This window comes from Lissotriton vulgaris, chromosome 7, assembly GCF_964263255.1.
Source record: "Lissotriton vulgaris chromosome 7, aLisVul1.2, whole genome shotgun sequence".
NCBI lineage: Eukaryota > Metazoa > Chordata > Amphibia > Caudata > Salamandridae > Lissotriton > Lissotriton vulgaris.
The window spans coordinates 371,111,043-371,399,400 of record NC_141695.1 but is presented as its reverse complement, the minus strand read 5'-3'; the positions used below and the strand labels follow the sequence as shown (position 1 = coordinate 371,399,400).

The window sequence follows — 288,358 nt, the reverse complement described above, 5'->3', positions numbered from 1 at the left end:
CACTCACACATGCAACGCCACTCACACATGCCACGCCACTCACACATGCCACGCCACTCACACATGCCACGCCACTCACACATGCCACGCCACTCACACATGCCACGCCACTCACACATGCCACGCCACTCACACATGCCACGCCACTCCACTACGCAACGCCACTCCACTCCGCAACGCCACTCCACTACGCAACGCCACTCCACTCCGCAACGCAACGCCACTCCACTATGCAATGCCACTCCACTACGCAACGCCACTCCACTCCACTACGCAACGCCACTCCACTACGCAACGCCACTCCACTCCACTACGCAACGCCACTCCACTCAGCCACGCAACGCCACTCAGCCACGCAGTGCCACTTTCACACACACTGTGCAGTGCACAATAGGTCTCGCAGTAGGAAAATTGGAGATATTGTTTTTTAAAATGACAAAGCCCTTTGTTTTTAACATGCAAAATAAAAGGCATTGTTATTTGCAATGGTAATAGCTCCAACTTTCCTACTGCGAGACCTATTGGCAACGCCAGTGCTTGTTTATTTATGTTTTGTGTTTGAAAATAGTGAAATTAATAGCTTTGTCATTTACAATGCCAATAGTTATAACTATTGTAAATGTGACACCTATAGCATTTGTAATGCAATATGTGTTGTATTTACGTGACGTACATGTATTGATATTACAAATAACAATGGCTTTTAATTTTTTTAAATAATTGATACTTAAATAAAAGTTATTGTAATTTATAATGGCAATAGCTTAAACTTTTGTAAATAACATTAGTGAGGATTATGTTCAGTGTATTTTATTGTGACGAAAATCCAAGAACAGAAGTGAAATATTAACATCTTTTTGTTACATTTGTAATAAAGCTTGAAACATTGAGAGAACATATTTGAACCAGTTTTTGTTGAATGGCTGCACAGATTGATGCTGTGGTGGCGCTGATTGATGTGGTGGCTAACGAGTGATGCTGTGGCGTTCAGTGATGCTATGGTAGCGCATAGTGATGTTGCGGTGCCCCTGAGTGATGCTGTGGTGGTGCTTAGTGTTTCTGTTTGCTATGCTATGTTTTGTTTTGCTATCCTATGTTTTGTTTTGTTATGCTATGCTATGTTTTGCTATCCAATGCTTTGATTTGTTATACTATGATATGCTGTGGTTTGTTATGCTATGCTATGTTTTGTTATGCTATGCTTTGCTTTGCTATGCTTTGTTATGCTATGCTATGTTTTGTTATGCTATGCTATGTTTTGTTGTGTTTTATTATGGTATGCTTTGTTTTGCTATGCTATGTTTTGTTATACTATACTATGCTATGCTTTGTGGTGTTTGGTATGCTATGCAATGTTTTGCAATGCTATTATATGTTTTGTTTTGATATTATATGTTTTGTTGTGTTTTGTTAACCCCTTAAGTGCTGCGTTGGTGCGTTGGCCGACGGCAGCACTACCTCCCCAGTGCTGCGCACGACCATTGGACGTCCATTCAGCACTGGTTCCAATGGACAGCGCAGCACCGGGGAGGGATGTTTACTAGCATCTATGAGGTTAAGCTATGCTATGTTTTGTTATGCTATGTTTTGTTATGCTATGATATGCTTTGTTATGCTATGTTTTGTTATGCTATGCTATGCTAAGCTTTGTTTAGTTATACTATGCTATGTTGTGTTTTGTTATGCTATGCTATGTTGTGTTTTGTTATACTATGTTTTGTTGTGTTTTGGTATGCTATGCTATGTTTTGCTATGCTATGTTTTGTTATGTATGCTATGTTTTGGTGTGTTTTGTTATGCTATGCTTTGCTGTGTTTTGCTATGTTTTGTTATGTTATGCTATGTTTTATTATGTTATTCTATATTTTGTTCTGCTATGTTTTGTTGTGTTTTGTTATGCTATGCTTTGTTATACTATGCTATGTTTTGTTTTGCTATGCTTTGTTATGTTATGCTATGCTTTGTTTTGTTATGCTATGCTATTTTTTGTTGTTTTGTTATGCTATGCTATGCTTTGTTGTGTTTTGCTATGCTATGTTTTGTTTTGTTATGCTATGTTTTGTTTTGCTATCCTATGCTATGTTTTGTTATGCTAAGCTATGTTTTGCTGTCCTATGCTTTTTTTTGTAATGCTATGCTATGCTGTTTTGTTATGCTATGCTATGTTTTGTTATGCTATGCTGGTGAGGGTGTGTGAGGGTGAGGGTGTGTGAGGGTGAGGGTGTGTGAGTGTGAGAGGGTGGTGAGGGGGTGTGAGGGTGAGCGGGTGTGAGGGTGAGGGGGCATGAGGGTGAGGGGGTGTGAGGGTGAGGGGGTGTGCGGGTGAGGGGGCGTGAGGATGAGGGGGCGTGAGGGTGAGGGGGTGTAAGGGTGTGGGTGTGTGAGGGTGTGGGTGTGTGAGGGTGAAGGTGTGTGAGGGTGTGTGAGGGTGTGAGGGTGTGGGAGGATGAGGGTGTGTGTAGTGTGAGGGGGTGTGAGGGAGAGGGTGTGTGAGAGTGGGGGTGTATGAGGGTGAGGGTGGGATTGAGGGTGTGAGGGCGAGGAGGTGTGAGGGTGAGGGGGTATGTGGGGGTGAGGTTGTAGGGGTGTGAGGGTGAAGCGGTGTGAAGGGGTGTCTGAGGGTGTGTGAGTGAGGGTGTGTGAGGGTGAGAGGGTGTGAGGTTGTGAGAGAGTGTGAGGGTTAGGGGGTGTGAGGGTGGGGGTGACGGGGTGAGGGGGGTGAGGGTGAGGGTGTGAGGGTGAGTGTGAGTGGGTGTGAGGGCGAGGGTGTGAGGTGAGCGGGTCTGAGGGTGAGGGGGTGTGAGGGTGAGGGGTGTGAGGGGTTGGGTGAGGGTGTGAGGGTGAGGGTGAGTGAGGGTGAGAGGGTGTGAGGGTGAGGGGGTGTGGGGTGTGAGGGTGAGGGGGTCTGAGGGTGAGGGGTGTGAGGGTGAGGGGGTGTGAGGGTGAGGAGGTGTGAGGGTGAGGGGGTGTGAGGGTGAGGAGGTGTGATGGTCAGGAGGTGTGAGGGGGTGGGTGAGGGTGTGAGGGTGTGTGAGGGTGAGGGGGTGTGTGAGGGGGTGGGTGTGAGGGTGAAGGGGAATGAGGGGGTGGAGGGGTGAGAGGGTGTGAGGGTGTGTGAGGGGTTGTGAGGGGGTGTGAGGGTGTGTGAGGGTGTGAGGGTATGGGGCTGTGAGGGTGAGGGTGTGGGGTTGTGAGGGTGAGGGGTGTGAGGGTGAGCGGGTGTGAGGGTGAGGAGGTGTGAGGGTGTGAGGGTGAGGGTGATGGGAGTGAGGGGGTGTGAGGGTGAGATGGTGTGAGGGTGAGGGTGAGGGGGTGTGAGGATGTGGGTGTGTGAGGGTAAGGGGGTGTGAATGGGTGTGAGGGTGTGAAGGTGATGGTGTGTGAGGGTGAGGGTGTGTGAGGGTGTTCAGGTGAGTGAGGGTGTGTGAGGGTTTTTGAGGGTGAGGGTGTGTGAGGGTGAGGTGTGTGAGGGTGAGTGGGCGTGAGGGGTGTGAGAGTGAGGGGGTGTGAGGGTGAGGGGGTGTGTGAGGGTGAGGGGGTGTGAGGGTGAGGGGGTGTGAGGGTGAGGGTGTGTGTGGGGGTATGAGGGTGAGGGTGAGGGGTTTGAGGGTGAGGTGGGGTGTGGGGTGTGAGGGTGTGTGAGGGTGAGAGCATGTGTGAGGGTGAGGGTGTGTGAGGGTATGTGAGGGTGTGAGGATGTGAGGGTGAGGAGGTGTGAGGGTGAGGGTGTGTGAGAGTGAGGGTGAGAGGGTGTGTGTGGGTGAGGGAGTTTGAGGGTGTGTGTGGGTGAGGGTGTGTGAGGGTGAGGGTGTATGAGGGTGAGAGGGTATGAGGGTGTGTGAGGGGGTGTGTGGGTGAGGGAGAGTGTGGGTGAGGGGGTGTGAGGGTGAGGGGATGTGGGGGTGTGAGGGTTTGGGGGTGTGAGGGTAAGGGTGTGGGGTTGTGAGGGTGAGGGAGGGTGAGGGAGTGTGAGGGTGTGTGAGGGTGTGAGGGTGAGGGGGTGTGAGGGTGAGGGGGTGTGAGGGGGTGGGTGAGGGTGTGTGAGGGTGAGTGGTTGTGTGGGGGGTGTGAGGGTGAATTTGTGGGGTTGTGAGGGTGAGGGGGTGTGAGTTTGAGGGTGACAGGGGAGGCTGTGAGGGGGTGTGAGGGTGTGTGAGGGTGAGGGTGTGTGAGGGTGAGGGTGTGTGAGGGTGTGAGGGTGAGGGGGTGTGAGGGTGAGGGAGGGTGAGGGGGGTGTGAGGGTGACAGTGTGTGAGGGTACATGAGGGTGAGGCTGAGGGTGTGTGAGAAGGAGGGGGTATGAGGGTGAGGGGGTATGAAGGTGAGGGGGTGTGAGGGGGTGAGGGCAAAGGGGTGAGGGATGTGAGGGGGAGAGGGTATGAGGGGGAGAGGGTGTGTGAGGGTGAGATGGTGTGTGAGGGTGAGAGGGTGGATGAGTGAGAGGGTGAGTGAGGGTGAGAGGGTGAGTAAGGGTGAGAGAGTGAGTGAGTCACAGCCATGAATCCGAGGCTCCGGATAATCTGTCCGCTATGTGAAGAGCTCTTAATACAAAGGCGGACATACTTTACTATAAAGTGCCGAATAAGGGGAAACAATGGAACAAAAGAACGGTCATTGTTTAGGAACACAGAGCTAATAGGCGTACCTTGTTTATGTAAAAAATGTATTGCAGCCTGTCAGGAACATTCTTACTTCGGGGTCTTTCTGGTAACACAGCTGTAAACCGTCCGGGAAACAAGAGCAAATTAAATAGGGGTGTTTAAACAGCCCCATGCAAAATCGTGTAGTTAAGAAAGGCGAATCGTGCTCAAGGGGAATGGCAGAGTTTCTTAAAGGGCCACAGTTTTGTGTAGGATACAAATAAAGATAGCATTAAAAAAAGTGGAAAGAAGGTGGCCATCAATATGTTAGAAGTAAAAGAAGATTGCATGCTGCAGCGCCACTGCTGATCTAAAAGTTAGCAAGAAGACAACTATCTAGTCAAAGCACGTTAATGCGAGGATGAACTAAGCTCAGGTAAAAAGGACAATTGATATCAGGAAAGCACCGATCTAGAACAAGCTCTCGGCATTGCATGGCGCGGGAGTGGCTTCCTTTGAAGTCTGATGGGGGGTTGGGGCGGAGGAGCGGCTTCCTTTGAAGTCTGATGGGGAGGTGGGGGAGCGGCTTCCTTTGAAGTCTGATGGGGCGGTGGAGCGACTTCCTTTGAAGTCTGATGTCGAGGCCGATGGTGTTTGATGTGCACGCACCTGGCTCACATGAACTGTACACGATCCGCAGCTAGGTAGACTTGTCGGACCGCTTACTATAATCTCGACAAACAAGCATTGCTAAAGCAATGCTGTAGGCCAAGACCTAAAAAAGGGCACTTTCCTACAGGGTGTATGTTGGACAGGCCTCGTGGCAGGCCGGACCCCTCCCCGCATGGCGGGTCGCGGACCACTGCTGCCCCTGTTCCCCGGACAAGCACCACACCTGCAACCCGCCGGGTCAACCCCCAGCTCTTCCCCGACGGAACACCGGCTCATAATCATAATATTCTCGGCTGGCCCGGGTCCCTTCCCGATGGCCCAGCCGCCATCTTGGACCCTCCACGACCAGGCCTCGTGGCCTAGGGTCGACCTCAGCCTCAGGCCCAGCCAAGCCCCGACATCGAGGCACCACCATCCACCCAGGGGGTAAAGAGACCACTTGGCGAGTCAATGGAAGAAGGAGTGTCGATGGCTCTCCTCCGCCATGTTTCGATCACCCCCAGCCTCCCTGGGCGCTGGCTCCACCCCACTGCTGGGTGTCTGGACTCCCTCATCCCGGACCTCCCGACCTCCAAGTGCGAGGGTCCGGACATCAAAGGGCGCCAGACCTATAACTGGGGAAGCTCCAGAGCAGGAAGGCAGTTGTATCCTGGAGTCGAGAGACACCGAGACAAACTCATCCTTGGAGGCCTGCTGGCGCTGCTGCGGCTCCTCTTCGTGAACCATCTTTGAAGGCCTGCTGGCGCTGCCGCGGCTCATCCTCTTCGTGAACCATCTTTGAAGGCCTGCTGGCGCTGCCGCGGCTCATCCTCATCGTGAACTATCTTTGAAGGCCTGCTGGCGCTGCCGCGGCTCATCCTCTTCGTGAACCATCATGAAGGCCTGCTGGCGCTGCCGCGGCTCATCCTCTTCGTGAACCATCGTGAAGGCCTGCTGGCGCTGCCGCGGCTCATCCTCTTCGTGAACCATTGTGAAGGCCTGCCGGCGCTGCCGCGGCTAATCCTCTTCGTGAACCATCTTTAAGGCCTGCTGGCGCTGCCGCGGCCCCTACTTGCGAACCCTCCAGCTCAAGGATTGTGAGCTATACACCCGCTACCCCTGTACCTGACCGGTACTGAGACTGTCCCGCTACCCCCTTTCCCAAGAGACTAGAATTGACGGGATCATCGTATCCTGGTCCTACTGTATCGTCAAGTTAACCTGCCTAAGAATACCGATAAAAGTGTACAGAACCTATCTTTGTGTGGCGTCCATCTGTGGGGGGGTAGTTGCTCATCCGTACGATTGAAGGAGAGGGCCCTCGCCAGGAGGCCTCTCCCCCTTGATCGGCCGACCCTCCGGGTCCCCGTCTAACATTGGTGGCCATCGGCGCAATCCGAGCCGACGCATAATCGTACGGAGAGTAACTCGCCCCACGACGCGCAGCAACAATGACGACGAAAGAGAGTGGAACAACCGCAAAATTCCAGATGGAACGGCTGGAAGAATACAGCCACAAAGAATTGAAACAATTCTGCATAGACTTGGGCATCGCTACCACGGGACTGAGCACCAAAGATGACCTCAAGCACGCCTTGGAATCTTGGGTGGAGACGGGAGCGTCCCCACCCCAAAACGAAAGCATTGAGACCACAGAGACAATAACATCCCCGTAGAAGAAAGAAGAGCGGGCCTCTCGTCCGAGGAGGCCCGAGAACGGGAGAGGAGCCGGCTCCACGAGTTGGAACTGGCTCGACTCCGCTTAGATGGAGAACTAAAACTGGCAGAACAAAAGATAACTCTCGAGCACTTACGGCTCCCGGAAGAACGTGAAGAGAAAAAGAGCCAGAGGGAGCTGGAAGAAAAGAAACTAGCGTACGAGCATGAGCGCAATTTAAAAGAGCTAGAAATTCGACGACAAAACAAAGACCTCGGCGTCCCCGAGAACCAGAGCTCCGCTCCCCCTACGGACACCAAGGTCCACATTCCCAAAGACGTCATCCGAGAATACTACCGGAACGACGATATCCAGCAATGGTTCAAGGCCTGCGAGGTAGCCATGATCTCCCACCGAATTCCGCGAAGAGACTGGGGAGCCGGGTTGTGGGGGAGATTCGTCAACGAAGGAAGAGATGCCCTGCTACAACTCCCCGACCACGAAATGACATCCTACGAACACATGAAAGCCGCCCTTCTCACTCGCTATGGGCTCACGCCCGAGATGTACCGGCAGCGATTTCGAGACTGTAAAAGAATCCCCGGTACCACCTGGGTGGAATACGTGAACTTTTTTAGCCGAGCCTTAGAGGGGTGGATTAAAGGCAGCCAGGTCACCACCTACGAACAATTATTCGACCTCATCGTGTGGGAGCACCTCTCCAATAATTGTTTCATAGAACTAAGGCAGCATCTCCTTGATAGCAAGCTGACCGAACCCCGGAAACTCGCCATCGAAGCAGATCGATGGGAGAGCACCCGGGTCCCCCGGAGTTGGCCGGGCGAACAGAACAGAGCCTCCCAAGGGCCCCACCGTCCACGAGGGGGAGGAGGAGGCCAGGGTCGGGCCGGGACACCGTCACGGTGCCCCCCACTAGCAACCCCCCGTCCCCGGCCGGAAGAGGAAGCCCTCCGACGCAACCGGGATTCCGCTCCAACCTGGTCTGCCACAAATGCCAGCGACCCGGCCATTACGCCAATGATCCAAACTGTCCGAGAAACCAGAGTCCAGTGAACCGCCAGATCACCGCCGTCGCCCTCGGAGAGGAGCAAGGCGAAGAAGAAGCCGAAGAGTGCGAACAATACCAGCCCAAGTGGGAACCCGCCGCCATGTCCCTGGTATGTCTAGGGGAAAGGGACATGGTCCCGCGGGCCCCCATCCCAGCCAACACGCAGAAGTACAGCCAGTGGGTCACCATTAATGGACACCGGGCTGAAGCCCTCCGTGACACAGGGGCCAGTGTGACCGCAGTCCGCTGCCATCTGGTGACCCCCGATCAAATCCTACCCAACGTACTTTGTCCAGTGCGGTCTGCGGACAACTCCGAAAGCCTGTGCCAGATGGCCCGCGTCCCCTTCGAGTGGGGGGGAGTGTCGGGCATGCTGAAAGTGACCGTCCAAGACGATGCCCCCGTGGACTGCCTCCTGGGGAACGATCTCGAGAGCTCCCCCTGGGCGGCCGTTGAGCGAAGAGAGCACCTGGGGATGCTTGGCCTCCCTGAATGGGTCTGCGCCACGACCCAATCCATGGCCGCCCGCGCCATCCCCACCACGGAAGAACCTGAGTGGCCCGAACCTCCACCGCCGATCGTCACAGAAGAGACCACCCCTGAGCCTGGTCCACCGGGGCCCAACAACGAAGACCCTGACCCCCTCCAAGACCTCCCGGAGCTGGCCCAGTGGTGCCAAGAAGGTGGCCCCACTCAGGAACAGTTCCGCCAGGCACAAAGAGCGTGTCCCTCCCTCAAGGGGCTCCGACAGCAAGCCATAGCCCAGAGCGCAGGGGATGCCTCGGGGGCCCACTGGATCTATTGGGACAACGGGCTCCTCTACAGTGAGCAAAAGATTGCCGAACTGGGAGCCAGCCGGGTGTTGGTGGTCCCCCTCCGATTCAGAGACTTCCTCTTGAACCTGGCACACGATGTGCCTCTTGCCGGGCACCTGGGGCAGGACAAGACTTACAGCCGCCTGGTGACCCATTTCTACTGGCCGAAAATGCGGAACGATGTAATGAACCACTGCCGGGCCAGCCCCACCTGCCAGGCGAGCGGGTAGAGCGGCCGAAAACTAAAAGTCCTCCTGCAACCCTTTCCCATTGTCACCACTCCTTTTGAGCGGGTGGGAATCGACATTGTGGGGCCCCTGGAGCCCCGGACAGCACAAGGTACCGGTTCATACTCGTCCTGGTGGACCATGCCACCCGCTATCCCGAAGCCATCCCTCTCCGGACCGTGACAGCGCCCGTGGTGGGCCGAGCTCTGATGGGGATCTTCTCGTGGGTGGGCTTCCCCCGAGAGGTCGTCAGTGATCAGGCACGAACTTTATCTCCAGATACATGAAGTCCCTATGGCAACAGTGTGGGGTCACCTACAAATTTACGCCCCCCTATCACCCGCAAGGAAACGGACTAGTGGAACGATTCAATCGCACCCTCAAGGGTATGATCATGGGCCTGGAGGAGCCCCTACACCGCCAATGGGACGTGCTGCTACCCTGCCTCCTGTTTGGCTACCGGGAGGTCCCCCAGAAGTCCCTGGGGTTCAGCCCCTTCGAGCTCCTGTATGGGCACCCCGTCCGGGGCCCCCTCAGCCTGGTCAAGGAAGGGTGGGAGGTGACCCCCCAGAAAACTCCTCCTGATGTGTACAAGTACCTCTTGACCCTCCGGAACCAGACTCGGCGGTTCAGGGAACTCGCCAAGGCCAACCTCGAAGCCAGCCAAGAAGACATGAAACGTTGGTACGACCAAAATGCCTCATCCATTGAGTTCGAACCGGGACAACAGGTCTGGGTCATGTCCCCGGTCGAACCTTGCGCCCTCCAGGACAAATGGACAGGACCCTTCAAGGTGGTGGAGCGCAAGGGCCCCGTCACTTACCTGGTGGACCTGGAGTCCCCCCGGAACCCTCTCCGTGTCCTCCATGCCAACAGACTTAAGCCTCACTTTGTACGCTCTGAACTTAGCCCCCTGATGGCTACCGACAGTGGGGCTGAAGAGGACTCCGAGCCCCTCCCCGACCTCCTGAGGACAGTCGAATAAGACGGCTCCGTGGAAGGAGTCCACCTCTCCGATGCCCTGTCCCCAGCACAACGCAAAGACTGCCAAGACTTGCTACAGCAATTTGCCGACCTATTCTCCCTCATCCCTGGGGTCACCCCCTGGTGCCTCCACGATGTCGACACCGGGGATAGCCCCCCTATCCGGCACAGGGCTTACAGAGTACCTGATCGAGTACGCGCCTGCATCCAGTCAGAAGTATCCAAGATGCTGGCCCTAAGAGTAATCGAGCCCTCCGACAGTCCCTGGGCCAGCCCAGTCGTGCTGGTCCCCAAGGCCGCCGCCCCTGGAGTCGCCCCAGAGCTCAGGTTTTGTGTGGACTACCGGGGCTTGAACGTCGTCACCTGGACAGACGCTCACCCCATCCCCCGAGCGGATGAACTGATCGACCGCATGGGGGCCGCCCGCTACCTGAGCATCTTTGATTTGACCGCGGGCTATTGGCAGATCGGCCTCACCCCCGGTGCCCAGGAGCGATCCGCCTTCTCCACCCCGGATGGCCACTACCACTTCAAAGTAATGCCCTTCGGAATGAAAAACGCCCCCGCCACCTTCCAGAGGCTCGTAAACAAAGTATTGGCGGGACTGGAGGAGTTCAGCGCCGCCTATCTGGACGATATTGCCGTGTACAGCCGCCAATGGGCAGAACACCTCCAACACCTCCGGGAGGTCCTGAACGCCCTCCGACGGGCAGGACTAACAATCAAGGCCAGCAAGTGCCAAATCGGCCAAGGGTCCGTGACCTACCTGGGGCACCAGGTGGGAAGTGGCCAGGTGGCCCCTCTCCAGCTCAAGATCGCTGCCATTCAGGCTTGGGAGCCCCCGGTAACCCAAACAGAGGTCCGCGCCTTCCTGGGGCTCACCGGATACTACCGGCGCTTCGTAAAAGACTATGGCAGCATTGTGGGGCCCCTCACAGAACTCACGTCCAAAAAGAACCCCCCGAAAGTACACTGGACCCCTGAGTGCCAGGCTGCCTTTGAGAACCTCAAATCCGCCATGTGCACCGCCCCCGTGCTCCAAGCCCCCGACTACAGCCGGGAATTCATAGTACAGACGGATGCCTCCGATCATGGCGTTGGGGCCGTCCTCTCCCAACTCAACACCGAGGGAGTTGACCAGCCAGTGGCCTTCATCAGCCGCCGCCTGCTGGCCCGAGAGCAGCGCTGGAGCACCATAGAGCGAGAGGCCTTCGCCGTGGTGTGGGCCCTCAAGAAGCTCCGGCCTTATCTCTTCGGCACCCACTTCCGGGTACAAACAGACCACCGTCCTCTGCAATGGCTGATGCAGATGTGGGGAGAGAACCCGAAGCTGTTGCGTTGGTCCATCTCCCTGCAAGGGATGGACTTCACTGTGGAGCATCGCCCAGGCCAAGATCACGCCAACGCAGACGGCCTGTCCCGCTTCTTCCGCCTCGGCGAGGAGATTACCCAAGAGGATGGGTGACTCTCCCTGCCTTCAGCTGGGGGGGACGCATGTTGGACAGGCCTCGTGGCAGGCCCGACCCCTCCCCGCATGGCGGGTCGCGGACCACTGCTACCCCTGTTCCCCAGACAAGCACCACACCTGCAACCCGCCGGGTCAACCCCCAGCTCTTCCCCGATGGAACACCGGCTCATAATCATAACATTCTCGGCTGGCCCGGGTCCCTTCCCGAACCACCGTCTCCGGCCCAGCCGCCATCTTGGACCATCCACGACCAGGCCTCGTGGCCTAGGGTCGACCTCAGCCTCAGGCACAGCCAAGCCCCGACATCGAGGCACCACCATCCACCCAGGGAGTAAAGAGACCACTTGGCGAGTCAATGGAAGAAGGAGTGTCGATGGCTCCCCTCCGCCAGGTTTCGATCATCCCCAGCCTCCCTGGGCGCTGGCTCCACCCCCCTGCTGGGTGTCTGGACTCCCTCATCCCGGACCTCCCGACCTCCAAGTGCGAGGGTCCGGACATCAGAGGGCGCCAGACCTATAACTGGGGAAGCTCCAGAGCAGGAAGGCAGTTGTATCCTGGAGTCGAGAGACACCAAAACGAACTCATCCTTGGAGGCCTGCTGGCGCTGCCGCGGCTCCTCTTCGCGAACCATCTTTGAAGGCCTGCTGGCGCTGCCGCGGCTCATCCTCTTCGTGAACCATCTTTGAAGGCCTGCTGGCGCTGCTGCGGCTCATCCTCATCGTGAACTATCTTTGAAGGCCTGCTGGCGCTGCCGCGGCTCATCCTCTTCGTGAACCATCGTGAAGGCCTGCTGGTGCCTGCGTGGCTCATCCTCTTCGTGAACCATCGTGAAGGCCTGCTGGCGCTGCCCCGGCTCATCCTCTTCGTGAACCATCTTGAAGGCCTGCTGGCGCTGCCGCGGCCCCTACTTGCGAACCCTCCAGCTCGAGGATTGTGAGCTATACATCCGCTACCCCTGTACCGGACCGGTACTGAGACTGTCCCGCTACCCCCTTTCCCAAGAGACTAGAATTGACAGGATCATCGTATCCTGGTCCTACTGTATCGTCAAGTTAACCTGCTTAAGAATACCGATAAAAGTGTACAGAACCTATCTTTGTGTGGCGTCCATCTGTGGGGGGGTAGTTGCTCGTCCGTACGATTGAAGGAGAGGGCCCTCACCAGGAGGCCTCTCCCCCTTGCTCGGCCGACCCTCCGGGTCCCCGTCTAACAGTGTAGAAAATCAGTCAATAAATTCAGTAGAAGGAAGACAAAGAGATGCATTGGCTAAAGTAGAAAATAATTCAAAGGTACCTCAATAGGCCAAAGAGGAAAGTGAGCATATATTAGTGGTACATTTAGCACCATTAGCTCTAGATTAGCAACATAAAGGGAAATTATGCTTACTCATTAGAAAATCAACAACAGACAGAAAATATGTGAGAAACTGTGAATATGATCATACCTTTGAAGTTCTTCAAAAATGGGGATTCTGTTTGTATGGAGCAGGTGCTACTTTTCCTGTAGTTTATTATATATATGGGAAAATGCATTTTACAGGTTACTGAAGAGACTGTATGGAACATGTTACATGGGAATAGTTTTTCCAAAAATCTCTCATTTGGGACATCTTGATGACCCAAGAGGGAGAGTCATTAGAGAACAAAGAGAGGTGCCAATGCTAATGAAATTGTGGGAGACATCTTCAGTGCTCTAATACCATCTGCAGTAGTGATATTGAATTTGCATACGATTAGAAAGCTTTCTACTGCTCTTGATAAGTTGTCTGTTAGTACAGCAGGAGGATTTTTAGTAGTAGATACTGAAGTGGTTATGATCAGATTAATGGTTTTGCAGAATAGACTTGCATTAGGAGTTATTATTGCGAAAGAGGGCGGAGTCTGTCGGATGTTAAAAGCTCAACAATGTTGTACTTACATTCCAGACAACAGTAAGGACTTGAAGAAATACATTAAGAACATTACTGACTTGAAGGGAGATTTGAAAGGGTTAGAAGCAACAGTTCTTTGGGAATAAATAGGGAATTGATTTTCTGCTATAGGTAGATGATTTGATTGAGGAGAAAGGGAGCACATGTAGAACTGGAAAATAGACAAAGCAAATACATGACATGAGCTTTTTTGAGGAATCCAGAAGAAAGATGATGAAAACAATCAGATCGTGATTTGTCCACCTGATAAGAGATGCTTATCTTTATGTGATGGTTGATTTACTATCAGAGGGGGATTGGAGTACCATCATTTTGGCTCCTCCCTTACATGTCACCAATACTTAACAAAAACGTGCCCTTAGCACATCTTTCCTGTGTGGCCTAACAACATTACTGTAAAGTGTTGCACTTCACATCATTATTGAAGTGCATTAATTGTAGAATTAGATCATTCATATACAGTGTGCCTTAATTCATAAAATGATATATACTGTTTAGATGATTGAGTAGAAACCATTCTCACAATATTAGATTGTAGTTACTTTAGAAACAACAATGTGTTATGTAATGTGTGCACTAGTGTTTCAAATATTTCATTTAAATTTTACTTCTGAGCCATACTTACACATTCATTTTAAAGATTTTACTGTATGCCACATTTGACATGAATCTAATGTACTACAAAATTACATTTCATTTGTGTTAGAAAGTGTACACACATATTAAATGTGCACCACAATTTAATGCTCTAAAGATTTCCTGACTCTGCCTATTTTCCATTCTGTATAAAATACTGTTTTTAGATTTCTGTTTGAATGTCTTTTTTCTTGCAGGTGTGTTCCCATAGCTTGTTAGTTTGAGAATAGATACAACACTGTGATAGAGAGAGAGCCTGAGAAGAAGACCTTGACTGGGAACATGGAGAGCTAGAGCGTTAACTGAAGAGTCCTATTCAACAATGTTGTAACCAGGCATAGATGACCCAGGACAATGTCGTTCCCACGTTCAGTGTAGAACATTTAGTAAATGTTGCAGCTTACAATGTGAAAATGTAACCCTTGATGATGCGGACAGAGGGGGGTTACCTGAGAGACTCTAGTGGAAATATCTAGGGGCATATTCTCAAGGCAGAATTGGCTCATTAGCAGCACTTTTCTGCCGCTAAAAAGCGGCGTTATTTTTATCGCTTTATTTTCAAGCTGTTGCTAACAGCCGTTAGCGACAGATTTCAGGCCATAGCGGGCGCTTACAACATCGCCAACGATGTCAGCGGCAACTACTGTTAGTCATATGCAATGTAGGCTTTCCCGCGCTAAAATGCACGCTAACCCCACTTTGCAATATTCTCAATGATCACCCGGACCAGCGATGCGATTAGAAAACACACGCTAAGGCCCGTTAGCTGCAGGAACTTAAGACCAGACAAAAGGACGTCTTAAAAATGGTGAAATGTGGCAGCATATAAGAGAGACTAGCAAAAAGCCTCATCTGATGATCCACTGATGCCATGGAGGTACTAATCATGCAGCTTGGAACACCAAGAAGGCCAAAACAACCCCGCCAATGCCATCTCCCCCAGGACCACCACCGAGGCTGCGCTGAATAAGCCAGCGGGTCTATCGCCGACATACCATCCTCACAGACCTAATGCTACAGGATGTTATTGCCCACTACAGGCTCAAAAGGGCATCAATCCAACGCATTCTGACACAGATAACCCACAGGCTGACAGCACCAACACAGTGGATAAGCAACATCCCTTCGCAAACAAAGCTGAAGGCTGTGCTGCACATGTTGGCCTCAGGTACATTCCAACAACAACTGCCAGAGTCGGAGAAGTCTCACAGCCAGCCCTATCAAACTGTCTCACAACTCTTTTGGATGGTATATTCAGCGTGATACCCCAGCACCTTCACTTCCCCAACACTGCATAGGAACAGCTGGAGACCAAGCAGAGGTTCTACTCCATAGCTGGCATGTGTTGGGGGCAATTGACTGCACACATGTCCTACTTGTGCCCCCTGCGGACACTGTCCACATATACCACAAAAGTAAGCACACACATTCCATCAATGTTCTGGCAATAGTGGACCACCAGGGCCTGTTCACCAATGTTGTAGCCAAGTTCCCAAGCAGTGTGCATGATTCCTACATCTTCCGCCAGTCCATTATTTTTTTTTTATTATCTTTTTATTATTTTAAAACAAGAAAAAAGGAATAGACATATCCGGTGTCATACATTCATACATAATAATAGGGCGGACAGGTACAATGACAGGATAGACGTGAAACAACAGAATATTCACTGAGACGCCTGCACTAGTAAGTACAAAGCAGGATTTGTAGCATTACAGTCGACAAACAATTTAAGCGCAGGCCCTCAGAGCCCGCCCACCCATAAAATCAGAATAGTAGAAAAGGCATGGCAACCAGACACTGGAATTTAAAACAAAATCAGGATATTTCGCCAATATTACTAATAAGGGAGAGACTAAAGATAAGATTGAAGAAAAGAAAACCATAAGAACGAGAACAGAAATAAAACAATAAACCCATCCCCCCACCCTGCACCCCTGCATATGGCTATCGCCTAACCCCAACTAGCAGTGAGCCTGTCGCCCAAACTAACTAGGTTTTAAAAATAGAAAAGAGAAAACATGGGGGAGGGCATTTACGTATGGGCTCCCGGTCCCCTTCCCCCCGCCAGAGACAAGCACCCCCTATGGTGAAAATACAGTTTTATCAGAGATCACAGAAAAAGTAAATTAGGGGGACCTGTGATACACCGCCAGCCTCCCGTTAGACCAACAGTTACGAATCCCACATCCATTAAGGCCATAGTACCAACCCCGGTCAATCGATCTCAACCTTGGCACTTCCGAACCATCATGCGAACCACTCCCGGTAGGACCACTACTTCTACAGGAGAATCAAAATGCAGAAAGAGTCCGAAAAAATTCAGTCCAAAACAAATCAAAGTTAGTAATTCCTTAAGAACTCCATCAGCACAGGATCGCTCCTTCATGGATAGATAGTCCCAATGTTGTTTTCTCCACGATCGTACGGTCACCAAAGAGGGAAAGCATGAAACAGAAGTCCAAGAACAATCACCAACAGGAGTCTCCAGGAAGGGAACGCCAATCGATTCTCCCTAAGTCAGCAATGATGGTAGGCGTAGTAATACGTTCGAAACATCGGGTTCATGATTATCCAGAATACCGACGAGGGCTTTGGCGCCTCTTGTCGCATGGGGTCCTCGTCCAGAATCAAAATGGTCATCATATAAATCATAGCTGGCAGCAGTTCCTGCAGTGGAGCAGGGCCCGGTTCACACACTTCTTCTCAGATAGGCCTGTAATAATTTTGTGAATCAGGGCATTCATGTGTGAATGAAATGTCCCGATGGCCGCCAATACTGTCTTCAGCGACGGCTCACGCTCCGTCCGGTCCATTTCCCCTCGCTCAGTACCGATCATGTTCACTTCCCCCAGAGAGCCTGGTTTCTCCGGGGAAACAGACAGGAGCGGAACGGACGGCGTTGGAGAGTGACTGATCGGTTTCTGCGGCAGCAATCTGCACTCCGCTGCCGCGAGCGAAGACCCCGACCCACCGAGCCCCGGCGGTGGCATACCGGGTCCGCGGGACAGGGACCTCCACCCACAGCCACTGTCGTGCCACGTCACTCCTCCCTCGATGTTAGTCAATCAGAATGACGGCCGTCAAAATTGGGCAAAAAAGACCTCCACTGCGGTAGACTGGACCCTGTTTGATCCTCACGGCCAATGTTGTTCAACTGCGACCCAGCTGGGTCAAAACTCAAGGCCCAGGCTCTCCTACTGGACTAGGTCGCAAACTTCAACTCGACACAACTCCGTCAATCAAGCCGATTATGTTTCCGGGATTGCACAATCAGATTGTACATCGGTTCATCTACGCGGAGGTCGGGCGTAAAAACAGGATTATCGACAGGATCATCTGGCAGGATAAGCAGCCATCTTGTTTGCTAGCGTAGCTCCTCCCCCTACGAGTCCATTATTAACCAGCGCTTTCAGGATGGCACATGTGGAAAGCACTGCTCGTTGGTAAGTACAAACTGAACATACCACACACCTTAACTCCACAATCATAGAACACACAACTGTGAGAATGCACATGTTCCAAACTCACATACAACATGACAATCAACATGCCCACCTACCAGATGCAAAAAGAACAATTGATGGACAGAATGCAGAACAATGTCATACATTCACTCCAGTACAGAGATCTGGGCCTATATCTATAGTTTTTTTGCTCACCATGCCATTCCAGTTTGGACCCGCCATATGCAAATCAGTCTTGACCCTGCGCCCAATGGGAACAGTCCAGCCCAAACTGCCAGGCCAGGTCCTCCCTGGACTGGAAACAAGCATCCTAGGACCGGTTTTGGGCTTTCAGCCCTCATCAGCCAGAATAGCTTGACTCTATTGGCATGGAGAAGCACGGGCCCCACGTCTGGGCATACCGGTCCCACTCCAGGTGACAAATGCAAGAAGAACAATTGATTGACAGACTGCAGAACAATGTCATACATTCACCCCAGTACAGATATCGGGGCCTAAATCTATAGTTTTCTGCTCACCATGCCATTGACCAGACACAACACAAGTTTCTGTGGTAACTGGCCATGTAGACAAACCTTCCCCAAAGCCATAGCTCCTCTGCCACACAATTGCAAATGTGATGAGAGGTGGGAACCAAGTATGTGCGACGGAGGTACTTGACTGACGAAGAAAGAATGTACACAAGGCAGAGTGTTGCGCTGGTGTGCCGGACAGTCTTGAGTGTGCCTAGCACGGACATGTCCATGTGAGCATATAGTGCGTTTCTGTGGTCCAGCCTGATGGCAATGACATGGATGGTGACTTTCCCACCTGACGGGGGTGGTAAAGATGATAGCATGGAGGATGCAGAGGCTGTCGAAGCATCTACAGGCCACTGCGTACACCTGTTTGTACATGGAAAGGGAGGACTCGAGTATGATGCCTAGGTACCTAGAGTTGTGGTGGGGAGGGCCACCAAAGGCGCTGGCCCACCTGGTGTTGCCACATGCTGATGGTGTGGTCACGAGGATGAGAACTACTGTCTTCACTTCGCAAAGCACACCCCAGCTGTTGAACATCCATGTTGCAAATTGCTGCTATCTTCCCTGAAACCCCAGTCTGGTGTGTGTGTGTGTATGTGTGCCTTGTTGAGTGAGAGTATGAGCTAGGTGTCCCTGTAGGTGGTGGTGACAAATGGTTCCCTTCATGTAGCTCCATTTCTACTCAAGGCACCTGCAGATGCATCTGTCATCTTTGATGTTGGTGACCGAGGTGGCATGCATAGCATGCTGTATGTTGGAGTTGTGTATTGGTGCAAGTGTGTATGAGCAGTTGGAGACACATGTTTTGAATTTCTGGACAGTGCTGTAGGCGTTGCCTGCAGTGGTGTGGCTGTTGCTGTTGATTGTGGAGTGTACCAGATCCTTGGTGACTCTGCTCCAGTAACTCTGTGTAGCGCCGGCTGTGGGTTTGGGTGTAATGGGGTTTCACAATTAGGAAGTGTATGCTGTGCTGGTCACACCATGGACGTAGAGTTTTGTTGATGAAGTGCACGTAGTTTCGACATGTGATGATGGGGTCAAAGGTGTGCCCTGCCTTGTGGATGAGTGTTGAGAAGAGTTGAAACAGTTCATTGTTAGCAAGCATCTGCCAGAGGGTAATGGATTCTGAGTTCTTGTGGTATGTGAGGTGGAGGCTCAGCTCAAGGATGAGTACGTAGTCCATGGAGTAGATAACATGTCATGAGATGAAGTTGATGTCCATTGCGAAGCAGCCCTGCCCTCTGTGGGCCCTGCAGGTGAGGGTGCCGCAAACTGTTGCTTTGTGATTGGAAACAGCAAGTGTTATGCGGTGGGGTAGGTCTTGCGTCAGCGTCCGCAGCTGAACAGAACGTGAGCCGTGTCTTGTGTGGTCCCTTGGCATCTAAATGTTCTCCTGGAGTTGACTGCGAGGAGTGCAGATGAATGGAAGCGCTAGCCGTTAGGAGAGCCAGGGAACCTGCTGGTATAGGTGTCAGGCCTGCAGACATGTGCAGACAGGCCTGAAATTGGTGTGCTGTTGGAGTGCTAGTGATGCAGCCGCTCAGTGCACACAAGCAAGTAGGCCTGGGGGGACGGAGGAGCAGCTGTGAGGCATGTAATTCGCATAGATGCTGGTCATTTTCTCAGGAGCTTCACATGGCTACAATCAATCCCAAAGTAGCACCAATCACACACCATAAAACTATTAACCCTGCCCACACAGCATACATAACTACTAATGGACACATCTCTCCATTACATGTTACAGGTGATTAAGGATATGCAGTCACAACATGGATGATGACACCCCTCCAAGCCACCAACACCCAGGTCCAGAGGCAGTATAATTTGGCTCATGGACGCACCAGGGGCATAGTGGAGTGCACATTTGGTGTGCTAAAGTCACGTTTTCGGTGCCTTGACATCAGAGGTGGAAGACTGTTGTACAGTCCAGAAATTGTGCTCAAGATGATCATAGCATGTTGTGTATTGCACAATATATGTGTACTCACCAATGCCCCATGGATCCAAGTGCCAGATGCACTGGATGATGATCAGGATGATGAGGAAGATGAGGCAGGTGGAGCACACCCCACAGCTTCTACAGCAGGATCAGCCCAAAGGAGCAGAATCACAAACAATTTCTTCACCTGAGCACATCACATCGTGAGTGTCCTCAGCAATCATATATATGTTCAAAATGACCACAAGCACAGTATATGCAAATAAGAAATACTACACATACACCCTGTGTGCATGTTTCTCATCTGCATTATTACATCACCCATACCAGTGTGACATTAAGTGGTAACAATATAGCAAGTTTAAAATTAGGAGGGATATGCCACCTCTGAATAGAGATGCTGTTTAGGGTGAGATATGTTCCAAACCACACATCTTAGTGTGTAAAAAGTGTTACAAAATTCTGATGTTCAGCGTGTCACATGTGGCTAAAAATTACAAATAGGGTGTCAGCAGTGGTAAACCATGAATATCAGGGTGTCATTTGGGGTCAAATATAAAATGAGGGTGTCATTTGTGTAGAATAGTAGGGTCTGCTTCCTATGGTTACCCCCACTTTTTGCTGTGATTCTCTGGTTTTTCGACTTTAGTGTGGCTGTGGACCTGCTAATCAGGCGTACAGCCCAGCTGTTCTCTCTCTAAATTGATACCATGTACTTTAGGCACATACCAGATTGGTTACTGGGTCACCCTTGTGAGCCCCTATATAGTGTACCATAGGTACCCAGGGCATAGGTGGCCTACCAGGGGCTGCAGCATGTATTGCGCCACCCCTGGTTTGCCTTTCAAACTGACACCACAGGTCTGTTCTTAAAGCCTGGGTAAGGTGGTGTAATCACCCCTTACTTAGATAAATTATACATATATCTATATATACATATAGACACATATACACCTATAAGTCACTCCTATGGCAGGCCTTAACAATCCTGGAGGCAGAGTGCTTGGTTTTATATGAGAGGGTGCCCTAGCATGAGCTGAGCCCCTCTGCAGCTTTCGAAACCATCTCCTTATAGCTGTTCTATGATATAGGCATACCATATACTCTTAAGTGCATTATAATCCTCATGGTTAATGCTAACTTTGGTTTGGCTTTATCACAACATGCTGTGCAAGGTGTCAAACACTTTGGAATACTACCCCCCACCCCCGCCAGTCCTGGCGGTGAGGGTAGAATTTCACCCTTCTAGAGGGAGAAGACATGTAGTTACTGGTTTACCCGGTTAAAGTTTACCAGAGCATCAGCATCACAAAATGGATGCTGCTGCCACAGACACGAGTCTGACCTCATGTTGCTGGATGAAACACCGGCAGGGGAGGCCTGGACAATAGGTTTCCCTCCCCAGGAAGGCTTTTGTGTATTGGGGCAGGGAGGGCTTCATTCAGTGAATGATTTCCAGACACTGCCTGGGGCACACTAGGTGCTCCATGCATTTCCCCGTTCAAACCGGTTGCTGGGGCACTCTGCCCCAACTCTGGCGCGAAACTGGACAAAGGGAAAGGGGTGTTACCAACCCCTTCCCAGGTCCACCCATAGGAAGGACCTTAAGGGTAGTCTAGCCACTAAACTTAGTATAAGTATAGGAAACCAGTCACTAGAACTTTAGATTACCCTGGATTAAACTTTGAAGCATAAATCCTGGACCTTCGACATTCCATTTCGACTGGAAGATGGAAGACATCTCCTTTGAGGTCAAGGAGTGACCACCCTATTCAAACAGGCACCAACAGCAACTTTGCAGGTCTGCATTTTTGAGGCTCCCGCCGGATCCCGAAGAATCTGCGACACAAGACACAGACTTCCAGGATATCTCTGACCCCGACCTTTGCTCACAGCAAAGCTGAGACCCGTGGTGGACACGAGAGATGTGGAACCGGTACTCCTGGACATCCTGCATTTTGCAAGCTGCTCTCACTTCACAAGGTAACTCGAAATCGTGCATTGAGGTGCTTAAATCCCCAAACCCGAGCACCAATTGCACTGAAGCTCAGAGGTCCCCACTCCACGAGTGACCCGTGGGCCCCACTTTTGCATTTCAGCTTGATGCGTCTTTGCAGTTCCTAGTCCGTTGGCTAGTGAGTCCCCCAAAGACTTTCCTTTGAATCTAACTTACTTTCCTGGTTGCTCCAGGCTTGCTTCAACTTCCCTACAAAGGAGAAATTCCTCAGATCTTGCTGGTCTGCACCGAAGCCAATCTCAACATCCTGCGTGGGTTGCGTTTGCCAAGGCTTGTTGGTTCCAGTCCGGATATCGACACCGCAGTCAACTAGATCCTTTGTGGGACAGCTCAATTCCAGCTCCTGGTTGTTGTCGACACCTCCTGGTATTCGTGGCTGAAGAGACAAACTTCACATCTTCACCTGAAATCACCCGACATCTGGTGGCATCTTTCTATTGCCGCCCTGGTCATTGGCAAGTGACCCAGACTCTGTCCCTTCTGCTTTCTTATTCTACAGATCTTCGATCCACCCTTGGATCCACCCGGACACTTCTCCTCTGGTCGCCTGCAGCACTTCTTTGCAGCTCTCCATTGAAAACGACGACGAACCATGCACCCGGCTTACCTGGGTGAGGTAACACGAGTACTCTGGTTCTCCCGTCGGTCTTGACTCTCAAAGTGTCCTAGTTTAAAAGGGTTCTTTCGTAGTCTATCCAGAAGTGTCCTTAAATTGTAAATTTGTAACTTCTTCGTTTCTCATAGAAAGTCGTCTCCCGCGGGCCTCCTACTTCCTAACCTTTGGTTGCTTAGAGTAGCCCCAGCGATTCCACAGGCCCCAGGCCTGCTTTCTAATTCTCTCATGGTTCTTATACCACTATTTTAGCATATGGTTTGTGAGGCCGATAGGGCATAACGTATACTGTGCAACTTATCGTATATAGTAATTGAGTAACTTGTATTGTACTTTTACCTCTGACCTCATAAAGAGTGCAAAGGGATTTGTTTAGAATAAATACATATACATTTGATATATACCTTGTGTGGTGTCCTTTCATTTGGTACTCACGGGATTATAATTGGTAAAACAACTTGCTTAATATGCTCTCTGAAATCTTAGCCTGATGACTGCTGGCCCATGCTACCAGTAGGATAGCTTTCTATAAGGTTGACTTTACAACCACCATCAATAAGGGTCGATTAGACTTGTCCAAGGTGCCCACTAGAACTAGTGGACATCATATGCCAGGCTAAATTCTCACAATTTGGGGTCAAATAAGAATTCAAGGGTGTCAATTGGGGTCAATGCAAGCATCTCATGATGTTCTGTGTCTCAAGAAATGAAATGTCAGGTAAGACTGCCAAATCTGTGTAATAAGTTGCCCTTAGCGTGGAAAACTGCCTGCATTTCCGAGTTTGCAATGTATTTTTTATATCAGCGATGGAAAATGCATCACTAGACACATTGAACTATACGAAATGTTCTCCCAAAGCCTCTTTGTGTGCAGATTTTCATCGCTAAGTCCAAAAACTGGCCTCATATACACAGGAAGTGATGTCTGCATGCTTTCTGTTTGCTGGAGGAGGCTGTACACTTTCACTTTCTCTTTTGAGCACATTGTTGGTGATTGTGAAGAGTGTTGGAGGTGTTTGGTGGTGTGTGCTGCAGATTTGAGAGTTTGAGAGTGTTGCTGTGACCTGTTGAGAATGTCTTAGTGAGGTGTTGTTTCCTTGTTTTCACTTGTTTCATTTTATCCTGTGCTCAATCTTCTCGGGTGTTTGTCTTGGGGTAGTTAACTTAATTTGTAGTTGTTGGGGACATTATCTAGGGTTTCTTCTTTTTTGACAGTGGGGAAAGGTGCGTGCAGGGAGATGGTGGGTGTGGGAAGGGAGAGCAGGATGTCCAAGAGGGCATTGAGGGGCTTCCTATGGCTCATAAAGTTCAACCTGCCCTTGATGGTGGAAAGGAGAGGCCGTATCCTTGCGGGATACCCAGTCAGTGTGCGGAAGCAGAGGTGGGAACGTGTGCGGGAGTGTATTTGGAGTTGACCGCACTGTGGGCCAGTGGAAGCATAGCTGGCAGGATACACTGGCCCGGGAGGGAGACCTCTTGGACTACGTGGGAATCATCAGTGGCCTAGAGTGTGGTAAGTACAAACTCTGACATTTAATCATGAATGCAGTAACAAATACCAAAATATGCTGTGTGGGACACACTGGTGTCTAAGGGAAAACATGTTGCAGAGTGAGGCGGGAGATGTAATGCATAATGTTTGCACATCAGAGACACAAGGCTGCATCACATTGGCAAGCATAGGGTGCAAGTTTGTGTTACCCACTGCACTGAAGCAACAATTAGCACTGTTGAGCCAAAGCTGGCACATCTGTGCAATAATAATACGTGCTGGATAAAGATTTTTGTGTACAGAAAGGGTGACTGTAAATGAACATTCCAAGGCATTGTTTCTGTGATCTGTGTGCTGATCAAAAGGAAGTGCAAAAATGCTGTCCTCAAAAATAGTGGTACATCAACAACGCTGCCCTTGTTCATAGTCTCTGTGTGACAATGTATGAGATAGGAACAAATGCTGAAAGAAAATAGGACATCTCCAGAGTGGCATACAACACCAACCGCTGTGAGACTGCAGTGTGCGATCTGCAGCGATGCATTTGTACACAGAGCATGTATTACATCATGTTGCGTGTAGAAATGAGGCCTTGTGAATGTGTCGCATAACTAGCATGTGCAGGTTTGCTAGCTGTATTGTCTTGTTTGGCCAGACTCAGCATTCACAGGTCTTGTGTGAATGGCAGGCAAAGTAGACCCAATCATGTAGCCAACATGTAATGTAAACCTACAGTTACTTAGCGTTTACAGTAATGGTGATGATTTGTATGATGAATATGACACTTGTGATTTAATTTATGATACCAACACACACTCCTTTTGTTGTCTCACAGCTGGACGACCTATCATCTCACAGGGAGAGATTGACTTTCCAGGACCCACATGCCACTGGTGAGTTTGGACATCTTTTATTGCCACAGTGTGGTGTGATAGATGTCTGAGTCGAATGATCAATGTTGGAGTGTGCAGTATGGGTGTGTATCACATGTACCAGGACTACAGTGTGATGATGTGTTGTGGAAGTCAGAGGTGTGTACAATTCTGCAAGTGAAGGTGGAGCAATGCATTTGTCTCCCAGTTGTGGCTTTGCATATCCCCAGTCAGTGATAGACATGTAAATTAGGGATATGGGTTCCGTCACCACAGCACATGCATGTGGATTATAGAGCTTACTGATAGGAGAGGAGAAATGTAAGTGGTGTTGTCAAGGAGTATCAGCAGACATGGAATGCATGTTCATCCTTGACTGAGATGACTGTGCAAGTGTGCCTGATCATGCACAAGGAGGCAGTTGTTTTCAGGCCCAGCGTGCTCAGACACAGGTCTGCACTGTGATTTCGTAGGTCTGCTGCATACTGGCTTCACAGTAGTGGCAGTGCATAGCTTGAATCAAGCATATCAATGGCATGTTCTCCAAACACCTAGCAAAGATGGCCCTATGAATTTCATTGGCTTGTTTGGCCACTGCAATGGTGTTGTCGAGCTGTCTCCTTGGGGTCAGTCCGAGACCGACTCTGGATCAGGTGTACAAGCTGCCCTGTCCCAATTTTTGACATTACTCCGCATGCATTTAGCCCCATTTTTTAGCTCTGCATTTATTGCAGTGCCATATTATTTTACAATGTAGGCCTCTAGAACGCTGTCTGTGAGGAAGCATTACCCATAATAACACTAAAACCCTTATGACTCAGGCTGCAGTTACAATGGTGAATAAAAGGACAGTGGCAGTGTCCCTAACTCTGCGTGTGGTACGGCAAGGAAAGCAGCAAATCCTTTTTAAACTGAATGACTGATTTTTAATACATGGTGGGATACCGTATTTGTTTTTAGTGTGTGAGGAGCTTTGGGTGCAAATCTCTTCTTACCTGTGCTCGATCACTGGTCTTCCTGCCTCGGTCCGACGCAGTCTTCCACCGTTGCGCGGAGGGCGGGGAAGACAGAGCCAGGGACTTCCGGTGGGTGCGGGCAGCGCTCTAGTTGTTGGGAGGGCTCTGATTTAAATTCAGCATGTATCTGCGGCCATGCAGCGGATAGGACATTGGCAGTGTCCCTGACTCTGCGTGTGGTACGGCAAGGAAAGCAGCAACTCCTTTTTAAACTGAATGACTGATTTTTAATACATGGTGGGATACAGTGTTTGTTTTTAGTGTATGAGGAGCTTTGGGTGCAAAACTCTTCTTACCTGTGCTCGATCACTGGTCTTCCTGCCTCGGTCCGACGTGTTGTTCCACCATTGCGCGGAGGGCGGGGAAGACAGAGCCAGGGACTTCCAATGGGTGCGGGCAGCGCTCTAGTTGTTGGGAGGGCTCTCATTTAAATTCAGCATGCCTCTGCGGCAGCGCAGCGGATGCATGCAGCGGGCGCGCCGCCGGTGTGCCGAAGGCGCGCCAAAGGCAAGCACGTCTGCACCAATCCGCGGCCGACCGGGGCTAGGGGCCAGAACCCCTGCTGGATTTGATGTGAGATGCCATTACAGCGCTCAGATGCCTAAGTATGGATGACAAGTGCAAGCACAGCATAAAGGCAGAGGGTAAGAGCTAGTGATGTAGTCACTGCTCGTTTAGGGCGGATGCACTAGTAGTGGATAGGTAGGGAGGCCCCTCACTCAGGCTATCTCTAATTAATTGTAGATGATTGAGGAAGCACAGAGTCAAGATCTGTGACTAATTGACGGAGAGTCAAGCAGATGTCCTATTTCTTACCGAGACCTGGTTGGATACGGACTCTGCACCTGAAATTCTGGAGTCACTCCCTAGTGGGTATGGTATTATGAGAGTGGATAGACCGTGTGGTGGAGGAGGGGCATTGCAATCAATTACAAACATGACATTCAGTGCTCTCTTGAGCCAGCTGATATAGCAGACAGCGAGGCGGGTCTCTTCACGATCAGTACAGCCACTAACTATGTCATTAAAGGGCTACTAGTCTATAGAGCTCCAAGGCCCTATATGAGGTTCTAACCTAGCTTAATTGACTACCTCATTCAACCTGCACTACGGTACGGAAAGTTATTGATGCTGGGCGAAGCACCCAACTCTTGGGCACAAGAGATGCACCAGGAATTAGAAACGCTACAACTACTTTTAAAGTCTGAACTTCACATTCATAAGTTGGGTCATTCACTTGACCCCATCTTTGCCAACTGGGACGCGCTGGAAGTGGAGCCTCTGCTTCCGGTGTTGTGGTCGGATCATTTTCTGATTTTGTTTATGATAAAGCTGCCCTTCCCTAAAACACAGGAGAAAGTTAAGATCGGTATAAAAAGTAGGAAGTGGGCTGGTTTCTCTCAGGGGGCTTTTAATCAGGCCCTTTTAAGGGGCGGACCACCTTCTTGCCTGGATGTAAACCTGGCATGCGAAGCCTTAGAGAGACGTATTAATGATGCGATTGATTGTACCGCACCTTGATCACAAAATATGTCTACTAAAAGACACAAATCAGCTCCCTGGTTTGGCAAAGCGCTAAGAACTGCTAAGTCAGCTTGTAAGCGCCTAGAAAGGCTTGGAGGAAAGCTTTCTCAGTCCACTTGGAAAAAAAATATAAAATCAGCCTTAAGAACTACCACTCGCTTATTAGAAAGGCGAAGGCAGCCTATTTCAAGGAAAGGATTCAAACAGCTGAGAATTCTACCAAAGAGCTGTTTTAGGTCTTTAAAGAAATATCTTCCCTGGCATCTATTGCTGCGCCTATTGCTGGATCTGAGGAATCCTGCAATCGAGTTGCGGAGTATTTTGCAGCAAAGGTGGAAAAGATTTACTCCTCCTTTCCTGACTCTGCTCATGATGGCAAGGGGGTGGAGGGGGAACCTGCGGATGTTTTGGAAATACAGTGTCTTCACAAATTTTTTGTGCCATCCCCTGATACTCTTAAACAGGTAGCCACCAGCATTAAATCGGGTTCACCAAGGGACCCGGCTACCCCTAGGGTGCTTAGAGGGAGTATTGACATACTCAAGCCATTTATGAGATATTAGCTCAGGAATGGTTCCTAAAACATGGAAGGAGGCGGTGGTGCTCCCTTTATAAAACAAACCTCACATTAGTGTGGATCAGCTTCACAACCTGCGTCCCATCTCCCTGCTCCCTTATTTTGCTAAGGTGGCGGAGAAGATTGTGAGTACTCAACTTACAGCACATATCTGTAAAAACAACCTTCTCCATCCTTCTCAGTCTGGCTTCCGGGCCCTTCATTCCACTGAATCTGCCCTTTTGTAGTCAACCGAGACCATTCGGAAGTATGTGGATGAAGGGCAGACAGCGGCTTTAATTATTTTAGACTTAAGTGCCGCTTTCGACACTGTTGCCCATCATACCCTGCTGCAGGACCTAGAGAGAGGGGTTGTAGTAGATAGAATCCTTTTTATCTAAGCGCAGCTTTCAAGTCATGCAGGGTACTTATTACTCCAGGAACATCAAGCTGACACAGGGGGTACCTCAGGGCTCTACCCTGAGCCCGACATTGTTCAATCCTTATGTCGCCCCCCTGGCTAAAATCTCGGATAAATTTGGGATCAATGCCCTGTCCTACGCTGATAACACCCAGCTGGTGGTCTCCCTCACCCAAGCTCGGGCTGGTGCTGCCTCCAACTTTGTGCCTGCCTTCAAGAGCTCACCTAACAACCAAGGGCTTTGACTCTCCTCAGTAAGGCAGAGTCTAAATTTCGAATAAACCAAAACAAGTGCCAGTACTGAGACCTGATAAACTAAACAACTTGACCAACAGACTAGAAACTTACATTTTTGTCCTGTGATTGAGTTAATCCATCAAATTTAATTTTTATTTATACATTTTTGAACAAAAGAACATACACGAAATTCAATAAATATGTGCAACAGAAATGTGGAATATAGCAAGAACAGACATAGATGAACAGATCACAGTGTTATAAAAATCACTACACACACCCTCTTCACATTCACTACCTCACTCAAAACTTAGTCCTCTTCACACAAACTTACATACATACACAAACACAGAAAAACACTTGGTGGTGCAAAGAAAAGATTAGAAAATGTAATGGAACCTACGTGATCGTATTAAAACAATTGTTGCATTATGAATTGAAGAACTGATAGGCGGCATCCTTGAAAATGATTAACAATATTGACCTGCCCCTAATATTTGGATTATATCATTATCACAGAAATTTTACAAAATACAGCTGGCTTGTAACGTAGGTCAAACCAAAACAAGACAAGGTCGACGCGTTTCAAACCGGACCCTTTTCACCGGTTCTCATCAGGACCAGAAGATAACCTGAAAGAGGATACAAACAACATCCTTAACATCACACGTAAATTTTCAAATAACCTACGTTGGCGCCACGCCAAACAAAAAAGCCTCCTACCTTGTTCTAAAGATTGGCTTCAGTCAGTTCTCGGGGAGCGTGTAATTCTATAAAAATAAATCACAAGCAAAAGTCTAGGTTAGTGACCACTCATATCTCACCCTTTCTGTCATTCTCTACTTAGATCTAAAGCGTCCGGACACCCCCCTTGGTGTGGGCTTACCTCCACAGGAACGAAGGGGTGTGGGGGAGCTGGGCTGTCGGTGAACCGGGAGACCCGAGTTGTCTAAGACTCGTAGTTCTGTAAATGAACACGGAGACCGGGTTCGGTTCAAAGTCGGGCATGGCCTATTGCAAGCGATTTAAGAAGAATTTAAAAAGAACGGTGGACCCTTACTTCAAAGTGAAGACGGCGTATCGTAATTATTTGAAGGAGATTCGTAGGGAATGGAAGCCCCGGTCGGGGAATGGACACTACGACGTGGACGGCACTTTGCGGTTTTTTCGTTTTCTTCAAAAATGACCACGGAGTTAATCTCCCATTAGATATTTGCGATGGAACAACAATGTGTCAAAACTGCAGTTCTGAAGCTTACTGTTCCGAAGGATATCTTTCTAAGCCGCTGCTCCGTGACCGCCGGCGTTTGGAATCACCGCGGTTCCTGGTTGTGGAACCCGGAAGTTCAGCGTCTACCTAAGATTGGGTGGCAGCGCCCACGTGATGCGTCACGCTATTGAAACTTAAAGCTTTCTTAAAGTGCCCACAACACTGGGAAGTTCAAACAGGTGTCTATTGAAAACATGATGAGTACTTGTAGTTCCCAAAGCGCTGGAATGTGGGGGGCATCTCGTGCAGTAAAATGCTGGACACTCAAACGGATCTCGTCAGCGATGTGGTTAATAAACCCTCGAAATTTCTGACAGTTCATTCAGACCATTTGTGGCAGTATTAAATTTCATAATTAAATGGGCCTCACGCTGGCTGAGTCTTGCCTCAATGTCACCACCTCTTGCATCTGTCTCTATTTTGGCTAGAACCGTCCATTTGAAATCTGCCTCTGTGTGCCCTTTCATCATCCAGTGGTTCACCAATGGTGCATTTGCCACATTCCTTCGTACTCTGGATTTATGTTGTGTTATCCTTTGTCTGATTTCTTGCGAAGTTTTTCCTATATACAATTTTGGACAGGAGCATAAAATTCCATAAACAACATTCTTTGTTTTACAGTTGGTAAATGTTGAATGCTTCCAAAAAATGCCTGCATGCTGAAAAACGTCTCCTTCCATTGTCTGATCGCAGCAGGAACAGGTGCCACATCTATGATGGCCCTGGACTGGTTGTAAGCCCAGTAGACTTCGTGTTGTTCCTTCCTTATTTTTGGGTAATGCTGCTCGCGTGAAAAAATTAGCGATGCTTTTCTCTTTCTTCAAGGCAAAGAGTGGTGTTTTTTTTACACTAATGTCTAGATTTTTAATCAGATGCCAATTTTGATGAATTATCTTTTTCAGTTCGTTGACATTTGGACAAAATGTTGCTACACATACAATTCTCTCAAGTGGTTGTTTAGTTCTTTTTTCCAACAGACCCTCTCGAGGTGTCCACCATGCTCTTCGTAATGCATGTTTCAGTAATTTCTTTGGGTAACCCCGGTCCAGCAGGCGTTCCAATAGATTTTGGGCATTTTGAAAATATTCGTCTTTGAAAGTACAGTTACGCCTAATTCGTAAGAACTGGCCGAAAGGCAAATTCTGGCAAAGGTTGAGGGGATGGTTGCTTGTGTAATGCAACGCTTTATTGCGGTCCGTTTCTTTTCTAAATAGTGTTGTAGCCAATGACCCTTCTGATGCATACACTTTTACATCCAGGAAGGTAATTTGATAGGTGGAAAACTCCAGGGAGAATTTGATGTCTTCAGTGCGTCTGTTGAGCCAGTTGAAAAAATCCAACAGCTCCTCCTTCGTGCCCTTCCATATTAAAAATGCGGCATCAATGTACCGCATCCAATGGGTGATACATGCAGAAAAGGGATTGTTGTTGAAAATGAATCTGTCTTCAAAGAAGCCCATGAACAAAACTGCCAATTCTGGCGCAAAAGGGCTGCCCATGGCCACCCCTTTAATCTGGTAGAAAAAATCAGTCCCAAATGAAAAATAGTTTTTTTGAAGTGCAAACTTCGCTAACTCGATGATGAAGTTAGTGGGGACCCTCACTGGTTGTTCTCTGGTGTCCACAAAATAGGCAAGGGTACCTAGTGCTTCCTCCTGCGGAATCTGGGTATAAACAAACCTCACATTAGTGTGGATCAGCTTCACAACCTGCGTCCCATCTCCCTGCTCCCTTATTTTGCTAAGGTGGCGTAGAAGATTGTGAATACTCAACTTACAGCACATATCTGTCAAAACAGCCTTCTCCATCCTTCTCAGTCTGGATTCCGGGCTCTTCATTCCACTGAATCTGCCCTTTTGTAGTCGACCAAGACCATTCGGAAGTATGTGGATGAACGGCAGACAGCGGCTTTAATTATTTTAGACTTAAGTGCCGCTTTCGACACTGTTGCCCATCATACCCTGCTGCAGGACCTAGAGAGAGGGGTTGTAGTAGATAGAATCCTTTTTATCTGAGCGCAGCTTTCAAGTCATGCAGGGTACTTATTACTCCAGGAACATCAAGCTGACACAGGGGGTACCTCAGGGCTCTACCCTGAGCTCGACTTTGTTCAATCTTTATGTCGCCCCCCTGGCTAAAATCTCGGATAAATTTGGGATCAATGCCCTGTCCTACGCTGATAACACCCAGCTGGTGGTCTCCCTCACCCAAGCTCGGGCTGGTGCTGCCTCCAACTTTGTGCCTGTCTTCAAGAGCTGGCTGTGTTGATGGCAAATAATTGGCTGAATTTGAATGGTAGCAAGACCGAGGTGTTGGTGATAGGGAAGGCTCCTTCAGTGTGGTCATTGGCATGATGGCCCCAGACTTTAGACCGTACTCCTACACCTTGCGAACAAGCTAAGAACCTTGGGGTATGGGTGGACAACAAGCTGTCTTTTGATTACCATACCAGGTTGGTGGCAGGCGCCTGTTTTGGTATCTTACGGGGTTTACAGAAAACCCTAGACACTCTTCACACTGCATCAAGGAAGATCATGGTGCATGCTTTGGTGACATCTCGCCTGGATTATGGCAACCTCCTATATCTGGATGCAAATGCGAAATGCATACAGAGATTGCAGTGCATCCAGAATGCAGCAGCAAGTCTGGTTGTTATGCTTCCTAAGAGAGCCTCAACTATAAGGGCTTTGGCCTCCCTGCACTAGCTTCCTATTAGGGAGAGAGTAAAGTTTAAGGCCCTGTGTGTTAGTCGCCGGATTTTACAAAGGAAGGGACCCTCGTACTTGCATGACTTTCTAACTCCCTATGTACCGACTAGACTGATAAGATCCAGTGGGAAAGGAAAGGTGTACGCTCCCGACATTAAGAGATCCAGGATGGGTGGCCGCTCTTTTCGATATCCGGTGGCTCAGCTGTGGAACACACTTCCTCAGAGTCTCTGGTTGGAGTGCTCTGAGTCTATTTTTCGGAAAGGTTTGAAGACCTATATGTTTCCTGCGGTATAAGTTCATCTAGTGCTAGGCCCCTGTTGTCGCTGTTTTCTACAGCTGGTACCTCAGCGCGGGGACACACTGGCCCCAGTGTAACCAGGCGCTCTATAAATGCAATTCCTATTATTATTCTTAATTGTCACAGTTTGCTTTGTAAAGGCCTGTGTATTTGGGTTTATGACGTAGTGACATTAGCGGATCCAAGACATTTTTGAGTGACACTTTAGAGGAAAGGATGTTTCCCCCTATCAAGCAGCAACGCGTCACCCATTGTGAAGTAGTGGTGGAGAGAGGGATAGCGCCTCATGTACAAGTTAGTGTCCAGGCAGCCAACGTGTTTCCATGTGTGCTGCATGATGCAGCACAGATGAAAGTGTGAGTAGGGCTGTGCCTGGATTGCTCCTGTGCAGGTAGGGTAACCGTCCTACACATCAACAAACTCCTCTGTACACAGACACCCTTGCACCATTGTGCAAGAGTGCCTGTGTGAGCGCTGACTTGATGAACTGCACACAGTTGCTGTGGGACACACAGGGCTACGCATGAGCATTGTACATGTGATGCAGCACTGTGTCACAGGAGAGGGTGGTGCTACACATCGAGGGCTAATGCCTCCCTCCTCCGATTCCTTGTACATGTCAACCTCAGTCAGGGAATGTAATGGCAACAGATTTTGACACTGTCTGTCTAATTTTGTTGTGACAGTAGATGTCCCATGCCATGCACTGTCATGTCACTCTACCCAGCATGTAGTCAGGGATCCAGGATTAAACATTTAGTTGCCCAGGTCACTCTCTGACTTCCCATAGTTATGCTAGAGTGTAGGCTCCCATATTGAAGTTATCTTGTATTATAGATTTGAATGGAGAACTTTGACATAGTCTAAAGGACTCACAATTTCCCATTGTTCACATTTTACTGACAACATGACGCCAGCGGCGTCACATGTCTTCCAGGTGAGGAAGGAGCAGTACCTACATATAAAGAAGGTTATAAAAGGGTACCGCAACATGGCACGGAGGTACCAGGAGGACCAGGCGGCTGGTACATGGAAATCTGTGACCGAGGAGGTGACAGCTGCAGTGGCACACAGGCCATCCCAGCCAAAGGACAATACCACCTGCCCCTGCTGATCAGGTGATTCCATTCACTGTCCGGCACAGCAGGCTCATTATGGACAATAACATGCTGCTGGCCGAGATGAGGTGGGAAATGGCCGAGCAGACAAGGAAGTAGGATTTACAGCCTAGTCTATGGGCAGTCGTTCTGTAAGTTATACATCTTAAGTGTGACTCATGGAGTTTGTCTGCACATTATTGCACATTTGCAACACAAGGTAGGGGCATGGCATTGAGGGGATATTGTAGTAGCTACTGTTATCTATTATGGATATGGATGTATGTGGTAGATACCACAGATTGTGTCATAGCCCTGTATCTCCTTCCGCAGAGTCCATCTACATGTACAGACCTTGGCACACTTGTTGTGTTGTGCAAGTGTGTCAGATTATTTTGAATTATGTGTTCCTGTGCATTGAGGCCGAACCTCTGGGCCATGTAAGTAGTAGTCTTTCTGTGGTTCCATTGGGAAATGCATATGGCAGAACGGTGGGCCAGATTCACAAATAAGTAATCTGAGAGTAGGTCATGTGTTTACGTTTTCTGGTATTCACAACAGGAATTTAGGAGTAGTACATTTAGATGTACTGACTTCACTTCTCCTATATGCCTTTTGCGAATCAATGAAGATTGGAAAGTCATGATTTTGTTACCTTAAACGTTTTTGACCATGCACACAGTTCTGCTGCCCACAAAAGGTGAAATGTTGCATTGCTCCCTCTTATACCAGTGTCATGGCATATTCTCACATCTGCTACCTTTTGGTTTGATGACACCCTTGAACTGGTGGCACTTCTTCTGACTATATGGTCAGTGCAGTGTACCAAGCATCCCTTGTCACATTGCCTTACCCGCTCACAGAGGTCACACCATGTTAGAGTTCCAAAGTCAGTAAGCATTGTTCATCCACAGGAAGGGGCTGACTGACACTTTACACTTTGGGGTGTGTCCCTATTGCCAACTCTACTTCACTGAGGAGGACATTGTGGTTCAATATGTGCCTTTACATATCTTCATCAATGTGTATATGGTGTGTACCATCTTGGGATGTGAAATGCAATGTGCTCCTTCACAACAGGCTCTGTCTAGCCAGTAGGGTGTGAGTAGATATGCCAGGAGATATTCTTTCTGCAATTGTAAAGGGTGACACTATTTTTGGCCTGCAAAAGACTTTGCCTTTTTTTTTAAACATTCCTATTTCCTCCATGGATGTGGAGCTTAGTTGGGATATTGCCAGATTGGTGTTTGGGAACAATGAGGGCACAGCTGGTTCACACATACCCGGTCCTCTCACTGCCTATCAGGATCACATTAAAACATTGGCATTTGTATTATTTCTCTGGGTGTACCTTTTGGTGGATTCAATGCTCCTACATTTTGCGAGACTGCTACACTGGATTGTTCATGGACAATAGACATCTGTGTGAGTGAAAGATATTTATTCACATGTCTGTTGACATAGTTGGAGACTGGACCAGTACTTGGCCATGCAATCCCCACATTACATTGATGCCCAGTGGAGTTCCAGACAGAGTCATTTAGGGTTGACAAGTCTAAAGGCTGAGGAAACGTTCAGTCAGCAGTCTGATTGCTGTGTCATTGGTAACCAAACAAAATATGGCAGTCCATATTGAGGTTCAAGGTGAGCGTCACAGTGTGTATTGGGGGACAGTGGAAGGTGATATTCTGTGGCATGATGCTCAGCCCAGAACTAAGTAGAAGCTGGCCATTTGGCCTAGATGAATGCTACAGCTTCTTTCTATGCAACAAGGCAGATTCATCCCCATCTTCGTACTCTGATGTGTCATGTGCCTCACATGTGGATGGTGGTATATTGGCTGCAGCACTGTGAGATGCTGACACATCAGGGGACGGAGATGTGGATGTAGAAGCAGCAGTGTTCATCTGCGCCTGACCTTGCTGTAGCAATGCAGAGATGATGATCTGCAGGGCATGGAAAATACCAGCTACATCTCGCTGGTGTGCAGCCGTGGCAGCCATTTGTTGCGACTGCATCTGGTCCATGTTCTCCATTATCCTCCACATGAGACCCAAATCCTGGCTGCCTTAGCTGAAGCCACTTTGACTGGACAGTTGTTCCTGTCTCTGAGTCATGACTCCAGCGATGTCAGCCAAGGAGTGCTGGAGAGCATTGAGCGGACTGTGGCTGTCCGTGATGATTTGTACGTGATCCAGGATGGAACTCAGACACCCACAAACGGAATCAAGTTTGGCCGCCAGGCTGTCAAACCCCACCCACACCTAATGAGCCATCTCCTGCTGGACCTCTAACACACGGCGTTGGAAATCAAGATTTGGGTCCTGGAGGTCCTGGGAGACAGCCATGGTGGTAGGTGCTTGCTGCTATATGGTTTGTGCATGAGGTGGGGTTGGCACGATGCTGCCCTGCTCCTGGAGGTGGGGTGCTGATGGAGTCTAGCAGCTGTTGGAGGTGTCTGTGTTGATGGTGGAGGATTCCTCCTCTTCATCAGTGAAGAGTGGCCCAGGCTGCTGTTCAGGAGGTGATGTTTGTCCCTCTGCAGTATAAAGGGGAGATGCATTTTAACTGTGTGTTTCATGGATGATCATGCATTGGATGAGTTTATAAGCAGATTGTATGACAATGTACATTGTGACTGTTTGGGAGGGGCTGCCTATTTCCTGCTGGATGTTGCCTTTTTCGACTACATCACGGATATGAGGTTCTACTTGTAATTGCCATCTCACAATTTACAGCTATGTCTAATGTGATTGAGTTGTTTATACACAGGAGACACCAGTTGTGTCCTCTGGTCAGTTCTGAAGGTGATGCAGTGTGTCCCTCATTGTGGTTGAACTCCAATTTGTATGTGTGTGTGTTGCATTGTGGGATACTCGCCCAAGCAGCTTTTGTTTTTCTGCCCATTATCCCTTTCAAAAGCAACAGTTGATGGACAGAATGCAGAACAATGTCATACATTCACCCCAGTACAGAGATCTGGGCCTAAATCCATCGTTTGTTTGCTCGCCACACCACCCCAGTTCAGACATGGCCAAATACAAATCCGCCTTGACCCTGCGCCTCATGGGAACAGTCCAGCCCGAACTGCCAAGCCATGTCTTCCCTGGACCGGAATCAAGCATCCTAGGACCGGTTTCTGGCTATCAGCCGTCTTCAGCCAGGATAGCTTGACTCCAGTGATGTGGAGAGCACGGGACTCACGTCTGAGCATACCCATCCCACTCGGGGTGACAAATGGAAAAACAACAGTTGATGGACAGATGCAGAACAATGTCCTACATTGACCCCAGTACTGAGATCTGGGCCTAAATCCATTGTTTCCTTGGTTACCACACCACCCCAGTTCAGACATGGCCATATGCAAATCAGCCTTGACCCTGTGCCTCTTGGGAACAGTCCAGCCCGAACTGCCAAGCCATGTCTTCCCTGGACTGGAATCAAGCATCCTAGGACCGGTTTCTGGCTATCAGCCATCTTCAGCCAGGATAGCTTGACTCCAGTGGTGTGGAGAGCACGGGACTCACGTCAGAGAATACCCGTCCCACTCGGGGTGACAAATGCAAAAACAACAGTTGATGGACAGAATGCAGAACAATGCCATACACTCATCCCAATACAGAGATCTGGGCCTAATCCATTGATTTTTTTTGCTCACCACACCACCACAGTTCAGACACGGCCATATGCAAATCAGCCTTGACCCTGTGCCTCATGGGAACAGTCCAGCCCGAACTGCCAAGCCATGTCTTCCCTGGACCGGAATCAAGCATCCTAGGTCCGGTTTCTGGCTATCAGCCGTCTTCAGCCAGGATAGCTTGACTCCAGTGGTGTGGAGAGCACAGGACTCACATCTGAGCATACCCATCCCACTCGGGGTGACAAATGCAAAAACAACAGTTGATGGACAGAATGCAGAACAATGTCCTACATTCACCCCAGTACAGAGATCTGGGCCTAAATCCATTGTTTCCTTGGTCACCAAACCACCCCAGTTCAGACATGGCCATATGCAAATCAGCCTTGACCCTGTGCCTCTTGGGAACAGTCCAGCCCGAACTGCCAAGCCATGTCTTCCCTGGACTGGAATCAAGCAACCTAGGACCGGTTTCTGGCTATCAGCCGCCTTCAGCCAGGATAGCTTGGCTCCAGTGGTGTGGAGAGCACAGGACTCACGTCTGAGGATACCCGTCCCACTCGGGGTGACAAATGCAAAAACAGCAGTTGATGGAGAGAATGCAGAACAATGTCATACATTCACCCCAGTACAGAGATCTGGGCCTAAATCCACTTTTTTTTTGCTCACCACACCACCCCAGTTCAGACATGGCCATATGCAAATCAGCCTTGACCCTGTGCCTCATGGGAACAGTCCAGCCCAAACTGCCAAGCCATGTCTTCCCTGAACCGGATTCAAGCATCCTAGGACCGGTTTCTGGCTATCGGCCGTCTTCAGCCAGGATAGCTTGACTCCAGTGGTGTGGAGAGCACGGGACTCACATCTGAGCATACCCTTCCTACTCGGGGTGACAAATGCAAAAACAACAGTTGATGGACAGAATGCAGAACAATGTCATACATGCATTTGTCACCCCGTGTGGACGGGTATGCTCAGACGTGAGTCAGGTGCTCTCCATGCCACTGGAATCAAGCTATCCAGGCTGATGAGGGCTGAAAGCCCGAAACCGGTCCTTGGATGCTTGTTTCCAGTCCAGGGAGGACCTAGCTTGGCAGTTCGGGCTGGACTGTTCCCATGGGGCACAGGGTCAAGACTGATTTGCATATGGCTGGGTTCAAACTGGAATGGCATGGTGAGCAAAAAACGATGGATTTAGGCCAAGATCTCTTTACTGGGGTGAATGTATGACATTGTTCTGCATTCTGTCCATCACCTGTTGTTTTTGCATTTGTCACCCCGAGTGGGACGGGTATGCTCAGACGTGAGTCCCGTGCTCTCCATGCCACTGGAATCAAGCTATCCAGGCTGATGAGGGCTGAAAGCCCAAAACCGGTCCTTGGATGCTTGTTTCCAGTCCAGGGAGGACCTGGCTTGGCAGTTCGGGCTGGACTGTTCCCATGGGGCACAGGGTCAAGACTGATTTGCATATGGCTGGGTTCAAACTGGAATGGAATGGTGAGCAAAAAACCGATGGATTTAGGCCCAGATCTCTGTACTTGGGTGAATGTATGACATTGATCTGCATTCTGTCCATCACCTGTTGTTTTTGCATCTGCCACCCAGAGAGTGACGGGTATGCTCAGACGTGAGTCCTGTGTTCTCCATGCCACTGGAATCAAGCTATCCAGGCTGATGAGGCCTGAAAGCCCGAAACCGGTCCTTGAATGCTTGTTTCCAGTCCAGGGAGGACCTGGCTTGGCAGTTTGGGCTAGACTGTTCCCATGGGGCACAGGGTCAAGACTGATTTGCATGTGGCTGGGTTCAAACTGGAATGGAATGGTGAGCAAAAAAACGATGGATTTAGGCCCAGATCGCTGTACTGGGGTGAATGTATGACATTGTTCTACATTCTGTCCATCACCTGTTGTTTTTGCATTTGTCACCCCGAGTGGGACAGGTATGATTAGACGTGAGTCCCGTGCTCTCCATGCCACTGGAATCAAGCTATCCAGGCTGATGAGGGCTGAAAGCCAGAAACTGGTCCTTGGATGCTTGTTTCCAGTCCAGGGAGGACCTGGCTTGGCAGTTCGGGCTGGACTATTACCATTGGGCACAGGGTCAAGACTGATTTGCATATGGCTGGGTTCAAACTGGAATGGCATGGTGAGCAAAAAAACGATGGATTTAGGCCAGATCTCTGTACTGGGATGAATATATGACATTGTTCTGCATTCTGTCCATCACCTGTTTTTTTGCATTATCCCTTTCAGGCAGTTGGCCTCCACTTCTGTGCATTTCCAATGCTGAGATGCTGCAAGCAGGGCTCAACATGTGTCATGGTCAGAGTCAGGACACTTGTGCATTGTTTACCCCCGCAACACACATTGATATTTACGTTGACCTGTACACAAGGGCACAAGGGCAGCCAAATAGGAGCCAACGCAAAACTTAAGACCAGGAAAACTCTTGTCTTAAGTTGGCGATGCGAGGAGAACTGCTTTATTTCTCCTTGCTTTTGCATTGTCCATGGTAAAATCAAAATGCCATGGTTTGTTTATAGACGGGAAGGGACAGCTTCCTGCACATAAAAAAACCTCACCGCTTGCAGATACCCTTGCACTCTGGTACAAGGGTGCCTGCGTCGGTGCTAAGTTGTGAGACTTAGCGCCATTGCAAGGGGAAAAGCTAGGCTGCACCATGTCCTTGTCGATATGGTGCAGCCTTGCTTTTCAAAGTTGGCGGAGAGAGGCGTTAAGCCAAGAAGGCTAATGCCTCTCTCTGCCACTTCCTTGTAAATATCACCCTATATGTGTTTCTAGCAAGCAGACTCACTAGATGGTTCCTCGCCTGGTGTACACACAGTGACAACTTGCAGTAGGAGTTCTGCAGGGCTCTGGTGTGGGGGCTGGTGGAAGGCAGGTGAGGGGCAGGATGGGGTAGTCGAGTTTGCGACACGATGTGCTTGAGTTAGGTAAGTAATTAATGGATCCTACTATTGAACTTGCACTTGCTGCAATGCTAAGTTAGCTATGTAGTAAATAAGTAAGTAAGTACAAGGTAATTGGTTTGATTTATTTATTTACTTACCTAACTCCAGCCCGTCGTGTCTCCAACTCCACTACCCCCATCCTGCCCCTCCCCCACCCAGCACAACCGCCATGCACCCTCACCCCACAGGCTCATGCTGCAAGCCATCAATGTGTACACAGGACTGCATCTAATGGACATGCAGGGGGACACATTTACTGGAGATGTGGCAGGATGTCTACATGGCCCCCTTGCCTCAACATCACACATTTACAAATCGTCTGCAAAGGGCCCCATCTCTCTGATACTTTACATGTGGATACACTGTGTGTGTGACTGATCATGTGCATGAGTGGGCATGCCACCATCAATGTCATCAGACATGTGGCACTGTGTCCATGTGACTGCATTGTGTGAAAGATTGTGTATGTGCAGTTGTGTCACCCTTGATGCACATGCACATCCTTGCACACAACTCCGACATACGGGCACATGCATATGCGTGGTGTTGAGGCAAGGGGCCATTTTGACAGCCTGCCACATCTCCATTCAATATGAGACTTTGCTCTTTCATGTAGCACTTATCTTGTGGTCTGATATGATACTTAGACTATATTTGTTTGACTTTTCTTTGCACATTTCCATGTCTGTGTGCCCACCAATGTGTGTCTTGCGATGTATTGGTTGAGTAGGGTGAGATGTTTAAAAAGGATCTCAAGTTTAAAAAGGATCTCAAGACCCATCTGTTTGTTTGTCAGGTCTAGGCTGTCTCTCTGTGTTATGTTTGATCACCTCCGCAACGCGCCAGGATACTCCCCAGTAGCAGAGCGCGCTACAAAACAACCTATAACATAACATAACATGTGTCTATGACACAAGGGCCAGGGGTATCTGGAACATGATCCACAGTCACTGTGGGTGTGCCCTGCAATATATTTAATTGTGCATGGGTGCCATTGGGCCCATCATTTAACCTATATCTGTGCCCTCTCATTTCCCTTATAAAATCCTTTAGCATTGATGTAATAAATTACGCGGATGACACCCAGCTCATCTTCTCCTTTGAGGGTAATACTGCAGTTCCCTTGGAGAAATTCAATAACTGTATGCGAGAAACAGAAGACTGGCTCAGAGATAATTCATTACAATTTAATAGGGACAAGACGGAAGTACTGTGCTGCGCTGCAAGTAGAGTCCCTCGCCCACTACCAACAGACTTCTGGTCAGCCCCTACCAACAATCCTCCACTACCTGTCTAGACAGAGCGTAATTTGGGAGTGTTACTTGACAGTAATCTACAACTTGACTCTCAAGTGAATAAAACCGTGAGCACCTGTCTATCTTTGCTCCGAGCTCTCCGAAAAATACTTCCCTTTCTACCCGCCTCAGTTAGACCTCAAGTGGTAAGGAGTATCATTATGAGCAGATTAGATTACTGCATTGCCCTACTCCTAGGACCTCCAGCTTACTTGCTGAAAAAAACTGCAAAGAATACAGACTATGGCAGCCAAGCTTGCATTGATTAGACAACGCAGTGCATGAGCCTCGCTTGCCTTAAAAGATCTTCATTGGCTGCCTATTGTGCAGAGAGTCCAGTTTAAGTGGCTGTGTATCGTCTATAGGGCGATGTATAAAATGGGGCCTAAGCCTTTACAGAGGAAGTGTCAATGGTATTACCCAATTAGAAGCCTGTGCTCCTCTTCAGCCAATCCAGTATGTAGCTCCCGTGTCAATAGAGCTCGACTGGGCGGTAGATCATTCAGTTTTGTCGCATCCCGTCTTTGGAATTCTCTAACAATTGAGCTGAGACAAAGGAACACTCCATCACGCTTTAGGAAGGAATTGAAAACTAGACTCTTTCCTAGAGATTAATTCCTAGATGTTTTTCAACTCAGTTAGACACAGTGGCTTTTTTTGGTAATCCCAGCGCCAGGATACCCGTTGGGTGACAGCCGCGCTATAAAAGTGCTCCTTACAATTACAATTACAATCTCCCCCCTCCCCCGGTCTCTGGTTGGTACTCACCCTGTTGCTGTTGTGTCTGGTTGTGTTCAGCAGTATCTTGTCCCGGAACTCCGACCACCATCTCCTCACTGATGACTTGGGGCACCTGTTCCTCCAACGGATCCAGCTCCTCCTGTGGCGCTGGACTCTCACCTCCAGTCTGCATTGCTGCTTTCAGGTTAGCTGCATGTTTCTGCTTGGTTTTGCGCTTGGCATCATGCCAGCGCTTCTTGCAGTCGTCCACTGGCCCCCTCACCTCTCTGACAACATTCACCTTGGCCACGATGGACTGCCATGTTGCGTTTTTGGTTGCAAATCTCAGTGGAGCTGACAAAAATTTGTCGTTGGGGCTCTGTCACCTCCGCAATCAGGACCTGGTTTTCCTGACGACTGAACCGCGTCTATCTCTTCCTCTTCTCCTTGGCCTTCCCCTGGGTCTCTGGCTGGTCCTCATGATTGTTTGTGGGGCTGTTATTGGACTCAGTGCTGGGTCCAGGCTCCTCCATGGTTCTTCTCATACGTTTCCTTTTTTTTATTTTGTGTATGTGTTTGGGCTGCATAGCAGGCGTTATATAGTGGTTTTGCATGCCGAACGTGAAAAAAGGTGCGTTGACCAGTGTGCCGTTCTTGGTCGCTAATTGGCCCATCGCCACTTTTTTCACGTTAGCATGACCTATTTTATCGCTGTGAAGCTAATCATATCGCCGTACATTCGACCCGGTAGGGGAAATTATCGTGTGTTAGCGGCGTGTTTTGAATACGCTGCTAACACAGCGATAATGTCCTGTGATACACGGCGATAAGAAAACGCACGCTAACTGGGGTTATCATTAGTTTTCGCCGATGGTTTTGAATATCCCCCAGAGTGTTTACCCTGCCTGATGTTACACCACTTTTCCTTGGACTTTGAGAGGTTTAGACCTCTATGCTTATTCCTTTTGAGTCTTTAAAGAGTGTGTCTTAGGCTAACACTCAAATTCCTTTGACCCAAGAAGACTCTTGACTGAGCTTCTGAGATGCTGACCACCTTCCCTTTTTTCCTTTACTTCACGAAGATTCCCCTATTTTCCTTTTTTTGTGCATTTCCCAGAATTTTGATATCTCTTAGACAATTGAACCATCCTCTTAGTTTAGACTTTAACCTAGATGATTTTAGATTTTACTTAATGTATAGAAGAGATATTCAGAAACTCTTCTCTGAGCACCAAATGTTCTTCTTATTCGTTTGTATTGCTTTGACTGAACCACTTGTTCCTCTCATACTAAACATCCTTAGGAGGTTGGGTTTCCAATATTCTGCATGGTGCTAAGATTTGTGTACCTTAACTTGACTGCTAACTTGTAATACCTTCATATCTATAGTGACTGATTCCTGGTCCTTAATGTGTAGCCAAATGGGTTACACCGTTAATTTAAATTGATTGATGTAATGTTAACTACCATCACCTCTACGGCAGAAAAGGAGATTCATCGGAGTACAAATGGTAAGAGGGTTGCCCAGAGCACTGCAACAGTGACTTGCTGAGTTGCGCTGGGTGAAAGTATGATACATCTGGGTCTACATATTTCTGAGCTGCGCTTTCTTCACCTCATGTATTCACCATAGTGTTCCAAAGTCTGTATATGCATAGGAGAGAGCTACAGGGCCATATCATGATCCCATTTTGCACATGTTCACAGGTGTAGGTGGGTTATATTGTCTAAAGCACATACTCTAACTTGCCAACTCAACGAGCAGATTTACAGATGCAATACACATCGCAAAATGTATCTGAAAACAGTTGCACAGTTCATTTCTGTGCCTATGCGTATCGTTAATGACTTAGGGGCATATGTAGGTAATTTCCATTTTGCGATTCCCATATAGCAATTTTTAAGGAATTGCTATTTGAGAATAGCAAAATGGAATGTAGGTAAAAATTCGCATTTTTTTTGCGAATCTCTAACATTCCCTAAATGCGATTAGCAAATTGCGAATCGCAATTAAGGAATGAGTGTCCAATTCATTCCAATGGGCTAAGAGACCCATAGGAATGAATGGGGATACATTCTCAAATTGCGATTTTCTATGAGAAAATCACAATTTGAGAATCGCAATTTCAAGGGTGCTAGGGTGTCCAAAGGACACCTGTTGCAACCCTGGAATGTGCCTGTAAGTACATGTGGCGCACATACATGCCCTAAGGCCATCCCTGTGCGCCACATGGCATTTTGAATAAAAAAAAAAAATTCAAATGAATTTGCAAAATACCATCTACTTGAAGTAGGTGGTATTTTGCGATTCCTTATGCAAAAATCGCAATTTTTAAAGCACCCCTACATAGCATTTAAGGAATCGCAAAATTACAATTCCTTAAATGCTATAAGCAAAATAAGGAATCAATTTTTGCCATTCCTTATTTTGCTAAGGGGCACCTACATATCAAAACACCTTTGCAATTAGCAAACGCCGAAATTCGCCGAATTTCGGCGTTTGCCAATCGCAAACGGCTACCTACATATGCCCCTTATTCCAGGAATCCCATGTAGAAGGATTTCATAGCTATGTTATTAACAAGCATTTACAATGCAACGGTCTCGCCTTTGCAAAAGTTAGAGCTATTGGCATTATAAATGACAAACTTTTTATTTATGTGTTGGTTTTGAAAACAGAAAAATAAATGGCATTGTCATTTACAATGCCAATAGCTTAATCTCTCCCAAATGCCAGACCTATTGCATTTGCAATACAATAGGTCACGTATTTACGCGAGTTTGGGCTATTGACATTGCATATAACAATGCGTTTTATTTATGTTTCAAAAACCAAAACATAAATAAAAAGGTCTCTCACACTGCGGTCTCTCACACTGCTGTCTCTCACACTGCTGTCTCTCTCACACTGCTGCCTCTCGCACACTAGTAACGCGAAGATTTAATCGCGAAGAATTAAATGCACTGTACCGTATTGTTCTAGTTAGTGCTGTTGATATTGGTGGGGAGCAGTGACGGGGGAGGCTGGGTGATGTTGTGGGGCGGGCTTGTGGATGGGCCAGGGGAGGGCCGCTGTCCCTGGGGAGGGAGAGGCTGCAGGAGGAGGGAGTGGGAGGGAGTGACGGAGGAGGCTGGCTGAGGATATGGGAGGAGAGCTCATTCCTCGCCTGGACTGGGGAACAGCCGGGGTCTGCTGAGTGCCAGAGACACACAGCGCAGCAGGCTGGCACACACACACCACACCTTGCACACATGCTGACTCGTGCTTGCACACACACTGACACTCATACACAACTTGCACACACGCTGACACAAACACACAACATAACTTTTGCACACACTGACTCGTGCTTACACGCCTGCCGACACACAACTTACGGACACACTCACAACTTGCACACAGGGGACACTCACACCCACCACTTAATCACACGCTGACACTTGTGCACACACCCATACTTGCATACCGGCATGCTCATGCAAGCACCCACAACTTCCCACACACTGACACACCTACATTTTGCACACACACGGACTAATGGTTGTGTACACACACACACACACACAGACACACCTACAGCTTGGCACAGCCAGGGCTCTCACATGCTGGCGCCACTCGTTGCTCTCCCTAAAGAGCCCAGGGGGACCCGATAGGCAGAGATCCCTGTTTAAACCTCGCTGTAGGGTGCAGCGCTCTTGTGACAGATCTTGCTGTATCCCCTCTTCTATAATGCTGTGTGATATTTGCTAAACTTCAAGTGCAGCAGAGAGTTGCCGTTCATGTGTGTAGCGGATCTTGCAGTCGTTTCTTATGTGAAGCTTACAGGGATTTGTCCCAGTGTGGAGCGTCCGTCCATATGTGTAGCACATGTTTGTATTTGCACCCACGTGCAGCGGAGCGGGCCAGTTCGTGCGCGCCCGTGCATCGATGCTATGTGTAGACCCTGCGCGTGACCGTCTGTGACCGGTAATCATCTGTGGGCACAGCAGACCTTGCAGGTAGTGACGCTATCTGTACCGTGGCTTAAATGTATTTGTCTGTATGTGACAGTATTTCTCTACTGATTAGCGGAGCTGCAGGGATGCGTACATATGTGTAGCATCGCTTTGAGGTATTTCTCTGTGTCTAGCTGATTTGTCCCTATTCGTAGCAGATAGTGCATATATGTATCCAAGCTGCTTCTATTTGTCCGTCCGTGCAGCTGGTTCGGGGGACCTGTCAGTATATTCAGTAGGGGTTGCTTTTTTAATTTTTTTCTCGTGTGAGCGGCAGAGATTACGGTTTCTCTCGTGTGTGCAGCGGGGCGGCACATGTTCGCCGTCCTGCCGTGTCCCACGCCACAGAGATGGTCTTGTAATATCCCTGGGGGACCCGATAGGCAGAGATCCTCGTTTAAACCTTGCTGTAGGGTGCAGGGCTGATGTGACAGATCTTGCTGTATCCCCTCTTCTATACTGCAGTGCATATATGTATCCAAGCTGCTTTGCCATCCGTGCAGCTGGTTCCGGGGACCTGTCAGTATATCGGGGAGATCAGACTTTAGTGAAGGTGACACGTTCGTAGAAACAGTTGTGCTGTGGGAAGCACAGGTTACCATGAGTGCGCATCCACCACCGAGCTAGATCCAATGCCAAGCACTGCCTCTTACAGACCCCCATCCCAGCCATATCCCAGGAGTGAACACTTGGAGGCTTCTGCTCGGCGGGAGATGGTTTCTAAAGCTTTTCTGTTGGGGAGCAGGCCCCAATCTTACTCTGCAGACTCATTGTGGGGATGGGGGAGCAGCCCAGGGCCCTGTCCCCTTTGAGTCTGCTCCACCTTTGTGATGCGGAGCAGTCCCGGGCTCACTGGAGACACATTGTCCGGAGGGGGGCCGTGTCCCCCCCTCACGCGAGTCTGCACCACCTTTGTCATGGGGAGCAGCCCCAGCTTGCTGGAGACGCTCTGGCTGGGAGGGCTCTAGCATCCCCCCGCCGTGTCTGCGCCCCCTTTGTGATGGGCAGCAGGCCACGGCCCTCTGATCTCTTTGAGGGCGTGGGCCGAGAGAGCCGGCACTAAAGGCCTCGTTAGATGAGGTGGGCACACCTTGTGCTCTCCTAATGACAGCCACCCCACAGAGGCTCTTCCTACCCCTCCCTCCCTCCATGGACCAGCATGCCTCACGCCCAGCTCGCGCTGTACCCCGAACTTGTTATTTTGCGCTCGGCCAGTGTTTCATAACACTCCACACACGCCCAACTTGTTTTAGGTAATACCAGGTTTCTAGTTACCTGTTTCTTCGACATAAGAAAGTTTGCAAATTAAGGACGGGTAATTTGCAAAAGTCATCATTCAGCCCTTGGTGTAAAGCCCGGTTGTTCTTTGTATGTGTAAAGTTACCCCTTGTTAATACAATTTGTTTCAAACTGCGTTTTTAAAAAAAATGTGTGGCAGCCACAGGTCAAAATACATGAAAACGACATCTAAAAAAATGTAAATCGAGAACATTTGACAGTTTCAGCGAGGCGGCCTCCTGTTGAATATTTGAAGAACACATCCCTCTAGCCATGTTTTGGAAGGAAGTGTCTATCTCCCTAGCAAAAACAAAATGTGAAATCAGTGCTATCTTTAAATATCATCTTGTGGATGTATTCAATGTTAAAGAGGAACCCAAGAACATAAGATGCGGATGGCCATATTCACCGCATAGAAAGTACTAGACAGGCTCTTTATGCAGCTTCACTATAATGGCCGACGGCCGTGCACAGGAATGAGTGAATGAATAAACAACACCGACACAAGCGCGGCCTTACATTCGGGACCAAGGGTTCCGGCTAAAGCTTTTTCTGTCGAAAGAACGCAGCTGTTCGCAAGGCATTGCAAATAGGGCAGTGGTCTCAAAATATCATGCGTGTTTATCTGCCCCTCTGCCGGGCACTATGACATGTTAATTGACTACCATGTGAAGGTGCTTACCAAGCAATTACATGTTTTCTCGCAAAAATGTAGGACTTGCCCAGTTGTCACAGACCAATCAAACCAAATAATCATACAGGAACCAACCAGACAGAAAGACATGGTGTGCATGAGGGGCTGGCACTTCTTAGAAGTATTGACACCAGAAGCTCCATTGAATGTTTCTGTCGCGCTTGCTGCTCGGCTGGTGTAAAAACTACAGTCTGTCGTTCAAATCAAAAAGCTGGTCCATAATTGAGCGCTGATGGAAAGTCCCTGATTTCTGATGGAAATCCTGACCCAGGGCAGGCAGTGGAAATGGAGGAATGACCACTTCCATGGAGATCGATCCGCCCACCCTAGCTCCACGAAAAAATGGCGGCCGCATTGCAGAGAAAAAAAAATAAATAAGACAACACCCACCGCTGCATGACGGCAACAAAGGGGCGGGATGAGAAAAAATCGACTGAACGCCCACGAATCGCCTCGGACAATGACAGACATATCTCTCTTCCAATGGCTAGCCTCCATTTATTGAGCTAGCCAATGGAAGAGAGAGGCGGGGCAAAGCCAACAACTGTTCTAACATAAGATTTCGCCTGCGCGAACGCTGCTGTGCAGCGGACGCCAGGCGAAACCTAAAAAGGGGGGTTTACCAAATGTAAAATATATATGCACTTTTGGAAATCTATACATTTAAATCATATGGAAACAAGCACTGGGAGAGCCAATAGGTGTGGCTTTAGCTGTCAGCGTATTTAAGGCTTTCTCAATGTTTTTTTGCAAAATATTTTTTGCAAAACGTTACTATTGGGTAGGGTGATGGGCCTTCGTCAATCTAAAAAAACATTTCTAAAAGCAAAACATGTTTTAAAATAAAAATGGTTTAAAAAAGCACTCATTGCCATCGTACTCCCTGTCACTGGAGAGAACTAATTTGCATGAGGATGTGCTTGCCCCTTATCAATGGGCAGAATTTTATCACTTGCAGCGAAGTCGGTCACTAGCTCATGTCCCATGATGTATGCTGAAGTCAGTAGAGGTAAAACGTGACACAATAACACACCAACGGATAAAGAGGTCTGGCCGAAAGCACCCATAAGTATATTATATCTCTGATATTAGTAAAATCAATAGGTCTTGGCTAATACTAGACCTAAAAAACGCTCTTGGTTTGTTCTGAGAAAAACCTTTTTAAGTGAGTTAAATGCATGTAATTATTTCTATAATAAAGTTTTCACAGGGTTTAAAAAATACATAGAATAAGCTTTTACACGTGGGAAAGCATAGCAAATACTTTTTACACATTTGTGGTAAATGAATAGATGCATAGACCCGACTGACTTCCCCACGGATGTAATGTCATCTGCCACATTAGAAAGGCGGAGCGAGATTTGTTTCCTTCATCCCTAATTAGACCATCAGCAGAAATGGTGCAAAACGGATTTCACCAATATTGGTGGAAAAGGTGTAAAACATTACATAAAATGTCCATTTTCTCAAGTAGCAGACAATATTCTGCTTTTTCCTGGCACTTTGACTCATGCTCTTTGAAAGTCGAAGTTTCACGGAAGTTACTTCAGAGAGACACTTTCTGAGAGAGTCTAAGTCAAAAATTGTAAATCTTATTATTGACTTTGTGCGTCACAGGCAAATATTTACCTTTTTTTGTATTTTTAGCTAAACACATATATGTTTTAATAAGTTGTAAATGTTATAATTTTTATTTATTTTTTAGTTTTCCTTTTAGAGTATATATTTTATTTATAAGTTTTTACTTTGTTGTCATGTTTAACATATTTTGTCTACTGTATATCTTGCCTGCTACTTAAAGTATTTTGTCGCTATATAAAACTGCAAACTACACAGATAAACAAAAACAAGAAAAGGAACGAGTTCACGATGGTTGAGCTAACCATGGATGTTATGCATCCTGGTAACACAGCTAGCCTATCAGAGCGCGGGCACTCGAGGTCATGGGTTTGACCTGCCTGTGAATTTCATGCGTTCGGTGGCACTCAAACCCGAGCGAGAAAAGGTGTCTGTATCTATGTTGGCCATCAGCGACACTGTATTATTCACAGTTGGGCAACAATTCACTTTGCACAGGTGTTGCACTGGCAGGTTTTCAACTGTTGGACTTTGACAAAAACAGGTGCAATTCTCGCCACGTTGTGCGGCCATTAACCGATAAGGATGAACGTACTGCTGCCACACATGGTTCCTTTGCAAGCTTTGGCAGCTTTGGACTTTGCAAAGCACTACAGTTTAAAAATGTGCTTCAGTAAGCCCTGTAACTACCTTGTACGCCCCTACCTAATTCCACAATGCATGCTTTTCCATTCTTTATTCTTGCTTTTCATTCACACGTTCACTAAAAAACTGAGTTATGGTCCTGACAAACACAGAAAACCACCGAAACACACCAGTCACGGTAAGCAATGCAATAAACGAAGCCATAATTCATGCTGCCTGTCATGAACAGAAACAAAGAAAAGGGCAACATGGTGAGTGGTGTATGATCTGCCATGTGCTGTGCGCTCTGGTAACCATAAGTGGCAAATGTTACTGGTTTTCTGAATTTGAGCCAGGACCATATAACTCAGTTTATAAACTCTGATCTTTAAGTAATCCATTGACCATCACCATTGCATATGGTTATATTAACAATTTAGTCAAGAAATGCAAACAAAACCTAAACATTCTAATTCCTCTCAGTGCCCATTGTTAGCATTGGTGTTGTTAAACCCGCTTTTTAAAGCTAATTCTCCAAAAATAAACATGTAATTAACACAAATAATTAACAGTTCCTCATATAATATGGTCCTGTATTGCTATCTTGGGTTTTAGTAACATTCGCAAACTATTCGGCATGAAGCCGTTTGATTTATGATGTCACCTGAACATCTTGATGGAAATTTTGAGCCATATTACATCATTATGAATGCCATATAAATATCTAAGCAAAAGAAACAACTGATGGGCGGAATGCTGGACAATGCAAACATTCGCCCCCAGTCACAAGTATCTGGGTTTAATCCATCATTCTTTTTGCTCACCACACCAACCCAGTTTGGATCCAGCCATATGCAAATCAGTCTTGACCCTGTTCCTTGTGGGAACAGTCCAGCCCGAACAGCCAAACCAGGTCCTCCCGGGACCGGAAACAAGCTTCCTGGGACCGGTTTCAGGCCATCATCCTTCATCAGCCAGGCTAGCTTGAATCCAGTGGTGTAGTGAGCATGGGACCCGTTTCTGGGCATACCCTTTCCACTGAGGGCGAATAAGTGGGTGACATATGCAAAAAAAAACAATTGATGGACGGAATGCTGGAAAATGCAAACATTCACCCCCACTCACAAGGATCTGGGTTTAATCCTTCATTCTTTTGCTCACCAGACCACCCCAGTTTGGACCCAGTCGGATCACTGAAATAATATCGAGGGACAAAATATCGACTTGCAAAAATATCGTGGACAAAATATCGACAGTCAAAATATCGAGTTTGTATCTACAAACAGGTAAGTACAAAAATATTGAGTACAAAATATCGTTTACAATAATATAGTTGTAAAAAATATCGACTTTATTAAAAACAGTGTTAAATTAAATTAATATTCAAATTTAATTACTAAAATATACTTAAAAATACTTAAATTAACTTATAATAATTAAATAATAAATGAAATTAATAAAAATAATTTTTTACAATCTTATTTGTTAAAACATATATATATAGTAACATACTATAATTAAATAAGATACTATTATATTACCGTACGATACCAGAAGTGTAAAAAATACTATTCCCACTCCAAAGAGTGCAAGCGTAGGGAAAGCATTGGATAGCGTAGGGGTTAAAATTACTATTCCAACTCCATTGGGTGCAACAGTAGGGAAAGCGTTGGATAGCGTAGGGGTTAAAATTACTATTCCCACTCCAGTGGGTGCAACAGTAGGGAAAGTGTTGGATAGCGTAGGGGTTAAAGTTACTATTCCCACTCCAGTGGGTGCAACAGTAGGGAAAGCGTTGGATAGCGTAGGGGTTAAAATTACTATTCCAACTCCAGTGGGTGCAACAGTAGGGAAAGCGTTGGATAGCGTAGGGGTTAAAATTACTATTCCCACTCCAGTGGGTGCAACAGTAGGGAAAGCGTTGCATAGCGTAGGGGTTAACATTACTATTCCCACTCCAGTGGGTGCAATAGTAGGGAAAGCGTTGGATAGCGTAGGGGTTAAAATTACTATTCCAACTCCAGTGGGTGCAACAGTAGGGAAAGCGTTGGATAGCGTAGGGGTTAAAATTACTATTCCCACTCCAGTGGGTGCAACAGTAGGGAAAGCGTTGGAAAGCGTAGTTGTAATACTTAAATTTGTAAAAATCACAAATTAACAAATTAATCAATTAATATAAAATTATTAACAATTACTATTTAATTAATTAACACATATAAATTTATTATCAATTATTTACTAATTACTTAATTAAATTACTTCCCACCCTATTCCCCTATAATCCCACAACCCGCTACTGCATTAAATTAGTAAATTTTTCATATTTACCAATTAATCAATTATTATTAATTAATTTGCAATTACTAATAAATTAATTAACACATATAAATTAATTTACAATTAATTTTACATTAATATCAATTAATTAATTTACATATTTAATTAATTATAATTAAATTACTTCCCACCCTATTCCCCTATAAACCCACAACCCGCTACAGAATTACATTACGCAATTATTATTAAAACAAAATTCTTTTAATCAAATTATTTATAACATTAATACACACTTTTCACACATATTATTACATAAAAATACACTATAAAATATTATATATTATTAAAAATTCGATATTTTTCCTATCTATATTTTACACAGTCGATATTACTTCACTTACCTTAAAAACGATATTTTTGTAGTCGATATTCTGTCCAGTCGATATTTTGTCCAGTCTATATTTAAAAGTCGATATTATGTCCAGTCGATATTTTGGAGTCGATATTTTGTCTGTGCACCGACCCAGCCATATGCAAAACAGTCTTGACCCTGTTCCTTGTGGGAACAGTCCAGCCCGACTGCCAAGCCTGGTCCTCCATGGACTGGAAACAAGCATCCTGGGACCGGTTTCAGGGCATCACCCTTCATCAGCCAGGCTAGCTTGAATCCAGTGGTGTAGTGAGCACAGGACCCACTTCTGGGCAAACCCTTCCCACTTAGGGCGACATATGCAAAAGAAACAATTGTTGGACGGAATTCTGGACAATGCAAACATTCACCCACAGACACAAGGATCTGGGTTTAATCCATCATTCTTTTGCTCACCACACCACCCCAGTTTGGACCCAACCATATACAAATCAGTCTTGACCCTGTTCCTTGTGGGAACAGTCCAGCCCCAACTGCCAAGCCAGGTCCTCCCTGGGCCAGAAACAAGCATCCTGTGACCGGTTTCAGGACATCACCCTACATCAGCCAGGCTAGCTTGAATTGAGTGGTGTAGTGAGCACGGGACCCATGTGTGGGTATACCCTTCCCACTTAGGGTGGCATATGCAAAAGAAACAATTGATGGACGGAATGCGGGACAATGGAAACATTCACCCCCAGTCACAAGGATCTGGGTTTAATCCATCATTCTTTTGCTCACCACACCACACCAGTTTGTACCCAGCCATCTACAAATCAGTCTTGACTCTGTTCCTTGCGGGAACAGTCCAGCCCTAATTGCATATGGCTGGGTCTAAACTGGGGTGGCATGGGGAGCAAAAGAACGATGAATTTAACCCCAATCTCTTGACTGAGGGTGAATGTATGATTCATTCAGCATTCCGTCCATCATTTGTTTGCGTAGCACTTTTCACCCTAAGTGGGATGGGTATGCCCAGACGTGGGTCCCTTGCTCACTGTGCCACTGGATTCAACCTAGCCTGGCTGATGAAGAGTAATACCCAGAAACCAGACTCAGTATGCTTGTTTCCCGTCCAGGGAGGACCTGGCGTGGCAGTTCAGTCTGGACTGTTCCCATGAGCACAGTGTCAAGACTGATTTGCATATGGCTGGGTCTAAACTGGGGTGGCATGGTGAGCAAAAGAACAATGAATTTAACCCAAATCTCTTGACTGGGTGTGAATGTATGGTTCATTCAGCATTCTGTCCATCATTTGTTTGCGTAGCCTATATAAATATCTAAATCCACTTTCAGCTAATCATTGGAAATATTTAAATACATTTGACCAAATCTCGACTACTATCCTGGGATGTACATTTAGTTACTAAAATGAAGTTAGATGAACCTTGATCAAGGATAGTTAATGGGATGGAAATATTTGTTAAGGTGATATTTTATTGAATTTCTAATTTTTTTATATTCATTAAAACAATTGGTAATTTTTTGTGACATTATAAAAGTAAAATGTGAAGTCTTTGCAAAATGTACTTATTTCAGTAATCAAATATGGAAATAATGCAGGCAAAATGGAACAAACATCCCCATATACAGTTGTAAGCAGTTCCAGTTAAGAAATATTAATTACAGGGTAGTTCTGAGTTCTTGTTAATACCAAACATTTAGGGGCATATTCTCAAGGAACTATCGCTGAGTTAACAGCACTTTATCGCAGTGGCGATTAATTTATTGCCCCATTCACAAGCTGGTGCTAACAGCCCATATCACAAGTTTACTTGCGATAGCAGCCTCAAAAAATATCGACACAGATGACCCCCGCATCTATCGCGAACGAGATGCAGAGTAGGCGTTTCCATGCAAAAAGCCACAACAAAACCACTCCGCGAAATTCTCCACGACCAGCCAGATCGGCGATAAGATCACAAAACATGCAATAAGGTGCGTTAGCAACAGAAAATTAACACCTGCTCTGGCCTGGTGTAAAGTCAGATGACAGCCTGCACCACAAAAGGGAGCCCAGCCCAGAGCCACACCTGAAGGGCAACAGATGCCATGGAGCCACTAATCATGCATCTCTGAGCTCCAACAGGGCCACAACACCCACCGCCACCACCCCCAGGACCCCCCCTGGGCAAAGACATGTCACATCAACTTCACAAAATCATGTACAAAAAATCTGACTGATGTTGCACAATCACATGTAACATGCATGTGTCGTCCCAAACTTGAGCATAACACATTCACCTTCGAATTACGGTAAGAAAATGTATTCAGATTAAGTTAAAAGAACATCAATGAAGACACGTGGTGGCTCTCCTCTGGACAATCTGTAGGTCACAGCCTGCAAGACAAAAAAACAGATGAGAAGGTGTGTCATGTGGCCTTCAAAGGACAGAGATAGAGTGAAGGAGAGAGACAGATACAAAGAGAGAGAAAGAGAGGGAGAGAGAGGGGAATATGGAAAGAGAGGGGGAGAGAGAGAGGAAGACTGAAAGAGAGGGAGAGAGAGAGAGGAAGACTGAAAGAGAGGGAGAGAGAGAGAGGAAGACGGAAAGAGAGGGAGAGAGAGAGGAAGACGGAAAGAGAGGGAGAGAGAGACACAGAGAAAAGGAGAGAGGGACATGGAGAGAGAGCGCCGACACTACGCACCCAGGCCTCACTGCTCACCTGCTGGCAAAGGTGTGTCACCAACCATGTGCCGGTATGTAGTGCAGTTCACCAGATCCCTCATCTGAAACAGATAACACATCTGAAACAGAGTCAAGATACATGAATGGCAAAGTACATATAATTGCACACAACAACATAACCTGCCCGGCCATGCGCACCCAGGCAGCTGCACCCCAGCCCCTCCCACCACTCAGAGGTGCATGCCTGCCCCTGTGCACCCAGGCAGCTGCACCCCAGCCCCTCCCGCCGCCCAACAGTGCATGCCTGCCCCTGCGCACCGAGGCAGCTGCACTCCAGCCCCTCCCGCCGCCCAATGGTGCATGCCCACCCCTGAACACCCAGGCCTCACTGCTCACCTTCCGCCACTGGCATGTCGCAAAGAGGTAATAAACAAAGGGAGAGAGAGGGTATTGTTTGTTGGGTAATATTCCTAATCCACTGAAGGTTATATATTTTCAAAAACAAAGAGAGGGGTATCCCCAGGACACAGTGTCCTAGTGATCAAACCAGGAGGGAGAAAGATGCACATAAAGAAAGAACCCTTTCTTTTATATAAACCCTCACTCACCAACCTGGTTGGTGACATGCTTCATCATCAGGGTCCACTTGAGTGACCGAGTGCCACTCAGGTGTGCTTCGACGCCTGCAACTGTGAGTTGTGAAAAGTTTGATTAGGAAAGAAGTGATTTTAAAAAAGTGTTTGACATGTACACCTTGCAAGTTTTATTCTAGAGTCATGTGACACGGTTAAAAAACAAGTGGGATACTTATACTGGCGTAGTATGACCAGAGAGTAGCAGTGTTGTGTGAATATGGTCAACATGTTTCAACCTTTCAAATAAATTGTTAGGTTTTCATCAGGACCAATCGTGTGATGAGTCGAGAGGTATGCACACTCAACTGGATGCCAGCCGTGTACTTCCGGTTCGGCGTACTTACAGCCTTCTGTATAAGAGAAATCTGAAACAACAGTGTCCTTCAGGTAATGACAAGTCCAAAGGAAGAGGAAGAATACAGTCTGCAGTCTGATTGCTTCGTCATTGGCGACAAAACAGAATATGGCAATCCATATCGAGGTCCAAGGTGAGTGTTGCAGAGTGCATCAGGGGACAGTGGAAGGTGGTGATGCAGAGGGCAGAATCAAGCAGAAACAGGCCAGATGGCGGAGATGCATGCTACTGTGTCCTTCTCACCACAATGGCAGATTCATCCGCATCTACGTCCTCTGCTGTTCCAAGTGCCTCACGTGTGGGTGGTGGTGTTCTGTCTCCAGCACTGTGGCAGTGATACCCCAGGGGCCAGAGCTGCAATGTCTGCCACACTGTGTGGGACTGACACTTCAGGGGGCGGAGATGTGGATGTAGTGGTAGCAGCAGCATGCATCAACGCCAGGCCTAGTGGCAGCAATGCCCTGAGAACTGTCCTGATGTTATTGAGGAGCTACCTCTTGCTGGTGTGCAGCCTTGGCAGCAGCTCTTTCCACCTGCATCCACTCCATGGTCTCCATTGACCTCCGCATGTGTTCCAACACCTGTGGGACATCGCAAGCACCACTCTGACTGGACAGTTGTTCTATTCTCTGAGTTAGTGCTCCAGCAATGTCAGCCTTGGTCCATTGGAGAGCATGGAGCGGACTGTGGGTGTCCGTTAGGGACCGTGAGTGGTCCCTGATGGGACTTAGACAGCCACGTATGGCATCTAGTTTGGCTGCCATGCGGTCAAAGCCCACCGCCCCTGTTCAGCCAGATTCTCCTGGCACCCCAACACACGGTGTTGGAAGGCCATCTGTTCTTCGTGGGGTCCTGGTAGGCAGCCGTGGCTGGGCTGCCCTGCTCCTGGAGGTGGGGTGTGAAAGCTCTCCACAAGCTGTTGGAGGGCGTTGGAGTCAAAGCTGTGGTGGTCTTCTTCGTTATCAGAGAAGAGAGGTTCGGGCTGCTCTGCAGGAGGTGTTGATTCTCCCTCTGCAATGTAAGGGGGAGATGCAGTTAAACAATGTGTTCACATGTATGTTCTTGCATTGTACATGTTTTCATACAAACTGCATGGCTGTGTATATTGTGGATGTTTAGCAGGAACTGCTTATTTGATGGGGGACAGTGGACATTTCGGCAATATGACGGATGTGTGTTTGTACTGGTACATTCTCAACTCATATTTCCCTGCAATGCCAAATCTGATTGGCCAGTTTCCACACACAAGCGGCACCAAATGTGTCCTGTTGTGGATGTGTTGCAGTTTGTGCCACATTGTTGTCAATGTTGATGTGCTCTGCTTGTTATGTGTGAGTGAGCTGCATTTCAGGGGAGCCGCTCCTGCAGCTCTGATTTTGGTGCCCCTTATCATTTCATGCGGTGTGCCTTTGCCTTCTGTGCTTATGCAGTGCTGGGATGTTGCATAATTGGGTACATTGGTCTCTTGGTGGGAGTTGGGGGCTAGGGCATGGTTGATGTGCTCTTCGTAATTGTGCATGTGTGCCGTTGTGCCCATCTCACCCCGTCCCCCCAGTCCCTGGTTGTTACTCACCATGGTGCTGTTGTGTCCAGTCATGTTGAGCAGTGTCCGGTCCCCCTACTCCTGCCACTGTCTCATCACCAATGACTGTGGACACCCTTTCCTCCATATCGTAGAGCTCTTCCTGTGGCACAGGACTCCCACCTCCAGTCTGCATTGCTGCATTCTGGTTGTTGGCGAGTTTCCATCTTGGTTTTGCGCTTGACATCATTACAGTGCCTCTTGACCTCTTCCATTGTCCTCGTCTGCACTCCGCCTGCATTCACCTTGTCCACGATTGACTGCCATAGTCCATTTTTTGTTGCCAGTGACAGAGTGGAAGTGACGAACAGTTGTTGATGGTGTTCTACCACCTATGTTATCAGGACCCTTTTTTCCTGCCGACGGAACCGCTTCTTCGTACTCTTTTTCTCCTCAGCCTTCCCTGACCCCAAGGTTCTTGGCTTGTCCTCCGGGGGGCTTGTGGGGTTCTGTTTGTCCTCCGTACTTGCTCTGGCAACATCCATTGTGCTTCTCTGTTGTTTGGCATTTGTTTGTCAGTTTTCTTTCCTTTTCTTAATGGTGATTTTTCCCACCTAACGTGTGTGAATTGCAGGCCTGTTGCTGGTTTTCACTGATTTTTGTATCGCGATTGGCCTCATCGTAACTTTATTTGTGTTTGTGTTTCGCATTTTCACGGTGTTGCATTGACTTTATCACAGGCTTTTGATGCGTTATCGTGTGCCATATTACCACCGTGTTTTGAATATTAGGTTAACCTAGTGTTATTTTCCTGCGATAGACTGCGATAAGAACGTGTGATAAGTACCGCAAATTGAGCTTAACGCAACTCTTCATGAGAATATCCCCCTTAGTTGGCACCACTGTAGTACATAATTACCCACTCTGCATTACCTGCTCTCCTCACTTAGCTAAGTCCACTTTGTTTCTCCAAGATCTCCCACATTCACATATCGTTATTCAGTCTACCGAATTTCCATAGCTTTACCCTGGTATCCCGCATCTAAGGGACATTTTCATTTGGGCTAAGTGGAAACAAGATTTTGCTGTTACCTCTCAGGCTCATGAAAATGCTTCCTCCCTAACCCTTTCTCTGTTGGGATCTGTGCCTTTCTCCCATCTGTTTTGGGGCCATCCAAGTTTTTTTTATTTGAAATATTGCTTTTTTGGCAATTTCTAGCCTCTTGCTGCCTTCCTTCTATTGGTGACACTTCCAGCATTACCTTCCCCCCGCCAATGAAAGTAGTAACAGTGTGCTTGAGCTGCTATTATTGTCTGGGTGTTTTGTAGCCTGTATTTGGCAAGCAAATGTGTAAATGGGTTGTAATTTGCACCAAGTGATAAAAGAAGCTTTATTTGTTCAGGAAAGACATATTGTGGAGCCCTGTACAAAACAAACATGTAAACATAAATGCTCAGTGTAGAAAGATGGCTCTGTATATACTGTACCAAAGTAAGGTATAGTGTGCTGTATAGAGTCAAAATATCGAGTTTTTGATATCGACTAGACATAATATCGAGTAAAAAATATAGAATGGAAATAATATCGACTAGACATAATATAGACTACCAAAATATCGACTAGAAAATGTTAATATCGAATAGAATGGACATAATATCGAATCAAAAATATAGAATGGACATAATATCGACTAGACATAATATAGACAACAAAAATATTGAATTTAAGGTAAGTTAATATTAATTTTTATTTTTTGTGTAATATAATTCTGTAGTGGGTTGTGAGTTTAAAGGGGAATAGGGTGTGAAGTAATTTAATTATAATTAATTAAATATGTTATTTTATTTATTGTTATTTATTTATAATTAATTGTTCATTAATAATTAATTGGTAATTAATTAAAATATAATTGGTAATTAATTTTAATTGATTAATTGATAAATATGTTAATTTTAGTAATTTTTTTTCAGTAGCGGGTTGTGGGTTTATAGGGGAATAGCGTGGGAAGTAATTTAATTATAATTAATTAAATATGTTATTTTATTTATTGTTATTTATTTAGAATTAATTGTTAATTAATTATTAACTGGTAATTAATTAAAATATAATTTGTAATTTATTGTAATTGATTAATTGATAAATATGTTACTTTTATTGCATTATTTTCTGTAGTGGGTTGTGTGTTTATAGGGGAATAGCTTGGGAAGTAATTTAATTGTAAGTCATCATATATTTTAAATATTTTTTGTGTCTAATTTTTATTTATTTTTATATTGTAAATTAATTTATTGGTAATTGGTAAATAATTAGTATTAGTAGGTAATTTATATTATTAGTTAATTTTTATTTGTAATTTTAATTGATTAATTAATATATTTTATAAAGTTGTAAAATATTTTAATTATTTTGTAATTGGTATTAATATTTATGTTATTTATATTTATATATAAAGTATTTACTTTCCCTACTATTGCACTCACTGGAGTGGGAATAGTAATTTTTACCCCTATTCTATCAAACGCTTTCCCTACTGTTGCACTCACTGGAGTGGGAATAGTAATTTTTACCCCTACGCTATCCAACGCTTTCCCTAATGTTGCACTCTCTGGAGTAGGAATAGTAATTTTTACCCCTACGCTATCCAACGCTTTCCCTACTGTTGCACTCTCTGGAGTAGGAATAGTAATTTTTACCCCTACGCTATCCAACGATTTCACTACTGTTGCACTCTCTGGAGTTGGAATAGTAATTTTTACCCCTACGCTATCCAACGCTTTCCCTACTGTTGCACTCACTGGAGTGGGAATAGTAATTTGTATCTCTACGCTATCAAACGCTTTCCCTACTGTTGCACTCACTGGATTGGGAATAGTAATTTTTACCTCTACGCTATCCAACGTTTTCACCCTGTTGCACTCTCTGGAGTTGGAATAGTAATTTTTACCCCTACGCTATCCAACGCTTTTCCTACTGTTGCACTCTCTGGAGAAGGAATAGTAATTTTTACCCCTACGCTATCCAACGATTTCCGTACTGTTGCACTCTCTGGAGTTGGAATAGTAATTTTTACTCCTACGCTATCCAACACTTTCCCTACTGTTGCACTCACTGGAGTGGGAATAGTAATTTTTACCCCTACGCTATCCAACGCTTTCCCTACTGATGCACTCTCTGGAGTTGGAATAGTAATTTGTACCCCTACCCTATACAACGCTTTCCCTACTGTTGCACTCACTGGAGTGGGAATAGTCATTTTTATCCTTACGCTATCCAACGCTTTCCTTACTGTTGCACACTCTGGAGTAGGAATAGTAATTTTTATCCCTACGCTATCCAACGCTTTCCCTACTGTTGCACTCACTGGAGTGGGAATATTAATTTTTACTCCTACGCTATCCTACACTTTCCCTACTATGGCACTCTCTGTAGTGGGAATAGTTATTTGTCCCCCTACGCTATCCAATGCTTTTCCTACTGTTGCGCTCTCTGGAGTGGGAATAGTAATTTTTACCCCTACGCTATCCAATGCTTTCCCTACTGTTGCTCTCTCTGGAGTGGTAATAGTAATTTTTACCCTCTCACTATCCAACGCTTGCCCTACTGTTGCACTCTCTGGAGTTGGAATAGTAATTGTTACCCGTACGCTATCCAACGCTTTCCCTACTGTTGCACTCACTGGAGTGGGAATAGTAATTTTTACCCGTACGCTATCAAACGCTTTCCCTACTGTTGCGCTCACTGGAGTGGGAATAGTAATTTTTAACCTTACACTATCCAACGCTTTTCCTACTGTTGCGCTCTGTGGAGTGGGAATAGTAAATTTTATCCCTACGCTATCCAATGCTTTCCCTACTGTTAGACTTTCTGGAGCGTGAATAGTAAATTTAACCCTCTCGCTATCCTACGGAAAAAATATTGTATATGTTTTGTTAATAATATATATATATATATATATATACATTAATTATTTATTAATTTTAAGTTTATTTAAGTATTTTAAGTATGTTTAAATTAATTATATTTATTATTATATTACTTTAAAATTACTTTTAAGATATTTTAAAAAATTCGATATTTTGACTGTCTATAGTTTTTCCTATCGATATTTTGGAGTCGATATTTTTGTACTTACCTGTTTGTAGATAGGAAGTCGATATTCTGGCATTCTATATTTTTACCTCGATATTTTTGCAAGTCGATATTTTGACTGTCAATATTCTGTCAGTGATCCTGGTGTGCAAAGAGTCAAGAGAGCACCCCCCAAGAGGTATAGTAAAGGCTAAATTAGGTAAGTATTAACAGCTATTTTTAGTGGTAGTGTAGGCGAGCAGTTAGGCTTATCCAGAGGGTGTATTAAGCATTTATTGTATTCATTCAATCAAGACTGGTGGCATACACTCAGAGACTGAATCCAAACCAATAAGGTAAGTATAAAAAGGTATACGTATGTTTTAGTTTTAGAACCAAGCAGGACTTGTCACAGGTAGGTAAAATGGTACTCTCAAATGCAAGTCAATGCAGTTGTGGTTGAATTCATAATTGATACAGGTTGGTATTGGTCTAAAATCAGTTTTCATTACACATTAATTACTTTTAAGATACTTCTAGACCACATAGAGTACCGGGCTGGTATGCCTAGATACCACACCTATGGATCTCAAAATACACAGTAAGTAAGACATTTCTTGGCTTGAGTTATAGTTACTGTTTTTCCCACACAAAAGAACAGTTCAACACTTAAAACATTTTTAGGCCCAAAATCTCATAACATGGGTACCTTTGGGAGAAAAATGGTTATCGGTTTCACAGGTAAGAAAACATCTTACAAGTGGGAGTTTTGGGGGTTAGGACCAAGGTTCCCCTAGGTCTAGGTAGGCACTCCAGTTGCCTACCAGCAACTATGGGGAGGCCGGGTGCAGAGTGCAGGGGCCCAACGTTAGCCAATAGGGCTAAGGGGGAATTCGGTTAGTGGCTGGTTATGAGCAGGCCACTTGGATGTGGGAGCAAAGCTCCTGGGGTTAAGATCAGTACTGCATGGACCAACAAACAGCAAAGGAGCCGCACCACCAGTGGCACGGAGACGGCCGGGAGCAGGGTGCCAAGGAGACATCGGAGACCCTTTGCTTCTCAATGGAGACCTTCGGTTCGGCAAAATTGCTGCAGGCTCGGGCAGGGATACTTTCTGAAGGTGACCACTGGCTGGAGAGGTAAGTCCGGATCTTGTGTTATCCCTAGACACTGTCGTTTGGGCAACCCAAGGCCATGGGGCGTCAGGTGCCGGGTGTCTTCCGGGTTCAGGTTGATCTTACCAGCTCCTGTCGCAGTCGTGTAGACCCTTCAGGTTGAGGATGCAAGTGTCTTCTTGAAGCTTGAGGGAGGTTGGGGATCACCAGATCCCGGGTCACGATTGCTGGGGAGACCTCCTCTTGGTGTTGGGCCACTTGAACTCGGGCCTTGGGTGTCAGGTGCAGGATCGCGGAGTCGCCGGATTCTGGTCTTGAGTCTTTGTTGAGCAAATCTGGTGCTCACTGGAGTCGGTAAGGTGAGTGCTGGGCAAGTCGTCCGGGCTTTGGGGGGCTGCGGGGGGCTGGACATGCCATTTTTTCGATGTAGGCACTGTCGGGGTACAGGGCTCATGCCACTGTACCCTCACCTGAGGGCTAGTGCACCCTGCTAGAGGCCTGACTTATCGAGGCCTCAGGCAGTGAGTTGCAGGCATGGCACACATGGATGTGTGCCTTGTCGACTGTTCACTTTTCTCTACACCAAAACACACACCCTGTAATAGTAGTGTGTGTGTGTTAAGGTACAGAGCCTCAAAGGGTGGCACAATAGGAGCTACAGCCCTTAGAGGCTTTCCCTGGTCCCAGAGCCCTTGGTACCCATGTTACCTTTTAAAAGGGGCTTATCTGTGGCCAGCGATGTGTCAATTGTGGGTACAAAGGTACAGTCTTGGGAATGAACACAGGCACTGGGAGCCTGATTGGCATGGACCCAGGGCACATCAATTCAGGTTGCATCAGATGTCAGGCAAAAAGTGGGGGGTAATCATGCAACTAGGGTCACTTTCCTAAACAACCCCCCCCAACCTCCCCCCCCTCAAACAAAAGAGGATGAGACTAACTTTTCACAAGAGGCTCCATTTTGAAAGTGGAAAAATATGGAAAGGCCATATGCATTGGCATGGGCAGTCCTAGGTCTATGTTCCACTGTAAAGTCTATTCCCTGTAGGGATATGGACCACCTCAAAAGTTTTGGGTTTTCTTCTTTCATCTGCATAAGCCATCTGAGAGGTCTGTGGTTAGTTTGAACCAGGGTGTAAGTACCAAACAGGTATAGACTCAGCTTCCTCAGGGTCCAAACCACAGTAAAGCCTCCCTCTCAATGGCACTCCAACGCTGTTCCCTGGGGAGTAGCCTTTTGCTTATGAAAGCAACAAGTTGGTCTTTCCATCATCATTAGTCTGGGAGAGGACCACTACTATCCATTACTCAGAGGCATCAGTCTGCACAATGAACTGCTTGGAGTAATCTGGAGCCTTGAGAATAGGTGCTGAGCACATTGCCTTTTTTAGGGTGTCAAAAGCCTATCGGCAGCCAACTGTCCAGTTCACTTTCTTGAGCATCTTGTTGGAGGTAAGCTCCATGAGGGGAGTCACAATGAACCCAGATCCCTTCACAAACCTCCTACAGTACCCAATCAAGCCAAGGAATGCCTTGATTTGGGTCTGGGTTGTTGGAGCTTCCCAATTCAGAATGGTCTGGATTTTAGGTTAAAGGGGTTGGACTTGGCCCCCAACCACAAGGTGGCCCAAGTACACAACAGTTCCCTCCCTTATCTGGCACTTGTATGACTTGATAGTTAGGCTTGCAGCGTGCAGGGCCTGTAAAACCTTCCCTAGGTGGACCAGGTAATCCTGCCAGTAAGAGCTAAACACAGGATAACATCAAGATAAGCTGCACTAAAGCCTTTCAACCCAGCAAGGACTCGATTAACCAACCTTTGGATGGTGGCAGGGGCATGATTTAGACCAAAGGGCATCACGTTGAAGTGTAAGTGCCCATCAGGTGTGGAGAATGCTGTCTTTTCTTTTTCTCCAGGGGCCATCATCAGCCCCGGGGATGGGGGTTTGCATCTGTCTTGGTAACAGCAGTGAGGCCTCTGTAGTACACACAAAACCTAATTTCTCACTTTCCACTCTGTGGATGAGGTTTGGGGACTAGGACCACTGGGTTGGCCCAGGGACTCTCAGAAGGCTCAATGAACCCCAACATCAGCATTTTGCTTACTTCAGCCTTGATGCTTTCCCTGATTTGGTCAGATTGGCGATAGATTTTTGTTTAGACAGGCAAGCTGTCTCCAGTGTCCACATCATGTGTACACCAGGGAGTCTGGCCAGGGGTCAAGGAAAACAGCTGTGCATACTCCTGCAGAACCTGTCTGTAATCAGCTGGCTGTCTGAGTAGACAACTCCATCTACTGACCCATCTTGGGGGCTGTAAGAGAGGAGGCCAGGGAGAGGTTCATTCTCTGCCTCCTGATACTCGTGAGTAACCATCAGCATGGTTACATCAGCCCTGTTACAATAGAGTTTGAGGTGGTTCACAAATATTACCCTTTTGGGGACCTGCTAATGCCCAGGTCTACCAGGTAGATGACTCTACTCTTCTTTTCTATGATAGGGTGAGGACCACTCTATTTGTCCTTGAGACTCTTGGTGCAACTGGCTCCAAAACACACACCTGATTCCGTGGTTGGAATTCTACCAGTGCAGCTTTTTGGCCATACCAGAGCTTCGAGCCGAGTGGTCGCTCCCAGCGTCCCCTGCTGGTTTTGGTATCGTAGCGCTGCTTTGCCTGTGCATCTGCCGACTATTATTGCCTGCTGCCTGCCTCTTTGCTTGATTTGCATTGTTTAGTGATTTTTACTGCTGTTTTGCGCGTCTACCTGTAGCGCTCCGCTGTGCTCCCCCCTCCGCCTCCATTTTGATTGTTGTTGTGGTCCTCGTGTGCCCGCCCCGCCTCCCAGCTGAGACGCCCTCCCACTGTCTTCAAATAGCGCTTCTCCACCTTAGAGCGCCGTGACTCACTCCTCTCTTCGAGCCGAGTGGTCGCTCCCAGCGTCCCCTGCTGGTTTTGGTATCGTAGTGCTGCTTTGCCTGTGCATCTGCCGACTATTATTGCCTGCTGCCTGCCTCTTTGCTTGATTTGCATTGTTTAGTGATTTTTACTGCTGTTTTGCGCGTCTACCTGTAGCGCTCCGCTGTGCTCCCCCCTCCGCCTCCATTTTGATTGTTGTTGTGGTCCTCGTGTGCCCGCCCCGCCTCCCAGCTGAGACGCCCTCGCCCCTCCCCCTCCACCATCCATATATGACAGTAGTTCCCGCGCGCAGCGTTCACGCGCAGCGACCGCGCCCAATCCGCGCCGAAGGTGCGCCAAAGGTAAGCCCGTCTACGCCCGTCCGCGCCTGGACCGCGCCCAGCGCCAGACCCCCTGCCCCCCGCGCTGCCCAGCCCTCCCCCTTTACCTACGATGCTTCCACCCTCCTAGCCCTTAACCCCGGTCGCGCCCCCAACTGCGTCCAAGCAGCTCCCGGACACACCCATGGACCTTTCTCCTGCTACTCCTGCAAATTCAGCGGCACCGACAACATCGCCGCTACGACCACACCACAGATTCCCGACCCCAACCACCTACAATGCATCTTGCTCAACACCCGATCGGTCCACAGGCACGCCATTGACCTATGGAATCTACTAGACACCATCTCTCCAGACGTCGCCTTCCTAACAGAAACATGGATGAACGCTTCCTTCGCCCCAGACATCACCATTGCGATCCCTGAAGACTACAAGATCACACGCAAGGACCGTACCGGCCACACAGGAGGAGGAATCGCTATCGTCCATAAGAAATCAATCCGCATCTCAACCAGCTCTGACGCCAACCTCGCCAACTCTGAACACCTTCACTTCCAGATCCACATCGACCCCAAGACCACACTCAGAGGCACCCTCCTCTACAGACCACCAGGACCCCGCGCAAAATTCAGTGAAGACATCACGGACTTCATCACTCCACACGCGCTCCCCTCAAAAGATTGCATCCTTCTGGGAGACCTCAACTTTCACCTTGAAAAGAACAACGACCGCAACACCACCACCCTCTTGGACAACCTCGCCAACCTCGGACTTAAACAACTAGTCACTTCCCTCACCCACATCGCAGGTCACACACTCGACCCCATCTTCACCTCCAGCAATCATGTCTCCTTCAGCCACACTACGGATCTCCTCTGGACTGACCACAGCTGCGTTCACTTCACCTACAATAAGCCAAAACCCACCAACCACCTCCAACCAACTCTGCAAAGAAACTGGAACAAAATCACCACCGACCAGATCTCCGCATCGCTCCTTCTAAACACCCCAGCCCACTCTTCTAACCCAAACCAAGCCGCCGCCAACCTCACCCTATGGTTATCCAACACCGCCGACACCTTAGCACCTCTGAAAAAACGTCAAAGCAAACCTGGCAGCAAGAAGGCCTCATGGTTCAACGATGATCTTAAGAAGTCCAAGAAACTCTGCCGCTCCCTTGAAAAGGCCTGGAAAAAATACCCAACCACCAGCACCAAGGACGCCTTCAAAAACGCCACCCGCACTCACCACCAACTAATCCGAAAGGCCAAGAAAACAGCATTCAAGGATCGACTTGACAACAACGCCCACAACAGCAAGGAACTTTTCAACATCATCAAGGAATTTTCCAATCCCTCGGCCAACTCCAACGACATCACCCCCTCTCAAGCCCTCTGCGACTCCCTAGCCTCATTCTTCCACAACAAGATTGCAGACATCCACAACAGCTTCGACAACCAACCCGGAGACCATCCCACCCAACCATTTGCTGAACATTCTCCCCCCGTGAACACTCTTAACAACTGGAACCCAATCTCCACTGAGGACACCATCCGCCTGATGAATTCCATCCACTCAGGATCCCCCACAGACCCTTGTCCTCACCACATCTTCAACAAAGCAGACTCCGTCATAGCACCGCACCTCCGAGACGTCATCAACTGCTCCCTCAACTCCGCCACCTTCCCGGAAGACTGGAAACACGCTGAACTCACCGCCCTTCTGAAAAAACCCACAGCGGACCCCACCGAACTCAAAAATTACCGCCCCATTTCGCTCCTTCCATTCCCGGCCAAAGTCATCGAGAAAGCTGTCAACAACCAGCTCGCCGCTTTCCTCAAAGCCAACAAATCCCTCGACTCCTCACAGTCCGGCTTCCGAGCAAAACACAGCACTGAGACCGCCCTCATCGCAGCAACAGACGACATTTGAACTCTACTGGACAATGGAGACACAGTCGCCCTCATCCTCCTCGACCTCTCTGCAGCATTCGACACAGTCTGCCACAGCACCCTTCTACAACGCCTCAATAACATCGGAATACAAGGAAAAGCACTTGAATGGATCACCTCGTTCCTCACCGGAAGAACCCAGAGAGTCCGCCTTCCACCATTCAAGTCCGAGGCCACTGAAGTCATCTGTGGCGTACCACAAGGATCCTCACTCAGCCCCACCCTCTTCAACGTATACATGAGCCCCCTCGCGGCCATCGCCCGCCAACACAACCTCAACATCATCTCTTACGTGGATGACACTCAACTAATCCTTTCTCTCACCAATGACCCCAGCACCGCCAAAACTAACCTACACGAAGGAATGAAAGAAGTTGCCGAATGGATGAAACAAAGCCGTCTGAAACTGAACTCAGACAAAACAGAAGTCCTCATCTTAGGTACATCCCCCTCTGCATGGGACGACTCTTGGTGGCCGGAAGCCCTTGGAAAAGCACCCATCCCGACAGACCACGCACGGAACCTAGGCGTCATCCTGGACTCTTCACTCTCAATGGACAGACAAGTCAGCGCCGTATCCTCATCCTGCTTCAACATTCTTCGCATGCTCAAAAAAACATTTCGCTGGATCCCCACCGAAACCAGAAAAACAGTCACCCATGCTCTGGTCACGAGCCAACTGGACTACGGAAACACCCTCTACGCAGGTACTACCGCTAAACTCCAGAAGAAACTCCAACGAATCCAAACCGCCTCAGCCAGGATCATATTAGACATCCCGCGCAACGAACACATCTCTGGTCACCTGAAAGACCTCCACTGGCTACCCGTCAATAAGAGAATCACTTTCCGGCTGCTAACCCACGCACACAAATCACTCTACGACATCGGACCAGAATGCCTAAACTCACGACTGTCCTTCTACACCCCCTCCCGCCAACTGCGTTCTTCCAGCCAAGCCCTCGCCACTGTACCTCGCATCAACAAGACCACCATGGGAGGCAGATCCTTCTCATACCTGGCTGCTAAAACATGGAACTCACTCCCCGCTTACCTTCGCCTTACCCAGAACCACCTAGCATTCAGAAAGCAACTTAAAACGTGGATATTTGACAAGTAATCCTCCTCCCCTCCTAAGCGCCTTGAGACCCTCTGGGTATGTAGTGCGCTATATAAATGCTCTGACTTGACTTGACTTGACTTGACTTCTGGACCTCCTGACTGGACTCAAGGTGTTTGGATGCTTTCTGCATGTACTCTGCCATCCTGGAACAAAAGCCTAGTACATAGTCTACCACATCTTTCGTTTGTACATGATTAGGTCTCTCCCATCCTTCCCTCACAAGGGAGAGTATTTCCGATACAGGGAGACCAAAACAGAAATTCAAAGGGTGAAAGCCCTATTTCCTTCTGAGGTACCTCTCTGTAGGCAAAAAGCAGGCAGGGCAACAGGACAGCCCAACTTCTTTTGAGTTTTTCAGGGAGTCCCATTATTATGCCTTTCAATGTTTTGTTGAATCTCTCAACAAAACCATTGGTTTGTATGTGGTAAGGTGTTGTGAACTTATAGATCACTCCACACTCATCCCATATGTGGTTTAAGTATGCAGACATGAAGTTGGTACCTCAGTCGGATACTACCTCCGTAGGAACCCATACCCTGGTGAAGATAACATTGAGGGTCTTAGCTACCACAGGGGCTGTAGTAGTCCTAAGGGGAATGGCTTCAGGTAACCTAGTGGCATGATCCACTAATACTAGTATAAACCTGTTTCCTGAGGCTGTGGGAGGTTCAGGTGGACACACTATATCCACTCCTACTCTCTTAAAGGGTACACAAACCACTGGTAGTAGGATTAAGGGGGCCTTTGGGTGTCCTCCTTTCTCACCACTGGCTTGACTGATAACACAGGATCTTACAAACTCCTTCACTTTTTGGGACATCTGGAGCCAATAGAAGTGGGTGAGCAATCTTTCCCAAATTTAGGTCTGCCCAGATGCCCAGCTAGGGGGGTGGCATGAGCTAGAGTACGTAGACAATTTCTATGCAACTGAGGCACTACCACTGTCCTAGTGGCACCAGGTTTGGGGTCTCTGTCCTCAGTGTACAAGAGTCCTTCCTCCAAACAGACCTTGTGGGAGCCACTGATATCGCCATGCTCCTGTGCAGCTGCTTGCTGCCTCAGGCCTTCAAGAGTGGGGCAGGCCTGTTGCCCAAGGCACAGCTGTTCCCTAGAGGGTCCCCTTGGTTCAAAGAGCTCTACCTTGTAAGGTTCAAGCTCCATGGGCTCAGTTCCTTCCTGGGTTGACAACTCCTCTCCATGGGGAGAGGGGTCCTGATACATTTGCTGTGGGGTAGCTTTGTCACAAGTCTACTTACCTTTCCTCTTGGGAGGTTGGACCATCATTTCAGGCTTTGCCTGTGCTAGACATTGTGTCTTGTTTTTACCAACACTATCTCAGGCGTTTACAGCATCGCTGGATGTGTCTTTCTTTCTACCTCAGCCCATGTTGAGATTTACTGATCATTTTCAAGCAGGCAGGTGGCTGTGCGCTTTGGATAGACCACTACCTGTTTCAAGCCAAAAATAAAAACAACCCCCAGTCTAATATCACCATAGCCATTGCATAGTTAGTGGTGACACTATCATCATTGGTAACTGGGTATGTTTTTCCAGTTAGGTATTGCTCTAGGGAAACCAGTGTATTTTTCACAGTGGTGACACTGGCACCTGTATCCCTCAGGGCTTCTATCTTAATCCCATTCACTAAGGGGTACTGTAAATATTTCTTTAAATTAGGGGGGCAGACATCCAAAGTGGCTAACCCTCCCTTCCCTCCGGAGACTAAAACAGCCTCAGTGTGATCCCTGATTTGCTCTGGGCACACTATTGATCCAATCTGGAGATTTGCCATAGGAACTGGTGGGGGGCTAGGGTCGCTTATTGGGACAGGCAGCTTCTCCAGTTTGATATCCCTTCTTTTTATAGTGGAAACACCAGGCCTTTGCAGGATCAAACTGTTTCCCGTTGTACCCACTAGTGGTCTGGGAAGAGTTCTTGGGCCCACCCCCTGACCAGAGAAGACTCTTATAGTTTATCTTTGGGTTTCTCACCGTCTTTCCCCTGGGAGGCTTTGTGACACCTTCCTTTTGGTCACTCAAAGTGGTTGTCTTGGTTACCTTTGTCTTTACCCTGTTTTCCGCCTTGTTTTCCAACTCTTGAGGAGAAATTGGACCTAGGTCTACCAGATACTGGTGCAACTTTTCATTGATGCAGTTACTTAAAATGTGTTCCTTCATAAACAAATGATAAAGTCCATCATAATTCTGCACTTTACTTCCAGTCAACCAGATCACCTAGTGTACTAACTGAGTAGTCTACAAATTCCATCCAGCACTGACTGTGGGATTTCTGAGCCCCCCTGAATGTAATTTTGTACTCCTCAGTAGTGAGTCCAAATCCCTCAATCAGGATGCGCAAAAGAGTTTATAGGACTCTGCTTCTGCCCCAGTAAGGGTCAGAAGTCTGGCTCTACACTTACCATAGAACAGTTCCCAAAGGAGTTTTCCCCAGTGAGACTTTCTTACTTTTCTGTCTTCATAAGCCCTCTCTATGGCTGTGAACCACTTGGAGATGTCATCAACATCCTCAAATTTAGGGACAATCCCTTTGGGGATGTTAAGATCATAGGATCCTTCATTTTCCTGACTTTTTAAATTGCTGCCACCATTGATGGGTCCTAGGCCCATCTCTGCTCTCTCTTTGTCTAGAGCTAGGAACCTAATCTCTAGGTTTAGTCTTTTGGTCATCCTTGCTAAAAGGAGATCTTCCTCAGTGAAGTGGTTCTCACTGTATGGAATGGAGTTGCCCCAGCCTCTGTAGGAGCCAAACCCTGTACCTCTTGGGTGTGGAGGGTAGGACACACAGGGCCAGATGTAGGTATCCAAATACCGGTCGGTAACGGCAGAAACTACCGATTTTGGGCCGTTACCGACCAGTATTTGGATACTGAGATGTAGGGCATTAAAAAACCCAGATTCAGTAAATTTACCGAATCGGTAATTTTACCAAATCGGTAAATTTACCGATTCCGTAAAATTACAGATTCTGTAAATTTACCGAGTCTGCGTTTTGAGATGTAGGTAGCACTGTAAACAGTGCTACAGGGCTTTAAGGATTCATTATTTACCACCAACGATTAGTTGGTGGTAAATAACGAATTCCTATGTAAATGCAAATATGTGCATTTACACCTGTGCCATGTGGCACACATAAAAGCACTAATCAGGGGTGCAACAGGGTGTCAAAGTGACACCCTGCCACCCTTGAATTTTTCGGTATTTACCAAATCGGTAATTACCAATTCGGTAATTGACATTCAATCCTATGGGCCTCCAGGCCCATAGGAATCAATGCCAAATACCGAATCGGTAACATTCGGTATTTTAGAATCGGTATAAAAGATTTACCTACATCTAACCCACAGTTCCCTTCCTCCCTAAGTAGTTGAGGTGGTTGGTCTAAGAATTCATCACCCTCACTACTTTCCTCATTCTGCTGAATGTCTTCACCTTCTTCTGTGGCGTGGTCCCTTATATACCCTGGCAGGAATTCCTGGAGTTGTATTTTTGTAGGGTTGTACCCAGTTATTATTTATTTAGCCTTACAGAGAAGCCTTAACTCTCTACCCTCAGGTTGGAGTAGGGGGTAAGTTTGAGCTCCTCAGCCATATTCCCCGTGCAGCTCATTGTATTTCTAAAGTGGGTTGTTTTTCGAAGACCTACACTAACAGCTCTAGATACTTCCCCCCTAACGTCTGTGACTTTAACTTTTTCTAAAAAAGGCTACAGGGACTTAACACAACTACACTTTTAGAAATTTGGAAATATAGTCAATTAAAAAAAATTGTTTAACTACATTCAATTTTTGGATTCTTGTCATGTGATCAGAGGTTGGCAGTTAGTCCAATAAATACAAGGCTTTACATCCCACCGCTGATTCACCAATGTAGGAAGCTAGCTCTGTATATCATGTACCAAAGTAGGGTGTAGTTTGCTCAGAATCCATGAAGTTCCCAGAAGTATAGGAGAGGCTAAATTAGGCACGTACTAACAGCTCTCTTTGTGATAGTTTGGGCGAGCAGTTAGGCTTATCCAGATGGTGTGTTAAGCATTTATTGAATTCACTCAATCAAGACTGATGGCACACAGTCAGAGACTGACTCCAGACCAATTAGGGAAGTTTAAAAAAGGTATAGTTATGTTTTAGTATTAAATCTCTTTTATTGACAGAATATAGAGCAAAGAACAAAAAATAAAGTTGCCTACAACCCAGCGGGCCGGCCAGAGAAAAGTTCAGTTGTGCAGTCAGATCAGTAATAGCAACAAGGCTTCAAAATTTAAACACAGCAAGCCGCCTACAACCCCGCAGGGCGGCTGCGTATGAAAAAGGAGGAGGGGTGCTGAAGAAGCTAAGTGCTAACACTCCTATTCAATAGATAAGCTGAAGGCCGTGGGGCCATCCGACGTCTCTGGAGGCAATAGCCCTTACGCATTGTTCCAAGTTCAATAGTAAGACCTATGAAAGGGAAAAGAGAGTGCACCCTATCCGAACACCAATTACATACATCAACAGCTCCCCCTAGACCTCCCCTAGGCAGGAAACCAGAGCAACCAGGACATTTGTTGAAGTGCCACTGTAGACCAACTTAGACTGAGACATGCGCTCTTGCAAACTCTAAGAAACAAGAAAAGGAACACATAGGAAAAACCTATAGAAGAACGACCCTCCCTGCCCCACCCTCTATCCTCCCACCCCCCCCTGGTCCATGTCCACCAAGTATCCTTAACCATTCCAGTGCCCCCCCCCCAGCCCCCATCTCCTCCCGCAGCATACTCCTACTCCGCATCTGTAAGACGTAATAGTCTGAGGTATCAGGGGCAAGTGATCTCATTAAATTCGGAGGCCAGGAAGGGTCGCCATAGTTCTGAGTACTTAGCGTTCTCTCCCGCCCTTGACAATGAGAGTTTTTCCATTCCGAGTACCAACCAAAGGCGGCGGAGCCATCCCTGATGTGTGGGAACATGTGTGGAGCGCCAATGTGCCCGAATGTTCTGCAACGCTGACCCCAATGCAATGGCTATCAATCGGCCCCTACGGGAGCGCAGCGGGTACTAAAGAGGGTTTGGGAGTCCTAGTAGTACATACGCTGGAAAACGTGGGATCTCTGTATCAAAGTGGGAGTCCACTTCATCTAATGTCTGCTTCCAGTCACCCAGGAGCCGTGGACATTCCCAGAGCAAGTGCATCAACGTGCCCACCTGACCGCGCCGGCACATAGCGTCTTTGGTGTGATCCATCTCATGTAGGCATTCTGGGGTGTAGTACCAGTATGTCGCTATCTTTGTAAGGGTATCTGTAAGCTCCATGTGGTACGCTGAGCGTCGCGCTCTATAATAGACTCCCTCCCATTCCTTGTGAGAAAGTGTCCTGCCTAATTCCTTCTCCTAGCGCGCCCTACCAGCACTGTAGGTGTGTATGTGTTTGCCCTGGAGCATCTTATAAAGGTCAGAGATCAATTTTTTATCAGTTCGACGTGTGATTAGCCAATGTTCATAAAAGGTGAGATGTATGTCTGCTGTGGGGCGCACTTGGTCAATGTCTCACTTGTAGATAACGGAGTCTCTCGGACTCTGGTAGCCGGAACTCTTGCCGAACCTGGGAAAATGAAATAATGCCTTCTGGCGTGTACATGTGGTATAGCACCCAACAGCCCGCCGGCCTCCAGTTTGCGTAGGCAGTCAAGTCCATCCCAGGTGCAAACTCCGGGTTATCCATGATAGGGATGAGGGGGGACGGAAAGGTTGTGAGTTCATGGCTCACATTCATCCGATCCCAAACCTTCAGCGGCACTCTCGTGACATGAGCGGCATACAGGTTAAGGAACCTATACTGTCTGCTTAAAAATGGAATCCCCTGTAGGGGCCGCCCCGCAATGGCTTGGTCTTAAAGCAACAATGCTTCCCAGATTCCCACTGACTCCATTCCACTAAGAAGCGTAGTTGAGCAGCCTGAAAGTATGCCGCCGAATCCGGAATTCCTATTCCTCCCTGTTCGAGGGCAACATCGCCAGCCGCAGCTTCATGCGTGGTTTCCTCCCATTCCATATGAACTGCGCCAGCTCAGATTGCATCTGTTTTATCCATCCCGGAGGAGGTAGAACAGTCATCTTGACCTCCGCGACCTTCCCAGCCACGACAATGGGTAGTGTCTCCACCGCCCCAGCTCGCGCCGTATTTTCTGTCGTAAATGGGTGTAATTGAGGTTAACAGTCTCCGACAGGGAAGGAGCAAGCCGAATCCCCAGATACGAAACCGTGTCCGTCGCCCACTGAATGGGGAACTGCACCTGCAATGATTCCCAGGTGAGCTTACCCAGGGACAGGTCGAGGGCCACCGACTTGCACATGTTAACTTTAAACCCGGATACGTGGCCAAAGGCCTGCAGGTCATCAAAACACGCCGCAGGGAATCCATCGGATGGGAGAGCGAGATCTGAACGTCGTCAGCATATAAGCTGATTGTGTGGACATAGCCCCCCATTTTGATTCCCGTCACTCGCGGGTCGAGTCTAATAAGCTGCACCAATGGCTCCATATAGAGAGCGAAGAGCAGGGGCGACAAAGCGCACCCCTGCCTCGTACCTCTCGATGGAAAATTGGGAAGAGGTATATCCATTGACGCGCACTGCGGCTGACGTAAATCTGTAGCAGTTCATTACTAGGGTGCAGAACTTTGGACCGAACCCAGCCTTCCCCAGAACCTTCTCCAGGTAGGGCCAGTGGACCCGATCAAACGCCTTCTCGGTGTCAATGGCTAACACCATGTATTCCCCTGCCGTGCGAGTTGCCTTTTCTATAAGATGAAAGGCTCTTTTAGTATTATCGGAGGTTTGACGCTCTGGTATGAACCCCGCTTGGTCCGGGTCGACAGGGGCCTCCATATGCGGTGCCAGTCGGGCTGCCAAGATTCCCGTATAAAGTTTAAGATCTACATTTAGTAGCGAGATAGGTTGATACGCCTCGCATAGTGTTCGGTCTTTCCCTGGTTTAGGTATCACGGCGATGGAGACCTCTAAGAGTTCTCCAAGAATCGCTCCCGAATCCGAAAAGGAGTTAAAGAGCCGCGTGAGTATAGGAGCAACTTGGGCACAGAATATTTTGTAGAAACTCGCCGGGACAGGGCCGGCTCTAGGCTCATGGTGGCCCTGGGCAAGGAGCGTAGGTAGGGGGCCCGGGAGAGGTGGTCCGAGCGGGGCGGAGCGCGCAGGCCAGTAAAGAGGGGAGGAGGTCAGGGTGTTTAGTAGTGGAACAGAGCCGGAGGCCGCCAAATCCCTGCCAGGGGCCACCACGCAAATATGTATCCATCCTCAGAGGATTCATTTATTAAGGATATATATTGGCGTGGTGGCCCCTGGGGTTTGGTGGCCCTGTGCAGGTGCACAGCTTGCACATGCCTAGAGCCGGCCCTGGCCGGGAAACTATCGGAACCCGGTGATTTTGCTAATTTCAGGCGGGAGATAGCTGAAATAACCTCCCCCTGCCGGATATCACGCTTCAGCTGGTCTGCCTGGTCCTGTGAGAGTGACGGGAGGGGAACAGAGACCAGAAAGTCAGTTTCCTCCCCATCCGGGCCGCCACCCGGGTCCAGGCTGCCCCGCTGGGTCGGCCAAGCTCCTTGCCTCCTCACACCAGGTCCAGGACATGCCCCGTGACCAAAAGGGTGCCGACCGAAGCTATGATGACCAGCTGGCTAATGCAAATTCGGGCCATCGGCGGGAGCACCCGAGCAGTGCGTCCTCTCACTCCGCCATCTTGACCACGCCCCATAGTTATGTTTTAGTTTTAGAACCAAGCAGGACTTGGCACAGGTAAGAAAAATGTTACTCCCAAATGCAAGGCAATGCAGTTGTGGTTGAATATACAATCGTTAAAGGTTGATATTGGTTTAAAATGCAGTTTTCATTGCACAGGAATTACTTTTAGGCTACTTCTTGAATACTTTTAGATTACATAGAGTACTGGGGCTGGTATGCCTAGATACCACACCTTAGGATTTTACAATACATGGTAAGTAAGACTTTTCTTGGCTTGAGTTATAGTTACGGTTTTCCCACACAAAACAACACTTCAATACTTAAAAGATTTTTAGGCCCAAAATCTCATAACATGGGTTCCTATAGGAGAAAAATGGTTATCGGTTTCACAGGTAAGTAAACATTTTACAAGTGGAGTTCTGGGGGTTAGGACCAAGATTCCCAAAGTCTAGGTAGGTACTCGAGTTGCCCACCAGTGGCACTGGGGCGGCCGGGTGCAGAGTGCAGGGGCCCAATGTTGACCAATAGGGCTCAGGGGGCCTTTGGTTAGTGGCTGCTTACAAGCAGGTCACTTTGGCGCAGGAGCACAGCTCCTAGGTTAAGGTCAGTACTGCAGGGGCCACAATCAGCACAGGAGATGCACCACCAGCGGCACAGGGCTGGCCTGGTGCAGGATGCCAAGGATCTTGTGCTTCTCAATGGAGACATTCTATTTTGCAATGTTGCTGCAGGCTTGGGCAGAGAGACTTTCTGAAGGCGACCACTAGATGGACCGGTAATTTGGGATCTTGGGGGATGGCTGGACACCATCAGTTGAGCCACCCAAAGCCGGGGCCATCTGGGGCAGGGGTGTCTTTTGGGTTTGGGTTCTTCATACCAGCTCCGGTCTTAGTCTGGGGGACCCGTCAGGTTGAGGTTGCAGGCGTCGTCTTCAAGCTTGAGGAAGGTCAAGGATCACTAGATGCCAGGTCAGGATCACTGGGGAGACCTCCTTGTGGTGTTGGGCCACTAGAACTAAGGATGTGGGCGTCAGGTGCAGAATCGTGGAGTCGCCGGAATACGGATTCTGGTCTTGGAGTCTTTGTTGAGCAAATCCGGTGCTCACGGGAGACAGAGTCAGTAAAATGAGTGCCAAGTAGGTCCTCCGGGCTCTGAGGAGCTCCTGGCTGCTGGACACGCCAGTTCTTCCCTGCAGGCAGTTCGGAGTTGGGACAGGTATGTAGGTCTGGGGCCAAAGCAGTAGGTGTCCTATTCTTCCTGTGCCAGCACGGCTCTTCAGTCCTTCCTCGTTCTTTCTCTAATCTGAGAAGGCGAGGTTCAGGGTTGCCCCTAAATACTGAATATGGGGTGTTAAAGGGGTTTGCAGGTCAAGACAGTGGGTCCCTTCCTAGGGGTGGGTACACCCCCTATTATGTCTCTATCCAGAGGGAGGTGGCATGAGCCTCTCCCTAATTTGCTGGGTCCCCTCATCTTCAAGATGGAGGGGACTGAAAGGTGCACTTCACCTCACTTCCCCCACCAGAGGGGTGGGGTTGGCAAAGGTAGGCACACCTCTCTTCCTAGCATGGGTTTCCTGCCGATTCTCCCTCCCAAAGTGGGGGTCAAAACTGTTGAGAGCCAGTTGCAGGGCAGAAAAAGGCAGGGACAACTTTCAAAGGCAGCAGGCCTTTGGAACTTCCCCTTCGTGGATCCAGCCCATTCTCTTGGAGAAGGCAAGACACTTCTGCCCAAGATGGGCTTTGTTTCTGGACCCAGGGAGTGGAGACTCCCTACCCAGGGGTCCAAGAGCCTGTCTGGTGGTGGCAAGTGGCAGGCAGCTATTTAGGAACCACATCAGGGCTAATTGATTTTCATGGGGCATCTCTAAGGTGCCCTCTGAGTGCATTTTAAATTAAATCCCACACTGGCATCAGTGGGGGTTTAATGTGCTGAGAAGTTTGCTACCAAACTTCTCAGTGTTTAGTAAAGCCATTATGGAGCTGTAGAGTCCGTAATGACCAACTCCCAGACCATATACTTTTTATGGCTTTACTAGACTTACACTGTCTAAGAATAGGCTGAGACACTGTAGGGGCACAGGGATCATGCCACGGTACCTTCACTTGAGGTCTAGTGCACCCTGCTAGAGGGGTGACTTACCTAGGCCTCAGGCAGAGGGTTGTAGGTTTAGCACACAGGGATGTTTGCCATGTTGACTGTTCACTTGTCTCTACACCAAAACACGCACCCTGTAATAGCAGCGTGTGTGTTAAGGTACAGGGCCTCTAAGGGTGGCACAATAGGTGCTGCAACCCTTAGAGGCCTTCCCTGGTAATAGTGCCCTTAGTACCCATAGTACCTGTTACAAGGGGCTTATCTGTGGCAAAAGATGTGCCAATTGTGGGTGCAAAGGTACAGTCTTGGGAAAGAACACAGGCGCTGGGAACCTTGTTGGCATGGACCCAGGGCTCATCAAGTAAGGTTGCATCCGATGTCAGGCAAAAAAATGCGTGGTAACCATGCAAAAAGGGGCACTTTCCTACACTCATACTAGACAACACCATACTGTGCACTAGAAAGCTCTGCTTAGCAACATATTTAATGCAAAGACTTCCACAAGAGTAAGGAGGACTTGAGTCCCATGCTCTCCACACCAGTGGAGTCAAGCTGTCCTGGCTGATGATGGCTAATATCCACAAACTGGTCCTAGGATGCTTGATTCTGGTCCAGGGAAGACATGGCTTGGCAGTTCGGGCTGGACTGTTTCCATGAGGCACAGGGTCAAGGCTGATTTGCATATGGCCATGTCTGAACTGGGGTGGTGTGGAGTGCAAAAAATCGATGGATTTAGGCCCAGATCTCTGTACTGGGGTGAATGTATGACATTGCTATGCATTCTGTCCATCAAGTGTTGTTTTTGTATCTGGCATAGATCAGTCACCCCTGGGTGCCCTATGCCAGTGGTGAGGGTGCAGGTGCATAAGCCCTGTACCCCTACAGTGTCTAAGTTCATTCTTAGACATTGCAAATGCAGTGCTGCCGTTAAGAGTATATGGTGCTGGGAAAGAAGTTTGGTATCAACTTCTCAGAACATTAAACTCACACTGATCGCAATGTGGGATTTAAGGAAAAATGCACACAGAGGGCATCTCAGCGATGCCCTCTGAAAACGAACCCACCACTAGTGTCCAGGCTAAGGGGCTGCTTTCAGCTGCTACCACCAGACATGTTTCTTGCCCCTGGGTCGAGAGCCTGTGTAGTGTAGTTCCTATTTCCCTTATAGGCTCTGCGCATTGGCATAACACACACTATAGTTTTAGCATAGGTCTGAAGTCAGTATGCTCCTATCGAGTACATTAAACTTAGGGGCAAATTAGCAACAACTTGCGATAATTATCACAAACCGCGCTTAGCATGATTTTATTTATCGCCTCCTATCGCTGGATTTTATCGTGGATATAACGCAGTATTACCAACTTTTATCTCCACGGCGATAAAAAATCCAGTGATTGCAGCGAATCCCATCTATAACGTGAGATTTCCAGCGATAAACATCCTGTTGCTAAGGAAAATCTAGCTAATAGGCAGGTGGGGACTTAGCCGTAGAATTGACCTCTCATTGACTATTATGTCTAAGTCAGGTTTTTACCAGGTGTAAAATCCTGGCGCTAATTGCAGTTAGCACACTTTTGTTTAACGCGTCGCGGGTATTGTTAATAGGCGATAGCTGTGTTAGCTACTGCTTTCAGTGGCTACCAGTTTGGGTACACACACTTCGGATGTCATTAGCGATAAATATCGCTGACATGCAAAACGGGGCCCAAACCAGTCGCTATCGCCTGGAAGCTGTCGCTAAATGCTGTTAGCGACAGCTTGGTAATTGAGCGATAAAAAAATTGCGGATTTATCAGCAAAAAGTGCTGCTAAAGGGGCGATAACGCCCTTGCTAATATGCCCCTTAATTACTTGTGTTCCAGCTAACTCAGAGGTCACTAGACACTTCTCGAATAAACAAGAAGGGATTCATTTCTGACAACCGCATAAACATGACAACTTTGTTTCCCTATAGAATCAGAACATTTCTCAGAATCGTGGAAACAGTAGATAACAGTTTCACTCACTCAATCGTGCATGCTTAGTTTCTACAGAGTTGCGCAGAAAGAATAGACGGAGTTTCAATAAAAGGATTTATTGAACAGTCTTATTTCTTGTGCAAGAGATAAGAGCTGTTACGATCGCAAGACAGTATGCAAGATATAAAACGTACAGCGGGAGCAGTAAGAAGAAATAAAACTGTAATAGCACTGTCTTTTAGCTATGACCTATATTCATATACATACACATATATAAAACAGATATAACACAGGCTTAAAGTGGATACTCATCTGGTGCTTCTAAATAGTTCTACCCCAGTGTACCTAACTTAAGTGTAGTATGAGGTAAGAAGTAGGTGCTTTTTTCTGTAGTGTGGTAAATAGTAAGTTTAAGATGTTAAGTTTAGTAAGTGCCAAGTAAGTGCCAAGAGTCCCTCTAGGTTCTAGTTAGCTCCATACCTTAGAATGAGAGAGGTGGGAATCTCTTTCCGGATTTCAAACTCCAACACCCCGCGAAGGGAATCAGAACACTGGACGCTGGAATCTCTGCGAGCACGATCACAGCATCTGGTCAGTGCCTCAGGCGGGAACTCGAATTCCTTCCGAACTTGCCGCGGCGAGCCGTGAAAGCATGTAACTGCAACCTTGCAAGTATGCCGTGGTTTGCCATGGTAAGTGAAGGTATATTTATACCTGGAAGGTACTTAGGAATGCTAGCATTGACGTAAAGTCGGGCAGAGAAAGACATCATGAATGAACCCTTAGGGTATAGTGGTAATAATAAATGAGTTCTCAATGGCTTAAATTGTCTGGTTTCTAAGAACTCATTGTGAGGTGGGATGGATGGATGTAGGTGACCATGCCTGTATTTGGAATGCATGGCCAATGCCTAAATAAGGACCGGGATTCTATGCCTAAATAAGGGCAATGCAAATTGTGCCTATATAAGGACATGATTCAGTAAACCTATGTACGGGCATCTAAATCGACACACAACACCTGCTGCTCTCTGAGGCCTGAAACAATGCACATTCTGGGACGAGGTGCCAAGTCTCATCCCACAGGATGGGCAGGGTTTAGGAAGGGGAAGATTCAAATGCATGCCCCCTTTGTGAGCCTCCCCAAACCATTTGCTGCTTTCAGCAACTGGTCCCCACTGGTTTTACCCCCCACTTTGGGTGGAAGAGCTGGGGGGGAAAACAAGCGAGTGAAAGAGGTGTGCCCACCTCTGCCAACTCCACCCCTCAGGTGGGGAAAGTGAGGTGAAGCACAACTCTTAGTCCCAGTCTTCTTGAGGATGGGGGAACCAACCAACCAGGGACAGGTGGGGGTGTAGAAGCTGAGTCGTTTGTTGAGGTACGCATGTCCGGTGTTGTGGAGTGCCTTGTGTCCGTGGGTGAGGAGCTTGAAGTTTACCCTCTTGTTGACGGGGAGCCAGTGCAGGTCTCTCAGGTGGGGTGTGATGTGGCTGCGGCGAGGGATGTCAAGGATCAGGCGTGCAGAGGCGTTCTGGATGTGTTGAAGCCGTTTCAGGAGCTTGGCCGAGGCTCCAGCAAAGAGGGCGTTTCTGTAGTCCAGTCTGCTGCTGACGAGGGCCTGGGTGACTGTTCTTCTCGTTTCGGCGGGGTTCAACTTGTAGATCTTGCGGAGCATACGGAAGGTGTTGCAGCAGGAGGAAGAGACGTCGTTGACCTGCTTAGTCATGGAGAGGGAGGAGTCTAGGATGACCCCTATTTTGCGTGCGTGGTCGGTGGGTGTTGGAGCTGTTCCCAGTGCGGTCGGCCACCAGGAGTCGTCCCAGGCCGAGAGGGTGGGTCCAAGGATGAGGACCTCCGTCTTGTCCGAGTTCATCTTTAGTCGGCTGTTCCTCATCCATTCGGCGACGGCCTTCATTCCTTCGTGGAGGTTGGTTTTTGTGATGTGGGGGTCCTTGGTGAGGGAGAGTATCAGCTGGGAGTCATCGGAGTACGAGATGATGTTGAGGTAGTGCAGTCAGGCGACGTGGGCGAGCGGCACCATGTAGATGTTAAACAGCGTTGGGCTGAGGGATGAGCCCTGGGGTATGCCGCAGAAGATCTTGGTGGCTTTGGAGCAGAAGGGGGAGGGGAGGCGGACGCTCTGTGTTCTGCCAGAGAGGAAGGAGGTGGTCCAATCCAGGGCCTTCTCTTGGTTCCTGGGGTCGTGGAGGTGTGTGCATAGTATGTGGTGGCATACTGTGTCGAAGGCGGCTGACAGGTTTAGGAGGATGAGGGCCGCGGTCTCTCCGTTGTCTAGAAGGGTCCTTATGTCATTGGTGGTGGCAATGAGGTCAGTTTCAGTGCTGTGATTTCTGCGAAACCCGACTGGGCCGGGTCCAAGATGCTGTTCTCCTCGAGGTAGCGGGTCAGTTGTTTTTTCACAGTCTTCTCGATGATGGGGTGCAATGGTGGTGCTGGCTTTGTTGAAGATGTGGTGTGGGCATGGGTCTGATGGAGATATGGAGTGGATGGTGTTCATGATCTTGATGGTGTCCTCATCATTTATGTTGGTCCAGGAGAGCAGACGGTTGGTGAGGATGTTGCTCGTGGGGGCAGAGGTCTCAGTGGTTGTTGTGGTGGTCATGGCGTTGAAGCTGTTGTGGATGTCAGCGATCTTGCGATGGAAGAAGGTGACCAGTGAGTCGCACAGGTCCAGCGAAGGTGGGATGTCGTTGGTGTTGGAGCTGGGGTTAGAGAGTTCCTTCATGATGTTGAAGAGCTCTTTGCTGTTTTGTGCGTTGTTGTCTAGGCGGTCTTTGAAGGAGGCCCTTTTGGCGGATCTGATGAGGTGATGGTGTCTGCGGGTGGCGTTCTTGTGGGCTGCATAGCTGTCTGGTGTTCGTTCAGGGTGCCAGTTCTTCTCTAGCTTTCGTCAGGTTTGCTTGGAGGCCTGGAGGTCCTCACTAAACCAGCTGGCTTTCTTGCTGGTGTGGCTGTTGGAGGGTTTCTTGAGCGGGGGGAGGGTGTTGGCGCAGTCGTTGATCCACTGCCTGATGTTGCGGGCGGCAGTGTCGGGGTCGGCGGGTGGGCTCCGGGCGAGGGTGGTGGTTGGCTGGTCTTCGGTGATTTTGCTCCAGCAGCGGCGTGGTGTCTGTTGGGTGCAGTGGTGCGTGGTGGCTTTCCGGAAAAAGAAGTGGATGCAGCGATGGTCGGTCCAGTGGAGTTCAGTGGTGTGGCTGAAGGTGACGTGGGAGCTTGCGGAGAAGATGGGGCCAAGCGTGTGACGGCAGAGTGGGTGGGTGTTGTGACGAGCTGTCTGAGTCTGAGGTTGGCGAGATTGTCGATCAGGGTAGTGGAGTTGGTGTCATTGTTGTTCTCGAGGTGGAAGTTTGTGGAGGCGAGGGCGTGTGTGCTGACGAAGTCGGCGATGGAGTCGCTGAACTGTGGTCGGGGTCCAGGGGGTCTGTAGACGAGGGTTCCTCTGAGGGCAGTGTTGGAATCGGTGTGGATCTGGAAGTGCAGGTGTTTAGCGGTGCTGAGGGTGTCGTCTGTGTTGGTCGAGACTCTGAGCGTGTTCCTGTGGACGATGGCGATCCCTTCTCCTACTCCGTTGGTGCGGTCCCGGAGGGAGATCTTGTACCCATCCATGATAGCTATGGCGATGTCGGGTGCCGAGGAGGGGGTTCAGTCAGGTCTCTGTAAGGAAGGCGACGTCTGGGGAGGTTGAGTCGAGTAGATCCCAAAGTTCAACGGCGTGTTTGCGGGAGGAACTGGTGTTGAGAAGAATGCAACTGAGGTAGTTGTTTTTTTTTCTGGTGGGCGGGTTGGCGGGCCAGGGGCTGGTGAAGCTGCAGTTCGAGTAGGAGAAGGGTCCTTGGGTGCGCTTCGGGGCAGGTGTTGGAGTCTTAGCGGAGACGGGTGTCGCGGCATTCACAGGGGCCAGGGGTTCTGGCGCTTGGTGCGGTCCAGGTGCGGACGGGCGCAGACGTGCTTGCCTTAGGTGTGCCTTTGGTGCGCCAGCGCCACGCCTGCTACGTGGCCCCATATATGGGGAGGTAGGAGGGAGGAGCAGCTGGGAGGTGGGAGCGGGGGCGGCGAATGGGAGAGCGGGGGAGAGGGACCTCAGGGACGCAGTGGCGGGAGATACGGATGAGGAGCGTGTGGGAAACGGAGGGCACCGCGGCCAAATCACAGGGGAGAAGAAGAAAATAAAGGCAAGCTAGCAACAGGGCACAGAAAAGAAATACAGGGTGCAGAAGCTAACAGGCTACAAAAGCTAACAGCAGGGCACAACACTGAAACACAGAGCGCAGGAACAATAGGAAGACTACAGGAGGCAACACACAGGATAGTACAGACCAAGTGACGAGAGCGAGCCTCAAACTCGTGACCGGCAGCAGTAGTGAACAGGGGTGGGGGGGGGCGCCCACACCAGGAGGAGCTGTTGTGGAGGTGAGGGGAGTGGCCTGCCTGAGAGCAGGGTCAGAGGTCGCTCCTTTCACCACGCAATGGCCGGCATATATGGGGAGATGGGAGGGAGGAGCAGCTGGGAAGCTGGAGCGGGGCAGCGAATGGGTCAGAGGTCGCTGCCTGCCTGCCTATACTTCCAAAGACTGTTTCTCCCATGAACACCGGATTTGTTCAACTGCAACCTCTGGCAGCAGCCGGAAACTGCGAATCCATCCCACTCGGCACCCGCCGAACCTGGCCCGAGCTCGCGTGGAAAAACACAGCGAGGAGGTCAACCCAGCGATCCTGCTGACCCCTGACCTGCCTCAAGCCTCCATCCGACGCCTGCAGTCTAAATCATGAAGGCCCCCTTAACCGTGACCAGGAGCTGGTAAGAAGATCCGACCCCTAAAGGCACCCCTGCACCCGACGCCCCACTGCCTTGTGTGCCCAACACAACGGTGCCTAACCAACCCTTAACTTCCCAACTTACCTCTCGAAGTGGTGATCGCACCCAGAGGACTTCCGTCTCCCTGCCTGCAGTGCTTTTGCAAAACAGAGGTTCTCCATAGTAAACAGCAGGACCCCCAATGTCAAAACAGCAATCTGCACCCGGCTGCCTCAGTGCCGCTGAGCGTGCACCTTTTGTGCTACTTTGCTTCCCCATTTGCCCTGACCTAAACCCTAGGAGCTTTGCTCCCACAACCCAGTGGCCTGCTTCAGGGTGGCTCATCCATGGGAGTGTGGGGTCGTCGCCCCCCCTGCTTTCTCACAGTGCGAGAAGCAGAAAAATGAGATGGTAAAACTACCATTTCATGTTTCTGCTTCTAGCACTGCGAGAAAGCAGAAGTAGCTGGAGTACCTGGTTGGGGGCGGAGGGGGTGTACGTTCCTCCTCAAAGGCAAGGGGGGAGTGGCAAATGCAATGTGTTTGGGTGCTGAGTGACTGTCCGGCCCCAGGCCGACCACCCAGTCATGCGCGTCGCCGTACTCTCTCTTTTTCTCTATGTGCCTACATAGAGAAAATGACTCCCTGGCATACAGGCGCCCGGCTGGGCGCCGGCCGAACCTATCACAACGCTGCCATTGCAGCTGTGATTGGCTTAGGGGAGCGGGAGGCAGGCTGCCTTGGTCAAACGCAGGCCCGGCCGGCCGGCCGGGAGCAGCAGGAGCTGAGGCGTTAAATCCAAACCGAGGAAGCAGTTGGAGCAAGCAAGGTAAGTTTAAAGTTAACATTTTTATTTTGCTTACAGTCCCGCTCCCTCCACACTCGTGCGAAACCCACCCCCCACCATCTTCTCGCCCGTGGCTGATAACACTTTATAAACGTGTTGAAAGAAGATAATGGTAATCATCCAGGGGAACAAGGCCTATTTGTGTCCAAGTCGTCCTGTACATTACCTTCTTTGCTAGCTGATGTTACCCACGAATAAGCGCGCGCTCTCCAGCACAGGTGAGCTGTTCCTGGAAAACCCTCAACATGGCACGCGACCCTCTTTGCATAATTCCGTTTTTACTTCTCGGAGTGCAGGGTGCCTCTTGCTCGAATTTCTGGACGCTGGTGGAGCTGGCGTTGACATGGAGTTAAGCCGTTTTACCTGAAGTGCCCTCTGGAATTGGACATGTCCCCTCGTCCACCATTTCAGAGGTCAGCGCCGCGGTGCAAATCACAGATAAAAGAGCCCACTGGGAAGCCCCTTGGGTCCACGTTTTAGTGTTATTGGCTTGAGTCTAATCTCTGTTTTCAGGCTCTGCAAAGGAATTTACATTAAAGTTTAACTGAGGATGAGCTGTGCAGTTCCTGTTGTTGGGTGGAATGAGAAAATCCTCTGAATACGAGTAGGGTAAACAAACACTTTGTAGGAGCTGCGCATGGAGTGAATGCCGAGTGCACCGCCACTATAAAACATTGGGATTCCGTTGACTGCTATGTTGGTGCATATTAACATGCTGTTATTTGCAGGTTGCTACACCATGCATGCGTGTCTACGTAGTTTGAAGGTGGCAAAGCTGTGGGTCGGACTGAGCTTCGCACGTGGGTGCTCTTTCGGGGTGCAAGTACTTTGCAGGCCTTCGCTGTGTTTCAAATACTTCTATAGTTTGACATGAGTGTGTCAGTGGCTTGTAAAGGGTTGCGCTGTGGGTGCACCTGTGTTTTGCAGGATTCTGCTTTCGGAGTGCAAAGTAAATCTTTGTGCGTCTTTTATTTTACGGTTGGCTGCGGAGTGCAGGCGCCCCCGTGGTTCACTCTGGGTGTACAGTAAAAGTAACAGTTGTAGTAACGGAAGTATTATAAAACATAAAATGGAAAGATCATTTTGGGAAAGTGATTGGGTGTAGATTAACACACTTTAAGACAGTCTGAAATCAAACGATGCTGTTTGAACGACTTTTGGGCGCAATCTGACTTAGCCTGTACTGAAGTCCATAGAATGTACTTGGCCACTGCTGGGGAAAACGAATCTCAGGGCACACAGTTGCACATGGTGATATCGTGTGGTGTACATTTGTCTGCCCTTGTACATCAGTACGGTTATTCTGTTCGTCATTCGCGCATGCCTATGCATGTGTATGAATACGTGTGCTAGGTTCCATGTGTGCACTTGTCTGTCTGAGTCACTGACCCTGGTGTTCATTGCAGCTGGACCCACAATCCCTGTGGACAGAGGCAGATGGACTGTGCGCTGACTTCTCGCCCTCACTGGAAATCCCTCCATTGCAAGAGGGCCTCCCTGTAATGCAGTTGAGTCACCAGATGAACCTCCCCACCTCTTCCGACCCCGTAGGACCAGGAATCCTGCGATGTGTGTGTGTGTGGGGGGGGGTCGCTGTTGGGGTGCAGTGAGCGATGAAGTGTATTCTTCAGGGTTCGGTGAGCCCATAATATATCCCTGGCAGAGTCCCAGGACGAAGCGCTCTCTTCCAGAGAGGAAATCCTGAAGTCCACTCTTTTTAAAAAAACATTCTTGGGGGGAAACCTCCCCCGAATTCCACTTAAGTTGTTCGGGGTTGCTTGCTACGCTAGCTTGCCATAATGCACTTCGACAATAATTATACGCCGCCACCATTTTCAGATGTCATCAGCCACCACTGGCCTGCTTGCCAGCAGCCACCAACCGGAGGCCCTCTATCCCCTATTTGATAACATTGGGCCTCAACACTCTGTACCGGGCCGCCCTAGTGCTGCTGAGGGTGTAACAAGAGTGCATCAGTGACCCTGGGGGACCCCTGAGTCTAACCCCAGAACCTTAACTCCTACAGTCGATAACTTACTTGTGAACCAATAACCTTTTTTTCCTCCATACGATAACATTGATAATTTTCTTCCAAAAAGTTTTTGTGTGGAGTTTTGAAATCTAAAATATTCTTTAAAAATTGCACGAATAACCAAAACATATTTACTTACCTGTTTTCAAGAAATGTCCCTGTGCTGAATATAGGTATCCAGCTCTGATTTAGAAAAGTGACGTAAAAAATAACTTACCTGTAATTTACTGAAAAAGCCTATTCATTTGAATGTACTGTATTTGCAAAGTATTGCAACCTACTGCATCCCCTGTAATTCAAACAAAGTTTAAGTTCTATTGCATTTTCAAACTGTTATACATTCAGCATCCTATTACTGTGAAGTATGTAATGCTTACCTGTGCCAGGCTGGCTCGGTTCTAAAAATAAAATAACAGTATATTTTTTATACAAAAACAATTGGTCTAGAGTTCAGTTCGTGAGTGTGTGAATTCATTTGCTGACTGTGTACATCAAATGCTTAACACTGTCCTCTGATACTGGCTTACTGCTTGACCACTCTACCACAAATGAGAGTAAGGTTCTGTCTAACTTTAACCTCTGCCTACCTCTTGGGTCACCTGGACCCTATACACACTGTAATTTCATTTGTGGTATATAGAACCAGTTTCCTACAGCACCCCAAAAACAAAATCCACCCTGAACCCTAAAATTTACATTTGCACCCCAAAACCTATACCCCTACACCCCAAAACACAAACCCCCCTAAACCCACTCTTACCTTTTACTTACACGTAAAACACTTATGCCTTTACCATTCATGGGGCCGATTCACAGAACTAATTTGAGGCAAAATCCTAAACTTAACTACTTTTGGTATTCACAGAAGGCACTTACAATTTTTGGTATTCACAGAATGTACTTACGACTCCTAACTTTACGTTCGTACTCGGGCTGGAATTTCCGCACCCGGACCGTACTCTCTGAACTTCTAACTCACTAAAATAATCTATTAGAACAATAATGAATTTATTTTCACCATTCCTTGACTGCACAGGGCCAACAAAATCTACAGCCAATACATTCCAACCCATTTCAGGGCATTCCATGGGTAAGAACTGTGGTCTCATTGTCTTTAAACTCTACTTCGAGAACAACTCCCGGTCACCAATAAGAACATTTAACTCTTTTTTTAGTCCTGACAATTCCAAAATGCCCTTCATGACATAGATCTAACACCCTTTTCCTCAATCCAAGTGGAGGTACAATTTTTCAACCTCTAACTACAAACCCAGATTCTATACTCAACTAATTTCTTGCCTCCCAAAAACTCCTTTCTTCAGCTATGTCAGGTTTTTTCTCTCCCCATCCCTTCAAAATCCTCTCTTTAATCTTTTTGATCAAGTTATCCTTTTCATATTCTAAATTCCACTCATCTTTCCAGCTTGAATTCATACTGTCCTCTTCTACAATTGCAACTTGATCCCAAATGTTTATTGAAACTTCTTTAATAGGTAAGGGAATTCTACTTAAACAATCTGCAACTTTGTTTTGTATACCTGTTACATACTTTATTCTGTCATTAAAGTCGTGTAACCTCATTGAAAGACTTGCTATTCTCGCTGATGCTTTTGCCATACCACCTGTAGTGAGCAAATTCACCAAAGGCTTGTGATCTGTCCTTATATCAAATTCTGCTCCCCACAAGAATGCTCTAAAGTGTTTCATTCCCCACACACATCGAAGGGTTTCCTTTTCAATTAATAAATATAACTCTTCTGTAGGTGTGAGACTGCTAGATGCAAAACCTATCACAACTTCCTTTGTGCCACCTTCATTTTGTGTGAGTACAGCACCCAACCCTTTTACACTTGCATCCACTGTAAGTATCCTTCTTAATTGGTGCTGCATTACATATTTCATTTTCCACAGTTACAAAATTTTCCTTACATTTTTCTTCCCAAACAAACTTACTTCTTTGTTTTAATAACTGTCTCAAATCATAAGATTTCTCTGCAAAATGTCTTACAAATTTAGAGTAATACTCTGCGAGTCCTAGAAACGAATGAAGTTCCTCTTTATTTTTAGGTTCAGGTGCCTCTCTAACAGCTTCAATTAACTCTTTGTTTGGAGAAATACCACCTTTCCCAATATTATGCCCCAAGTATGTTACTTAGTTCTTAGCAAATCGACATTTTTCATACTCAGCTGTTAATCCTCTGCTTTTTAACACATTCAAAACTTCTTTCAACCTCTGATCATGTACTTTCCTGTTCTCACCCATTATCAAAATATCATCTTGGAAATACAATACCCCAGATATGTCCTTCAGAACTTCGCTCATCAGTCTATGAAACACTGCTGCCACCGAAGCCAGTCCAAACGGCATTCTGATATACTGGTAGCATCCGAAAGGGGTTATAAAATTTTTTATTTTCCTGCTCTTCCTTTGCAGTTGAATCTGATGATAAGCGGATGATAAATCCACAGTGGAGAACCATTGCAGTCCTTTTGTTTTGGTCAGAAGTTCATTAATTTTGGTTATGGAAATGTATCTAATTGTATTTCTTTATTTACACCTCTCAAATCCACACATAGTCTAATTTTGCCATTAGACTTATGTGCGACTATAATCGGAGACATCCACTCCGAGGATTCTATACGTTCAATCACTCCAGCTGTCTCCAACCTATGCAGTTCTTTCTCCAACTCACTTCTCACTACAAATGGAACATTCCAAACTTTAAAATGTACAGGTACTGCATTCTCCTTCTGTTTTATTTTATGCTTAAACTCTTTAACTAGGCCAATTTTCCCTGAGAACACTTACTTGAAGTCCTCACACATTTTCCTACCAAAATCATCTCCTTCACTCAACACTAGAACTTGTTCTTTACTGTTTGGGTTGAGAATGATCTTCAAACTTCTCTGATCTTTCCAACCCAAAACGCATGAACCATACTCTGCAACATCTATCCTACCTTTAGCCTTATGCCCTTCGAATACAAATGTAACTTCCCTGCATCCCACCGTAGGAATACTCTCGCCTGTGAAACTCTCATATTTCACGTCAAACAAATTGAGTTCTTCTCCAATAGCACTCATAAATTTTTCCTTCCACATATCTAGATTTATAATTGTGTAAGGAGACCCCGAGTCCGCTAATAACACAACCTGCACCCCAGCCACTATGATCTCACAAGATGGTTTACTTCTTCCTTTGCTTTTCACATCTAAAACAGCATCATTTACTATGATGATCACATTCCTCCTCTGAACATTTTTCATCCATCTCACATTATTTTTCTTTTTCAGTCACACATTTAATTTTTGTTGTATTATCCTTCCTTCTACAGGCTCGTGCATGATGTCCAAATAATCCGCTAAGCGCACATTTTTGATCTCTTGCCATACAAGTCCTACTATTTGCCAGATGATCATAACTTCGACATCTGTAACAGGTTAGACTACTTTGAGTTTCTCTTCTAAATTCTACTCTTGCAGGATTGGTTGTCTTCCTTTGATCCTTTAACCTTTACTTTCTCCTTCTCTGGCTTTTTATTACACACTTTACTCACTTACTTTTCTTTCACTGCACAAACTTCCTCCTTTTCTTTGTCTTCTTTTAAGGGGTGCTTTTACACATCTGACAGAAACTTCTGCTTTCCTTACAACACCAAGTACTTTGCCCAACGTGCCATCCCCCATGGTCCATAATCTTTCTTGCACCCTTTTATTGTTAGTAAGCATAATAATCTGATCTCTTGTTAATTCTTCTTCTATTTGTCAAAATCTACAACGTTCTGCCATTTACTTCAGAACCGCTAAATAGTCCTCTATTTTTTCGTTTTGTTCCTGTTTCCTTCTGAAAAATGTATATCTATCAATAGCAACACAAACAGTTTGAGCGTAGTACTTTTCTAAATCTTCTAAAGCATTTGCATATACATCTGTCTCTTCCTCTCCTCTTACTTTCTTTTCCATTTGGTAGTATTGTTTAATACCTTCCGGTCCTAAAGAATGTAATACAATTCCTTTTTTATTCTCAGGTGTTAAGCTTTCATTGTTAATAGTGACCATGTAATTTAAAAAATAATCTTTCCACCCTTGCCATTTCATGCGTCCCGGCTCTGGCAAGAATGGAATTGGAGGTGTAAGTGTAAAAGTCTGTGCAGCACACAATATTTTATTCTTCCTTTTTTCTTGTTCTTGCTAATGCTCTTATCCACACCTGCTTTTTGTGTAGTTATAGACACTCATAAATCAGTTAAACATTCTTGAATTACAATGTCACTTGTGTGCACATCACCGTAATGAATGCACACATCAAACTTCTTTAATGTCAGTACTCACTTCGGTTAACTTTTATTTCAACAGGTGTGCATATCACCGATATGCAACTCATCGGTTTCTTTTCCATGCATCCGCTTCCCTCCTACACGTGTCCGTCTCCTCGATAATCCGGTGTGCACATCACCATTGAGTTGTAAAAGCTCTTCGCTATTCAAGATGCTTTTCTGTGATATTGATCCTATTTTCCATGTCTCTATGCTCTCTATCCTTTCTTTCCCTGTTTACTTTAATGCTCTTTCTAAGTTCTATTTGGAATGTATAGATGTCATAGCTGGTGTATGGGATCCTTCAAGGTAGAGTAAATCTGCATTTAAACTTCAACCTGTTTCAAGATTTCTTACTTGGCATACAACACTAGCGTAGTCGGCAGGCCTGGAGGATCTCAACACAAAAGAACTGCCTTTGAAAGGAAAGTATTTGTTTGAAGAGATGAATTGGTGAGATCTTATTTTTATACTAATCTTCATCTCATTTTATTGACTTTAAATTAACGCTAAATCTCTTCGGAGGATTGGGAGCGTTTCATGGTAAAAGGGCTTGGAAGTCATTATAGAAGTTATCTCGCTCATCCTCATAGTGAGAGTAGATATGCGTTATGAAAACTGGTATCGGTAAATTGTCAGCTTTAATGATTTATTTGACACGCAATTGGAGCCTGTAAAAACATTATACAGCGTAATTGGAGTCTGTAATGACATTTTACAGATTAACAAAATTTCTAATGCACTCGAGCGGATGTTCAAATACCTGTGGAATCTCTGCTCTTCTTCATTCCACCATTATGTTCTTGCGGTGAAGTCTTAACGTTGGGTAGTGCTGTATGACGTTTGCACGCAACGTTAAGCTGCCATATTTGAAGGATTTTCATCGTTCTAGCTGTTGGTTTCTACTTACATGTGATGTATGCACGCAGCATGAGGCAGCCATGTTTCAAGGATTTTCTTTGCTTAAGTCGTTCGTCAGTATTTTCGTGTAATGTATGCACGCAACTTAGTACACGCAACGTTTTTCTTCATGAAACTTATTTGTCTGGCCTCCGTGTTATTATTTTCATTACGCTAGACTTTCGAGAGTGTTGTTTTATATAGTGAAAATTATCCATCATTATTTTCGGCAATCCGCACGCCTTCATCATTATTGGTGAGTCATTTCTTTGGTGATCTGCACTCCTTTGGGTCATTTTACATTTTAGTGACAATGATGAGGCATCTTCAATCCATGCATTTTTTTCAACGCGTTCGTCTTGGCATTGGTGTGTCTTCAGTAAAATGAACACTTATTCACTCTGCGCTGTATTCACCAAGAATAAATTTACTTTTGTGCCCAGTGAGAATCCTTGTTGACTGTGGAATGTAAACACATATTTTTACATCAAGTATAGTTTTGAGACAATTTTACGGTGCTCATTGGTGATGTGCACACCATAGTAATTTTCACAACTAAGTATTATTTTACATAGCTAGAGCGACATTATAAATCCTTCCTACTTTTATAATTTGTAATTGTAGATATACTCTTTTTGTATATGTTTGGTGCAATGCAAAATGTTAATGGCAGCTCCTTTCTTTTTAGCTCGGTCTGGTGGACCCCCATCCAATAGAAAAAGTGGAAGAAGGTTTTTGAGCTATAAGCTAAAGTATGTGGTGCTTCCTTAAGTGCAGAGAGGAAGACATCTCTTCTCCTTCATTGCTTAGGAGCTGAAGGACAAGATGTGTTTGATAGTTTGCCTGATTTAAAAGATGAAGAATCTAATCGATTGAATGATTATGAAATAAGTATTCTCAAATTAGATAAGCATTATCTTCCAAGGGTAAGCACTATCTTGGAAAGATATAAATTTGGCAAAAGAACACAAAGAGATGATGAAAGTGTGGAGGCCTATGTAACAGATTTAAGGAAGCTTGCCTCTTCTTGCAAATTAAAAAAATTGGCAGATGAGCATATTCGAGATCAATTTATGCTGGGATGCAATATGGAGAAAGTAAGGGAAGATCTGTGATTGAGAGATGAACCTACTTTGCAAGAAATACTTTCTATTGCTAAAAGAATAGAGCATTCCCTAAAATGTGTAGAAGTAATTAAAAAATAAGAGTACAAAGGATGTCAAAGTTCAAATTATCAATGATGGAATGGTAAAAAGTAAGATTGCTGGAAATAAGAAATTTAGATTAGAAAACAAAAAAACCAATGAAAATGTTATGCGTTGGAAATGTTTTAGATGTAATAATCCAGGTCATCTTGCCAACGACAGTAAATGTCCTGCATTGGGTCATGTCTGCTCCAAATACAAAAAGAAGGGTCATTTTTCATCGGTATGTAGGACTAAGGTTAAATCCAGGGTTAAAAAAGTTGAAATTTTTGAGGAGACTAATTCTGATGTAAGCTCTGATGATTTTTAGTGTGGACAAGTTATTGTTCAAGTTCAGATTCATCTTGTAAAAAATCTTCTCCCGCTGACAACATTGTGTTTGAGCGAGAATGTACTAAAGTTTTATTTGACTCAGGGGCAAAAATCACAATTGTCTCGAATGCGTTTTATATCAATAAGCTCAAGGATAAAGTCGAACTTATAAAACCAGATATCATTCCGTCAGCTTATGGTGGTGAACCAATAAAATTGCATAGCTATTTTCTAGGACTAATTGAATATAAAGGCAGGTTGATTTCAGGAAAATGTATGTATCAAAACAAGGTGATTGCATTATTAGTTAGCTGCATCAAGGATATGTATGGGCATATTCGGACCACAATTCCAATCCATCAATTCTTCTGAAGGACAATGCATGCGTTGTTGAGAAATCTAATAATGATAAATTTGTCCAAGATCTTGTCAAAGACTTCCCAGAAGTATTTAGAAAAGGTTTAGGATGTTTAAAGGGATACCAGCATAAAATTAAATTAAAGGTTAATTCCATTCCAGTTTGTTGTAAAGTTAGAGCTGCTATGGAGAAGGAAATTGAGAAACTTAAGAAAGGTGGCATAATAGAGGAAGTTGAAGGAACGGAGTGGTTGTTCCGGTAGTTGCCGCACACAAACTAACCGGTCACTTACGATTATGCATTGAGCTCACGACAACTAAATAAGAATGTTATTGTGAATAGGTATCCCCTTCCTAATAATAATGAATTAGTAACATTATTAGGAGGATCAAAAGTGTTTAGCACCTTAGATCTAACATCGGCATACCATCAAATTGAATTGGAACAATCTTCTAGGAATCTTCCAGCGTTTATAACGCCGTTTGGCACTTTTATATTTGTTCATATGCCTTTTGGACTTGTTTCAGCTTCTTCTGCATTTCAACGTGCAATGGAAAGTATTTAAAAAAATTTGGATGGCAAAAGTATTTATCAAGACGACATATTAGTGTTTGCCAAGGATGATGAAGAACATGATATTATTTTGAGGTCTGTCCTGACAAAGCTATGTGCATGTAATTTGACTATAAAAGTGGAAAAATGTAGCTTTAGATCTAATACTTTAAACTTTTTGGGTCATCACATAAGTGGAAATGGTATTAGACCCAAACAAGAGTTGGTTACTACCATACAAAAAATGAGTTCTCCTCTTAATATTGAGGAGTTAATTAAATTTTTAGGTATGGTAGAATACTATGCCAAATTTGTAAAAAATTTCGCTGATCATACTACAAACATGAGGTTGCTTTTGCGCAATGGGGTGAATTTTGAATGGTCTGACCAGTGTGAAAATGAATTTGTTGAAATCAAGAGAAGCTTAAACAGTGCACCCTTTCTTCAGAGTTTTGATCCTAAATTTAAATGTATCCTTACTACAGATGCTAGTGAAAAGGGTTTGGGTGCAGTCCTTCAACAGCTGACTCCTTCTGGTCTGAAGACTATAATGTTTCTGTCCCATAGTTTAATGGAGCCAGAAACTAGATATTCTGTAGTCGAAAGGGAATCCCTGGCAGTTTTTTGGTCTGTAAAAAAACTTAAATAGTTTTTGTGGGGGATAGATTTTTTAAATAGAACACACCACAAGCCCTTAGTTGAAATGTTTGAAAAAAAGGGGATTGATACTGTCTCCAGTCGGATTACCAAGTGGATAATAGGTCTTCAAGAGTATACTTTTTCCATCAAATATATTCCAGGAGTTGAAAACAAAATTACTGATGTTCTTTCACGTCTCATCTCTCTGGAGGATTCTGATTCTATTGGTTTTGAAGTCTGTACTAGTAATGATTGGGTATTTATTGTTGACCATGAACATATAAGTGAAGAGAGATGGTGTGAAGCTATTGATTTGGATGTCACTCTTAATGAAGTGATATCTTTATTACAAGGTAATTGGACTAGTTCTAAGTTGGGTTCGGAATCAACCAAACCCTTTTGGTAAGTGAGACATGAATTGTCAGTTGACAAATGTTTGTTATTTCGAGGAACTAAATTAGTTCCCCCTCTTAGTCTTAGGAAAGAATTGGCGAATTTAGCCCACGTTACTCATCCTGGTGTTACAAAGACTAAAGAAAGATTATGTATGTCATACTGGTGGCCAGAAATGGACAAAATGGTGGGGAGGGAAATACGAGAATGTAGCCTGTGCAGCATGAGTGATAAATCAAAATCACCAAGAGTTCAACCCATGATCGTGAGAAGACGACCTTTACATCCTTGGTAGGATGTTGGGTTAGATATTCTTGGTCCCATAAATGAAAAGGGTTCTCAAGTGTTTCTTCTGGTATTGGTAGACATGTATTCTCATTGGCCAGAAGTTTTTATCTAACATAGATTCTGGTCATATCATTAAATGTTTGCGAATACTATTTTCCAGAGAAGGCATTCCAAGTATCATACTTACGGATAATGGTGTTCAATTAGTCTCTAAAGAATTGGAGGAATTTTTGTCTTCTAATGGGATATCTTGTAAGTTATGTGCTCTTTATCATCCTGAGGCCAATGGAATGGTGGAGAGGTTAAACAGAGTGTTGAAAGATACTATCACTTTGGCGAAATCTATGTTTCTTGATTGGAAGAGTGAAGCTTTGAAAAAAATAGATGAGTATAGATTAACTCCTCATTCCACTATGGTAACCTTTCTTACTCTTTAGAGGTAGAATTCCTAACACTAATCTTGAACCGCCATGGGTTAACAAGTACGGCCTCATTAAGGGTAAGGAGTGCTGTGTGAGCGGTGATGATGTAAAAGTGAGAGAGGAACATAAAGCTTTACAAAGAAAAGCTTATTTTGACTATAAAATATCTGTTAAGAAGGTGCATGGGAAGGTTGGTGATTGGGTTGCCATTAAGCCTCCAGAGTTGATTGGTAGCACTAATTTCAAGTATTACAAACCCATGAAGGTTATTAAAGTTTTTACTAATGCAGTGAAAACGCACAACTATCGGGTTTGGAATTTGAACAGGGTGGTGGTGTTGAAAAGTAAACGTGGTAAAATGTCAGAAAACATATCATGTGACTCTAATAGCAAAAAAGATGAAGGTGCTGTGTTACGACGTTTATCATCTAGACCATCTGTACGACCTAAACATCTTGATGTTTATGTTTGAAGCTAACTCATGTTATAAGTTTGGTAAATAGTTCATTGTGGTGGAAATCTCCTTTCTTTCTCAAGGAAGGGAGAAGTGTGATATTGATCCTACATTCCATGTCTCTATGCTCTCTATCCTTTATTTCCCTGTTTACTTTAATGCTCTTTCTAAGTTCTAGTTGGAATGTATAGATGTCATAGTGGTAGAGTCAGAGAAGCTGTGGATTTCAAGACGGTTGGGATTACTTAGATCCAGCTGGTGGATGGGATCCTGTAGCAGGGTTTCCGTTCTCTCACAGAACTGTGCATAGAGATCTAGAACCTCAGTGAGTTAGGATGATCCAAAACTCATCTCAGTATCAGAAATCCCCTTACCTAGCTAGCTACAGTGTCTCATGGGTCATTATGAAATGATCAATGTCTTAGACAAACCAGAACATGATCTTTAGAATACCTCAGGAATCGTGGAACACATGAACACTCTTTCGTTATATAATCATTTCAAACCAAAACTGAGAGTCAAAGAACACACGTGCAAGTTTGAAATATTTATTATTCAATGCAAGGTTCTCAAACGCAGTATCTTGTATAATACCAAAATGCATATTATAAAAATCAGAGTTATCAGCATAGTCACTAATCCATAGTAAGCAAAAGGTGATAGCATGTTACAATGCAAAATCTATAGAAACCTGTATCACCTATATTTTGCGCACCCTATTTAGCATATTATATTATATCTAAGAAGGTCTCATTCGGGTTTTAGCAGGGCGGGCCCATACCTCTAAATATCAGTAGGAGTAGATCACATCAACAGCTACCAGCTCTCTTCATGCGCAGCACCAAGTGTGTTGATTCATTCCCTGTAACTCTATCTTAAACCCGCGTAGAGCCCAATGTTGGCAGCAACATTATTAGTGTTATGTTTAATGTGGTGCGAGGATCAGGCCTCCCAGCAACCTTGTGTTAGGTTATTCTTAGAGTGTGCAGCTCTCAGTGTGCAGACAGTTGTACCAAGTGTACCAAGCAAAACTGATAGCATAGTAATAACATATTATTCTCAAATAAATCACATCACTGCTTCTAGGGTGAAAGCGACAACAACAAGTAGGTGTCGTGTGCAAAACTAAAGCCGAAGGTAAAATGGCTGTTAGACATGTAATACACTCATGCTAACTTAACGCAATATATGTAACGAAGTATCCATATGACACCCCCCCAATGATCCGAGCACCGTCAAATATAAGGGAAAGGCAATACTAAATCAAATACATAACATGAAAGCAAAGTTCAATAATCTTGAGCTAAAATAAGCTAAAAAAATTATGTATGAATGAATATGTATGAATGCCTACAGTTGCCCCCCAAAAAAAAAAAAAAACTTTCGAGATCAAAAGTCATTCGCCAGGTCTCTAAAATATGAAATGTAGGACCAAGCCGCATCAATTCAAATGTCTGTAAGAAAAAGCAAGGCACTTATCCGATATCCAAAGTCATGTGCCATATCAATGTCATTCTCTGCGACATCTCATGATTGAATTCTCCATCATCCGAACACAGTTCATCCCTCCAATACAGCAAGGGGAAAGTCATATTCCATAGCACAGCAATTCTCCCATTCAACTCATGATTGGACAGTATATGCAAAGTAAGCTGCAATAGCCTCCAGGATGAAATCACTGCCATCATCCGAAAATAGTTCAGCAATCCAATTCAGCAATGGGAAAGAACATACGTGCTCCTCCAGCATCGGATCCTCCTGTAACGTTAGAGGACAACTCGGTGGGTTCACCAGAATGCTGTGTGTCAGAAAGGCATGCGCCGCTGCAGAGATCTCCCATTGACCCAGTAGTCCATTTATCGCTGCCAAGGCCATAACTCTTTCGCCAGAACAAATCAACTCGTGAGCCACTACGGGGCACATTAGCTGATCAAAATCGACGTCAGGAGCGGTCTTCAAGCATAAACACAAATCAATGGCCCAATCGAACTCGCAGCTCAGGCAATGAAACACAGGTTGCACACACGTGAAGTCGGTGAACCGGAATGATAATCTATAAGCCGTGCTCAACGCTGCAAGCGGCAATGTTCCATAGTAATTAAGCATCCGATTACGACACAGTGTCAGGAGGCGCTGAACGGCTTCTTGTGCAGGATGGGCATCCATTTTTTATAAAGAAAAACAATAACAAAATGCCTGCAGCCACAGCCAGTAAAACAGGTATGCCGCCAAACAAACTTGAAAAAATAGAATGGAAAAATGTGGGAATGACACCAAAAATCTTCTCAAATGTAGGCACGAGGCCACTGCTCACCAATTTAAAAAAATGTGCGAGCCCAGTCGTGGAAGATGCATTAAAGATCTGGTGCACCAGCTCACAGAAATGAAACGGTAAGTCAGTATTTAAAAGTGCCTGCACCTCTGTGTGTTAGCTATGTGAAGGACATAATTTTCCCGGGCCGAACTCAGGGTCACTTGTTTTTGAGACAAAAGGGCCCTTATTCTGCTTAAACCATTGAACTTCGCTTTCAAGGTTGGTATTCGTGGCCAGATGGAGATATCTGAAGACCCATGCGTGGGTGGGTATAAAACGTTTTTGCAACACACCACACGCTCTGATACAGTTACCACATAAGCGACACCAATTAATAACCCACAACATACCTCGTTATTCAAAAGCAAATAACTACCATTTGTCAATAATGTAAAAGTGGGAACTACTGCTGGAACTGGCGTGCCTTTTAAAACACACGCTAAATTTGGCCGGTCCTGATTACAAGAACCGTGTAACTGGATGTGTCTGCATACTAATGAATGGTCTGGTGACTGTGTGCATTCTTCACCATTAAGATTTACTTCTCTTCCATCCTTCAGACATCTGTATGTGTATGGTAACGACCACGCCTCATGGAGGAATGCATTGCCTAGTGGTTCATATCGTCCTATAGCAATATACCGCATACAATTAGTAAATTTGTATAAGGGAAATGGTAATGTAATTAATCCATGAATAAGCCACGTAGCTGTAGTGGTTTCAGCAACAGAGAAAGGTAAGGATTCTAGCCTCTCAATATGTAACATAGAAAATGATGCATCACGCATTGAAAGCATGCGTTGCTTTTCAGTCAAATTAAAAGGGGCAAAAAGGGACGAAACGTTCAATGAGCTCCAGGGAACTCGACCAGATTTAAGTGTCTGTAGGGTCCATGCAAATTGCATTACAGAGCGTAATTGATTCTGACCATGGTATAACGTGGACACTTCATCATGCACAATATCAACAACAGAAGAAACAATATTATCCAACGTGTAAATTCTGGAAGAAAGCATGTTAATACTGTTATCGACCACTGCAAGCACTTTTTCCAAATTTGCTTGATCAATAGCTCTCAGGCGTTTAGCTGCCTCAATCCGTGAAAATTTCCAAATCTCATTGTACACAGCATAAATCCAGCGTTTAGACCTACCCTTAGCCGGGCCTTTTATAAAATCATTCAGCTCTATATTCTCATTCAACTGGGACAGATGCAGTTTAACTGCAGCCAATGTGGAATGTTGTAACCAGTTCTGACACAATTTGCCCACTGAATAAGTAGTAACAGTGTGATCTGTTTCAAAACGGGGATCTGGCCTGATTTGTGTAAAACCTTCAGACAAACCCAAAAAACGACGTTGGCAAGAATCAGAGCTTCTTTGCCACAAAAGCCACCCCTCCGGATCAAAACTGGTAACATTAAAGGAGGAATTGTGCAACAGCGCTTGTATCTCACTTATGGATAATGTAGTGAAATTATTCCAACCTGAATATTCTTCCAAATCAGGGATAGTTGGTGCATTTAATCTTTTAGATGTAGCCAATCCAAAGCATGTTGTCTGGGAAATGGTAGAATTTAAAAACAACATGTGATTCGGGATGAGACATGCACGATGCAAAGCCTCAGTGCCTTGTACCTGCCAATCTTTGGTACCCCAAACCGATTTAAGGTCAATAACCTCCTTCCATAACTCATAGCCATCTATAGCTAACCTGTCTAGAAAGGACTTCGAATACAGCAATTTTGTATCGGTAAGTCTAACTTTGGACATTAATTTCTGTGTCACTTTAAAATAAAACGACTCAGGATTCGATTGATTAAAGTCGGTAAAATAAGTGTATTTTCCCAGAAACGTACTAGAGCTCCCTTGTAAGGGAGCAGGGCAATGTTCCCACTGTGTGTAATTCACAGCAACCCTCCTGGAACTTGTTTTATGTAAGAAATGATTTCCATAATGTTGAAAGCAAAACAAATCACCATAATTAACAGAATCTAAGTACAAATCCTCAGCATCAAAGGCCGCATAATATTTCAAATCAGAGAACAATGCTTCTACGGCCTGAAGATCCCAATCATCAGAACGAATATTTTGTTTAATCACATCCCCCATGTTTACTCTAAGCACATTCGGAACATTAATAACTTCTGTGGGGCCAGGAATCTGAAACCTAACCGCATCCCACACAATCCCATCAAGGACAGGCCAAGCAGTTATTTCTACTGTATTTAAGTCTCGTTTTAGCCTGTGTGCTGAATGTGAGGAGGAAAGAGGGGCCAATGTTCCATTAATGTTCTCTCTTTGACATAATGGCCATCGATCAGGCGGAAAAAATAAAACACAAAACCAATTGACATAAAAAGATAAAATGAAAATAGTATCAGCCAAACATATGTCCAAGGGGGAATTAAAAAATGTTTTTTAAATAACGTGGTATATTTTGCAATAGTCGATGGTTTCTTTGAAAGTTCCGAATTAGAGTCAAAAGAGAATCTGGACTGGTTAGCCAAACGAGCTTGTAAATCAGGCATTGATAAATCAGCAGGATATGCATAGGTCAGCTCATCAATGTTAGTAACAGGAATAGTATTTAATAAAGGACTGGATATTGCAGGCATCTCGAGGGACACCTCCTGTTCTGCACCAGATGTAATAGCCAGCACAGAATGCCTCACCATGGAAGGACAGGATACAGCCGGTGTCATGCCATGAAGAATCGGCCACCCTGTGTGCCTTGACATTGTCAATAGAAATAAATCTGTTTTCCTTACGACCTGGAAGTGGTGGTAATATGACTGTTCTTGTGCCCTTCACTCTAAGAACTCGAACCGGTGCTCGATATGAGGGACCAAACTCTTTCTTGTTATCGATCTTCTCACGAACCAGTTCTCCAACTTGGGGTAGTCAGCCAACTACCGGGATCTGCAACGCATCATCCAACGTGGAGGGCAAGTGTTCCTTAGCAAGACTGTCTCTGGTCTTTTGTAGATCCTGTAAAACATTGCAATGTTCATCTACGTCAAAGGCCGCGGCCTGGGCCTGGCAGTCTAGACCATCGAGGTCAGGGACGTGCATCTTGATACCAAAGAGCATTTCGTATGGGGTCCGCCCACCCAGAGACCTTCTAGGGAGATTATTAAGCGCACGCTGCACGCCATAGAGGTGGGCCAGCCAGTTTCTGCCAGTGCCTATAACTCGAGCTGTCAAAGATTGCTTTAAGTCACGGTTCATTCGTTCAACTACACTATTGCCCTCAGGCTTGTAGGGACTCGAAAACTTGACTTGGACTCCCAACGAAACCATAGCATCCTTGTACGCCTTAGAGGCGAAAGCCGGACCCTGGTCCGAATGGAAAGTACCACAGGCAAAAATTCCCACAAAGACACGCAAATCCTTAATGACAGTCCGTGAATCAGCGCTCTGATGTGGCCAGACCCACACAAAGCGTGTGCATGAGTCAACTGCTACTAAGATGTATTTATACGCAGTATCAGAAGAAAAAGGACCGCAGTGATCCAAATAAACGCAACCAAGCGGTTTATTAGAGATGTACAACTGTGTCTGAGGCGGACGCGCAGCAGTTGAAGACTTAATCTGCTGGCAAATGTCACATAGAAGGACATAATCGCGCGTCTGTTTGTACAGTCCCCGCCACCAGAACCTTTGTTGTAGCTGAGTTACAGTGGCTGAGACGCCCGCATGCGCAGACGCCACACCTTCATGAGCCGCTGTAATCAGAGAAGCCCTGCGATCCGAGTTGGGAACTAGACGTTTGCCAACTTCAGGAATTTTCACATAAGGAACCTTATCGGGACTTAAGTGGTATGTGTACTTCGAAGGGAACCCCGCAGGATATTTACCTCCCTTCTCCGTGGCAGCAACAGCCGCCAAGATGTCATCATCTATTTTGCTTTTGGACCTCGTGACTGCTGCAACTAAGTATTTTGATACCGCAGACTTCGCTGCCTCATCAGCAAGCGAATTTCCAACAGCGTGGACCCCCACGCGCTGATGGCCGAGAGTATGAATCACAAACACGAGCGGCAGCTTCTCTTTAAGTTCCGCCACTCGGACCCAGATCATTTTATGTTTTATTGTGCTACCTTTGGAATCACGAAAATCATTCTGAATCCAAAAGAACAATTTCTCATTGTAATACTGGACACAGTAGTAAGAATCACTTACGATTAAAGTCGTCACACTAGGATCAGCGTACTCCAATGCAAGCATCAGAGCACGAAGCTCTGCTAATTGTGCGGTGCAGTCTCCTAGTGTTTGCGTGTGCACTACACTGGACTTGAACTCATCGTTCACCATGGCACCGACCACAATGGCGCATGCGGAAACGTAGGCATGTTTAGAGCCATGCGCAACCTGCGCCGAACCATCAGTGTAAATGATGCAATGGAAATCCTCCAACGGCCGCATCGCCAAAGGAGCAGGATGAACAAATTCATACTGCAAATACTCCTGCGACCGTAAAGCGGCGTCAAAAATAAACGTGACATCCTGGGATGTCAAGGATGTAGCCCACTGAATCCACCGAGGGTGCAAAGCTTTAGAATTTGGTACACTGGCTTTCATGACTGCCTCTAAGGCAGGACACGGGGTAACAACCAACATGCGTTTTCCTTGCGACAGGGCACGTTCCTTAAGAATTGCCATCTGTACATCCGTTAAAACTTTCTCCACAGTGGAAAAACGCAGTTCAGCCGAAGTGTACAAGTGTGACTTATAAGCAATAGGTACTGTATCCCCTTCATTAAAAGTCAGGTATGTGAAACCCACCGCCCCAGGGATAATTCTTATCACAAGGTTGGTCTGGTTATCACGAGTCTGTAAGTAGTCAGATGCGAGCAAATCAGCCTGCAGTGACTGCAGAATCGCCGAATGCTCAGGCAGCCAGCATGATTTGGAAAAAGATGGTTGTATCAAAGCATACAAAGGCTTGATACGCTGGGCATATTCCGGAATGTAAGTTCTCCCGAAATTCAAAAAACCCAGTAAAGACTGTAATTTTTACAGCGTTGTCGGAGAGCGCAACTGCGCGCACTTCTCCAGGAAGTGAGGAGCCAATCCCTTTCCTTCGTGGTTAAGTTCATAACCCAGAAACAACACTGTGTACTCCGCAATGTGTGATTTTGCAAAGTTAAACTTGTAACCCATGTCTGCAAAGTTACAAATTATGCTGTTTACTCGACACAGATGCTCCCAAAGTTCGTCGTCTGTGAGATAAATGTAATCCACATAAGAACAAGCAACTGGATCGAAGCTCTCCAAAAGAGAGACTATGCGGGCGGAAAATACTCCAGGACTATTCTTATAGCCCATTGGGAGCCGCTGAAACATTTTTTGTACACCGCCGCACATAAAACTGGTCCATTGGGAACTTAGACCATCTAATCTGTGTGCATAAAAACCATTGGAAATGTCAAGCGTGGTTTTGAACCGTTTACGCTCAAGACAATTCACTAGGGCAGAGCCGTGAGTATTCTGTACTGCACAGTTACGGCAATGCGAGTTCAAATGCCGATAATCCAAAACCAGACGATATGAGCCGTCCGGCTTGTTCACAGTAAAAAGGGGGTTATTCATTGGTGACACACACGTTTCAATTACACCTTGATATTCCAATTGTTCAAGGATAGCCGCGACAGAAGCTTTAGCTTCATGCCGTATGGGATACTGAGGTTGTGGCTGCGGCTGAGACCGTAAAGGAATCTCATGGCTAGGGGACAATTTATCCCAGCCACACTGTCATATGGATACTTCGTTACATATATTGCGTTAAGTTAGCATGAGTGTATTACATGTCTAACAGCCATTTTACCTTCGGCTTTAGTTTTGCACACGACACCTACTTGTTATTGTCGCTTTCACCCTAGAAGCAGTGATGTGATTTATTTGAGAATAATATGTTATTACTATGCTATCAGTTTTGCTTGGTACACTTGGTACAACTGTCTGCACACTGAGAGCTGCACACTCTAAGAATAACCTAACACAAGGTTGCTGGGAGGCCTGATCCTCGCACCACATTAGACATAACACTAATAATGTTGCTGCCAACATTGGGCTCTACGCGGGTTTAAGATAGAGTTACAGGGAATGAATCAACACACTTGGTGCTGCGCATGAAGAGAGCTGGTAGCTGTTGATGTGATCTACTCCTACTGATATTTAGAGGTATGGGCCCGCCCTGCTAAAACCCGAATGAGACCTTCTTAGATATAATATAATATGCTAAATAGGGTGCGCAAAATATAGGTGATACAGGTTTCTATAGATTTTGCATTGTAACATGCTATCACCTTTTGCTTACTATGGATTAGTGACTATGCTGATAACTCTGATTTTTATAATATGCATTTTGGTATTATACAAGATACTGCGTTTGAGAACCTTGCATTGAATAATAAATATTTCAAACTTGCACGTGTGTTCTTTGACTCTCAGTTTTGGTTTGAAATGATTATATAACGAAAGAGTGTTCATGTGTTCCACGATTCCTGAGGTATTCTAAAGATCATGTTCTGCTTTGTCTAAGACATTGATCATTTCATAATGATCCATGAGACACTGTAGCTAGCTAGGTAAGGGGATTTCTGATACTGAGATGAGTTTTGGATCATCCTAACTCACTGAGGTTCTAGATCTCTATGCACAGTTCTGTGAGAGAACGGAAACCCTGCTACATGGCGCCCGTACGTTGTTGGCCTTATATCATGACACTCGAGTAGTATATCATTCAAACCTTAACCCCTTCATTCCCGTTTCCAGAAAACGGTGGTGTCGGAAAAACCTACCTATTTATACAATAGGTCTTTTCAAGCTTGATTTCTTCTAAAACGGTTTCTTTGATTTACTACCCAGTTGTGCTACAATGTGTTCTTTGTCATTTTTCTCTTCCTGTGCTAACATGGCCGTGGACATCCCGCAGCATAGCCGCATTACGGTTCGTGACCACTTGCGGGCATATAATGTCCCTGTGGATGGCTTAGCTGTGGTTCTAGTGGTGAGTGCGGAACATGCGTACCCGTACGAATTGTTTTATTCATGGGTGACATTTCCGGCAGTGGACGCTAATTCTGGTGTGTTCCATTCATACACTGCCTCGGCTGTACCGGTGGCTTATGCTCCGTACAGGGCACTGGAAGTACCTATAGATGTTTGGCAGCACGGAGTTTGGTTTGGTGGCGCCCTACCCCATTCTTTGACCAATCCGAGGTTAGGTCCTTTGTCCATTCCGGGCACAAATTGGCCCGCTTTGGGTGGATTTACTCCTCACCCTAATCACGCCACTTGTAATGTGGGTGACCTGCGGCGTCTTCATGAAGTCGCGGTTGGGGTGATTAGGGCGCTTGTTCATTACATTGGTCGTAATGTTCATGGCGCAGCCCCTGCGGGTGCGCAGCTTCGAGCGGAACAGGCTGGTTTGAAAATCCGTCCTGTCCTGGTGAATTCCGTGATGGGCAAGAAGCCCCAGGATAAGGATGATTTTCCTTTCTGGCTTGCCGAGAAATTCGACCAGCTGGAGGCTGTGTTTCCTAATACGACTCCTGGTGAAAAACACCGGATTCTTACACTTAGTTTACCGAAAGATTTAGCCCCTGAACTTGTTGACTGTGAAACATGGGGTAAGACTTTTGCAGCGGTTTATTCGAGGTGCTATGGCACCCCGACTGTGTCCAACCTTTCTGCGGTCCTTAAACGTGTTCAAGATGATCACGGACCGGAGTCGGCGGTTGAATTGGGTATGCGCCTGAGTGGCTCCTTTGATGTGGTTTGCGAACTAATCCTTGCGAATGTCAAGGGTGATGCAGTGAACTTTTTATTTTATTTATTTTATATTCTTATAGAGCGCCAGACTAGACCCCCGAAGGGGTATCTCTGCGCTATAACTGCAGGTATAGAGAGAGTCAGAGAAAGTGTCCAAGGATGGAAGGACAGTTAATAGCTGGGAAACAAATGGGTTTTTAGGTTTTTTCTAAACGCCATGTGATTAGTGATTGACCTCAGTCCGAGCGGCAATGAGTTCCATAAAACGGGTCCGGTATGGGCCAGTGCACGTCCACCTTGCCTTGTTTTCTTAATTCTAGGTATTTTGAGTAGTAGCTGGTCGCTGGAACGCAAGGAGCGTCCTGGGGTGTAAGGCTTAAAAATGTCTGTAAAATACTTAGGGCCCATCCCTATTAGACTCTTGTGTATGGTGCACAGAGTCTTAAAATGAACACGCTTCTTCACAGGAAGCCAATGAAGCTGAGACAGTAGGGGGCAGGATGGAGTCCTAGGAGGAGCATTCATGATGATCCTGGCGGCTGTATTTTGAATGACCTGCAATTTCTTGATTTGCTCCTCATTGGCTCCTTGGAGCAATCCATTGCAGTAATCGATCCTACTAATAACAAGCGCCTGCACCAGAGTTTTCCTATGGTGATCCGGGAGATAGGGAAAAACACGTCTGAGCATCCCTATAGCCCGGAAGCAGGTGCCGGCTACTTGATTCACATGGTCCTTAAAAGTAAGTTGTTGGTCAAACAAAACTCCTAGGTTCTTGACCTTAACCTTGGGGGTGGGAACAGGACCAAGTTCCAGAGGCCACCAGTCAGATGACCAGTGTGTCGTCGCTTGCCCGAACAGCACAACTTCAGTTTTCCCGACATTGCACTGCAGACAGTTCGATGACATCCAGTCTGCAATGGCTCTCATCCCCTCTGCAAAAGATCTTTTTATTGCAGGTGTGAGAGTTTTGAAGGGAAAAAGAAGTTGGGTGTCGTCAGCGTAGGATACAGGGGTGAACCCGAAGGATCTTGCCAGGTTGGCAAGGGGGGCCACGTATATGTTGAAAAGTGTCGGGCTCAGACAGGAGCCCTGTGGCACCCCCTTATTGAGCTCCCGATAGGTGGACTTGTGGGAGCCCAGCCTGACTTCTTGGGAACGCCCGGACAGAAAACTCTCCAACCATGCCTGAGCCTCTCCCTCTATTCCTACCTCCTTCAGGCGATGGAGAAGCACCTTGTGAGACACCGTATCAAAAGCGGCGGAAAGGTCCAACAGCACCAGAATCATAGAGCATCCATCATCCAGTGCCATTTTGATGTTATTGGTCACTGTTTGAAGTGCCGATTCTGTGCTGTGGTTAGGCCTGAACCCAGATTGAGAGTGGTCCAGGCCTTCCGTCGCTTCAAGGTGTTTCGAGAGATAGGTGTTCACGTGCTTCTCCGTGATCTTGCCTAGGTATGGTAGGAGGGAGATGGGACGCAGGTTGGATAGGTCTGTCCAGGGAGATGAAGCCTTCTTTCTTATTGGGTTCACCACTGCCTTTTTCCAATCTGCCGGGACTTGGCCTGTTCTGAGGGAGATGTTTACCATTTCGAGAATATGGGGGCCTAGTAATGGGATCAAAGGGCTGACCATTTTAGCCGGTACAAGGTCATTGGGGGATCCTGTTTTGATATGAGTACAGAGAGTAAGAAGCTCTGTATAAGTAATGGGAGGGAAAAACGTCAGGGAGGTTTTACTGTCTGAAACAGAAGTCGCGGTGGGATCAGTTTTGGTTTGGCTTTTGCTGGTATTGTTGGCAACTAATATCTTTTCATAGATAGTGTTGATTTTGTCCTCGAAGAACAGCGATACTTTATCACACAATTCCTGTGAAAAGTCGTCTGAACTTTCGCACGCTGTAGGTTTTATAAAATTTTGTAGAATATTAAAAAGTTCTTTAGGGCTGTTACTTGCTTCTTCTATTTGTTGTGTCAATTGTAGTTTCCTCGCTGACTTAATGTTTTTATAATATTCTGATTGGGCCTTAAGGAAAATCAGACGGTTATTTTCAGTTTTGGTTTTTCTCCAGGCTTTCTCAAAACGTCTACACTTTTGTTTCTCTACTCTCAGTTCTTTTGTATACCACTTTTCTTGTTTTGATACTAGGTATTGTTTGTGTCTTTTTAGGGGAGCAATAATGTCAATGGTTTTTTTGATAGATTCATTAAGTTTGGCTAATGCAGTATCAGCTGTATCGGATTGCAAAAGGATGGGATCTGTCCATACCTCATGAGCCATGTCAATATTAATTTTGTGCCATTGACGTCTCCAAGAGGGGGGGGAGGGGACATTCTTTATGGGTCTCGTAGGAGTAGGAAGAGTGAATTCCAACAGAGAGTGGTCAGTCCACGATATACTGGTGGCTAAGGAACAGTTTATTTTAGTGGAGTTGGAGAAAATAAGATCGAGCATGTGTCCTCCTGTATGAGTAGGTCCATGGTTTTTTAATTCCAAGCCCAAATTCAGTAAATCTGTAATTAGAGCCATGGATTCGGTCAACATTGGCTGGTCAACATGTATATTAAAATCACCTAGAAGCAGAAAGTCTTCTTTTAATTTAATATGTGGGGCTAAGATTTCTTGGAGAGTAAGTGCAAAAGTGGGATCTGCTCCCGGGGGTCGATAGACCAAGGCCCCTTTCCAAGTAAAATGATTAGTTAGATGAAATTTAAAAAGCAGGGTTTCTAATTGTGCGTTTGAGTGTTGTTCAATAATTGTACAGTGTATATGATCCCTATATATAATTGCTAAACCGCCTCCGGTTTTAATATCTCTGTCAAGGTGTTTGATCTTGTAGCCAGAGGGAATCCCCATTGTAATGGCTGTGATAGTGTGGGGTTTCAGCCAGGTTTCCACAAGGAAACATATATCCGGTTGAATGGAGTGTATTAAGTCCCAGACCTGATGCTGGTGTTTGGGTAAGGAACGTACATTTAATAGAAAACTTTTCAAACCCTTGACTGAGGTGTGACGGTCTGCAAAAGACACATTGGTGTTAGAAAGATGTCGACACTCAGGGCAAGCATAAGCTGCCTCAATGCGATGCCAGGGTATGATTGTATTACAACATGTGACAGGTCTAAGGCTGCTTTCAGGTGGCCAATGCTCTGGCGTTAGTTCCCGATGCCGATAAACCCCGTCAGTTAGCAAGGATTATTGTGGCGGCTTATAAAATGGTTGGCCGCACTTCTAAGGGTGTAAAGGCTTTTTCTGAAAAGGAGAAGAAACAGCCCCAGGGACAGTCTTCGGAAACGGGTGGACAACCCAAGTCCAAGAAACAAAATTGGCCGAAAAAGCAGAATCAGGGTAAGCAACAACAACAACAGCAGACACAGGTTTCTGGTCCTGCGCCTTCGCTGCCTGCGCAGTCGGATCGAGTTTATGATTTGCGCGATCGCGCGACGATTAAATCGCCTGAGAGATTTCAGGCTTCTGACCGACGCTCTCCTCGTTCCTTTCAGGACTCATCGGGACCGTCAACCGGTGGTGGAGGGGGCGGCAGGGGCAGGGGTGGCCAGCAAGGACGTGGTCAGCCCCGCCCGCGAGGTGAAGGGGGTCAGCGGGACGACTCTACGCCCAAGAGACCGCAGTTTGCAAAGAAGAAGGTCGCAGCCTTAACGGCGCATCGATATGCCCCAGATAGTGAGAACGCGGCTTCGGAATCTGACGTGGGCTCTGACCTTGCTGGACAGCGCGGCGGAGATTACCATAGTGAGAGAGGCCCTCCGTCCACTGTTGAAGGTGACAGCGACTGACACTTATGTTGTGATTGAAACGGCCGATACACATGTTGCTCCCCCTGAACGACTTTTTGAAATTGTCCTGTTAATAGAAGGTGACATGCAGCGAACTGTAAAAGGGGTATTTTGGGAAAATCTTTCGTCTACGTATGACATTTTGCTTTCGGAGGCTGACTGGCCCCCACCTTTTGTTCTCGCAGCTCCGCGAGGGGAGGAGGTGATCCTCCCCAGTTTCGCGCACACTGTATCGAGAGTGGAAGCGCTGCATTTTGCAGAAGAGTGGGCTCTAGCGCTTGCGCCGGCTGTGTACCGAAATCGTGCCCCACGTTGGGCGCCATGTAGCAGGGTTTCCGTTCTCTCACAGAACTGTGCATAGAGATCTAGAACCTCAGTGAGTTAGGATGATCCAAAACTCATCTCAGTATCAGAAATCCCCTTACCTAGCTAGCTACAGTGTCTCATGGATCATTATGAAATTATCAATGTCTTCGACAAAGCAGAACATGATCTTTAGAATACCTCAGGAATCGTGGAACACATGAACACTCTTTCGTTATATAATCATTTCAAACCAAAACTGAGAGTCAAAGAACACACGTGCAAGTTTGAAATATTTATTATTCAATGCAAGGTTCTCAAACGCAGTATCTTGTATAATACCAAAATGCATATTATAAAAATCAGAGTTATCAGCATAGTCACTAATCCATAGTAAGCAAAAGGTGATAGCATGTTACAATGCAAAATCTATAGAAACCTGTATCACCTATATTTTGCGCACCCTATTTAGCATATTATATTATATCTAAGAAGGTCTCATTCGGGTTTTAGCAGGGCGGGCCCATACCTCTAAATATCAGTAGGAGTAGATCACATCAACAGCTACCAGCTCTCTTCATGCGCAGCACCAAGTGTGTTGATTCATTCCCTGTAACTCTATCTTAAACCCGCGTAGAGCCCAATGTTGGCAGCAACATTATTAGTGTTATGTCTAATGTGGTGCGAGGATCAGGCCTCCCAGCAACCTTGTGTTAGGTTATTCTTAGAGTGTGCAGCTCTCAGTGTGCAGACAGTTGTACCAAGTGTACCAAGCAAAACTGATAGCATAGTAATAACATATTATTCTCAAATAAATCACATCACTGCTTCTAGGGTGAAAGCGACAACAACAAGTAGGTGTCGTGTGCAAAACTAAAGCCGAAGGTAAAATGGCTGTTAGACATGTAATACACTCATGCTAACTTAACGCAATATATGTAACGAAGTATCCATATGACAATCCTTCAAGGTAGAATAAATCTGCATTTAAACTTCAACCTGATTCAAGATTTCTTACTTGGCATACAACAGTTTCCCTTCAAAATCTGACAAAACGTACTCAAAATAGCCGCCGAATTAGTCTGACGTCTCCACGTAACTCTTCACGCTCAAAGGCTTGCCAAACCTATTGAAAATGCCGCTTAAAATGTCTGACGTCACCACGTCACACTTCACGCTTGAGAGCTTGGGTACTTTGTTTCTCTATTGCTCATCACAGCTTCCTCTTGTGCTCCGCTGCGCCATCGCCATCATGCACTGTACGTAACTGCTCTTCCTCTCGCGACCGTAACTTCTACTGTAAGTCTTCTCCTTTTTTAAACAATTAATTCACCGTCACACGCCTTACTTCCTCAATGGCTCGCTCACTGGCTCACCTTAATTTTGAGGTTAAATCTTCATTTATCCTTTGTACTTCCGTATTGTCTCTTTTTTTTTTCTTCTTGCTTGCGTGGGTTTCTGCAGAGTTGCCTCCACATCGCCAGTTTGTAAAGTATACTCCGGTACACTTGAGTAATCTTCAAGGAGCTTATTTGGCAACTCTGCAAAGCACATTTGCTCAAGTACATCTAATCATATAATTCAAAGGTAACTGTCATCCCCAAGAACTCCCAATCCCTTTAGTTCCATCTTACCTCACTGTGATGTAAGATACATTCCATACGTGGAATGCACCAACACCACAGTCCCTTGTGGCCTGACATCATGTGCAAATGTCTCTTAATAGTGGGCACTTGTGCCCCTGTGTCTTTTACTGGTGGTGTGTACTATGACCTCGCCTCCAGGGCATGAAATCTCACCCCCACTCCGGGACCTACCCGCAAGGGATCTTGTTAGATGCTCAACCCCGGGGCCCCTTGAAGCAGTATCTGTTGACCAGGGTAACTCACTTCCAGCACAGGAAAGAACCTTCTCCCTCCCCGAAATCGCCAGGCAGCCTCAGCAGTCCTGGCAGGAGAGGAGGAGGCCAAGGGAATCTCTTCCATAGCACTGCAGTCGTAGACAGTCCTTTCACAACTGGGGCCTACCTTCTCCTCCCCCCCGCCCCCCCCCTCACCACCACGATCTCCTCCGTTTCACTCCGCTGAGGCCGGACCTGAAGGATAGAGTAAAGGGGTAGCTTGGGTTTTTAGGCGTTCATGGTTGTGAAGGACTGCTAAGGAGTTATTAGGGTACAGTTAAAAAAATTAATGCAACTAATAAAACAACGACTTTGAAAATTCGACATTTTTGGTATTGTCAGAATTAAGTAGGACATAACATTATTACCTAGACAATTTCTTCGACCTTAATAGAGTCGACAAATTAAAAGTCGACTTTATTTAATAAAATACTCAAGCAAGAGAATATCAGCATTGCAAGCAGTACTGAATACCTAGGTATATGGTTTGACAAAAGACTAAAATGGGATACGCATTTGGATACACAAAAAGCCAAAGCACACACATCGATATGCGGCCTAAAAATGTTTAACAGGGATTACGGAGAGATGTCGCACAGACCAATGCTAAGGGCCTTTGAGGCAATGATACCCTCCCAAGTTCTGTATGGGGCAGAAATCCTTTATTTGAGCGGTAAAGGAGCCTGGGACTTGGTAGAGGGAAAATGCCTCAAAGGACTCCTCTCTCTCCCACAATCTGCTATGGTGCAAGCCATAAGAAGGGAAATAGGCACAAAGTCCTGGGAGACACTAACTCAAATGGCAATACTCAGACTTTGGAAACGACTGGAAGACCCTGAGGGACAAAAAGTAGCACAATGGTGCAAGAAGGAAATCCTATCGAGTAATCTAAAATGGGCAAAAATGTGTAGGGAAAGAGTTACCCAAATCTGTAAAAAATTAAAGGTAGAGGTGAACCAGGTGACACATCAACTCCTTTGTACTAGGAGTGAGTTGAAATCAAAGGGGAAGGAAATATCGAGATTGACCAATATGGAATATTTAGCGAAAAAGAAATCAATAACACATATGATGGGCGCTTGGCTAAATGAAAACTGGTTCCCCTACCTAGACATCCTTCCCAACCGCGGCCTTAGGCAGGAGATCTTAAGGCTGAGGGTTGGTTTAAACCCATTGTTAACAAATAAAGATCTGAAAAAGAAATTGTTAGATCAAAATGGATGTTGTAAGTGTAATTTGGGGTGCAAAGGAGACCTGGTACACATCCTTCTTGATTGCCTGTTATTACTGGAACAGCGGAAACTGTGGTTATGACCCGTGTTCCTAAAATATACTATAAGCTCTAGAGCGCAGGCAGCTAATTTATTAACTGAAATACCCACTATCGATATTGCGATTGCTCTTGGGAAATACATAAAAGCAGCATTGAGTGATCTAAGAAACCGGGAATAACATGTATATTCTAAAGCATTTTAAATTAATGAAATTAGTCTAGCAGAAGGAAGTAGAATGGGTTTTATTCATAAATGCAGAATGCTAACTTAAATGCAATTTTATGGTTGTCGACAAAGGAAGAAGCGTGTGTAAGAGTTTTAACTTATATTTGACGGATTTTATTGTTATTATGTTTTAAATGTTTTGATGTGATCGTTTTAACTTTTTGATACTCTCTTGCACCTGTTTAAATGACTAAGGTCATAATAAACATACCTTTTGACTTGACTTGACTTGACAGTACTGAGTAGAGGACATGTGGCTGCAGACCATCTTTATGCTCCATGTCTCTGTACTTGGGACATATGAAGTATGCAAAATAAAGGGCATGACGTCAGGCTATGACTCTATAGGTATGCTCCTGTATGTTGCAGAGCTAGGACATGGCCAAAGGCAATACAAGATGTGCTCCTAATACAGGGTTTGGCTGCAAACCTTGCTATATATGCTTGTCGAAGGGAACAGCCCGAAAGCTAAAATACTCCTAGTTTTGATCCAACCTTTTAATGGCACCAAGCAATGAAGCTCACTAGAAGAGTTCCTTTGACCCTTCCTTACACTCAGCGATCCAACCATCCTTTCTCAATGTGTCCATCTGCCCGTCTGTCCATTCATCCATCTATCCTTTATTCTCATCCAAAAATCCCTTCACTCACCCAGACTTTCACCCTCCTGCTCATTAACCAACTTATCCATCCAACCTTTGATCTATCCAATCATTGTTTCATTTCCCCGTTCTACCACCCTTCTATTTATCCATCCTTTATCCTTCCCTCTTTCTACCTTTTCAAGGGGGAAACAGCCATCACAACGCAACTTTAACAACGCACTACCATTAAAATGAAACTTTTACAACGCAACATCCATTACAATGCATGCTATTACAACGCATGCCATTACATCCCAGATGCTATTACAACGCATGCCATTACAACGTAAGTATGGATAGGTATTTTAATTATTTAATATTAATTTAATTTAATTTTAATTAATTAAACTAATTATTTTAAATATTTATAATTTTTTTACAAAGTTATTTTAATATAAATTATTTTAATTTAGCAATTTTAACCCCTACACTATCCAACACTCATCCTACTATTACACCCCTGGAGTTAAAATAGTCATTTTAACACCTACACTATCCAACACTTACACTACTATTACACCCCCCTGGAGTTAGAATAGTAATTTAAACCCCTACACTATTCAACACTTACCCTAATATTACACCCCCCAGGATTTATTATAGAAAATAAAAGCATATTAAATATAATTATCAATTAATCTAAATTAATAAAATATATATATATATATATATATTAAGAATAAATTAATATTAATACAATTAAATACTTACCTATACTTACGTTGTAATGGTATGCGTTGTAATAGCATCTGGGATGTAATGGCATGCGTTGTAAAAGCATGCGTTGTAATGGATGTTGCGTTGTAAAAGTTGCGTTGTGATGGTATTTGTGTGAATGTATGCGTTGTAAACGTCATACATTCCCTTTCAAGTTCCTATCTTCCTTTTTTCAACCTTGCTCACTCGCATCCTTTCACCATTCCTTCCTTTGCCTTTCCTTACTTTCTTTCACCTTTGCCTCCTTCCGACCTTCACTCCTTTCACACTTGCTTCTTTTAACCCATTCTTCTTTACCACTCCCTTCATTTTAGCTGCATATCTTTCTTTCTTTTCTCCGCACCTTCTTTTTTTCTTTCTTATCTTTCTCTCACCTGTTCACCCTTGCTTGCCTTGCTCTCTGTCGCCTTTCCCATCTTATCATTACCTGTTTTCTGTCTCCTTCACAGTGCGAGGCTCATTTGTCAGTTCCTGGCTCATAACCTTGAGCTGTTGTCACTGCATTCTCTTTGAGTGTTAATTATGAACGTTTGTCTGCAGAAAAAGGACCTTTAATAACTAATCAGGCTTTCCGTGGAACACAGTTTATCAGCCCATCAGGTCCAGTGGCCACTAAGCCCTGTACTCTTGTCTGTAGTTGGCACACCGCAGGGTTTAAGATTATGCCCCATGTGGTGCATGTACTGTGCGGCATAAACCATCCCATGCCTCTTGTTCCTTGTCTGAGGCATCAATCATGTCACTGGTGATGCCATATGATGCCACCAGTGATGTTATCAGTGGTGTAACCATTTGTTATCTGTGGTTATGAGCAGAGCATCGGAGGTGGTCCTGGCCACATAGCTTGCCATAAATGTAGTAATTTAATTCGTTTTTGGGGGGTGGGGGAGATTATCCCCGTACTTTCTAGTCAAGTGAAATATGTGATAATCCGTGCGCTTAGGTTTTTTGTGAGGGAATCCATGATGCTTTGATGATGCTGTTTTTTCATAATATAGGTTATTGTGTGATCGTAGAAAAGAAGCGTGACGTCTTTAACAACATTTTCCCATGAATAGATATATATGAGCATACAAATCTCACTATGCAAAGTGAGGTAGCTCCATACTAAGGCACTTTCTGAAGGGTTCGAAAGTCGCATGTGGCGAAAACAATTAGGTAAGGTAAGTAAGGTAGGTAAGGTAATAATAAAGGTACGGTTACTTCCACTGATAGAACTACACAAACACAACATAATACCTCATTCCAAATAAAGAAGTGCAGATTTTGTTTCGTGAAAAATACATTTTTATTATAAATTAAAATGGGGAAGTGTGCTGGGGTCTCCATACACTTTTCAATTTGTCCATTTGTCATCTCACATCAATCGTTTTTCAGAACCTCAATTCCAAAAATATATACAAGCATCAATACCACTGTTGGCATTTAAAGGGAATCAGTTGAGTTACAGCCAGTGTAAATCAGCCAAGAAAACTTCCCCACATTCCATTCTTCGAGTATTATCCATCTTTGGTTATTAAACCCTACCTGTTCTGCATCAGTAGAGTGGAGACTTACAAAGCGATGATTACATGTTACTTATAAGGCACCATCAAAGTGCTAAGGCACGGTCAAAAGAACTATGGAGCTTGGCTGCAGGCCCTGCTCTCTATGCCCCATGTTCTTGTCTGTTCTTGGTCAAATGTTCTTTCAGTTGATCAAGTCCTGTCCACGTTGTGAGAAGATCCATCCTTTGATTGGATCACAGCCTAATGCTAAGCAGATCTCTCCAGAGTGGGGCCTGGAAGGAACACCAATGGTCCTTCATTAGCAGCAGGCTGATACGGATGTATAACGGGAGCCGTGACAAGCAGTCCTTCTATCTAGACGTCCAGTGCAGATCTGCCCAGTTGTGCTTCCGCCAATGTTCAACGTTGGCCATGCTGCACCTGCAACAATCAAATCATTCCTTGTGTGTTTTATTAGGGGCAGGGTGGTAGAATGCGTCACCATTGGACATGAACAGGGTCCCTAGAGCTGTGGGGCACGGTCTACTGCAAGGGTGGAAACGTTATGCAATACACAGTTTCCAAATGATATGACCAATTATGTGACACCTAATTGATAGCTGACAGGAGCTACTTTCTGAATATATATTTACAATACCCATGATGAAAGAGGCATACAGTGTTTGACAGATGAAAGTCCATATTAATCAGAGAAATGACAAACAATCTGGCTTGAATGATACCGTTATTAAATAACATTTACATTCGGGTGTTACTGCTTAGGACCATATCTAAGGGTACTGGACCTATACCGCCCTGAAAGCCAGCAACCACAAATAATTGTTCGCTTAATAAAGCTCTTTTGAGTCTAGTGTACTCATTCTGGTTAGTGAGCATGTATGCTGATGGCATTTTGTCCCCCTTCATCTATTAGAGCGGGTGGTATGGCTTGTGTGATATTAGCGTATTACATAGCAGCAGCTGAGAAATCTATACTATGAAGTATTTCCCACAGGATTACATGATTTTAGTGGCCTGGAGTGGTATGGACGGTGCCTCACATCATGTGTAGTCATTAGCAGGAGCAGGTGGTTTGCAAGGCACATTGGTAACACGCCAAGGAGCAAAAGAAATAGTAGAAGTCAACTGTGAATGTGTTACATGCCCAGGCACTGTCTGGAGTTCCACTGCAACCTTACCCTTTGACCACATGGCATCCAGTCTCTGCAGTGAATTCAGAGAATAAAATAGCCGGAGCCAGACTGTAGTACAGGGATGTCTGAGAGGTAGGTGGGGCTAGGGTAAGGTCGGAAGCTGGCTGCCAGAGGCGTAGTCTAGCACTTGTATTAGGTTGTTTCTTGCAAGTCTTTGATGATTTAACTGGATTGCATTGAATGACAGTTGTGATTTCCATCAGCTTCAAGAAATGTCTCTATATCATCTTTGTAAGGGGTGCTGAAGCCAGGGTGTACTGTAATTCAGCAGTGTGTTGGTGGGCAAATCCCAGATCTGTTTGCAGGCCAGCATTCTGAAGCAGCATCACAATGTCATGATTCTATATTGCTATGGAAGAGGGCAGCTCAATTTATTAACTCAAGACCTCTATGGTGAAATGTAGCATGATCCGTTACGTAGGACTAAATAATGTGCAAAGCCTTTCCAGATGCGGGTAACACAAGACATTGTCCTAAAATCTCTCTGTCGGTGGGAAGTGTAATGTGTTGATCTAAGATCAGTGAGAATGCTAGGTCTTCGACGTCTTCATGGGCACCAGCAATGCAGTAGGAAGTCAGCTAAAAGTAAGCCTAAAAGCCTGAACCCAAGAGAGAGCCATGCACCTAACAACCAAGTACCCATATAAACAATCAGCACCCATAAGGAAGGCCTGCACAATGGGGAGGCCAGTATAAATGATACAGACTAACCTGGAGCCAGCCTGGAAGTTAGCACCCAAAGTCGAGGTCAGCAACCGTGATGGAGCCCAGCACCTAAGAAGGGCAACTGCATTAATGATGGAGGTCAATCTAGAGTTTACATGAAGGCTAACACCCATGACAGGCACGATCAACCATGTTGATGAATAATCTAAGGAAAACAGAAAGGCCAACAGCCATGATGGCTGTCACCGGTGGTATGATGAGAGTCAACTCCAATGATGGAAGTTAAACTGAAGATGTCCGCAGAGATCAGCGCCCATGATGAAGATCACACCGAAGATATCCATTGAGGACAGCACCCTCAGTGGACTTTAATTGTAGAATATTTGTTGAGAATCGCAGTCATTATGGAAGTTCTACTAAAGATCTTATGAAGGTGGAGCAAAATCTATAGTTGTCCTTGGAGGGCTCATGCAGGCTAGCTCACATAATGGAAGTTAATCTGGAGTTCTTCATGGGAGCCAGCACCCATGATGGAGATTAACTGGGCGATCTCATAGAGGCCTGTTTCATGATGGAGGTTAGTCTCCATATCTCTTGAGAATCACTGCTCCAAGGGTTCCTAGGCGGGCAAAAGGTAGACTACACCCCCAGGGTGATGGTGGAAGCTTGCATCTCGTTGGGTATGCTAATCACTTTCTTTTGAACATGAAAGAAATGGCCATCGATATGCCGGAATTCCACTGTGAATAAGGCGAACAGCAGAAACAGGAACATGGCAGCAATCCACTCACAAATCGCGGCTACACCTTTCATGTTCTGTGAATGGAGAACCCCCACTGATGATGCTGTTAAGGAAATGTCACAGATGTGCAGCAGTTGCTGACTTTAATTCATATTTCTGTTTTCAAACTACTTCGAAGAAAAAGCTTTTCTCTTTCTTTCATTTGTTTTTTTTAGCATTCTTTCCACCATCCCATGTATTCCTTAAAAGTCAATTCACCAAAAGGCCAGTTGTAGCAAAAGTAACATTAGACAAACTTTGGCCTTCAATTTCACTCGCACGCAAGCGCTTAGACATACACACGTTCACACTTAGACACATTCTCTCTTATGTAAACACACACTCATCCACAATCACACACACACAACATAGTTTTGAAGCATTTTTATTTACTTGCCTCAGCTCCTGGGGAAGGTCATATTCCTTCTTATTGTACTCTATTTTTTAAAACACTGGAGGGCATATTTACAATAAAGTGGTGAAGCATGTCGTTAAGCCAAGAAGGCTAACGACAAGCTTCGTCACTTTAGAAATGCAGGGCTGCACCATATTTACTAGAATATGGTGCATCCCTGCATTTCCCCCTGCACTGGCGCTAACTTTAGCTGCCTAGCGCCAACGCAGGGTATCCGTGTTGAGGGGGAGATTGTTTATGTGCCACCCTTCCTGCTGTTTCTATGTGGGCTGCACAAGACAGCACAATGGAAACAGAAAAAACGAAGAGAAATAAAGCATTTCTTCTGATTTTGCCTGTTTAACACCAGGTTTTCCCTGGTCTTAATTTTGGTGCTGCCTCCTATTTACACTGCCCTTGTAAATAGGGGGCAGTGTCAAAATCGGCAACACCCATTGCCCTCCCCTTTCACGCTAAACACAGCGTGAAAGGGTGCCTTATTTACACGGTTGCGTAAAACAACGTTAAGTGTCTTAACGCTGCCTTGTAAATAAGGCGAGACCCTATCGCCATCATAATGTCACTGAAAGTGACACTGCGGTGGCGATAGGGGCTTGTAAATATGCCCGAGGGCCTTATTTAGGAAGTTTTGCCATAGGGCAGTGTTGCAGACCTTAGACTTTCCTGCTGCACTGCCCAATGGCAAAATAAAAGGGCAGCAATGTGTCGTATTTACAAGATATAGCATATTCCTGTCCCTTTTCCTTGCACCGGCCTGTAATGGGCTGCTGTGCGCCAACGCAGGCACTTTTGAACCATGGTGTAAAGGTGCCTGCGTTGCTGGGATGATTTTTTTGTGCAGGAAGGTAAGCCTTCCTGCAAAAAAACAATCACAAGAGGCTTTTTCTATTCCTATGTGAGCTGCAGAATGGTTTATCGTCAAACGGGGGCAGCATCAAAAACCATGAATGTCGCTGGGAACGCCCCAGCAACACCCATTGCATGCCCCTTTAATGCAGAAAACTGTGTTAAACTGAAAGATATTTACGAGGCAATATTAAGCTAAAGAAAGTGGCTTAGTGCTGCCTCGCAAATATGAAGCAGGTTTCTGCACCACAGAACGTCACAAAAAGTTACCTGAGAGTGAAAAATTAAGCATTATTCACTTTTAGTGTTATAAAAACAAATTAAGAGAAAACAGCATGGATCCCCAATTGACATCAATAAGAACAAGCTGCCACTGTCTTTCTGGGACTGATTTTGCTACCTCTGAGGCAAGGGTCGCAAACACAGTACATGTGTCGCAAGGGGCAAGCCAGGTGTCACGCTGTGAACCTTAGCGAACATTAAATGATGTCCATGGCACTTATCTGTATTTTTTTTCTCGTACATAATGCTTCTCATTTGAACATTAATTGCATGCCATTTTCTTTCTATTCCTTCTTTTCATTCATAACTTATTCCCCCCTCCCTGCTTTGTTGCCTTTCATTTTTCGTTCTTTCTTTGCTTCTGCTTATCTTGTTATTACTCCATATTTCTCCTCTCTTGCATGTCTGTCTATTCCTTTTTCTTTCTGCTCTTTATTTTACTTTTTTTCTAATTATGTTTTCATATCTATTTCATTTCTCTGACATTCCTGTAATTCTATAACCTTTTCCCTCTGTTTCCTTAGATATAATTTTCTTTCCTTCTGTTTTCTTAGCCGTAAGTACATTATCTCTTTCTCTTCTACTCCATTTCTTTTTTTAAACTTTTATAATACTCGTTTCTCTGTTCCTCTTATTATCCTGTTAGTTACCCCAAACACCTTAGTTTTAATCCCATGTTTCTTTATAGGTCTCATCTCCAGACATCGCTTAGCTGTCTGTTGTTGAAGACCTGTTCTGGACAATGCCAATATTTATTGTGGGATTTGCACCAGTACACTGCTTACCATTGTTTAGCTTCCTTGTCAATCTCGTATGCTTGGTTCTTATTCAATGGTTTTCCTTCCTGTTCTAGTTTTTGTCTGTCCCGTGGAACATAGCATATTTTTAATCCTTTTGATTGAATGACTTGCGTCCTTCCACTGCTCAGATTCAGGAAACTTCTTTTGACTTTGTCTTTCAGCACTCCATGAGAGTAAATGTGTTTGTTGTGTGCTCACCCAACACCCATCCCCCCATGCTCTCCGGGTTGCCCCCCCTCCCACAACTCATCCGTTGCTTACCCGTCCCTTCCTGACTTTTATTTTGCCTGCTATTTATTTGTTTTAATTTCCCTCAGTGCCACAGGGTCGTCTGTTGCTACCCCTTGCTTGGACTTCTCCCTCACCTGGTCCTCCATTGCTCCCACCACTCCTACCATGAGCTTGCTGCTGGGCTGTTCCTTTTACAAAATATGCTTTTGCACACACTTAGGTTATTATTATAATTTTTTGTTACAGCTCCAAGATCGGCGTCTGTCATCTTGTGGCATTAACTGAATAAAATAGACAAAATGGCAGCTGCACATATGCACACATGATCACAAGTGATTAGGCTTTTCTGTGTACACATCACAGTGCTTTTTAATTTTTTTGCCAATGCTGCACAGTATTTCTTTTTACTGATGCTGAATATTATTGGCAAAAGCACTGGCAAAGCCAACAGGTCCTCATTGGCGGCCAAAAGACGGGACCTGTTGGCTTTGTCAATGCTTGTTTAATTTTCTTTATCTTTTCCTGTTTACTGGATTTATCCTTCCCCCTCTATTTCCATCGCAAGTGTTTGTTTCTCTTGTTATGTTTTAGCCTGCATTTATTTGTATTCCTTGCTTTTATTTCTCTATCTTGCTTTGTTTTGTTCCACATATTTTCATTAGACTAATGGTAGTATGTTTTTCGTTCCTTCTTTGATCTTTCATCTCTTTTCATTCTCTATATACTTCTCTTCTTTCTAGTAGTCCTGCTTCATGCAACAGCAGTGCACATTGTAATAAACACCAAAAAGGATACTCATAATGATCAGAACAGTACAGGCGGTGCAGAGAAGGAACCGGAGGGGGCCGACCCATCGCCCACCGTATCTTGGCTTCACTCTATACGTCATGATGGTCTGCAGCCAGAAGTATGCCACGCCCACGAAGAAAGCTAGGATGGCCCCGACAACGTGAGTCTCGAACTGGTTAGATTGCTGTTGGAAGAAGATGGTGAGATTAGTAATTGCTACTCAAACTGTTTTTTTTCTCGTTTTCATTATATCTATATATATATATATGTATATATATATATATATATATATATATATATATATATATATATATATATATATATATATATATATATATTCACTGAAAAAACCATAGGTTTCAAACCAGTTATAGTTAGCTGGAAATTTTACTGACAAAACCATTGAAATTCCCACGTTATAGTTAGTTGGACTCACTATAACTTGCGCGCCTGCAATGCACTGCTGATGATGTCACATATTACATCACTCATGACATGGTCAGTGACATCACTCATGACATTACTGATGACACCATCCTTGTGACAGAGTGACAGACCTCCTTTCAGTGTAATGTAACCCTTGAAACACATATTCAAAAATAGAAACTAATATTTTCAAATAAATGGAGATACCCATACCAGTTAGAACAACCAATTCAGTAATTCCACCATCTATATACACTTCCAATCATTCACCAACAGTTCTATATAGTCTCTCATACATATACTTACTCATCATATGTAGTGAAACACCTATACAACCTTTAACACACCGACAGTCATCCAAAAGTTACTCACACACATACTCACACATGCAAATAAACTATTGAACATCCATTTATTTGCATATACAGCTATACACACACTACCACCTTACTTCTAAGGAAACTTACACATACTTACTTTCTTAAACAATCACTTATAGAAACACATACTTATTTAAACAAGAACTCTTTCAATCTCTTACTCTCACATATACTCACTTTTATACATCAATACTCACATATACTAGACTAAAACATATGTAGTTACCGATAAAGACACTAGTGAGACAGTCATTCACTCACTAAGACACACATATACACACTCATCCACCCATACAGTCCTGCACATATGCTGTCTTCAAAACACATACAAACAGTGAGTCAGTCATTGATGCATCTATGTGCTAAGTAATACCCCCACCAAACCATACAGACTCTCATACTGATACTAAAAAAAAAACAAATAACCCATATACACACACATGTAGCTACTCACCAACCCATGCAGCCACTTATACACAAAGTGAAACACTAATACATAAATTTAAATATTTAAACATTACTCGCTAATATATGTATTCACTAAGATACACTTAATAAGCCAGTTAACCAATCAATTAAAAAAAAAAACATACATTAAGACACTTATTTAAACATTTATTCTTCCATCGACCTTTACATATCTATACTACTATCTATACTACTATTATAAAGAGAGAACTTGCACCTTTTGGCCAGGTAAACTCGGGAACCACAGCGCTAATCTACACACCCGATACATCTATGAAAATGTCAGGGTGTGTAGATGGACATAGGCGACATTAAATAAAAAAAAAACGTAAATTAAAAAATAAAAATTTGTAAACAAAGTAGTCCCCTAAAACAAGCGTCGGCCGCGACGTAGCGCTGATCGCGACCTACACGTAACGTAATGACGATATGCGGGGAGGAGCGGTGACTTGCGGCAAGGAGTGGACTTGCGGCGAGGAGTGGCGGCTCAGGTATGACGATATGCGGGGAGGAGCGGTGACTTGAGGTAAGGAAAAGGCAGGTGAGAGGCGGTAGGCGGGAGGCGGGCGGCGGGAGGCGGGCGGGAGGCTCAAGGCGCGAGGCGGGAGGCGGTAGGCGGTATGGCCAATGTCGGGGCGGGCGGGAGGCTCAAGCTGAAGGCTGAAGGCGGGAGGCGGGAGGCGGTATGGCCAATGTCGGGAGGTGGGAGGGATGCGGTCTGGGCAATGTCGGCGGGGGGGTGCACAGAGGCTAAAAATGCTGCCCCCAGCCCCCTTCTGCCCCGGGGCGGGCTGCTAGTACATATATAAAACATATTTATTTTTCAGAAAGACACACATTCACTGGATGGTGTCATCAGCAATGTCATGAGTGATGTCACTGACCATGTCATGAGTGATGTAATATGTGACGTCATCAGCAGTGCATTGCAGGCCCACAAGTTATAGTGAGTCCAACTAACTATAACGTGGGAATTTCAATGGTTTTATGTCAGTAAAATTTCCAGCTAACTATAACTGGTGTGAAACCTATGGTTTTTTCGGTGAATTTAATAGGTTTTTTAAATGCTAATTCATAACTATAACTGGTGTGAAACCTATGGTTTTTTCAGTGAATTTCATAGGTTTTTTAAATGCTAATTCCTAACTATATACAGGGCCTCAAACCTATGTTTTTTTCATTGAATTTCAAAGGTTTTTTTTTTTTTTTAATTTTTAAAACCTTTATTCGTAAAAAGTGCACACAGCTGTTTAGCCTGACATCCCGGAGGCAAGGCAGCATAAGTAAACAGAAGAGCAATAGTGCAAGAATCAGTGTCACAGTGCAGTGAAGGTTGATTTTATTGGTTTTGTTTCAGGAAGGAACATGGAGAAAGAAAGAAAAAGGGCGCCAAAAGGCGCAAAGAGAGTGGCAATGGAGTAGAAGAAACCAGCGAGGCGTCGTTAGAGGGGCAGGGGGGGAGCACAGGGAACACAAGCATGGAAACAGAAGAATAGATCAGGAGAGAGGGGGGGGAGAGGAAAAAACCGGATAATATATACAACGTGGTACAGTTGGTGTCACAGGCTATGGCGACATATGCTCCTCTAATGAGACAGGTTCCGGGGGCACACAAATATCTCCCCTGTAGGCATTCCAGGCCCCCCACACCTTCAACCACTTATTGGGCTTACCCCTGGCAACATAGACCGTCTTCTCTCTGAACATGCACCAATCCATGTTGGCTTTCCATTGCACCACCATGGGAGCCACTGAAGCCCCACACTTCTGAGCGATATCGCGTTTAGCCACCATGTTGCCAAGGGTCACCCACTGCGCCTGAGCCACATTGTGGTCCGTCGGTCCCCATATGTTAAGGAGGCATCTCCTAGCTTCCGCACTCACCACCACCCCAGTCACCTCATCCATAATCAGGTGCACTCGTCTCCAGTAGGAGGCTATGGAGGGGCACTCCCAGAGAGTGTGCATAAAAGTGGCAAGGGCACCACAGCCGCGGCGACAAAGGCCATCGACCGAATAGCCCATATGCACAAGCCGGGGGCCAGTTACGTACACCCTATGCAGGATCTTGAGCTGCACCAGCCTGAGACGGGAAGAGATGGCAACCTCCTTAGGGGAAGAAACCGCACTCTGCCAGTCCTCATCGTCGATTTCCAACCCATCATGCACCCATCGATCTCGCACATCCAGGAGGAGGTCAGTGCGAACGTTAATAAGCATCTTATAAGACAGTGAAATGGCGCTGTCTGGCATATGGCCGTCCAGCACCCTGTCCTCCAACGGGGAGCTTTCCGGGATCGCCCCCTCCTCTGGCTTAGCAGAAACCAATGCGTGTCGCAACTGGGCACATCGGAAGAATTCCGAGGCACCCAGCTGATATTCAGTCTGCAGCTGGGAGAAGGTCTTAATCTCACCTCTCGACAACATGTCATCTACCCTGGAGATACCTATAAGGTCCCACTTATCAAAACCTTTGGTGTGCCACAACTTGCCCAGGATGTCTGACTCGTATAGTGGGGTGAATCTGGTCAACCTGCCCTGCCAGCCCTGCGCCTTGGTGATAGCCCTCCAAATGTGGACCGCCGTTTTCGTTGGGCCCGACATCCGCCTGTCTAGAGACCTCGAGTAAAGCGTCCTATAGTAATTGCCGCCACTCAAGAGCCACTTATCCATTGCGTATCCAGGGTTATTTTCCGGTCCATAGAAACCGTGATTGATGGCCGCCAATTGGGAGGCCCAGTAGTACCTACGCACTTCCGGTAGCGCTATACTCCCATCGTACCACGGGAGCGTTAGCTTCGTGATAGCGATGCGGGGTCGGCCATCCCAAAGCAGGGCACGTTGAAGGCCTTCGATCTCCCGGAAGTATCGGGCGGGGACCGGATCCTGGGTATTCTGCAGGGCATACAAGAACCTGGGCAAGGACATCATCTTAAATAATGCTGCGCGCCCGAGTAAGGAAAGCGGAAGTTTGCGCCAACCCTCTACATCTCGCCGGAGGCGGAGAAGAGGGGGAAGCAGGTTGTGTTCATAGCGCGCCTTCGCATTACAAGAGATATAAATCCCCAAGTATTTAAAGCCCTGGCTGGCCACCTGGATGTTGCAGCCTCTGGGGAGGCGTGGTGTATCCCCTGTCAGTACATACAGGGAAGACTTGGCCCAGTTAATAACAAGGCCAGAGTAACAGCCAAAAAGTCTCAGTACATCACATGCCACAATAAGGGATGTGCAGGGGGAAGTGAGGTATAACAGAATGTCATCCGCGTATAGGGAGACTCTGTCCTCGAAGCCAGGGGCCCAGCTGATACCATGTAGATCCGGGTGAGTCCGTAACAAGGCCGCGAGTGGCTCAAGTGCGAGCGCAAACAAAAGAGGCGACAAGGGGCAGCCCTGCCTGGTGCCTCTATGGAGAGCAAACGTCGCCGAGACACGGCCATTGACGGCAACGTTAGCCAGCGGGTCAGCGTACAAAAGCTTCACCCATCCCACGAACACCGGCCCAAAACCGAGCTTCGTCAACACCGCCCAAAGGTAACTCCATTCGAGAGAGTCAAAAGCCATCGTGGCGTCTAAGGACGCGAGGACAGCCGGCTCCTCAAGGGTATGGGCCCTGGCCAGGCCACCGTGAAGTCTACGCAAGTTAAGGGCGGTGTTGTGGTGTGGAATAAAGCCCGACTGGTCCGGATGCACTAAGTCGCCGATAACACCAACCAGTCGATTGGCGAGTATCTTGGCGAGAATCTTAGGCTCAGCATTCAGGAGGGAGATGGGACGGTACGACCGGCACAAGTCTCTCGGCTTCCCTTCCTTATGGATGACCACAATGGTGGCCAACCTCTGGTCAAGGGGAAGTAGGCCATTCTCCCGCGCCTCCAGGAACATATTACGCAAGTGTGGGGAAACCACATCCGGTCTGATCTTATACAACTCAACCGGAATACCATTGGGACCAGGTGCCTTGCCCGATCGCAGTGAGCGGATCGCAAGTGCGACCTCATCCACAGAGACGTCTCTGTCCAGGTCATCGCGCTCTTCGCCTGAGAGGCACGGGAGATCGACAGCTGAAAGAAATACTGTTGAATCGGTCTCAGACCGGTCCAAGACAGAGGTGTAGACACCTCGAAAGTAGTCAGCGAAGGACTCAGCAATGGCACTTGGATCAGTGACAACTACTTCGTCATCCCCCAGTATCTCGGGTACAACACGACTAGCCATCTCTTTCCTGTCCAGCCAGGCCAGCAACTTCCCGGCCTTGTCGCCAATGTCCTATATCCGACCCTGCTGTTCTTTAGCTAGGGCAAGGGCAGCGTTAGTAGCAAGATCCTGGTACTCCGACTGCTTGAGTGAGAGATCATGTAGGAGAGCGGGATCGGGCTCAGCCTCCAACTGGGAATCCATCTCCATGATCTCTGCTTCAATGGGTACCAGATCAGCATCTCTAACTCTACGGGCTTCCGCTATGAGAGCAAAAGCCTCGCCCCTTGTTAGAACCTGGCTGTCTCTAGTTGGCAGAGGTACGTACTTCTGACAAATAGGGACACTCCTTTTCTAGTCAGGGCAAGGGGATCACACCCTTCGATAACCCCTGCTCACCCCCTCGGTAGCTTGGCAGAGCAGTACAGGCTTATCTCAGAGGCTGTGCGTTAAGCAATTATGACCACATACAGTAACACAGTGAATACACTACAAATGGACACGACACCGTAGTATTATAAAAATAAGTATTTTTATATAAGGCTTAGCACAAGACCAAATAACGGCAAAACTGTACACAATCGGAATAAATACGTTCGGGAAGGAAAAAGGATAGTTCAAAGGTAGTTTCTTCTTTAGCACAAAAGTCTTTTAGTATCAAGCAAATCTTCTTCTTGGAAACAAAGTTCTTAGCAACAGGGTAACTCACACGGGAGCTACACAACGTCGAGGCAAAGATAATCCACAGGTTCGGCGTCGACCGCGAGGAGCGCTGCGTCGGGCCTGGAGTCACACGGACCCCCAACAACACAGTACCTTATGAAACTGAAGCACACGATTATCAGCGGCGTCAGGCAATCCGGCGTCGCGTCTCCGGTGTCGATCAGGCCTCAGCAGGCGTTGTCGATGATGCAGTTGCACAGAGTGAGCAGCGCTCACGGCGTCGAAGGGCACACGGTTGATGCGATCAGCAGCGGGGCAGACACGAGGTCCTCTGGAGTTAGAGCCGTACTCCTACTCACTGGCGTTGCTGCTGGCGTCGGTTGGGCCCAGCGTCAGGTCGTCGTGATTGCTGTTCCTTTCAGAGGTGCTGGATTCAAGCTTCCAGCGGATAGCACTTTTCAGCAGGTGAAGTCTTTTGGCCCTGAGACTTCGGCAGGAGACTGGCACTCTTCCAGTCCTTGGAGATTTTCTTAGCAAGCGTGAGAGTACACACACAGTTCCTCTCTCCTGGTTCCTTGGCAAAAATAAAGAAGCACCGCAGGATTCCCCCAACAACAGCACACGGGCAGAAGGGGTAGGCAGTCCTTTAGATCAGTAGGCTTCTTGTCCTTGGTTACAGGGTTCCTTGTCAGAAGTGATCTGATTTCCTAGTTCAGGGGTCCTTCTCTTATACCCCTTTCCGTCTTTGATCCCTTTGTCTATGCCGGGGGTTTCCCAACATCCTGGGTCCGTTGTGGGTGGAGCCAGGCAGAAGCACCTGGCCTATTCACTGAGCAGGGCTGGGTCTTCAGACGCCCCGCAGGAGGTGGAGCCAGCATTGACACTGGCAGGAGCAGAGCTATCGCCCTCCTGGCGGGAGGTGGGGCTAGGATCGTCCATGGCAGGTACAGAGCCATCCGTCGCTCGGCAGGAGGTGGAGCCAACATTGTATCAGGCAAGGCAGGCTATCAACAACTACTCTCCCCCTACTCTCAACGTAATGTCCCACTCATCCACACTGACTCATCCAGACCTCTTGGAGCCACCCAGCTCCTGTCACACACACGCAAGACCAGCAGAGACCAGATATGGTTAGACAAGAAAATAGATACTTTCTAAAAGTACTATTTTCGAACCCAGAGTCCAAAAACCATCCACACCAACGGATGCGTAATTAAACCCCGAGCTCAGGGATACCAAACTCGACATTGCACCATGCTCCCCGGGCCAGCTAGGATTATAGCGTTAATAATCCCGGCGGCCCATTCTACCCAACGGAGAGCAGGCTACCTCGCGATAGTGAAGTCCTAAGATGGCGGTACTTCACTATCAGGACATGCCAACTTGGTCAGGCTTGTCCTACCTTAAACTTCCAATGCACCCTGCCCACGGGCCTACCATAGGGGTGACTAACATGAAGTTAAGGGAAGGTTGGAGGGGCTGGCAGGTAGGTATACCTGCGCAGCCGACGTGACAGTGCAAGACTGCACGCGGGTCTCGCAATGACCGACCCGTAGACATTCTTTTACGAAGCCGCTCCTGTGGGTGGCACAACACGTGCTGCAAGCCCACGAGCGGCATTTGTATTTACAAGCCCCGGCACTCCTGGTGCACTAGACTAGGGACTGACAGTAAACCAAATAAGCCAAACATGGATACAATAGACACATCAATTTAACATCGGGAGCACTTGCGCTATGGCACTGATCAGCAGTGACACGGCGCCCAAAGCATATACCAGCAAAACATCGTAAAACAGTAGAGGCAAACAGAAAAAATGGAGGAGAGACTCAAGCCAATGATGTCAGGTCTAACACGTGTCCCCTCCAGCTGAAATGTGGGGAGAACTACCCTTAACCTAGGGAGTCCTCATCACTAAGGCGAAAAAATCTGGACAGACCATCAGCATTGGCGTGATCTGTGCCAGGGCGGTGTTCCACCGTAAAGTCCATCCCCTGTAGAGCAATGGACCACCTCAACAGTTTTGGATTCTCACCCCTCATTTGCATTAACCATCTGAGGGGCCTGTGGTCTGTCTGAACCCGGAAGTGAGTCCCAAACAGGTAGGGTCTTAACTTCTTCAGCGCCCAGACCACAGCAAATGCTTCTCTTTCTATCGCACTCCACCTCGTTTCCCTGGGAAGTAACCTCCTACTGATGAAGGCTACAGGCAAGTCTCGGCCCTCTTCATTCACCTGAGCTAGAACAGCCCCCACGCCATGCTCTGAAGCGTCCGTCTGAACAATGAATTCTCTCGAAAAGTCGGGTGCTTGGAGTATAGGTGCTGTGCACATTGCAGTTTTCAGGGTGTCAAAGGCCGTTTGACAGGCATCAGTCCAGATCACGTTTCGTGGCTGCTTCCTGGAAGTCAGCGAAGTCAAGGGGTGCACAATGTTACCGTAATCCTTGACAAACCTCCTGTAATAACCCGTGAGTCCTAAGAAGGCTCTCACCTGTGTTTGGGTTTTGGGCGGCGCCCAAGCCAGGATGGTATCAATCTTGGGTTGCAGGGGGGCAACCTTGCCGCTCCCTACTTGGTGCCCCAAGTACACCACAGAACCCTGCCCAATCTGGCACTTACTGGCCTTGATTGTGAGGCCTGCTCCGCGCAGGGCCAACAACACTTCCTGGAGGTGACGCACGTGTTCCTCCCAGCTGGCGCTGAACACTGCGATGTCGTCCAGGTAGGCGGCGCTGAATTCCTCCAGTCCAGCCAAGACCTGGTTGACCAACCTCTGGAAGGTGGCGGGGGCATTCTTCATCCCAAAGGGCATCACCCGGAACTGGTATAGCCCATCTGGTGTGGCGAATGCTGACCTCTCTTTTGCCCCATCAGTCAAGGCGATCTGCCAGTACCCAGACGTTAAGTCGAACGTACTAAGGTACCGGGCAGCCCCCAACCGATCGATGAGCTCATCAGCTCTGGGGATGGGGTGCGCGTCAGTCTTCGTGACCGAATTGAGTCCTCGGTAATCCACGCAGAACCGGAGTTCTGGTGAAGCACCAGGCGCTGCAGCCTTCGGGACCAAGACCACTGGGCTGGCCCAAGGACTGCTAGAGGACTCAATCACCCCTAACGCGAAAATTTTGGAGACCTCCTCCTTAATGTACGCTCGGACCTTGTCAGTCACCCTGTAAGCCTTGTGCTTCACAGGAGGGCTGTCTCCGGTGTCGACGTCATGGACACACCAATGCGTGACACCCGGAACCAAGGAAAACAGATCCGGGAATTGTCCCAACAGTTGGCGACAATCCTGTTTCTGCTCAAGGGTCAGTGTGTCAGAGAGGACCACCCCATCCACTGACCCGTCTTGCTCCTTAGCATACAGGAGGTCAGGAAGAGGCTCACTCTCCTCCTCCGTTCCATCATCTGTCGCTAAGAGCATGCCCACTTCGGACCTTTCTAAGTGGGGCTTCAAGCGGTTGACATGCAGGACCCGCAAGGGGTTCCTGGGAGATTTCAAGTCCACCAGGTAGGTGACATCGCTCTTCTTCTCCACAACCTTGAACGGTCCAGTCCACCTGTCCTTGAGCGCACAAGGTTCCACAGGGGACATGACCCACACTTCCTGACCAGGCTGAAGCTCTACCAGAGTGGCATTCCGGTCGTACCATCGCTTCATCTCCTCCTGGCTGGCCTCCAGATTTGCCTGAGCAAGTTCTCTGAAGCGCCGAGTCTGGTTCCGAAAGGCCAGCATGTAGCTGTATACATCCTGGGGAGGTTTCCTGGGAGATTGCTCCCAGCCTTCCTTGACCAGACTCAGAGGTCCTCTTACCGGGTGACCGTATAAGAGCTCAAAGGGACTGAACCCTAGAGCCTTCTGCGGCACCTCACGGTAAGCAAACAACAGGCATGGCAAGAGGACGTCCCATTTCCGCCTCATTGGTTCTTCAAGACCCATAATCATGCCCTTCAGGGTCCGGTTGAATCTCTCAACCAGCCCGTTTCCTTGAGGGTGGTAAGGAGTGGTGAACTTGTAGGTTACCCCACACTCCTTCCACAGAGACTTCATATAGTTCGAAATGAAGTTGGTGTCTCGGTCGGACACCACCTCTCTGGGGAACCCCATCCGGGAGAAAACACCCATCAGTGCCCGTCCCACCACGGGGGCCGTCACTGTCCTGAGAGGGATGGCTTCCGGGTACCTTGTGGCATGGTCCACCAAGACCAGGATGAACCTGTTGCCCAGGGCTGTCTTGGGGTCCAGGGGCCCAACAATGTCAATACCCACCCGGTCAAAGGGGGTGCTGACCACTGGAAAAGGTTGAAGGGGAGCCTTCTGCTTCCTTCCGCTTTTCCCACTTGCCTGGCAAGTGCGACAAGTCTTGCAATGGATGTCTACATCCCTTCGCATCTGAGGCCAATAAAAATGGGTGACAAGCCTGTCATAGGTCTTGTCCTGCCCCGGATGTCCAGCTAACGGTACGTCATGAGCCAAACCCAGTAGGAAGGCTCTGAAGCGCTGGGGTACCACCAGCACACGGGCTGACCCAGGCTCAGCAGCCTTAGGCTCGCTATACAGGAGGTCGTTCTCCCAGTACACAAAATGTGACCCTGACTGATCACCTGAGGATTGGGCTGAGGCCTGCTGCCTCATGCCCACAAGAGAAGGGCACTCTTTCTGTTCCGCACAGAATTCCTCCCTGGAGGGACCACCATCCTGCTGCCAGTGGGTCAGCTCGGGCAGATCTCCCAGTTCGGCAATTTGTTCCCCGGTGGGCTCCAGGGCATCCCCCTCAGGGTCTACCTCCTTCTGGACCACGGGAACAACGGGGGCCGGTTTCCCGCGCCTCCTGCCTCTTCTCTTCACAGCTGGGTACTGGGCCGTAATTTCAGGCTCCGGAACCCCATCAACACCCTTACTCGCTGTCATGGATCGAGTGGTTGCACACACCCACTCTGGTACACCCAACATTTTCAAATGCGCCGCTCTCTCCACCTTAGCCCAAGGGGAGTCTTCCAAATCATTGCCCAGGAGACAGTCGACAGGCATGGCGGGCCTCACAGCAACCTGAAGAGTACCTGAAACTCCCCCCCATTCAAAGGAAACCTGAGCCACCTCACACTCTTTCTGGGAGTTATCGGCAGCTATCACGGGGTAGAATGCGTGGGGAACCACCTGCTCTCTGGACACCAAGTGACACTTGACAGCTGTCACACTCGCTCCGGTGTCTCTGAGGGCTTCCACTCTATGGCCATTAATGGTCACCCACTGCCTATACTTACTAGTGTTACTAGGCAGAGGGGGTGGAGGGACCATTTGCATGTCTCCTAGCGAGACCAGGGACATTTCTGCGGGACCCCTCCCACCATGGACAACCATCTCCTCCCCTCCCAAGGCTACACTGGCCAACTGACGAGGGGGTGCACGCGGCGGTGCATTCGAATCCTTTTTGGGACACTGGGGGTCATAAAACCAGTGTCCCACCTGCCCACAACCATAGCAGGTTAGAGGGCCCCTATGAACAGGTTTACCCGTCGGGGCCCCTGACTTCTTCTCAGGGGGAGGCTGGGAACCCTTCCCTTGGTTCCCTTGGGGATTACTTTGGGGCCCTTTCTGAGACTCCTTCTGTTTACCCTTGTCCCCCCCACTCTTCTGCCGGGGACCCTGCCCACCTTTGGCTGAGTCTCCCACTGGACCCTTGTGGACCCTGGTACTGACCCAGCGGTCCGCCACCTCAGCAAGTTTTCTAGGGCTAGATATCTTGCTATCAATCAGGTGCTGGCGCAGCTCTGGAAAACAGTTATTAGACAAATGCTCCCACGCAAACAAATCATAAAGAGCTTCATAACTTTCCACTTTGCTGCCCTTTACCCAACCATCCATGGCTCTGCAAAAATAAGACACATATTCAACCCACGTCGTACCAGGCAATTTCTTACATTCTCTAAAAGCTTGTCTGTACTGTTCGGGGGTTAAACCATATCGCAACATTAAAGCCTCTTTCATATGAGCATACGACATCCTATCTGCAACAGGCATGTCTAACAGGGTATCTCTCCCCTCACTCACAAAGCGACCCCACAACCCCGCTCCCCAATTCTTCTCAGGGACCTGGTGGGCCAACAATGCTAACTCATATGCTTTAAACCATTGACCAATATCTTCATTCTTGTTGTAATCTTTGATCACATCTTTCGGGAAGTAAAACTTACTTTCTGCAGGCTCGGATGGAATGCTGCCACCAGAGGGATTCAACTCTAACTTTTTAGCTTGGATATCCAGTTCCCTCAACCTGGCTTCCCGCTCCAAAGCTAACTTCTCTCGTTCAAACTCCAACTTTTTGATCTCTAAATCAGCTTCCCTTCTACCTCTTGCATTCTCTAACTCCAACTGCCCATTTATCTTTAGCCTTGCCATCTCCATGTTGTAAGCTCGCTCTTTCGCCCTTTCTTCTCTTTCTTCAGGGGAAAGACCTTTGGAGGAAACACTGCTTCCGGGAGAGGCCACAGGTCCATTCACTGGCACCTCCTCATCCCCTTCCTCTGTGGGTACCACCACCACATCAGAGGGATTTCTGGATTCCCACCAGGCCTGTAATGCTTTATAAAAATCATCTTTTCTCGAGAGGCCGGTGGTAGGAACTTGAAACTGGTCGCAAAAGTGTTTCAGCTCATCTTTCTTGTATTTCTTTAGCTTACTCCTTTCGAACTCCTCCACAACAACGATAGCAGGGGCAGTGACTCCGTTGTCACTCATGATGAAACTGGCAGTGTTCAGAAAATCAAGTTTCAGGAAAGCGGAGAACAAAAATAGGATCCTTCCGAATCAGATTGTGACTGCGTTATGGTCTGCTTTCACTACGTAGCGCACACTAATCACTGTACATGGGTCATAAATGCAAAGTCCAAATCCTCACCGCTGACCCACCAATGTTAGAACCGGCTGTCTCTAGTTGGCAGAGGTACGTACTTCTGACAAATAGGGACACTCCTTTTCTAGTCAGGGCAAGGGGATCACACCCTTCGATAACCCCTGCTCACCCCCTCGGTAGCTTGGCAGAGCAGTACAGGCTTATCTCAGAGGCTGTGCGTTAAGCAATTATGACCACATACAGTAACACAGTGAATACACTACAAATGGACACGACACCGTAGTATTATAAAAATAAGTATTTTTATATAAGGCTTAGCACAAGACCAAATAACGGCAAAACTGTACACAATCGGAATAAATACGTTCGGGAAGGAAAAAGGATAGTTCAAAGGTAGTTTCTTCTTTAGCACAAAAGTCTTTTAGTATCAAGCAAATCTTCTTCTTGGAAACAAAGTTCTTAGCAACAGGGTAACTCACACGGGAGCTACACAACGTCGAGGCAAAGATAATCCACAGGTTCGGCGTCGACCGCGAGGAGCGCTGCGTCGGGCCTGGAGTCACACGGACCCCCAACAACACAGTACCTTAGGAAACTGAAGCACACGATTATCAGCGGCGTCAGGCAATCCGGCGTCGCGTCTCCGGTGTCGATCAGGCCTCAGCAGGCGTTGTCGATGATGCAGTTGCACAGAGTGAGCAGCGCTCACGGCGTCGAAGGGCACACGGTTGATGCGATCAGCAGCGGGGCAGACACGAGGTCCTCTGGAGTTAGAGCCGTACTCCTACTCACTGGCGTTGCTGCTGGCGTCGGTTGGGCCCAGCGTCAGGTCGTCGTGATTGCTGTTCCTTTCAGAGGTGCTGGATTCAAGCTTCCAGCGGATAGCACTTTTCAGCAGGTGAAGTCTTTTGGCCCTGAGACTTCGGCAGGAGACTGGCACTCTTCCAGTCCTTGGAGATTTTCTTAGCAAGCGTGAGAGTACACACACAGTTCCTCTCTCCTGGTTCCTTGGCAAAAATAAAGAAGCACCGCAGGATTCCCCCAACAACAGCACACGGGCAGAAGGGGTAGGCAGTCCTTTAGATCAGTAGGCTTCTTGTCCTTGGTTACAGGGTTCCTTGTCAGAAGTGATCTGATTTCCTAGTTCAGGGGTCCTTCTCTTATACCCCTTTCCGTCTTTGATCCCTTTGTCTATGCCGGGGGTTTCCCAACATCCTGGGTCCGTTGTGGGTGGAGCCAGGCAGAAGCACCTGGCCTATTCACTGAGCAGGGCTGGGTCTTCAGACGCCCCGCAGGAGGTGGAGCCAGCATTGACACTGGCAGGAGCAGAGCTATCGCCCTCCTGGCGGGAGGTGGGGCTAGGATCGTCCATGGCAGGTACAGAGCCATCCGTCGCTCGGCAGGAGGTGGAGCCAACATTGTATCAGGCAAGGCAGGCTATCAACAACTACTCTCCCCCTACTCTCAACGTAATGTCCCACTCATCCACACTGACTCATCCAGACCTCTTGGAGCCACCCAGCTCCTGTCACACACATGCAAGACCAGCAGAGACCAGATATGGTTAGACAAGAAAATAGATACTTTCTAAAAGTACTATTTTCAAACCCAGAGTCCAAAAACCATCCACACCAACGGATGCGTAATTAAACCCCGAGCTCAGGGATACCAAACTCGACATTGCACCATGCTCCCCGGGCCAGCTAGGATTATAGCGTTAATAATCCCGGCGGCCCATTCTACCCAACGGAGAGCAGGCTACCTCGCGATAGTGAAGTCCTAAGATGGCGGTACTTCACTATCAGGACATGCCAACTTGGTCAGGCTTGTCCTACCTTAAACTTCCAATGCACCCTGCCCACGGGCCTACCATAGGGGTGACTAACATGAAGTTAAGGGAAGGTTGGAGGGGCTGGCAGGTAGGTATACCTGCGCAGCCGACGTGACAGTGCAAGACTGCACGCGGGTCTCGCAATGACCGACCCGTAGACATTCTTTTACGAAGCCGCTCCTGTGGGTGGCACAACACGTGCTGCAAGCCCACGAGCGGCATTTGTATTTACAAGCCCCGGCACTCCTGGTGCACTAGACTAGGGACTGACAGTAAACCAAATAAGCCAAACATGGATACAATAGACACATCAATTTAACATCGGGAGCACTTGCGCTATGGCACTGATCAGCAGTGACACGGCGCCCAAAGCATATACCAGCAAAACATCGTAAAACAGTAGAGGCAAACAGAAAAAATGGAGGAGAGACTCAAGCCAATGATGTCAGGTCTAACACCCCTCAAGACTGTATTAAATGCCTCCCATAACGTTGCGGCCGACGCAACCGATCCCTCGTTTTCAGTGAAATAGAGATCGATGGCCTTGGCAAGGAGAGTACGAGTCTTGGGATTACGGAAATACCACGGGTTTACAACCGCTGGCCGTTCCGACATGACAATATCAAATTCAAAGGAGACCCACAGCGGGGAATGATCAGAAATACCCCTTGCCAGAAAACGAGCCTCAGAAACAGCAGGCGCGTGAGCCGCCAGCGTAAGAACGTAGTTGATTCTAGAAAGACTACCATGGGCACCAGAGTGGAAGGAATAGTGACATTGCGTGGGATGCAAGAGCCGCCAACTATCTACCAGCCCCAGCGTCTCGAGAAAAGTCGGCAGCCACATTTGGGAGCTACGGAGGACTCTAGGCGGATGGCGGTCCAAGGAGCCGGAGCAAACCGAATTGAAATCACCCCCCACAATCAACAACCCGGCAGGCAAATTCAAAATGGCGCCACCAAGGTCCTGGAAAGTGCTAGACTGCAGGCCCGGTGGAACGTAAACTGAAAGTAATGTCAGGGCACGCCCTTCCCATCGTCCCGTCACGGCGGCGTACCGCCCCCTCTCATCGATCACAGTAGTGTCAATCTCAAGCGGAAGGGACGTACGAACAAGAACATCCGCCCCCCGAGATCCCGAAGAGAACCCCGCATGAGCCACCATTTTGTACCCTTTGCGATTAAGCGCTTTACATGTATTCCCAACCAGGTGTGTCTCCTGCAGGATAACAACATCTGGCATATGTCGTTTAATCAATTGAAGCACAACCCCTCTCTTGATACGGTCACCCAACCCGTTAACATTCCAACTGATAACTCGTAGTTTCCTACCCCCGTCATCGTGACCCAGGCCCCACCCGACCCCAGTAAGCCTCAACAACAAGTGAAACAGAGCAGTACACACAACCCATTGCCTAAGAAATAGAAAGAGAGAATAAAGAAAGAACAAACAAACTTCCCCACCACCACCCCCCACCCTGCACCCCTGCAGCAGACTAAAAAGCCCCCCCAACCAGCAGTGTGCCTGTCGCCCCATAAACTAATCTACAAAAAGACCCTAGAGGAGTAAGGAATCCCCGCAATCCCCTCCCGCCACCCTCCATGTAAAAGCAGAAGAGACATCAAGAGCGGAAAAGCATTGGTATTAACAGTCACAGACATCAGGGACACCAACCGCCATAATCGGCACAACAGAACCTAGTCTTAGAGATCAGGGCCACCAGCTGCGCCACCGGAGCGTTCGTCTTGCTCTTCTCGACGTTGCGGCAAAGTGTCCAGCCAATCGCTCACATTCTCTGGCACATCGAAGAACAGGGCTCGGCCCTCATACTCAATCCGAAGTTTAGCAGGGAATAGCATAGAGTACTTAAAACCCATGTCTCTAAGGCGCCGTTTCACCCCTGCAAAGCTCTGACGTTGCCTCTGAACGGCCCTAGTGAAGTCCGGGTAGAAGTGCACCTCAGAGTTTTGAAATTTAAGTGGTCCATGTCTCCTGGAAGCTTGAAGGAACACATCCCGATCTCTAAAGTTGAAGAGCCGGGCAATGATGGGCCTAGGCGCGACACCCGACTTCGGAGGGCCGCCAGGTATCCTATGGGCCCGTTCCACAGAAAAGAAGTTACTCAGTCCAGATGGTGCGAGATGTGTCTGTATCAGATCTTCCACAAAAAGATCCGCCGCGGCCTCTTCCGCACCCTCCGGTATGCCAATGATGCAAACGTTCTGTCATCTTGCACGCCCTTCAAAATCCTCCAGCCGTTTGGAAAATTGGTCATTGACCGATCGTAGGGTCCGGACCTCCGCCTGCAGGTCTGAGACATCGGTAGTCAAACTGGAGGTCTTGATATCAAGGGATTTCACCCGATCATTGGTCTTTCCCAGGTCGGCCCTAATCAAGTTGAGATCTACGGCCAGGGTGTCCACCTTATGAGTCAGGACCTCATGTTGCTTTTGCATTTCAGTCCTAATGCCAGCAATGGCCCCCATAACATCACTTAAAGTGGGCTCCGAGCCATCAGGCGAGCCCGCGCGTTGCGAGTCCTTAGAAGAGGCCACCGCTGAAGGCGAGGTCCGCTGCTGGGCATAGCGGCCGATCTTGTTCAACTGCGTCTGAGTTGTCCTTCGAACGCCTCTGTTCGTCGTCTTGTCGGGGTCTCCTCTGCCGGCCATGATGGTCCCAAGGAGAACAAAGGGCTGCACCGCCCGGACAAGGAAAGCAGATGTGCAGAACAGAGGCGAAGCCAGCAAATAAACCAGGCCGACAACAAGCAACTCCGCAGCCACACGCACTCCGCCAGCAGGGATCGGAGATTTCCACTTCGCATTCAAATCATGCGGAGCGTCGGTATGTTCATCGGCCACCCATGAGACAATGGCGCATCCCTGGCACGAAGTTCAGCTCGACATAACTTCGCCGAGGAGCAACGGATTTGAAAGCGTAAAGCAGTTCCTGCGTCTGCGACCTCTCACCAGTCGAAATCCACTGACGTGGAGCAGGATAGTCAGCAGGATATTTGCGGAGGGTCGGAGGGTCCGCGGAGCTCCGAGCTTACGCGGCCATCTTGATCGCCCGCGAAGCTCCTCCCTCTCAAAGGTTTTTTTATTGCAAATTTCTACAGCTATGAAATGTAATATTTTTTGTAATAAATCCTCTTTTGTATATTTATGTAATACCATTTTTTTTTCTGTTTATTGTTCATGTTTTTTTTTTTTATCCCTGGAGCGCTCCCGGTGCGCGTACCGGTGAGTGTCCCGGAAAGCGCAGTCTTGTGACGCGCCCCGGTGCGCGTACCGGTGAGCGTCCCGTTAGCGCTATTGCCGCGAACGAAAACAACATCGTGACGTATCACGTGGCCGCGTCCGCGTGATACGCACGGCGTAAGCGCACCCGGAAGCACCCACACGCATACGAACGCGCTACGTAAGCACCCCGGGTCGCGTAGCGTAAGCGCGTCGGGTCATGTGACCTGAAAATAACACTTTTCATTGGTTCAAGACAGTTTTGGTTTCCAAATGATGATATCCCGGGTCATGTGACCTGAAAATAACACTTTTCATTGGTTCAGGACAGTTTTGTTTTCCAATTGTTGAAAGCCCCCACCTTTTTTCCTTAGTCTGACTTTGTCCTTTGACTGAGGAACACCTGTTTGGAGATCTTTGAGTAATATTTTCTACTTTAAAATGGCTTCAGTAACAGCAGCAGCAGGAGCATCTCAGCCACCACCACCACCACCAAGAGGACCACCACAACACCACAGTGGTGGAGTTGAAGAAGAGGAGGAGGAGGAGGAGGGGAGGAGGTGGCTGCCAGAAGATAATACCCCCTTTAGGCCAAAGCAGCACATTATCTGGGAGTTTTTTTCCATCCCAAAGGACCAAAAAAAAGTGAATGCGCCAAAGGTGACTTGCCTAATCTGTGACACTGAACTTTCAAGGGGGAACCCTTCTAAAAAATACTCATTTGGCAATCACACCATGATTCGCCATATGCAACGCATTCACCCAAACAACTATGCTGCAGCAGAGGTGAGAGAACTGGCCAGTAACCCTCCCCAATCTTCACCCAGCACCTCCAAAAGAAAGCAAGCCACTCCATCGGGACCAGAGACAAGGGAGATGGTCCCAAACATACAGCCAAAGTTTGGGAAATACAAGATCACTTGTATTTTTTGTGGTAAAACCATCACCTATGGTGAGCAAAGCATAAACCTTATCAACTGTGCTGGTGACAACCACAATTGCCCCAAAAATCACATAATTTTTTCCTGATTTTTTTTGCTCCAGTTGAGCCGTTTTCAATTCCCTGTTTTTTGTTTCTCCCCATAAAAATATAAAATAAATATAAAATAGTTCATAAAAGCCAAAAAAGTACAAAATGTTCAGAAAAACATTAAAAAAAATATAAAACAAAAAGAAGAAAAAAACCAGTTCTTTTTAGAACTACCTCCAATTTTTTTAAATCGGCTTCATTTTTAAAAAACTCTGTCATTCTTTTTTCCCCATGGTAAGCTCCCCGGTGCGCGTACCGGGCGCTCCCCCCCGCGCAAATTTAAAAAAAATTCTTTTTTTTTTTTTGGCCCGCGGAGCCCTTTTATGGCCCCCACATCAAACCTAGGGGTTCAGTGGGGGTCTACTCTGCCCCCTTATGGTCATTTCCCCCTTTGTTTTTTCCACCTCTTGTGTCTCGATCCTACCGAGACACAAGATGGCGGCCGCTCCGGACTGTTTGGAATGTTGACAGACACCCGAGAGCCAAACAGCTTTCCGCGCGCGAACTCACGTAGCGTGCTGGTTCGCTTATAGATATATATATTTTTTTTTAACCTAAATTACTCAAAATCCACTGGAGCACATATCTTGAGACATAGCAAAGGCACATCGGGCTACCAGTCCCTACAATTTTGCCAAGTTTGGTGAAAATCCATTCAGCCGTTCGGGCTAAAAGTGAGGTCGACCGCCCTATGGAAATTAACATGGGGAAAACACGTTTTGTGACCCCCCTTTTATCTCGGCCCCCGCTTGACGAATCCCCCCTAAACTTTCAGAGAAGGAGCGGAGCGCCGCCAGGCATTTTTGAGGAAATTTTCAGGCAGATTCATCAACCGGCGCCAGAGTTATTCCCAATAGAATTTTGCGATTTCCCTATTCAAAATAATCCTAACTATAACTACCTACTGGCGACTGCCAGTAGGTAATATATATATATATATATATATATATATATATATATATATATATATATATATATATATATATATATATGAACCAGCAGGATCCCAACCGCTAGAAGTAGCGGCAGCAATGGGCGCAGACCTCCACTCCCCAGGCAAAATAACAGTTGTTAGATCAACAAGCCATCACTCCAAGTAAGGTGCCAGCAGTACAGATTTATTAAAGCAAAAGTGCAAGAGCGAGTGCCCTCCCTGACGCGTTTCGCTCCGCGAACGGAGCTTGGTCACATGACGCGTCAGGAGTAGGCGGTGAATTAAATGGTCATTAAAAGCCCAAGTGCCTAAAGAAACAGGACGCAAGGGTTTACAATAAAGCAGACAAGCATTAACTGAACAATACGTCGACCATAGTTGTTTAGTTTTATACAGTTTAAATACATAGAGACAGAAATCAAAGCATAGTGCTCGAATACGATGGAAAAGGCCAAATGTCAAGCTTATGTAAACAATCAAATTCAAAGAACAATTAACATAGTGGAATGAATATCAAAAACCACCACATCGTTGATAGGAGAAAACCCCTAAGTATCCAATTATCCTTTTTTTTTTTTTTAAACCTTTTTATTAGATACGTTCAACACAGCATAACATGACAGTGACAGCATCTGCAATCCAATACATCAATCAAAACGGTACCATCAAGAGAGGGATATCAGCTTCGTATGGCCCAATACAATATAGACATAGTGCCATGTGTACACAAATGGGATGTCAGAACACAAGGAACAACCCCCCCTCCATAGTAAAGGGGGTACGGAGGATGAAGAATTCTCCCCCACATCTGTATTTAGGCATAAGGACAGGCCAGAAGTGGCGGTAGCAGCCCTTTCCATCAATCCCCTACCGTCTGCGATCGGTCCTGTCAGCCGGCTATGTCCCAATGTGATGCGGTGCCCCATACGTACCTCAAGTGTGTATATCCACGCTAGGCAGTGCATCTAATGTCTAGTGTGGAGATGTCCGGGTCAAACCACAGAGCCAAGCCGTGCAAAACGGCCCTCTTTCTCAAGTGTCGTCTGCAGAGGTGACCGTGTGTGGCTATCAGTGTGTGTGTTTACCATCTGTATCCCAAGTAATGAAAGAGTGTGAGAGGCCCCACCCTTAAACAATGTTACATGGCCTTCGGGTGTTCCCAGCCCCTTTACCACCAGAGGCTTCCCAGCTGACACGGCCACCTGTCGTATGGTAGTCGGTGTGAATGTCCTCCCACAATGTGTGTAGTGGTATGGTGAGTGCAATACACATTATCAATACGCTCATAGGCCCGGGACCGGCTCGTCATCTCCAGAGGAGTCGCTAAGTGTCGCCTGGGACAGCAAGTACACCTGCAAGGGAGACCAAAAATCGCTAGGCTTGCAACGGGCAGGCAACAGTTCTGCATAAACGCCGTGTTGGTCCTGGCAGTATGTGAGGTCGTCGAGCCACTCCTTAAATTTTGGCGCTCTCCCCCTACCCCACTTACAAGCTATCCTCCGCTTAGCAAGGAGCAACGCAAGGTCAACAAATTTGCGGTCCGGCTTGGGCACATGTTTGGTATAACCTAGCAGCATCACTATTGGCTCCATGGGCAATGGGCCATCAATCATTATTTGGAGTGCGGTGTGGACCTGTTCCCAATACGTTTGTATGGCTCCACATTCCCAGGCCAAATGAAGGAAATCCGCGCCGCTCGCCCGGCATCTAGCACACCTATCATCCTCCGAGAGACGAAACCGAAGTTTCCTGACTGGGGTATAATAGTAGCGTTGCACAAACTTATAATGAATAATTTTCAGCCGGCAGCTGGAGGAGACCCTGGCCGTGACAGAGCAGCAATAGCTCCACTGCTCATCTGTGATCGCTGAGGGCAGCTCAGCGTCCCAGTTTGTCCGAGCCTTCGGCAGCATCAGCGGGCGCTGCCCACGTATGGCGGCATATAGTTTAGACACTAGGTGCTTGCCATCTGATATGAGCATGACATGCAATGGTAGTACCGTCCCAGGTTCGTCCGGGAAGTTGGGGAGTATGTCCCGCATACCCTGCCGGAGCCTGATGTAGTAAAACGCCTCCATAGGGGTCGGGGGAGTATTCTGGAATAACTGTTCCTTAGTGCGGAACGTTCCGTCCTGAAATAGGTCACCCCATGTACTAAGGTGTACGCGTTTGCACATGGATTGGAATCCGTTTTCCAGTAGAAGTGAAAGTTTCGGGTGGTATGCAAGGGGCAGTGCCGGGGAATAAAGCATGGGGCGTCCAGTAGTTTAGTCACTCTCCGCCAGGCATCAATAGTGCAAGTTACAGTGGTGGCAGGCGTCTCAATATCCCCAATCAGTCCCATCAACATGCCTCTAAGCGGGAGCGGATGTACGACCCAGTCCTCAGCAGAGACCTGTGGCATGAAGGGAGCGGGGTGTACCCAGTAGTATGAGTGTTGAGCCTGAGCACTAAGAAAGTATAATTCCATGTCGGGCACATCGAATCCGCCCTTATCGTATGGCTGCGTCAAGACCCTCCAGCTTAGGCGTGGCTGCTTTCCACCCCAGAAAAGGCGCAGAAGCTCAGAACGGAGCCGTTTAAAAAAATAGGCCCCCGGATAGTAGGGAATGTTTTGGAATAGATATAAGAACCGTGGGAGGATGACCATCTTAATTAGGGAAGCCCTTCCCGCCATTGAGATCGGCAGGGCCCGCCAGCGGGACACATTATCCGTTAACTGCGAGATAGCCACCCCGTAATTTGACCGGATAGTTTTGTCTTTATCGAGCGACACCTCTATGCCCAGGTAACGTAGGTCAGAGCTGCACCATTCCAGGGGGTAATCCAGCGGAAACCTGGCTACCGATGCTGTGAGGGGGAAGAATTGCGACTTCTTCCAGTTTATATGTACCCCGGATATGCCACCAAACGCCACGAACTCCCTCAGTAGTGAATTAAGGTGATCTTGTGGGTGACGCACGTACAGAGTAACGTCATCCGCGTAGAGTGAGATACTTATCTGTCGCTGATGACAATTAAAGGCACTGGCCTTGTGCAACTGTCGCACTCTACAAGCCAGTGGTTCTATCGCTAGGGCGAACAGCAGGGGTGACAGGGGGCAACCCTGCCTAGTTCCTCTCGTGATCGGCATCTGTGTCGAGAGCGCCCCATTGACGACGACCCTGGCGACCGGCGAGGTGTAGAGCAGCTTCACCCAGGCAACAAAGATCCGGGGGAACCCCATTCTGTTCAGTATAGCTAGTAAGTAACCCCACTCCACCGAATCGAACGCCTTGGTGGCGTCCAGGAACACAGCAGCAATCGGCAAGTCAGGTGATATAGTGGGTATGAGGGAAAACAGTGTACGCAGGTTATGTGATGTAGCTCTCCCCGGGACAAAGCCAGATTGGTCCGGCAGCACCAAGGTGTTCATAAGTAGGGACAACCTAGTCGCCAGCACTTTAGCAAGGATCTTTGCGTCGCAGTTTAGTAGCGACAGGGGGCGATAGGCATCTGTGTCCTTCGGATCCTTCCCTGGCTTCAGGAGCGACGTGATCGCCACCTCCCTCATGGAGCCCGGTAGTATCCCTACCTCGAGCGAGTCCTCGAAAACTTCTTTCAATACCGGCGCCATGATGTCGATATAACATTTATAAAATTCGGCCGGTAGGCCATCTAGCCCCGTCGCCTTGCCATTGCTAAGGGACATGATCGCCTCTCTGATCTCGTCCAGTTCGAACGGGCATCCCAAGAACGCCCTGTCGCTGTCGCTGAGCCAACAGAGTGCAATGTCGTCCAGGAAATTACCGAACTCCACTTCACCTGCCTGCTGCGTGGCATAGAGACGCCGGTAGTGCTGTAGGAAGGTATTTTGAATTCCTAAGGAATCCTGGTGTGTCCTACCCTCCCCATCAGAGATTTCCAGGATATGGGTGGCAAAGCGCTGGTGCCTCGTGAGAGCAGCCAGTACCTTCCCCGGACGATCCCCCTCACAGTAGCGCCTAGCCGTCCAGTACTTGCCCCGGAACTTCGATTCCCTGGCCGCTTCTTCCTCATAGGTTGACAGTAGTGTCCTGAATTTCCCCGCGAGATCAGGGCAGGAGTCATCAACCATCATTGCCTCCAGCACCTTAAGCTCTGCCTCAAGTTTATGTAGCGTGCGTACAATATCCCTCAGAATACCGCAACTTTTAGAGATCGTGATCCCTCTTACTGTCACCTTAAAGGCTTCCCAGATCGTTTCGACCTTGTCGACCGACCCTTTGTTTCTTGGAAAAAAGGCTTCAATTTCCTCCCCCAATTCTTGTCTAAAGACAGGGTCTAGCAAGGCCGAGGGAAAGAGCCGCCACGGCGGACGCACCCTAGCATACCCCGGCATCTCCAAGACTGTCAAGATAGGACAATGGTCCGAGTAGGTACGAGGCAGATGTTTCACCCGAATGACTCCCCCAGCGAGACCCCGAGAGACAAAGCAGTAATCGATCCGCGCCCACGAGCGTGCATGTGCCGTAAAATGTGTACCTTCCCTAATCGTCAGGGTGTGTGTGCCTCCAGCTATCCACTAGTCCAGCCTCTGTCAGTATGCCCCGAAGTGTATCCCTGGCGTTTTTGTTGTATTGTATGCTACCGTCCGATCTATCCGCCATAGGACATAGCGATAGGTTGAAGTCTCCCCCCCAGAGAATGTGAGTGGCCTCAATTTCCAGTACATGGCCCCACAGCGACAAAAAAAATCCAGGAGTGTCCACATTAGGTGCATAGCTGTTCACAAGTATTATCACATCCGTGCCCAATCTCCCCCAAAGAATGACGTATCTCCCCTCCTTGTCCACCCGTTCACCCAGCTTTTGAAACGACAGTTGTTTGTTGATTAGGATAACAGTACCCCTGGAGTACGTGGAGTAGGAGGAAAACACTCTCACATTCGCCCATCTGCTCGCAAACTTAGGGACACCATTCGGGTTAAGGTGGGTTTCCTGGAGCATCGCTATCTGCACATGGTGCCGATCCAAATAAGCAAGAACATTCCTACATTTGCGGGGGTTATTAAGGCCACGAACATTCCAGGACATTATAGAGACAGTATTCGACGTATCATCACCTGTGTTCGACATCATATCCCTGATAGAAGCACTCGGCCAATGCTGTAGCCCTCGGTCGAAATGCACCCGATGCAACGCTCTCCGCTGTCCAGAACATTCTCCTCATACAAACATCCAGCTGTTCACACATACGAATTCCAGCATCTGCACACTTGTCAAGTATGTCATACGCAACAACATTTCTACTATCAACAACAACTTGCAACCCAACATCCATGTCCCAGTCCTCCCCCAATGCACAACTGTTCAACTCCCGTTCTCCAGCTCCCCCCCCCACCCACTGAAGCAACCCAATCTTGCCAGTATCACATCCCCACCCCCCTCCCCGACCCCAACACCCAAGAACATTAGAAAAACCATTTGGGGAATCCCCCTCTAAGGACACTAGAGGAATGCACTCCAGCACCCCAACACTCCCCCCTCGACCCGCATGCGCCATACGGAGAAGACAGAGAAGGTGGGGTGATGCCTGGCATATGTTGCCCCTGCAGGCCAGTACCCACATATCAAGTCAGTGTCTCGCTCCCCATCCCCTCCTGCCGGAAAAGTTACCAAAAAAGAAAAGCCAGGAGGATCTTCCCAGGAGCAACTGCTGCTCATTCCAGTCTCACCGCTGCCCACAGTTCGTCCAGTCTCAGATCAACTCCAGCAGAGGGGCAGGCCCATTCAAAGGCAGCTGTCGCCCGCCTGTGACCATCGACACAGCAGAACCAACAGTCAAGCCCCCACCGGCAGTTCGAGGTCTCCACACCGGCAGCAGGCAACTCAAATCTCCATTCCAGTATTTGGCGTCATTGATCAGCTGTACATAAGGACATAGCTAGGGTTCCACGTGTTCGGAAGGGTTGTCGTCTGCCCCATCTCCATCCTCGTTTCGCCTGTCCCTTCTGGTGTTACGCAGCCGCTTGACATAGTCCTCGGCCTGCTGCGGATTTGTAAAAAAGTGTTGTTTGCCCTGGTGGGTCACCCGGAGTCGCGCCGGGTATAGAAGCGCATAATCAATTTGCATGTCCCGCAGTTTTTTCTTTACGTCAAGGAATTTCCTCCGCTGGTCCTGCACCATCGGTGTAAAGTCCGGATACAGGGAGAACTGTACTCCGTCACAAGTTAGGTTCCGGGTCGTGCGGGCTGCACGCAGTGCCGCGTCGCGGTCCTGGTAGTTAAGCAACCGGGCAATGATGGGCCGCGGCTGCATTCCTGGCTTGGGGATCGGGCCCAGGGAGCGATGCGCCCGCTCTACAATAAATTGGCTGGAAAAGGCCTCCTTACCCACTGCCGTGAGGAGGATGCGCTCCACGTAGTCTTCCATGCGCCCCGTGTTGGTGGATTCCGGAACCCCCGTGACGCGTATGTTGTTGCGTCTGCTCCTCGCCTCCAACTCCTCGTTCTTCGCCGTTATTACTCTCAGGATGTTATCCATTCTAGTCAGGCGTGTGTCGTGGGCAGCGGTCGTGTCCTCCGCGGTAGAGATGCGTCTCTCCGCCTCCCCCAGCCGCTCCTCGTGGACCTCCAGTTTCTGCGCAACCCCATCCATTCTGGACGATAATCGGTCGACCTTGTCAACTATCGTAGCGAAGCCCTGCCGCATTTCCTCCATCATCAGCCTGAGCTCCGGGGCCAGGGGGGCAGAGGGGGGCTCAGCGCCCGAAGATCCTGGGGCTCCACTGGTCCCCGCCATGCTGCGCAGTGGTTTTCTAGCAGCCGCCGGTTCAAAAGAGAGCTTGGGCTGTTTAACGTCATTTTTGCCCATCGTGTCGCGATTGTGAGCACCCCCACGGGCACTGCGACTGGCTCTAGTGTGCGTGCCTGCTGCTCCCAGCTCAGTTTGCACATCCAGATGGCTCCCCCAAGCAGCAATTTTGTCCAGGGCGGTATCTCCCACCCTAGGCACGAAGTGTCACAGGCTGTCTCCTGCCCCCAGAGCCCCCGCACCGGAGTAGCTGCTATGGGTGAGGTGGTGGGAGGCTGCAGCAGTCCCCTCGGTCCGGAGCATAGGGAGAGTCTGCGTGGGATAGTGGTAGGCCGCCGGGCGCAGCAGGGAGTCAGCGCGCCAAATGTGCAGGGCAGTATCCGTAGGCTGGGTGATCCCTATGTCCTCCGTGTGTCCGCCGTGGTGTCTGAAGCCCCAGCTCCCAGGCGTCCAGAGGTAGTTGCGGGGTCCCGGGGGGCAAGGCCGGGAAGATGTCCGCCTCGCTCGGCAGAGAGAGGCGTGCGTCGCGTAGGTCTCTCGGACCCTCTGTGGGCCACCAGGGAAGCTCGGCGCTTCTCCGCACACTGCGGTGGCTTCGCAGGGGGAGAGACTCACCTCCGATGTCGCTCGAAGGCTCCCAGCAGCATCTGCCTCCAGGAAATCAGGCCTCTCGATCCCGAGGCCTGGCCGCCTCGTGGAGAGCCGCGGCCTCGCGTGGGTCGGTATCCGGGCACCTCAGCTGCGCTCCGTAGCAGCACCCGCCGGTCCAAACGTACAGCCCCGTAACTCAGGCATACGAAGTCGGATCGCTCCCAGAATTGGACCGGAGCAGTATCTCGAGTTGGGCCACCGACACTGCAATGATTGGGCGTCCAGTCGCAGGATATAAGGATAATTTCAGGATCTTGCTGGCCAGGCAGCCAGAGCCTCACTAGAGTGTGGCCATTAGCTAGTGCGCCCTCTAGCGCCCCAAGTATCCAATTATCCTTTATAGTCTCACAAAGTTTCATCAGAAAGAATATGTATTACAAGAATAAAAATCATTTGCAAGTGTAAGAAGAGGTTTGCTCTATAGATTCAAATTCATAGGCCTAATACAAAAACCACTGTCTCAAAACTGCTTGGAAGCTAAAGTGCAAATGCTACAACAAACCATATATTTGAATGTAAAATACATGGAAAATAACTAGCGGTGAGGAAGCTCAAATGGAAACCTGCAAAGAAAGAGGTATAAAGACACTAACAATTGTATCATAAAACAGTAATCGATGATCATCCAAGAAAAATTGATATTACAAATAACAATAGTGTATATAACTGCATATATCATGATCAAAAAGGGAACAATAATTCATTGGTAATGGTTAAGGAAAAAAACACATAAGTCACACAAAATGATGTAATTCATCAAAAGCATTTAACCCATTGGGAGATCTGGTATCTAGCAATAAAATAAAGAATGCTTCTTTTTGTCGTAAGAGTTTCTCACGATCACCACCCCTGCCTGGGTTAGCCACAGAACACAACAATGCATATATATATATATATATATATATATATTTTATCTTTGAGTATGAAGCAGAGAAACTTTAGGGCAGGGGTCTCCAACCTTTTCAGTAGTGAGAGCTACTTCTGGTCAGTGGAAATCGATGTGAGCTACTTAAGGACAAGGAAATCGCGCATTTTTTCGAGAGACGCCGCACGCCCAGTTTCATTGACTTTAAGCCTAATTTCTTCGGAACACTTACTTTTGTTTGAAGAATATGGGCCACACTCCCTCTTTTGAAGTGACAGACAGCTGTAGGTTGTGTACCTGAAGCATAACCTTGTCTTGCTTGGAAGCATTCCTGGAAAGTATAATGAGCTATGTGGGATACAAGCCTAAAATCTCCTTTGGTAATCCTCAATCAACTTGTTCACACACTGCAAAAGTTAAACCTCAACATATATATTCCTTACCAAATGTGATTTATTGAAGTCTAGCTTAGAGGTGCAGTCACTAGTTTTCAAAAAAAAAATTAATTTCGTAAGAACCTCAATTATTTCCCTTCCACCACATACTCTTTTTTTGTAAAGTTTTAAAATCTCCCATCCTGGTTCATATATATAATTTTTAACTCATTTGATTTATTAAGGATTTTATTTTCTAACATGTTTTCTTTGAAGGGGTGAAAGTGGATTTTCCTTTATGTAGAATACATATTTTTCAACATAATACATGGCCCAATCAAGTACAAGTTTCACTGAGTTTGAGGAAAAATAGAATTTCAACAGTCACAGATGCTCTATGCCCGTGGCCAATGGGAAGGTTTCCAGTTTTTTATGTGACTATTCTGTTTAGGCAGGTAGGTACCCTTCCATAGCTTCCTTTGTAAGCAGAATAACTTCTAAGATAGATGCTATTTTTTTGTCACCTGGAAGTATGAAAAGTTTTAAAAAGCACCGACAAAATTCAATTTTCTAAAAAAGACACTTGTGATGCTGGTTTTCTTCAACAGAAGGTTTTGAGGGCTTACCAACACTCATACCAGAAGTGATGGCGAGAAGCCCGGGTGCTAAATAACTTGGGCAAATGAGTCCAGAACTGTTTTCAAGTACAACAGCCAATTGTGATTAACTAATCACATCACTCTGTTTCCCCTCACGTCCCCATCTTCCCTTTCTCCTAGCAAACTTAGCACGTCAGTTCCTCCACCATTTGAGGTCTTTAAGGTCCCTACACCTCGAGTAAAACAACAACAGCATCTTGAATTTGCTCAGCAACTGATGAACACTTGTGCCTCCCCAAGTCCTCAAGAAAGTCTTTCCCTTGACTCTGAGCAAATAGCTAAAAAATAAATTAATAATATCGATAATAAAGGCAACACAGGTAACTAAGGTAATAACACAAAACAAAACAGAGAGAGACTTGGAATCTGGGCTCTGCACACAAAATGGACTAGACTAGAGCGAGTTCTTACTGGCACTCAGAACTAAAGGTACACAAGGTTGCAGATATACCACAATAAAAAGTATGAGCCTTTTTCTGGTGTCGGAGCCTATGTTAGTACATGAAGGTAATCAAAAGATTTCTGAACTCAGGGTTGAAGTAGTTTGCTTTCTCAGCTCTGGAACAATCTCGGATATGTCACAAAATCTTACATCTACAGATCTCTTAACCGAGCAGTCTAGCCTGAATCAAATACAATCTGCAAAAACCCTGTGCAAAGTTCGGACAACATTGTACCATCCTGCCCAATTGTTGTAAAAGCCCCTATTGGATGATAGAAACAGTAAGCTTGCTATTACAAATTAATTCTGGGAAACTATAATGAAAATATCACAGCTCACTGTGGATGCTAAAACAAATTGTTTTAAATATCATTTTCCTATAATTTATTATGAACGTGGATGACGTGTGACGGTCTGCTACAGACCTTTTGCAGAGAATTTTTGTGTTAATATTCATGCAATATCCATAAATAAGTTTCTTTTCATTGAAACACTTTACATTTTAGAAATGCGACAGCATCACAGAGACTATTTGCAGTAAGTGAGCTGCTGCGGTGTCAAATATTGAAAACACACATCCCTATCCCTGAATATTGGATAAAACACATGCATAATTTAGACGAGCGTGCCTGTGCTCTGTCAATGACCAGGCCACAGAGAGTATGAAAGAGTTCAAACTGGATCATAAAATCGTAGCTTTCTGAAGCGAGGAACAATTGCGTTGTTTTCAGGAGTGCAGATTTATGTGTGCCTTAAGCAAAGGAAACTGGAACTTGGCAACACACTACGGTCCTGTTTATAACCAAGAGATGGAAAGGGGGACAAAAAGATATTTCCAGTCTTTCAAGATCCCGTGGCATACCAGCGCGGCCAAAGTTAGAAGACGCACATTGCAGCTCGAGTCTAGAGAACAATGCATTATTATGGTGTTTACGGGCCAGGCCAGCGCTTACCGTTTGATCTGCTGGTGACATATGTTCCAGGCAGAAAAAGGCGGCTGGTGGGGTTCGTAGCAGTTCAATACTGCTTGCGCCACCTGCATGCTAGCAGGCTTTCCAGGACTTCCTGCTCCACTCCGACACGCCTGATGCTTGCTCCGGCACATGTCTTTAATTGCCACAGTCAAGACTGCGGTGCCAGTGTGTGAATGCAGGTGGCGTGGATCAACAGCGTCATCCTCTTTGCCCTGCCTACCCCAGTTAGGCTCAGTTAGTGACGGCCAATCTGAGCAGGTGGTTTTGTTTATTGTAATGATGTTCTTTCTTCCCCCCAATAACTCTCGGAGTCAGGTATCGGTGATACTCTCTTTATTCAAGTCGTATGATACAAGGAGCGCAAAGCATGTCCTTCGCCCAGCCTGCTCGCGCGCTAATGCCACACTGCGCACACCGCACCCCTACGTCACCGCACGCCACGTGGCTACGTGACGTGCAACGTTAGCGCGCTCACTACATATCTCCCCTTTTTCCAAACGAACTATATGTACAAGTCCTGACTCATGTCGTAGTCTCTGAACCTCGCTGGTTGGACCACCGCCCTGCCCCTTCTCGTCAGTCTTACCGGGGACGTGGCAGTTGTTGCTTCTTCTCCATGACCACTCCCTAGCGCGGCCGCGCTAGGCTCACTCCGGCTCCTATCCTCTTCAATCTGCTGCTCTCCACTCGCCTCTTGGTCCTCTTGCCTTCTCTCACCAATGTCTAGGTCCTCTCCCCCATACTCACAGGGGTTGTCACTGCTGTTCTCACACTCTCCTTCATTTCCATTGCCTCTCCAGCAGAGTATTTTGTTGCACCTGGCCATGCGGTCCTGCGACCACACATTACCGTCGCTCAGCAAGGCCGCCCTGCCTTTGACTTCCACTACCTGTAGGGGCTTGCTGTACTTCCTTTCACCCTTTTTCTGCAATGTGGCCAGTCTTACTCTCACCCATTCTCCTTTTTCTAAAGCCGTGTCCTTTACATTCCTCCGTGCATCGTAGTGTTTGGTGTACACCGCTTGTGCTCTCTCCAGATTGGCTTGCACCACTGCCGGTGACCACTCGCTCTTAATGACTCTTTCTTTCCATATTCTGTTGTCCTGAGTGAAGGGCTCGCGGCCTCTAAGAATCTGGAAGAGACTATAGCCGGTGTTCGTGGGCGTTATCCTATATGCCCATACCATGTGCCAAATCTCTGCTTCCCAGTCTTTGTTGTCTGAGATCGCCGCTTGTATCGAGCCCATCACCACTCTATTGAAACGCTCCACCAGGCCATTTCCCGCTGGATGGTATATGGAAGTGTGTTTTGCCAAAATGCCATTTCTCCGCATGAACTGAGACCATTTTTCAGAACGGAATTGGGGTCCATTGTCGCTGAGAACACACTTTGGAATGCCCTCTCTCACAAAAGTTTCGGCCATGAAGCTCACTATCATCTCCGTGTCCATGGTTTCTTCGATCCTCAATTCCGGCCATTTGGAATAGCGATCCACCATTACGCAAATGTACTTCTGTATTCCTTGTGCATTCAGTACTGGACCTAAAATGTCTATGGACAGTTCCTCCCACGGATTTTTTGGAGGATCAATTTTTCCTAGGGCAGGGCGTAACGGTTTGAGTGTTTTGTCCGCGCCCTGGCACCTCGGACATTCTCTAACGTGTCTTTCCGCTCTTATGTCCATTCCCGGCCACCAATAATTCTGCTTGGCCCTTAGTTTCAACTTCCCCGCTCCCAGGTGGCCTTCGTGTAGCATGTCCATCAACCGGGAGATCATCTTTGCCGGAGGTATGACTCTCTCTCCTCTGTATACGAATATGCCTTGGTCATCCATAGATAGTTCCTCTCTCACTTCGAAGTAAGGGATGAGGCCTCGCCCTGTCTTGTTTTTGTCTGGCCAACCCCTTACTATATGGGCCTTCACTTCTTCCAGGACGGGGTCCTCGTCGTACGCTATTTTCCATTCCTGCTTGCTTATGGACGTTTCTAGGTCTTCGGTGAGTGCGACCCACTCTTCCGCCGCCTCACTGCATTCTGTACTGGGCTCCATTGCTGCCGCCCTGCTCAGGTAATCAGCCACTTTGTTCTTATTCCCTGGGATGTGTTCCACGTCATATCGAAACTCCATTAATTTGAGTGACATTTTCGAGATCCTCGGCGTTGCGTCTGCATGTCCACTGGATGTGAGTACCTTGAGCAAGGGCTTGTCGTCGGTCCTCAACCGGAACCTGGTGCCCCACAGAAATTGCCGAAAACGAGACATGGCCCACACCACTGCCAACATTTCTTTTTCGATCACACTGTACTTTTTTTCAGTGTCATTAAGGGTGCGGGACGCAAAACATATTGTTTCTACTCTCCCCTGGCCGCGGCCTTGCATGAGGACTGCTCCCAGTCCTTTATCACTGGCATCCGTCGTGAGTATTGTGCTTCCTTGGGGGTCGAATCCTTGCAGAGGAATCGCCCCTGCCACCTCTCTTTTTACTTCCTCGAATTCTTGCTGGGCTTCCTCTGACCACCGGAATTCACTGTTTTCTCTAGTTAGTAGCCTCATATGATGGGTTTTTGAGGCGAAATGTTCTATGAACTTTCCGTAATACTCTGCCATACCCAGGAATGATCTGACCTCCTCCTTGCTGGCTGGTGGGGGTGCGTCGCAGATCGCCTTCACATTTTCTCTCTTGGGGGTCACTCCTCGTGCACTTATCTCGTGGCCCAAGTACGTCACCTTTTCCATTCCTATGCGGCACGAAGCCCACTCTGCCGTGAGGCCCTTCTTTTCCAGGATACTCAATACCACGTCCAGTTTCTTGTCATGGTCGGCTCTGTCGCGACCCATCACCAAGATATCATCCTGGAAGTATTGAACCCCCCGAATGTCCTGGAACAACTGGTGCATGAGTTTTTGGAACACCGCAGCCGCCGAGGCTAGCCCGAACGGCATGCGGCGGAATCGATAGCACCCGAAGGGAGTTATGAACGATGTCAAACTGCGGCTCTCCGGGTGTAATGCAATCTGGTGATACGCCGATGTTAAGTCTATGGTGGAGTACCACTGAACACCCCTCGTGCTGGCCAGCATCTCCTCTATCCGGGGAAGGGGGAACTTCTCTACCACTATGTTTTTGTTCAACTCGCGCAGGTCAACGCATAGACGGACCTTGCCATTGGGTTTCTTCACCACCACCAATGGCGCCAACCATTCGGCGCAGGTAATCGGCTTGATGATCCCTCTTTTCTCTAGCTGCCGTAGCTCCTCCTTCACGTCGTCCCTCACTGCCAACGGGATGTTTCTCACCTTGTGGGCTACCGGCACTGCTCCTTCTCTGAGTATGATCTTGTGCGCGAATCTGTCGAGCTTTCCTACTGAACCCACAAAGACCGTTGGAAATTCCTTCTTCCATCTGGCCGTGTCCAGCCCTTCTTCCGGCTCCGTCAGCAATATTTGCTCCTTGCCGCCTGGATCCAACTTGATCCCCAAGTCTCCTTGGTCGAGCCACCCCAGGACAGAAGGGCCTTTCTCGGAGACGTACAGTTTACACCTGGCAGACCTGCCCCTGAACTCGAAGTTCAGCTTCCTGCATCCGGCCATGGGGATTCGATCTCCATTGTATGTAACGGGACGTATGTCCAGCTTATCCAGCTCGGGGCCCAGTTGTGGAGCAAACTTCTCCTCCCATACGTTTCTTGGAATTATGGTGTAAGGTGACCCTGTGTCTGCCACCACTTGGATTTCCACACCTCCTATCATCATGTCTATGATTGGCTTCATCGTTCTCCTTCCGTCGGCGCCTCGGACTTGGTCGTCCACACTCAAGATCTCATCGTAGATGCAGAGGACTGTGACCACCTCTTCTTCAGCCACCTCGTCTGGCTCCTCCACTTCTTGGCCCACGTACTTCACTGCGTTCTTGGATGCCTTCTTCCTGCACACTTTTTCGTAATGGCCGACAATTCCACAAAACATGCATTTGGCGCGAAGCGCGGGGCACTTCCGGTCGTGCGCCTCATGCGCCCAACTGCCGCATCTGTAGCAAGGCCGTTTGTTACTTCCGGCCGGTTTGCCGGAGGAGCCTGGGTTGCTTTGCCATTTGTTCGGGCCCTTTTCTGGCTGTTTCCGCGCCAGGTGATCTTTGTGGTGCTCTTCATTGTCCACCTTGTTCACCACACCGCTGGGCACATTCTCTTTCTTCGTGGCCGCTGCACACCTTCGCGCCAGTTCAGCTCTCTTGACTATCACCAGCACGTCCTTGAGCGAGGTGTCTCCTGCAGCCCATAGCTTGTCCTGTACGTTCGTGCACGTGGTGTGCATCACCACTTGGTCTTTTATGAATTCACTTTCCCAGTTGGCGTACTTGCATGAGGACGCCAGTTTCCTTAACGCCGCCACATACTCTTCCACGGTTTCCCCTGGTAGTTGTTTCCTTTGTTGGAAGTTAAACCTGTCCACTGAGACACATACCGATGGTTTGAAGTGTCCTTTTGTAGATTCTCAGGCCTTCTGGGCCCAGGTTTAGCAGCAGAATGCGTTTCTTTCTCGGTGGCTTGAATTTCTCCTCGCTTTCATCTTCCAGTACTTCTATGAAATTATCTATGTACTCTTTCCAGTCCTCCCATTTCATGAGCGGCTCCCCTGGTCTGGGAAGGAACTGGACTGGCGCTATCGCAAACCCCGCTTGCGCGCTCATCTTCTCGCCCTTGGATGTGGGCGGCGCACTTTCCAGGCTTCTCGGGCTCCCTGGCGCGCTGTTTTGTTCCTCCTTATTGAGTAAGGGTGGAGGGCTGCTCCTTTCAGCCCCTTCCTGCTCGGGTGGGGTAGCCAGTGCGGTTACCTGTGGGCCTTGACCGTGACTGGCCTCCTGCTTTAGGTGTGTCGCAGTTCCCAACAGGTTGATCACTGCGCGCCTGCGGTGCTCTGTTCCACGTGTTGTTGGCTGCGTCGCGCTCCTTGTGGTGCCCGGTCAGGGTGTGGTCGTTGTGCGTTCCCTCGGGCCTTCCTTGCTCACTCTGCGACTCCGTTCCGTTCCGCCGTTCTTCACGTCGTCCGCGTAGTGGGGGTCGTGGGTCGTTATCCCACCCTCGTCGCCACTGTAATGATGTTCTTTCTTCCCCCCAATAACTCTCGGAGTCAGGTATCGGTGATACTCTCTTTATTCAAGTCGTATGATACAAGGAGCGCAAAGCATGTCCTTCGCCCAGCCTGCTCGCGCGCTAATGCCACACTGCGCACACCGCGCCCCTACGTCACTGCACGTCACGTGGCTACGTGACGTGCAACGTTAGCGCGCTCACTACATATATGGCAGGCAACGGCATTGAAAAAAGGACTGAGAACACTAAATGATGAGAACAGGCTACACAATTGAGATGCAAGGAGCGAGCTACTCATGGGGGTTTGGCGAGCTACCGGTAGCTCGCGATCGACCGGTTGGAGACCCCTGCTTTAGGGAGTAGCACGCGATGGAGAGGGGGTACTGGAGGCCACTACACAAGAATGGATTGTGGGATTTCCCACTCAGCCACCTCAAAGTTTCAAAAGTATGGAGCAGGGCAGTCTTAAGAGCTAGAGGAGTGGTGGGCACAGAAAGAGCCGCTGCTTATCCATCAGTAAAGGAAGATGTGTAGCCAGTGTATCAATAAATTGTGAAACCTCACGTAGAGAATTCCATGTCTTATTTACTGTTGACTATTTTAGCCGGCACTCCTTATCACTAGTGTATTGTGTGCCGCAATGGGTCCTCGACTGGAGTTGGAAATATCGGTTGAAGCTGGCTGGTACCCAAGAAGTATTATTGGTGCTAAAGGACCGAACAAAAAAAGATTCCTGAAAATAAAATTAAAAGAAACAGTATCTAAAGGCATTAATAAAACGCCAGGTTTTCTTTTTTTCTGGAAACAAATGCTAGGGTGTTGCATCCAATTCTCGAGGCTTAGACTGATGACATGGAGTTCAGGAGACCATATAAGGAACATTGGGCCCAATAGCTCTGAGTGATGAAGGTTACTGTGTCCAGTTCTCCCATATGGTCAGTACTGGAGACCACATGGTAAATAAGAGAGAGAGGCCATGAACAGGTCTATAGAGAGATATCAAAATGGCTTCAGGCAGGCACCAGTAAACCCACAAACAGCTATATAAGGCTTACATCTATGTAGCCCGCAGGGAGGAAGGAAGGAGAATATCATAGAGTAGTTGAAACTTCAGGAAGTTTAAGAAAGCATGTATTCCAATTAGAGTGCACTGAGTGAGAAAGAATGGTCCAGTCTGGGTTAGGAACGCAAGACCTATATTAAAACTGAGCAGAAGTCTAGCTCAGTGGATCAAGGTTTGTTGGTTGGGGGTAGCAAAGGATGAAGGGTAGAGGGGAATTAACAGAGTATGAAAACTATGTACTATAGGATAAAACATGGCCAACAGGAGGCAATACATTCTACTGGCTAAGGAGCTGACTTTCATCCTGGTGGCCTGGGCTTGAATCTTAGCCTTGGCACTTGACTGAAAGTTATGTGATTTTGGGCAAATACCTTCATCGACCTCTGACTAAAATGTCAATTTGTGAACTGTAAATGTGAGAAGTAATGTAATTATGTAAGAAAAAGAAGTTATAAAGGAATTTCTAAATATTGCTTTCAACTGGGCTTGTAACGCTTCAGTCATATGGAGTGTTTAATTAGCATTTTATCTTTAAGTATGAACAGGAGTTGATATTTTCATACTATGCTTAATTACACCAAATAATGCCACTATATTAAGCTATGGAACTTAAAGACAGTCATGCCAACAGACACCACAGTCTGTAATATTTTCTAGACTTGAAGAAGAATGCATAGTATGAAATCGTGCAGGCTTTAATTCTGTTCATAAATCCATGATAGATTCAGCTACAACAAGTAAAACTGCTTGACGATCTTTACTTTTGATGCTGCTAAAGCATTTGATAGGGTCAGCTGGGCCTTCCTACAGTGGTTAATTAGGCAACATGAACTAGGGGAGAATTTCTCAAGAGCAGTGTCAGCGATGTATAATAATCCTACTGCTAGGATTTTGGTAAATGGGAATCTCACGGATCAGATAGATTATTATTATTATTATTAATAAAGAATTTTGTACCGCGCACGGTTACCCAGGGGCATCCCAGCGCCTATAGAGAATCAGAGCAAGGCTACCTGAATCGAGAGACCAGAGCTGAAGTTATTCTGGAAATAGGTAGGTTTTAAGATGTTTCCGGAACCTGAGCAAATTTGGTTCTGAGCGTAGTGAAAGTGGGAGGGAGTTCCAGGCGTGCGCAGTATGGATAGAAAAACTCCTGCCACCTGATCGGGCTCTCCTAATTCTCTTTACCTGAAGGAGGTGTTTATTGTCGGAGCGAAGAGCTCTAGTGGACTTATAGGGCCGAATCATGTCCTTAAGGATAGCTGGTCCTTTCCCCTGTAAGCTCTTGTGAGCAATACAGAGGGCCTTAAAGGTCACTCTCTCTTTGACAGGAAGCCAATGGAGTGCCTTTAGAGCAGGCCTGGCTGACTGCCTGGCCGGGACGTTCCGCAGCAGCCTAGCTGCTGCGTTCTGCACTTGTTGCAGAATCTTGAACGTTGACTCCGGTGCTCCGAGAAAAAGTACATTACTGTAGTCCAGGCGAGAGATGATTAGACCTTGGACTAACAGCTTCCGAGAGACTTCAGGTAAGAGAGGGAGAACCTTGCGGGCCGATCGGAGCAGTCCATAACAGACGCCAGCGGTCTTCTTGGCGTGTGTCTTAAAGGACAGATCAGGCTCCAACCAGACCCCCAGGGCTCTTAATCTCCTTCTTTGGGTCAGGCGGGGTGCCCATACATCTGGGCCAGCTGCTCGGCGAGAGGGCAAAACTTGAGTGGCCCAAGATCATCAGCTCGGTTTTTGAGCCGTTCAATTTGAGTGATGACCTGGACATCCAGTCAAACACCTCTCTTAAGCATGAATGGAGAGTCTCCGGCTGTTTCTCCAGCTGTGTCAGACCCACCACTAGCTGAGTGTCATCCGCATAGCTTATGGCCTTCAGGCCAAACGGAGACACCACACCCTCCAGGGGTGCCATATACATGTTAAATAACGTGGGGCTCAGGGATGAGCCCTGAGGCACCCCACAGTGAAGTGGAAGGGGAGGAGATTTCGTGTTACCCTCCCAGACCTCGAAGGTACGCCCCTCTAGAAAAGAGGCCAACCATTCCAGGGCCACTCCTGTGACACCTGACTCTGCTAGGCGTTGTAGCAGCACTCCATGATTAACGGTATCGAAGGCCGCACTTAGGTCCAGGAGGATCATTGCCACTGATCCCCCTGTATCCAAAGTGCTTCTGGCCTCCTCTACCACTGCTAGCAGAGCCGTGTCGGTTCCATGACCCGGTCGGAATCCCATAGATATCAAACGAGGGACTCTCCAGGGATGCCCTTTGTCCCCTTTTCTCGTCAACATATATATTGAGCCTGTGGCAACAAAAATAAGAGCCAATTCAAATATAAGCTCTTTTAAGTATAGATGTTGGGAAAAGATGGGTTTTTATGCAGATGATCTGATCACTTATACCAGTGAAATGGAAACATCCCATCTAGAGATTTTTAAAATGTTAGTGGATATCGGTAAAGTATCAGGATACCTGTCAACCAGGATAAACTGAAATAATGGAGTGAAACGCCAGTTGTTTTAGCCCATTGGTGAAACAACAGATCAGATACTTAGGGATTCAGGTGGTTCAGAATCTCAATGACATGGCCCAGGTAAACTGTGCAAAAGTAAAAAAGAAACTATAAGTCTACTGAGGACTTGGAATAGTCTCCCTCCATTCTTTCAAGGCAAATCAAACTTTCTGAAAATATCCATTTTGCCCAAGTTTACGTTTATTTGTGATACTAATCCCCTGGAATTTAATGTGGATGCTGTTAAAAAATTGCAAGGAATACTGAGCAGATTTATTTAATAAAAATAAAAGGGTAAGGATCGCGTGGAAAAAGTTACGTCGGAGAAAGATCTATGGGGGAATCACGAGTTCTGATCTATTAATATATTGCTGGGCCTTTCAATTTAAGACCTTCAGATCTCTTCTCTTGGAGAATGCTCCTTAGACCCCACTTTTTAAGACCGTAATGACGGAGGAAAAAGTAATGGCGAAAAAGATCTTGAAGACCACAAATAGCTTATGGTATCAGATTAGACGGTCCTTGACAATACCTTATTACTGTGCTTCTGCTCCAATCTGGGACTCCCCAGGAACCTGTATGTGCCTTGCAGACAAACTGGCAGCCTCATTTGGACAAGCAGGGATAAACAAATGGGGTCAACTTGCGTAAGATAATAGATTAGCTTATTGGGAAATGTTAGAAAGAGCAACAGACTGATGTCTGTCTAAGTTTAAATATTACCAACTCTTGAGCTGGGCAAATGCTTTGAACAAAACAGGAGAAAGTAGTGAGGACTTTGAAAGGAAGCACCAACTAAGATCCCCTCAGAAGAAGGAGGTTGCAAAATGGTATAGGGTATTGATCGACGCTGGGGAAGAACCCTACTCCATGCTGGGAGAGATCTGGATGAGGGACCTGCCAAGTTCGAAGTTGGAAGATTTATGGCAAGTATTGATGACTATATTTTGGTCTACTGTAAAGTCTGCACCCCTCAAGACAAATCATCTTTTCACAGAGCACAAGGGGTATTGGACATCAAGGGAGCTCTCTAAGCTGGGGAGACAAGAGCCAAAGAAATGCGCTAAGTGTGGTGAGGAAAGGGCTGATGATGTCCACATGTTTTGGCGGTGCCCTTTGATAGAGTCCTTGTGGCTGGTAGTGGGTAAAATGGTTAAAGAGATTATTAACCAAGATATTAAGATAAGCCTATCAATGGCAATATTTTGGGTAGAAGAGGGAAGGATTAAGTTATCCAAGAAACACAAATCTTTATTGTTTATGTTAATGTTGCTGGCAAGGAGGGGGATTTGTATAAAATGTGTACTACCTACTTCTCCAACTAAATTGGAGTGGTTGTCATCAATTCGGTGAATAAACTCTTTGGATCATAAGAGTTCTTTAGAGAAAAAAGCCAAGTGTTGGGAGAAATGAGAATAACAGTAAGAATTAAGAAAGGAGAGTAAAAGCATTAAATGAGAAATCGGTCCATTATTAAAATATCAAAAGCAAATTCTCAGGAGTGAGAAATGTACCCTGGAAGATTTAGCAACGTGGCTGTGGGGCTGGTGTAGAGTGCAATATAAACTCTCCGCGTTTTATGGGAAAAGTTCTTGGAACTGCCTGCCTAATCTGACTAACCAAGTCTTTATACACCTATTGATGTTATATGAGGACTTAAAAAAACCCTAATAATTAAATAAATAAATAAATAATCCTTTAAGAAGGCATATCCAAAATAAACCTAATGATGTGAACCATAGTTCACCCAATTAATGCCACTGCATCCCATCAATAATACTAATATTAGGATGAAAGCATGTCTAGCCGTACCTTTAAGCATACCCTTTATTCTTGAGCCAAAATGGGTGCCCAGCTGCCGATTTTTTCATCTATGTGAATCTGTATGCTTTCCTGGATGAAGGAAGTTCTAAACTTCCACCCAAACACTGTTTTAAGGAAAGATAGGAGGGATATATGGGTACTCTAGATGACGAATACTCGGTTCCAAGGCAATGGTTCACCCGCCCGATTTAGATGCAGGGAGACCATATGTTTGGCTATGGCGGTGACTACTCCGTCATTGCCATAGCTAAATTTCCTTGATGCTCCTATGACTTAAGGGTAACAGAGAAATGGATATATGTATGTCCACCTAATCAGGATGGGCAGATATACAGTAATTTTTAGGTCTTGGCCTGCGAAGGAAAGCGCACATGCGAAGTCGAGCTGGCGAGATTTAATGATGTAGAGAGACTTTCACTAGCAAGGCTAAGCCCCGCCCCTCTTCTCCATTGGCTGGCATCCTAAACGGTGGCCAGCCATTGGAGAAGAGGTCCTAGTGACGTTCTTTTTTCTCTCTAAGCCCCGTCCTTTTCAGACTGGGCTCCTTGACTTATTGCTGAAGTAAAAGGTTTCTTATCTTCTTTATGGGTCCAGATGGCCCCATAAAGAAGATAAGGAACCTTTTACCCCAGCAGGAAGTCGGGGCACCCAGTCTGAAAGGGACAAGGCCGTGAAGAGTAATTTCCTTTATTTTAGTATAATCGCGGCACCCGCGTATTACTTTTAAAATGTTATTAAGTAAAGTGCGGGTGCCGCGATTATACTAAAATGAAAGAAATAGACAAAACATCTATTTCTTTCATTTTAGTAATAATCGCGGCACCCGCGCTTTACTTAATAACATTTTAAAAGTAATGCGCGGGTGCCGCGGCTGCCTGGCGACCGCTTGTTCTGTTTAGTTTCAGAATTGAAGCAGGAGTATATGTGAAAATATAACTGGTCAAGAAGAGGCTGCATTATTGATGTCACTGATGCTTATACGTTGCTCTTTAGAGTAGAAGTGTATTTTTACTTTGTTGTTATATGCACAAAACGTACTATTTTTTGGACACATGACGGATACAGAAATAAAGCAAGGAAGAAAGGGAAAGCCTCCCCCCACCCCCGTCCTTACTAGAACGGTAAATTATTGTTCACGACTGCTAGGATATTAACAATTACATATATATCAAGAGTAAGGTTTGCGCACAACGAGAAGCTCTTTATTTACAAAGGAAATCGGTGGCTGCATCCAGACACGACTGCACCGTACTGGTTTAATTTTGTTTCTCCCTGCCTCGGAGAGTCGGACTCAGGACTCAGACTACAGATCACTCAGCCAATAGGAGGGCTTGTATCATACACATGCTACGAGTTGTAGCATCTGAGACGCCATTGGGCCACACACTCGGACCAGCCCCCTCCCTCTCAGCCGGGTGAGTTGTGACATTGGAGCGCATGCAGCAGCACTGTAAATGCAGACCGGGGGAGGGAGCGCTGTGCACAGTGGAGAAGACATGTCGCTTCTTTGTTGAAGGGTGAGTACCTTCGCTGCTGTCATGATTACACAGGAACGTTTTTTCATGGGGCGTGCAGCCTCAGGTACGTGTTAGTGACTATTTACACAGAATGCTTGTTGATGACCCATGTCTTCTCGGCGAGTGCACACTCCTGCAGATCGACTTCCTGTTTGGTGTAAGTGCGTGTTTCCCACCAGGGTTCCTATTACATCACTTTTTTTTGTCTGGGACCACTGCCAGCACATTCTCAGATCCCACAATGCTGCTACTCAATGAAGCTTATCCACCCTTTTTAGTCCCCTTGTATGCACAGGCGTGCCATTTATTATGTCTGCATCGAAGAACAGGATGCTTTTCTCAGACTGCAACTTCTTAAAGGTGTGGTCTTTTCAGCCTAACAAGAGCCATGCCTTCTCCTTTGCGATACGTGCATTTAAAGCACACCATATATGGGTACTGTGCACTTCTCGTTTTGAGAGAGTGATAATCTGACGACATTTGATATAACGGTGCAGTCGAGTTAAGGCGTGGGTCTGTTTGTTTTCTCGATTCCGTTATGTAGATGAAAGGGGAGGGCTTATGCGGAGTGCATGCTTTCAGACATATTCTGGATGTTTTGTTTTTGCAGTCGCAGAGCAAGCAAGCTATCGTCTGTCACAAACGAAACATGACGTCATTTCGTATTTTTTTATTTATTAACTATTTGATTCTAATAACTATCAATTCGTCCACTGGAGGAAGTGACACAACCTGCGTCTTTTAATATCCATGTCGTTCAGCTGTGTTCTTAAGTCAACGATCCTGACTGAGCATGCCCCGAGTCTTTCCTTCTTAGTAGGACAGACCTTTGCGCCACACGCGTGATTGCTCTATGTAAATGTAACTCGACACCTGAAGAATGTAAATGGAGCTCTTATCAACTGGCATGCTTTTGTTTTGGTTATATTGTCCCTGTCGTGCGTGCTGCTTTTCCTGGCTGAAGTGCCTTGGACTCAGTTGTAAATCGAGGTTCTTGCAAGATACAATTGTTTTTGGGGCATTTTTCTTTGGTAATTCCAGTTAGTGCTTTTAATGACCATAAATGATTACAACATGGCCCGAGCCCCAAAACATAATGTCACATTCAAACAGGGTTATGATCAGTTTACCCAATAGTACTTTAAATACTATGATTTGTAGTCTGTGTGTGTGTGTGGCTCTGTGTGTGTGTGTGTTTCTCTGTGTGTGTGTGTGTGCCTCTGTGTGTGTGTGGCTCTGTGTGTGTGTGGCTCTCTGTGTGTGTGCGGCTCTCTGTGTGTGTGTGGCTCTGTGTGTGTGTGTGGCGCTGTGGGTGGGTGTTAGTGTGTGGCTCTGTGTGTGTGTGTGGCTCTGTGTGTGTGTGTGTGGCTCTGTGTGTGTGTGTGGCTCTGTGTGTGTGTGTGGCTCTGTGTGTGTGTGGCTTTGTGTGTGTGGCTCTGTGTGTGTGTGGCTCTAAGTTTGTGTGTGTATGTGTGTGTGGCTGTGTGTGTGTGGCTGTGTGTGTGTGGCTCTGTGTGTGTGTGTGTGTGTGGCTCTGTGTGTGTGTGTGGCTCTGTGTGTGTGTCTCTGTGTGTGTGTGTGGCTCTCTGTGAGTGTGTGGCTCTCTGTGTGTGTGGCTCTGTGTGTGTGCGTTTGGCTCTGTGTGTGTGTGTGGCTCTGTGTGTGTGTGGCTCTATGTGTGTGCGTTTCTTCGTTGTGTGTTTGTGTGGCTCTGTGTGTGGCTCTGTGTGTGTGGCTCTGTGTGTGTGAGGCTCTGTGTGTGTGTGGCTCTGTGTTTGTGTGTGGCGGGCTCTGTGTTTGTGTGTGTGTGGGGCTCTGTGTTTGTGTGTGTGTATGGCTCTGTGTGTGTGTGTGGCTCTGTGTTTGTGTGTGTGTGTGTGGCTCTGTGTGTGGCTCTGTGTTTATGTGTGTGGCTCTGTGTGCCTCGGTGTGTGTGTGTGTGTGTCTGTGTGGCGGCTCAGTTTGCGTGGGCAATTATTATTTTTTTCTTAGCCGTAGTATGCAAATGTGAATCAGGTGCAAAATCTCAGTGTTTGCCTTATCCGCTTTCTGCCTGCAGCGGACTAGAAAAAGAATGAATTGTACGCAGCATTTTTGAAGTGGTCCATTGACTGCCACAAAATTACTGCTGAGGCATGCCAACTTGCAGATACATTTCACAATGGGGGAGGGGTTTGGGGGGAGGATCTAATAGGAGTTGTGTCTATAAAGGGACAAAATCATAAGCCAATTGCATTTACGAGGCATGAGGGCACAAGGACATGAAGAGGGGTCGGGCTTTGGGCTGAGATCTGAACCCCCAACATCCCTCCCCCCAAAACAAAAGCTTCTGAAGCTACCATTAATGCCCTGGGGAGTATGTAAAAAAAATACCCATGAAACGCAGCAGCGCCTACCCTCCAGATATGAGCTGGAAACCAACACCTGCAGTGTGAGAGACAACAGTGTTTGTGAGAGACAGCATTGTGTGTAAGAAGACAGCAGTGTGTGAGAAACAGCAGTGTGTGTGAGAGAGACAGCAGTGTGAGAGACGGCATATGTGTGTTCTAGGGAGAGACAGCAGTGTGAGAGAGTCAGCAGTGTGAGAGAGACTGCAGTGTGAGAGAGACAGCAGTGTGAGAGACATTTTATTTATGTTTTGGTTTTTGAAACATAAATAAAACGCGTTGTTCTTTGCAATGTCAATAGCTCAAACTCGCGTAAATATGCGACCTATTGCATTGCAAATGCAATAGGTCTTGCATTTGCGAGAGATTAAGCTATTGGCATTGTAAATGAAAAATGACATTTATTTATCTGTTTTCAAAACCAACACATAAATAAAAATGTTGTAATTTACAATGCCAATAGCTCTAACTTTTGCAAAGGCGAGACCGTTGCATTTTAAATGCTTGTTTTTATGTCCGTCACTGCCAGGCAAACAGTGAGGGATAGTAAAATGCCCCCCTCGCCGTGGGTGATGACTCCCATGGCAAGTCAAGCATTACATTCTTTTATTTTCGAAATGATAATACCAAACAGTGAAATGCATTGGCAGGAACCATCGTGACGTAACAGCTGTGAGTGCGGTTCCTGACATGCATTATAAATGACCGTCTGCTTGGCGGTCATCTATAAATGTGGCAGGTGGTCCCTCCCCCATGGAGACCGAGGATTTTTCTCCATCCCCCTGGTGATATAACAGGCCGTCTGCTCACTTATAATGAGACTCTATGTTATTAATGAATATGGCATGTGATTGCTACCAGTGGCAGCTCCTCGGCTAAGGCAGAGGAGCATCACCACACTCACTGCTTCGTAGCAGTCAAATGAATGAAAAATAAAAAAAATGATAATAACCTGATGTTATTATCATTTTATTTTCAGCAGCTGTGCGGGGCGGGGCTGCTCTGCTCACAATGGTGGGCATATTAAGTGCACATGACTGTTTGGCCGGTGAGAGAAACCAGATTTCCTTACCAAAGGTGGTGGGTGTGAAGCTCCTGTGCCTCAGAATGTTAATCTACAGGCCATCCTGTGGGAGGTAGTGTGAACGTCCAGGGCTCGAGGAGGCTCGTTTTCACCAGTGTCCAGCACATGCTTCAAAATAGTTTCCCTGATCACTTGTACTGGCAGCAATGGAACTGACTAGCATGGGGTTATATCTCCTCATGCAGTTATGCCCTCACATGTAGTATAGTGCAACCTGCCGTAGGGCAGTAAGACCTGCTGTAGGGAGCGACTTACTGATACTGCACGCAGTGTCTGCAGGTAAGGCATACAGGCTGTGTGCAATGTCGTGTTTTCAATTTTGTCTGCACCAAGACACGCAGCCTGTTGGCAGTTTGTATGAGGTTGGTGAGTGGTCTCTTAGGGTGGCACAATTCGTGCTGCAGCCCTTTGGTGCCCTCTTTAGTACTCAGGTCCTAGGTATCGGGGTACCATTTACTAAGGACTTATAGATGGCCCTAAAGGTATCGCCAATAGGGGAAAACAATTGCACAGTTTTGGGAAAGAGATCGGGGGGACCTGGTTAGCAGGAACCCAGTGCATTTCCAGTCAAAATCCCATCATATACTAGGCAAAAAGGGCACTTTCCTACAGGAATGTTTATAACCCATTATCTACAAACATATTAAAGTTTCTCATAAAGAACAGAGACAGAGGATGCGTTATAACTAAGGCTCCCTGTTTTCCGTTTTTACTCATTTTTACAGATAAATACAGACATAAAACATTTACTTTCTTGTCTGTATTTATTTTTAAATGTGCATAAAAACGGAATATGGGTTGCTTTTTGAGTAATTCTAAATACTGTCTGTCATGGCTGCCAGGCCAATAGCTGTCTGGATTGATAGGTAGGAGGGTTAAAAAAGAAAGGGATTTTAGTGAAGAGGCTTTAACAGCAGTAGGTTTGCACAAGGTTGATACTGAAATTTGCATATTTTCATATAAATGCATTGATTTATCTTTAGCATGTGTTCACAGCATTGAAACCTGACAGGCACTCAAGCATGAGTTCATATTTATTGGTTAAATAAATGTGGAAACATATTAATTTCAGAATCATTTTTCCACAAAACCCAAAAATAAATATGGATAAATACAGATAAAATTAGCCAAAAATAAATATGGATAAATACAGACGGAAATGTCAAAAAAATAAATACCATAAAGCCGTGAGCCCTAGTTGTAACTAGATGCACACGTGTAGATGGCTTTATAGTTGTTGACGGATTTCAGAGTGGTTTGGAAGAAATATGTTGGAATTGTGAAATAAATGCAGTCTTCTTATAATTTTTCTAGGTTGATGCTACAGGCCAATGAAGTGCGCTTGTGAAACCCACTACCAGTACCGCATCTAGTGGCAACAACAATAACTGGTTTTCTCTTGTGAAGTGCTAGTCCTGGTTATAGAAAGGGTGTGACACAGAATCATACCACCCCTCATTCTGTTATTTTACACTCTAATACAATTGAATATCAGCATGTTGTATCACCACCTGAAAATGTATAGGTATAACATAGCTTTCTTACCTGAAAGTTTCCGACTATGGATATCCCTAGGGCACTTAGGACTCCAAGAACGGTACTGGCTGTGTTTAGATGTGAGTGGCACCCCAAATCCCTCACCTGCTGGTAGCGAATAAATGCCACCCATACCACTAGAAAAGAACAAAGGCCCATTAACTAGCTGGTACACCATGGTTGCCATTTTTTGAGATCTTTCTAGAGACAGTTTTAACTATCTGTTGCAGATAGCATGGTAACCAACACTTTAACGTACACCTAGGAAGAAATTTTAGTCTGCCCCTTGCATGTGATTAGATATCTTTCTTTTCTCGGTTCTATACACGCCATTGATTGGCTTGCCTCCCTATGTCGTGCTTGTCCCTCTCAGAGGAGCCCTTCTTTCAAACCATATTTGTATTGGCCGATTAGTCATACCCTTCCACTGCTGATGTCAGGACACTTTTTTTCTCTGTCTCAAGGCTCCCCGTTAGAGCCTGAACACAATAATCATGGGTACCCACTAGCTGCTGCTACCCACCATCAAACCCCGCTTTTTGCTGTTACTGATATTGGCCTTAAAAAGACAATTAGTTTTTATGAAGCTATTACTGGCAGCAGCGACATCTAGAAATTCTATTTTTTGTATTCTTCACTACAGGTAAACGGTTACAAGGTGGCCAACATGTTGCATCCAGAAGCTATGTAGAAACCATGTTGGAATGGCATAGCTATAATAAAGATGACAAAAAATAGATTTCCAAGATGGCTGCCACTTTGTGTTTACACGTCACATGTGGCAATCATCCTGAAATGGTCTACCTATATCACAAAATACAAAACACTGAATTCCAAGATGGCCACCTGATAGTATTGGTTTTGGCAATGCTTGCACCTCACAGACATTACTAAAAACAGAAAAACAGTATGCACTGACTTTCCCAAATCATATTTTACATATTTTATGTTTCAGCTCTTGACGTTTACTCACTGTCCTCATTATGGGCAAATATAGTCAGTGAAGCATAGGGATTTTGAGTGTTTTCTCAGAATCACACACTATGCTTAAGTGGGGAAACAAACACTAGAGCCCAGAAAATGGAGCCTAAATGCCTAGGCCATCTCTCTATCTACCTGCAACTGAGAGTGTATTGCCAAATATTTTCTGTATGCCTGAGGCCAGCAAGAATGCTCACCTTTCACAAATCAGGGTATTCTAGACATGTTTCCCAGGACTGAGCATCCTGTAAATTGCATGACTGTGGGAAACAAAGTATGCTATTTATTTGGTGGTTAGAGATTACATATCTTAGACTACAATAAATCATACTGACAAACATTAAAGTCATGGTGAGGACACACCAGGAAGATGACTTAACCTTCCTAACACTAAGAAAAATCTGAGGGATTTAATGGCAGGACAGTGTATCAAAAGGACTGATTGCAGCTGGAAGAGATTTAGCCACATTCCATCTGCTCCTAGGAAGAGGAGGGGCGCCCCATGAAATAGATGATTGGAGCATTATTGTTGAGTTACAGACTGCTCCTCCTGCCTCATTACAGGAAGTCATAAATCACCATAGTAAGGAAATTGATAGACTGTATTCACTAATCCTAATAGAGGTGCACAGCTGCAAAATGATAAAAGGTCCATCGAGTTCATATATCTTTCAAATGCCAAAATATGGGGAGGCACGATCAGAAGATAGACAAAACGCTTTCTGGTGGTATATGTATAGAAATCACTATGGGAACTGGACCATTCACACAGTGGTGGTAAATTTTGACTACACTTGGCAAACATCAAATGTCACCTCCCCGGGGCAAACAATAGTAACTTAATGCAGGGACCGTGTGGACTCCTGCAGCCCCTGGCACCGCCACCTCCCGGGGCTTTGTTTGAAAGCAACGTGGGAGGTCGCACGGATCCCCCTGCAGCCCTGAGGGCTTTAATCTAATTGAATGTGGGGGCTGCACGGACATCCCGACAGCCGCAGGGACTGCCACCTCCTCAGGGCTTTAGTTGAAAACAATTCAGGGGAGCCACATGGACCCCACACAGCCCCGGGGGTCACCACCTTGGCAGGGCTTTAATTTTATTGAATCTAAGGGGGCCACAGAGACCCCGCCTGCAACCCCAGGGAACGCCATCTCCCCGAAGAACTTTAATAAGGATGCAGGTGGGCCCTCTTGGCCCACCCACACCCCAGGGACCACCACCCCCAGGGCAAAATCAAAGAAAGGAGGGGGGCAATGCAGTCACCCTCCCGAAGCTATACATGGCCCTGGTGACCCCCCTCCCACACCCCAGGCCAGGTCCTGCTATGTCCCTGGCCCCACCCAGGGGCCAGGGGGAAGCCGGGAGAATTGCTTTCAGACACAGGGAGCTGCCTTGTAAGTGTACAGTTGTGTGAGTGGCTATGCGAGTAGCTGTATGGGCTAGTAAGTGACTGTGTCAGTAGCTGTTTGGGAAAGTGTGTGACTGACTGGACTGGGTGAGAGAGTGGGTATATGGGTGGTTGCATAGTTGAGCGACTGGTTTTGTTAGTAACAGTATTCCTGACTAAGTGGGTGTATAAGTGGTTGTATGCATAAGTGAGTAGCTGTGTCAGTGACTGAACAGCAGAATTTGTGGATGTGTAAATAGCTGTATCGGTGAGAGCGGGGCTGTGTTATGGACTGTATGGGTGAGTGAGATGGTGCTGGAGTGGTTTATGCGTGAGCGAGTTTCTCTATAAGTGACTGTATGAGTGAGTAAGTTGGTGTGCGATAGTCTGTGTGTGTGAGTGAGTTTCTGTCTGTGTGACTGTATGGGTGAATGGTTGAGTGCCTGTCTGATTGTATGGGTGTGTGAGTGGTTGTGTGAGTGAGTGAGGGGATGTTTCAGTAACTGTATCTGTCAATGAGTGCCTCTGTCAGTGAGTATATGGCTCACTTAGTGGATGTCTCATTGCCTGTGTGGGTTCGTAAGTGCCTGAGTTACTGACTTCATGGCTGAGTGAGTGATTGTGTGAGTAGAGGTATCGCTGAGTTAATGTCTGCCTTAGAGAGTGTTCAGAGTAGTGACTGGGTGTGTTAGTGACTGCCTGGACGTGTGAGTGGATGTGTGAGTAACTGTATAGGTGAGTTGGTGTGATAGTAGCCATATGGGTGTGTGAATAGGTGTGTCAGTGAGTATATGAGTAAGTGAACGGGTGTTTGTGGTTGTATGGGCTTGTGGATGGGTATATTAGTGTGTGTCTGTGTGGGCATGTGACAGGGTGTTTCAGAGAGAGTTTGAGGATTTAAGTAGGTGTGTTTGTCTGGATGATAGCATCAGGGATGTAATATGTGAGATCCTAAGCACTGAACTGTGGAGACACAAGTTATAGTTACATATATATATATATATATATATATATATATATATATATATATATATATATATATATATATATATATATATATATATATATATATATATATATATATATATATATATACAACTAACTTTCTTCTTAAGTCACTAACTGCATTTTCATCAGGGCGGGTGGGGAGGGGGGTTCATGTTTTGAAATGCCACTCAATGCAGTGATATCATTCAATGCACTAAAGTGAAACACTTCTGCATAATAAAGATTTATATTATTTTGAAGTATCTTCATCACATTTTTACACTACTTTTTACATGACATGTGTTTAATGTCTTAGATGCTAAATATTTTCATGACTGAGCTCTTACTCTGGCAATAAGGGCAAAATCAGACGCTTGGCTGAGCTCTAACGTTCCTCCCCTATACATCTGATGGCTTGCCTACCTTTATTTCAAGTCACCAAACCACAGACAAAGCACTTCGTGGCTTCCACAGGAGTATGAAGCACTATGCAAATGCTGCAACACATACACTATGGGGCCGATTATGATCGCGGACGGACTTGCGTCCGTCCGCGATCATTGAGGAGGAGGGGACGTCCGCATGGGCTGCGGAGTCCCCTCCTGTGCGATTAGGATGTGACCGCCAGGGTGGCGGTCACATCCTCTATTTTTAACATTGCGGCGGGTGCGGCTTCAAGCTGCACCCGCAGCAATGTTAAAAATGCACGCATTGCATTTGCATGCAGAAAGAGGCAGGCACCGTGCAGTGCCTGCCGCTTTCTGCATACAAATGCAGGGGGGTACCATAGGTACCCCTCATGTGCACCCCCCACCCCCCTTCACCTAGGGGGCCCGCAACGGGCCCCCGCAGTGAAGTTACACATGCTTTTCCACGGCGGAAAAGCCGCCGCGGAAAAGCATGTGTGCAGGCACATACTAATCTGGCGGACGGTGTCTGAGAGACACCGTCACCAGATTAGTGCTATTCCTCCGCGGTTGTAAGCCAACCGCGGAGGAAAAGCTGCGGACGGAAACCAGGACCCACCAGCCATCCTAATGTGGCGGTGGGTCTTTGGTGGGTCCGCTGCGGACTTTCCACATCCTCTGGGCCGGCGGTGGCTTCCGCCGGCCCGGAGGATGCGGAAAATCCGCAATCATAATGAGCCCCTATGTTTGGATATTATATCAACCTAATCAATACACTCATTGAAGTTAGCTCAGCATTAGGCATTTTAGTTGATAACACTGTTGCATCCCAAGGCAGGGGTGTAACACAGGCCCAAGCAGCCCTGAGGTGCAAGGGGTCTCAAAATCCTCCATGGGGCCCTCAACACTTCAAGGTGGCCCCATTCAGGCTAAGGTCAATGAGGGATATAGGAGACTCTGGGGGACTTTATCACATTCTTTAGGGGGGGCTCATCATTTTGCGTTATGCCACAGTCCCTGGGCAAGGGTCTACACATATAGCACTCACACTACATACCAAGAATCGCTGCCACGTTGAGCACTTGGCCGAAGATGCAGCTCTGGGGAGGGTAGGACCCGCAAGTGCTGGAGAAGAAAAGTAAAGGCATATGATTTGACAGTACTAAATGTGAATTTTTTAGGAAAATCTCTTGTAAATGTACTGTAAAGACATTGTATTTCTGAAACATATTTCAGCTTACATTTTAATTGGGGTATAAATCATATAATAAACTTTACTATTTACATATGTGAAAATATATGATATTCATTATATTAAATGAATGCTTATATATCTATAAAGATCATATATGGAAGGCAACTGTGCCTGATGGTCCTATAAAGCCATTATCGGATTCTACAGACATTATTGTAAATAAAAGCATCACTGGTAAGTAGAGGATACCTTCACCTCACTTCCACCATCTCCTGCCCTTCACAAAATATTTTACAATTCTGCAGCCAGGGGAGGCAAAAGATCCTAAATTAGTAGATCTCTAAAATTTCAAGCAACTGGTGCAGGATCCTTGAATAAAGAGGACACAGTTCCCACCCAGCTTCAAGCTCAGTAAACAAATCTCTGTATATTAATATATTTCAATATAATATACATTTTATATTAACTTTCATTTTAATTGAATTAGAAATCAGATGTTATAGCAAAATTATACATATCAGTATTTATATTTTATTGCATATGTTGCACTTCTATTTGTATTACTATAGAGCTTAAATACAACATGTCCTATAATGCCATCAAGGGGTACTGTTGACATGATTGTAACCAACAGTGTGTCTCATTTATAAAGGGTACTTTCACTCCATTTCTGCCATACTCTCCCCCCAAAATATTTTTTATGTGTCATTGGTAACAAAAGTCCCCACATTTGTGTTTGTGTGTGAACAACATTGAACTCACCCAGCTTATCCATGACCCCATGCACACCTCAGGTCACATGCTAGACCCATCTTCCCCTCCAGCTACCACATCAGGTACAGAAACACCATGGAACTCACCTGGACCGACAACTCCATCGTACACTACTACATTACCAGCTCACAGACCTCTTCCCCCATTCTGCCTAGCGCCCCACCCCAGCTAGTGCATAGTCTTAGAGGACACATGGAGTAACGCCCTCAACTCCATCCACCCCCTCTCTTCCAAACAACTTTATCACCAACTACGCCAATAAAGTATCTTCCTTCAGCAACAACATACACAGAAGGTGCACCATGCAGGCTAGCTGGTACACTGAAGACCTCAGGAATGCTAAAGGACACTGAAAACAACTGGAAATAAGTTTGGCACAGCAGCAAGGACACGGCTGACAAGACCGCTTTCAAGACAGACCTCAACCTCTACCACAGACAGTTGAGCGAATCAAAGAAAAAGGCATCATGCATGCCTCATGCATCGACTCAAGCTCCAATAACAGCAAAGAACTCTTCAACATTGTCACAGAATTCTCCAACCTCTTGGCCGCAACTAACAACATTACCCCCTTCCTGGAACTCTGCAACAACCTTGCAAACCTCTTCCACAACAAGATCGCCAACATCTACAGAAATTTCAAACCCCAGCCTAAGGCCACAAACTTATTCAAGCAACACAATGACCCTGCTACCACCACAGACACCCGAATAACCAAATGCAGCCAGCTCGCCCCACAAGACACTACCTCCATTATGAACTTGGTCCAATCAGGGGCCTCAACCGACCCATGCGCGCACCACATCTTGAACCTAGGTGAAGCCAGAATCATCCGCATACTCACCACCTTGTTCAACACCTCAACTTCTATGGCCACCTCCCCCGAGGAGTGGAAACATGCAGAAGTCAACGCCCTATTAAAGAAACTATTGGCAGATACTAGCTAACTCAACAACTACTGACCAATCTCACTGTTCTCACTCCTTGCCAAAGTATTAGAAAAAGCCATCAACCAACAACTCACCTCACTTCTGGAACAGAACCTCCTACTCAACTCCTTCAATCCAGATTCTGCAGCAACCACAGCACCAAGAGAGCCCTCATCGCGGATACCGAGGACATCTGAGCACTACTCGACCGACTACTCGATCTGATTCTCCTAGACCTTGGCAGCCTTCGATACGGTCTCCCACCACATACTCATCACAAGGCTGCACAATATAGGCACTTAAGGAGTTTCTCTCAGATGGATGGCCTATTTCCTCTCTGAAAAAATGCAAACAGCCCACCTTCACCCCTTCACCTCTGAACCCAAGGAGATCACCAGTGGAGTACTCCAAGGATCCTCGCCAGCCTTACCATCTTCAACACTTATGACACCTCTAACCAGCATTGTCAAAATCCACGTCCTCAACATCATATTCTACACCAACAACACACAACTCATCCTCTCCCAAGACACCACCAACACCAAGACCAACTTCCACAACTGCATGACAGACATCGCCAACTGGGTGAAGGACAACTGTCTGAAACTCAGCACGGGCAAGACAGAGATACTGATTTTCAGAAACAAAAGCCCCCCATGTGACACATCCTGTTGGCTGTCAGAACTTGAACCTACCCCTATCCCCACTGACCACGCAAATAACCTAGGCATGATTTTGGACAACAAGCTAACCATGACAACTCAGGTCAACTCTGTCTCTTCCTTCTGCTTCTTCATCCTCTGCATGCTTCGTAAGATATTCAAATGGTTACCCCAAAGCTTAAGACACACCATTACCCAGGCCCTTATCCCCAGCTGACTGGATTACAGACCATACAGAATGCTGCAGCCAGACTTGTCCTGGATCTCCCTAGATGAACCAACATCACCATCTACCTCAGGGTACTCCACTGGTTCCCTACACAAATAAGAGGCCAGTTCAAACTCCTGACCCGCGCATACAAGGCCCTACACAACTGGGACCTGCCTACTTGAACCATCGCCTGAACTTCCATCAGTCCACCGTAAATCTCTGATCCGCGTCCCTTTCTCTAATTCTCACCCTGCATCTGACATTGCAGATAAGGAGGTCTCTCCTTCTCCTACCTAGCAGTGAAGACATGGAATGAGCTACCCTTTTATCTACGGACCTCCCCATCTTTTCCAGAGTTCTGAAAGTCCCTAAAGACCTGGCTATTTGGCCAATCAACTGGACCATGGATGTCCTCACAGGTGACAAGTAGCACTCTACAAATATACTGATTAAACAATGTGTGTGTGTGTGTCTGTGTGTGGTGAACATTCAGGTGACCATACCAATTGCACGGTGAACAGACAAAATATCGACTCCAAAATATCGACTGGACATAATATCGACTTCTAAATATAGACTGGATAAAATATCGACTGGACAGAATATCGACTACAAAAATATTGTTTTTAAGGTAAGTGAAGTAATATCGACTGTATAAAATATAGATTGCAAAAATATCGAATTTTTAATAATATATAATACTTTATAGTGTATTTTTATGTAATAATATGTGTGAAAAGTGTGTATTAATGTTATAAAATATTTTATTAAATGAATTTTGTTTTTATAATAATTGCGTAATGTAATTCTGTAGCGGGTTGTGGGTTTATAGGGGAATAGGGTGGGAAGTAATTTAATAATAATTAATTAATTAATATATGTTTGTAAATATTTTTTATTAATAATTAATTGATAATTAATTAATATTAATTAGTTAATTAATAATATAATTTAGTACATATTTTTTATTAGTAATTAATTGGTAATTAATTAATTGTAATTAGTTAATTACATTAATTAGAGTAAATTTTAAATATATATAATTTTGTGTTATTGTAAAGTAATTAATTGGGGTAAAATAATATTAATTATTAAATTAATTACAGCTAATGTGCTAATATATTTACTTTATTGTTATTGTTAATTAATAATTAATTGGTAAATAAATAATATTGATTAATTTTGGGTAATGGAGTATTTTTAGGGTTCAGGGTCAGTTTTCAGTTTTTGGGTAAAGGGGTATTTTTAGGGTTCAGGGTCAGTTTTCAGTTTTAGGGTAAAGGGGTATTTTTAGGGTTCAGGGTCAGTTTTCAGTTTTTGGGTAAAGGGGTATTTTTAGGGTTCAGGGTCAGTTTTCAGTTTTTGGGTAAAGGGGTATTTTTAGGGTTCAGGGTCAGTTTTCAGTTTTTGGGTAAAGGGGTATTTTTAGGGTTTAGGGTCAGTTTTTAGTTTTTGGGTAAAGGGGTATTTTTAGGGTTCAGGGTCAGTTTTGGGTTTTTGGGTAAAGGGGTATTTTTAGGGTTTAGGGTCAGTTTTGGGTTTTTGGGTAAAGGGGTGTTTTTAGGGTTGAGGGTCGGTTTTCAGTATCTTATTTAATTATAGTATGTTACTATATATATATGTTTTAACAAATAATATTGTAAAAAATGTTTTAATTACTTTCATTTATTATTTAATTATTATAAGTTAATGTAAGTATTTTTAAGTATATTTTAGTAGTTACATTTTAATATTAATTTAATTTAACACTGTTTTTTATAAAGTCGATATTTTTTACAACTATATTATTGTAAACGATATTTTGTACTCGATATTTTCGTACTTACCTGTTTGTAGATACAAACTCGATATTTTGACTGTCGATATTTTGTCCACGATATTTTGGCTAGTCGATATTTTGACCCTCGATATTATTTCAGTAATCCCAATTGCACATACCTAATATAGGGGAAGACTTCGGAGATGTTCACTGATCCGTTAGCCACAGCCATGAAATACCTGAGGATACAGAGAGAGAAGCTTCACTACAATGACACCAATGGACTATGAACACCAGTCTCAAAAGCACACATTCCCATAACAACATGCATACGTAAGGCTACCAACGTGCCTATTTATTGAAAAGAAACTATCCTGCTTGTTAATAAAAACCTTCCTTACATTGGTGATTGTGGACATGCCTATTCTGTGCTCTTTCAGATGTGGTTTCAGATCCTTCATCTGCAGAAACATTTCTGCAAAATCTGTTGTGAGAAGTGATTTGCCATTCACGTGAAAATGGGACAAACAATTTAAGTATGATGGTGAGAGACATGAATGTCCTCTGTAATAGACAAAAAACTGTTTTTGTTCTGCATTTCTTTCACCTGAAAATGTGGGCCTGTCACGTGACACTGTAAATGTTTAGGTCTCTCCCTAAACAGTGCAGCTGAGCTATCGCTTGTGAAAGATATTGTATGCAAGAAGGGGTTTGCAGCCCGCCTACTGCTTACCATTTGTTGGTTTCATTTAAACTCTTATCCGTTGCCTCCTAATTCGCCAGCGCATGTTAGCTTCACTTTCTCTTCTTTCCTTTGGAGCATCGACCTAGTACTGATTTCTTCATCTTGATTAGTGTTCTTCCACTGCTCACACTGTTGTTGAGGTACTATTTCCTTTGTTCTTCCCCATGCTGTGTTCTTCTTCTTCCCCTGTGTTTCTGTTTCCTGTGTTGTTTCTTGCCGCCCACTGTTGTCTGTGTAGCTTCTTCCTACTCCCACCCCTGTTGACCTTGTTGGTTTTTCTGCCTCCCACTCCTCTTGCCTGTGTTGCTTCTTCTCCTTCACCCCCATTGACCATGTTGATTCTGATCTGCCCACTGCAACCTCCACACCACCTATGTCCAAGTTGCTTCTTTACCTTTCCAGCCCCTCTTATTACTGTTGCTTCTTCCCCTTCAACCCCCACCCTCCCATTGTCCCTGTTGTTTCTTTTTCACACTGCCATGCTCCCATTTTCTGTGTTGCCCCCCCACACCCCCATAAGAAAAAAGTGCTATGGTGCGGCTAGCACTAGCCACTTTAAAGCACTTTTTTTTAATGTCCTGTTTCCCGTTCCTCCCCATCCTCCCGCCTGTTATGCAATTTGCCTGTACTTTGTTATCCCTGTTAGCCACCCTCAACTACCATGAGAAAATAAAAATGCTATAACATGTTAAGTGCTCGGCGCATCACAGAGCTTTTTAATAACTTTTAGCCATGCTTCACTGCAGCCGTGCTGCTCTACAAATTGGCTTAATACATTGACAGAGTCAACAGCGCTTGCATCGGCAAGACCTATTAACTTTGCCAGTGTTTCTTCTTTGCTTCAGAAAGATTGCATGGAATGTCATATTTGTAGGCATAAGAGCCATTCTTACCAAATTATTGGTGGGGCAAGGTCATGAGAGTTGCTGCAACTAAACCTGAGGTCATGAAAAAAAAATCTTACTATGGTCCTGGCATCTGCATTTGCGGACCGTAGGGACGAAAGTATGGATTTTTAGCCTGATAAGGTGCAGAAAGGCTCTAAAAAATCTCAGTGAAATACAATTTGAATTTCTTGATTTATTACCTTTACATCTTTTGGTAGCTCTGGCACACATCACTCAACCATCACGGCTATACCATTTATGATCATTGACCAGATCTTCTAACAAGTATGGGCACGGAAACAGATATCCACCATGTTCACTGTAATTGAAGAAGCTCCTGTCTTCTCCAGCTATACATGTGGAGAAATCATTAAAAGGCAGTATTTCTGGGAAAGAGTTGCCCATATATTGGCCACATCTTTGAGGAAAGGGAGAAGGCCCAGGGCAGAATCATTGATATGTGAGGCTCACCTCTAGCTTGGACTGAGCCATGGACTTCAATTAATCAAAATGGCGGGCGTGGAGGAAGTGACATTGCACACACTTTGACTGCAGTAACATCACAGGAAGTCACATCATATGATCTTTGACCCTGAAAATTCCCAGGAAATGGTCACATGACTTCTATCCGGATGGCCGCACGCAAACAAAAACTGCTAAAGTTAATAAACCTATAAGTGCACAAATATAACTACACACCTATCTCCTAGAGTGCTTGCATGATATGCCGAGGGAACATTACTAATTTATTTTTTAATTATATGAAACACTATGTTTTCCTCCCAATAGGAGCATGTAGTGGCAGAAAACACAGAACAATATTAAAAAAAACAGAAGTGTATATACACAATGAAGTGTCATGATTTGATGGATTCCCCAGTGTACACCTAGAAGAGAGAAAAGTGAACGGCAGTTCCTTTAACATGGGTGGTCAAGAAACATTTCATGTAACTTTTTTTCCTTAACAGACAGTTTGGGATTTTTTTTAGCACAAAACTTCAAATCCGAATGCGAGCAACATTGTTTTGAACACGAGTGACCAGAAATCAACTCTAAATTACATTTCCAAGTTCAATTTTTACACAAACGAACCGTTAGGGTAATTTTCAAAGTGTGAGATGCATTTTTTATAATTACATGTACAGCAAATTATGCAAGTTTCACACATCCCTGTCCTTGAGCTGGAGTGCAATAGTGCCTGGGCCCTAAGGCCCTCGGACAACTGGGGCAAAGGACAGTTCTCATATAGAGTACTGTCTAGTAACCACTGATTGCCCCAAGATGCAATGAGGAGGATTCATATACACTTCTGCATCCTGCAAAGAGGATTCCTGCATCTGGTTAGTGGAGTCACAGAGGAGTTTCAGCGAAACTTACACTATCCACATTCCCCCGATGGACCAGACTGCAATAGCGATTGGTACCAGGCTCCAGGCCCACATCCTTATGCGTTCTGCAAATTCCTCTAAGAAAAAGAAGAGAAATCGGTAAATTAGGTGTCAGAATCAAATACTGAACCATGACTGTGAGTTCGAGCATGAGTCTCTGCAAGGGACATGGCTCTATTGATAAACTGCTTTTTCTGTGCAAGCTCTAATGACATAATTACCCCAGTGCCTTTGGTCTATATTGTCCCAATGATATAACTAGCCGTCTTAAAAGAAGACAGAATGTTCATTACGTTCAATCTTCTTACGTTTTACATGTATTCCAGATGTTTTGCACAGTGCCAACATCTTATTGTATAGCTATGTTTTTCATCCAAACACTGTACACATGAAGACCTGCATGCATGATAGCGGAAGTGAGCTAATACAGCCAATCACACCACAAGAGTGCGCACTGTGGGTCAGAATGTCAAGTTAGATTCTGCATTGGAGGAATGGGTTGTATCTTTTCCTGTAAATTTCAGACCCCCTCTCCATCAAAAGTTGAAGTTCAGCCCACACCCTCTCTACTTTGGAATGTGTAGGATTCTCTCTTGGAATGAGTGGAATGGTTACAAGTGGGGAAAGAAAGGTGGTCATCAGGGTTTTGGCTGCCGAGCTCGGAGTATAAGAATCGACAGGAAGTCGCAGACTGCTGATCCCTCTTCTGAGTTCATGTGTCTCTGGGGCAGGGGCGGCTGGTGACATTTGAAAGTGGTAAGACGTAAACTAATTTGCATTTTGCACCGCAGCGAGCGAGTGCAGCGAGCAAGCCCGAACCACCTCGCATCCATCCATACATCATTCATGCATCCACCCACCCATCCTGCATCCATACAACATTCATTCATGTATCCACCACCCATCTATCCATCATACATCCACCCATCATGCATGCATCCATGCATCCATCCATACATCATTCATGCATCCACCCATCCATCCACCCACCCATCCTGCATCCATACATCATTCATTCATGCATCCACCCATCCATCCATCCACCCACCCATCCAACCTGCATCCATCATTCATGCATCCATCCACTCATCATGCCTGCATCCATCCATGCACCCACTCTCCCTGTTCAATTTCCTTTGCTGCGGCTCTTAGAAACTGGCCAATCACGTTTAAGCTGGGTCCCCCAACTCCACCATCTAATATATTCACATTCATTTTACCCTTACTGTAAACATCCGTGGTCTCTTTGGAGGACAACTGACCTGACAGGAGTCTGCGAGAAACTGGCTATAAGTTTGTGATTTATATACCCACTGAACTTTTTTCACACTGTCAACGGTTGATTAATAGCCACATTGCACACATCCGTACAGGGTGTACTCTTTACTTAAAACTGCACGCTTTTCTTCTTTCAGCACTGCAGTGCTGTCGGGCATCTTAAACAAATAAAGCACGTCAAACACTTTTTTCCTCCTTACTTGCGTGTGGTCACTCTTTTGCACAGCTCGTGTCAACAGGCTGCCATGTCTGCACTAATTGTTTCCATATTTCAGACAATCCTGGCGCTGCAGGGGCACAGGTTACTCTACGCCCACAGCACGCCCATTAGGAGACCGAAGGGCTCCTAATGGGCATGCGCAAAAAAGCACGAACATAAGTGCGCATGCGTGGGCACGGGTAAAAAATTCACCCTCCGTCCCCACGCATGCGCACTGCCTGGTGACAATAATGTCAATCAACATGACGCCTCCCGACGTCATGCTGACTGGCATGCATTGTCAGTTCTCCCTCGGTGTCTCCTGCGGGCGGGAGGCCTACGCCCCCACGCCCCTATGGACGCACCGCGCCTGCTCTGGGGTGAGGTGTGGATTCAACATGTCCATTGTCCCTGTCTGTCAGAGAACCAATCTTTCAGTAAGGGGCCAAACTGTATCGCTATATAAGGGACTTCCTGTCTTGCTCAATTCTGGGGAAGTGTCCCTCTGCCCAGCATCCCACAGTGCAGTCGAGCATACTAAGTGGTACCTGGCAAAGTTGGGTATCAGCCTCCAGATTACCCCAAATTATAACGTCCTTCAACCCTACCTGCTGCTTCATTAGGATCCAGTGGTGCGGTGCTGGAAGACCCTCTTCAGGGAGGGGCTGCATGTAGGGTGGATGAGAAAGTCCAGGGCGTAAAGCTCAACCTGTGGGCTAGGCAAGCTTTCATCAACTCCTGAGTCAGTGTGGAGGAGAAGGTTTTTTCAGACGTTTCTCATCCTCGGGCCAAAGGTCCAGGTAAATAACATCAGGGGCGGTATTAAAGAAGTGCTCCAGGTGTGCAATGGGTGTGTGGGTTGCTTTGCGTGCCGCCGGGGCACTTTGGTATTATAGAAGGGGGCGCAGATGCTTGTGCACCCTCTTCTGTAATACTGGTAGCGCTGGTGCACATAAAGCTACAGATCTACCCTCAGAAGGCATTCCTCCATTTGCATGGGGGTGTGGTGCCATGCAAATGAGGGAATCCCTTTGCCTCTGTGCCTGCACCGTATTACAGATGCGGGCGCAGAGGCACAGAAGCTGTCAGGAGGCACACTGTCAGTGCGTCACCTAAACTGTCAGTGCGTCCCCTAATGGCAGCCCTCTGAAGGGGGAGAAGGGGGTCCATGGGACCCCCAGACATCCCCTTACAGGTGGGTGTGGTCACTCACTGCACCCACCTGCAAGGGGCTCTCTTATCCCCCTTAAAAGTGCAGGTGGATTGCCGTCTGAACGGTGAAACACGGAGCGGCTTCAAAGCAGCTGCTCCATTTTTAATGCGCTGCCCTGGAGGCAGCACGAGTTTGCGGCTGCCCTAGGGGCAGCGCATTCATCCTCATACGGTGTATTTTCCTTGTTTTCATCAGGTGCACCTTTTAAAAGGAGCTCCCGGCACAAACAAGGAAACTGCTCCGTAAGAATGAAATGGCCCCTGGCCTTATTACAGACCATGACCCAGGGGCGTAACGGGTACTCGCTTTGCGCACCCTCTGGGCACGTTGGTATTATAACAGGGGCAGCAGACACTTGTGTAGCCCTTTCTGTAATACTGAAAGCGCTAACGCACATATAGCACCAGCGCTTTCTCAAAAGGGCATTCCCTCATTTGCATGGGGGCATGGCCCTATGCAAGTGATCGAATCCCTTTGCCTTGCAGTGCGCCCTCTGATTGCAGTCCTCTGAAGGAGGGATAGGGGGTCCTATGGACCCGCCCAGACATCCCCTTGCAGGCAGGTGCAGTCACTCACTGAACCCGCCTGCAAGGTGATCTCAAATCCGTCTTCAAAGTGCATGCCGCTTGCTGCCTCCATAGCTGCTTTTAAACAGCTGTTCCGTATTTCTCTTGCTTGCTCTGCCCTGTTGGCAGCACAAGTTCACAGCTGCCCTGAGGGCAGTACTTTCTACATGATAGGGTGCACTGTTCCTGTTTGCCCCCGGCGCACCTGCATAAAGGTGTGCCGTGGCGCAAACAGGAAGAGTGCACCCTAAGTTTCACAGGGTCCCTGGACTGTTTTGGTGCCAAGTTTGGGAATATACATTTTATTTATATTGAAAGCTGCCTTGTATCGCTTGGTTTAGTTTTCTTGTGTCTATGTTTAGTCTACGATTGATTGATTTTTGCTTCATCACCCAGTTTAAGCAAAGCTGTCTTAGGCAAGTCCCATGTATCCTAAAGCAGGCGTAAGGATTTGACGTGCTGACGTTCTAGAAGTGGTGCAGTGAAATCTCAGAGATTTCACTGCGTCACTTCTACGTGGCTTTCCTGCGTTGGAACACATACATTATACCTGACACAGGTATAATGCAGAGCAGGAGTTTACCAAGTAACATATCTGCCTAGATGCGTCAATTTGTAAATACGGCGCATTGTGGTGCATTTTTTACACCATTTTTTTACGCCACCGCATCATCACAAAAAGTGACGCAATGGGGCATAAAGGCCTCATAAATAAGGCCCTTTGTTTCTGTTCTCGTGGCATGTAAGGACTTACAAAAATGAAACTAAAGGATTTAAGGAATGTGTCCTTGACTGTTATGAGCAACCCTTCCAACTATCTAACTTTGCCCTCCATCCTCTCAACATGCCAGGCCTGGATAGGCTTGAAGGCACCCACACACCCCAAATAAAAGGTTCATTGTCATTGATAGCATGCCCAACACACAAAGATTTTCACTATGAACAAAAAAGGCATACCTATGTATTTTAGATATGGTCCTGTTGGACTTCCTTTTACTTCAGTCTTATGGGTATGTGTAGGCCTTCCCCTGCCTCCAACTACTCATTGATGGCTAGTCCGCCAACTCCAATGCTAAAAAAACAATGCAGGGCACAAAGGTTTGCTTCGGAGCTACCGCAGGTGCTCCCCAAAGGCAACAATGCCAAATACCAAAGCTGCCTTATTTTTGATTCCACTTCACACCTCTTTCTTCCACCACCCTACACTTTTTTATCTTTTTACTTCACTCTTGCAAATTCTTTTGCATTTCTTCTTTTCCCCCTTTGTCACTGTTTTCTTATTTTCTCTTCCTCCATCTTTCTCTCTTTTCTGAAATTCTCTCTTTTGATTTGGGCAAAGTCTGAGGATGAGAAATAAGTCCCCAAAACGGAGTGCCGAAGCCACTGGTATATTTGAGGTAGTGGTTGTTGGTGGGGCCCACCAGGACTCTTTTTTGGGGACATGCAGTAATTGTTTTTCATCAGACTTTGACTAAGGGCAAAAGATTAAAAAACATATAAGGGGAAAGAAGGTGGAAAAGAAAGACAGAAATACAGTGACAAAGGAAGAAAGGAGGAACTTACAAGAGTGAGATAAAGGGATAAGGAGTGTCTTGCGGTGGTTCAAAGAGGTATGAGGAGGAATCAAGTCTATGCGGCCCTGGCATTCGGCACGCTGACATCCAATAGCTCTGGCCACGAACATGTGCGCTCAACTTTCAGCCCCGGTTCTTATTCTTTCACAAATAAAGCACTGGAGCCTGATAGCCACCACTGCAACCATGAACACAAATTAGGCACTGGGTCTGACAAGTGAGAAGTAAATATTACTTCATTAAAAAAAAAAGTAAAACATTGTAGGGGATCTAGGTTTTTTGTAGCAGCCGCTATCGAGGTGCCGACTGCTAAGGCTTTCTAATCATGAATCCACTGCAAGTCTCTTTCTTCCATAACCCCACATTTCCTGCCTCTTTATCACACTCACTTTCTTTTCCATCACACATTTCTCCCTTTGTCAGTTTATTGCTGTCTATCTTTTCCTTTTTTTCTGCTTTGCTCTCGCTCTCTAGCTCAAAGGCTGATCATGATAAAGTCCGGTCCCCAAAACCACCTGCAACCCCCCGGCACAAAAGAAGCTCTTGCTGAACTCACCGTCTAAGGCAGACCTGGACAACCGAGCCCAGACTCTGGGCTCCTTCTGGGCCTGTTTCTCCAAGCCCAGCCGCTCCAGGCAATGTCTTGATTAATTACTGAGAACGTCAAGTTTGTTCCAAGTTCTAGCTCTATTCCAGAACCACCCAAGACAAGGTATGTTCCCTTCTAAGAGTCAGAACTTCCCAGCACTAGTCATGAGGGCAAAGAAACGCCAACAGCCCAAGAGCACCAGAGTCCTCGTTGAATGACAGAAAGCAGAACCCGAGCGAGAGATTAGACTTGCTAGAGGTATGAGCAAGGCAGGGGAACCGAGCTGGGACCTTGCGAGAAGCACCAGGAGGCATTTAAAGCAGGTACAACCGCCCGTAGCTCGTGGGAAGAGGGGCTGGCGAGTATCTCTGCTGACGGTCTCTTCAAGGCGCTGTTAGTGGGGACCAGACTACCATGGAGAAGGCATCAGTGACATAGCAATGGTGGCACGGACCCTAATGCGAGCAGGGAATATGAATTCTCCTGCCTTTCTACCCCATTGGTTATTAATACCAAGCGATTATTTGTGGGCGGTGGGCTGCTCGCAGCCTTGCGCCCCAGGGCCACTACACTAGGTTCCTGGATGGAAATAGGTGGCAGGTAAGGGGGTGAGAGGTGGGAGAACATACACCTGCCTGGCCTTTCCAGAATTTCAGATGTTTTATTTTAACCCCTTCGATGCTGGTGACAAAGCCAGCTCGTCATGGGTGTTACCTGCGCTGCGCTTATGACGAGCTGGCTTTGTCACGTAAGGCTCATTTTTTACATTTCAGCGCACAGCGGGAAAACCCGGTAGCACGCATGCGGTTAAATTCTAGGCGTTGGGGCAGTTGCAGAAAGTTTCTTAGGGGGAGGTTTGCACATGTACTGTAGCACAGCAATGCAGTATCTATCTCATGACCGGCGAGTCCTGAGAGCTCGCCCTTAGAACTCAATCAAAACTATATTTTAGTTCACAAGTATGACTGTCAAATGTGTTTTAAAATTCACCAGCTGGCTCACGGCTGGTCACAGAGGTGCACCACCACTCTTTGAAACTCAACCCAAGCAAGACTGACCTGATGCTGGTTGGGGCTCAAATACTTTAGAGGGGAGAGTTGTATCTGGCCCACACAACTGGGTACAGAGAGTACCTCTGTTAAGACCTATATTGCTTTATCTATAGAATCTAACTGAAATATTTTAAGACTGGATGCTATATAAAAAGAGAAGAAGAGCTATAATTATTTCAAAAACATTATTTTATTATTTTTCTTTTCTGTTTTTTGATTTTTCAGTTTAACTGTTTATACATAGATATAATTTATTTTGTTACATGAAAACATACTCATAAATAACAAGCTTTCAAAAAAGTGTAAATTTCATAATGTGCAATTGAAGCAAAAACACCCCTAACAAATCATCTTATCCCATTACCATTCATTTTCTCATGCATACCACTACATTCACTACCTTTTCTAAAAAGACAAATATAAGCAATAAGACAAAACTTAACATAAGATTAACCCAAGAGTAAATGTGGTAGACCACTCTAGGTGTGAGAAAGATAGGTTCTACCATTTAGTCAAAAACTGATCTGTACATTGTATTACAGTCTATTGTACACTGTTGTGGTCTTTGGTGTGTACGCACAACTGGGTGCACTGCCATCTGTCTCATCTCATGGTAAGCCTCCAAGAGCTGCTTGGATGATGACCAGTCCTCTGGACACTTGAGTTGTTACGCTAAACCCCCTCCAAGAAAGTCTCCTGTTCCTCAGCACCTTCACCCCCAGTTGGTCTCAGCCTGCGCGCTTTCATGACTGGAATACTGTAACATCTTGCACCTATGACTTCTTGACCATGCTCTGTAGAAACTACAGAGTGTAGTAAACTACTTCTCTGTGGTGCTCTACTGATTAGAATGTTGATGACATCATAGAATGCCTGGGGTGACTCTCTGGCTCTTAACGTCAGTTGATCTACTGAGGCTGTGCTGATGAGAACTGGCTCCTGGTGGGGTTTTATCTATCTTACTTCTGTACCTGTTATCTTGGAAGGAACTTACATTAAAGGAACTTATATCTACAGTGGACTCTGTCACTTCCTTTACCACATTTTGGCGACGTTTTTGAACTGGACTGATCTACACGTGCAGTTAAGAATAAGGAATTAATTAAGCAACTACAGAGTAAAGAATCCAACAGCCTTATTAATCAAGGCCAAATCGGCTCGCAAAGGGCCAGATTCTGAGAATCTGGCCCTTTGCGAGAGCGATTTTTGCATTTGGTATTCAACATCCCAAATGCAAAAATCGCTATTTGCTAATTCGCATATTTGCGAGGATTTACATTTAAGGAATCTCTATTTGAGATTCCTTAAATGTAATTCATCATCCATTTTACAATTGCGAAATCGCAATTTTGGGCCGCAATTTACCGCGAGGTCAAACCTCGTGGTAAATTGCGAAAACTCAGAAAAATGCATTTAAATGCATTTTTCTGAGTTGCACGTTACACACACACATGTCCTTTGGACATGTGTGTGTGCAACACCTGTGTTAATTTCCATTGCAGGGGTGCTACAGGGTGTCCTTTGGACACCCCTGGCACCCTTGTACTCGCAATCTCATTTGCGATTAGCTAATTGCTAATCGCAAATGAGGAATGACTCCCCATGCATTCCTATGGGCCTTTTGGCCCATAGGAATGCATGGGGAGTTATTCCTTATTTGCGATTAGCAATTAGCTAATCGCAAATAAGGAATCAGTGGGAATCGCAATTAATATTGCGATTCCTACATGATTACCGTTTTGCGAGTCTCAAATAGCGATTCCTTATGATTCGCTATTTGAGCCTCGCAAAACGGCCCGTTCATGAATCAGGCTGATAGTCTTTAAGAATTGAGGAAAATTCGCATTTAAACTAAAGGTAATGCCCAGCTGACCCCACCAGTGTTGTGTTTCACCTAGACAGCCTGCACCCTGGGCGTGTGTCTTTATGTTCATCTCTGCGTGTCTCTGAGCACCCTGCAACCTACGCCTTTTATGCTGTAAGTGACTTATCTACGGCATCTGCCTACTCTGCCTGTGTCTTTCAAACTTTGGAAATGAGTGCTTTCTGCAGTGTCTTTTGGTTACATATCGACTCGCACCTTGAAAGAAGACAACAGGTCTGGTGAAAGCTGTGTTCCAGTTGTGGGAGGCAGAAACAAGCGTGTTTGTTTAGCTGTCACTTTGGCATTCCTTCAGCGATTTTGGGCACTACTTTCCTGGTGATTGCAGCGCCAGCGCTTTCAGACATCAGATGACATCCAAGTCAGCGTTTGGTGTTCGGATTTTGCTCTACTTGTGGGACGACGAAAGGAACAACTGTTTTTGAGCAATTGTCCCGTTTGTGTACATTTCTGGGCCGTGACTGTGACCTCGCGCTATCTTGCTCTACTTGTGGGACGACGAAAGGAACAGCTGTTTTCGAGCAATTGCCTCGTTTGTGTACATTTCTGAGCCGTGACTGTGACCTTGCGCTTTAGAGTGAGTTCAACATATTTTTAAAGTACATTCTTTGTGGTTTTCTTGCACTCACTGTGGCCGAGCAGTTTAACTGCTCAGTTTCAAATCTTTCTCGTCTCTCCCACCGCGTGCACACCGCGCGCCATCTGCCTCGCTCCTCTCACTGTTTGTGACGTCTGTTTATCAATCAGTCGTCACTCTCCACAGCACGTCTTTGCCGTGAACCATCCGGCAGAGGCGTAACAGCGTGCAGTGCGCTGTTCCAGGCTTCCGTCGTAAGCGCGTCTTGTGCTGTGCATTCCGTCAGGGAGCTTGAGGCATTTTTGAGGGGTCTCTCATTTGGCGTGATTACTACCTTTGATTTACGCTTTTATGCTGCTGAGTCTTTCAGTTTCGGCAAACAAGTTGAATCTGTACTAATCCACCTCTATGAACAGTTTGAAGGTGCGCAGCTACGGAGTTGAAGGGACTTTCTTCGTAGATTGGATCGTTTTCTTTTTTCATGGCGATATTCAACGGCGATTGTGGGGACTTCAGTGGCGTCTGCAAGGAGCAGAGTACAATGACCCCGGGTGAGAGGTCACTCACCGGAGCAAGTGTTATTTATTTATGACAGCTAATTTTCCATTGCACATTATTGTATATAGCCTTATTTTGTGGTGGTGTGGTGTGGTGTGTGGCAAACTTGTCTGGCTCTTATTCTTACTTTATATTCTCTGTTAGGTCATGTCTTGGTTGGATGTTGCTGGGTTGTGGGTAGTCAATTTTCATCCATATTTTTAACGTTGGTTTCCTCAATTGTACCCTAGGTGGTCTGTGTGTGGGTAGTCAATGCCTCAATGTTTTTTTTTGGGTTCTTTGAGTCTGGTGGTAGTCCATGCCCCATTTGTTCCCAGGTATATAGTCCTGCGGTGTACCCTACTTAGGGGAGGTTCTGTGTTTGAGTGGGTAGTCAATGCCATTTCTATTTGTTTCCTGTGGTAGTGGTCTGTGTGGGTAGTCCATGCCCCATTTTTGTTCCCAGGTATTGTCCTGTTGTGTACCCTACATAGGGAAGGTAGTCTGTGTGGGTAGTCCATGCCCCATTTTGGTTCCCAGGTATTGTCCTGTGGTGTACCCTACATAGGGGAGGTTGTCTGTGTGGGTAGTCCATGCCCCATTTTGGTTCCCAGGTATTATCCTGTGGTGTATCCTACATAGGGGAAATTGTCTGTGTGGGTAGTCCATGTCCCATTTTGGTTCCCAGGTTTTGTCCTGCGGTGTACCCTACTTAGGGGAGGTTGTGTTTGTGGGTAGTCAAAGCCCATTTCTTTTAGCTTTTTGTGGTAGTGGTGTGTGCGTGTAGCTCATGCCCCATGTCCCAGGTTCGCTACGCTGCGGTGTACCCTACTTAAGGGATGTTGTGGATTTTAGGATAGTCTATGCCCATTTCAGTTTCCAGGTTGTCTTTCCTGCGGTGTACCCTACTTTGGGGAGGTTGTGGTTTTTAAGTATTAGTACCCTGTGTTCCCTATTTTTGGTGGAGATTATTTAACATCGTTGCTTTTTGACACAAACTCTACCTGCCTGAGATTATTGGCCAAGGGTTTCATGTCGGTGGGACTTTGGGTGAGGAGTTTTATTTTTCTCCGTCATATTGTTTTGTTAGGGGAGCTGTGTCTACACTCGCCTTCGTTTTTCAGGGAGTTTTCTCTCTGGTGTACCCAGTTGTGAGCGTGACCATCTTTCTTTGCTACTTTGGTCTTTATTCATCTGTACCATGCTTTTACTCTAAGGGAAGGGGATGTGGCATATAGTAGCATTTAGTGGTTTCTTTCCATCTAAAATTTAGCATGTTTTTCTATTTCTGCTCATACTTATGATTATAGTATTTCTGTTCATGCTAATCATACCTCATGCAGTACTTGTTGTACATTATTTATTTGCGTACTTCACTTTTGTACTTTTATGCAAATGTCACACTTGAGGTATCTTTGTCTATGTTTTCTTCTTTCTTTCTCATTCTCTAAGGAGAGAGGATGTGTGGTAAACTACTTCTCTGTGGTGCTCTACTGATTAGAGTGTTGATGACATCATAGAATGCCTGGGGTGACTCTCTGGCTCTTAACGTCAGTTGATCTACTGAGGCTGAGCTGATGAGAACTGGCTCCTGGTGGGGTTTTATCTATCTTACTTCTGTACCTGTTATCTTGGAAGGAACTTACATTAAAGGAACTTATTTCTACAGTGGACTCTGTCACTTCCTTTACCACACAGAGCATCTAAAATCTTGCTCTTTGAAAGATGTATCACCTACGGAAATTCAATCATATTTTATCTGACGGAAGACACCTCAACTGGCTGCCTGTGGAGCAAAGATCCAGGGTCCAATATGCATTGTGCTTAGAGGGTTTTTTATGCAATAGAACGCTCCTGCCTTCGTAAGCACTTTTCTATCCATCAGTCCACGTGCAATCTGTGGCCCAAATCCAGTCTGCGAGTACTCATACTACCGCCCGTGAGGGCCCCTGAGATCTCTGTCAGCCCATTTGCTATGCAATCCTCATATAAAACGAAAGAAATGGGGCAGTTCGGTCTGTGCAATAACAGAAGCCTGGAATGAACTCCTGGGAGCCCTTAGAGGTATCACAGATACTAAAACCTTTTGCAAACAACTGAAAACACACTTTTTCAAAGATTAAATTGGGTTCTCCTACTTTCTACATTGGTCTAGCGCCGGGAAACTCTAGTAGTAGCCAAACGCTTTATAAATGCTGATATTCATTCATTCATTCATCTCACTGGCCTATAAGGTCCAGATTTGGGCTGCGCCGGATTTTACCTAGGCTCCAAAGTCTACAAAGGCCTTCTTTTGCACTTGAGGGACTCCCTTTCTACCCACAGTTTAGGAAATCTATTAAATCCTTTCTCTTTTGCTGATATGTTGTTACTTTTTACTTCTTATCGCCTCCTTCTAGTGCCAAGATGCCTTTGGGTGAGTTCGCTGTGCTTTAGAAAGAAGTAAAATAAAATAAATAAGATTGCCACAGTTTACAACAGAAAGCAAATCCTTTTTAAGCATCAGCCATAAATAAGGCAATCCATGAAGGACAGGCATATCTGACTGAATATAATGAACATGAAGCAGGCATGAGGAACCACATCAAGTGCTCCTGGTCACAAGCATCGTCGTAGGTGCAGCAAGGTGAGCACACGATTCCAGATTATCAATATACATAAGAGATTTTCTCATAACCCTTGTAAAACCTGAAAACCTCTCCTTTTTCTCCGTGAGATGGGTTTTTAAAACTGGACCTTTGCACTGCTTTTACAAGCAAGTGCAGTTTGACGTACCTTTACTTCTCAAGTATTGAGAGGTAAAACTATGCAAAGCATTAACCGCATACAGAGCGCCCTTGAGCTAGCAGCGGGTCACAGTTTCACAGTTTGCGACAAGAAGACATATCCGGTTTCAGCACCAACCGACACGAAAAATAGAGAAGCAGTATTGGCATCGCCAATAGTTCTCGCCTTTGTGTGGACCTTATATGTGTCGACCCATGCAGCACATTACCCTGGGTGCTACAACATCCGATGTTACTTCACGTGCCACTGGTGAGAGGCCACGGCTGGGAGCAGTGCCGCCTGTGGGCACAGAGCGTGACAGCGATGCTATTAATATGTGCTTAAACCTTCCGTTCTATATGGACACACTTCTCACGGACTCATCATGAGGGCTAAAACATTTAGGGGCATATTATCAAGAAAGGTTGTTACATTATCGCCGCTTTTATCGGCAGGAAACTGCCGATAAAGCAGCGATAATGGGCTTGATAATATGCTCCATGCAATTCCAATCGATGCCCATGTTATATGTCTTCACATCTAACATGGGCTTCGATTGGAATTCATAGAGCATATGATCAAGCCCATTATCGCCGCTTTATCGGCAGTTTCCTGCCGATAAAAGCGGCGATAATGTAACGACCTTTCTTGATAATATGCCCCTCAGCGCTCTTTTTTTTCACTCATGAACTGTGCACACAATGGGGATGTTTATACCGCACTGTAACATGAACTGTGTGTACTGTGTGTGATGGAATTGTGGCGCTCGAGATTGTCGTGTTGTGAATTTTTACAATCGAAATGCAGATTGCCCTGTGTACACATTATATATTAATGGCAATAAACGCTGAACAAAGTGTAGATTGTGGCCTTATAACAATGACAGTCCACCGTTTACTAAACTTCAGACTGAAGCCGAAGAGGACACCATATAGTCTGGCACCATCCGTAACTATTATATAAGCATTAAGGAACGTCAATATAGTGAACCCCGCCGCCGCCAACAGGAGTTCTGAAAGCAATGTAAATGAGTACATTTTTTGTTTTGATGTCATTAATTGTTTATAATTTGCCTATTATGATGTGTTTATCTTCTTCCTATGGTACCCTACCTGAGGTGTTTAACATGTTTTGATAGATTGGTTACAAATGAGATATGTGTGAGGATTGATGGAGACATGTATGAGAGAGCGTTGAAGTTTTCGATTGTTTTGTGGAAAAAGGTTGGTATGACCTTGTTGCACATAATTAGATTATGTTTTGATTTATCAGTATTTGTTTGGTGACTACCCATGACTTTCCACAAATGAGAAGTTCGTTTGTGGACGATGAGAAAAAAATATATTAAAAAGTGAAAATCATTAATAATACTGTGGGAATATATATAAATAATCTTTGTGATAATTTTTGGCTCAGTGTTTATGCTGTGTATATGTAATATTATTGGATGTATATGAATGAAAAATAGTACATCGGGGCCGGCGGGTATTGCTCTTTAGTTTGGTTCCAAGATTGTGATAGTGGACCACTTGAGCTGGGTGCTACCCTCTTTCCTCTACTTTATTCTGAACTCAGCTCCTGGCCTGCCCAGAGCCCTTCCCAGTAATTGCAGAAAAAAGGTTCCAATCTTGCAATCTACTGAAATTAGATCAAACATGTTCCACTTGCTCTGGTCTGGTGTCTGTAACAGGAACGTGGTCAGTGCTATTCTACAGAACAAATATGCCTGTCCACTGTTTTGACCCCAATACCTAACAGATAAAGCATTATAGCTGTTTTCTTTCTACTCAATGTTATTTTAGCACTGCTTTCTACTTTTATATTTGACCTTGAGAGTGTTGATATCAGCCTTTGTTTTGTATTTTACATTCATTTTATGTTTTTAAAGTATGTTTTGACCTTTAAATATTAACTTGAATATGTACTACTGCTCTGATTTTTTAAACTAGTCTACCATTTCGCAAAGTCATCCTCAGATTCTCAGTTACCCCCCAACCCCTCTGTGTTTCTGGACTAGACCTATGCTATACTGCACACTTGTAAATTGTCAAAATACACAACTTCTGAATTGAAGGTGTGTTTGGCAATTATTAATGTAAAATAAAAATTTTCTTTCTTGGTAATTTGTTTTTATGTTTAATTTTTGGTTCCTGTTTTTAACTTTATATATTGATATGATATTTGTTGTGAGACATGTGACTTGTCAATGTTAATTGTTTTTCTAAAGCACTCGCACACCCTAACGTTTCATGGTGCTAATTATGCAATGTGTCAGAGATGGGGCACAACTGAGTACCCATCCTGACCTATCAGGGCAGGGCATTTCATGGGTTTCTTAAGATGAAGGCTTGTTTAAACAACCAGGTTTTCAGTGTTGCTCTAAAAGATTCCAGATAAGGTTTGGAGCGCAGGCCAGATGGTAGAGTTCCGTTCCATCGAGGCGAGGATAGAAACACCTGCTAGATCCATATCTCACTTTTTAAAATCTGGGTGTTTTCCAGCAAGTTTGCAGTCGAAGAGGGCAAGCTCCTTGAGGGAGTATATTTTAAGATACTGCTAGATAGGAATTATGGCGCTGATCCATGCATGACTTTAAAAGCAAGATAACATATTTTGAACTGTACACAGTGTTTCATTGGTAGTCAGTCGGGTTTTCTCAGGAGAGGGATAGTGTGGGTTTTCCTGGGTAAGTTAAATACTAACCCGGCTGCAGCATTTTGTATCAGCGGTAGTTTTGCTAGATGGCCCTTAGCAAGGCCAAGATAAATAGAGTTGGCATAATTCAACCGAGTACCAACTACAGCAGACATCTTTAGTGGCTAGACTGAAAAGTGTGCAAAAGAAACGATTGATGGACGGAATGCTGGACAATGCAAACATTCACCTACAGTCACAAGGATCTGGGTTAAACCCATCATTCTTTTACTCACCGCACCACCACAGTTTGGACCCAGCCACATGCAAATCAGTCTTGACCCTGTTTCTTGTGGGAACAGTCCAGCCCGAACTGCCAAACAGGGTCCTCCCTGGATCGGAAACAAGCATCCTGGGACTGCTTTCAGGGCATCACCCTTCATCAGCCAGGCTAGCTTGAATCCAGTGGTGTAGTGTGCACGGGACCCACACCTGGGTATACCCTTCCCACTTAGGGGGACATTGTATTGTATTGTATTGTATATTGGATTTATATAGCGCTTATCACCCAGGGGTCTCTAAGCGCTTGCCTTGGGAACCCGTCCTGGCTTTTCCCTGTGAGATAGCCCCTACAGGGCATCCCCAAGGTGAAAGCCAGGCATCCCGCCACGGGGGGCCGTTGTGGAGATTAAGCAAGCTTAATGCCCAGAGTTGCAGAGTGTGAACCCATGATTAGGTCAGGCACCGAAGCGAGAATTATCGAGTCCGTGGACATTTGAGCTCAAGACCCTGCCGCATCGGGAATTGAACCCTGGTCCCGGGTCTGACCTCTGCTTCAGGGTCTGCCTGCTCTAACCAGTGAGCCACACTTCTCCACTGTGGGAACATGTAAAAGAAACAATTGATGGACGGAATGCTGGACAATGCAAACATTCCTCCCCAGTCACAAGGATCTGGGTTAAATCCATCATTCTTTTGCTCATCACACCACCCCAGGTTTGGGCCAGACATATGCAAATCAGTCTTGACCCTGTTCCTTGTGTCCATCAATTGTTCTTTATCCATTTGTCACCCCGAGTGGGACAGGTCTGCCCAAACGTGGGTCCCGTGCTCTCCATGCCACTGGAGTCAAATAATCCTGGCTGATGAGGGCTGAAAGCCTGAAACCAGTCCTAGGATGCTTGTTTCCTGTCCAGGGAGGACCTGGCCTGGCAGTTCGGGCTGGACTGTACCCATTGGGCGCAGGGTCAAGACTTATTTGCATATGGCTGGGTCCAAACTGGAATGGCATGGTGAGCAAAAAAACGATGGATGTTGGCCCAGATCTATCTACTGGGGTGAATGTATGACATTGTTCTGCATTCTGTCCATCAATTGTTCTTTTTGCATTTGTCACCCCGAGTGGGAAGGGTATGCCCAGACGTGGGTCCCGTGCTCTCCAAGTCACTGGAGTCAAGCTATCCTGGTTGATGCGGGCTGAAAGCCCAAAACCGGTCCTAGAATGCTTGTTTCCAGTCTAGGGAGGACCTGGCATGGCAGTTCGGGCTAGACTGTTCTTATTGGGCACAGGGTCAAGACTGGTTTGCATATGGCTGTGTCCAAACTGGAATGGCATGGTGAGCAAAACAACAATGGATTTAGGCCCAAATCTCTGTACTGGGGTGAATGTATGACATTGTTCTGCATTCTGTCCATCAATTGTTCATTTTGCAATTGAATGAAAAGTAAGTATGTCGTTTTCTGTCAATTCAAAGTATAAAGATACACTTTGATGCAACAGCATTAGTATGAGGTGTCAGGGATAGTAACTTATCAGCGGTTAACCGTACACTTTTTGCAGACTTTTTGGATTTAGAAAAGGTCCCATCTCTTGCGTTCAGTATTGTCAAGTCCAGAGTTGTGGATTTCCCTTCATTACTACTATCTCAGTTTTAACAGTGTTTACTTTCAGGTGTTTTTTCTTTCATCCAAAATGCACAGTGTCCTGAAAGTTGTGCTGCAGTAGCGCATTGTCTTCTAAGCAAAGTAGTATTTGAGAATCATCTGCATAGTTGTACATCCTGCAGCTTGTCTTTTCCAGTTCCTTAATAAGGTGACTTAGGTAAATATTAACTAGATGTGAAGACAATGTAGATCCTTGAAGGACTCCACAAACTAGCAGCTGTATAGAGAAACAATCGTACTGCTTTGTTCTATTCTTTAAGTAGGATTCAGACATTTGGGGTGCTGACAATACTCTCAGCCTTGACATGTTGTAATAGTACTTTATGATCAACAGTGTCAAAAGCTGTGACAAAATTTAGTAGCACGAGTGCCGGTATCAGATTGTCAATGACTGACAGAATTGATGTCTCTGTATTATACTTAGGACAAAAGCCAGCTTGCAGGGGATCCACTTAATTTGTTATTTTTAAGAAAGAACTGATTTCCTGTGTTATGTGTCCCTTCACTATCTTCACACAGTACAGCAGTAATTAAATGGGCCGTAAGTTCTTTAAAACCTCTGGTTTGTCTCCTGGCATTTTTATGTGAGGTATCGCCACAGCATTTTTGTAATTTTCACGTACTACCTCCTGAGATAGGTAGGAGTTCAGCACTGTGAGTAAGGGTAAGAGATTAGAGGAATGATCAGTCTCATTACCTCAGGGAGACATGAGTCATTAGGGAACCAAATATAATTGTATTCATCAATTTCTCCAGTGATTCCTTATTTTGAGATTTAAATTATTCTAGGAGACACTGATTTTATTCTTCTTTGACGTCATCAATTTTCATTTTGATGTAATTTTTTTTAGGAAAAATTGGTTGAATTGATTGCATCTTTATAGAGTAGGGTTCACATCCTGAGTGACCGTTTCAATGGACAAGAGATCATGCATGATTTCAAACATTTCCCTTTGCAGGTTTTGGACTTGACAGTTTTATTTGAGTAATAGGTAATCTTAGTTTGTGAGGGTACACATTCATGCCTTACATGACTTAGGTTTACTCAGTTAATCATAAGATATGCACCACTGGTGCTTGAGCCTTTCTAGTTGTAGTTTATCATACATTAGTTCATGTGAACCAAGGAGCAGGCACGGCTCCTTTAAATTTTCAGCTTTTTGTTACTGGGGCATGGATATGTGCTGCACCGTCATTCCACTGTGATAGGGGTTTTTCTTTATGATTAGTGGGTAGATGCAGAGAGAGTTTGTATGAAATTTCCATTATCGATTCTATTCCATCTTCTAGAGGTTTTGATTTCAGAATAATTTGTACAAACTTGATCTAACATAACTAAATCAAAACTAACTAGATAATGGTCGGACCAGACAAAAGGTAGGATTTTAATATTAGTAACATCACAATTTAGGGCCCAGACTAGATCCAGTGTGTGCCCTTTTTGGAGAGTAAATTCACTTTCGTGTTGCTATAGTTTCAATAAATTCATAAATCTCATAAACCCAATGTCTATAGTTTTTGTATTTGCATGATTGGCCCAAAAGTTGCCCAATACAATCAATGTTGAATGTCTGATCATCAATGGACACATAATCTCACTGAATTGCTTACAGAAATTACACATATAATAAGGGGGGTCGATAAATTAACACAAAAGTGCATTTGATTTTTGTTAATTTCACATTTAATAGTAATATGTTAGTATTTTAAATGACATTTTATGATAGCTTTGCCTTTGCCACATACAGAGACCATTTACTGATGGCTGAGGGGCCTCCCACCATTTTATTATTAAACCTATTCTTGTAGAGGATGTAATAGTTGTCTGGTATTATAGCAATTATAGAGGGTGCGGAGTCGTCGGTAAGCCACGGTTCTGTTATAAGAAGCATGTCAGACTTTCTAGAGTGACGTATATCAAAAGTTTCTAATTATGTTTTACTATTGGACAGGATCTTAGATAGATCACCTTGATGGTGTTGTGGTGTGCTTCAGGTTCCCTACCTGCCACATACTTATCTTGTTTCCTATCCTTCAGGAAGAAGCTGAAGACCTGGTTGTTCGAGCAGTAGCGGCACCCCCCCCCTCCCCCCCCCCCCCCCCCCCAGCGCCTTGAGACCCTACGGGTATGTAGCGCGCTCTATAAGTGTCACTGATTGATTAATTGATTGATTGATCCTCATACATTTGTCTAAATTTAGCGAGTTTGTTGTAAGGATACCATTGTTAAATAACTCTGTTTCAATGTTGCGTGATATATGGTAGATTACCTTATTCAATTTATGGGGGTGGGTTGATGACTACTTCCTAAAACAGGCATAGTGCAGGCAGGTGCCAATGGACTTCCCTTCGGCATACAACTGGCACGGCTGCGCAGTGAGGTTGTTAAAATATGCCCCTAATACATCTAGAGTGCAGACCAACAAAGATGGTGCTCAACTTCCTGCTCCCATCTGCAGCCAATCAATGTCAGAATACAAATTAGAACACCCCCAACAAAGTCTTTAAATGTGTCCTTCAATCAAGTAATAGACATTATCTCCTCAATTAGATTAGCAATTTGAAAACACCGGCTTAAATCAATCAGGAAAAAGCGTTTTCAATATTAAAGTGCAAGAACAAAGTTCAAAGTGCAAAGGAGAATGTGACCAGGCATCCAAGCACTCAATGATTAAACAACATGAGCAGTGCTCAGCACCTCCCTCAAACATCAAAACACTCAGATGCAAATGGCCGCGTAGTGAGGCTGTTTAAATATCCCTCATAAGCCACCCATGTAAAGTAGTCCTGCATACTAAATAAACTGACCACACAGATGCATAGTTATAGTGGGTACAACTGGCCTGGCCCCTTTTATTAGCAGGGTCACCTGACTGGCGAGGCCTGTGTTGGATGGGTGTGGGTGTTAGGACTGACCCCAAGGAAGGGGCGGTGTCTTGCGGGGCACTGCAATCTACAGTGCTGACCAACAAAGATGGCGTTCAACTTCCTGCATCTACCTGCAGTCAATGAGAGTCAGATTAATATTTGGTTTGCCCCTGAGCTTCAGCAGCGCAGATAGAACATTTTTGTAGCTTTTAAATTGCCCCCCACAAACTCTTAAAATTCGTCCTACAATCAAGAAATAAACTTTGTCTTCTCAATTAGCAATTTTTAAAGCACGAGCTAAATCTATCAGGGAAAAGCGTTTTCAATATTAAGTGTAAGAACAGAGTGTAGTGTGCAAAGGCCTTTTCGAACAGGCACCCACACACTCCATCAATGAAGCAACAAGAGCAGTGCTCAGCATCCGCCTCAAACATCACAACACTCACAATGTGCCTTGGTAGTTTTTGCGCTCACAGTAGAATGCATTGTGCTCTTTAGGGTTTCAGAAATATTACTGAATGCATCTTTATAGGATGTATGCTTCCTCTTTTTTCAATGCTTAGCATCTTGTACCTTGACTCGGTATTTCATTAGGCTGCGGTTTGTAACTTAACATTGTGAAAAACTTACATCATGAACTACTGACAACAACAATGAAAAGTGCTATAGCCAGGCATGGTGCAATTTACTACCATCAGATTCAAACACTCCAGGCAAAAACTGTCTCTGTTAGCCAGAGTGTCTGAAAGAAACACGGTGTGCCACTTTCATCTCACAAGTTAAACATGCCTTTGCAATGCAATAGGTCTCGCACTACTGATAGTTTGAGGTATTGGTGTTGCAAATAATGCAACGCCAATAGCTCATACTTTCACTAATGCAAGACCTAGTGCATTGCAAATGCTTGCGTAGTGAGCCAGGAACCAGCATTGTATGTCTCAGTGCAGTGCCACAAGCTGCTCCTAGTGGTCCCTAGTGAGCAAGGCACCAGCACTGCATGTCTAGGTGCAGTACCAAAAACTGCTCCTAAAGGTCCCTAGAGAAAAAAAGGCACCAGAACTGCATGCCTCAATGCAGTACAGCAAGCGGCTCCTAGAGGTCCCTAGTGATAACAAGGCACCAGTTAGCTGGTCTAGGTGCGGTACCGCAAACTGCTCCTAGAGGTCCCTAGTGAGCAAGGCACCAGCACTGCATGTCTAGGTGCTGTACAGGAGCAAGGCACCAGCACGTCTTGGTGCAGTACCACAAGCTGCTCCTAGAGGTCCCTCGTGAGCAAGGCACCAGCACTGCATGTCTCGGTGCAGTACCAAAAGCTGTTCCTTGAAGTCCCTAGTGAACAAGGCACCAGCACTGCATGTCTGGGTGCAGTACTGTAAACTGCTCCTAGAGGTCCCTAGTGAGCAAGGCACCAGCACTACATGTCTAGGTGCAGTACCACAAGCTGTTCTTAGAGGTCCCTGGTGAGAAAGACACCAACACTACATGTCTACAAAGTTGGAGTTATTGCCATTATAAATGGCAATGTTTTTTACCTAGCCATGTTGCAGGGTTCAGTACCTTATGTGGCCAAAAGGGGACATCTCTTGGTCACATATGGTATTGCACCCTGTAGAAGATATGGTAAATCCACCCTTACCCATAATGCACTGCATGCAAGACAGTACTACGAGTACATTCATATAGCTATGTCCATATATACAATTAGTAGCTTTGAAATGTGACGAAAGAATTATTACATTAATTTCGGATTAGGTTGTACTCTGTGTGGAGCTGATAAAGGGAAATTTATAGACGGTCTCATATAAATGTGAGATGTTCTAGTGAGTGAAGTAATCACTGCCAGACTAGCTTAGAACCAAGTGTGTGTCCTGCCTGAAGCCTTTTAAGACAATAGTGCCTTGAGGCTGTAATTAAAACCTAGGGAGTAACAACATATGTAACAGGGGGGTGTTATCATGGGAGGTTACAAGAAGAGACAAGGCAGTATTAAGGAGAGACTACTAAGCCTATTCACCAATTAAAAGTCACCATTTACAAAGGACAGGGACATGAGTCAATTAAAAAGATGGATGGAAAGTGGGCCGAGCTTTATGACCATATCCCGAATACAGTATGTCTCAAAGAGCTAGCACAAGCGCTGCCTAGGCAAGACCTGAAACAGCAGATGGAAAAAATAAATGAAAAACAGTATTTCTTTTCAGGTAGATTTATGCCAATCTAGGCACTGCGATAGCAAATTATAATATTAACTGATTCTATTGTAGTATTAAGCAAATCTATTTTTTTAATCAACCATCAAAAGGCGAAGGCTTCTGTTGACATAGCGTTCTTTTTTCGAGTATGGTCAGGGTAATAGTTTAGTAAGTAGGGGGGAGTGAATCTCAAATATTCCAAGTAAAAAAGCAATGGACCATTGGGGGGATGGGTGGGATGACCCATGTTCAGAAAAGACTGTTTCCATGAAGAACATGGTCTCTATTTATCTGCATTACATGGGCCTATGTCTAGAAAGGAACAATGTGCGCAAAATAATGAGTTGGAATGCTACTCCAAGCGGTTGCCAATGGTTAGACAATTTGCAACCATTCATCCCATCACCTGTTGGGGGTTTGAGTGCAAGTAGTAGTATGCCCGGAATTTGAGACTAGCACAGCTTTCCAGGGTTTATGCTGGCAGTTTTTGTGGCTGACAAAATGTAGTAAATTAGGCATTCATTGAATTAATTCAAGGAAATCTTTTATGGGAGCAGATTTGCTAGTTTTTTGATAAACCAGTCACTGTACATTTAAGATCCCAATCCAAATAATGAACAAGTTAAAACCTGCTAGTTAAATGCAAACAACCAGAAAATTGACACATACATAGCAGACCCGGCTCATGGTCCCCAGACCCAACTATAAAACTAGGAATGCAATTGAGGGGTGTTTTACTGCACACACCCCTGCTGAAGCTAAACCCCTGCCTGTCCCACTTGGGCCTGGTAGTTTTCCCTGGGAGCTCATGTCTACTGGCACATATAACACAACAGCCTGGAGTCCCTGTCCTGTGATCAATTTTCTAAATGAATTCATACTGCACACACCCTTATTTGTCTCTGCTATAATTAGCGTTGATGGTACAGGGCTCCATGTTGTTGGTACTCGCCTTTTACAAACCATTTTGGCAAGTGACTGTTGGTTCCATGTACTAAGCCCTAGTCGCAAATAGAAAAGGGTGTATAGGCAAATTAATAGGGCAAGGCGAGCTAGAGTCAAGGCATGGGTTTCGCTTTGCTCTAAGATTCCCTTACAAGCTGAGCCATGAAAAAGTTTGGCATGTATATATCGAACAACAAACCTAATGTAAAAATATGATAGAATCTTTTCAAAATTCAAAAAATTGTATTTCTTTAACACTTGTTCACCTTAGTACATCAGATGACATCACTGCATAGATTGACATTTATTAAAGGTCATAGTGTATAGAAACATTCATGGCTCGCCCCCCCACCCCCAGCGACAATGCCATTTAGTGAACTTAGAGACAAGTCATATAAACCCTAAACATGGCCTAGTTTCTTTTTATAGGTAGAACATCATTCCAGTCTATTCAATCAAATATAAGAGGGGCAGAGCTTAATTTGTAAAATCATAAGTGCCAGGGCTTCCTCAGTGAGCCACTGCAGCTTGCACTAGCCATTGCCCCTGTCTGCACGGCCAATGTAAGTACCAACACACCTACTAACCATCACATTCTTACAAGTGCGACTATTCAGACTATTCCAGGCCCCAACAACTATGAGAATGGCAGGGCTGGCATTTATTAGCCATTTTTTTATTACATTGAATTCATAAACAAGAGTTGTTGTGCCCATCTCAAAATTGTCAAAACACCGCAACCATGTGACAGACTGTTATAAGTGCTGGTGTTGACAATTACGTGCCAGTGGCAATCAAATGAATCCACCAGCTGAAATTAAGCACTGAAGAAGGGGCTGTACAGTGCACATTCTGAGCTCAAGTACGTTAAAATGCACTCATATGTAATAATAAAGAAAAAGTAGTGTCTGTGAAATTCAATATTTGCTTAGGATCACACAATTTGTACAAACAGGGAAGTGGTATTGATTCCAGCTTATCTGATTCTAAAATGTTGAAATTCAGCCACCATAAGGGTATCTCTGTCTCTCTCTCTCTCACCCTCGTTTCACATCAAAGGTCACTGTTTTGGCCTTCATTCTAGGGTCACAACAAGAAAGACAGACAAAGAGCATAAATACACTAAAGGTGTGTAGATGTGAAGTTAAAAACAGTAAATCTATACATGCCAACATATTTTTACCTTCACAACATTTGGTGGTGTTATTATTTTAGCTGGAATATTATAGTAGCACAATATTTATGCAGCAAGTATTCTGGCATAGAACTTTTGGTATTTCCTATAATGAAGAAGTCAAAATAAACATCTTCAATTAAGCCATGTAACTGTCCACACTTTCACTTGTTCCTTAGGTAAGCAAAACAACTTTCCAACATTATGATTGCCATTACACCACACAGTATTTCCAACTTTTTCCTAGCTTCCGCATACCAACCTCAGTCTTGTCTTACAAGTTAACCTTCCTCAGAGGAACACCGCCACTTTTTCTAAAGACCAAAATAAGATAATAAGATTGCCTGTTTTCCTTCTTTCAATCTCCTGTTAGACAGGAACAAAGATGAACATCTCACTTCAAAAGCTACCAGACCATATGAGGAGTCTCATCCTTAGCCGAAAAAATGAGGAAGTTAAAACATTTCATGGGGCTTTTTAGCTACCAATAGCACAGTTATCCAATGTACACAAAACCTCTCAGGCACCCAATAAAGCACACCTACAAATGAAGCAGAGTCCTGTGAAATTTTCTCCGTTTGACTTGTTAATTGGTACCAAACATTCCTTGATCACGCACAGTCATACACAGAAATTAACACCTCTCACACCTGATATATATTCACTGATGAACTTGTATTACTGGCAAATTGTCAAGTAATTAATAATGATGTGCAAAAGGCATCTAGAACCTTGTGCCTGCAACCACATGTATTTCAGATCCTGATGATGTCCTTCCTGTAGCATGCAACTCATCTGATCACCTGGCTCCTCTGAAACAATTGCAAAAACCACAGTTGATGGACAGAATGCAGAACAATGTCATACATTCACCCCAGTACAGAGATCTGGGCCTAAATCCATTGTTTTTTTGCACTCCACACCACCCCAGTTCAGACATGGCCATATGCAAATCAGTCTGACCCTGTGCCTCATGGGAACAGTCCAGCCCGAACTGCCAAGCCATGCCTTCCCTGGACCGGAAACAAGCTTCCGAGGACCTGTTTCTGGCATACCAGCCGTCTTCAGCCTGGCTTGTTTGAATCCAGTGGTGTGGAGAGCATGGGACTCACGTCTGAGCATACCCATCCCACTCGGGGTGACAAATGCAAAAACCACAGTTGATGGACAGAATGCAGAACAATGTCATACATTCACCCCAGTACAGAGATCTGGGTCTAAATCCATCGTTTTTTTGCACTCCACACCACCCCAGTTCAGACATGGCCATATGCAAATCAGTCTGACCCTGTGCCTCATGGGAACAGTCCAGCCCGAACTGCCAAGCCATGCCTTCCCTGGACTGGAAACAAGCTTCCGAGGACCGGTTTCGGAAACAATGCCCTAGTTTGGCTAGGAGCCCCCAGACAGTGTGGTTTTCCTCCAACCTTCAGACGGAAAAGCGTCTTTGTAAAAAGTTGGAACAGCATTGGCGCCATTCCCATGATGCACAGGACAAAGAGAGATATAAGATCGCTCTGGCTCAATATCATGAAAATATAAAGACCGCACGCAGAACCCATATTGCGCTGCAACCCTATCAGGCAGGGAATGTCCCCAAAGTTCCCTACCAAATCCTTCACTAACCCGAAGGCATGTAACAAAGAAGCAGCTCCCTCCCAAGCTCTCTGTGATAAAATAGCAACACATTTTACTCAGAAAATTGAACTGATCTTCGACAAAATCACCTCAGTAGGGAACTCTCAGCAGGATTCTATAGCATGCTACTCTCCTGCCCTGTCTAATGTGCAGATGTTGGAAAGTTTCCCCATGCTTACTGCCGGTGATGTAGAGTCATTACTGAACACAACCAAAATTAAGCTTCCCTTTGGATATTATTCCGGCTAAGACCACCTCACTGTTCTCTAAAAAGCTATCCCCCCCAGTTAGCTTGATCCTCAATCTCCCGATGAGAGAGGGCCAACTTCTAATTGAATGGAAGGTGGCACAAATAATTCCCATCCGTAACAACATCAACACCCCCATGGAAGACCTATCCAACTATTGCCCAATTTCTCTGTTACCTCTCCTGAGCAAGATACTGGAAAAACATATCAACAAACCTCTGTCTGACTATGTTGAAGCCACAAGCTGCCTTGATCCATCTCGGTCTGGATTTAGGCCCGGGTACATCCCTGAGTCAGCTTTGATTGCTGTTTCTGACAATATTAGACAGTCCCTGGACAATGGGCAAGCAGTACTTCTTGTACTGCTCGATTTGTCGGCTGCCTTTGACACGGTCTCTCATCAGATTCTGCTTAGGAGCCTTAAAGAAATTGGAATCCAAGGACAAGCCTTCCAATGGATGTCGAGTTTTCTCTCTCATCGAACTCACCGCTGTTGCGTCACTTTTTGTGACGTTGCAGCAGCATATAAAAGGCTCCACACTGCACCATATTTACAAAGTGACGCATCCAGGCAGATGCGTCACTTTCTAAACCGCTGTGCTACATTATACCTGCAGCAGATATAAGGTATACAAGGCTGGCATTCTAGAGCAGAAAAGGCTTGTAGAAGTGTTGCAGGGAAATCTATGAGATTTCACTGCAACACTTCTGCTGCCTCACTGCGTCAAATCTTTATGCCTGCTTGAAGCAGGTGTAAGGTGTGACTCAGGCCTTTTCACATGGGGCTTGTCACAAACTGCAGCAATGCGCTATTTTTGCGCCGACAGATACTAAAGTGTCGCCATTTGGACGCCCTGAAAGTGCTGTTTTCACTTCAACAGCAATGCAACACTTTTCATAAATGAGCCCCCCCGTGTTGAGAGTATCAATTGCATGTGCACGCAGCCCCAGAGACTGCACTCTGCCAGCCTTCCAGTAATGTGCTCACTGACACACCACTGCTGGCAGATGCACTTACTATCACTTTAACGCCTTTTTCCATCACATCCCATAACGTGATGATTGCAACTCTATGGTTATCAGACATGGAATAGAAACTCTTCCCACATAGGATCAAAAGAAGGACAACAACCTTCCAACAACATACCCTACATGGTGTAGCATGCGCCCCGTGTGGACAAGCGCTTCAGTGCCTAACATTGAGGTAATCAATGCTATATTAACATTACTATATGATACAGTACACCCAACCGGGTTCTTAAGTACATTCTCTCCCTTGTGTCTGGGTCTCAGAGGAGGTTCAGTACCTCTTCCTGATGGCTGCCTTTCTCATCAAAACTGTCACCCGCTCCCATTAGGACCCTCTGCCAATGAGTTGAGGGAGCATTTTATGTGTTCTTTTAAATCTAATTCCTTTGGAAACATCGGCATGCCTAACCATCTCAGATTGACAAGTCTTTTTATGTTTTTTACATTCCACTTTGGAGTTTACTTGGGTGCTAGAGATCAGCAGTAGTAGTATTGTAATAGTAGTGCAAGTAGTACAAAGAATCATACTGATTGTGGTACGGCTAATAGTATTAGAAGTAGCAGCAGCACTAGATGTGATAGTAGCAGTAGTAGTAGCAGTAATACTAAACATGGCTGCAGTTAGTATGTTAACTCAGTTAGAATGCCGGTGCCCAGCGCTCTGCTCCGGGACCCATGGCCGGTGCTCTTACACTTTGGCGGGCCAAAGTCCAATGTTGCGTAGTCTGGAACCCATCTCACGCCTCTTTAATCCACTTCCAGACACTCCCTGCCCCTTTATCTCACTCTTACTGGTTTCTGCTTTCTCCACTTGCGATGGAGTACCCTCTCCGCCAATCAGGCCCATAGGCTTTCCGAGTGGCATTAACACAACTAGCTTCAGTATGTAGTAAGGAGACAATGTGATCTCACACCCTAAAAAGATGACGTCAGTCCAGGTGTACCAGTCTGGGTTTCACCAGGGCTCTTGGGGCATGGCCATCTTAGTTAGAGGGTGTGCCTCTTTGGTGGGCTCCAGGTTATGGCACACTCGATTGGGCTGCTATATAGAAGTAGCTGATGTATTCCACAAACATCTCACTGAGCAGAGTATGTGCCTCGCCCCCCAAGCCTCAGATTTCCTAGTTAAACTGGGGGACCTTATACAGGAACTGCCGAATGCACCATGGTTGATAGGTGGGTATTTGTATGGGGTGTACAATGCAAGCCTTGACTATTCTTCGACCACCATGGGGATGGGTTATGGACCCACGACCTTAGCACGTAATTGGAACCTGATAGATGTGAGGAGAGCACACCATCCCGGGGAGAAAGGCTTTAGTTTCTACCAATTCGACTACTTTTTCATGCAAGGCCAGGAAAGCCACAGGATCCTAAATTTTCGGTCGTTGGCCCGGGGACTCTCCGTTCACTCGCTGGTGGTGGTGGAGCTGGCTTGGGTCACGGAGAGGGTGGAACGCAATCGCGCTTGGACTGCTGTAACCTCCAAAAGGAAGATTTCAGGAATCTGTGCCAAAATACATGTCAGCAATTCCTTGCTGACAATACTCTTTGGGAAGCTCAGAAGGCCATGGTCAGGGGTCGAATCGTTAGCTACTTGAATGGTCAAAGAGACAGAGGTCGGTGGAATCTCAGGGACCTTGAGGATCGTATGCTCGGTTTAGAGAGCCAGTACACAATGCCACAGCAGGAATCCCTATTACAAGATTCACTATACATTCAGACCTTGCTCTGACAGGCGCTTGCGAAGGTGACAAGAGCGGTGTGTCTGGCCACCGGCAGTAGAGTCTATCAATGGGGCGATAAAGCCAGTCAGACATTGCACTGGCTGTGCACCCCCAGATAGGTGGGAGTTCTGGTAGCCTATTTGTTGGCAGACAATGGTTCTGGGTGACTGGGAGCGATCCCATCGCGGGTACCTTCACAGCTTACTACCGAAAGTTGTATCGTGCGGACACCTTAAGGCCCCTGCCCAGACCTACCAAAATTTGTTTAGGATTTGCTGATACCTCGCCTGGCCCATGAAGAGTGGGAAGAGTTGATGGCAGATGTTACATGCAATGAGCTGTGCCCAGACTTGTCTCAGCTGCAGGCTGGTATAGCGCTGGGTCCCAATGGTTTACCATCCGAGTCCTGGTGACCAGTGTGGCCACAGACTGGCCTGTTACTACTGTAAACCTTCTAAGAGACAATGGAAATGGGTGAGTTGCCCTGATTTTAGGATGTCTGCGACTATGGTAATGCCAAAGCTGGGTACGAAGAGTACACATTGAGGGGACTTTTGACCAATCTGACTCTTGAATTCAAAAGTGAAAGTATGGGCTAAAATGCTAGCTGCCCATCTAGAGGGAGTAATTGCTCACTATGTCCACCCCGACCAGTCCGAGTTCATGCCCCATCAGACTACCGGGCATAATCTACGGAGAGTTCATAATGCAATTGCCCTGAGTGGGGCCTTTTGTGGTCATAGAGCCCTTCTTTCTAACGATTTTTATAAGGTTTTCAACTCGGTGGACTGATTGTTTTTGGTCGCCCTCCTCTGCAGTTTGTGAGCAATGTGCGCTCTCTACACCAATTTGGTGCCCAGGGTGCCGGTTGGAGAGATGGTATCACAGTGGTTTCTGGTGGCGTGGGGCACCCATCAGGGTTGTCCCTTGACACCTCTGCTTTTTGTGCTAGTGATCGAGCCACTGGCAACCTGGGTGAGAGTCGCCGTGCATATTAGGGGCCTTCAGTGGTCTTCCCACCAAATACTTGGGGCCTATGTTACCAGCAACAACATGGTCCGATTCTTTGAACTGAACATGATGCCTCAGTTAGTTGCCCTTGGAAGAGACGTCAAGCTCTGGTCCACTCTTCTACTTTCCCTTTGGGGATGCGAGCTCATTTTTAAAATGGTGACCCTCCCACGTCTACTCTACCAATTGCAAAACAATCTATTTCCAATCAATAAAACCTTCTTCAGTAAGGTCAGCACACAAATTGGACTTTTGCTATGGGGGAGGGGTGTCCTCCACATTGTTTTGACGAAAGGTTGTCAACCGGCTGTCGGTTAGGGATAACCACCTCAGACATGTTCCTATACTGTATAACTGTTAATGAGTGGTGGTTGAAGGGCTTGCGGATCCTCTGTACGCGGCCGAGGGTTGTGCGGCCTGGAACCTCCACATTTAATATATGGAGGGAGGGTCTCGGCAGCTCTCCCTTCTGCCACCTGTGTACCGTTTGGGGTATGAAATGCTGCCTAGAAGACCATGGCGTGGGCTGATCATCTCACATTGGAGACCCTGTTGATGAAGGGCACCAGATTTTAGCAGGTGACGGCTCTGAGGGAATTTTCAGCCTGGGATGTTTTAGGCATTTCACCGTTGGGGAATGTGCTTCATAATGGGACACTTAAGTCATTTCAAGACATGCAGAAGGAGTTTGACTTGCACAATACGCAGTTTTTTTTGGTATCTGCAGCTCCGTCACACCCTTCTCCTTATTATACAAACAGTGGAGGATATCCATGCATTTTCCCAGATGGAGGCCAAAATCCTTCGTACGAATCTCAAGGAGCATAAATTGTCCGAAATATATAAACTTTTACTGCGTAATGTGCCAGACCCGATGGTCATAGTGCGGCAGGTGTGGGAGGGAGAACTGAGCTGCTTGGACGACGACAATTGGAGGGAGATAGTGGAAGCCCCCAGAGAGGAGATGATAGCCTCCCGGTTTAGTTTAATTAAGCTGAGGGTGCTTCACAGAGTATACCTCACTAGGGCCAGGCTCCACTGCATGGGCCTGATCCCCACGGGAAACTGTCTGGCATGTGATGACCCCAGGGTAGACTTACCTCACACGTTCTGGCACTGCCCAGGGTTGGCCTATTTCTGGGGTGGCGTGCTGGGGCTGCTTTAGAGGGTGCTGGGTTTGACACTAAACTCATTATTTTGCATATCACAGATGACTGTGGGGGGAACATGCTATCAGAAGACACTACTTTGGCTGGGCTTCATTGTCGCAAAGAGGGATGTTGCGAGGGCTTGGAAGGCGACCGAGGCCCCCATGTGGAAACTTGGGCTTTGGTCATGGATCATGAGACTAGAATGTCCGATCTATTCGTCATGGGGCTGCCCCCAGAAACACATTAAGACCTGGAAGGAATGGGCGGAGTTCAGAGGAATGCAGACAGAGCCGTGCACACAAAGACCATGGGCTGGGGTTCCGGGATTATGTGATGTGGGCAATCTCAATGTACAAACAGGAGGATTGGGCCATGCCCTGCTATTATATTGTCTTAAGGTCAGGCACTGTGTGTATTATGATGGTTTCACTGCATTTTCTCTGCAGTGTAATGGGTTACTGTATTTCATACTGGTACTGTGCTCGACGTGCTGTTCTTCCATTGAAAGCTGTAAAATCAATGAAATGTCTTAAAAAAAAAAAGATGACATCTGAGCGAGCTGTGATTCTACAAGCCTGATAGTTCCCATTCCTGGTCTCTCTGGAAGGGCAAGATAACTACATATTAATGTGACTCTAACATATTAACTCTTTAAGCTGAGGATCCCAACTTCTGGATGAGCGCTTCCACAGTCTATGCATTTGGAAAGAAAAAAAGAACATTTTGAGCCTTCTGCAATTCCAGGTGGCCCCTCACACGCGTCCTGATAAAGACCTGCCTAGATGACTCCGATTAACCACGATATTATGGATCAAATCATCGATGATCTAAATGTTGGCCTGTACTATTTTAATACCCCTCACTTGTATTTAAGGAGAATCTCCTGTTGCCCTGGATATGTGGGATCCACAATCATATTATCTAAGACAGGCATTATGCAGGAGGTTGATGCACTGCATCTCATTTTGTATCTTATGCTCCCAGTCACACACTTGCTGCACTGCACGAGCACTTTTTACTTGCACCTATGGAGCAGCCTCCATTAGCCTTTATGTGAAAATTCTAAATGCACAATTGCTTCAATGCAGGCCAGTAATATAATGCAATTAAATTCTGGTTGTGTATTTGTCCCGTATGGTTTATATGTTTCTGTTTCTTTTCCTTTAAAGGTCTCTTGTAATACATAACTGACCTAGAGGGTATTCACACCCCAAATATACATTTACTAAAGAACTGATTTTTTTGTGAGACATTCTGCACTGACAGGACCGTTTGTTTTTTGCACTATATCTGCAGATTACTGTTCCTTCGCCCTGGGATGATGCAGTCAGTGACCTTATCACATCGAGAAATATTGATACTAATTGCAGATTGGATTTTCTTGACCAGATGTAATTGCACCCCACCTTTACTTGTAAGTAGTGGAGTGTCTGCACCTATGGGCATCATGGTGCTCCCTATCTCCCTTTTGGATACTTTTGTGATTAAATCTATTTACTGTCACTGACCTGTGACAAACTCTTGATGTCTTTGATGATGGGCCTGGAAGATGTTAGTCTTACAAACATGTTTGCTTTCATCAGCCATTGGGTTATGTACCTGAGTTCCCCCGGGATCTTCTGTCACTGAACTTTCTTTCACCTTCTATTTCAAGTTATCGCTCAAGACATGTATGTTCATAGCTTTGAGCCTTCTTATAGTGGCACCCCTGCCTGCATGGATCTGTTGCGCGGTGTCAAATGAACAGGTGCAGCCAACTTAGGCCCACCAGGCAAATCCGTAGAGGGGCCTTGGCCTTGTGCTCATCATTACTACCATAGGGGTCAACCATTGCATCTAAGAGGGAAGCATCCATTACAACAAAACTTTTACAACGCAGTGCTATTACAACGGAGGTTTTACAACGAAAACCATTACAACTCATTGCGCTGGGGGCGCTCTAGGATAGGGAATAGATTTAATTTACTATCCAACACCTTCCCTAGTGTCCACGGGGACTGGAGTTGGAATAGTAAATTAAATTATTCACTATCCAGCACCCCAAAGCGCTATGCGTTGTAATGGTATGCGTAGTAAAACCTGCGTTGTAACAGCATGCGTTGTAAAAGCATGCGTTGTAACATCATACATTCCATCTAAGATGCTCGGAAGTACATGCATGCTGTGTTGTGTCAGATTGTGTCAGCCTAGTCTGTGATGTTCTTGACTTTACCATTGGTCTGACCAGCTTCAGTATGCCAACAATCTCAAGGTTTTCACTAACCTTCTTCAGCTCCTCTGTCAAGATAGCAATTTCTGCCTTTTGAAATTATATTATTGACAGCAAATCATTGTGCGATGGTATCGGGTTTGTGACTTTGAAGTTTTCAGGATGTTCCACGTGTGGGAGAGGAGCTGCGGGGAAGCTTTGGATACGTATATGACATAGAGAAATTGTGAATTATTTAAGCACATAATGTTGGGAAATAAGTGCACCAATGCAGAAAAGGAGCAAGCAATTGACACCCCGGTTACCAAGAGAACCTTTCCCTGCTTCCTAGAGGAGACTGCCATTTACTTGTGGTCTCTTCAACAATAGGCAATTAAGACTTTCAGTGTCAAAGACAATGGGCTTCACATCTTCATTACTCTGCGTCTGGTAGGTGTTACATGAGTAGAGCATGGGCATTCTCGTGCATCCACCCACATATTCTGATGCAAACTCAGATTTACTAAAGTCTGTAAACCTGGGTTTGCACCAGAATTTTGCGTCTACTCAAGGCTGGAGTAACGGAGAGAGGTCATTTTATTTCTCCCAGTTACTTCCTTTTTCTGCATCTGTTGCCCACATACAAAGAGGAATAAGCCTCTAATACTAGTGTTTGTGCAGGAAGGTGTACTACCTGCACAGACACTATTCTGAGCACGATAAAGGCACCCTTGTGGCATGCCACAAAGGCGATAGGGTGCCACAAGAGTGCCAGTGCAAGGAGAAAGCAGAAGTATGCAATATCTTACTAAATATGGCGCAATTCTGCTCTCTCTCTTTCACATAGTGCAGCATGCATTGCGTTGCATGAAAGTCTCGTAAATATGGACCTTACTCTTTAATAGTGCTTTATTTGAAAGTTCTGACCTTTAGTATAATACTGAGATTTCTCAACAGACCAAATCCGTCTGAAAGAAGGCAAGGTGGCACGTTCTGCTCCATCCCCAGCGACCTATCAGAGGCACCGGCCTGTTATCGGTAACTGACTCCACTCAAGCCTTACCTGCTTTAAAAAGTAACCTACCTGTAGCTTGCTATTGACACTACTCATCTCCGCAAGCTTTTTAGATGCACAAGCATGTTACGTACGACTTACTCTAACCAAGGCTAAAAGCCTCCGAGAAGCACGCCCCAGCAGCCTTTCCGAGGTACCTGCCTGCTATATGTGACTGACATTAACCATATACTACCAGACTCTAAGAGGTGGTACCCAGCTCCCATGAGCCTTTCAGGGGCGCCTGCATGTTACGTATGACTGACTCTAACCGTGCCCTACAACTTTGAGATGCACTCCACAGTCCTGCAAGCCTTTTAGAGGAACCTGCCTGCTACGCGTGACTGATCCTAAACTGAGGGCAGGCACCTGCCTGTTACGCTTGATTGACTCAAACCGAATCCTACCAGGCTCTGAGAAGCATTCCCCAGCCCCAGCAGCCTTTCAGAGGTACCTTACTGTTACTCGTGAGTGACTCTAACCCAGCCCTATCAGTCCCTGAGAAGCATTGCCCAGCCCCAGCAGCCTTTCAGAGGTAACTGCCTGTTACATGTGACCGACTCTAATTGGGCCCTACTGGACTCTGAGAAGCACCCCCCAGCCCCACAAGCCTTAAACAGGCACCTGTCCATTATGTGTGACTGACTCTACCAGACTTTAGGAAGATTGTTATTGCTACATGTGACACAGTCTATCACAGCCCTACTGGCGTTTCAAAGTTCCAAATCAGTGGAATCAAATCCCAGCCAAGCTACGCTTTCAGAAAGCCATGCTGGTATATAAGACAGACCTACCACAGCCCGCCAACCTTTCAGAGGCAATGACTGTTACTCTAACTCAGCCCACCTAGTGACTCCCTCTAGTCCAACCCCATTGTCTTTGAGGACTTGGGGCATATCTACAAGATAATGACGCAGCGTGGCGCTGCCAGCCATCTTGCTTCGCCGAGCTGCGGCATCACTAAAGGACAGGGATGAATCGCATTTACAACAATACAATGCATCCCTCTGCTTTCCTGTGTGCTGGCGCACAATAGGCTAGCTAGCACCAAAGCAGGCAATGCAGAATGCAGCACCCATAGAAAGAGGAAAGAAAAAGGAGAAATAAAGGTTTTTCTCCTCGCTGCGCCACTTTTACACCTCCCCGTTAGAATCTGATGCATCACCAAGTTTACGAAACCTTATAAACCTGGGTATGCGTCAGATTCCCTGGGTGCTGTGTGAGAACACCCACAGCAACACCCTTGGAAGGCCTCTTTCACACAGAGTAATGCATGAAAGGGGCCATATTTACAGGGCTATCAAAAGCCACGCAGTGTGGTTTTGCATAGCCTTGTAAATATGGGCCTGCACACTGTGCCACCAGAGCGTCAAAAAAGGGATGCTCCGGGGGTGGAAAGGAGGTTGAAAACATGCCCCTTGTGAATTGGCATTTTAGAGGCACCCGAGGGTTACATTGCATGCTCATAGGTCTTTCAGAGGCAAGTTACTCAGTTACTCAATGTGTCCCAACCGGACTTGTCATTCAAAGACATTGACTCTAATGCAAATGCACCGCCTGCTACATGTGATTCACAGTCGTCTTAATTATTGTATATATCTATACTTACATACATGCATATATACATACATGTATGCATGCATACATGCATGCAAACTTTGAAACATGCCTACAGGTTAATAGAAATAACGCTATCAAATCAAATTTGGCCTTTCATAGGCACTGACTATTACACCAACTCCACCGGCCTTTCAGAGTCATCAGTCTGTTACATCTGGCTGACTTTACACCAGTCCACCTAACCTCTACCGGTGAGTGACTGCCGCAGGTCAAGGGTCAGTACGTACCAGAGAGCCTGCTTCCTCTCTAGATCGGCCTCTCGGGCTGGCCCTGGGTGGACGCTCTGAAGTTGCTGGTAGTCAGCCCGCCTCATCCTTGTTTACATATCCGCCATGAAGAGATCACCCGCGTGGCTTCACCGCCGACCTCATCTCCAGGGATCAAGTGCAGGTGGAGCGAGCGCCTATGCAGAGATCTGTCTCGATAGCTTCAAGAATGGACTGGAACAGACTTTGAGTACGATACATCTCCGCTTGGCATGCAAATGCCTGTGTCTCTTATTATGCTGCAACCCCTCGAGGGGAAGTGGGAGTGTCCAATGCAGCTCAAACATTGCCCAGACTCAGACTGGGACTCCTACCACTTCCGGAAGTAAGATCAGCAGGGCCTGATCTCCACATAAGTGAAATTTACTGCAGACTCTGCAGGGCACAAGTCCTAATAAAAGAAGTGGGGGGACGCTGACGTCACAACAGGAAGTAACTTCACGAAAGGTGGCTTGCACCATCAGACTCATTGCCTCCCCTTGCACACACCAGCGTGTGAGCAGTGTTCAGAATGAGCTCCGACCTCGCCCCAGAGAGGCCAAAGAGTGAATGTGTGGCTCCATTTGCTCCAGTAACCGAGCGCCTGGTCAAATAAGTGGGGGGACGCCGTCCACCCCCGTGGTACCCCGACTCGAGCCCTGAGACTCTGTGATTGTTTTTCTCATTGAATATAGCGCTTACTACACCTGACGAGGAGTTGAAGCACTTTTCAGCCAGGAGCATGCTGCTCCGGAACGGAAAGGATTAGTAGTGGATTAGCACAGGGCAATATAAATTGTTTATTTGAGCGGTGGGCATGTGAGTCTGTTAGTCTAATTGAATAGGATAAAAGAGGGATAGAGGTGGGAGGAGTCTAGATAGTGTTTTCTGTGAGATCATAGTTTGATGAGGTTTGGGAGGAGTCAACGCAGGGTAAGAGGAGGAATGAGTGTAGAAAGGGTTATTAGGGAGATCATAGAAGCAGCGTCGGATTGGTAACGTGGGCATTTGGGCAATGCCCGAGGGGCCGGTGTCCGAATTCCTGCTGTGGGCTGCTTTTTTGAGCAGTCTGGGGGACCGATTTGGTCGGTGTCTCTATTGTTCGAACAGCCGGCGGCCCAGTGGGTGTGTGAGTGGCCTTTCTAGAGGCAGATGGGCGCTCATTGCCTCCTGTTTAGCAACAGGCAGAAGTATCACTCCCTTTGTGTAGCTGGCCGGGCCATTAACGTGTGCACATATTGAGAGGGGGCAGGGGCCCGAATAGAATTGGCCTCACTTGTTTCCAGGTGTGTTTCAGCCGTGTAAACTAACGTGTGCATTAATTAACCCCCCCTTCTTTTTTTTCCCATGCTGTTGACGGAACCGCTCTGTCACCAGCCACGGACGCGCTGTACTGATGACGGAGCGGTTCCGTCACGGCCCGCTCGGCGCGCCTGCGCTGGACGTTCTATTGAGCGGGCGGGGCCGTGATGGAACCGCTCCGTCATAAGCACAGCACACCCGAGGCTCGTGACGGAACTGTTCCGTCACGAGCATGGGAGCGCCACACGGCCCCCCAACCCCCTAGCACTGCGGCGAAATTGCCGCCGCAGCGAAGGGGTTAAAGGAGGGACACAGAAGGGAAGACTCTAGGATGTCTTCTTTTGAAGATCATAGTAGTAAATCACTACTGTGAGGTTTAGGTCGTGTCGAGGAGGGTGAGAGGAGGGAAGAGTCAAGAAAGGATCTTAGGGAGATCATAGTAGTAGAATGAGGTTGGGATGAGTCAGAGAGAGGAGGTAGAGGATATTTTGGAGAGAGGTATAGGATTAAACTGAGCAGTGCAACTGAGGGAGTTGAGGCTTTTAAGAAATATGTATTTCTTTTTCTCTACAGTAAGAGCAAAGTAATGAAATATATAAATACAGAATTGCATAGTTTCTTATTTATTAAAGACTGTAAAGTTATCTTTGGTTTGCCTGTCAATCACAAAGAGTAATTAAAAGAAACACAGAGGTAAGGTTCTCTACATGCTCTCCGTGGAGAGGTGACATTTTAATATCATATCATACCGTTGAGAGGCGCTTTCCCTACAGCTTTCTTATGCTGAGTTTAATATGTACACCTTCTTAATAATAATAAATCAGGGTGCTTCGTGATGCACGTACATTTCTATTGACGCCACTGACGAGTGCAATTGACTATTGCACAATTTAATGGTAATCGCTTTACCAGCTGCGGCACGTGCACGTTAGAGCGGTGAGACCTGGTTGGGGGGGATTCGACAGACGACCACGAGGGAAAATTAATTAATTAATTAATTTTCCCTCATCGTCACCTGTCGAAATCCCTCCCCCACCGCCCCACTGCTCTTACCTGCAAGGGCCGTGGCTGCAATTTACCAACCTTAGGAGGATGAAAGTCTGAGCTACCATTACTGGGATTTAAAATCAAGAACTGCAGATGGAAGGAGATGACAGGGAAGAGAATTATCCCATTGATCGTGCCAGCTATAGTGAAATTATTTATGTAATTGACAGAAATTAATGATGCGTAATTGATCAAGGTCACTACTGAAACAAGGTATTCTGGTAATTTCTGGGCTCTGTGAAGTGAAGGGAGATAGCAATGGGGCACTTGTGGTCTCATTGCACATAGGTCTTAATTTTTTCTAACAATCTGTCTCAGTGCCTTGGGATCATAATGGCTGTGGTAATCAGGGCCAGCTTCCGGAAAGGGCAAGATGGGCCCACTCCCAGTGCGCCAATTTTCAGAGGGGGCTCACAGAGCATTTTTCTGCAACCTCCCTAGTGTACCCTGGCTCCAGCGATTTAGTTTAAAGTTGTTCTAATTATTTTTCATAATGTGTTGCAAGCGCTGTATTTAACACCCCACTAGTCCCCTTCTTTACCCTACCATCTTCGTTTCACCTGCTGCCGCTACACAGCAACACGCCCTCCCCACCACAACAAACAACTTGGCACCAGTTTGACGGAGGTGAGCTGGGGAGGTGCAAGGTGTTTGAGTTCAGAGGCAAGTCATTGCTTTGATGCAGCCAGCCAGCAACTGACCTGTGAAAAGCGGTCCCCTGCTGTCCCATTTTACACCAGCCAGGGCAGACCAGGGCTCCCCCAGAGCAAGAGCCCACTGTGGTGATACTATAGGCACCTGCTTGAAAGGCTCAATTACTATCCTCGACGCAGGAGTGCTGCCCACTGGTATATACAGAGAGTAGAAGACATCTTCAAGGATAGATTAAACAAAATCTGATCCTCCATTACTAGCCAAAGGCTGGGACAAGCTACTGACACTGAAACCGCATTGGCTAACATAAGAGAAGAGCTGCTGTTGGTCTGGGTTGAAAAGAAGACCACAGACCTCATAGTGTACCACCTCTCAGCAGCTTACGTGGTCGTGAACATTCTGCTGGGCAGACTCAATATTTGGGCTGGAATCACAGGCTCTGTCTTTGAATGGGTCAAGTTCTGCCTCTGCAACTGCAGCCAAAGTGTCTGAATTGGGTCAACAGAACTGTTCCCTTGCCAGGAGTCATGTGTAGTTTCCAAGGGCCATCCCTTTCATACCTGCTCTTTAACATCTACATGGTTCAGCTGTACAACTCCTACTACAGTGTTAAATGAACCTCCAAATGTAGCTGATAGGTTTCAGCCAGAAAGCAGACCAACAAAGTAGACAATTTCTCCACCTGTCTGGACCATGTATTTTTCAGAATAAAAGAGTTTCCTTTCCTTGAATGGAGCCAAGACAGAAATTTGGATTAAGAGAGGACTAAAATAAATTTCTCTGCTATTCAAGTGGCCGCCAGTCTAGGAGTATCTCTGTCCGTCACATTGTGAAGACACATTTCACTCTGAATTCTCTTTTCTTCCCAGTGTCATTGCAGTGGTCAAAGGTGTGTGTCTGCAGGTCTCCCAACTGTAGAGTACCGTTCCACTTGTCCAAACCAATCGCAGGATGGAGCTGCGCTCTTGTGATGGCCTATCTCCAATGTTATACGTTCGATTATAACAGGCTCCCGGAAACGTTCACTGACGGGTTTCAAAGGCTACAGGATCAAGTGGCCAGAATCAGTGGCGATGCAACCACTTAACGCCTGGCTAGAGAGTAATACCCTAGATCCCAATAGATGCTAAAGCAATGTTTAAAGTTATTTGTATAATGCCAAAGGCTTACTAGGGAAGGTACACCATTGTGTGCCCAAAAGAAGTCTGCATTCATGGTTGGCAAACCTTAGACCTGAAAGGCCTTGAGGCATAATTCATTCATAAGTACTTTATTTCGGTCTGACGACCATAAAATCAATAAAACAGTTAAAACGTACAGGATACAAAGAGTTTATCACTAACACCCCGTTGAATTTCATAATAGGACATGATTTAACACAGAAAAAGAATAAAGCCACTAGAACCACCTCTAACGATGAGGGCCTCCACCAGGTGTGCAAGAAATGATCATGAAATAATGTGCAAAGTGCAATCAAGTACAATATTTCAGCATTGTGTTACAATTACAAAATCACATAGACAGTGCACTGAAATAATCACAGATCACTGAAATAATATCGAATGACAAAATACCGACCTTCAAGAATATCGTTGACAAAATATAGACTGTCAAAATATCGACTTTCTATGTACAAACAGGTAAGTACAAAAATATTGAGTTTAAAATATCGTTTACAAAAATATAGTTGTAAAAAATATCGACTTTACTCAAAACAATGTTAAATTAAATTAATATTAAAAATTAATTACTAAAATATACTTATACATACTTAAATTAACTTATAATAATTAAATAATTAATGAAAGTACAAAATACATTTTTAACCATATTTCTTAAAACATATATATATATATATATATATATAGTAACAAAATATAATTAAATAATAGCCAATATTATTAACGTACAATAACAATAGTGTAAAAATTACTATTCCCACTCCAAAGAGTGCAAGCATAGGGTAAGCGTTGGATAGCATAGGGGTTAAAATTACTATTCCCACTCCAGTGGGTGCAACAGTAGGGAAAGCGTTGGATAGCGTAGGGATTAACATTACTATTCCCACTCCAAAGAGTGCAACAGTAGGGAAAGCATTGGATAGCGTAGGGGTTAAAATTACTATTCCCACTCCAGTGGGTGCAACAGTAGGGAAAGCGTTGGATAGCGTAGGGATTAACATTACTATTCCCACTCCAAAGAGTGCAACAGTAGGGAAAGCATTGGATAGCGTAGGGGTTAAAATTACTATTCCCACTCCAAAGAGTGCAACAGTAGGGAAAGCGTTGGATAGCGTAAGGGTTACAATTACTATTCCCACTCCAAAGAGTGCAACAGTAGGGAAAGTGTTGGATAGCGTAGGGGTTAAAATTACTATTCCCACTCCAGTGGGTGCAACAGTAGGGAAAGTGTTGGATAGCATAGGGGTTAAAATTACTATTCCCACTCCAATGGGTGCAACAGTAGGGAAAGCGTTGGATAGCGTAGGGGTTAAAATTACTATTCCCACTCCAGTGGGTGCAACAGTAGGGAAAGCGTTGGACAGTGTAGGGGTAAAAATTACTATTCCCACTCCAGAGAATACAACATTAGGGAAAGTAAATCTTTCATATATTATTCAAAAATCTAACAATGAATATCTATTAATAATTAATAAAAAGTAAATAAAAATGTTATGTAATAGAATAAATAATATTTTACATTTACTAATTAACAATAATTATTTTAATTATTCACCTATTAATACAAATTAATTAAACATTAACAATTAATTATTTAATAATTAAAAATTATTTCACTATTATTTCCAAATAAATAACGTGTATTTAATTTTATTATTTAATTAATTATTAATATCTTGCTTTCCACCCTATGCCCCTATAAACCCACAACCCGCTACAGAAATTAAATTAGTAAAATGTACATAATAACCAATTAATCAATTAATATAAATGAATTAACAATTATAATTAAATTAATTAACACATATAAATTAATTAACAATTAATTACTAATTACTATCAATAAATATATTTACATATTTAATTATTTTTTATTAAATTACTTCCCACCCTATTCCCCTATAATCCCACAACCCGCTACAGAATTAAATTAGTAAAATTTACATAATTACCAATTAATCAATTAATAATTATTATTTTCCAATTACTATTAAATTAATTAACACATATACATTAATTAACAATTAATTACAAATTACTATCAATTAATAAATGTACATATTTAATTAATTATAATTAAATTACTTCCCACCCTATTCCCCTATAAACCCACAACCCGCTACAGAATTACATTACGCAATAATTATAAAAACAAAAATCATTTAATAAAATTATTTATAACAGAAAAACACACTTTTCACACATATTATAACATAAAAATACACTATAAAATATTAAATATTATTAAAAAATCGATATTTTAACTATCTATATTATATACTTCGATATTTTAACTATCTATATTTTATACAGTCGATATTACTTCACTTACCTTAAAAACGATATTTTGGTAGTCGATATTCTGTCCTGTCGATATTTTGTCCAGTCTATATTTACAACTCGATATTATGTCCAAACGATACTTTGGACTCGATATTATGTCTGTGCACCAGACAGTGCACATGAGTTGTGGTGTCAGATTTAGTAGAACAATCAAACAATACATTGGCTACAAGTGGGACATCTGGAATTAATATGGAGGCACGATTTATCAAGGTCCAGGGACCCAGATTGTGCAGCTCCCCGAGCAAAAAACTCAATGTGGAACCAAAACTACAACTTTTTAAAGAAAGGGCTGAAGATGGAACTGTTCCAATGTGCTATCAACTAAAACCCACATCTTGGGCACAGTAAATGAAAAATACTAGGCGCAGTCCTCTCCTAAGTAACAGGACACTCAATTCCCATTTTTCTGTATTTCACCTATGGCTCTGAAGTACCCAGAAAGACACACAAAGCACTATATAAAAAATCTAAATATATAAATAGGCCAGCCACACTTGACAAGTAAATATTTTATGCATTATATTCTGCTGTAGAGTGATAATTAACTATAATTTTTACTCTGTAACAGGATATTCTTTTAAGCTTTCTGGTGAATTCCATCAGGGTGCTGGCAAGAGTGATGTGGCCCTGGTATCTGTGGTCAAATCAGTGTCGGCTGTTGAACTTTGAGAGTGGAGAGCCGTACATGTCCATGTCAAATATGACTGAGCGAGTGAAGCGAGCAAGACCGACTCTTTCGAAGGTAGTTTGACGGTTTTCCACCCAGAGGATTTCATGACCAAAAAAGTCAACACAGTCTCCTCCACCTGTTTCAACACCCTCCGTATGCTCAGCAAGATCTACAGATGGATCCCGACTAACACAAGGAAAACAGCCACGCAGGCCCTAGTCAGCAGCAGACTCGACTACGGAAATGCCCTCTATGCCGGAGCCTCGTTCAAGCTCATCAACAGACTGCAGAGAATCCAGAACGCCTCTGCACGCCTGATCCTCGATGTCCCACACCGCGACCACATCACCCCCCACCTGAGGAACCTGCACTGGCTCCCCGTTGACAGGAGAATCTCCTTCAAGCTCCTGATCCACGGACACAAGGCACTCCACAAGACCGGACCAGCCTATCTCAACGATAGGCTCTCCTTCTATGTACCCAACAGGAAACTCTGCTCTGCTGACTACGCCCTGGCCACGGTCCCGCACATCCGTAGAACTACCTCCGGAGGCATATCCTTCTCCCATCGCGCCGCCAGGACATGGAACACCCTCCCCCTCTACCTACGACAAACCGAAGACCTGCTGACCTTCAGGAGACAACTCAAGACCTGGCTCTTCGACCAATAGCAGCACCCCCCTCCCCCTCCCAGCGCCTTGAAACCCTCACGGGTATGTAGTGCGCTTTACAAATTACTTGATTGATTGATTGAGAAAACAAGGCCAAATGGTTCATTTTACTGAATGATTTTCACGCGCTGTTTCTGAATGAACTATTCTAGTAATTTTATGGTATGACAGGTGAACATTAACAGCATTAACATCACCAGGTGTTGTTGGGAATTTATCCTCCCAGGTAAACTTTGAGAATATAGTGTCAACATAGAGAATTTTACAGTGTAACTATAAAAAAAATCAGCTAAACAGCTGCTTGTCAGGTGGCCCAACATTCCTGACATTATACATAGCATCTTTGTCCATGGTGCTTCTTCAGGTTACATTTTCAGTCTATATTAAGACCAAGGGTCTGATTTATATATTAGCAGAGAGTGTATTTAATAGTAACAGAGTCCCCTCAACACCAATATGGGTTCCACCCGCCTCATTTACATGCGGGCGGGCCTTTGGGTTAATCACGGTAGAGACTACTCTGGCGCCGCCATGAGTAATCCCCTCCGACGGCCCTAGGGAGTAAGGGCAGTCGGAGAAATGACAACATTTCGTATCACCCAAAATAGATGGGCGGGTATGTAATCCTTTTTTAGGTTTTCCTGAAAATACCACCTTTACATGTATTTCCTAATTGCAATAATTTTGTCTGAAGTATCAGATTGACAATTTTGAAATAAAGACATTACATATAATATATTCATTTTGCATAATTAAGTTCAGTTCCCTCACACAAAAGCTTGCCCTTTTCATGAATAAAGCTATTTTTGTTTCAAAATACCAGATTGTGTTATTGTTTTGCAAATACAAAATACAGCAGTATGTTAATTTCAGCAAGCAGTCACATGTACTGCTATAGCCTTTCAAGCCCAGGTATCATCACCTACAAATAGTAGATGTGCACTTCACATGGCGAGATTGCGCACAAGCACTGTGCCACTGACAGCCTGGGTGGAGTCACCTATGTCCACAATATCTCAGAGTGGTCCGGACCATATTTCGGCAGGATAGCAAGGATACTGTCAGTACTACACAAAACATGTCAGTATGGGCAAGTACTGTGGTATGGATAGCGAGAATGTTGCCAAATAAGCTCCCAATATGTCATGAGTCGGCCTCAGTTATGCAAAGGGTGGCTAGAGTGTCACAAAGAATGCCCACATTATGTTGAGGATGGATTACTATGATGCTACACGGTGCTTAGTGTTGTCAGAAAAGTCCACAGAATGGTGTTGATTGGCTCTGCGACCCTCACCCAGCCCAATCAAACTCAAACCTCTTTTCGCTCTGGACAAACACCCACACAGACAGCAGACACCATATATGCTGAGGATCACACCCGCCACCCAAGCAGACTCTAACACTGCTCTCGCGTACACTCATTTTTTTTGCAGTTTCATTGGTACTTCTCTGACCAACACTCACATTCTTCACACTCCCCCTCTTCTCACTCACAAACCCCTCACTCATTCGCCTAACATTACTTGCTTACTCCACATCATGCAAACTCCCATCATATTCCTTGATCGCACTCCTGTCACTCACTCCCCAGTCCTCACTCACAATCCCCTCACAAACACTCTTCTCAATCGCACAAACACTCATCTTACTCTCACAAACACTCCCCTCACTCTTGCAAGCCCTCCTCCCATTCACTGGCCTTGATAGGGGTGATGAGAAGCCTGTCCCCACGCATGCGCAGTTCTGTTGTGAAGATAGTGTACTGGCGAATATGTGATCAAAGCACAGTTACAGTTCTGAACAAGTGGAGGGATGACATCAAAGAACCTTCATGACATGTACTAGACGTCCCTCCTCACTCCGGAAACTTGGAGCGGCAGAATCCCAATGCACATTAGCCAGCCGCCACTAGGTTAAACTATACCCTGTTGAGAGCTCACCTTTAAATTCATTCTTTTAAGTTCTTTAAAATGCCTTGGAATCTGTCAGGCACACTCAGTGACCGCATTATGAGCTAGTTACTATTATTTCTGAAGCCAGTAGTGTTTTATACTGTTTGTGTGTCCACCTTATGAGCTATCCACAAATAATTCTGAAACCTGAACTACTCAGTACCTGCCTCTCTCTCAAAGGACAGCCCAGGGGCAGCCTCACTGTCAAGAGCTTACTTAGCTCGAGATTGATGCTAAGCAGTTCAGGTTTGGTGAACAGATGGCTATCGTTATGATGCACACACCACCCCAACCTAAGATACTCCACACAGCCGCCCAAGAGGTACAGAGCAGTCAGATCTTACCACACACACATCAACACAATTCTGATGTTCAATAATCCACACCCAACAGCACCTCACACCCAATTATTGTCTTTACACAACACTTTTCCATTCTCTTCTATAATGTCCGTTTCCATAAAAGAATACCCAAGACAGAGCCCCAGCCACCCTCATGTGGGCAAAACTTTGCCAATGCCATATCACTGCAAGGCACTGCCAACTCAACAGCACTATCCCTCACCACACCAACATACATCTCACAACCACTCAGATACATTTAGCATACACATACACCACCCTCACATGTACAAAATCAACTCCTATCTATGAATAAGGCTTGCAATATCTTCAGCACACCTATCTATACACAGAACAGACCACAGGGAACTTTACTGACGTGAACTCAGTTTACTTTAACAACAACAATGTTCCTTTACGTTATGTTAAATGCTGCGCTCTATATACACACACACAAGTCCCTACCAGTTAAATCACCAATATTTACATACCCTGTATATAACCCTTTTTTTGAGATAAGCCACCTATCTCTTGTGTTCCTCAATTCTACGCCTCGTATACTGGTTACATGCCCCATATCCTTTGTACTTGTGATGACACATGATGATTTCGATATGCCATGCACATATTTTGTAGAGCACTTAAATACCCCGTGCATAGATGTCGTATGCCTGAGACCTGTGCCCCTCGTGTATAATGCTTCTGGATTCCATATAGTATTTTATCGCACCACACACACAACGTGTGTCTTGTATACCACGTACATTTTCCAGGTAGCATTTTATCGTCGCGTACACCTCATAGCTGTATCACATACCATTTATATGTACCATATAGCGCCTTACGTGCCTAGTGTAGCACGTGTCCCAAAAAGCAGTTTAGCTCCTGGGATATTAGCTCCGTGTCCGCATTCCCCACACAACTCGAGTCTGTCATACCACTCACTTGCGTTGCTGGGGGGCTCCTTGGGCCGCGAGCCCCGGCGTATCCTGGTAGATTTAGGCTGGAAATAGCTGTGCTCCCTAGGAGAGGTCTCAGGGTCCCTCGGCAGCACGGACTCACAGACAGCCTGCTAGAGAGCGGCTCTGGGCTGCGCCCGGTTTTATGAGCCCAGCGCCTCCCCTGACGCTCTCCGTGGCTTTGTCCAAAGTGCAGCGCTTCGGTGGCCTTATCTGCCGCCTGGTTATCGGGAGTTCTATTTTTAAATACTCACACTGAGGTGTAATTTTTTTTCCTTTCTTTCAGAATCCCGGGAAATATAACTTCGTCCTATATATTCCCTCGGGCAAAAGTCAAAATCGGATATGGGCCTGTATCCTGCTCCTGGCGGCTTGTGTCTCTCTTTGCTCTTTTCGCTGGACTGGTGTTGGAGACTCCAGGTGAATGGCAGAGGTCTCAGTGATACCTGATCCTTACACCACAGAACATGGGCCGGGTCTGTTTGTCCATATGGCAGTCATCTCGTAACCATACAGTCATATCCCATATCATATACTGAAATCCATACACAGACCAGAGAGCATGCATTATCAGTTTGTGCACACTGTACTTTGTATTAGCCTCTGCCTCTCTCTCGCTAACCCTTCTGGCCATCCATCTGTCTGTCTGTTTATCCATCAACGTAGCTGCCCTTCCATTGGTCACTCACCTCCTTCTCCGCCCATGTTTATCCATCCCCATCAATCCATGTACCTGTTTTGATTGGACCAGCGGTCTATCCGTGGCCGTCTTTCAGTCCACAGGTTTCAGGGACGTTATAGTTAGGAATTAGCATTTAAAAACCTTTGAAATTCACGGAAAATCAAAGGTTACAGGGACGTTATAGTTAGACTGACATTTCACTCATACAAAACCAGAGAAATTCAGCCATTATAGTTAGCTAAGCTAACTATATATTGCGCCCCGTAAAGCAATTTACGGCTCCAACAGCGTTTTAGTCCTGGGGAGGTGGTGGTCCCCGGGGCTGTGTGGAGTGGCTGGAGCACCCTGATGCATCTTTCTAAATGTAGACCTGCGGTCTTTGGGGGAGCGGGGTGGGGGGGGTGGGGTGGGGGGGGGGGGGGAGGCTGGTAGGGTGGCCCACCTGCATTTAAGATGATTAGCCCCGGTGAGCTGGTGGTCCCAGGGCTGCGGTGCTGCCGTGTGGGCATCCGCATCTCATTTTTAAATTGCCCCTGGGACGTGGCCCACCCGAAGCTTGAATAAAATAAAGCACAGAAGCCAGCTCTTTGTTTCTTAAACACAATTTTCGCGGGATTCGTGAATTTACCGCGACCTAGGGGGTCTGGGTGTTTCTACTCAGACCCCTTTTCTTGATTTTTAATGTTTTTTAACCTTTTTTCTTGTGACTCTGTTCAACCAAGTTACAAGATGGCTGCCAACACTTCCTAGTGTGAGGTGTTGTGTGCCAATCAGATTGCAGGCTCAAGATTAGGAGGGTTCGCAGATCCTCAGTGGCCATATTTGTATATCTGAGAAATCTTTAAATAGTTCAGGAACTACTGAATGGATTTACACCATTTAACAAAAAAAGTGTGCTCTGGGCCAAGAGCTACCTTTCTGCCAAATTTGGTGTAATTCTGTTCAGCAGTTCGGTCTGTAGCTGCGTCAACAGTGCTTGACGAATTACCCTGACATTTTCAACACAGCAGCTAAAGTAAGTGGACCATTAGGTATGAAAATTTTGCAAAGATTCGTCAAATGGCACCAAACATATTGGCAAAAGAAAAAATGCTTTTTGAATAGAAACAAGGTCCTTACTGTAATGGCGATCTGCCAGTAGGTAATATATATATATCTGTCATTCAGCCATGACCCGGCCGGAAATTGCTGGGTCATAACTGCATGACAACACCCATACTCACTGAAAGGGTAGGTGTTCCGGCACGCTGTGGGCATTTTCGGCTGGATGAAGGTCTTCGAATCCAGCTTTTCTCTCCACAATAAAACCAAGGTTTCAGAGGTAGAGCTGCAGACCCTGCCCACTGGGGCAGGTACATACGCATGTGTCTCTGCAGCAAAAGGACTCAGGACATTGAGTTTGGATTACCCGCCCTCTGAAGCATGCTGGAGTGTCTCCACCAATCCCAGTGAGGCGCTCTACATTTTAAAACTGGACAGTGAATTCCGAGGTGACAAGAGACATCTGAAGAAGGCAATTGTGCCAAAATGCATCATGCTGTTCACCTTGCTGAAATGAAATAAAAACAGGAAACCCAGCTTACCTGTGTGGGCTTATGTCTTTTCGGAGGGGAAGGACTTTTGTTTTGAAATATATATATATTTATGTATATATGTTTATTTAGATATAGATATCAATACACACACACACACATATATATATATATATATTTTTTTTTTCAGATCACCTTGTGCGCAACCATTTTTCCTCAGAGCCACGGCCCATTAATCGTACCAACCTAAAAGGGTTTTTCCCCTGTTTGCACTGTAAAGCCTGCAAAGGGAGTAGAAAAATCTTAGAATATCCGGGCAGAACAGGTGAGGAAAGACCCAACAGAAAAATAAAGAAACTTTTAAATTGCAATTCTAATTTTACCATCTACTGTCTAGAGTGCCCGTGTAAAAGAAGATACATAGGGAGCACTATTAACCCCACGAAGCTTATGATACTCGAACATGTGCGAGCAATCGCTAATAAAGATAAATCATATCCGGTTGCTCGGCATTTCCCTGAATGCCACCACAGTGATAGAGACCTTTTAAGCTTCTATTGTATTGACCAAGTGAACCGTCTAGAACGTAAGGGGGACAGAGAGAAGGCACTCAGGATCTTGGAATCAAGGTATATAATTGACCTCAAGACCATGACACCATGGAGCCTTAATAATGATGAGGAATTGTGGGTCCACCTCTAATTATACACATGGGATCATGTGCATTACTAACTGTAATGTCCAAACTACAACTGAAAAATAGAATTAACTCCCTGCCAACTCACTTATGTTCCTTATCCGAGACCACTATTGATTGACTAACAAAATAAGATATTCTTGCCCATACATGGCTACAAAACAACAGAGATAAATAGGCGTAAACATGGAGATCTTAGGTTTTTACAAGATGTTTCATTGGGGGATAAACCCCTAGAAGAAAATAGACTGAGAAAATACAGTGTTATATCAGAACCACATGTTTGCCATCTTATATCTCGTAAGGTATCAAAATGTAATGCATGTACATGAATTAAGAAATGTTTGTTGTCGCAATGTTTTTAAATGAGCACTATGCACTTTATTTCTTGCGCCATTTTTCACATTGTAAATAGAGGAACGATATACACTCAAAGATGGCCGCCACTTTGGCAAATTGTAACATCATCTATGCCAATGATTTCAACCATGGGCAATAAGTTTAAAATGGCGCCTTTTACACAAACAAACTGACACTAACGAAGCTGGAATAGCGAAACGTGTCTGTCAGGGGTGAAGGGGGGTTTGCATTAAAATTACTGAAATCGGATTCCAGCGTGCTTGCCATTTCTTCAACTCTACAGTTGAATGTGCTGCAATATATATATATATATGTATATATATATATATATATATATATATATATATATATATATATATATATATATATCCACCACGGGTTTTCAGCAAGGCACTCGGAGCAGTATATAGCCGCGCTACCGCAAGAAAACAGCAGACCCAGATATTCCGTGAGTTGTTCATTTATTCAGCAACAAAGCAGCATAACGTTTCGGCCTCTCACAGGCCTTGATCACATGGTGTTATACAAGGGAATGGCCGAATATAAAGTGCTAAGGCATTCAATGGTAACCAACCAGAACAGAGTAAAGTGCTACAGTGCAATAGACATGGTAAAAATACTCCGTGTCATTTGTAATGACTTTGAATAAACAAAAACCATTAAAGTCATTGTCATCGTAAATGTAAGTTTGCCAATGATGGGATAAATCCCGAAACAGACCCATTAATCAAGTATATATATTTTCCAAAAAACACCTGAATTTATACAATGTCCGGATAAATCCGTTAAGGGTGTTTGTGTAAACAGAATAACAACATAACAACAAAACCAGTGCAATAAGCAACAAATCATATCATACATCATAAATATAACCGATGTAGTCTGCTTATATTGCCTACTGCTGTATATATATGCAGCATTGCAGTTTCCGTTTGACACAGCTGATGCTGATTTTGAGTGTGGGGTTGAGGCTGCATATTAAGCCTTAGGAGCCTGATGGTCTGCAGTGTAGAGTACTGGTTCTTAATCTGTGGTCAAGGGACCCCTAGGGTCCGTGACACCTACTTGGGTCAGTGACAATTTAGCAAATTATATGATACTACCAGATTAATATTAACTGCAAATATGAATATTTTGAAATATTCTGTAAATGTGAAGGAATTTGAAATTGGAGGCTAACTATAAAGTTATTATCCTCAGATGTATTTGTGGGAGCAGTGCAAGTGCACCAATAAGAACACAGTTTGGGGGAAAAGTGGCCTCAATGGAATTTAGAAACTCTCCAGCCTTCCATTTAAATTACAATTTAGAGTTTTGTATTTGTGAATTGAATAACATTTTTCATCATGTGTGTACTTCTTGGATGAAAGCTTCTGTATTGTTTTGTGGTTCAAATCATCAAAATTGCTACGATCAGGGTCTCCATCTACCAGCGATGACTCAGAAGGGTCCCTGGATTCCAATAATGATTAAGTGGGGATCCACAGAAGTCAAAAGGTTGAAAACCACTGGTGTAGAGGGTAAAGGTGGTGAACCGCCGAGGGGAAGTCAAATCAACGTGAGCACAAGCGATCAGAGGTGAAGTGTATTGAGGCTAATGGCTTCAGCTACAAGTAAAACTGGTCAGAGGGCCCTCCATTGGGATATGGGTGTGGGACTTTATTTGTGAGGAGTGTCCACCTTACCCACTTTCACCATCAATAAAGACAAACACCATGTTATGGTTTATGTTACTTATTGTGGAACATGGATTGTGTACAGGGCTTGGCTTCACTGGCCAGCATTCTGCGAGTCACTGTTGATGTGGCACACATCTTTCACAATCAGATATCAATCAACAGTTTTCCAATAGTGAAATAATACATTTGTTGGGTTTCAGATGGTTAGCCTTTGTTTTCAAGGGCAAGCAAGCGAGAGGAAAGCTGTATGTGCCAAACCACGGACCCTCTATCCTGGAGTGGCACGACCGTGGTAAACTACATATTGTTCTAGATGCGAACAGCATGGAAAAGATGTTAATGGTAGATGAAGAAAACTCTGTAGGAAATGACAAAGCAAAAAAATTCCGAAGAATGTTTAAGAATGCAGGAAGGTTTTGAACATGATAGTACACAAAAGTGATGCCACTCCGGGGTACACAAATTGAGGTTGGTACCAATGATGGTGTGGGAGGAGGTATCAAAGGAGATAGACAAGCTTGTGGAAATGGATGAGATTGAACCTGTAGAGAGTTCGGACTGGATCTCTCCAGTGGTGATAGTGTGCCGTAGTAATGGTAAAATCCATTCATGTGTGGACTTATCACCTTTTAATAATAATATCGTTATTCATCGCTTTCCCTTACCAAACATCACAGTAATGTTGTCCTGCTTGAAGGGGGAGACGTTGTTTTCAACAATAGGCCTTCCAGCTGTTTAACATCAGATCTCCCTTACACCAGTGTCTTGGAAACTCACAGCATTCATAACACCTTTTGGGTGTTTTCAATTCAAATGAATGCTTTTTGGCCTGGACCAGCCTGATTCACAGAGTGTTTGGGAGGAAGAATTGAGTAATATTCTTTCTGGACGTTTTTTGGTTTTTGGGGAGAGCAGAATGAAGCACGATGAGAGGTTACAGAAGGCGTTAGGAATTCTGGAAAGTAAAGTGATGACTGAGGACCTGAACAAGTGACTTGTGGAATGTGTTCAGTGAAGGAGGGAGAAAACCTAGACCACCATTGGTCAATGCTATTACTGGGACCCCAGCCTGCAAACAAAGATGAAGTACGGTTGTACTTGGGAATAGCCAAATACTGCGCAGAATGTATCCCTAATTTTCAAGTAAAGTGAACAATATTAGACCACTGCTAAAAAGACACAAGTGAAGGCCTTGTGTGACATGCAAAGTGAGGCGGCATTCCGTAGAATTAAGTATGATTTGGAAAGAATGCCTGCATAAGGTAGTTTTGACCCTAAAGTGGATTGTTTCCTAACCACAGATGCAAGTAATAAAGGGTTAGGAGCAGTACTGTCACAGAGAGATGATAAAGGTAATGAAAGTATTATCCTTTTTTATCCAGATCCTTGTCTCCTGCCGAAGATAAATATCCCATAATTGAGAAGGAGGCACTAGAATGGGGAAACCGTTTACAATGCGGTATTTACACCGCACGACCTTTACCACGCAGCCATTACAACGTAAGTCATTAGTACGCCTTGCACTGGATGGTGCTCTTGGTTAAGGAATAGTGTGAATTTCTATTCCAACACCTTCCCTACTGTAAGGTGGGCTGGAGTTGGAATAGAAAATCATATTAGTCCTCAATCCAGCGCCCTGCAACGCAAGACATTGTAACGACTTTTGTTGTAAAAACCGCAATGTAAAGTACTGCGATCAAAATGATCTCACTGTACTGTCATACATCCACTAACGTGCTTAGGTGTCGAAGCACATTTGTGTCTTTGTGTGGAGTAGATGAGTTACCTTTCAGTGTGATCACAAGCCTTTAGTTAAATTACTGACCACGGAGGGGAGTGTTACCGCGTCTGGTAGGTCTGCAAGAATATCTATGAGGAAAGATTACATCCATCACACTGTGTCTGATCCTGGCAAAGACAACTTGGTGGCAGATTGCTTATCAAGGATGCTTTGCCCTTTAGAAAAATTGTGAGGATGATCCCTGGAACGATTTTAAGATTGCGTTGGTACATGATTCTGTCAAAAAGGAGGCTTGGGAGAAGGAACAAAAGGAGGATGCTATTTTGCAATTAATTTTGAGAAATATGTCTGAAGGCTGGCCAAAAAAAGAATTGTTAACAGATGGGTGTAAACCCTTTTGGGGAGTTAGTTCAGAGTTGTCCATTGACAAGGAACTGATTCGTGAGGTAATTTTAAGTCTCTGTCATGAAGTACATTTTGGGATCATGAGGACCAAATCGGTGGTACATGAATTAATTTGGTGGCCTAGAGTGGATAAGGCAGTAGAAAGGTTTGTCAGGACCTGCGGAAGTTCTTCTGCTGACAAATCCTTGTGAACTTTAAAACCACTAATGAGTGACAATGTCCTTCCCAGTGACTCTTGGGAACGTGCAGCTGTGAATTTATAGGGCACTGTGGGGGAGTTGCAGGAATATGTGATCATACTGATGGATCTCTTTTCTAAATGGCCTGTTGTGGATATTGTGGAGAGAGCCAATACAGCCACAGTTTTGGGATCTTTGGATAGGGCTTTTTGTTCAGAAGGGATTCGGCAGTGTTGTTAAGCAATAATGGTGTGCAGTTTGTTTCTAATGCTGCAAAGGCTTATTTTGAAAAGGTGGGTGAAAGCACAAGACTACATCACTTTATAATCCCAGTGGGAATGGTACTGTGGAAAGGTTCACCTGTGTGATTAAGGGGGTTAGTCAGAGTGCGGTTCGGAAGCCGCACGATTGGCACATTGCTTTACGGAAGGCTACGTGGGCTTATAGGGTGACAGTAAATGATACCACAGGCATGTCTCAATTTCTGGTCATGAGAGGAAGGATGCCCAGATGTGCGTTCCCTCTGGCGTGGGTGCATGACAGTACAGCGAAACAATGGCCACCCGACCTGATTAAGAAGAAATAAGAAGAGACACATGTAAAGAGTAAATCTTACAACAATACTGTGCATAGTGTCAAACTAATTCATGTAAAAAATGGAGATTTGGTACAGGTGAAGAAACCTTATAAAGTGTCAAAGGGTGAAAGTCAATTTATTTGCACCAGTGGTGGATACTTTGCAAAATGCTGTCCGACTCAGGAGTGGGAAAGTGTGGAACCGGAAGCAGGTGGCTTTGGGTTTGAATGATCAGTGAAAGAACTGTGATGGTAAGGAGGCGAGTGGAAGGAAGGATTACCTTTGGTCGGGAGATATGATTGAGTTTACAGGTGAGCAATCCACACCACCATTGGACGGTATCTAGGACACCCTGGGAGTGCCTAGTGTAAATTCAGAGGAGTGCACCAGTGGTGCTTTAGAAGACGATGATGTGCAAGAACCACAAGTGGAAGTGGCAGACTTTGAGAACAGAAAGAGGGAGCTGCCTGGATTTATTTATTTATTTATTTTGTAAGTTTTGTATAGCGCGAACATGACCCAAGTGGGTATCAGAGCGCTTTACATAAGGATGACTAAGAGAAAAACATATAGTTCAAAGAGACACCAAGTTACTTTGTGGGGTTAGTTAATTGTGTATTTCTGTGTATTATTGTTTTTTTGTATAGTTGGTACTAGGGATCATTGTTTAAAATATATTGCCTTATTTTTATTTCATTATTGGAGGGGTATGTGTTATGGTTTGTATCACTTGATGTGGAAATTGGGATGTGTACCGGGTTTGGTGCCACTGACCAGCATTCTGTGAGTCACTGATGCTGTGACAAAGGGCCGGAGGGGATCTGTTTCCTGAATGCCAGGTACTTATTAATATAGAAGCTAACCAATGCGTTCCCGCTGCCTGCTTCATTACTTATGTGTGTACGAAGACACACACTACAGACATAACCTTATCCGTAGTGTTAGGGCGCCACCCTGTGGTATTTCTGATGTACAGTAGAGAGATATCCATGAAACGTACACAGAAGAAGGATAGGTGAGATGGAGCATGTCCTGGGCTTCCTTGTAAGCTGCCAGGTCACCTGCCCCGGCCAGACCCGAGCGAGGATAGCTCCCAGGAGTAAGGATCATGTCGCCCCTGAACCTGTGGAAATCATTCAACCACGAACGTCTAGGACTTACTCCTAGCGGTCACTCATGAGATGACAATGATTGTTACATTAATACAAGAGGGCGCCTCGACTACCAGCTTTTCTCTAATGAGCTTGGTTAGGGAAGGGTGACATACAGTGCACAAGTCCTAAAAAAAGAAGTGGGGGGACTCTCAAGTTAGGTAGTATCACAGAAAATGACATCACGGTGCGTGGCATTGCAGGAAGTGACATCACGGGAAGTGGCATCACAGGAAGTGACATCATAGCGAGTGACAGGTTTCTTTACCCAAGGATTGACAAACTAACTCTGCTGCCACCCTACCCCACCAGTCGTAATATTCCATGTGCAGCACATTTCCATGTAGATTTGATTGCTTTAGCTGCCTGGTGGTTAACACATTTGATGGAAAGATCTTTTTTGTCTAGTCCTAGTTTTGACTTAAAGTAGCATACGAGGTTAATGGGCCTCCTGCAAAGCACATCATGTAACATGCAGATGGCAGATTTTATTGAATGTAAATAGGTAAGTAGGTTACTGCTTTGAACACAGAGAACCTTTTGTTACATGCAGTTGCATTGTAATCCTTCTAGTATAGCAGAGTGAGCTATGAAGGATGATATATGACTCCCACACCCAGTAACCTGACTGTCTTATGTAAGACATCATGTACAATGATTTACAAACGTGTGTGATTTATTGACAATATAATATGTATGTTTGCTGTAAAGTGATCTGGCACCCTACAGTGGGATGAATAGCGCTGTAAAACAAATAAAAAATACTGGTATTTAAAAAAATGTATTTTGCACTGCGACAGACTAACGCATCTGACATTCTAACAGTGCATGATTATCTATTATGTATTGGAGTCCCAACAAAGAGAAAATTGTGCCTCTCTTATGATCTTTTGAAGTGTTAACAAGCTGTTGCTTTTGTTTCCCTTCCTCTGAACCTACATCTAGGTGTGAGGCTCCAGGCAGCCCCCAGCCTGGATACTCGAACAAAGAAGGCCAAATGTGCCCTTAACCCGTTTACCACAGCGGAAATTTCGCAGCGGTGCGGGGGTTCGATGGAGTGGGTGGGGCTGCGTTGACCGTTGGTCGTGCGCAGCACCAGGGAGGTAGTGCTTGCGTCGGCCGCACGGAAGGGGTTAAGTTCGGCCTTTGTTATGGCCCAGCTGGAGTCTCAAATGACAAACTCCCCACCCCCTTGACGTTGCTGCTCGGAAGGAAAGCAGATAACGAGCATGCGCTGCTGAATGTATCCCGGTGTCTCAAACTTACACAGGACGAGTTCAGCATATTTTAGAGTGGGCTCAACTTCTTGGCAGGGGAGATGGTGTCCACCCTGTGAAAAGAGTGGGTGGACGCCGTCCGCCCGTGTGTACCTCCGACTCGAGCCCTGGTGACATAGTATGAGTTGTCAGGGCTAGAATACAATGAGAAACAGTAAGGTTCGGGCTCTGGCAGCAGCTAATCTCGTACTGGCTACATAAAGTGTGAGGTCGCCCAGAGTACAGTTGGGTACTGGGCCCATACTGCCTTTCCATCAGACTCAGGCAGATGCCTGTGAGAGTAAACACAGGCACGCGGCCTGTTACTTCACCGGCTGTGAAGAGATTGAGATTTAGACATTCTTAAGCTGTGTATGTTTGTCAGATTATACGTATATTCGGCTCATTGTGCTCTAAAGAAATGTCAGCTATTTTAATTACAGGTCCACAAATACGAAGCATTCCCATAGCGTTTAGTAGTAAGTGCTTAGGATTACCGAAGAGAGCCTGTTTATCAACCTTAGAATAAAGAAAGAGGGAGTTAAAACGAGTACGTTTTCTAACATATGACTTATAGGTGACATGCAGCCGTTTGATCTGGGTGCATAACTCAATGGCTCATTTTAAAAGGATTGTAAATAGCGTCCTGCAGGTTAGAGAAGGCTCTCTGTCACATCAGTATCTCACTGAGCTATCTTGCATAAAAGAGAAATCTGTGATCTACACGTTATATGCTCTGCTCTTTAGCTGTCATTTTAACCAGATGAGCTATTTTATGAATTAAATCTGTGATTAGAAATCTAAGAGAGCTCTCGAGTAAATGCATTAACCTCCTCAGTTGTCTTATCAGCACTAAACAATCAAATTCTCTGGGTATATATGTAGATCTCTCTCCAAGGAGCCTTACCAAAGAAGCTATCATAAAATGCAGTAGAGTTTTGACCAGTGGCCGAAGTACTTCAAACAACAGTATGGGTACTGTGATCCTGAGTGCAATGGGGGCGGGTCATTGAGTGTGACCTCGCGACCATCAACAAATTCAGCTGTGCCTCTGGAGTTTGGGCCTCGTGCACCTCCTCTTTAAATATTATGCAGAAGCAGCAGAAGGGCCTAGACCTGCCATCTTTCCAATGCACACACATGGATTCCAGAACTGATCATTTTTGTGTGCTGTGTGGCACCAATAACGTGTGCCTGGAACTCCCTGCTTCCACATCTCAGGCAATCACAGTCTCTGTCTCTATTCAGGAAGGATGTCAAGACCCGACTCTTGACTGAACTGCAGAACTCTCTCCTGCCTCCCCCCCGCCCCCCACACACACACTCAGCACCTTGAGACCCTAACAGGTGAGTAGTCGTGCTTTACAAAAAATACTGCTTGGTTGAGCCTGCAGAGTAGTTCCTAGCCTCATGCTTGATGGTGGTTGGGATCATGGAGGCCTGTTAGCTTGTTGCCAGGAATCACCTCTGCAGGTCTGTTCAAATGGCAACACTTTAACTTTTGCATTTGAAACTGTCTATAGTTTCCATCAAGCCCAATTGCTTTCCAAAAGAGGAACCTGCCCCAGACTCAAAGGAAAATAAAAAGCTACAATTTCTCACCATTGCACTGCCTTTGAGACTCTCTGATGCAAGGAGTCGCAAGGACAGTGTTAGGGGCAGCAGCACTAAAGCCAGGGGTCGCAACTGTGACCCTTGGCGATCCCTAAATGACAACCATGATTATTCTGCATTGTAGCGTAAGCAATTCAAATACGTGTGTTGTCATATCTCTGTCCCATAAGGGGCTGAAACTTTCTTTATTTTGTTTTGCGGTTCGTTATTTTAACTACCTTGCGTTTACTGTGGCAGTCAAAGGTGTGTTCTTTTTAAATGATATAGCCCTGACTGGACATTACGTTTATTGTAGGCAGGTATTTCCTTATACTGCACTGATATCTATACCTACTAGCGCCTCCAGGAATAAGCCTTACCTACTTGACTTAATTATGTTTGAATAGCCAAATGTACAAAAGGAGTAGTCTGGAAGGGCAACTTGGGTCAAAAGTACCCATGCCGAAGGACATCAGTGGTAAATGCCACAAATATCACCCAACTACTGGTAGCGCAAAGTTGCTCAGAAAACACTTTGCAAACGTCCCCATTTAGTATCAAAAGATGCAGCATTTTATGTATAAGCTATTCCATGAATATGTTAACACCTGTATTACTATATGACTTTTTTAGTATTCAAGAATGAATTGTGTGTATAATGCAGACATTGCATTGTGTGTGCATATCGCCTTGAATTTCATGCATATCTCATGATTTATTTTAGGGATTCACATACTGTTATTCCATTCACAAAAAGTGGCCACAAATTCCTCTCAGACCTTTTTGTGATGGATCAGTATTTTGCATGGCTATCTGCATGTGAGTAACTATAACCTTGGTACCCAGATAACTGTGGAACATTTGAATACCAAAAACGTCACTAATTTGTGGGTGGAAACTAACTGCACTAAATGTCTCTAGCCCTTTGAAACCTCTGATGTTAACACTCATACTACTTTTTATGTCAATTCCTTGGTGGCACATACCTTTTCACAACCATTCAGAACCAATGTGTATATAATGTAGACAATCAAATTATATATCACACATTTGCTCATGTGGCGATATGCTATTAACCTCATGCGCACTAGCGGAATTCCGCTCGCGCGCTGAGAATTCGAAAATCGCACTTTGCGTGATGAGCTGGGCTCGGCATCAGCGTGCGAGGAGGCTACGCGATGACGAGCCCAGCTCGTCATCAGCCCCGAAGGGGTTAAGAATCATACACACTTTACCAAACATGATGACGTTTTTCAGGCTGGGTAACGCCTTTCTAAAAATGATTGTGAAGAAAATCACACTTATCAACTCCCTCTAAGGAAGTTTCACCAAGATTGTGGATGCCCTGTTACAACTGGTTTAAATGGAACTTGAAAGACATTCTTCTTCTAAAGTTGTATATACAACATACTCATATGGACTTTCACCAGCCCTCTTGTTATGTTATGTTATGTTATAAGAGACTTATAACGTGCACAACTACGATCTACGGTTGTGTCATTCATAGTTTTCTTTCGCCCACTACAGCATGGAGCAATGGGGCTTCAGGCAGAATGCCTTTCACATTCTGCCTTTCACAAACAGCACATCCCCACAAAGTATCTGGGACTGATATGGCAAAATCAGCTAGGTGGGGCCTTAATGTATTTTCGCCTTTAGACAATATTTATTTATTATATTGGTTAGGCCCTGGGAGCTTCCCAAAAATGAAGATTTACAAAAACCATGACTAAACAAAACAAACATTAACAAAGCAAAAAGGCTGGCAACCAGTACCAGTACTTTAACAGTGCTTGTTTTTTTTATTTGAGACGCCATACGTGCAATAGGTTTGCCAGATGACTGAAGATGCACTTCACTGATGAGCCTCAGTGTGGTTACAACGTCTGTGGTCAATGATCTTCACCTGTAGTACAGACATGCACCAAATGAATACAGAAGGCCTCAAAATACCCCAATAGCAACATGCAGCACCACTACCTTACAGTTAAAATCAACTCTGGATCTCCCACCATACGCTGCAGCTCACAGGAAAACAGATACTTTCCTGTCCAGGGAATTTTACTTCGGGTCCACTAAAGTGCATAAAAGCTCATTGTCGACCACGACCAAACAATTCACTAAAAACATTAAAACATCTGTTCTCGAACGAAGACTCACCTTCTCTCAGAAACAGCACCATGGGATGACTTGCTGAACAAGTGATTTAGTCACTGAAACAAAAAAAAACACGGGTATTATTATGAATGAATGAATGAGGGCACTTTCAAAGCGCACAGCTACTCAAGGGTGTTCTGGCACTAAACACGGCAAGGCAGGTGTACAGAGCATTAGTCGCTAAATATGTGTGCTTTTAACAATATCCTGAGGGCAGTCTCATTCGTAATGTTTCTTAACTGGAGAGGGAGGTGCCTATCGTTGAAGGAGCGCGAGAGGCTCAGGGCAGCATTTACGAACCTTAAGTTCAAGCACTTAGGACCCGAGTCAAGGAGCACACGGTGAGAAATCGTAAGTGCTTTAAAAATCACTCTTTAAAGAGTTGTAGATAAGTAGATAATCTATGCTGTTTTATTCTGGCAGCAGCACAGATGGGAGGAGGGCAGTCAGTAACCTGCACGGATTTTTAGGTGTGGCGTGGCAATGCAGCCGCCATCTATCTGACCTTTTAACCTATTATTCTGCAGTTCTTTGCTTCCACACAATCACATATCAATTCATATGTTTTCTGCTTGTAATGCACCAAAGACATCAACATACAACACTCCTTTCAAGTCAGACCTACTGGCGTTAACAATGCTTGTTAATGAAGGCAGCCCGTTCATGGGCGCTCTAAAAGTGGCAGAAAGGGAAACGAAGGCAGCAGAAGATATCACACATTGGCATTGCGAGTGTGAAACTAGAACGCAGAGCCCTGGTGACACACGCACAACCGCGCGCCTGGGCCTCGCCTGCCACATAATGTAGACGTGCACTGGCATGAAAGCGGTGCCAGGGACCCTGGTGCAAGCAGGGGCACGAGACCCCTCACCGCCGTTTTGGGTGGTAAAATACGCCTTAATCAAACACGCACAGAATAAGGAGATAGCGTAACTGAAAAGCACAAATGCACTAATGAATAAGCAATAACCAAAATAAAAAGCATGTTCTCCTCCACGGACACCCCAGCTGCGTGAGCTCGTCTCAGCGCGCGACGGTATGTAGTGTGTCTCAGCCAAGGGTCGCCCTGCAAACGAGTGAAAGGGAGCCGACACACCCCACGTCTGCAATCCATCGGCAGGCGCGGCCTGAGGCTTTGGTTTTTTTTGACACCAGGCTTCCTTGTCACCTTGGACGCCACGCCATGTGTGATCTCTGCTTCCTCAATCTTAAGGTCTCCGCTACGTGCTTTCCTTCCGCATGCTGATTTATGCAGCAGGAACATTGACCCACTTAATGAGCGCCATCTATCCAGAGGAATCTGATATCAGCGGCCTACATTACGTCATCGCTATTCAGTGAGTTACGTCACCGGCTCCAGTGGGTGACACCGAATGAGCGACTTTGCTGGTCAAAATAAATGACATCAACGGCTCAAAAGAGTGAAACTCGGCGTCCGCATTAGTGGCACCGCGTATGCAAATTACGAAGATTTTTTTTAATCCAAATATGGGAAGCTGGCCTAAATTAAGTGACTGGCTGAAATAGCCGTTTTTTTCTATTTCTGTAGTTTTTAGGTGAACTCAACCCTATGGTAGGGGAGCACTTTACATGAGCAACAGTTACATTGCACAAGCACACATACATTTTTGGTAGGCATGGGGAGTTTAAGTAATTTCCCCAGAATCACATGATGTCGAGCTGAGATTCGAACCCGGTTCCCCGGCTCCAAAGTCGGCAGCTCTGTCTGTTATGCCCATCCTTATTCCCGGTTCTGCTTCTTCACAATGCTACCACAAAAGGGTAGACTTCCGGCCCAAAAGACTCAACATGGCTGAACCAAAAGAGTGCCATTGCTCAGTGAACCGCACCAAGTCCTAGTGAGATACATTGCTGGTCCAGATTAGTGACACAATTGGTCAGAATTAGTGAGACTTTTGATCTAATGAGTGACATTGCATGCCTGAATGACAATCCACCCCCTCCCCTTCAATACAAAAAAAATGTGCTTTGTCCTTCTTCCTGAGTGTGATGGAAATGAGGATAAAGAACAGTGAGGCTGGTAAAGAGAAAGACCATCTTCAGAAAAAAACAGTCTGTCACAGATGGTGCGAGCGACTCTTTTGACTGCACTTCAGGGTACCCCCTCTGTGCCCATGTGGCTGCCCAGATCACCCCTGCTTGTGTACGTTTGTTTATGGTATATAGTAGTGGTTCTTAACCCATTAACTTCTGTGGACCACTACAGAATCATAACTGGAATCCGGGGACCCTGACATAATTATTATTAAAAGCGGGGGCAGCAGCCTACGCAATTTCAATCATTTGAACCTTAAAACATTACACGAAAATGCAGAATCAAGTATACTCTAAGCAAATGCTCAAATATTGAAATATTTTGGCAATTCATAATCAAACATAGAAATGTTTTCACATTTTCACTTTTGCTTCTTTATTACCTTATGCGTTATTAATTTTAGTGTTCTTTCATTTTGTAAAACAGTTGTGGTTACTCAGAGGTTAGGAACCGCTGGTCTTATATAAGACCTAACCTGATCCCTTTCTGTTAATGGTTGTAGGGGGGTAATTCATGGGCCTTGGAACCGGGAGGCTCTTGGCTACACAATTAAGCTGGATGGTTTGATTCTGGGCAGGTCATTCCGGGCCTTAAATCTCAAAGAAAGAGAGAGGGACCCGACAACCAAAGGGCAAGGGTACCAGAAAAGACCAAAATCATAAAAAGAGTCCCCTTCGGGAAAATTCACGCTCAACACATCACTTTACCATATACAGTCTTTATACACCAGTAAGATGAAATTGAACAAAGAGGAGATGTAATCAAACAAATAAAAACATAGGTAGAAAAAATACAAATTTATTCAGAAAATCGTTAAAACCAAAATGGAGCACAGTGAGCAGTGTATTTGATAGAATTCTTGCACTCCCTATCTAACATATGTATTGATATTAAAAACAGTGACAATAAAAAACAGACCAGGGGTCTAGTTACATTATATACCAAAAAATTATTTAAACAAGCTAATTTGTTATACACAATTGGGAACACAAAAAGGAAGAATGATTCCTATATGCAGAGAAGCACTACATATGTCAAGCACAGATCAATTGTAACCACTGTAATTATTATTCCAGGTGTTTCATCCAATGCAATTGTCTCCTCAGACTTTACGTAGTTTTCTCTTCTAAAAGCATCGAGGCGTTTCGGTGGGCACTTAATGTACAGCATTCACCTTCTTCAGGAAAACAACATACATTCCCAATAACAGTATTAAAATCTGAAAGTCCAGGGCACAAAAAGCTTCCAGAAGTAGCTGTCAACTGATACTATGATAACCAATATCTCCAGTATAGTCCAAAACGACACTATCCTGCACTGTTTGTAGCAAGCTCGGCCGACACTTAACCAGCGAAAATGTTCCCCAGGACCTTAGGGAAAATCGAATCTTAGATGTTTTTGTCTCCGAACTACGCGATCAGTTAAAATTCCGCATTTGGATGAATACAGTCCCAACCAAGGATCTGTTTCCTTGTAAACGTATCCTGCGGGCTCTGCGCTTCTGGTAATTAGGCTGCTTTCTATTTACTGGCTTTATTTGGTTTAGGCTGACCAACTTGCGTTTGTCCCTTCCCTTGCCCAAACCTCATTCACAGGATCCTTCTGAGTGTTCCCTTTCTGTAAACAGCCCTTTAAATCTTGTTCTTATCTTGTCACATTTGCTGTGTACTGAAAAACAGAGAGCAAATGTCAGGCTCCATCTTTTGAGGGAGCTTTGTGTTTACTTTTCTTTCTCTGACTTCAAAGTGAGAGGATTGGTGTGGCAATCATACTGGCTACTGGGGGTGATTCTGAAGTGTGGTGGAAACAAATATTTTAATGCCATTAAAACAGATCAATACACTAGGTGGTGACCTTTCTACACATTATACGTTTGTGCAAGGTATACTTTTATCAGTAAAACTGTATACCTGTGCAAATGTAATGGTCATTCCAATTGAAGATGTGTTGTCTGTAATTGCGGTGCAAACTCAACTCAACTTTACCCCACGCCACTTTACTCTGCATCTATCCATGCCACTGCACTCTACTCTGCACCACTCAAGTTGCATGGCTAGGCACTTTGCCACCCTTAGTGGTCTCTGCCTTTCCTGCCCCACCTCCCTGCTGAAGAGCGGGGGCGATGTGAGAGCGGGGTGGGAGCACCCCCCCCAAAACCCGCCCCCCAATCTCCCTTGCTACGCCACTGCACCACTCACACCATTCAACTCTAAGCTACTACAATCTACGCCTCTCTACTCTGCATCACTCTATGCTAATGCACTCTACTGTATTATGCAGCACTGTACTCTTCGCCATTACACTCTACTCTATGCCACTCTACGGTATGTCGCTCAACTAGGAAACCCTGCGCTCTATGCCACTGCACTCTACGTCAGTGCACTCTACTCTATTCTGTACCATTTCACTCAATCTAGTCAAATAGGGATTTTCCCTTTGGGTTTATTAGTCAATCAGCCACCTATTTCATTCTTTAATCACAAATTATTAATTCCCTCATTCAAATACACCCCCAATATCACTAAATAGTGCCTCAGAAGCATATGTATAAAACTATTCTGCTTCATTTATAAAAACATAACATTTATTATAAATATGTGCAAATAATTGTGTGTTCAAACTCCCTCCTTCTAGAGGTGGGAACTCTTTTCACCAATACAATAACCATAAATTTCGTTCTTATACAGTGATAAAAGTATGAAATAGGTGACTGATTTACTAATAAACCCAAAGGGAAAATTCCTTTTTGTCTACATAGTCGCTTTTGGTGCCCTGTCTCTTAGGTGAGGGGGACCCCTCTCCGTCATTTTTGATGAACCACTTCACTCTATGCCAGTGCATTCTATACCATTCACTATACGCCACTTTAATCTACTCTGCAGCAAGCCACTGAGCACTATTCCACTGCACTCTGCCCTGCACCACTCCACTCTACAATGCACCATTACACTCTATGCCACTTCGCACTAATCTGACACAATCTATTCTGCGACGCTCCACTCTACGCCACTGCAATCTTCACAGCACCACTCCACTCTGCGTCACTCTACTCTGCTCTGTACCACTCTACTCTACACCTCTGCAATCTACTCTAACCACAACTCTCTATACCAATGCACTCTACACCACTTTACTCAAAAACAACTCACTCTGCGCCAATCTACCTGCACCGCGGTACAAAAGGGGGTGGTGATGGACGGAGCATCTGAATCAATCAAACACTCACACCCAGTCAAAAGATCTGGGTTTAATCCATCACCGTTCTTTAGCCCACTCGGCCACCCCAGTTCAGGCATGGCTATATGCAAATCAGTCTGACCCTTTGCCTCATGGGAACAGTCCAGCCCGAACTGCCAAGCCATGTCTTCCTTGGACCGGAAACAAGCTTCCGAGGACCCGTTTCTGGCATTCCAGCCGTCTTCAGCCTGGCTTGCTTGAATCCAGTGGCAAAGTGAGCAAGGGACTCATGTCTGAGCATACCCTGCCACACTTATGGTGGCCAAAAGCGGTACAAAAGGGGGTGGTGATGGACAGAGCATCTACTCTGTGCAGTGCCACCCTGCACCACTCTACTCTACGCCATTGCACTCTACGGTAAACCACTGCATTCTAGCCAATGTAGTCTACACCACTTTACTCAAAAGCAATGCACTCTATGCCACTGCACTCTATGCCAACTATTCTGCACCACTGCACTCTACGTCACTATGCTCTACTCTTCACCGCTTCACACCACGCTACTCTATTCTACTTTGCACCACTGTACTGTACGCCACTGCTCTCAACAGCACTCTACTCTGCAACACTCCAATCTATGAAAATAACATAAAGGGAGAGAGAGAGAGACGGAGTGGATTCGTTCTCCTTAGCCAGAATTTTTATAAACAGAAGGAATCCACTAGTGGGTGTGGGTGGTCCCTACAATGGTGGGGAGCACGTAGTGTTCTTTAAATACCCCTCACACACCAAAAGGACCGTTGGTGTCAAGCTTCATCATTGGGGTCTTCACACCCCTCTACGGGATGCGGCGTGCAGCTACCTACGACTATGCGGGAGGACTTTTTGCAATGAATATGTGACGTGTGTGTGAGGTATTTTGTAAAAGTGAGTGAGTGGTGGGGTTTGAAGTGACTATAGTGTTGGTTTAAAAAGTACCTGGCTCGTGGGGTGGACTCAAAAAATGTAATGGGCCCCGAGTTGGCACTGTTAAAAGGTTGTGTTCAGAGGTTCTTATGTAATGCAATGTACATCACCTCTTGTGTGCGTTAACATGTTTCAGAGTGGGAACTCCTTCTTCAGGACGGGGTGCACAAATCCCCACCTTACTCACGTTTTTCTACACAAAGTCTGTTCTTTACAGAAAAGTGTACATTAAATAAAGGCTAATGTGTACCTAAACATTTGTCAATACAGTATCTGCCATTGGCGAACCTAGAAAAAAAGGCAAAAGAAAAGTAACAGTAATTTATCCTTTAAATAGCCATTCGCTATTCGTATTACTCCAGGCTCAGTGACCTAGAAAAAAGTGTGTGGGCCGCAGCTACTAGACATATATTGTCATCCTAATAGCGAAGGTGCACCCTGTAAGAAAAGGGACATAGACAAGACATACAAAAGACAAAACATAAAACACATACTCTATTTGCTTTAACCTATGTGGTTCAGGTGACCTGGTACTGTAAGGAGGGTGGTAAAGTTGGTTTTAAATGCCTACTGGCTGACACAGTATGGTGTGCCTCATGAGCCTCAAAAACATTGGGGGATAATCATGCCAATCTGCATCCTGTAAGGCAACAGGACAACTCAGAATGCTTACTTACAGAGTTGCGGTATCTGCAAGAGAAAAGTCTACGCCTTGCTGCCCCAACGCGGCTCCGATGTGAATGAGGGCTTCGTTGGGATTCACGCCTTTTATGTCCTAGTGGCGGGCCAAATATGCACTAATTGTTCTAATTACCGGAAGGGAAAGGTGCCCCTATATGGTTAATCCGGTAAAAGCCTTTGTGAAAGTCACCGATCCCGGCTCGGCATTTAGTGTTCGTGCAGCGCGATCATTTCGCGTCTGTGCAGAGCCCTGTAGGTAGCGTCCGTGCTAACGCACATGCGCCAAAGCGAGGGCGGGTGTTTCTCATTCCACGCATGCGCGTCCCACTGACCGCCTTTCTGCTGCGTTTTTATACATTCGCTCCTGTATTTCTATACTGAGTATTAGCTGGCACCAGTTGAGGAATAGAAAGGCAGTTGTTGGCATATGTTGACGAGATAAAAAGGAACGGCTTGTATTCCCTTTCACTAATTCCGTGTAAGCAACTATGGTTGCCAGTGTGTGCCGCTATTCATTTTTTCAGGCTAAATTAATTTGGCAAGTTTGAGGATTTGCCTACAGGTGCCATACCGGTCTTGATGCAAACCGGTTGTTGGTGACAGTACCCCCGCAGTTCTAGTTCTGGTGCCATAGTGGTATAGTATAGCTCCCTGGGTTCTGGTAGTGATGCTCTGCACCTCGGGAGTCCCAAAGTCAGCCTTGCACCCAGGGACTTAAACATGTCAAAGAAAGGAGTTCATTGTTAGGCAGGCCCCAAAGCATCTCCTGTGATAAGGGATGCCCAAGGGAGGATTGCCACTTATTGTCAATGCAGTTGCCCCCATGGGATATCGTCATTGAGACCGATGATGTGGGTACCCAGAAGGAACACCCAGCGCTGTTCCTTTTCAAACAGACCAATCTCAGGCTGTAGTTGTTCGATTACTGTCCATGTCAGATCATTTACACAGTGTTGTTCATTCAGGAAATGAGTGGCCATTTTGGTAGTACTTTTCTTGCATGGCACATTACTCTTGTGTTCATTGATCCTGATCTTGACTGCTCTTGTGGTCATCCCGACATACTTAAGGCCGCAAGGCGAGGTGATTAGGTAAACCACGTATTTGCTGTTGTCATTTATAAATTTTCTTTGGTCCCATTTGGTCCCATTTCTAAAAGTCAGCTGTTTACTTTTCTTGGTCAGATGGTAGGTGCTGCAATTCCCGCAAGGGTGGTGCCCTTGCATGCCATGTAGTGTTGGTTGTTCTTGTTGTTTGCTTTGCGGACGGGTATGGACGAAGATGTCCTTCGGGTTCTTGCCTCGCCTGTGTGCGAAGAGAGGTTTTTTAAACTCTAGTTCACCACAGACCAAAGTGCGCCAGTGCTTATTGATGATTTTGGAGACTTCATTAGAGTGAGTACTGTATGTCATTACACAGATTGGTCTCTTCTGGTTAGTTTCCCTGTTAACATTGTCTTCTAGAAGGGCCTCTCTGGTATTGTTCCGGGCTCGTTTCATTGTTGTGTTGATCACCCGGTCCGGGTATTGTGTCTGTTGTAGTTTGATTTTTAGATCTGATGCCTGTGCCTTTTACTTGTCTATATCTGTGCAGCTCCTCTGTAGGCAGAGGAACTGGCCATACAGGAGATTCTCCCGGAGATGCCGTGGATGGAAGCTATCGAATCTCAGGAGGCAATTCCTGGCAGTGGGCTTAAAATGAGTGGTAGTTTGCAATGTTCCGTCTTCGGCATACATATTTAAATCCAGGAACACATAAGACTCTTTGGAGACTGAGCTGGTGAATTTTAAGAAGGCGTTTTGGGTATTCAGCCATGTCATAAATTCAGTCACAGATTATAAATCACCCTGCCAGATGACCATAATATCATCTATATACCTCTTCCAGGTACGGATGTTACCTCTGAACGGATTGTCCGTGTGTAAGATTTTATTAGTTTGGAGGTGATGGATATACAAGCCCGCTAGGCTGGGAGCGAAAGTGCTGCCCATGCTGGTCTCATGGCTCTGGAGGTACAGTGTAGTGTTGTACTCGAAAAAGTTTTTTATGAGCGCTGTAGAGATGCAATCTAGAACAACACCCCTGGGTGTTTGGTATTTCCACGGGGTGGTGAATAGTACTTCCTCGATGATGGATAGTGTTTCATCGTGGGGCAAACTTGAGTACAGGCTTTCCACATCAAGACTCAATAGTAACTGAGTCTCAGGGTCAAAAGATAGATTGTTCAGTAGTTGGTGAACCGCCTTAGTGTCTTTTAGATACGTGTCCGTGGCCTGTACCAGAAGACGCAGAAAGGCATCCGCAAATCTAGTCAGGGGTTCCAAAATGGACCCGATGCCTGAGACGATTGGTCTCCCTGGAGGCTTATCCAGGTTCTTATGTATCTTTGGGATACTGTAAAAATACGGGATTCTAGCTGTCTGTTGTATTAGGACATCCGCCACCTTCTTCGACAACCAGTCATGGGCTAGTGCCTCTTTCACCATTCCTGCTATGGTTGTGCGTAATGACTCCGTGGGGTCCTCTTGTAGGACTGTATAGCTTCTCCTGTCGGACAAAAGTCTTAGACATTCTTGGTCATAGGCGGTCGTGGTCTGCACCACTATCGCCACCCCCCTCCCCCTTATCGGCATGTTTGATTTTAATATCCTTGTTTGCTGCAAGTTGTTTAATTGCTTCTTGCTCCATGCGGCTGGTATTATGGAAAACATTGATATTTGAAGAGTTTAATGTACTCAATTCGCTCATCACTGCCTTCTCGAAAGTCAGTACTTCTACAGGTAATACTGCATCTGGTGGGGTGAAGGTGGATTTGGGTTTCAGCCCTGTGTCTGAGGTTGCCAAGGGGGTTTCTTTATTCCGAAAAAAGGTCTGGAGTTTAATTTTTCTAACAAACTCCTGCATTTATGTATGTAGTTTGAATGTGTCGAGTTTATTGGTAGGGGCAAATCCCAAACCTTTGTTGAGGACTGACTTCTGAATGTCAGAGAGTGTCCATGATGTTATGTTGACCACTAGGTCCCCCTCTTGCTGGTTGTTGGTTGATTTTGGAGGGCACATATAATGCTCATTTTGCTTACCCTGGGGTCTTCTTGCACAGTTTCTTGCCACATTACGGTGTTGCCCCTCTTGTTCCTGCCCCGTCGTGGTGCCGGGCGTGACCCTAAAAAAGGTTGAGGGCCGTAAACCCTCCCTCAAATTCTGGGGCCCATTGTTCAAGTTCAAGTTCATAAATTTGTATAGCGCACTACTCACCCAGAGGGTCTCAAGGCGCTTGGGGGAGTTGGTGGTGGACCATACTGCTATTGTGCGAAAGGAGGGTGGCCTTGGTATGGTTGGTATTAGGGAGGTACTTGGTAGCCCCTCCATCCCCTCTGTCTGGGGAACTGTGTTTTTTTTTAGTATCCGCTTGAGTTGGACCCAGTTGAGCTACAATCAGACCCATCGCCATCTGCGTCACTGGTGTTATCCTTTGAAAGGTAGCCATCTTTAGTATAGGGATACGCTCTTTCTTGTGTGAAGCGATCCTTGTCTTTTTTGAGTTTATTAAATTTACTTTGTTTGAGAGTGAGCTCAAAGTCATACATCTGTTGGTTTAATTCTTCCAGACGTTTTTTGAGGACAGTAGGTTATTGGTACAATTTTAGCTGCACCTCTATTTTCTGAAAACCCACTTTTAGTTCTTGAGCAATCCTTGTGGCGGTTTTTACTATCAGGACAAGCCAGTCTCTCGTGCAATGCCACGATATCAGTGACCAATCCTTCTTAAACTGCATGTCGTTTTGGAAAATGAAAGGCTAATTTTTAACGATGAGTCATTGTGGTGCTATCTTATTTCTAAGATATTCTGTCATCAGCAACCCATGGAGTGCTGCCTTTATTTGCACTCTCCTGAGATTTGTTAGCTCATCCCAGTCTGCCACACTAGTGCCAGGGTCTGTATTGCTTAAGCCCTCAAAAGGATTCACTGCTGCCAGGATCCTGTCGATCTCGTCCTCTCCAAAGGTTAGACCATTTTCATCCTCCATTGTTGATTCTGGTTAGGTATCTGTGATGTGGTGGTTTACAGAGCGTGTGTTATGTGTGTGTTAGATGTTAGTTAGCTCCCACAGATGTGCGCTGTCTGAAAATTGAAAATGATATAAAGGGAGAAAGAGAGACGGGTGGATTCGTTTTCCCAAGCCAGAATCTTTATAAACAGAAGGAATCCACTAGTGGGTGTGGGTGGCACGTAGTGTTCTTTAAATATCCCTCACACACCAAAAGGACCCTTGGTGTCATGCTTCATCATAGGGGTCTTCGCACCCCTCTATGGGTTGCGGCGTGCTGCTACCTACGACTACGCGGGAGCACTGATAGTATTGACTATGTGTGGTGCATGTGGTGTACGTGGTTGGGGTATAATGTGAGTGGTGGGATATAGTGAAGGTTTAAAAAGTACCTGGCTCGTGGGTGTATAGGAAAAAACTTTTTGCAATGACAATGTGAGGTGTGTGTAAGGTATTTTGTAAAAGTGAGTGAGTGGTGGGGTTTGAAGTGACTATAGTGATGGTTTAAAAAGTACCTGGCTCGTGGGGTGGTCTCAAAACATTTAATGGGCCTCCGAGCTGGCACTGTTAAAAGGTTGTGTTCAGAAATTCTATGTAACGCAATGTACAACACCTCTTGTGTGCGCCAACATGTTTCGGAGTGGGAACTCCTTCTTCAGGTCGGGGCGCACAAATCCCCACCTTACTCACGTTTTCTACACAAAGTCTGTTCTTTACAGAAAAGTGTCCATTAAATAAAGGCTAATGTGTACCTAAACATTTGTCAATAAGTATCTGCCATTGGGGAACCTAGAAAAAAGGCAAAAGAAAAGTAACAGTAATATATCCTTTAAATAGCCATTCCACCTGGCACGTGGGGTGGACTCAAAAAATGTAAAGGCCCCCGAGCTGGCACTGTTAAAAGGTTGTGTTCAGAAGTTCTTATGTAATGCAATGCACATCCCCTCTTATGTGCGGCAACATGTTTCGGAGTGGTAAACATTTGTCAATACGGTATCTGCCATTGTAATTTTCTTACAGGGCGCACCTTCACTATTAGGATGACAATATATGTCTAGTAGCTGGGGCCCACACACTTTTTTCTAGGTCACTGAGTCTGGAGTAATAAGAATAGCAAATGGGTATTTGAGGGATATATTGCTGTTACTTTTCGTTTGCCTTTTTTTCTAGGACTGGGATGAGCTAACAAATCTCAGTAACGCAAATAAAGGCAGCACTCCATGGGTTACTGATGACAGAATATCTTAGAAATAAGATAGCACCACAAGGACACATTGTTAAAAATTAGCATTTAATTTTCCAAAACGACATGCAGTTTAAGAAGGATTGGTCACTGATACTGTGGCATTGCACGAGAGACTGGCTTGTCCTGATAGTAAAAACCGCAACAAGGATTGCTCAAGAACTAAAAGTGGACATTCAGAAAATAGAGGTGCAGCTAAAATCGTACCAATCACTTACTGTCCTCAAAAAACGTCTGGAAGAATTAAACCAACAGATGTCTGACTTTGAGCTCAAACTCATACAAAGTAAATTTAATAAACTAAAAAAAGACAAGGATCGCTTCACACCAGAAAGAGCGTATCCCTATACTAAAGATGGCTACCTTTAAAAGGATAACACCAGTGACGCAGATAGCAATGGGTCTGATTGTAGCTCAACTGGGTCCAACTCAAGCGGATACCAAAAAACACGATACCCCAGGGAAGGCTAAAGACAACATAGACAACAGTTCCCAAGACAGTGGGGATGGAGGGGCTACCAAGCACCTCCCCAATACCAACCATACCAAGGCCACCCTCCTTTCGCACAATACCAGTATGGTCCACCACCAGCTGGCCCGAACTACCCACAATGGGCCCCAGAATTTGAGAGAGGGTTCTACGGCCCTCAATCTTTTTTAGGGTCGCGCCCGGGACGACGACGGGGCAGGAACAAGAGGGGCAACACCGTAATGTGGCAAGAAACGGTGCAAGAAGACCCCAGTTTAAGCACAAGGAGCATAACAGGTGCCCTCCAAAATCAACCCACAACCAGCAAGAGGGGGACCTAGTGGTCAACATAACACCATGGACACTCTCTGACATTCAGAAGTCAGTCCTCAACAAAGGTTTGGGATTGGTCCCTACCAATAAACTCAACACATTCAAACTACATACATAAATCCAGGAGTTTGTTAGAAAAATTAAACTCCAGACCTTTTTTCGGAATAAAGAAACCCCCTTGGCAACCTCAGTCACAGGGCTGAAACCCAAATCCACCTTTACCCCACCAGGTGCAGTATTACCTGTAGAAGTACTGGCTTTGGAGAAGGCAGTGATGAGCGAATTGAGTACATTAAACTCATCAAATATCAACGTTTTCCATAATACCAGCCGCATGGAGCGAGAAACAATTAAACAACTTGCAGCAAACAAGGATATTACAATCAAACCTGCCATTGGGAGGGGGGGTGGGGGGGGGGCGAAAGTGGTACAGACCACGACTGCCTATGACCAAGAATGTGTAAGACTTTTGTCCGATAGGAGAAACTATACAGTCCTACAAGAGGACCCCACAGAGTCATTACACACCACCATAGCAGGAATGGTGGAAGAGGCACTAGCCCACGGCTGGTTGTCAAAGAAGGAGGCAGATTTCCTAATACAAAAGACAGCTAGAATCCCGTATTTTTACAATATCCCAAAGATGCATAAGAACCTGGAGAAGCCTCCAGGAAGACCAATCGTCTCAGGCATCGGGTCCATTTTGGAACCCCTGTCTAGATTTGCGGATGCCTTTCTGTGTCCTCTGGTACAGGCCACGGACACGTATCTAAAAGACACTAAGGCGGTTCTCCAACTACTGAACAATCTATCTTTTGACACCGAGACTCAGTTACTATGTGGAAAGCCTGTACACGAGTTTGCCCCACGATGAAACACTACCCATCATCGAGGAAGTACTATTCACCACCCCGTGGAAATACCAAACACCCAGGGGTGTTGTTCTTGAATGCATCTCTACAGCGCTCACAAAAAACTTTTTCGAGTACAACACTTCACTGTACCTCCAGAGCCATGGGACCAGCATGGGCAGCACTTTCGCTCCCAGCCTGGCGGGCTTGTATGTCCATCACCTCGAAACTAATAAAATCTTACACACAGACAATCCGCTCAGAGGTAACATCCGTACCTGGAAGAGGTATATAGATGATATTTTGGTCATCTGGCAGGGTGATTTACAATCTGTGACTGAATTTATGACAGGGCTGAATACCCAAAACGCCTTCTTAAAATTCACCAGCTCAGTCTCCAAAGAGTCTTTGGTGTACCTGGATTTAAATATCTATGCCGAAGGTGGAACATTGAAAACTACCACTCATTTTAAGCCCACTTCCAGGAATTGCCTCCTGAGATTCGATAGCTTCCATCCGCGACATCGCCGGGAGAATCTCCTGTATGGCAGTTCCTCCAACTACGGAGGAACTGCACAGATATAAACAAGTACAAGGCCCTGGCATCAGATCTAAAAATCAAACTACAACAGAGACAATACCCAGATCAGGTGATCAACACAGCAATGAAGCGAGCTCGGAACAATAACAGAGAGGCCCTTCTAGAAGACAATGTTAACAGGGAAACTGACCAGAAGAGACCAATCTGTGTGATGACATACAGTCCTCACTCTAATGAAGTCTCCAAAATCATCATTGCACTGGCGCACATTGGTCTGTGGTGAAATAGAGTTTGAAAAACCTCTCTTCGCACCAGGCGAGGCAAGAACCTGAAGGACATCTTAGTCCATACCCGTCCGCAAAGCAAACAACCTGAACAACCAACACTACATGGCATAGAAGGGCACCACCCTTGCGGGAAATGCAGCAGCTGCCATCTGACCAAGAAAAGTAAAGAGCTGACTTTTAGAAATGGGACCAAATGGGAACAAAGAAAATTTACAAATTGCAACAGCAAATACGTGGTTTACCTAATCACCTGCCCTTGCGGCCTCGAGTACGTCGGGATGACCACAAGAGCAGTCAAGATCAGTGTTGCCAGATTTTTAGACCCGGTCCAAGCCCAAAGCCGCTCAAAAAGAAGCCCAAAAGAAGCCCGATCAGACCAGTTCCAGCCCAAAAACCAGCCCAAATTAGCATGTCTCAAATTATGCACAAATTGTCATCAGAGACAATTTTAAGGACAAATATACATTCTATATCACCAACAGGTTTATCTTGGCAGTCACTGCTGGGACTAATCAGTATGTGAGAAGGAAATGAGCGAGTAAAACTTGCACGATTAGCATTCTCACAAACTATTCCCCATTAATCACACCACTGTAAATATGCACTATCCACAACACAGTTATATGCATGTTATTATTAGATAAATGTAAATAACCATTAGGGACTTAATTCAAGTTGTCTAATGATAACCAAAGCAAAAACATTACAGAATAAGTACCATTTACACAAGATACTTGGGCATTTTTTAAACTAGACAAAAAGTCTGCTGTATATATCGGGGAATAGCATGTGAACAACTTTTTGGGGAGCGATTCTGCACACTTTTGCCCCCATAATTTCCTCTAGGTAGGGCTAGGAGAAAAGTTCACAGGCATAATTGGAAATGAGCAGTTTAAGGGCTCATACTGTAATAAGTGAAAAGTGGAAAACCAGGCACAAAAACATTTGCAATGGACATTTCTCGACCATTTGCAGTGGATATTTCTCGTCTTACACCAGTTTAATGGGACAATATAGTGTTCTTCTTAGAAGAATTGCACTATCTCCCATGCATGCATATATCAGCCCTTGCCCAAAGGTTAAAACCATAACAAATCTCATTGTTGTGGAAATCATTATTTTAGTTTCCGCAGAGTAGATCCTGGACACTGACTTGACCCTTCCAAGTGCTTTGTAAACTGATAAAAGCTTGAAGTGGTTTAAGTTTTTAAATAACATGAAGCATTTACAATGCAAGTGGGCTAGTTTTCTCTTGTGTACCATACGCTCTTTACCCCTCCACAGTTGTCTTAAACCTAAATACAATCACTATTAGGTTTTACATGATCACTAAATACAATTGCATCAATTCTTGTTTACCATTTTCCAGGGAGGCTATCCTACAGTGCATCTAGCAGTGCCAGAAGGACTGGTCTGAAAAATCAGTAAACAGACGTGTTTTCTGTTTTGAGGGCCCGTTTTTAGGGTCGGGTGGGCCAACTTTTGCTATGGATTTCCCTGATATTATCACAAACACTCCCTACAGAAAGCACAATTACCACAAGAAGAGCAAAAACATAGCGTGAATGGTTACGGATAGGACATCAGACAGGCAAAATCCGCAACGTCTACAGGCCAGGCTGGCAGGTGGCAGCTGAGGGTGGGAGAAGTCTGTGGGCAGTTTTAAGTTAATACCACCCTGGACCGTCCGTAACCCAGACCCACTTACCGGAGGTCGAGGAGAGGTACCGCCGGAGTCCGGACTCAATCAGCTGAGCTCACTCACTGTAGTGCGGCTGCGGCGTCGTGACTCTCACTCATGTCACGTGCCGCCGTCGGGCTGTGATGTGGGGCTGGGCCTGGGCTTCTAAAGGTCTAGCTGGGGCTTCTAAGGTCTACCATGGGAATGTGCCGTGAGCAGTATGGTTAAAAAAGACTACATTCCTAAACACTGAGCCGTGGTACGCATTTTATAAACTAAAATAAGGAAAAAAGCGGATAAGGATCACATTAATCGGTTTCCACTCCACCCATCAACCAGGTATTGCAGTACCTCCAGGAATGGTGCACCTCATCACCCAGGGAAAACAATGCTGTTCAAAGAAAGAGGAGAAAACAAAAAGCAGTGCTTCGCTGGCAAACTCTGTAAAGTGGCACTACTGTGTTTGGATGTTAATAAAACTAATCTGGCCACTTTATGAACGCTCTGTAATGCTTTAGTTATTTATTTATTGTATTTTGAACCCTGAGAGTGCAAATAAGATGATCAGAAGGACAGAGTTTGAAACATATGGGTACAGATGGGTGGATGTCAGGCAGTGGAATACATGTATAGACTTGTTTTCCTAGCTACTTCACCTGTTGTTTGCCTGTGGTGCAAACTTGTGTAAGAAATGTGGCCTCAATCAAAGTAAGGTCATCAAGGAGCAAGAGGCCCGAGGCTGCACTTTGGAAAATGTCAGAAACACTTCCAACAAAAGTTTATCGTTTTTAGGTCTCGGCTAAAAGACGCGCGTAAGCGCGTCTCCGCCGAGATCTTATGTCAGGGACGATGCTTCCCAGGAGACAGGGTCTGTCGCGCGCTTTGCCTCTCTGGAGGCGATTTCCGCTGGCCACGCGCTCGCGAACGCGCTCAGCTGCTGTCTCCTGGGAAGCAGCTACACCACACGCGCATGCGCAGAAACAGTGACAGACACACACGAGCGCTCATGCACGCACGCACCCACACATACAGCGAACCCAGCGTCGCATGCATACACACACACACACACACGTGCACCGAGCATCCCCCCCACCCCTCCGTTGTCGCACCCCTCCCCTCCGCCGTCGCACCCCGCCCCCCACCCCTCCGCCGTCGCGCACACACACACGCAGACATACAGGCATTCTCTCCCCCCCCCCCCCCGCTCCGCTCACCGGTCAAAGGCCCTCCGGACACGCAGACATACAGGCATTCTCTCTCTCCCCCCCCCCCTCCGCTCCGCTCACCGGTCAAAGGCCCTCCGACCGCGGGGCTCTCCCTCGGTGCTCCTCCAGGCACTCCGTGGGCGCGGGCTTCACAAAACGGAAGTCCCGCCCCACGATAGGTTTCGTTTTCTCAGTCCCGCCCCACGTTAGGTTTCGCTTGCAGCTCGTTGGGTATAAAAGCTTGTTCAGTCCAGGCGCGGATGATCAACTTATTATGATGCTGGCTTAGTGCTTTGGTTGCTGAAACCTTGCCTCACACCAGTTCTCACACACCCAATACTGGTGGCTAGGGTTGTCTAAGAGAAATCAGGCAACTTCTTAGCGATACAAACTATGAAACTGACCATTATTAAAATACAGATCTCGCCAGGCCGTGGCACACACAAGTGCAGTTCCCGTAATGACAGCGTGTGAGACTGTCCAGGGGGATGCTAATGCAGGAACATCTTTTCTCTCTTTTCTAGAATGAAGTCTGATCCTCAATAAGATCGAGGTGATTTCAGAAATGAAAGGAGTTGCATGAATGTCTGCTGCACATTTCACCATTCCCATCCAATTGCCCTTTTGCTCAATACGCAGCAATTTTATACTGAACAAAATATATTTATCGACCCTACTGGTTTACAAAGGTATTCTCTTATACTATGTTATAATTTACTTATTTATTTAATCAAACTGGGGTTAAATTACCGTTAGACCCATGCCCCACGTGGCAAGCTTAGTTACTTGTTTAGGTTAAAAAAGATTTCTATCTAGGCAAAGAGTGCATTAGAACACTTTACAGAACGTGGATAGTTACACATTTATCAGCATGTGTCCACCACTTTCAGCACAAATCAGAATGCATACATATAACAAATAGGACATTATTTACCGTTTGCTTCATAGGAAGCAGGAGTTCAAATAAAAAACAAAAATAATGGCGACTAAGAGGAAAATAGAGATGAAAGAATATGAAGTAACGAAACATTGTATGCACAAGTAACATGGCAATAACATATAAACAAAAAATAATGTGTTATAAACATATTTGAAAGCGATGAAGGACAACATTAATCGCAAGTGAGATCAAGTCATTTCTTCCCTGCGCAGCGATAATAGAGATTTTATTGTACTTTGTCCATGTTTATAGCAGGATGAAAGTCTTTCATATAGGCCCAATGGCATGATGTAATGCCTCATTTTACTACAAATGTTACTCAAGAAATATTTTTGCTTAGCATGCTTAATCGCTGAGTGACATCATGGGTAGCTTAAACTAGGAGAGTCGACAAGTCTATTTTTATTTCATCTCCCCCCGTGGCGAAAGGTGCGGCGATGTTAGCAGATCGCCCCTCTCATAAACCATCAACAAATAGTGAATGGGCAGAGCCAGCAGAGGCCAGGGCCGGTCTCAGACTCAGGGTCACCTGCTGCGCCCCAGGCGCTGACATTCATTGCTGCGCGCGCCCATTCGTCATATCAGACAGCGACCAGAGCAGCAGAAGGCCGAGGTCTCCCTCTCAGGTGTTGTTATTAGCGAGGGTGACTAGGACAGAAAACAGATAAGGGCTGCAAATAAAAGTGGTCCCAAATAGATAGTCAGATAGCTGGAAAACTGATTCCCATTTGAAAACTGGGGCAGTTTTGGAATTGTACGCTACGGACACGTTGCATTTCTGTTTTGCAAAGTATGGGAGGCTATATGCATTTGTGCTTTTAGCAGGCAATATTTGTGGTAACATCTGGAAAATCAACAGTAGAAACTAGCCCACCAGACCAAAAAAAAAATACAGAAAACACCCTGTAGTTTTTTTGTAGTATAGTTGGTTATTTTTAAATGGGATTGGGTTTTCTTATAAGACCATATAAACTTCTGCCAACTGGTCTTGATCTTACAAAAAAACGTTTGGGGAGCTAAAGCAGTGTATACCAAAATAGGTATAAATAACAGGGAAAAATAGTCCTCGTTATCACATTACATCTCCCTATCAACCCAACAGTAGGAGCCTGTGGTGGGAGTGCTGCGGGGCGCTAATGTGGGGAGGGGGAGGGGCAGGGTGGGGGTTCAGTAAACTAAAGATTACGGCCGGTTAGAGGTAGGTAACATTTAAATAAATAAAACGAATTTCGTGTTTAACTGTTGGCCACTCAGTGAGGACCAATAATTAGTAGCCAACTCACAAATTAGTGATCAAGTTTAAGTACATTATTCTCAGATTATAACACTCTCTGACATGCACTAGACATCAGATAATTATTAGCACAGTTTCCATGGAAAAAATATTAAGACACAATAAAAGACTCAGACACATTTAGATAATTAGGTTATTGTAATAAAGATCCAAAATCAGTACATATAAGTCACATTATAAGCAGTTCAGTCATGAGTCTTACAGCTCGGAGTATAAAGCCACAGAGTTAGCCAAATTAAATCTATATCTGAATAAAAGAATCCACCAAGAGGATGGTTCAGGTTTGAGTTTGCTACCACAACAAAAGCAGGAGGATGGTTCCATAGAGTTCACTTAGCATGGGAAAAGGGATCAAGTTGGAGACCACTAAGGAAAAGTTGATGGCAAGGAGAATGGAGCTGTAATCAGGAAAGTTCAAGTCTGGTCTCCCACCAGACAGCTCCAAATAGTCCAGCAGGCAAGTTCATCAACAAAGGGAAAACAAGCATTTACAATGCAACGGTTTCGCCTTCGGAAAAGTTAGAGCTATTGGCATTGTAAATGACAAACTTTTTATTTATGTGTTGGTTTTGAAAACAGATAAATATATGGCATTGTCATTTACAATGCCAATAGCTTACTCTGTCGCAAATGCGAGACGTATTGCATTTGCACACACACACACCCACACAAGAGCCCCACACACACACAAGAGCCCCCCACACACACACGAGGCCCACACACACACCACACAAGAGCCCCCTACACAGACCACACAAGAGCCCCCCCACACACCACACAAGAGCCCCCCCACACACACACGCAAGAGCCCCCCCACACACACGCAAGAGCCCCCCCCCACACACACACGCAAGAGCCCCCCACACACACGCAAGAGCCCCCCACACACGCAAAAGCCCCCACACACGCAAGAGCCCCCCACAGACACAAGAGCCCCCCACGCACACGCAAGATTCCCCCACACGCAAGAGCCCCCCACACACACGCAAGAGCCCCCCACACACACAAGAGCCCCCCACACACAAGAGCCCCCCACACACAAGAGCCCCCCACACACAAGAGCCCCCCACACACAAGAGCCCCCCACACACACGCAAAGAGCTCCCCAAACACACGCACAGAGCCCTCCGCTCCATTTGCATCAGGTGTGAGGCTCCTGACTGCTGACAGCCAGGAGACTCCAACAAAAGGAGGCTTATGACCTGCTATAGGCATTGTAAATGACAATGCCATTTATTTATGTTTTAAAAACAAAAGCATAAATAAAAATAATGTCATGAGCAATGCCAATAGCTCTAACTTTAAGAATGCCGAGACCATTGCATTGTAAATGCTTGTTCTTTCTTTTTGGGATCCATTTCACAAGGGAACGAAGCACCGTTTCAGCGAGAGAGACAGAAAGAGACGGGGCAGCTGACAACAGCAGATGAGGAAAAGTGGACTTCAAAACTAAATGAATCATACCTTAATACACTGGCACCTAAAGAACCTCCGCAACAGAAGCAGGCTGCACGATCGGGCATCAACCAGTTCTTTGCTTGCCGCTCCTGAGATGCATGCTACACGAATGGCGGGCAGCCCCCTTGGCCCCCCCACATTGGCAAGCCACAATCAGTGATGGATTCCGTGCCAGACAGAGACGGTACAGACCTGGCTGCCTTCTGCTCTAGGGTTGGGCGGGGTAATCATGTGCCTGCGGCCTGCGCAGAGGCAGGCCCATTAATCATCGGACCTCCGGGCTCCAGTTCGTGACTGCTGTGTGCGAAGCGCTCAGAGAGGTGTGTGATTGTGGGCGCCCGCCCAAGACACTTTTTTGCGCACAAGACCGCAAAAGTAGCCCAAAAAGTAGCCCCCCGCCTGACATGGGTTTTTCCCACACAACTGGGAAAAAAGTTGCGAAATTGTGCGGGAAATAGCCCAATCTGGCAACCTTGGTCAAGATCCGGATCAATGAACCCAAGAGTAATGTGCCATGCAAGAAAAGTACTACCAAAATAGCCACTCATTTCCCTAATGAACAACACTGTATAAATGATCTGACATGGACAGTAATAGAACAACTACAGTCTGAGATTGGTCTGTTTGAATAGGAACAGTGCTCGGTGTTCCGTCTGAGCACCCATTCCATTGGTCTTAATGACAATATCCCATAGGGGCAATTGCATTGCCAATAATTGGCAACCCTCCCTTGGGCATCCCTTATCACAGGAGATGCTTTGGGGCCTGCCTAACAATGAACTCCTTTCTTTGACATGTTTAAGTCCCTGGGTGCAAGACAGACTTTGGGACTACCGAGGTGCAGAACATCACTACCAGAACCCAGGGAGCTATTCTATACTACTATAGCGCCTGAACTAGAACTACAGGGGTACTACCACCAACAACCGGTTTGAATCAAGACTGATATGGCACCTTTAGTCAAATCATCAAACTTGCCAAATAAATTTAGCCTGAAAAAATAAATAGCGGCACACACTGGCAACCATAGTTGCTTACACGGAATTAGTGAAAGGGAATACAAGCTGTTCCTTTTTATCTCATCAACTTATGCCAACAACTACCTTTCTATTCCTCAACTGGTGCCAGCTAATACTCAGTATAGAAATACAGGAGCAAATGAATAAAAACGCAGCAGAACGGCGGTCAATGGGACGCGCATGCGTGGAGTGAGAGGCACCCGTCCTCGCTTCGGTGCATGCGCGTTAGCACGGACGCTACCTACAGGGCTCTGCACAGACGCAAAATGATCACGCTGCACATACACTACCTGGCGAGCCGGGATAGGCGACTTTCACAAAGGCTTTTACCGGATTTACCATATATGGGAACCTTTCCCTTCCGGTAATTGGAACAATTAGTGCATAATTGCCCCGCCACTAGGACATAAAAGGCACGAATCCCAACGAAGCCCTCATTCACATCGGAGCCGCGTTGGGGCAGCAAGGTGTAGGCTTGTCCCTCGCAATTGTGAGTACTGTACAGGGTAATAAGAGGCAGATACCACAACTCTGTAAGTAAGCATTCTGAGTTGTCCTTTTGCCTTACAGGATGCAGATTGGAAGATTATCCCCCAACGTTTTTGAGGCTCATGAGATACACCATACTGTGTCAGCAAGTAGGCATTTAAAACCAACTTTACCACCCTCCTTACAGTACCAGGTCACCTGAGCCACATAGGTTAAAGCAAATAGAGTGTGTGTTTTATGTTTTGTGTTTTGTATGTCTTGTTTATATCCATTTTCTTACAGGGCGCACCTTCACTATTAGGATGACAATATATGTCTAGTAGCTGCGGCCCACACACTTTTTTCTAGGTCACTGAGCCTGGAGTAATGCGAATAGCGAATGGCTATTTGAAGGATATATTACAGTTACTTTTCTTTTGCCTTTTTTTCTAGCTTCGACAATGGCAGATACCGTATTGACAAATGTTTAGGTACACATTAGCCTTTATTTAAGGGACACTTTTCTGTAAAGAACAGACTTTGTGTAGAAAAAGGTGGGGATTTGTGCACCCCGTCCTGAAGAAGGAATTCCCACTCTGAAACATGTTGACGCACACAAGAGGTGATGTACATTGCATTACATAAGAACCTCTGAACACAATCTTTTGACAGTGCCAGCCCGGGCCCATTACATTTTTTGAGTCCACCCCACGAGCCAGGTACTTTTTAAACCATCACTATAGTCACTTCAAACCCCACCACTCACTCACTTTTACAAAAATCCTCACACACACCTCACATAGTCATTGCAAAAAGTGCTCCTGCGTAGGCGTAGGTAGCAGCACGCCGCATCCCGTAGAGGGGTGTGAAGACCCCAATGATGAAGCATGACACCAAGGGTCCTTTTGGTGTGTGAGGGGTATTTAAAGAACACTACGTGCTCCCCACCATTATAGGGAACCCCCACACCCACTAGTGGATTCCTTCTGTTTATAAAAACACTCTAATCTATGCCACTGCTGTTTATGCTGAGGCATTCTACGCTATACACTGTATATCACTGCACTCTAAGACACTCAACCTGGCAAGACTGCACTCTCCACCACTGAACTCTACACCTCTGCATGCTTAGCCACTCTACACCATTGTGCTCTACGTCACTGCACTCAATGCCCCTCTACTCTACTCTGCACCACTCTACTGTTTGCAACTGCTCTCTACAGCACTCCACTGCTGTCTGCCCCAATGCACTCTAAACCAATACACTGTACACCATTGCACTCTAAGACATTCTACTCTGCAAGACTGCACTCTTTGCCACTGAACTCTCCGCTACTCTGCACCACTACACTCAATGTAAATGCACTCTACTCTGCACCACTCATCTCTACGCCAATGCACTCTATGCCACTACACTCCATGCTACTCTAATCTACTCTGCACCATTGCCATCCACAACACTGCACTCTACACGACTCTATGCCACAGTACTCTACACCACTACATTCTATCCTGTGCCACTCCACTTTACCCTGCAACACTTCACTCTACTTTGAAACAATCTACTCTACGCCACTCCACTCTACACCACTCCAATGCACACTGTGCCACTCCACCCTGTGCCACTCCACTCTATGCCACTCCAATGCACACTATGCCACTCCACTCTATGCCATTACACTCTCTAAAATTTATGCTCTGCCACTCCAGCCTACTCTATTCTGCATAATTCTACTCTATGCCACTCTACACTCTACTGTACCACGCTGTACTCTATGGCAGTGCATTTTACACCACTTTCCTTAAAAACCAGTGCATTCTAAACCATTGTACTCCATGCCCCTCTAACCTGCAGCTCTGTACTTCACGCCAGTTCACTCTAGACCACTCTACCCCACTCTACAGCAACCCACTCTTTGATGCTCTACTCCATTAAACTCTACTCGTCTCTGTGACACTACTCCACTCTATGCCACTCCACTCTACAACAATCTACTCCAATCTATGACACTCTGACACTACTCCACTCTACGATGCTCTATACGACTCCCTATGACACACTACTCCACTCTATTCCACTCCTCTCCTCCACTCTACACCACACCAGTACTTAACTCCACTCCACTCTGACAATTTATGCCACTCCACTCCACTGTATGAAACTCTACTACACTGTATGCAGCTCATTGCCATTCCACTCTGCTACACGACTCCACTCTATGACACTCCACTCTACAACAATCTACTCTGCTCTGCACGACTCTACTCTACTCAACACCCTCTAAGCAACGCCACTCTGCTCTACACTACTCCACAACAGTCTACGCCACTCTGCGGCACTCTGCTCCACCCTCAACTCTACAGCACTCAACTTTACAACACTTTACTCCACTCTACGCCCTTCCATTTTATGACACTCTACTCCATTTATGACACTTCACAACACTTTACCACTCCAAGTCACCAGGTTCACTCGATTCGACTCTACGCCACTCAACTCTACTGTACACCAATCTATAACTCCCTACACCACTCCATAACACCCCACTCTACTCCACAACACTCCACTTTACCACACGCCACTCTACTCCACGCCACTCTCCCTTACACCACTAACTTTTAGCAATGCTGAACAGCTGCCAAGCTGGTGTACAACGTGGCTGAAACGTATTGGCAAAGCTGACAGCTCTTGCAGAGGTGAGAAATATTGGCTTTGCCAATGCTTGTATTTGGACAGGGACGACTGAACACAGCTAGAGGGAAGATTTTATTTGTCCCAGCACAGTATTAGTGAACAGTCACAAGCAGGGAATATTTTAATTAATACAGAAGACTGCCCGTAATAGTTGCATTTAATTCCCGTTCCCCTTGTGTGTGTTTTCGTCGTTAGACAGTAGTGTTAATTGAGTCATTCTGTGACCCTTGGTCGATTCAAGAGTGTAGTCCTGCTTTTATGTTTGCGGAAGGTCCTCGGTTGGGCTTCCTTTGTATACAGTAATCCCCAATAACACGGCACTCACGACCAAGGCCTCAGAATATGACAAGCCACAAATTGCTAACATCACTACACACAATAACACATCACAGCAAACAACATGGCACACAATAAGGCACAACGTAAGATGGCATGCCACACAGTCAGGCCCAACCGAAAATACACCGCACCACAATAGCCAAGAACGCGCAATGTATAGCTAATACAACAGAACGAAACATGGCATGGGACTGCACAAAGCACACCACGTACCATACAGCACACAGCACAACGTATTGTATCATACAAACTAAGGTAACGCAGCAGAATATAACATATAACGGAGCCGCATAAGAAAACACCACGTCACTTACAACATACGATAAAACATGACATCATATCGCAAGAGCGGCGAGCAGTTTCCCGGATACTGACTCGCTGCATATGTCCATGAAATGTGTTCAAATTCGTATATTGTCCCCGAATAACTCACCACGCACTGAGGTCCCATCCTTCTCCTCCGCCCCCACTTTCATCATATTCTTCTTGGTACTCAGCTCCTCTCCCCCTCCTGATTCTCCCTCACCCTCCTTTGTCGCCGACCCCTGTCGCTCCTCCTCACTTTTCATCACTGGCCGTCTTTTTCGACCGCCTTCTGCCACTCCTTTCATTGCAGGCTCTTTGACTGACTTCCCAATTCCCTGCTTGACTTTTCTCAACAGGCTCACTGTATCCTCTGTTCTCCACCTGCTCCTTTTTTCATCACAAGATCCAGTTCTCTCCTTTTTGCTTCTTTACTCTCTATGCTTTTGTTTCCATCACAACGGTGCTTCTCTTCTCCCCCCCTGTATTTTCTTTCATTAAAGGCTCCCTGTATCTCCATACTCCTCGCATTATGTCATCACATGCCTCCTGTCACTCCTGCCCTCCCCTTTCATCACGATTCTCGTCTCCTTTCATCACGATTCACGGCTGCCCTCTCATCCATTAACTTTTTATTTCATCAGTGGGGGGCTGGGGGGGGGGGGGGGGCAGGGCCGGTCCTAGGCATGGGCGGTATGGGCAGCTGCCCAGGGCCTCGCGCTCAGGGGGCCCCCTGCCGGCCCCGCAGAGTAGGGAAAAGTGCACTCTCGCAGGCAGTAAGGCACTTAGAGGGGCCTCACATCTTCCCTTTCGCCCGGGGCCTCATAAGGCCTCAGAAGGCCTAGGACCGGCTCTGGGGGGGGGGGTTGGGTATACTCTCTCCCCCTGTTCCTACCTTGTCGCTCCCCTTTACGACGTTCATGGCCCCAGAAAGCTATTGTATTTCTCATTGTTTTGTACCAAGAAATGAAAAAACTGGCCGTATTATATAATTTTACAATTTAAAAGTGAATTCGTGCTTTAGAAGACATTGTCAGGCCCGTCGAGAACATAAAAAAACAGCCGCTGGCTCTTAGAAGAAATATAAGTCAGGAAACATACATTCTTCTTTCCTGAATCGTATTTTCATGGCACACTGCTTATTCAAAGTTTAAAGACTTGGACGGAATCCCGTCATTTGAGATTACAACAGTTCCTTTGACTTTTGTTTCGTTACTAAGACAGCCGCCTAAATGAAATATACCTAGCCAAGAAACGTTCGAATAAGTTTACCTGAGCCTCTGCAATCCTCCGGACTGCCTCGCTCTGGTCACTAGAGTGCCCAAGATGAGACCAACAGGAACCAGGCCGTGGAGGTGGGAGAGTTTAAGTAGATTGAACGGGTTGGAGGGTCCGGCGGGGAGGGCACCGTGGTTGCAGAGTCCAGCAGCGGACTAAGCTGACACCTCTATGACCACGCGGGGCCCCTTCTGAGGCCTGACTCTGAACCCAGACTCACGTCTTTCGAGTTTTGCCCCATCTGCCCACCCGCCCCCCAAGGAAATGACGAAACCCCACAAGTGAAAGTGTGCAGTGATGCAATCAACGCGCTGGCCGCTCTGCTTTAACGAAGTCAAAGGATGTGTCCAGCTGGGCCCATGGGCCACTCGCTGCGGCCAATGAAGCAAGATGGACCGGGGGGCAGGGGCTCAGCAACGGCTTTGCCGAGGACCAGGTACACTTTTAGCCGGACGCTGTTGCAGAAAGAGGTGCGAGATTTTTCAGATCTGAATTCAGTTTGAAACGTGACCATTTCTATAACCTAGATTTTGTTTTTTACAGTTTGTTTGTGCGTTTTTAATAAAGCGCAAACTTAGACCACAGTCATGTGAGCGTTTTACATGAACGCCAGATTATATTACAGAAGGTTATATTCCTTTTAAAAGGCACAGGCAGATTGCTAATGTTGAGATAATGCCGGTACTCGAACCTGGGTTCCGAGCTCCAAAGTCGGCAGCTTTGGCCGTTAGGCCACATCTCCTGGTCCTGTTCTCCTTCTAAAAACACCGCGCAAAGCCCCGGTTACATTGTGCCACTTCCTTGAGTGATTTTCCCAAGCGAAGCCGCCGATGGGGCTCGGAAAGACTACACTTTGTTTTGTACTCTGCCCTCAGCAGGTTTTATGCTACTGTCCAAAACTATTACCATTACGAGGAGCATTTGTATGATTGCGTACAAAGTATGGGATCTCAGAAGGGCATGGAGCAGACAGAGTTGCGTTTCTAGCGCGTGACAACAAAAACATACCTGGGACCAATATGGGGCTAATTCACACACAAGCATTGGCAATACCAACAGGACTGTCTAAAGAATGACATGTTAAGCCAGACCTAAACATTCATGTACGTTAATTAATGCGCTCCTCCCAACTGCCAGAGAAAAACGCCATAAATGATCCAGTCATTTAAGACACCGTAATAGCATTACAATGGCAGAAAATTCAAGCCTAGACAGCTGGATACATCAACAAAATGAACACAGCTGTGTGGAAGGCCACAAACGTTTTTTGAAGAAGCACACAACTTCTGCCCACTCAAAACATGTACTCCTAGTTTCCAACAAGTGGACCGACCCAAAACCCATCCCTAGGGAGTCTCTGATCATTTTCTGGCGACAGCTGGCCTGTCAAGCCATGCCATGAAAACGAGCCAGCATGTGTTTGCGTAGGTTCCCTTCGCTACATCCAAAGTCGTACTCATTTGTTCTGGTGAAACTTGCTTCGACAGTGTCGATTTGAGCCGGTTATCAGTGGTGTCCTGGGACAACACTGTTGTAACTTATTTCTTAAAGGATACACTTTGATTGTTCTTGTAATTACTTTAACTGGTCTAAAAGGCTCCTACAAATCCAGTTCAATAAACCATGCACAAATATTGTTCAAATACCTATGCATGTGTTAGAATTTGGGCTCCCATTCCCCCAGAGCCTCAGGGGTCAGATTTCTAACCTCCTGGTGTAAGGACTTCGGGCCATATGTATCAAGCCTTTTTGATTCGCAAAGGGCGAAATTCGCCGAATTTCGGCCTTTGCGAATCGCAAAGGGCTAATTAGCATGAATTGAAATGTATCAAACAATCGCATCTTAAGGAATCGCAAATACTTGCGATTCCTTAATTTGTCATAGCATTTAAGGAATCGCAATTTTGCGATTCCTTAAATGCTATGTATGAAGCATTTTACTGTTGCGAATTCAGCTTAAGGAATCGCAATTTACCACCAACTTTCAGTTGGTGGTATATTGCGATTTCTGTTCAAAATACACTAATTTGTATTTTTGATTGTGGCATGTAACGCACATACACACACATGTAATTTACAGGGGTGCAGCAGGGTGTCCTTGAGACACCCCTGCACCCTTGCAATAATTCTCAAATTGTGATTAGCAAATTGCAAATTCGCAATTTGAGAATTATTTGGAAATCATTCCTGTGGGCCTCCTGGCCCATAGGAATGCATTGGAAATTATTCCTTAATTGCGAATTCGCAAAATGCGAATTCGCAATTAAGGAAGATTAAGGAATCGCTAATTAAAAGCGATTTTCTTCATACATACCATTTTGCGATTCCTAAATAGCGATTCCTTAAAAATCTCTATTTAGGAATCGCAAAACGGAACTATGATTCATATGGCCCATGGTTCAATGCACCAATATGAACTAGAGATCCAGTTGGAATGTGACCCGTGCATAAAACACGGAGCAGTAACGTGTAGTAAGAGTTTTCAGGTCACAATCAGTTCTACTAGTACACGTCAGTGACATTGTGGTTTTCCAAACCTTCTTTGGAAAATGGGAATCACACTCAAGATAGCACTAAAGACAGGGGATAACATTGAAAAGGTGTATTTCTGAAACCCAAATGTAGTGTATAAAATATAAAAGGTAACCACACAGAATGAAAAAAAGAATTGAAGCAATGTATGATACAGCCAGCAAAAACATTATGAACATTCCTATCAAGGTTAGCAAGTTCCTATCACCCTAACAACCATAGCTACTTCCAAGTGCTATGCTGAATTTGAGTAGAAGCAATAACAAGGCTATAAATCGAGTTTCTTAAGATGGATCGCACAGCATACCTTCTCTCAGTAAAAAAAAGGATTTTTCACTATTCTCAATCACAGCTTTTTCTCAGGAATGATAAGCAATGAAAGGTTGAATGCCACTTCTCTGTACCATTCCCAGAGGCGCCTCCGACTGAGGCTGGTTGTCGCTACAAAACGGCATGAGCTCTGGCGTGATATTCCTAGAGCGAAGCCCCTCCAACTTATGGTTAGATAGTATCTGTTGGAAAGTGGATTATTGGTAGGGGCAAATGTAGATCTGCCACTGGCAATAAGGCCACTAACACAGTATAGGGCTCAGAATAGGTCTTAGAAAAGGATTCCTATGCTCAATCCTTGGTAGCTTGGCTGCGAGTAGGCAGACTTAACTTCAAAGACAGGTATGCAAAGCATTTAAAAACACCAATTCAGTAAATAATTAAGGCACAATACGAATCTAACACCAATTTATAAGAATAGGAATTTTTTTATCATTAAAATGACACCAAAATGGCAAAAATCCAATTTGTGAACTGGAGATATGACTTTTCAAATAGTTAGCATTATCTAGCACATAGAAAACTATATCGCCTTATCTGGACATCTGATCGCGATAGACCGGGTCAAAGTCAAATTTCCAGGCCGACCGTAAAGGAGCCCTGGGCAGCTACTCCTCGTGATATGTCTCAGTCAAAGTTTTTACCTTCCGACTTAGAAACTTTTCTGGGGTTTTTCTTCCCGGGGTCTCTCAAAGCTCTCAGGCAGTCCAGATTCGGCGAGGGTTCGCCAGATTGCCTTGCGACGAGCTCTCGGTCAAACTTATGGAAGTCGGACCTCCCGAGCACTCCAGCGGGACGAACCAAGGATCCAAACCGACATGCGGTTGAAAGCAGGTGGCTTGGCTCTCGCGGATGCTTCCGGTCATCTTTTCTTCGTTCGGACTTAGAAACTCTTACAGAGCTTTTTCTCACGGGGTCCCTTGATGCACTTATGCACTTAACCAGGCCGGATTAGGTGAGGGTTCGCCGGCCTCAAATTTTGCCTACTCCGGGTCAAACTCTGGAAGTAGGACCTATGGAGCTTTTTAGAAGGACAAACTTGGATGGCAGGCCAATTCATAGTGGCTGATTTTCCAGCAGGGTGAGAAGAGCTGGCTAAACACACCCCTAGGATGGGTAATCTACATAGTCTCTCTCCCTTGCATCTGTTCATTTCTTCCTTAAGCCTAGCATATGGCTGGGTTCAAAAGAGTAGAGTTGTGAATTACACTGGTGTCTTCCCCTTCCCTTGAAGTCCATTGTTCATGACTCCTCCCCCTGCTCTGGCATTCCTATGTAACAGAACACTGCCCTCCCAGCAGAGCTGGTCAATCCCGGGGGCTCTTTATCACCTCTTCAAAGAAGCTTGGCTAATCCACTTAACTCTGACCAATCAGGACAGACCACTGGAAGACTGAATCTGGGCTTACAAACAAGAACGTCTTATAACTTCTTATCTGTACATTTTAGGAGAAATTCAACAATATCCTATTGGATTTATTAATATATTTCTGGGTTGTCATTGAGTGGTATTTTTAGCCATCTCCTATCAAGAGTTAGTAGTAAATAACTTCTTGCCATGTTAACCTATGTGGCATGGGATTTGCAATGGGAAAATTACTTGGGTCATTTTTCCAGCACCAGGGCTTATAAAAACATATTTTATAGATACTCTGCCTATATCTACAGGCCCCAACCCCTGGAACACCTAGGTGAGACTTTAGGGGTTCTGGATATGTAAAAGTATTACAGATCCTCCCTCCACAGTGCCCCTAGCACCAACGTCGATTTTGTGCAGCACTACATCACAATGTGGGGAGTGAAAAGTACAATTACACTTAACCCAGGGCATATAACACTCCTTTTATCAGGCTCCTCCTTATTACTTTCTGACCCCCACACCTTGGACACCTAGGGGAGACCCTGGGGGTACCTAACATGCCCAAACATTGTAGGTTATCCATTTTAAGTTCCCCAAACATCAAAGTCGAGTTTGGGCACCATTGATTTTTAAAAAGCAGTCCTGCAGCACAGATCAGGCTTCAGCAGTGCACACATGCAAGTGCAGAAAGGGCTGCTGACCTCTAAACTGCCATGTCCTATTATATACCAGGGACTGAGAGGTAGTTTTGATCCCCCTGCCCTATTATGTACTAGGGCCTTATAGGGTAGGTCATGCCAATCAAAGCGGTACCCCAACCAATAGTGTACCCTAGTGTATGTAGGTGTTTTCACTGTATTCTTAGTGTCCTTCCGCATAGCAATGGCAATGGCACTGGGCTGGTTAGCCAGAGCCCAGAGTCAGTCAGAATCAGTTATCATTCCATTCCAACTAACTTTATTTCTGTCAGTATAGACCATAAAAAGTAGGTGATACAGGTACAAAGATAACTTTATTTTCAACAATATTAAAATTTCATCAGATGGCCACACTGGATTTTTGATTAGTCAGGTAACATTTCATCAATATTTTTAGTTTTAAAAAGGTCAACATGGTAAAAAAACAAGTAAAAAAACTTAAAAGAGTTAAACATAATTAAAATATGGCAGAGTGTACAGAGAGATTTTTATAGTTGCAGTGGTGAATTTAACACCACCTTACGACTATGCCACTTGGAATTCAAGCATCGGGACACAGCAAAGACAATAGGTGGGTGGGTATCAAATCTCAGTATTCTATATGCCTCCGAACACTGCCTGCACCCCATATTTCTACAAAGTGGTACAAGCCAATGCCCTCTTGCCGTTTTATATTCTGGGCAAAAAAAGAGGACATGAATGTCTGACTCATCTGTGCAGTTGCAGGCAGGGCACCCAAGGGAAGGGGCTTTTAGCCATTTGTTCGTAATTACACGCAGCAGCAAGGTCCTTATTCTAAACTGGATGTATACCTTCCTTGCCATAGTAGCTTGTATGTAATCCAGAAAAAGGCTCAATGAGGTACTCAGCTTTAATATTAAGGAAGTCAGCAGTTATGTGACCACGTTTAGTGTTCCCCTGGATGCCAGCTAGTTTGAGTGATATATATGCACTTACTAGTTCTAGATGTGAGATTGTTGGGCACACTACCTCAGGATCGCTCCATAAGTTTGGAATGCCTATTCTAAAGCATACATCTCTTATATGTAAAAACCATGGTAGTTTCCCCGCCCCGGGAGTCCCAAAATCCCATTTAGTTCAACTGGTAGACTGCTAATTCCGGGGTCGCCCAAAATCTACGCCAAAAGGTTAATGGTCTGATTCCAATCTCCTCTGCAATAGGCCTGATTCCTAGATCCAGGCGTAGGGGGATGAGGGGGGTGCTTGGCGGTAAGCCCAACAACTGTCTCATAAATTGTTCTCTACCTTGGACAGTCCACCCATCGGACGATGACCCCAAAGTTCGGCCCCATACATTACAGTGCTTCAGACTTGTACTTTGTATACCTCAGCCACCGGGCTAGGCGGAGAGTGGGAGGAATTCCTATAGGTTTTTTTGAGTACCCCTACCGTCTGAACCAGCTTCAAGCTTGCTTTGGCTAGTTGCGGGCCCTATTCAAAAGTTTCAGACAGCATGACACCAAGATAGTCAAAAACAGTCACACTCTCCAACAAGGTGCCATTTAAAGAGGGGTTTGGACGAAATGTTTTGGCTGGGTTAAAGACCATAAATGTTGTCTTTGATGTATTGGTCGGTAGCCCCCTGTTTTTACAGAATTATGAAAAACTATCCAGGATGCTCTGAATGCCCACATGGGACTTAGATAACAACAATGTGTCAGCTGCAAACATCATTGCCGGCACCTTCCTATGCACCAACTTTGGGGCAACGTTGTCCTCCTTAATTGTGCCACCAGAGTGTTGATAAAAAGACCAAACAGGGTAAGGACCAGCACACACCCCTGCCTTACTCCTCTGTTGACTGGGAAGCGGGAGACAATTTACTGTGTTTCCCGTGTCTTACTTGGGCCAAACTGCCTGCATGCAGACGCATGATCAGTGACAAAAGGTAGGTGGGAATTTCCAATTGTTCAAGAACCTCCCATAGTTTATGTCGGGGGACCAGATCAAAGGGTGTTTTCAGATCGACGAATACCAGATAGAGGCTGCCACCCTCTATTGACACCATCTTCCAATATAATAATTGGAGCCTAAAAATTTGGTCAATAGTGGAGATGTTTTTCTGGAAACCAGCTTGTTACCCGCTCAGAATTTCACACTAATACATCCACAAATGAAGGCAATTTTGAAGGATCCTAGCAAACAGTTTCTGAGTGACATCAATCAAGCTGATCGGCCTATAGTTGGTCGGCAGGAGAGGTGAGCCCTTCTTGAAAACAGGAAAATTTCAGCCCCAAGCCAGGTGTCCGGGACATTCATACCACCCATGATAGCATTCAAAATTGCCCAAAGGTAGGGTCCCCATATATTTGGTTCCTCCCAAATTAAATCCCCTGGAATCTTGTCTAGACTGGGGGCTTTTCCAAGGGGAAGCTTCCTAATTGCATTTAAGACTTCTGTTAATGTAAACCCTTGGGCTTCTTCATGGGAAGTCCGTGTAATTGTTGGAGATGTTACAACTTTTGGTTCTGTAACTTTGTCAGTGGGTTATAGAGCTTGGAAGTGAGACTTCCATGCAGCTGCAGCGATGTTCGGCTCCAGGGCTAGCTTCACTTCACTTCTGTTTCTACTCACTAGCGCCAAGAACATCTTCATGTCCCTTTTAGATAGTGAGGTTCGAATGGCATGCCATCTATCTAGCTCCCAGTTCTTCTTTGCTAGCTTGATACTGTCTCGATAAAGGGCCCTCAATTGTTTGATTAAGAACCTATCCTTACTTTTGATGGCATTTAAGAGTGTTCCCTTTGCCTTGCAGCAGGTATCATTGAACCAAGTTTGTTTGGCACCCTTGTTCGCCTTAGAACATGTCAGAGGGTTAAAAGTATTAGTCAGGCTAGTTGTCAGTTCTACTTGCAGTGCATCTATTCTACTGATGGTTTTGGGAGAGTCCGGTGCCATGACAACCTCCTCCAATTCCGATAAGGGCAGAATAGTTAGAGAGTGTAGAGCGGCTACCTTGTCTGGTGACTGCTTGAGTGTCCCCCATCTAATTCTCCTTCTATTGTTGACCTGAGTTAGGTTGCTATCAACAGGAGTACTAGTGGCCATAGGATTATAAAGGTCTGGGAACTCCAGCTCCAGAGTCAGGGCGTTGTGGTCACTGTCATGTCTTGGCATGACGGCAAAGTCAACAACCCACTACCATAATCTTAGCTCCACTAGGGTATAATTCAACAGGGAGGATTGTTTTGTTCTATTAAAGGTTAACTTCCCTGGCTGATCTGACTTGGTGCGGCTGTTGCACGATCTCAGGAAATGGCTTAGTGATGCTGCCAAAGGAGTCCAGGACTTTATCAGTGGAATTTGAGGGTCAGAGATTAGCCAAAGACTATCCTCATCACTAGAAGATGCATCAGTGGAGGCAGCAAGGGGCTCAAATTGACTATTAAAATCTCCCCCTATAACCAGCCTTACATTCAGGGGGGCTGAGTCAATAAATGTGTTTAGTAGATCTATGGTCAGGGATTCCTGACTAATGCTTACAGGGCGGGAATAAATGTTGATGAAGGCATAATACTATAAGGGAAGGTGAGTACAGTACACTGAATGTCATTGGACATGGTATTCAAATGCTCCACAGTGCAGTCCAGGTGGGTAGCAACCCAAGTGCATAAACCCCCCGAGGGTCTGCCTCCCCCACCCGTCATAGCCAACACATTGTAAGTTGCATGGCCCAGCCTAACAACGTCTTCCCTTGCCCACGTTTCCTGAAACATACACACATTATATTTGCCTACAAATTGTTCCCAATCTGGGGAGTGCAGTTTGCTTTTCATTCCGAAGATGTTCCAGGATAAGACTCTCAGCTTATCGCCGGGGTCAGAGTTGTCACCTAGGGCATTAAGATTGTTAAGTTTGGGGCTTTGAGAGATTTCCAACTGGGCCATGGGACTACTTCTGCAACTTCCAATGGGGGACCACTCCTACATGGGCTAAAAGTTAAAAGGTCTGGAGTAGAAAGAGCTGATATGTTAAGCACATCTACACAGGTCCTGTCATGGTCTGAGGCTCACCGATGGATTTCGAGTTGTTGACCACCTGATTCATCCCCATTGCCGACAAGGGTGTTCTGACTCTGCTGCCCACTGTTGCTCTGCCCAGATTCCCTGGCTGCCCCCCTGGAATCATAACTAGAATCATGGCCATCTTTCGGCACAAGTCAGTCCACCTCCTCAAGAGCCCCAAATCTGTTTACTACAAGGATGTTAAATAAAAGGGGTGTAGGTGATATGCCTGCAGTTGGTTGTTCTCGAACCCAGTTAGCTGGGGTCCTGGAGTTTGGCGGCCAAGGTTGACTGTGGGTATGGGAATAGAAATAGTCCAGAGTATGGGCTCTGACCCCTGTTTGTGGTGTGTAGGGACAGGCCATCTGGCCTGCTAGGATGTGTACAATCAGGGGATTACTGAAATGAATGACTATGCAGGCCCTTGCGTTGATTTTGGTTTCTTACCCACCCAGCCAACTCTGCGAACCGTTAAAATTTATCCTGCCCTAGGAGAACTGCTTGTGCCTGGCCAGCCAAAATAGCCACTTGTTCCTTAGGTCCAGCTGCGTTTCCTTCTCGCCATTTTTGATCTCGGGTACTCCTGTCAGTATAATAATGTAAGGAAGAGAGACTGGGGTAAATTTACAGTTGGGGGTCAATACTCCTGGTCCACTATCATCTACCTCTACAGGGTCCACCCTTTCCCGGCCTACCCTGTGCTCTATATGGGTGGGCCTTCTTCTGTTTAAATCCTCTTTATTGGAAGCAGGGTTGTGGCTCCCATTCGCATTAGTGAAGCTCCTGGGGCCAATTACTGTCCTCCTATCTTGGGCCTGCTGAATACCTGTCTTTGCTGAGTGAGTCAGAATGATTTCAGCTGACTCTGTGTTAAGATCCTCTGCCCTACTAGTGCCCATTGGCACACTGGGGGGTACAGCCTTTGGGGTACCTCGTTTGCCTGGGGGGGGAATTGCCTTTGCTGTCCGTCTGGGAGCGACAGTCATTCCTCTTTCCTGGGGCATGGGTAGTGCTATCAGTAGAGTTGGCCTGACTGCTATGACCCGTTAAATGTCCTGTGCCTATAAGGATGAGTAGGTGAGCTAACTCTTCCTTCTAAAATAACTCTCAGCCGGATCTCTAGATCAGCTGTCAAATTCCTCACTCACGAAGGGCAATCAGAAACTGTTTGGGGGTTAGTGGGGTTTTATGTCACTCTCCCGTTGTTAGCTAGTTCCTCTTTGCCAGGTGTAAACTCCCTATCTTTCTTTCTCTTAGCTCCTGCCCCAGTTCCTGTTTTGCGACTCCCGTTCTTAGGTGATCTAGTGGTGCTGCAGCCTTCACGAGTTGCTGGCTTCACTGACAATTCCTGGGGTGAATGTGGGAGAGACTCTATTGGCCCAGATGTAAATTCTATTAACCTAGATGCAGATCCAGGGGTTGTAACTTGGGAGGTAGATGGCTCACGCACCTGACAGAAGATATCTGGGGTTAAGGACAGGTGCCTCTCCGTCAGCTCTATTTTGGTCGTTACCACCCCTATAGCCCTCTGGAGCATCCTGTCTATTGAGGTTTGGGGCAAAGGAGCAGGAATGGGCTCTTGGAGGTGTGTTTTTTACTGCACAAGAACACTTGCCCATGTTCAAATCAAGGAAAGATATAATACCACCTCGCTCCCAGTGTAGGCCAAATTAGTATAGAGTAGACTTGGGCACAAGACTAGGAGTCTGAAACTCTTAAGAAAGGAATGGAAAGTAGCAGAACGTAACTGGAGAAAGGATTACAAGGAAAAGGACAAAGCTCTCTACCTGTCCAAACTAAAATCATACCATAAAGCTATACGCACGGCCCGCGCATCCTTCTATGCCAAAGAAATCGACTCCAGCTCCAACCCTACGAAAACCATTTTTAAACTGGTTCAAAAGCTGCAAAATTGTGGCAATCCTGCCTCGTGTATCTCTTCCACAAAGCAGTGTGAGGACCTCGCCACCTTTTTTATTGAAAAGGTAAGGAAAATCTATAACACCTTCTCACAGAACCCTTCTGACTACATTAGTTCCTCCAACTATCCCTTTAAAGGCACCAGACTGCCATACCTACCTGAAATCTCCCACGGGGATCTAGTTAAACTTTGTAGAAAGGTTAAATCCGGCGCCCCTTCAGACCCCATGAGACCGGCTCAATTCCTAGAGGCTCTGGATTTCTTTCTTCCATCCCTGGCCACACTCCTCAACCTCTCCTTTTCCTCGGCGATTGTTCCCACTTGTTGGAAACAAGCATGGGTTACCCCCATTATCAAAAAGCCGACCCTAGACCCCACAAAGCCGGAGAACTATAGGCCCATCTCACTGCTCCCCTGGGTGTCCAAACTAGCAGAAGCCCATGCTAACACCGTACTATCAGACCATATGGCCCAAAATAACATCCTGGACCCTTCCCAGCACGGGTTCAGGCCAGGGCATAGTACGGAGTCCGCCCTTCTATCCACCACCGAACATCTTCGTAAGGTATTAGATGCCGGTCAAAGTGCTGCGCTGATATTGCTCGATCTCAGCGCAGCCTTTGACACGGTATCCCACAACATCCTGCTGAAACGCCTGGAAGATATAGGGATTAGTGACCTGGCCCTCGAATGGTTCCGCTCGTTCCTGACAGGCAGATCCTTCCGAGTCTCAGCACCCCCGTTCACCTCCCGGTCTCACTCTATCGGCCAAGGTGTCCCGCAGGGTTCGGCACTCAGTCCATCCCTTTTTAACCTATATGTGCACCCCCTCGCGGCGGTGGCTAGAGAATGGGACCTCACGTTGGTGTCGTACGCCGAAGACACACAGCTGGTGATTACCCTCTCTGATGCCCCCTCAGCCTCCGCCGCGAGATTCAGGCATGGACTGGCTGCAGTCGCCCATTGGATGACGGGTAACTGCTTACAACTGAACGCAGGGAAAACCGAGGTGCTGCTCCGTGGTAAGAACCCCAGCTGTTGGAGCGACCATTGGTGGCCTTCCTTGCTGGGCCCCATCCCACCCCCTAAAACTTTGGAAAAAACCTGGGAGTTTGGTTGGACTCCTCATTGAGCTACCAAACCCACACCAAAAAAGTGGCAGCTACGTGTGTGGGCCTGCTGAGAAGCCTCAACCCCATTCTTGGCTTCTTCGATCCCAAAACACGTCTGCTCATAGCCCAATCTATCATTCTCTCCCGGTTGGACTATGCTAGCGTCCTACTGTTAGGCACTAACAAAGCAGAGACAACTAGGCTTCAACGAATTCAGAATTCTGCGGCCAGGGCTATAGTTGGCCTTCCAAGGAGATGCTCTGCTAGAGCCACCATACAAAGACTACACTGGCTCCCAGTGGAAGCTAGAATCCAATTTAAGGCTCTCACCACTGCCTTCAAAATCCTCAAAACAGATGGCCCTGTACTCCTCCGTCCGCTTTTACTACCCTACACCCCCCAGCGCAACCTGCGCTCCCTAGATCAACATCTGGTAGTGGTTCCCCGCACGAAACTCTGCCGTGTCGGGGGTCGCTCCTTCAGAGTCTTGGGAGCAAAACTCTGGAATTCCCTCCCTCCGAACATCCGTCGCCTTGACAATCTGTCCGCTTTCCGCAAGGCAATTAAAACCCACCTGTTCCCACTGCCTTAAGCCTTCGGCCTCCCCCCCCTTCTCAGTAGGTTATGCTATGGTTTCTCAGCGCCGGGACGCCTCGTTGCTGGGGCAGCTGTCGCGCTTCAACAAAATCGTAACATAACATAACATAACATTGCAATTGGGGAAAAAGATACAATCAAATTAACCAATTGGAAAAAAATACAGATACATAATTAGAACGAGGAAGTCAACTAGTCAGTGGACTCAATGAAAATGTCTCGGCTAATACCCCACGTAATACATAACTTGGATGTATTCACAAGGTCCTGATGTGGGTCACTGAGTTACAGTTTCCTGGTTCCTCCACCAGCTCCCACAGGTGAGTAGGGGAAAATGTTAGCAGCTATACAAAACTATGGACAGATGCAGGGTGCAAAGAGTTAGTTTGGAGGTCCAGAAAAGTTGTACAGACTAGAGACCGCTAAAAACTCAAAGTCAAGGTGGGTGGCCCTGCCCTGCCTCTTCCTGGCAATGACTGGCAATGACGGGCGCCTGGGCACGACCGTGCGCCTCCCGCACCACGTGTGGAATGTCAGCGTTTTTGAGCGTGGTTTGGGCGCCCCCCCCACACCTGGAGCAGCAGCGTGTGCTCGCAGGGAACCCTGGAATTTGGAGTCCCACCAGGTTTTGTTGCAGGCCTGCATGGAGAACGGGAGGCTCGTGGTGCACCCTGGGATGAGAATCCCACCAGGGTGTTACTAGATGACCGAAGATGCCCCCGACAGCCAAGAGAAACAACGTGGTATGTCCCGCGCCGCAGGACGAATGACAGCGCTTTTGAGCGTGGTTTGAGCACCTTCCCACACCTGGAGTAGCAGCAGCGTGTACTCGCAGGGCACCCCGGGACTTGGAGTCCCATCAAGGGTTTGTTGCGGCTGAGCAGGGACAACAGGAGGCTAGTGGTGCACCCTGGGATGAGAATCCCACCAGGGTGTTGCTGGCTGACCGAAGATGCCCCCGACAAACAAAAGGAACAACATGGTGTGTCCCGCGCCGCAGGAGGAATGTCAGTGCTTTTGAGCGTGGTTTGGGTGCCTCCCCCACACCTGGAGCAGCAGTGTGTGCTCGCAGGGCACCCTGGGACTTAGAGTTCCACCAGGGATTATTGCGGCTCTGTGGGGAGAACGGGAGGCTTGTGGTGCACCCTAGGATGAGAATCCCACCAGGGTGTTGCTGGCTGGCTGACTGAAGATGACCCGACAAACAAAAGAAACAACATGGTATGTCCCCCCAGTCAGCAAAAAGTTGGGGAGCCCAGGGCACAGCACAGTATCTGATCATCGATTTTATCTCATAGTTATAAAATAAAACAGTACCTGCAGACACTAATGCCTC

General features: G+C 46.0%; 1 protein-coding gene across 4 annotated transcripts; it reads right to left on the bottom strand.

Moving 5' to 3' along the window:
• Positions 1–119,743: 119,743 nt before the first annotated feature.
• TMEM150B (transmembrane protein 150B) lies at positions 119,744–248,303 on the bottom strand. 4 transcript variants are annotated; one of them, XM_086930295.1, is made up of 8 exons: positions 248,085–248,303; positions 247,118–247,170; positions 186,071–186,158; positions 183,241–183,300; positions 178,589–178,656; positions 173,778–173,905; positions 125,997–126,174; positions 119,744–122,682 (listed from the first exon to the last, which is right to left on the bottom strand). In XM_086930295.1, the coding sequence occupies exons 2-8, from the start codon at positions 247,137–247,139 to the stop codon at positions 122,486–122,488; spliced, it is 741 nt and encodes a 246-aa protein (XP_086786421.1). In that variant the 5' UTR covers positions 247,140–247,170; positions 248,085–248,303; the 3' UTR covers positions 119,744–122,485. The 4 variants fall into 4 exon arrangements, with proteins under 4 accessions (XP_086786421.1, XP_086786424.1, XP_086786423.1 ...); XM_086930298.1 differs by lacking the exons at positions 247,118–247,170; positions 248,085–248,303 and adding an exon at positions 232,992–233,546; XM_086930297.1 differs by lacking the exons at positions 247,118–247,170; positions 248,085–248,303 and adding an exon at positions 233,092–233,514.
• Between the last annotated feature and the right edge of the window lie 40,055 nt (positions 248,304–288,358).

Bases quoted from the DNA above. Each gene is read 5' to 3' on its own strand.
- TMEM150B (XM_086930295.1), bottom strand. From the start codon at position 247,139: ATGGTGCTGTTTCTGAGAGAAG. The intron at 183,301-186,070 runs GTAAGTTTCGCT...CTGTATCCTCAG, and splicing joins ATCGGGGGAATGTGGATAGT to GTATTTCATGGCTGTGGCTA. The intron at 126,175-173,777 runs GTAAGAAAGCTA...TTCTTCCAACAG, and splicing joins CCATAGTCGGAAACTTTCAG to CAATCTAACCAGTTCGAGAC.